Source organism: Pelecanus crispus, chromosome 1 (assembly GCF_030463565.1).
Source record: "Pelecanus crispus isolate bPelCri1 chromosome 1, bPelCri1.pri, whole genome shotgun sequence".
Classification (NCBI taxonomy): Eukaryota; Metazoa; Chordata; class Aves; order Pelecaniformes; family Pelecanidae; genus Pelecanus; species Pelecanus crispus.
The window spans coordinates 196,665,609-196,953,966 of NC_134643.1; the positions used below are offsets into that span (position 1 = coordinate 196,665,609).

Consider the following 288,358-nt stretch of genomic DNA (forward strand, 5'->3'; position numbering starts at 1 on the left):
TTGCCCAGAATCCATATCTAAACTATTTCATGAAAGTCATACACCATTTCTTTGAGCATAAACAACATTCCTCACTCACAGACAAGAACATGCTGATCAGCTTCCCTGAATAGCTAGTTAAAGGAGAGATGATGAATTTATTCCCCATTCTCTGTGGACTGGCATTTTTTTACATGCTGACGTGCTGTGATGAGCACTTTATGATGCATAGCTGACTGGCTCTAATACCACTTGATCCTTTATAAATTAAGAGGCAAGGCTGCAGCCTATCGTGTAACTCCATTACTGGGATTTCGATTAAGGGAGTCTTGCACATGTTATTGTCTGTCTTTTAGCTGCTACATGTTAGGTGCCTCAAGAATAGCTTTTGGAAACCTTTTTCTGAAGTCGTCCTTTTACTGCCCATCTGGGCTCTCTGAAAGGATCTATTTGGCAGTGAGCTGCATGGGCCCAAGTCTGGGGGAAAATCCAGCAATCAACAGAGAAAAAGAGTAAGTTTAGAAAGAAACGTTTCCATTTCATTTCCATCTGCATTGCAAAACCTGATCCTGGCTACTAGAGTAAATGCTTTTATTTGCATAATTATTTCTAGGTTAATCCTAAAAATATTTTACCTGTTATACTATGGCAGTGACTGTTTTCCCAAGAGATCTGTTGTAGTAGGTATAACAGCGGGTACAATGGCAGTTAGGCCTTTTCCTTTCATCTTTGAGAGCTGGTGCATTTTTAAAGTTTAAAGACAGCTTGCTCACTCCTGCATTTTCTTGGGCATAGGGTTTCCTACTGCAGCACAACCCTCCCACCCCGAGTCACGCAGCGCCTGTACACCCAGCAGATGGGCCATGTGGAATTTTATGGGAAAATTAATGGGGAGGAGGGAAATGATGTACACTGTACACTTCTCTGCCACAACAGAGAAGCCAGACTGATGCCATTATTCCAGGGAAACAAGGCAGAGGGCCAGTGGGACTAGGCAGGGCTGTGCAGGGCCAGGCAAAATCCTGTAGCATGATGGAGAGAAGGTATATTTCAATCTTATTGTCATGAACAGGATCTTCTTATTCCTGAAAGGCAGAATGTTTAGATCCAGCTGGGTTTCTTTGCACTTGTGGGCAGCTGGGCTTTGGTTTGTGCATCAAATAGCTTAGAGCTAAGAGGTGCAATTAGCAACTTTGATAGTTGGATATTGTTTTCTGACATCTCTTCCATGGTGATTAATGTCGTTACCTTTATTCAAACCTTTTCCCCCATCAAATCATACCATCGTATTCAGAGAGGCTATAACCACCCAGCTGTGTACAGGATGATACCCATAAATCATGAGAGGCCAGCTCTAGGCAGTAGCACTGCCAGCCACTAGTGTGGAGGTCTTGGCAGATTCACCAAGAAGCTTTTACTACATCACAAAACTCTGACTGAGGCATATCAGAGCTGAGGACAACAACCATTAGATGCTCTGTCACCCACAGAGAGCAGCTTTCCAGGGGGAATGCCTGTTTTAGAGTGTAACTGCTGCCAAGACAGCTTTCCTGTTTCATGAAGATTTTTTCCCCATCACTAGTTATGTGACACTACTAGAATGCTACTAGAATGTGTAGCATTCACAAAATCAGACACATATTCTCATAGTCAAACTGTTACCACAGCCAGACAGACATGGGCTAAGTGTACCTATGCTCTGATCCACTTTGTACACTCTTATGATCCCTGGCCTTCTTAAATATCAAAGTTGCATCTTGAGATAGATCAGGGAAGTATCATTAGAAGGTTGCCCTCTCCTTATGCTTTTCTTAAACGTCTGGTTTTGGCCACTGAATGAGACAGATTCTGGGCTAGATAGATCTTGGATATGACCTAGTACAACCATTCTTATAGTCTCTAGTAAAAGAAGATTGCAGAGCAGCCAGGGATTCCAGGAGGCACCACTGTTCGAAGGGAAGGCACTCACATGCTCCAGCAGTGGGCAGCCATCCAAAACGCTAAGGTAGACGGATGGCAATAAACTCCCAAGATAAGCAGATGGCTCCCAAGCTACAGAACAAATTCACAACAACAAACACTAATGGTCTTAAGCCATTTTATGAACTTCTCACAAAATGCCAGAGCCAGCTATTACATGCCTGAGCTTCTTAAACATCAAACCTATTTTCTTAAAGTTGATTTATACAAGCCAAAAGCAGTTATGTAATTTTCAGTTAAAACTTGCAGACCACAGAAATAGCATCTGAATTTTTTTCCTAATAATCCTTTCTGGCTAATGGATTTTTGTGCCAAGTTTCTGCCCTTCATACTTTTATATAGTGCAGTTGTAGTGCTGCAACTCTTCTGGTGCAGTTCGAGAACAGCATCTGAAGTTAAATTGAATCCGGGCTGCTGTGGTCCTGTCCTTTTTGCCCTGGAGGAGCCATGCGCTGCCAGACATGCTATTCTGTCCCTCTCTGTTGTCTCACTGCTGGCATTGTGCAAGCAGAAGGTGAGTCTCTCCAGGAAACTAATCTGGCTGAAGACAAACCACTTTTTTCTTTTGCTGGGCTGGTTTTCAATCAGATCAGCTCCTTCAAATTCTCCAGGTAGTGTGGAGATGAGGAGGTGGACATGCATGGTCAGGGACAGGAGAGAGGGGCAGAATTTGCAGCTTCACTTTAGCTGAGTATCAGCTGCTGAGGAGCTCTGCTGCTAGCAAAAGTATGAGACACCCTGGTTCTGCAGATCATTGAGTGATGCATTTTGCAGGTTTAGCTGAGACCTTCAATTTGATCCATAAGTTCTCAGAAAAGGCCACCCTGGTACAATTGGATCAGCCAGAAAACTGGGATGGTTTACATTCTTTCAGCAATCTGCCTGCTGTGAGAGGACATTAAAGAACTGCCTGGCCCATATGTTGGGGCAGAGTGTTTCTCCTCCTTTTAAGTCCCAGTGATGTTCTTTCTATGGTTCCTGTACAAGACTCTGCTTTCATTCCTTGCCAGTTTTTAATAGAAGCGCACATTTATATCAAGTATGATTTCTCTCTCACACCTGCCTCTCCCCATGCTGATCATCAGCGATGATGCCTCTGAAGCAACACAGTCTTGACTCACAATTCACTGGCAATCATTGCCTCCTAATATTCTCAGCACAGGTAGAGACATCACGTATACCAGGTTGATCCCGACATGAGAGAAGGGATATTTTAACATTTCTTCTCTCACCATATCAGTAAAAGGAGTAGTTATAGCCTCAGTCTAATGAAGGAGGAGAAAGGAAGATTGTACAAAGCCACTGGACACAGGAGCTCCTACAACAGCCAGACCAAATGGGAGTTTAACATCCCCCTCTACACCAGTAAATCTACTCTTGTTTACAGATATCAGAAGTGGAAACAGAATCAAATATCTTCTAGCAAAAATTATTTAAGTTTTATTTCTGTGATCTACTGCACGTGTTTACCATGGCTTAGATTATGTATAAAACAGGCATTCCAGCTGCTCACTTGATAAATCAGTTGCTAAAACTCTCAACTACTGGATGAAGAGTTTTAGTAAAAACATTTAAACCTAATAGGACTGTCTGATTGTCAATCTTATGATTAAAAATTTATACCACAGGTAATTCAAAACTGGATTTTTAAAAATGTGGTAGAACAATTAAGAAATAAAATCTCCCTTGGAGATCCAACAGTGTTTTAAATGTAGCTGCTTTCCAGAGTAAAATGTTTTACTGTCACGACCAGCTGCAAAGGAAAAAAAACCTGAAGATCACTTTCCCCTTCAGAAGAGTCTACATGTAAAAGCTGCTATAATGTTTATTGCTGCTGTCATAGGGGTTTAATCCTTCCTCTTTGAACACCAGTGGATACAGGATTGGGCCTTGAAAATAAATGTTTCCTCTGCCTTGTAAAGCACACCATTTCATGAAAAACTTCATTTAATAGGAGTTGCCATGGTTACCATCATAGGAGTGCTTTTGTGAATATGATGATCATTCACTGAGTATATGTGAAGGGCTCAGGATGCTTACCAGAAGCGAGAACTGTCCCCCTGACCTCATAGAAGTGACACCAAGTCCGTTGTCTGCTTTCCTGGTAAACTCTTCACACACATGGCACCACATGACACTTGCTAGCACTCCTAAAGTGACAACTGAACCATTTCCACTGTGCTTTAATGAACGTGTGCCAATACACTCTTAATATTTCCATCAAGGGAGAAACCAAGCAAACACTTGAGCATCACCTAACACCCACTCTGGCTCAAGCATTGCCTCCTCAACTCAGCAAGTCCACAGAAGACAACTACATTCTCCATCTACCCACCAGCACAGATCAGGGTAGCGTCTAGCCAAGTGTGCTAAGAGTACCTGGAAATATGTGCAAATTTGTAGGTCTACGTCCAGCCATTGAGTTCTTGAAAGCAACTCTCCAGTCCCAACAGAGTCCCAGATGGCCTTGTTTGGATTGTGCTGGTGCACTCTCTCTTGCAGGGCACCAAAGGAGAGGTGCAGTGTAACACCAGCAGCTGGTGACCAGAAAAAGGGGAATTCACCTGCATGACCTCCCCATCCCTTCACATAACTGTGGTATGTAGCCCTTGTACACCAGGCTTTCCACATTCAGGGCTGTCCGAACTGGTGCTAAGCTCTCCTATGTTCCCTTACACCAGCAAGGGCTGGTTCAAGATTTGGAGCAAAGGTTCACCTCTTTTACACTTTATCTGGGATGCCAGTACTGATCAGTCCACTCACAGAGCCTGGGGACTGATTCATTATTGCTTGGCACAGAGCCACTGCCCTAAAGTCCAAGCCTGGGTGCTGATCCTGGCGCCTACATGCAGCAAACCCACTGATTACATCCACTGAAAAGATCTGGCTGAATGGGATCATTTGTAATGTGAGGGCAACAGGAATTCCTTCAAGTCCATTACACAGAGTCATCTTGACTTTACATCCCGTGGGAAGGGCCTTCCATTGCCCAGCTTAGTCAAGCCTCCAAGTAGATGGTTGCACAGAGATGGGGTGCAGCTCTGCTCCCCCTTGTACTCCCATTGAGTTCTGGGTTTCAGGATGATACAGAAAGGGACTCCAAATACTCGAGTTTTTATAGCAGTTGTTACTGAGTGCTAGAAGTTTTCAATAAAAAATTTAATATACTAGAATTCAAGTAAAAAGAGCAATTTGCTTATAAAATACATATTTGCTGCATTGTACCATGAACTTTGGTAGGAGTGTGCATGCTAGGGCTTTCAAATGAAACTTAAAAGAGTGGGACCTGGGAACCAAACTCCCTAAAACTCCACTGAAAACCCTTGCCTCAGTGCTTTGAAGAAACAGCTTTTTATTGCATAGTTGTATTTTCCCTCAAAACTGTAGAATTTTAGGAGGTTGGGCGTCTGGCTTGAGACCTACCACAAATGAAACTGACCTCATCATAACCCTTAAAAAAACCCAACAACCCAATAGTCTATGTGAGAAACTGCCACAAATATTTTGGCAACATTTACCAGTCTGAAAGTCAGCCTTTTAGGGCTGACCTAGCATGAAGACTGAACCGCATGCCAAGCCATAACTCCCCTCCTCCTCCCAAAACTGCAATTGTCTCAATTTTTTTTTTTTTTTAATCCACAACCCAGTGTCTTAAGTCCAGTAGTGAATGTTAACAAAGTCTTGACCTGCAGAGCGCTAATTTCCCCCCGGACCACTAAAGGAGAAAACCTTTTCTATAAATGCCAGATCCTGTAAAATGAGAAGTTCATCACCGCAACACCTACAGTGGGATGGAAAGTGCCAGGAATGGAATCCAGAACCCCTTATTAGGGGTGATATTCTGCCTCCAGAGTCAGATAGCAGAGGATAGAGACAGTGTGATTACAGTCCATTTTGAAGTTTTAGCTGGGAATGAAAAATCCCATCCTTAGCGTCTTTGTCTTTTCTTCGTCTACAGTCCTGAATGCTCTGCTAAGCTAGGTCCATGTTCTGGCTCTGAAAAACTAGGAGGAGTCTTTAATTTATAGTATAATGCCAGAAGGAACTGCAGTGGCATCTGTCCGCTTTTCTTTTGGAATTGCACAGAAAAAGAGAGAGATCCAGAATGCTGCATGAAAAGAACTGAACTGAGTACTTTTTTTCCCAGCAGCATAACCTTACCACCAGAATTTCAGTTACATGAAAAGGGACATATTTTTCTCCTCTCTCCGTACCCTACAGCGAAGCTCTGACACTGTATAGGAAGATATATAGGGGAGAGGCTAGAAATATCCCATAACTGATACCAAAATAGGTAGGACATTCACATGAGGCAATGACCAAAACAGCCACTTCTTTTCGCTTACTCCTCTTTGGGATGGAGAGCCAGACTCACACTCTTCTGCTTATACTTCATCCTCACCGCTGGTGCTGGAAAGATGATAGCCCAGCAGGCAGAACTCAGGGAGCAGAAAAGAGATTGAAATTTGAATCCAGGTGTGGATTCATGAGGGAAATCGATGCTTTTGCTTCCTCTTCTGTTTTGGCACACATATGATCTGATGTGGTTCATCTTTCAGCTTTCCACTCTGCCTTTCTTCAGCTCGAGGCTGCAGCTATCACTGTCCTGCACCATGTTCTCAGTTACTAGGACCATTATGTGAGGGATGAGGAGGTTCTGCTGCCTGCATTTCCTTCTGCAAGGACAGAGGTTAGAGCAGCTGGAGGCTGCAGTTAGCGATGCTTAACCTTGCTGATACGGGCTAGGACAAGGTTAACCTTGTACAATCTGGACATATGGCACCAGGCACATTTAAAGTTTCCCTTGGAAAGCAGACACCTCCTAATTAGCCATTGTGTAGGACTTATCAGTCTAACAGATTTGAACATAGTCATAAAAATTCACTTTACATCCTCTTTTAAGTACCTTAAGTCCTATTTTAGATCTGGCCCTAGGCAACTAGAAGCAAGAGAACTTTCTGGAGAACTAGCATTAATTTCATGTCCTCAGTGTTAGTTTGGTTTTGACAACAAAGTGGTTTACTTGTTTGGCTTCTTTGAAGATGTCTCCTGACACTTTTGTATCTGACAGTCTTTGTGGCCACTGCTATTAAATGCTATTTAATGAAAGGCTTGAAATTTGGGGAAATTAAACCTAGGAATATTTTCACTCTATCCTTATCTCTAAACCAGTATCACAACCTCATAAGTGTAAGAAAGTAATTAAAACTTAACTTCTGCTTTCAACAAACCCTACAGAGGAGCTAATGTGAAGCACAGGTAACAGAAAATCTAAGTACAGGCTAGGACTTAACACCTCATTCATTAAAATCTCTGAAATGCCTGGAATTTGATGCAGAGAGTCTCCTTTTCACCATAATTATGTGAAAGACCAGAATAAAACAGAGTTAAATGAGGCAAATATATAAAAAAGAGAGCCTAGAGTTTGTGGTAGCTTTACTTACTATCTTAATTATATATTTCCTTCGAATGTTTCTTTTTTCCCTCCCTGGGACAGATGGAATAAATTAATCTTAAATGCAGCATAAAATCTATTCCAGATCCTCTCATATGCCAGTGCTTAAGCATAACTAACTGCAATAATAAAAGTCAGAGATGGAAAAGATCTATTAGCTGACCACCTAAAATTTTACATACAGAAATGTATCAATTTAACTAAACCTATTTCTAAATATTTAAGGAGGTTTGGTTACATCTTAAATCAGTTCAACAGTGGCTAGAGTCAATTTATTTCACTTTGAAATCACACTTGGAAGCAAATGGAAGTGACCTGCTTTTAAGCACAGTTGCAGTAACTCAATAAACGCATGTGTGTAGGCTGAAAATCAGAGAGACGGCAAGGTCTGTCCAGTTCTGGTACCACAGACTACTGATACCTCCTTTGGGGGGCTGAGGGTCCCCCGCTGCCATTGCAGTTGATGGAGAATAAATATTTACCCGTTCCCAAAACAGAGGCCCAAGCCGGGAATCAAGATATACTGAATTGATGTCTCAGTTTTGCCTCTCTCTGGCCTTGGATGGATCTCTTAACATCACATTATCTCTGAAAACACGTTAATGCCTCTTACCTGAATATGATGATTCGAATATGATGACTCAAATATGAGCAAGCTGAGAACAAGGTCTTGCCACAGTTACGTTCATAGCCAGGCACAGCATTTTGGTGTCAGTCCTAAAAGAAGTCGTATGCATTTAATTTTGTGAGTAAATTGGTTTAGATGGCAGTTTACCAGTCACGAAGGATAGAATAGTTTGTTTCTGTATATTCTGAACTACTACATAGGTGCCTGTGTAGGACTGTTCTGTATGAGCACTTTTTAGAGCATGTTGTCCAAACTAGCTTTTAGCAACTTGCTGGGGGAAAGTCGGAAGGAGGATTGTAATTAAAGGGGCTTATTCCATACCTAAAGCCTTATATTTATGGTAATGTTCGCGTGAAATCCTCCACATAAACTGAAAAATCATTTATACTGGTTTCAAAATGACATACATGCAAACCTAGCCAGATATTCAAAACAGATTAAATACCAACTTTCCTATACAATGATTTTTCTCAAATTCTTGATGAAGAGTAGAGGCTGAAAGTTTCTTCTAAAGATCACTGGAGACACAAGGTGGACTGACCTCCTGCAATGTTGAGAGGCTGCAAGACTGCACATGAGCCCAGCATCTCTCCACAGCAGAGCAGTGGGAATTCACCAGTTTCATAAGCATTTCTGGGTTTGGTGCCCGCTTGTTGTTCCTAGAATATGCTAACAACACCTTGACAGCTCTTCCAAAGGTGTTCTCCTTTCCTTTGGTTTTATAAGCATCCTATCCACACCCAGATTATTTTAGAGAACCAGGGCCATACGCTATTAGAGACAACAGTGCCATGAACGACACCCAGCATGAGCCTGTTAAACAATGTTAGGTATTACTATTAATTTGTGCTACTTTATGCCTGTATATGGTTTAATGTACCACTGACAAGCATGAATGTATCTTGAAATGAAGGACGTCAATGCCATACAACACAGACATAGCTTAAAAAGTACGTGTGGCAAACTAAACCAGTTTAGCACTCTTATGCCAATGTAAGATTGTATTGTGCAGTATAGTTAGACATTCTGGCCCATTTTATGTCTCAGCTATTGAGATTTTCACTATTTTTCTTCTTTCTTGCAAGGCAAAAATAATAAAAAGTAGAAGAAAATAATTATTTTTAAAACCACTTTTTTTATTTTACTTCTGATCACTTTCTGCAAGTGGCCATCTCCTGTAGCTGACAGTAATTTGGTGGTTGGAGAATTCTGAAGAGAAAATTTCAATTTGTCAAACCTGATATTTTCCACAAAACATTAGTGGAAAGGATTTCCCAGTTGTGGGGTAGATTTATTTTTTAAATTGTCCCACAATATCTAGATTGTGGGGAAGAGAGAGCACCACCTCCCAGTTCTGTGCTTGAACCTGATCCAGAAGAGACAGAAGTGCTGCTCTCCCAGCTTGGAGACACCAGCTAACATATCAGTTCTGTCCCCTTCTCTTGTCATCTGCTACAGCCTGAATGACCAAGTGGATTAAAGAAAGGCTGATTTTTTTTTGTCCAGGTGAGAGGTTGGTTCACACCTATGTGGGTGAATATTTGTATTTATGTAAGTGATGGAGAAACAGAGGTGTTCACCTCCAAATACAAAACAGACGTGCAAGTGTGACATGCACAGAATACAGGAGCTCACCCACAACTTTTCACTGCACTCTTATGTTATTGAATGCGACTGCCCCGCTACTGGTAGGCTTTCCTACATCAGCATTTCTTCACAGGCGGCGTTCAAAATGCTCCTTTTGCATCGCATCATTTTTTGTCATCATTACAGAAATTCGCATGGGGTTGGCAAACCATCCCCTGCCCGCTTCTGAATGTAATTTCAAAATGATTATGTTCGGTGTAACGAGCAAGTGCCAGGCAGCGCTAAGGGAGACTGGAGAAAGCTCAGCACAGCGAAAGAGTTCAAATAAAAGGCTGTAACAGCGGATACTCCGAAAAACACACGGGTGGTGAGGATGTCCATCCAACCGGCTCTCTCAACTTGCACTGGATATGGGGCGCCGCACCCCTCAGCCCTTCTTGCAGCTGGAAAAAAACAATCGTGGCATGAGGAAGGTGCTGAAGTAGTTTCTAAAATACAGCCACCTAAAGACGGTGGCCTGTCGGCAAGCGTGGATGAAAGGTTTTCTCTGCGGGACGGGGGTGCTTTTAGGGAGTCGGGGGAGCAGGCCCTCTCCTTCCCCCCTCACCGGGCTCCCCCGCGGGAGGAGGAGGGCGGGGGGGGGGGGGGGGGCTCGGCGCCGGCCACGGCGGGGAGGGGGAGGCCGGGCGGGGGAGCGGCTCCGAGCGCCGGGCAGGCGGGCCGGGGCGGGCCGGGCGGCGGCAGCCGCTGCCTCCCGCACACGGCGGAGCGGCAGAGGCAGAGGCGGTCGCGGCAGCCGCCGCTCCCCCGCGGGAGGGCGGGCGCGGAGCCCCGCCGCCGCCATGGAGAAGCAGCCCGGCGGCGAGGACGACTGCGTGGACTCGGGAGCCGAGACGGGCGGGTGAGTGGCGGGGGGCTCTCACCTTCCCCCCCCCCCCCGCACTGCCCGGGCCGGGCCTGGGGGCTCCCTCCCGGGCCGGAGCGCCCGCCCGGCGGCTGCACTTGTTGCCGGCGGCCGCCGCCGAGCCCGTCCCGGCAGCGGCGGGGCTGGGGCTGGGGTCGCGGCTGCGGGTCCCGGGCTGAGCCTGCCCCCGACAGGCACGGGAGTGCCCCCCGGGCAGCACCCCGCTCAGCGCCGTGTTCCCCCGCACCCACCGCAGGGGCTGGGGGTCCTGTGTGATCCCCTGGGGAGGCGGGCAGCGCTCCTGCCGCGGGGCATCGCCGTGCTCGGAAAGCCCCGGGGGACTGACCTTCTTCGGCTGAGCAGGGGAGAGCTCCCCATCATCCTCCTTCTGCACATGGGGAGGAAGATACCGAGATCCCCGTGGGTTAGAGCATGGTGCTAATAACGCCAAGTTCACCGGTTCAATCCCTGCTCACTGCAGGGGGGTTGGGCTCGATGATCTCTCAAGGTCCCTTCCAACCCAAAGCATTCTATGATTCCATGATTCTATGAAGATACCGAGAGATCGCGGCCGCGGGCTTTTAGCTGGGGCTGCAAAGCACCTTGTGCTGCCTCAGCGGCGGGGCCCCGCGCTGCGCTTTGCGGGGCTGTAGGCACATCGGCGAGGGCTTGGTGCCGCACCATCCCCGTATCGCAGGGTGACTTGTGCTGGGGACAGTCTGGAAGCATGCCCAGCTACCTGTGCTGTCCCTGTGGCAGCGTCACCCGGACAACGTCAGGCAGATGGGGTTGACTCCTTAGAAGGGCATCAGCGAGCCACAAAAGCAGGTTGGCTTTGTAGGCACCCTGAAATTGGGTTGCTGTTGTCCTGATACTCCTCGTAGTGACCTATGAAGCGCTGTAAACTTCGCTGGTAGTCGTCCAACCTGTAATGGTCATATAAGAGTTAAGAATGACTTTTTTTTTCTTCTGACTTCATGACTCCGCTGCCAGAGGTGCACTATGTTTGTTAGCTGGGTGACTTCCCCTAAGATGATGGAGCTGCAAGGATGATCCATGGGATCCCCCGTTTGGCTCCCACCTTCAGCCCATCTCTGTGGGAGAGAGAGGGAAGTGCTTTCCAGCTCTGTCCTACACGCTGCTGCCGTGTCATCTTGTTGGGAACAAGAGTGAGCCTTTGCTCCCTCTCTGGCTCCAGAAGGACAAAAGGAGGTTGCCCACTCCTGTTGGCACTGTTCTCTCCTAGGTCTTCATTCTCCTCCCTCCTTGCTTTCCCAACTGTATTTCTCCCAGCTCCTTGTCTGGTGTATCTCCTTTGGTCTGTACTCTGTGGCGTGGGCAGAAGGGTGTACTCATAGACAGATACTTCCCTTTGCAACAAGGTCAGACAGTGTTCCTGTTCTTTCTTTGACTCTTTTCCTTCTTCCTACCGTAACAGCACATGCTGAGGTTCAGGGAAAAAGACGGTACCCTAATCACAGACTGGTACTGGTGAATAATAGCACCTACTATTGCATCAGGGCACCCCGCTGATGTATGAGACCGAGAGTATAACAAAACTGCAAAGACAATTCTTTTTTGCAAAGTGGTGTTAGGTGCATGGCACCAAAACTGAAGTAGCAATATTACAAATTTTAAAAAAAAAAAAAAAAAGTGGAAATGGAATATGGCTACCTTATTCATACATCCAGCTATTAATTCAAATAATTTTTTTTTATCTCTTCTGTGGTCTGGGAGGTTAAGGACTTTTTCCATCACCTTAAATAGCTGTAGTAGTGTGGACACACCTAACAGAATTTTAAAATGTTTTGTGTGATATGAGCTTAAAGGAAAAAACGCAGGCCTCTTTCCAGATAGTGGGATAACAAGGTTTTAGCTCATCTTTGGGGGACATGGGTAAAAGGAAGACAAAATAACCAGTGAATTTATGGCTGGTTCAAAGCTCAAAAAATCCTTGATGGGTCAAGTCACTCTTATTTTGCTGTGTTTATCTGGAACAGAAAAACCTGGGTTTCCTTGGGAGGGGCACTTGGAAGGATTTGACCCAGCTGGTGACATTAGCCTTTAGACCTCAGTGACCAGCATGACAGCTGCTTGTGTCTGGTGTTGATGAGGTGCTAAAGCTGATGATTACATGAAGCATCCCTGTCCCAGGCTTGACACTGGAAGGTGTAGGTTAGCAGAAGAGTCTGTCTGAGGAATCTGAATGATGACATATGGCAACTAATAACTGCAGTGCTTCGCACTGAAGTTTATTTTGAAAAGCAACGGGTCTCTGCATTTCAATTATTATTTTTAGTTCTGTTTAGCAGCTATTTTAGTCTGATAAACATGTTGCGTATGTCTCTTTCACAATGTTTATATTTCAGCTTTCTCACCAAACCCACTGTTCGCAGCACTTGCTTTTCCCCTCTTACCAGAAGATCTGCTTTTTGCTTTGTCTCATTATAGCTATTGCTAAATCGAGTTGTTTTCCTTTTTCTCCAATTATTCAATGGTAAAAAAAGAAAAAAAGTTAATTAACTATTTTGAAGTTCAGCTGGCATCCTCTGAAAGTACAAGGAGAGACAACTGTCAAAGTAATTCAGTAACAGTTTTACATCAAGTGGTCCCTTTCTGTTGCTGAGTGAACAATAGTGGATAGTGACTCTAGTAAATGTAGGTGCTGCAAGCCCTTGTCATCTTGGTGATCGTATGTAATGATGCGTGAGCTCTTATATGGACCCTGTACCACTGAAGCTGCTTACAGCAGCTAACCAATCTAATACATCAAGTACCCTATTGGACATATGTTCCTTAAGGTTTTGCTGTGGCTTCCAGCTACAAGAGCAGGCGAAACTCTGTGCTACAGGCAAGATCAGTTATGGTTTGAAGCCTTCGTTTTCCTAATCCACTGGAAAATACCTTCCTCTTACTGCATTTGCCTTGGTAAATTGGGTTGGCAAAGAGGCTGGTGAACAAAAATAGTGTATTTTGAGTTCCTGAATCCAATAAGAATGGATTGAGCTGGTGTTGTCAAGTACCTAAATAAAGGGAGTAGAACATATAAGCCAATTAGTTTATATTGGCTATTTATTAATGAGATTTGAAAGAGTTTTACCATCCTTGGTCTTAGAGATTTTGCCTGTACAGATTGTGTCTTCTCAGGAAATGTATTTTGGGGCTTTTTAGTATAAAAACCTTATTTTATCTGCTACTGAAATCTTTTAGCCCAGAAGTGTGTGAGACACAGAGCTTTCTGTGGTAATAATTTTAGTAGCGGATTTGTACTATAAAACCTGACATTTTAGGAAGAAGAAAATGGTCTTTCTTTGGTCTTTGATTAGAAAGCATACAGAGGGAAAAACAAGTGGAAGAAAGAAATAGAAGGGAGGAGAAATATACATATTTAAAGAACTGCAGATAAATTGTAAAGGAAAAAGAAAAGCTAGAAAAATTAATACTAAGCTACCTAAAATAAGTCATAGAAATTATGATTTTCAAATTTTCCTGGTTTTGCAAGCCATGCAAATGCCATTATTTCACTATCCTTACTCTGAATAGCAGAGCCAAAGTTTTTGGGGGCTGAAACTCCCAAGATGACAAACTAAAACAATTTTGAAAGTCATGAGGCGTGTAATTTTGAAGCAGTGAGACAGATTCTTGCTACCACTGATGTCAAGGGCAAAGCATCAGCTGAATTCACTGTATTCAGGACTGATATCCCGAGTGATGCATAGTGAATGTGAAAAACAGGTAGTTTCTCAGACCTAAAGTCTTAAATTTTTGATTCTTAAACTGTTATTTGGTCCTGTTAGCCATGTTGAAGGACTACTTCTGTAGGAATGCTCCCTCCTATTTATCAAGTGTATATGAGCATAACACTTCAGTGAGATAGCAGACATTAATGAAGATTTCAATATATGTGACAGTTCCCAGCAGAACTTCACTTGTTCCCTTAGACAGCTGTGAGAGCTCATGACTTAAAGGGTTCACACTTAAATCATTAGCTTACTAATAGTATCAAAGTTTGCCTAAACCCTTAGTTTTCTCCTTCCTTACTTAGAAGTCAATTAAAGTTTTGAGAAGTTATAACTTTTAACTTAAATTATTTGAATTTACAACTTTTCCACTTATATTTCAAATAATTTACTTATCTTTTTAGAGAAAGTGGAGAGACATTATTGAAGTACAAGGAGGGTTTTTTCTGTATAATAAGTTAAAAACCTAAATATTGATCATGCAAAATGAATTCATTAGTAGTTAATTGCTGAGTATTTGATGAATTTTAGAAAGAAGGAAAATTATACTGTCTCTTTAGTAGCAGACAGCTGCCAAGGAACAGTCCAGTGATAAGTAGAGAAACCTATTGCAAAACAGATAGACAAAAGACACTTGAAGCTTAAGGCACTGTACCATGCAGCAGCTATTTTTAACATCTGTTTAGCAAAATCCATTACTGTTTGGTTACAGTTATATTCAGGGGGCTTGTTCTCTCCTTTTTCCCTCCTTTTCATTTTCTCCTGTGGTTTTATTCCTCAAATTAATTTTGCAGAGATTATGTTAATTTTTTGACTGTGCTATACTTGTTTGTTGGTTTTCCCTGTGGCTCTCACTAGCTGCATGTGTGACCCTGGCCAAATCACAAATTATTTGAGCTTCTGTTAACTTCTCTGCTAAGCAGATAAAAAAATTCTGTCTTTGTTGCAGTTCTGTAAAATGTGTGAGACTCTAAAGTAGAAAATACAATTGCTAATAGGAGACAAGGCAGCCTATAAAGAAGAGGGTGTACCCCACTTAAAGGAAAAAGTATTAAGAAAATTGTAATTGATGTGTGTCCTCAGTCAGAATGGGTTGCTTAAATTATCAAATGAATAGTTGAATGGTTTATTGGGGTGAGAGGTTCTTTTTGTGTCATGTGTTTCTAGCTTAAAGGGATTCAGCATTTATGACTTTGTCATCTGTATGGTAGTCCTTCAATCTGACATGTCAGTCTCTCGTTACATATTTCAACCATCTATGAGAAACTCTCAGGAGCAGAAATCATTGCTGCTGAAACCTGTTTTAAGGCCTGGTTTTACCTTGGGGTTTCTTTTTTTTTCTGAGACTTTCACTTCCTATATATCCGCCATTCCAGATGTGCCAAGGTAGCCAACTTGTCTCTGGTTTGACATTCAAATAATATAAAGTTGAGCTATTTGTCACAAATTGGGGTTGAGGCACCATTTCTAACCAGATTGAATCAGTGGAGCGAAGCTCTTTGGTTGAACCTCAGGTCAAGCAGACCTGCTAGCGCATGGCACTGGGGCTAGGCACCGAAAGTGAGGTTGAAACAGATTTCAAATCACGTTCTGGTGGCCAGGAGGTGTGTGCTGACACCCGTGATGGCTAGGTCCCAGCAGGCCAGTGTGGTTCACCTCAGCTAACTGTAGCTGTGTGAAGGTTAGGCATCTGGTGTAAGTTAGGCTGCTTCTGTTGATAGTTAAGGGCAACAGGACCCTGTGAGGGTGACACACCTGCTGGCTTTGGATGTGCAGGTATGTGCCACCGGAGTCCTGGTGCATCCCTCTGGGGATGAGCGGTGAGCAGGGTGCGCAGGCAGGTGTGCTCACGAAAGCACAGTGTGGTCCTGCCCCATTAGGTGCTTTTTGAAAGTTTACAAACAACCCTTCATACTTACACAACGATGATGATGTCTCTCACATGGAGCCTCAAGCACTGTTGTTGGTAATAAGCTCCTGAGTGTGGTAGTTACAGCTGAGGGATGGGAATCTGTCATCCAGCTTCATCACTCAACTAGAAATCCAGAGCAAGGCGTTTTAAGACAAGATGCTCCGAGTTAGTCCATTGCAGTTGTCTTGACTGCAGAAACAGAAGTACAGTGAAGGTAATGGATTTACATTGGACTCACACTAGTGAAGCAGATCGTAATCTGACCCACAGGAATTTGGTGAGAAGAAACCCAAGACAGAGCTACAAAGCTAAATCTTCTGACTCACACGTTGTGCTTTAACTGCTATAAAATCCTCCCGTGTGCCCCGTGAAGTGCTCTCTGGAGGAGGGAAGGCAAAAAAGCTGTTAAATACAGCTCTTAATATGAAACAGTGAAATCTGAAACAACGCTAGGTACAAAAACCAGGGGAAATGTGAATCCGGCAGGTGCCATTCCATCAGTCCTAGGCAAGCAAAGGATGCAGATAGCAGAAGAGCTAGTAAACTTTCCACAATTTCATTTTTTGCGGGGATTAAGGAGTCCTGGCAATGGAGATCTTGGGCATATCGTGGTGTAGTATTATGTCAGAATAACTTGAGAGACGTGTGCTCGTTTTACACAGCTGACTGCCTTGTGGAGATGCTGTTTGGCTTGGAAACCCTAGTTACGGCCATGCCAGTGCATTAAAAGGCGTGCGGGGGGGTCCCTAAGCACCAGGACAGAGTTGTCCACATTGTTGAATACTTAAAATGGTTGATGGCATCAGTTTGGCTGGGGCCATCTAGCTGTCTCCCATGTGATTCTTGGGTGTGTTTTACTGTGGGCGAAGGACTTGTTTTACCACGTTGCCATGGCCCAGGGACCATTCCCAGCAGACCACTTGCCAGTCTGTTTTGGAAGACAAAAGGTTTTAATGGTACAGGTGCAGCCTGTTTCATGACAATTGGCCTCAGTCCCAGACGGTTCTCTTGTGCGCATTTGTTTATTAGCATAGATGTCACCACTGTACCTGTGTTAACAGGATGCTGTGCCATGGCTGATTAGCATGCCAAAGTAACCCAAGCACAGTGCACCCCTGGTGTAGCTACATTGCTTGCGTGCTTCGGAGATGTAAAGTAGTCATGCTTCTTACCCAAAGAAGCAAGTTTAGAGTGTTTCTATGTACCATACTCAGGAACTGCAAGTTGTGCTAGCAGCTACTTACTGGTTCCCTTTCTTGCATATTTTGAGACTCTGTATTACTAACCAGCAATGAGTAGCGCAGGCTGATCTCAGAGGATTGCTCAGGATCGTTTGTGCTTATGATGGTCTTACACTCTCCAATAACGCACAGTCCTGATCCTTCAACGGCGCTGATGGGAATTGAGGTCCCGCGTTTATCTCAAGCTTCTACATTCCTATTTTAATGTCTCTTGACATGTTCACAGTTCCTCTTTGCTGGTGGGCTGACCGTTGAGCACAAATTCTTTGCAAACTGATGTGTCTTTTGACTGAGTGATGAGCCCTCCTTTTCAGTACCTCCCACTGCTTCAATACACTTTTTGATCATTTTTTTCCTCATTATGTGCCTGTAAGGGGAACAGTCCTCCATTTGTTCAGTTTCTGTCCTGAATGTCTCTTTCCTTTTATCTATAATGTAATATCTATCAGAGGAAATAGATTGCTGCAAGACCATGTAATTGGCCTGGAACCTCTGAGTCCCAGTATGGCCCCAGTCTGTCACTGGTAAAGCCCATGAGTGCTTTACGCTTGAGTTATCCTAATGGGAAAATCCTCTTCCAAGGGAATTGATAGAAGCCGATAATCAGGATATTTAAAACAGGGATAGAAAGAATGGGAAGGAACAAAGTTGCTTGATGTCCAGAGAGTCTACATGACCCAGGAGATGTTTATTTCGGTACCTAATTTTTCTAATGCATGATCTTGTCAAAGGGAATATTCATTGTGTACACTAGTCTGAAAAGCTTAAAAGACTTCTAGAAACTTCAGGATTTAGTATCATAAATAGCTGACTATAAGGAGAAAAAAATGTATTTTGTAAGCCACTTACCAGCACATGTAATGAATCTGAATGGTTTGTGCTAATGTTTTGAAAATATTAAGGATTTTACTAACAGTGTTATTTTTGTTCTTAAGGACTAGATTCAAGGCAAAGAAATTCTAAGAAAGGAAGGAGTCGGGGGGGGACAAAAGGTGATTCAGGTTGGCCCTGAGAACACACAGAGACTCGTATTTATCCCTTTTGGTTTTAGGCACGTAGCCGAGGGTCCTACATTAGGAATATGGTTTCTTGTAGGCTTCATCTCTAGACAGCAGCTAGGGAGAGATAGACTTCAGACTTCTCTTTTTATTCACTATAGAGGGAGCTTAGGGAGGGTATAGTCCTCATTTTGGCATCTGAGGTTGACATAAGCCTTTGAGCTTAATTATCCTTTTTTTTAATTCTGTGTATGTCAGTTATGCAACAAACATGAATTAAATATTAGCTTGAACCATATTAGAATTACAAAAAGCCCCCAATACAATTCTAAAGCCTATTAAAATGTGTCTGTGCAATTAGTCTCCAAGCACACTGTTGTCTCCTCCTTTCTCACTCCCCATCTTTTTATTTTTCCTCTTGTCTCATTTTTCATGTCCTGCCTGTACATAGACTGCCACTTCCTCGGTTCAGGACTCATTAATTCTCCATGTCCTGTAATGTGCCTGCAGCACTTTGGGGTAATAAAATAACAGTGTGAAGTAATAGAAAGCTGCTTCTACCTGCAGTAAGCAAAAGGCAAAACGTTGTCTCGCTTCTATCCGAAATACAAGCAGTGCAGATTCATATTGAATTAGCCGCCAACTGCTGAACACAGATACATTGAACGGCAGCCCCGGGCTGTTTTCAAACAGAAGTGCACACTAAATGAAGCCTTGCTTGTGATGCTTGGAGGCAGCTGGGTGTATATTGCTTGCCTCTGGGCTTGTGAAGCACTCATGTGCTTCATGTTGCATGGTTTTAACACCCTTCCAGATTCACATGGTGCCAAATGATGCCAACGTGACTTGCTGCTGAAAATACCACGCAGCTTTATGGCCTGCACAGCACTACTCAGCCCGCCCCTGGGATTGCTTCCCCTCGGTCCCTGCCCAGAGCCGGACCGGTGGTGTGTACATGGCCCAGCAGCAGGAAGAAGGAGGTCTCCTTCTCTGCTCATGTCGTTACTGCCCCTGCCTTTCCCAGCTACACAAGGGTCCTGGGGGAGGTTGGCTGAGGGGTAACATTTTATTCATAGAGGAGGTGCTGCGTAGCAGATATATGGGGCAACTGAGAGGGGCTACTAATGACCTAATCCCGTGGTCTCTGCCACGCATGATGCAAATATGTTTCCTTGCTCCCTGGCGTTATCAAAGTGGCTGGGAATGCAGGAGTTAGTAAAGGGGAGAGAGCAGGAGCCCCCGTCAGCAACTCTCCTCCCCGGCATTGCACAGACCTCTTTCAAAAGCTTTGATAACCTCACGGTACTTGATGCTGTTGGTGGATTTTTTCATCGATACTGTGAAAAATTCAGATTGTGCCATCTTTCACCAGTCTTGCAGGATTGGCAAGAAGAGTTGGGGGTACCTCCTCATCGTCTTTGTCACCTAAATCAGCAGTCTTAGCATCTGATCTGCAGCCTACTGAGTGCTAAGCATGGGGCCGTGAAATACGGGGATGACTGTAACTGCTTTGTTTCTTCTGCAGAGATATGTCCATATTAAAATTGAAAGCTACCACTTATTAGTTATGTGGGGTTGAGGGCCTTTATTCCCTTGGATGCTTGAGAGCCTAGAGTATGAAGGTATCCTGAGAATATGCTTAGATGGTATCTATTTCCAAACAAATATCTTAGGAGTCAAGGCTCACATGTTTTTTTAATTTAAAGCAATATTGCAAACTTGTTGCAATTATTTACATAAACCAAGCATTTAGGTTTGGATCCAAGAACTCTTGTTATGACTCCCTGAACAGTTTGCCTGCTATGTTCAGGGCACTGCAGGGCATACATGCGAGACGTTAATTGTGGCAGAGAGCTCTGGCAAGTGGGGTCTGTTTTGGGGACCCAGAGAATAGGGGAGTGGAGGCTGTGTGACTGTGAACTCCAAAACCAAACACTCAGAAGTCATAGGTAGGGCATCAGAAGTGGAAATAAATTTTCTTTTTTAAAAAAAGTATATGCAGTGCTGGCATATTCGTTTTACCTTAGTATTTCTGAATCTTTAGGACATAAATGTGCCATGTTTATGAGTTTTAATCAGCCCAGAATGGGGTTTTCACAAGTTTGGAGTTATATGCAGCTGCAAAATTAATTGCACTGTTGCTCAAAATACTTAACTGCTCTGACTTTCTCACGGCTAATCCAGTACGCACTGAAGTAGAACCAGCGGGCCTACATTTTACTGAGAGAAGTCTTGGAGAGGAAAAGGGTTTCCTAAAGCAAAAAGCTTTGTCGTCTATATGTTTATATTTTGGTACTCATTTTGTGTCTTCCGTGCTTGACCTAAGAACAATAAAAATTCTGCTCTTTGAATAGAGTTCTCTTAAAAAAAGAAAAAAAACCTGCAAAGCAGCATTTAGAGGACATAAGGTGAGAAAGATGAGGAGCAGAGTCAAAATCTAGTAGACTTCTGCTCCTCACCTGTTTCTGAAGCAGCCTATTTTTTCCTTATAGAGAGCCTTCTGAGCTTTAGTTTTTACGCCTAAATTTAGGTAGCATGAAGATAAAACCCTAGTTCCTTTACTTACTCTACGTAGGTGTTTTCAAAATTCATGCGAGACGCCAGTTTTTCAGAGGCCATGTTCAAAACCTGTTCCAGTTATTAACTTAGCGTAAAAATAATGCTAAATGGGCATTAAACTATTTTAATATGCAATTTGAGTTAGATTTGGTGCATTTTTTCATTCTCTCTTTTAGATTTAATATTGTCTAACTAAAATCTTTGTCTTGCAGGTCTGAGTACAGCCGTATGTCCTCTACCAGCAGTGAGTATAACTTTTGAGAATTTTTTTGAAATGGATTCTCATATTTTCTTTTTTCTGGTTGTAATATTTATTAACATCAACCTAGTGTTATGATGGAGTTCACATTGACACTGTAAAGCCCCCATTCCTTCTCCTCTTGGATCTATGTCTAGAAACAGTACAGAAAATTAATCTGATTGGATGTTTATGACCAAAATACAAACCATATGTAAAGTCATAGATATTAGAGCTCACAAGAATGCAAGGCAAAATGAGAACTAAATATGTAGACACTGTGTGGCCGGTGTGAATGGGTCCTCCAGCCAAATGAATTTGCACTGATGAATGTCATTAGAGCTGGGGGATGGAGGAATAATTGAATGCTTATTGTAAGCTGATGCCAGGGAAGTACTTGAGAGCAAATTCTGTGAAGCATTTCTTTGGTTTCAAAGATGATAGATGCTCTAGTAAGTGTCACAGTCTTTCTAGATGTTTATGATAGCCAGTTAAATTTCAGGTTATCCAACTGATAAAAGATGAATCCTGGTATCTGGATTACTTTTTCTTTCTTTTTCATTAATGCAAAATGGTGGGGTTTGATTTTTTTTTTTTTTTTTAGGAACAAGGAGCGTTTTTTCAGTCCTCTATCTACCCAGTCCAACCATTTTCTTAGTTGTAGGACATACTGTATCCACAGCACTTTAAAATGTGGTAATGCCTATTCATGTACAGCTACTAGTGTCTCTTGTCAAAGTGCAAGGTGATGCCTGTCTCCCTGATTCGCACGTAGACATGAGCTTTGTTTATGCCAAGCAAGCAGATCAAAAATTCACAGATGACTAATTGTGTGTTATAATCTGGATCTTTAAGTGCCATGAAAATCAGAGGGGAAGAAAGCTGTCAGTTTTTTCTCATTCACACTTTCTGGCTGAAGCATGGAGATGGTTATTTTCCATCTCCCATGGTCTTCAGCAGAGGGCTTTTATTGATTTCAACAAGAGCTGGATCAGACAGTGTTCATAATGTCTGGCTCCTGAGCTGATGTGACTAGCAGGGAGCTCACTGTCTTTCCTCCATCTGTTCAGTGTGTGTGTATCTGAGAAAGAGAGAATTCAGTGCAGCTTTTTCCTAAATTCTGTTGTTTAAATAGATTTCTGGTTTCCCACTGTTGGACGTGATTCTGGAAACGATTGGGAGGCAAAATCCAGGCAATCAACTTTTCTGTGATGGTAAAAGCATATTGGATTTGACCGGTTACACCAGGTGTGTGTCCCACGACCCCTTCAGCTCACAAGTTTGGGTGATGGCTTGGGGATATGCTGCCAGCTTCCTCCACTACTTGGATGGTGACTCATAATTATTTGCTTGTACAAGTGCTTATTTGGCAGATAAGTTCAGAAGACAAGGTGTAAGTAAAGTATTTCTCATATAAAAATTTGGTTTTGATCCGTTATCAGCTTTGCATGACTGCCGCAAGTTTTACAAATAAAGGTAACCCATTGCATTTGCAAATGGGTTTTTATTAAATGAGCTGTTTGTAAGGGTTATTTTTGGTTGTGTGGCAGCTCCAGTGTGTCATGTTAACTGTGGTCACCTCAGTGTCTTGCTGGCCACAGCTGTCCAGAATATGTGGAGATTACAGTTGTAGTTCAACACCAGTAATTTGTCAGTACAAGGAAGTATTATCATTCCAGCAAAGACACAAAAGTTGAGGAGAAGACAGGACAGTCTCCTTTCTCTTTTCTGCTTCCAAGGCCAATTATATTGATACAGCTTCATAAGTAGCAGTATTTAACTTTGCATTTTGTGGGGTTCATGTGGTCAGTTTGGTCAGAGTAACGGAAACAGCTACATAAAAGCATTTCAGTAAAATAGAAATGCTTTCATGTCGGAGGCTGGCAGTCAAGGGCTGCGTAATGTGTTTGAAGAAAAGATTATTGTGGAAGAGATATTAGGAAAAAAAGGTGATTCGGCCATTTTTATTTCTTCGAGGAAAAGATTCAACAAGTGGTATCATTCATAGTACAGAAAGCAGTCTAATCAATGATGCTGTTAAGCCCTAACATAATACAAAGTAAGCTGTTGTAAATTAAAAAGCAAAGAATCTCCATTACCTACAGCTGCTTCATCTGAAGCTCCTGTTCTAATGAAGTGGAGTTTATCTAAACCAGAAGGATTACGGGCTAATTTGGTTTTACAGGGGTCTTATGCAGTGGTGCCAACAAGGCTCCGATTTCAGTGTTTAATAAATGAATAGTCTTCTAAATTTCTGGATGAACTCCACTGGACAACGGTTTTCCACAGACATGCCAAGAAAAGGATGAGAAAGGTTTAGCAGGTGAATTAACTGCAGCTGCCTATATCACTTGCTGTAGTGACAGCAGCTGAACAAACTGCAGGACTTTGCACCAATGCAAAAGTATACAGGAACCCTAAACCCCCAAGTCAGAAGTAAAATCTCATCGGCTGCTATATGGCAATGCAAGGCTCATCCTGTACATGCGTAATTTCTAGTATTTTTTTCCCTAAGCATATGGCAGCAGTTATCATGGGCGACGTACTACTTCAGTAGTTCAACGCCCTGCCTGGGGGATCGGTTGGTCCTTGGGTCTTATGCAGCATCTCAATTCTTTTCTTCTTTGCCCTTGTGTCCCGGCTTTGGGTAACCCAAAAATGCTTTTTACTGGCAGCGTTCGTCTAACATTTGTGGTTTTGTACAGCAAGTACTTTGGGAAGAGTACCAAAGTTTGCAGAGCGTGTTTATTTCTGCAGGAAAATGCAGCAGTTATCTGCCGCACGGGCTCTGGCTGTTGTCAGGGTGACTGTGTGCCACTTTGCCTTTTTTTGTGGAGCAGAGTAAATATGCCACGCAAACCTGTCTGCTGGATGCTGGGTTTTGGGGTATTACAGCTTTGAAAGGTTCAGCAATGTGATTTCAAGGAAGAGAAGTGCTAAATTAATTCTGGTTGTTTCCCCCCCCACCCCCGAATTCTGGTGTGTATAGCCACTTTTCCCTTTGTTCTTTAGTAGGAGGTGTGCTTTGTCTTATTCAGATGTTTTGCCCATTGGTGTGCTCTTCATTAATCTAGAAAATGTATTAAACTTCTTTTTGCTCATATTTTCAATTACCTTTTCAATTATGGTTTTCAATTACCATTAGGGATCCCTAATCATATATGAGAGGGAATTGTGCTCAGCACTTCACACACGAGAGAACTTTACCCAAAATACATAACACCAAAATATAAAGACCATAGGTGGCATATGGATACAGACAGTTGGAATCACAAAGAAATAATTAATTAGCATTGGTCAGCACAATAAGCAACAGTCTCTGCACATCAACATTTTAATTATCTTCAAATTGCTTTGAGCTATGTGTTTCAGGGATGATTTTCGACCAGGGAAGAGGAGTTTTGATGGGGGCTGCTTATTTCCTCCTCTGCATAATCTTTGCATTTATGATAATGGCTCTTCAGAAATACTCAAACCAGAAGTGGGCATTTTGCAGCCAGACTTTTGTGATTTGTAATATTTGAAATATTCCATACCTAGTCAGCTCTGGAGCCAATTTAGACAGGTTGTCTTAGAAATAATTGTGCAAGTGAGTGATTTTTTTCTTTTTCCCCTGACATTTTCAGCTAGGCAATCAGTAGGGAGCTGCCTGGATACACAGTTGTACCATTCCAGCTAAGTCAGTAAATGAAACATAAAACTGGCCTTCTGGGATAAGATGCAAGTTTGTGGCAGGTTTTAGAGCATTTGAGATAGAAAAACCCTGTAGCGTGGTGGTTCATGTTGTGCTTCTCAGTGAAGTAAAGGGCTTGTCTGTCACTCACCTGCTTTTTGCAGTTGGAAGGCTGGTAATTTGCCTTCCCCTGGTCCCCTGCCTTTCATTTAGCAGCTGGGGAGTGATTGAGTCCTGGGGTGTTTCTAGGTTGCTTGTATTCTTCCATGATAAACCGGAGAGCTGCGATATTAAAATTTTATTTCCATGTTGCGCATACTTCCTAACCCATGGAATTTCACCCACTTTCTGGTTCTAACAATTAAGCGCAAGACAGTTTCTTTTGGCAGATTTACAAATATGTGGGTTACTGAGCATGTTTCTTTTAATTAATTTTTTTTCTGTTTGGTATTCTGTTCCTATGCTAGTATAAATTCAGATCTTTGTTTTGGGATTTGGTCCATGTTTTGTCCGTGTTGTCAGCATCAGCTCCCTGGGCTGGTTTTGGACTCTGTTTTCTCTACAAGTGGCAAGAATCCTCGTGTGCAAAACTTGCAGTCCTTATGGAAGGCTAGTAAGGGCAAGGTTTCTCTTATTCTTGATTCCGGAGGCAGGGTGAGGTGCTAAGGCTGTATCTTAACTCCATGCATCAACTGTGTGTTGAAATAGGCTGCCCTAATGGCACTTTGGATGGTAGGTTTATTTCCGAGTGGTGTTTGCTCTTTGTGCTGGATCTGGCCATGGGGAATGGGAAATCACCAGCACTACGGTACTTGCTGTTTATGAAAAGCCCCTTGAAACGTTGCGTTTGTGTATGCATCCTGAACAAGATAACATACCCTAATCGACATCCTTTTTCTTTCAGACTTATTCCCAGTCTTTTTTAGACACCTAGCAATTCTCATTAAAGACAATTAGGGTAAGTTAATGGCATGTAGTCAAGTGACAATATTCAAATAAGAAAAAAATGGTTACCCAAAAGATAGTACTGTCCTGAATTTGAGGTAAACGTTTGTTTTCCTGAAGCTGCATTACCTTTCTTTGCTGATTCAGTGCTGTATTTATAGAATCATAGAATTGTTTAGGTTGGAAAAGACCTTTAAGATCATCCGGTCCAACCATTAACCTACACTACCAAGTCCACACTAAACCAATCAAGGGTAGACTAGCCTAAACCATGTCCCAGAGTGCCACATCTCTCTCATTTTGAGTAACTGTGTTTACTTTGAAGCCAGCTGTGAGGTTAGGCCTCATTAGAAGTAGAAATTACATATTTGTATGCAGTGTCATTCTGAGGACCCATCAAAAGCTACTCAGGTGCCGATGTAGACCATCAGGTGGGTTGTGAGGGGTCAGTGTTAGGCCACCTGTCCCATCCATGCTTGGAGCTTGCCAAGGCACAGTTACATGACTGTTTTCACACCACTTCCATACCATGTGTGTGTAACAATATGCTGCCTCTCTCTTTTGTTCTTTCTGTTTTGTCTCTTTTTCTCTCCCCTCCTCCCCCCCACCTCCCCGGTGGCATCTGCTTCTTGATGGTGTCTATCAGGAATCTTCCTCTCTATTTCAGTTATTAGATTGTAAGCATTGTTGGAAGGAAATGTGAAGAGGAAAATCTATCCCTGAATAAAAGAGAGAGTCAGATCCAGCCTGACCACTAGGTCCTTTAGAGGAGAGCAAAGTGTCTTCAGAAGTTCTCCAATTTCTAATTCTTAAGAATTTTTGCTACCAAACACTCCAGAGACCAAAGGATCACATCTATCAAAATGGGCACTAATGGAGCTTTTGACAAAATACAAAAGATATAGCCTTCCTGGTTGCAGAGATAACGGGAGCTACAGGAACATAAGGATCTATAGTATTACGCAGATGTATAGGTGCCTTGTAACAATAGCATATGGAGAGATGGCTTCCCATTACTTGTGTGTCATTTCAAAATCTGGCTGCCTTCACTTAACTGTTAAAGGTGATGAAAACTAACCAGGAGCAGGAAGGGGGCTGGGTGTGATTTGGGCTTTTAAAAATCTGTCACAAAGCTAAAATTTCATAATATACTTGCCTACTTTAAGTTAGGTTAGTTCAAACCTGTTCTGACCCAGGCATTGCTGGACTGGTTATCTTGTAAGTATATTTCTCCAAACAATGTAATTTAATAAGTGTAATTATATTCTTTTACTGTAATATGAAGATATACTGTAGTATATTGTTTCTTGTTTCCATAGAAAACTGAGATGCTTTTACAATGGCTGGCGATGAGCTGTATTAAATACAATTGTAAAAACAATTTACAGTGGGCTTGCCAGCATCATGCTGCATTTCCAGAAGGTGTTATTATAAAAGGAAGACTAATTAAAGTCTGAGTAAAAATGGAAGAGGAAATTGGACCCAAATCATGTAGAGCTCTTAGCCTGCAGCGTCTGTCAATGTTGCAAATTCAGGTGTTTTATGTAGTAGTGAAATCTGAAGTGTCACCTCCTGTGGAAAATATAGTGAGGGTCTTCTGCATATCTTGTGTGGCCTGTGTTATGCTGCTGGAGGTAAAGAGCAATGCTGTTTCCCACTGTGGCTGTGTGAAGAAGGAAAATGTCATTGCTGTGTGCTACCTAGCAGTCTTTAGCTGTGCAAAACTTGCTTATGTAGCTGCTTGTCATCAAATTCCACCGCAAATGCTTGCATACAAGATAGAAAAGTATAGTACTGAACCACAGAAAGTTGAGGTTGGAAGGCACCTCTGGACATTGCCTAGTCCAAGCCTTCTGCTGAAAGCAGGGGCAGTGAGAGCGGGTTGCTCAGGGCAGTGTCCCATCATGTTTTGAATATCCCCACAGCCTCTATGGGCAACCTCGTCCAGTGAGTGACCACCCTCATGGTAAAAAAGTTTGTTCTTATGTTTAAACAGAATTTCCTGTGTTTCAGTTTGAATCATCAGCCCAGAGCAACATCAGCAGGCCCTGTTGCTCTCCAGTCCCTAATTTTCCCTCTCAGTTGCATAATTTTTAATCAACTTCTTATTGTTTTGCTAGGGTATTTGATCACACAGTACCGTCCCCCCTCCCAGCCCCACCAGCATCCCAGTCTCATCCACAAGCATCCACAGATGATGCATCCTGATTTTTCAGGAGCTGCAAATGGACCCTTGCCTATGTCAGGAGCGGCACAGAGTTACCACTGCTGCCGAGCACCATTGCCTGGAAACCATGCTGGAGTTGTTGATATTGAGTTAACGTTGTTATTTCCACTTCTACCTTTCAAGAAGTTGAGGTTAGGATGCTGTTCTAGTTGGGAGATAACACGGTGAGGTCGGTCTTACTGCACATGGTTATTTAGAAGCATAAGGAGTAGAGAGGAAATGTGCCCTTAAAGACATGACTAAAGATGGCCAGTGACCAGAAAGAGAAGATAAAAAAAGAAATGAGGCACAGTCATGTATAAGGACATGCACAAACGAATGTGTAACTGTGCTTGAAATCAAATCTAGATTTGATTTTTGGATGCCAAGTGTGTGGCATTAATCACAAGCATGCCCTTCCCTTTCTAAAGACTGAAGTTCCTGTTTAAATGTATTTAGCTAGGAGTAACCCATGTATCTCTGCTCTTTGTTAAATCAAAGTTTCACTTTTTGAGATCATTTAGCAGACACCAAACTGTGTGTCCCATTGTTAAATTACTTCCTACTGGCTTAGTGCTAGCTTGGGATTTCTGTATCAAGGGGGTGTAAGTGTACCTTAAACAGTTACTGGACCAGAGCTATCAAAACTCTGTTTTTGTTGTTTTGTATATTGTTTTCTGATCACAACCAGACAGGGCTTTTTTCCCATCATATAGATACAGCAGATAAAAACTGGAATAGTTATTTAAAAAAAAAATTGTGTATGAATGACAATCTGAACCTTTTTTTAGCTCCTTTTTTAAGCACACATAGTCATAATTAAAACCACATAAGCAAATATTTCCTCTTTCTCATTACCAAGCATGATTCAGAAGCATTGGAAATCTTTGATAGACTCTGAGCTATCGAGTACCACACAATTCTAGTAAAAATTTACAGGAAAGTTTTCAGAGAAAGTTAAATTGGATTTTTAGGTGTTGTGGGTTGAATTTCCCTCTGTGGAAGTGTTACTGCTGCTGTCCCAGAAAACCACAAGGATCTAGGCAGCCATTTAGTGGGTCATTTACCGTGAGCAATGGGTTGCAGGAAAGATCTTGGCATTCCAAGTTTAGCTGGTACAGTGATGAGAATGATGTGGAAATTGTTGAGATGTCTGTCTGAATTGTTAAAGTCCGAAGAGGGAAGCTAAAAAATCCATGGCAACTCCTGACTCAGAGGCACTAGTTGTGGTAGAATGGGAAAAGCCATCTGACTCACTGAGTCAAATGACAAAACACTTGCGAAGGCTGAAGCTGTTAAGGCAGTTTCTACTAAATGCCTGATGTTTGACAATGCCAACAATTAGTTTCCTCATTTTAGGGCTGCAGTACGTTATCATGGTGTCTTTTCTTTAGTTTGAGCTTTTTAAAATAAATAAATAATATTTATGCAAGCTCAGCGGGGAACTGGGACATTTGGTAATTGGTGCGTGCCACATTCTAGAGCAGTAGATGTCCACTGCCTGCCTCGTTTTTGTTGGTACCTCATATTTGTTGATTAACAATTTTGGAAAAAAAAATCCTGTATCTGTAATTTCTAAAAGGTTCATGAAATGTTTACCAGGTGACTCCTGGCTGCCACCATATGGGATCAGGATGAAGCACCGATGACAAAGCATGCTTTCTATTACTGCTTCCCTTTTCCATCAGCTGGTATGGGGTAGGTCTTTTGAACCACACACTGCTGTTGGCTGAAAGGATTATGAGATTCAGAATAGTTTTCCACTGCTGTCAAGTCCAAAGGGCTCCTTTGCTGTGATCGTAATATTGTTGATTGTCCACAGAGACACAAACATGGCAATGCTTGACCATGCCTTAGGGTTTGATCTCATATTTTCTTCAGGTGTGTCTTGAGTGTAGATGCTCTGTTGTGGCTTCTGCCTTTTCTCTGGCTATGTTTCCCTTCCACCTCTTTGTAATACCAGGAAGGTTTGTGCAAAATTGCGAACTGATTAAAAGAAGTCTGCCTGAAAATTAACATTTTTAGCCAGATCCGTTCTCTGACTGCCACCAGAAGGCACAATCCTGATTACTCCTTGTCTGAGGGCTTCTTCTCAGTCTGTTCAGCGAGCTGTTTCAACTTGCACCTAGAGCTGACACATGGGAAGCACTGGAAACACTTAGCTGGGAACAGGAGGGGGAAGAGTGCCAACAGTGAAGTCTTAAATTGTTTTAAGCCCATCATAAAATCACACTCTCAGTTAACTACAGTACATTGTGTGAGGTATGGAGCTCATTGTTGGACCAAATTTGTCAGCTCCTCTAGTGTACAGTGTTTCTTGGGGTTTTTTTAAGGCAATGTTCTTTCTGCCCTTTTATAAAAACCGTATTTTTGAGAATCTCAGCTATACCCAGGAGTCGGATTTTAAGAAAATACAATGTTTGCAATCAAAGGACTTTGAACAGTATGGTGTTGGACGCAATTTGAGTGTTGACATGCATTGTACAGCTTTTTATTTACTGGTGATTGCTGATGGAAATTTTACTGAATTATTACACATTGCAATGCTGTACAGAATCTGATATTAATACCAAAGATCGGTGTCTGGATTCTTGCCGAGTACAATGATCCATATCTTTCTTTAGGAGCATTTTATGATTGGGAAGGACAATCATCTTTGCAAAGCTTAACTCTTCTAAAGTGGAAATCTGCAGCCATTTGGAATACTCTCTGTGTTTCAATTTCAGGCCCTCATCCCTTCCCTACCCCCCTAAAAAATGAGGCGACTTTTTTTGAAAATTCTAAATACAATATAAAATAACAATAAAACAAATTAATGTAATAGCTGAGCATTAATTATTAACGCACCTTCCCTGTATTTCTCCACTGGACCGAATTTAGCAGCAATATAGGCTGGTACATAAAATCACACGTCTTACCCTGATGGCCCAGGCTCATTCATGCCAGTAGCATCACCAAACTCATTGGGGCAAATCCTGGGAGCAGCAGCTCAGCATTCTGCTTCAGTTGCCCACGCAGGGGTTTCTGATTACTGTTTCTTCTTGTGTGTTTCTGAAAGACACAGAATGACAATTGCCAGCTGTTTTCCACAGACCAGGAATATTTTTCAGGGCATCAAAAAAAAAATTTCCTTACTGTTTCTCTTATGGGCATTAGGTGTCCTGTGAGAACTAATCTTTGCGCGATGAAGCCATTTGAGCCCTTAGATGGGCCAATAGAAGTAGATTGTGGTTTTTGAGTGAAGAAAGCTAAGACAGTTTGAAGATGCCAAATTATGTGAATCTGTTTTGTGCAGACTGAGACACCAAGACAGCTCTCGAATTGTGGTGAACTGTGTGGGAGGGAAGAGGGGAAGTGACAGCAGTTGTCATCCAGGAGAATATCCCTGAAGGTGTATGAGTACGCCAGCATTTTGGGGTTCTCGCTTTTCAGCAAGTTAGTAGCTAAATCTGTGGTTGAGGAGAGTATTGAAGTAAGACTTCAGTGCTCTCCAGAGGGTAACTAGATTATAAGGGTTTGTTTTTTTTTTTTAAATTTAAATTCTGATTATTTCTGACACTGCTGTTACCAATGTAACATATGGTGTCAGCAGCATATTTGAGGGAGGAGAACACCAGGTTGCAAGAGTACCATGCAGCAAGAGTAAAGAGCTCATGGAGAAGACCACAGCATTGGCAGAAAAAGTCTTATCTTGTGAGGAATTGTCAAGCAGTTTGCTTGCTTGGAACCATGGTGTGAAAGCACCCACTGTGGGTTCCTGCAGTTTGTCTGTGTGAAGATCCCATACACCTTCTTCTCAGAGTTGGGGGTCTTTTTTTGCTGGGTGCTTAATATACAGTAAAGCACAGTCTCTGCTTTGATGTGCCTAAAGGCTCCATAAAGCCTAGGTAGCACATGCAGACGCAGCGAGAAGACTGTAGTGTCAGGGACATGGGATTACACAGCCAGAAACACAATGTGGCACTCGTGTCCCTCTCTTTTTAGTCTATTTTTGGAGGGACACATGATGTGAACATGTGCCATCTTTCTCCACAGAGACACTAACTTCCCACAGGTTTCATCGGGACTGGATGAAAGGCAGTGGGACAAACTTTTGTCTCCATGGAGAAAAAAAGGCTGTAATGTGAGTTCAAGTAACCTCTTCTCCTAACCTACAGCTGGACTGTCAGCCCACAAGCAACACACACATACCTTTATACCAAGTGTGGACTGCTTCTTGTCTGCCAGGTAGTTAGGGTTTAACTGAGAAAGCTGCAGTGCTGTGAATGAGGACATGAGGAAAATAGGGACTGAGAGTATATCTGTGACCTAAGGAGTCCCTGACTCTTTGCCTTGCTATGAGCAGTCAGCAGCCTGACTAAAGGAGTCAAAGAAGTTAGTTTTGGAGGATTTAATGGAAGATGTGACAATCACATAGTTCATGAGCATTTCTTCCATAGCACTCATCACAAAAGCATGTCTCATTTGTTGACAAAGTGGTACGGCAAGATAAGATTCTAGAACAAGAATGATCTTCAAGATAAGCATGTAGGCCCACAAACCTTCCCTCCAATTTTAGTTGCATAGCTGAGGTGCCCAAGATGGAAGTGTAGTTACTTGGTTCCCACTACACTTGTGGGCAGTGGAGAGTGATGGGCCTTATCTGAGGTTTGATTCTGTCTCTCACCATGGACTACAAAAGTAGCCCAAGCCAGCTAGCCTCCTGTTGGAGGACATCTGTCAGGTACCTAACCTTCCATGGGATGACTCTTGGCCACAACGGGTGTGTTTCCTCTGAGGAAGATGAGGGTGATTTGGTTCTGAAGCCAAGCCAAGATGGCAACGTTGGCACCAGAGACCGTACGACTGCAAACAGGAGAGTGAGTGTCAGGGTGCAGTTGCATGATCAGCCTAAGATGTGTAGCTACGCAAGTACCCAGGCCAACATAAGGCAGTGGGCAGGAGAGCATGGAGAGGTGAAGGATCTGAGTTCGAGCAAGATGGCACCTTTCAACAGCAGCTTAAGTTGATCGTGAACGGTTACCGTTAGGCAGGGCAGGGGAAGGTAGCTGGTGAGGGAGGGATGAGAATTCGCTGAGGGCTGTAGCACAGTGGGGAGTTTCAGCAATTGCTGCACCATCTCACAGCAAAGGTACCACAGGATGACATCTGCCATTGCCTTTGCTTGATCATGCAGGGCCTCTGTGGGCATTAAGTATCACTTTTTGATAAGCTTCATTCCCACAGGGTTGGCTGCATGCTGTACACTAAGGGCAATGACACCTCGTAAGATTGTTCATATTAATGTTCCAGAGAAAGCTTTTTATCTCTATCAGGCAGATAATGGGCTTAATTTTCCAACTTTATTTTTGCTCAATACTTTTTTTTTTTTTTTTTTTTTTTTTGGTTCTACAGCAACTGGATAACAGCACAGAGAGCCTGTATCCTGTGCCCATCTGGAGGAGCAGATTGACCATTTTGCCATGCTTGTCAGTATGCTGGTCTGCTGTGCCTTGTCTATACTTAGTACGGATGGAGGAGTGAGCATCCTGGCACCATTATCTCCATTAGAGAACATTCAACTCCAGCTCCACAGGAAAATGCTGCTTTGATGGGAGCGTGAAAGAGGTTTCTCCTCTTGTCGCTGTGCTGTGCAGAATATCCCCTTTCTTATTGCTTCTGAATATCCTTCACGAGTTTGAGGTGGTGTGCAAAGCAGGGCATGCTGAGAAGCACATTGTCCTGCAGCCCTGCATTTGTCAGATGCCATTAAACAGCAGGGAAAGAGAATGGAGGAGCTGGTGAATCTGTCACATCCTGCTTGTTCAAAAGATTATTGATGCTGCATAATTCATCAAAGCATGACCTAGCAGTGGCTTCTGCTGCCAGAGGTGCCCAGTAATCACTTCTGTTGCAGCTGCCCATAAAGTGATGTTCCTTGTTTATGAGAATAGCCTCTGTCTTTGTGTCTGCCCATGAGCCTTTCAATTAATACACCTAAAACAGTCAGTCTTGCCTTGGACTCAGATAAAACATGAAGGTCCTGTTCAGTAAGAACTGTTACCATTTTGACGTTTCTTTGTGTTTTGGAGTGGGATTGAAATAGGGAAATATTGACATTTTCTGTGCAACAGAAATCCTGGGTAGTTTCAGTTAGGAAATACTATAGTGCTTTTTTTCTGACATTATTTATGCAGTGATTTTTTTTTTTTTTACATTCCCATAGTTGACATATTTTTATTTACTAACAATGAATAAAATATGCTGATCTGAAATAATTCAAAACTGAACATTAAATTAATTCCTGATAGCAGTTATTTCCTGATAATGAAGTACTGCTTGATGGGAGTTGCAGTTCAGAAGCTTGGTGTATTCATTCTGACCCTCTCCCATTGCCTGGTTTACATCTCCTGTACTGCATCATGCAATTTGGTCAGAATGAAATGTGAAATCTTACTGCCTGATGTAGTGATAAAGGAATCTAGTCTGTACCGTGTGAGAGAGGTTCAGGCATTGGTTCCCGTGAAGCAGCATGCTGCAAAGGGAAAATGGAAGTTTGTGTTCCGGTGTTCAGATTCTCAACGCAGCATTGTGGGTCAGCTAAAAAAAATATTTATATCAAGTATTTATAGGTTGAATACTTCATCTGAGTTTCCTGGATAGAAGATTGAAAATGTAGGTGGCTAGAAAATTGAAAATTTCTGGCACAGTTTGGAAATGCACAAACTGGGGCCAAGAGCCAGTCTGCCTAAAATCTCTTTGCTATAGACTACATCCTAGCTCACAGACATACCGTTTGCCTAACCCTGTAAGTAAGTCTTTTTTAAATATCTCCTGGTAAGGCTGAGAGGTCTTTAGGTCCATATCTTGATTCACCAACACAGGGTTAGGAGAGACATTTCAGGGAGACAGGTTCTTATCTCCTTCCTAAGCTCTGCTATGGGCTGGTTTTAGGCAGTCAGTGGATTTCCAGCCAAGTCCACTAACCTGGAAAATCAGATGTTATCAAGACTGCTGAAGGTGGTGACTTCTTCTTCTTTCGGGACATGGTTTAGTCTAGTCTACCCTTGATTGGCTTAGAGTAGACTTGGTAGTGTAGGTTAATGGTTGGACTGGATGATCTTAAAGGTCTTTTCCAACCTAAATGATTCTATGATTCTATGATTCTCCTGAAATTAAAAAGTGGTTGGAGCAGTGCCCTGAGAAGGGACAGGTCTTAATGCAGGGCAGCTCCAGAGGGAATGCAACCTGGGCCTCTCACAGCATAAAAGAGGGACCAGGCTGCCAGGTCATGACAAGAGGCAGATAACCCAGTAACCATGCTGTAGCCAGGTGTGCAAGAGTCCTGGGGCCAAAAAGCAAATGCAAGAGGGAGACTTCTCTAGCCTAGGGTTATTCAGGTGGCATGGCAGAAAACTCTGCTCATTTCCTCTAGGTACATGTTGCCTCTTGTGTCGTTTAATGTAAAATGCATATGTACTCCAGGGAGAAGGAGTTGTAGCTCCAGTTCCCCGTACCTCCAGAGGAGCCTAGCTGCTTCCCAGCTGCTAAGGTTGCTGACCTGAAGTTACACCTGAAGTTACACCCGCTTGTGCCTGCTTTGGGCCAGGAGCCCTGCCTTCCTGGCCAGCTAGCTGCAGCAAGGTTGGTGTTACCAGATACCCAAGTCTTTATGGCTCCTCTCAGGTGTGGTGGCTGCCCCCGGCCCCACTCCACCCCAAGGGAGGAGAGCACTTTACCCATTGCTTCCCACTTCACCCAGGGGTGTTTGTGTCACTAGATCACCACTGTTGTCATAGCTGCCCACTAGGCACCTCTGGCCAGGGGAGGGCTGGGCAGTTCTGCATGCCAAGAGGGTTGTCCGCTGCAGGCACCGCTGTTCCCTACAGAGTGCGGGGGGAGGAAAGGAATTAGGAAGGCAAAATCATCCTCCACAAGTTTTTCAGAGGTGGCAGCCTCTCTCCATGCACTCAGCAGGGGTTGTAGGCAACTGGGCGAGACAGACAGGTACCTGTCCTGTCTGTCCCCAGGACAAGGCAGCTTGAATTTCAGTGAAATTGTACCGAAATGAGGCAGCTGGCACAGATACGCTTGACAGCACCCACTGCTTTCTGTCAGATTGTCTTTCTGATGAAAAGATCCTGGTTTCTGGGCAGGGAAAGGAGGGGAGGAAGAACCACAGGGCAAGACTTCCATTCTGCTTTGCAGGACTTTCTTTTTTCTCAGCTCAGGAAAGCTCAATCATAAAATATCAGGCCACCTTCAGCTTCCAGCTTTAGGACATCAAGTGTGACAGCCCCGCAGCATTTGGGCTGTTTGCTTTAACCTCTTGTGGGTGGTTGATGCCACCTAACAGAGGAGTAAAAAGTTTAGAATTGTAAAATACTTTTTCAATCCTGGTAGTAATTACCTCTTAGTAAGGTTAGTGCTTTGCCAACTCAAAGAGAACTAATCCCCTTCTGTCATAGGAAAGAAAAAAATGTAATAGCTGTGAGAACTGTGGAGCTTATTTTCAAATAGATGCCTCAGCATTTTGATATTTTCTGTGGGATTAACTAGTAACACAGGAAGGCTAATACATATGCAGGGCTTTCATTTGCTTCTGTGACAATTTGCTGGGGGCAAATTGAACTGTGCCATGAGAAATGGTGTCGTTTTCCCCCCTTCCTTGTCAGTTGAAGCAAAAAGACTTGTTAGTAACATAGAAACAATTTGCAACTTATCATCAGTTCAGGGGAAGTTTCTCTTAGCTCCTTGCCTCATATTTCTGCTTTTCTTATGCTTCTCTTTTTCTTACCAAAACAGAAAGGGCTGCCATTTTATAAGCACAGAAGCCACATAATGAAAGGTGTAAAAGTGTTGCAGTAAAAGCGTCTTTGCTAACATAAAATAGGTACTGAAACTCTTTCTGTACTGATTTTTTATACTTTTCCCCCTTCAGCATAGTTGCTTCTAGCTCAAAAAAAAGATTATTTCCTCTGCTGTACGTATAATCCTAGCTCCTAACGATGGCTTTGTGCCGTGCTTTGGTGGTCTTCTGAGGCTGGCTCTGCGAGCATGTGGTGCTGATGGGCACAGGCAGCGATGGCTGCAGAATACTAATGTTGGGGCTGGCTCCCACAAGGCTCCACTTTTGAAAAATGCTTTAGCCATTCAGTGTCCATGCACCATGCTGAGCAACAGGAGGGCAGAAAAGCCATGCTCAGGGATTTTTTTTTTCAATGCAGAGCAAGAAGCTGACAGGAACGACGGCTCTTTGCTTCACATTGTTGTGCCCAGGCTTCTTTCAGAGCTGCAGTCATTTATATGCATAAATATCAAGCCTGTCACTTGTTGCAGGCTTTGCTAGCATTTGTGTAACAAAGGAAATGGAAGGAGAAAAGAGCAGAACATCTTCTATTCCAATCTTGGAAAATGAATGACTGCGTAGCTATGGCAATTACTTTCTTTCTGGTTTTATTAGATCACTGTCCTCTGCAATTTGTTTTCCTTCCTGTCCTGCTGTCCCGTGTAAAGGACCATGAGAGGACCTCCCCCCACACCCTCTTTGCCTTTCTCCCACACTGTGACTGTCCACAGGGGATGTCTCAAAGAACTATCTACCAGTAACAATTGCCACAGCAAAGCCTCTTGCCATATACTGACACAGATTTTTTTTTTCCCTTCAATTTTTTTCTTCCATTAACCATCTGACAAAGTCATTCCACATCACCCATGTCACACAGACATACGAGAACTCTGCTGTAATTGTATTTTTTATTATTTACTTGATTTTTCTATACCTCCCCTAGGCAAAATGCATGCTTGCTATTTGCTCTGCATACCGTATCTTTCTGCAGCTTCTAAATTGAGGCTGATGGTATGTTTGCTGGTTGTCTCTGGAAAGCTATGCAGTTGCATCTAGCTTTTCTCTGGGTCTTGCAGCTATTCTGTATTGAAAGACAACTAAAATACACTACTTGTATAATACTGCTTTTCCATTAAAGCAATTGCTGAAGTATCACAGGAATGTTCTTCTGATGCCAGGAGGAAGGAGGGGAAGGTTCTTACTGATTGCCAATAGGAGGGGAAACAGCCTGTGAGACAATCCCCCTATTAAATGTGGTCTGCACAATGAAAAGCTTGGGAAGCCTTTCTAAGGCTTCACACATTTAGGCTTTGTGCCCAGGCTCGGGATCTCAGACATGGCGGTGGATTCAGAACATCACACAGGGGGAACCATTTCAGCAAAAACATCCAGATTACCTGGATAATTTATTAAACTGTCTTGGATCTCCATTCACATGCGTCTTTATTGGCATGCAACTCCAGCAGAACAGAAGTGACAATTTCTCCCCTGCCCTCCAACCAGCCATTACTCTGCTTCTGAGGTTTCAGGGACAACAGATAGAGCCCCTGTGAACATTCACAAGGCTAACTAGAGGTTTCTTTTTTCCCCTGAGTAAGTGTAATTTTTTGTGCTTCCTGCTTTTACCAGTCTTCCCTAATCTTATAAAAACCTTGAAGCAGTAGTATTATAGTCTTGATGGTCTGAAGATATAAACAGTGCAGGATTTGTAGGGACAAGTAATATCTTTTCCTGAAGAAGGACTTGTGTGCCTGGAGGCTTGTCTGGTTTTTTTCCCAACTGTATCAGTTGGTCTAATAAAAGATATTACCTCTCCCTACAAACTTTGCCTTATTTATTAAAACAGTTGCCTCCAGGACACAGAACACTCTTAACTGGGTGGAAAACTCTAACATCAAGGTGATAGAGTAGAGTTCAGTGGTGTGATTTCCATGCCCGGAGCCAATTGGCACAAATTAAAACAAGGTGGGATGAACACTGTCCACCCTGATCATTCTGCACATTATTAGTGTCCCTTTCACCCCCACCCTACATCAGTATTTTGTCTTTCCTACCTCTCAGCTGTATGGGACAGCTCATGCACATTGGGTAACGTCTTTTGGATGCCACCTCAGTAGAAATAGCAACTTTTATGGTATGCTTGATGAAACTTATCTGTCTTCTGGTTATTTTCTTGGTTGCTATATCTCTGTACATTATTTTTAGTGTACTGCAGGTGAGCTTGAGAGAGATGGAAAAAAAGCCCAGTGTGACCAAGTAGACTGTTTCTCCTTTAAGGATCACCTAAATGTTGACAACTTGGTTACAAATCTTAAAGGAGATTTTTCTTTTTATACTCTCAGGTGAACTTTCTGTGGAAGGCATACAAGACCCATTCCTTGTTAGTGTACATATTATCACAGACCCAGGTGAATCCAGGACTCTTCAGCAAGCCATCGATAAGCTTCTAGCCTGGATCCATCCAGACCTCCAGCTGTTTCGAGTCTCAGAAAGACGAGTGCCCAAGAAGCGCAGGAAGCCAGGTAAGGCTGGTGTTTCTCAGCCAGCCCTTGCCGTCATTCTGTTTCTGCAGGAGGAATATGGAGAAGAACCAATCTTGCAGCTCCACGAAACCTTTCAGCGGCCACCTTGGTATTACCACCACACAGAGCGAGTGCATGGGAAGTTCCTCCCTTACATGCCATGCAGCCAGGACTTTTACACTTTGGCTCCAGAGACTCCTCTGTGGGCCATTCGCCCAGTGCACTACGGGAAAGAAATTATCCGCTTCACTATATACTGCAGGAGTGAAAACTTTGTTGACATTTTGAAATTGTACGAGTTAATACTGAAAAGACCGGTATGTCAGAAAAAAGTGGACTTTTGTGTTTTTCCTGTCTATTCTAACATGGAAATAGACATTCAGTTTTCTTTAAAAAAACTTCCAAAGGGCCAGGTGCCAATACCAACAGAGTCAGCGGTGCTGGAGTTCAGAGTAAAAGATGTGGGGCAGCTTGTGCCTCTCTTGCCCAACCCTTGCAGCCCCATCAGTGAAGGCAGGTGGCAGACAGAAGACCACGATGGAAATAGGATCCTTTTGCAGGTAAGTTCAGTACACAGGGAAACAGAAGCACATTTATTGGTTTTGTGCAGGAAAGCTTAACCTGCAATGGCAGCCAGAAAAGGCTTTTTGTTTTGCTCCATCCTGGGAGAAAGAGCCAGGACAGTACTGCTAAAGAACAAACTTGAAACCTCTTGCTGTGTGTGTAACTAATCAGGAAAGCAGTGGATGATACTATCCAGATATCAGTCAACCTCAGTTTATGCAAAGAGTGATGTGAGATGAGGTAGCTGTTTAAAAGAATGAGGAGAGAAGGAATTATGAGCCCAAGTGGAGAAAGGATGGCTGATGGGTGTAGTTTTATAAGAAATACGGGCACAGAACTGACAGGGGTTTATAAAATAGCTCTCAGTTATGAGATTTTTATGGAAGACAAGCAGAATTCCTGATGGTACTCATTATTTTCTAGCATCACAGGGTGACAAACTGCATCTCTCTTTTGCACAGTGATTATCAGGATGGGGAAAGAGGTGGTGAAGGAAAAGAAATGCACCCTGAAGAGCAGCCTGAGAGAGACATTCCCACAGACTCTCTTTTTGAACCAATCTCAAGTGTTCATAACAAAGTCCTGAAAGAGAGTTTATTTGTTAGGACGTCTGTAGGCACCATATCTGTGCAACGTATCAGCATGCTCTGCTTCACTACACCACATCCAAGGGAGATAAAGGGGATAACAAGCAGAAAGCTTTTAACAGCCTACTGCTCTGCAGAGGGGGTATCTGTGGTGATCCAGAGCCAGGTTAATGTGCATTCCTGCACTGCAGAGCTATTTATTGCTGCTTAGCGTTCGAATCAAGGGGCACATACCCTCACCTTTGGAAGACTGTTGTTCAGATTTCGAAGAAGGGTATTTTTTTAGAGTGAATTGCATTCATGGAGCTTGTCAAATTGTCTGACCTTGTTTCTGTGGAAGAGGCATTGTGGGTGCCATGCTTCCACTGTGCGGACCTCCCAGCATACAGAGGTAAAGTGAGACTTGCTGACCAGCAGGCTGAGGTAAACCCTGCAAAGAAAATCAGAATAAGATTTTAGCCATATGCACCAAAAGAGAAGAGTGAAAGCCTGCTAAGTGTGGCCTCCAAGTGCAATTGGCCTCCAATTTCAATTCTGTTTTCAGTGAGGATGATGATGCTGAACAGGAAAGCAAAATGGGAAATGGGAATGAAGTTACAGAAATGGAAAGTATCACACTGGAAGTGTGGTGAAGCAAAATAAGTTTAATATATGGCAAAATGGGGGGGAAACAGACTTTGGCTCTAACTTACGCGATTGTAAAGTCATGAAGACTAGGTCCTGGCATACAGGTTTTAAACAAGTCTGTACAATCAGAAGTGGAACTCTATAACTAAACCAAAGGGAAAATGTCCTGTTTGTACTCAGATGACTACAAGCCACCAGTGCAACACAGCCATGAAAAGAAAAGTCCAGTCTCTGGTGTGTTACCAGGGTTAGTATCCCCCAAGGAGTGTGGGAAGTGCTTGTGCCATTGCACAAGGTCCCACAGGCCTCACCTGTCTTCAGCCCTGGGCTCCAGAAAGGTGACTTCAGAGAGGTGCGGGTACAGGGAAGGCCTCTCACCCCGTGCAGGGGAACAGGGAGGCTGTCTTACAAATGGAAACTGGAAAAGTAGGGTCATCTGAGTCTAGCCAAAGTCAGTCTGAAAGGAGCTCTGACTGTGCTCGGAAAATATACTAGAAGGTAAACAGCAGGAATGGGAAAAGGCTGTTTCACTAAATGATTCTTCTGGCACAGGAACAAAAAACGGTCAATAAATAGATTTATTTGGCAGTTGTACGTATTGATGGCCAACTACATAACAGCCACCCAGCAGGTGCAAACAGGTTAATATTCTAATTCAGGACAGGATAATCTGTTAAGGAAAAGGGATTGTATGATGGAGCATGGGTTATAGGAAACGCTGGATTTGGTGATCCATGGACTCCTTATATTCTTTTAACTCCTTCTGAGTTCAAAACAATTATAGTATCTACCTTTTAAAGCAATGGGTCTACCTTTTGGCTTCTCACAGAGTGCTGCTATTAACAATATTATCAATGCCACAGCACTGGTAATAACTTTTACTTCTTCCCAGTAATATGAACCCAAACAATGACTTCCTAGTATTTTTCAGCTTGCACATCAGCTGGTACTTAGTAATTTTCAGAATATTTTTATTTACTTCATATGGATCCTGCACCTTTTTAGAGATTAAAATTACCAATTATACCCAAAATGGTAGCTTAACATCCCTGTTAAATTACAGGCAGTGTTTAATGTTGGAAGTTTGAATATACCTCCATGATTAGACTAACAAGATGTGACCTCTGTGTTTTTCTTGGTGTGCTTACAGAGACTTGGATACTTGCCAGCCAGATTGATCCATGTTCTTAACCCATTTTGCAAATGCAATTACCAAGGGGCTTAGATAAAGTCAGTGCAAGAGAAAATAGTTATTCATGGGCAGGATAAGTCTGTTTAATACCACAGAAACTATTCCTTCGTTTGCAAAGAAGCCCTTCAAAATTATTTTGTCACAGTAGCTTTTCCACATTGGCGAGTTGGCTCCAAGGGTGCAGCTACATACCAGCTGAGGCAAGGGGTAAGCTTCAGTTGGCTTTAGCAGGAGCAAGGCTTATAAGCATGTTTGCATCCTGTGGGAAGACACCCACACTGCTTCACCAGTGCTAAGCCCAGAAGCAGGAGCTCTGGGGAGCTCTTGTCAGAGCAGTGGGAAGAATATGTAAATAATGTAGCTAAGAATATGCCGTATACTGAATATACTGCCAGTTTTATAGGTCTTGTCCAAATTCCTGTCTGCCTCTGGGCATGATCCGCACAGAGGCAGCTGAAGTGCTAATGAACTTGCAGTCCTGGCAGCGCAACGTGGGAAGCAGGAAAGGTTGATAACTGATGGGACTGGCTTGGCCATGCGTGTTTGGGAAGCAGAGAGAAGATGGTGCACAGACAGCTTCTTTAAATTATAAGAATGTCTTTGGATAGAGTAGGATAGGTAAAATAATATTTTGGCAGAATTTCCTAGCTACTTTGCATGAGGGGCCACATGCGAACATACTTGGGAGGAAGGTGGGTGACAGCAAATGGGTATCTCACCCGGGCAGTGACTCAGTGCCTAAGCGTAAGACCTGCTGCCATTTTACATGCCAAAGGGTACCCGAGCCACCCAGAAAAGGTGTCCTGGCAGGTTAGATTCGGGACCTGCAGGAGGGCTGTACCCTCCTGGAATTCCAGGCAGGCACCCTAGGAGATACCAGCATGGACCAAACACCTATGGTCAGGCACCTGATTCACGCTGTAACAACCAATTTCTTGCTGAAGTCTCTCCCACTCCACCATCTTCAGCACCAAGAAGCAAACATCATTGCCAGAAAGCCAAGACAAATAAAATTACCAAGAAATATATGGTTTGTTACCAGTCTGTGCTAATCCTGCCTGAAACAAGGTAGTCAGATCTGGCATTGTAAGGCTTTTACAGCAGCTAGTGTGCTAATGAACCCTTACTGTTTATGGGGTGGCTATTTTCTGCCTAGTGTGGCTTTATAGGGCATCCTTGAAATAACAGTGCAAATGTTAACTGATCACAGCTTTTAGTTACAGGGTTTTTTTTAGCTGATTTGCTGAGTTAATTGGCCAATGTTGTTCTTACCTACAGCAGGCAACCATAATCTTGAGTTCAGAAGTGGTATAATCATATTTAGGAAACATGGTTTATTACCTGAAGCTTTTGTTCTGAGAAAAGATTGTTTGTGGACCCAGCCATTAGGAATGATTAACGTGCTGCTACCTGCAAGCTACCTGCTGTGCTACCTGCAAGACCTGAGGGTCTGCTACCTTGGAGATTTCTCCATTGCTTGGTGTACAAAATGAGTACTCTAGATCTCTGGTCAGGCAGTAGTCATCCCCTAATGTTTTCATGAAGTCAGCTGCAGTCATTTATGTAGAAGATCAGTATGTTACTGCTGAATACGTCCTTGGAGTTGCCAGAGTCAATCTGGGCGTGCAGATGTCTGCCAGCTGCATGCATAAAGGCATTCTGTGCTAGGCATTTGCAGTGCAAAATGCCTGACGATGGGAATCAGTGTGAAGGTTACATGTCTACATAGACATAAGCAAATATGTTATACAGAAAAAAGAATCAAAAGCTTATAGCTGAGAACCTCTCTGTTTATTCAGTGTATTGTATACAGGTGTCTGTGAGACTCATGTAACTCATCTCTTCATCCCCTTTTATCTGGGCCCACGAGGAGAACAAAAGTGCCTTTATTTCCCTTAGCTTATTTAAAACATGTACGTATCTGCATGAAAAGTATGGTTGTAGTCAAACCTCACGCTCAAGATAGCTGAACACAGAAATCAGGGAGAGAGATTTTTCCATGATGCACAACTGACCCAGTGTGTTTTAGGGAGCAGAGACAGTGCCTTCTTACAGAGTGCTGGAGACTGGCCATAACTGAAGCAAGGAGCTGGAACAAGAGGACTCAGACAATGCAGAAAACACCCTGTCTTAGATATATGGGCAGCAAGGGTAGGTATTACTGAACTGCTGAGGTCAAAATAATTACAAGATCTGAGATTAGGACAAAGCTTTTCCTCTTCCTCTCCCAGCCCCAACTGAGACTAAAAGAAACATTTTACTCTCCTCTGCAGCATGAGGAATGGTTTGCCTCTCAGGCTTATCTTGGCTAAGGAGAGGCAAATCTTGGAGGCTCAGGGTCCACTTTTGTTTCTCTTGAGAGGTTTAGGACACAGATCAGTGTGGTCACAGTTGCGTTTACTTTGGCTGACCCATCAAACCCTTCCAGACCTCACCTGGCTCTGCATTTCCTCTCTCCAACACAAAGCAGTGTTCCTTCTCCTTCCCTTAGTTTCCAGTTTGGGTGCCTTGATGGTCATCCAGCATTCGTATGATCTTGATAAAACATGTAAATTGTCTCGGAGCATTAGTCAATCTGCTACCATTTTAGGGGCCTTGGGCTTTGTGGCACCTCTGTCTTATGCCCCTGCCTGAAGCGTACAGCGATTCAGTCTGCTGAAAACTGAAATGCTTTTGTCTGCCTAAAGTGTCGGCAAGCTCAGTAAAAGAAATGGCTTAATGATTTGTAAAATGATGAACACAAGGTCAGACTGGATGATATAATGTACCCCTGTAGCATTAAATGCAGTTAAATCATCTCATCCCTGTTACTCAAAGCATTAGCAACTACAAACTCTGGGAAATAAAGGAAAGAAAGCGCAGTCACACTGCTGCAGTCTTGAGTCACTACAGTTAAGTACAAGTAGAGGAGAGAAAGATGAGCAAGTAAATCAGGAAGCAGGGAAGGTAAAAAGGAAACACAAAAAACGGGCAACAAGGGCAGTTTTGCAGAGAACAGTTTGGTCTGCAAGAAGGAAAATGAAAGTCAGAAAAGAGCTTCAAGGTTGCTTGAATTAATAGTGCAGATGGAGCAGATCTGAACACAAAGAGGAAGAAAGGCAAGAAAAGCATCAAGGACAAGCAAGGGTGTATACAGGACACCTTTACAAAAATTACTTTTAGTTTCTGTTGAAACTGGTGAAAAGGGCAGACTTTTGGAGTAACAATTGACTCAGTGAAGGGAGGTGCCTTAAGCTGATTTAATTAATCTGTAAGTCTAATACTAGCCTCCTGTTTTTAGAAATCTTCTACTCTAGTTTTCCTTTCCTTTTAGCGCCGTAGGTGTTCAGTTCTTCTTAGTGCTAATGATTGGTTTTGGGGGGAACACAGCGAATCAGTCACTAACTCAAATAGAAGAAGATTTTTTAGTTGTTTTTCTTCATTGTAAGGTACTTTCTGTTTTTTCTGCTAGTGCAGTTATGTGTCATGGCATAGTAAGTTCTCTGATGACTCTCTACACTCAGCAAAAACGCTTGCGAGTGAACATATTTAGTGTTACAAGACACCCACCTGTGCTAGTTTTGTAAACATAGTACGTGCCACTTTTCAAATATGTTCAATTTTAAACCAAATTTGTGCATTTTGCCTTTTGATATGCTGCCCTCCTGAATATATTTTGTCTTCCAAGTAAGATTTATTATGGTGATAATGAGGACTAACCTCTGCCACTTCTTCGTGTGTCGAATTTTTTTTTTCCCCTGGGTCAATCCCACTGGTTTTAATACAATTAAACAATACAATACAATTAAACACCAACGCACTCCTGTTGAGCAAGGCAGGTAAAATCTGGGCTCAAGATGGTGATGTCATAGCCGTGCTGGTTGTTTGGCTGGGTTCTGACCTCAGCAGAGCCTTGCTGGAAGTGCTTAATGCAGATAATACATAATGAGATCACTATCTGCTTTCTTAAAAAGCAAGTAACTTAAAATAGACTGCAGGAGCACTCGTGGATTTTTTGTGTCAGGTATAGGCAGCCCAAGTGAAGTCGAAAGTGCATTTCTACGCGGTTTGCCCCAAGTTGTTTATGGCGTTCCTGGATATTCGTCATGAAATTCTTCTGCAGCCCATTGTAGTACACAAAGACTCTAAATCCCTCCAGGCTTCACAAAGATTTGTGCAGAGATTATAAATAAGCAGCAGATTAGCACCGGATGAAAAAATCTGTTCTGTTAGAGAGCTAATCTCAGTTGGTTTAGTCAATGGCAGGGTTGTTGTGTGTCTGTATGGTGAGGTCTGACAGATCCCTCTCCCTGTATTTGGAATTTCAGTCAAAATCAACGTGTCAGTTTGGATTGAGTCTTTGTCCTCTCATACGGCTGACCCGCTCTCCAGCATCTCTGCTGCGCTTGTGCTTGATGCAGGCGGCATGGCTGTACCAGGCAGGCCTCTGCTGGGCTGCAGCCAGGTAGCAGGCAATGCAGAAAGCAAGCTGTGAGAAGGCTGAAGATAAGGACTTAAAAAAAGAAAAGAGTTCAGAAAAATAAAAGCAGAGGGAAGAACGAGGGAGGAGGCAGAAGGCTGTTTTGCTGAAAAGAGTAGCCGCATGTGCATCACGCTGTCCTCACGGCACAAAAATAGGTCTTGCTGTTTGCAGCATCCCGTGGCCAAAAGGGCAGTGGAAGATCAGCGTCTCCCGCTTGCTTGTGGTTTCTCCTGAGAGCAGTCACACGTGGAAATTCAGTTTCAACTTTGTGGGACTGTCAGACACCGTAAGGTTAAGACAAAGAGAAGCGATGACATGAACACACAGGCTGCATGCAGCTCTGCCTATGCTGTGCCGGGGTGGTATGAGGGAGCACAGTGAACGGCCTTGGCACAGGACGAGGAGCTAGTTTTGCCTGAGTTTTAATCCTAGCTAAATCATTGAATCCTCTCTGTGATCTCTGACAAGCTACAGAATGTAGATATAGAAAAGTCGTCTTAGTCCACGTAATCCAGTTCTCTACAATATAGGATTAGCCTGTAGTCTTTATTCACTAATATTTCATAAGATGGAGCTTCTGACATTCCACCTGTAGTACAGTTGTGTAGTCCGGTATTCTCACAGTCAGGAAAGTTTTCAGTTATGTTGCTTTAAGATGAAAGTACTAAAAAATTCTCCCCCTTTCTGCCCATGTCATGAAGAGCAGCATTGGAAAATAGGTCTTCTAAATCATAACACATCTAAACAAAAAAGGATCGAGGTAAACAAGTCTTCCTATAAGCAGAGGTGTTCAGAAATAAGCTGCGTTAGTGATGTCTCTTGGCCTGCCCTGCGGGCAGCCATCCTAAGGGCAGGCTGTACTTGTCCTCTTCTCCCCACTGATCCACCATTACCTCCTGCCAGGCCAAGTGGGCTTGACCAGGAGCTGTGACCCAGTAGCAGCAATAACAGCAAATACCTTGTATAAAATGAAATTATCTTATCTATCCACAGGAACGTTAAAAGAGCTAGGAAAAAAAGTTAAAAATAAGAAAGCCTTGAAACTAATATCTCACCTAAAGTAGATTTTTCTTGTTAGTGTAAGTATGTTCCAGTTAGGCCAGGTACTTAAAGCTGTTTGGCTGCCCAGGGCAGGTTGCCCCTTCCAAGTGCTCTCACTTAGAAGTGCATTTCCCCTTTCCTTTGAGTCTCTACTTTTCATCCGCATTTTGGTTAGAAAGTTCCTACATGAGACCCCCCAGGGTTTCTAGCAAGGGTGTTTCATCTCACCTCATCCATTTATTCTGGTGTTGCCCTCCACTCCATATCCTCGTAGGTGATACCTCAGGTAAGCATCCTTTTGAGTACTGCTGATTTGGTTGCACCTGTAGTCATTGTGTTGCATACCTACAATCCAAAACTAACACAAGCTGATTTAAACTGGAGGGTTTGTAAATAGTAGAAAGAGCTCAGAACAGCTGTTCTTGTGTCTGTGCTTTATTCCCAAAATGCTTAAGACTTTACCTGTATTAATAAATTAAACCTGCCCAGGAACATTCCCAGGCACTGAATTCCCTGCTATGGAGTGGCCCCTGTGTGTGCTTGCAGGCCAGGCAGGATACAGCAGGTACCTACAATTACACAGCTGAACCAGACCCAGTATCTCTCACCACTGGTGACATGAGAGCCCAAATTAAATTACTTTTTCTTTAGAACACATGTCAAAAGTTACGTCAATACATAAGAATAACAAATTATTACCATCATCTAACTGCATGAGACTTACTAGTGTGCAAAATATCTCCTTTATACACCAAAGCAAAATGAACACATGGGTGTTACCTCTGCAGGTTTTGGTTTGGCTCCAGACTGTAGACACCTAAAACTGGTGTCTAACTGCAGGTATTTTTGTGTGAGTTACAGTCTGTATTCTCACTGCAGTTGATGTATGTGTACTCAGTACAGCCCAAGGACCAAGAGAGCAGTTCAGCTAACCAGATATAGGAATTTCCATTAGGGAAAACTGATTTGCTCTCCAGACTCCACTGGCTGTGTTAACTAGACAACTAAATCCTACCTGTGATGTCTGTGGGCTCTGCTTTATATATATAGACAGATGGTATGGTCTGCACAAGGTACAGGCAAGACTTTCATACTACCCACACAACTCTCCCCAGTGCAAGTGTCAGATCTGTCCCCAAAAGCCTTGTGTTTTCAGGTACAGTTTTGTCCGAGTTGTTACCAGTGCTTGTGGTCCCAAGGGCCTCCTTACCTTTTCACAAACAAGAATCATAGAATCGTTTAGGTTGGAAAAGACCTTTAAGATCATCCAATCCAACCATTAACCTACACTACCAAGTCTACTCTAAACCAATCAAGGGTAGACTAGACTAAACCATGTCCCAAAGTGCCACATCTACCTGTTTTTTGAACACTTCCAGGGATGGTGACTCCACCACCTCTCTGGGCAGCCTGTTCCAATTCTTGACCACCCTTTCCGTAAAGAAATTTCTCCTAATTTCCAACCTAAGCCTCCCCTGGTACAGCTTGAGCCCATTTCCTCTCGTCCTATCACTTGTTACTTGGGAGAAGAGACCAACACCCACCTCACTACAACCTCCTTTCAGGTAGTTGTAGAGAGCGATAAGGTCTCCCCTCAGCCTCCTCTTCTCTAGGCTAAACAACCCCAGTTCCCTCAGCCGCTCCTCATAAGGCCTGTGCTCCAGACCCTTCACCAGCCTTGTTGCCCGTCTCTGAATGCGCTCCAGCACCTCAAGGTCTTTCTTGTATTGAGGGGCCCAAAACTGGACACAGTATTCCAGGTGCGGCCTCACCAGTGCCGAGTACAGGGGGACAATCACCTCCCTGCTCCTGCTGGCCACACTATTCCTGATGCAAGCCAGGATGCTGTTGGCCTTCTTGGCCACCTGGGCACACTGCTGGCTCATGTTCAGCAGTGCAGACTGCACTTGCTTGGATCCTTGGTTTCTTTGGATGCTTGATCTGCCAAATTATCAACTAAGTATACAAAAACACAATAATATAGCATAAAAACTAGCCATGGTCAGGCAGTCCACCATCTTCTTTCTGACAGGTAGGAGAAGTGTTCTGGAGGTGCTTCTGTTGATTCAGCAAGCGCGGTCAGCAAGCATGGTGGTTGAGTCCATGTAGTGTATCTGGTATCAGAGCTACTGCACTGAAAAAAAAAAAGTACCTTTGGTTAATACAAACAGCAATATAATGAGGAGTGTTTCCTTGAAAAAAACTCATCAAAAGAGTGCAGTTATTTCATTGTGTACTTTCAGCATGTCATATTGTTATTGCTGGGTTATCCAGAAATGTCTTCAGTTAAGAAACAGCTGGTATTTTCTTTATGGACACAAGGCTTTTATCTTGCTGAATATTTTTTTAAACAAATTAGCTCACCTCTTGCATAAATAAAATAATGTTTCATGTAGAGGTCTAAAGTGATTTCTGGTTAACGTTTTGTTGACAATTTGACTTATTTTATTTCACTCTTTTGTACTCAATTTCTTATCAGTTAATGCAACTGCTACACTACTGTGGTTAATTTACCCATTAATTTGTTTAGTTTTTTATGCCATTAAGGAAAACAGCTTAGTATATTATACAGAAGTAGGTTATGAATTAACATACCTCATTACATATACATTGGTGTATGTATAGATATTCATCTACAATGCTGAACTGAACTCCTATGGTTTGGCTGTCCTATAAATCACCTCTAGCTAGACAATCACGAATGAGCAAAACATGTTTTGCAGATGTGAAAATCCTTTTTTGCCTATAAAATCACTGCAATAAAAACCAGAAGATGGTTATGACAGATCTGGGTCACTGAGATAACGCAATGTGCACTAGCAAGATGTTGGAAGCAGCAATGTATGGAGTTCCTTTAGAGACAGTAGATACAAAGGACCGCCTTGGTTGCCAAGTCTCATCCCTTTCTGCCACGTCATATAATCTCTTTGGCAAATTGATCAAGTTCCATCTTTATCTATTACTCACCCCAGAAGACTTTTCTACTTCTGTTATGATTAGAAACCTTTTATTAGTTTGTGGTTCAGGTTTTTTAATGCATGGTTCATCTTTTTTTTTTTTTTTTTTTCTTCTTGTGGTTGCATCTTTTTCAGTTTGAATTTATTCTTTTTCACATAGGCATGATTTGAGTCACGTGCAGCATTCTGGATGAGACCATAGCAGTGTTGTACACAGTGCATGAATACTTTTTTAACTCACTTGAGATTGCCCAGCATCATGTTTGTCACAGCCTTGTCACTTTAATAGCACATAGTGACCAAGATACCTAGTACTTTCTGCTCTGTTGTTTCCAACTGCCAAGTCCCATAGCTGAGATTAATGTTTATTCTCAAGGGTATGATCTTGCACTTTGTCCCACTGTCCCCTTTGGGACAGAAATCTAGCATTTTGTATTATGTGATAAATTCCAGTAAGAAGAATTTAAACTAAACTTTTTAAACTGTGAACTTCTAAAAGCCTTACTGAGATAAGTGGGATGATGAAAAACCCTGTGATTGCTCGGACACTAGGGGTTCGGTTCAGTTACCCACACATCAGTGTCTAATCCTGTAGAAAGGCTGCCTGGCCTCCAGGATCTTCTTTGGAAGGACTTTGGCTCCCCATTTGTCACAGCTGCTCTCCCTGTGCAAATGCTCAAGTATCTGGCAGGTAGGCAACTCAATCCTGCCCTAGGGGTGAGATTCAGGTCCAGATTCAGATTGTAACCATCATGTTAGGTCTTCAGTCTAGGTGTCTACAAGAAAATCAGGTGTCCAAAGCTGTCCTTAAAGTCGTTAGGAGCTAGATAATAGAGCAAGTGGGTTCTAGAGTGCACTGTTCAACTAACCAGATGTGCAAGAGAAAATGTGAAAGAGTTGAAAGAAGTAGTAAATACCTATTAAGACAACAGAGAATGAGGTTGCTTGCTAAAGGCTTTTTGATGTTTCAGAGGAAAAAATAAAAACATTTGCACCATAGTAAGGAAGAAATGAGAAATAATAATGATGGTAACATACATCTCCCATTTCTTCATTTTTGTTCTTTAGCTGTCCACTAAGGCAGTAATGTTGGAAGACAGAATATGAATGAATCTGAACAAGCCAATAGTAAGTGAGAATTTCAAGCTAGTGTAATTCAGCCCTCAAGGCAGGGCTCCTCTACCATTTATTCTTGTTGTCTTCAAGGCTTCTTATGTAAATATTTGGGATTTTGGCAGGGTGCTTTCTCTTTGTTATTGAAGTGAAACATTTGCTGCAAGCATACTGAATGAAGTCTGCTTCGTAATTATTTGCAGTAACAACTCAGCAACGGAGACTTATGGTTGTAAGACTGCCAATTCTGTATTAATGTGATCTTCTTTTCTCCCTCTCCCGGCTGCAGCAAGCACGCAGTTGGTGTAGGAAGTCTGCAAAGCAGAACAAGCAACCATATCCATCTGTGTCAACAGATTCCCACTTCACCGCTCTGCCAGCCTTTCTTCCTCAGAGCCACCAATCTGTCCCTGAACAACCAAAAGAAAAGGGTCAAAACAAGGTACAACATGCAAATGGCCTTGGTCATCATCTTGGTTTCTCCCAGCAGGACTTAAGACACAGTGATCAAGGAGACTTCACACGCAGATCCAGCAGTGCCTCCAGCATTTCATGGTCATTTCAACGAAGCAAGTCTCTGTTCTGCTTGCCCACAGTGAACTCCTCCTCAGCCTCCGAAACTTTTCATTTCAGTGAACCATTTCAGTTTTTAAATAGCGGGTCACCTGCAACCAGGTTAAAAACATGGAGATGCAGCCCCAGGCTTAACATTGACGACTTGGAGGGTGCCCAGGAGACTGATGTAGACACAGGGATGAAGCTGTGCTTCTCAGACCTGTCTGTGGTCTCTGCATACTCTGCCCTTAATGGATTTTGCAGTGACTTTGAAGCTTCTCTTCCCCCACAGAAGCAAACTGCCCATAAGACAAAACAGGCAGCTACCAGTGGAAGGCCTGTATCAGCCACATGCAATACCTTTGAGTCAGTTGATGGTTCACTGCCTTCTCTCTCTGAATGGTCTTCCAGCTCATTCACATCAGCATCTCTCTCCAAGCAGCTCAAACAGTCCTCGAGAGCAGCTCCTTGTTCTCTGGACGATCATTCACCAGCTAATGAAGAAGAATTTTACATCTGAGGTTTCTCTATCTTACACCTTCCAGGGCAAATGTGTTCTACTTGTGAATGACAGCAGTGGGCCTACCTTGAACTTGCAGAAGGTTCCCTGCTGAGGGGAAGGTGATGCAGCAGAGCATGCTAAAGCTTTCGGATCCCTCAGAGATGGGTGTCCCCAAACTGTGTACAGTAAAGCAGTCTGAGCTTGCACCCTGTACATTTGTGCTGGAGGGGATGATCAGAGGCTTGTCCACAGCGGTGCAAGGTGGATGGTTTCTGTGACTGACTCTTGGACTGGTGGCGAAGGAAATGCCAGAAGAGGCACAGAATAATAATCCAGTTTTCTTTGGCAGAAACTGAAGAGTAATTTGTGACACCAAACTGTTTTAACTTTTCTGAGAAATTCCCTTAACTCAGGAAAGATGGGAGGAGAAAGTGGTCTCCTTTCCCTTTCACAAGTTCCAAAGGCAGCTCTAAGAACAGCAGTTCCCAGTAACACGTCTCTAGTAGAGTCAGGCAAGACATTTCCTGTGAGGACACACGTGATTCCTTCTAACTTCTGAGAGTTGGCAGTGCTGCGGTAGGGAGAAGCTTCCCTCCTTCCCCAGGGAAGAGGAAGCTCCGCTTTATCTCTTACTTTGACAGTCCAGGATGCAGAAAGTGCCAAAAGGGAAAACCTTACAGAACATTTTCAACCCATCCCCTCAAAAAGCCCATCCTTTCCAGTTGGAAGGGAGCCATCTTGGCTGTTGTCCGACCTGCTCGTGTTGACAGTGGTAAACCCGAGTAAACCATGTTTGCTACTTCTAACTCAGGCAATACAGAGGTTGCCTTTTTGGAATACAAAACAAGGAAGATAACCCAGCTTTTTCATATATTGCTACACCACTAGTCCCAAATATATGGCAGCTCCCTATTTTTTAAGGGGTTGATATTTTTCCAATAAAAATAATTAATGCAGAAACTTATTCTTCATATTTCCAGTGCAAGCATACTTCTTTCAGAGTAAAACAAACACATTTCTTCTCAAATACCTCTCTCCAAAGGGAGAACAAGTCAAATTTTACTGGCTTTTCGAGTGATGTTTTTAATCCAATTCATCTGGTATTTAAAAAAAAAAAGTAAGTAAAAAGCTGTTAATATGACAGCTAAGTACCTTCACCAGGATTTAAGTTGTATATACAGATTGCATCATTCATGTTCTGAAAAGTTACATTTTTGGCAGAGAACTGGCGCTGATTGCAGCTCTGGTCTAGCCAGTGAGAAAATGACCATGTTAAAAGGTGTATGTATAATGCTGTATGTAACCTATATACAGGTACGATGCTGAAGACCTACGATGATGGCATCGTGGTGGATGGAATAAAAACACATTTGTGAAGAAAAATATTTGCTATACTACCAGGTAGTTTAACTCAGAAGAATTGCTGCTTTGAAAAAAAAAAAAAAAAAACAACAAAAAAAAACAACCCAAAAAGCACACATATACTCTAAATAATATTTACAAAAAGTGAAACAGCTCCCCTGGCCCATTTAAGTAAATGCACAGTTTGTACAAGCAATTCTGGAAGAAAGCCTGGTGGGGATTGAGTACAGGTTTATAGGGGAGGATATGCACCCCCAATCCAGAAGAGGCCAGAGGGATAGTCATGAATCAGGATGTTACTCCTCAAGGCTTTTTCCTTTTGCTGTCATTTTCTCCACACAGGGAAAGAGGCATCAGGCTGAAGTCCAAGTCTCCTCTTTGTGAGATGCTATCATAGCATGTACCAGAGGTAGACCTTGTTTTTTCTGCTAAACACAATGTATAAATATGAAAATCTATTCAAGCTCTAAGACCACAGGAGATTATCAGCTTCCTCCTGCCCTCCAAACTGTTTAGGCTTACTGCAGTTTTGGGTAAACTGTTCTCTTAAGAAATGTCTGGGACCAGAAATAGCACCAATGAAGGTTTTGTAATTGTGTGCATGTGTTTACCTGCTCTATACTTCTTCAGAGTCCACACAGTCTTTCCTCTGACTTCCGTGGCCTTTAGATCAAACCCCCTCTGAACACAGCAGACCGATACATCCAAAGCAGTGCTCCATGTTATTGTTTGTCCCCTGTCAAAATACTTGTAAAAAACTGTGAGGTCAGACCAGCAGTTTTTTCCATTGCCTTGCAATTCACCATACAAGCAGCAATGCCTAGGACAGTCAGGCTCCACAGTTTTAAACTTATGATTCATTATTTTCTGTTGTATTCATGGTAGTACAAAAATGAATGATGAAATAGCGTTGTATATTTATGGGACAGCCATTTTATCAACACCAGCCACTTCCAGATATGACAACCAACAGGACAAATTTGGTTCAAGTCTGTTAAAAATTTTAGTATTCATTATTTGGAACAGGAAAAAAAAAAAAGCCTTTTCACAATATTTTAATAATATAGATAACATTTGATCTGAACATGAAATCAAAAACTGGTTTGAACTGATGTGTCTGTCTCATCCTGGAATCATGCCAACATCCTGACTCCTGACAAAAGCTGATTGAGGCTTTTAATGAAGAGGAGGCTTTGAAACATCTTTCCGCCTTGGGTGTGCCTCTGCAAGAAGGAGTCCAGCCCATCTGGGGGCCGTCTCCTGGTGCGGCAGGAAGCACTGGTACTGGAGGTCTACAAACAAGCACAGGATAGCTCAAGTGTCAATCTTGAGGCTCATGTACGGCATTAACCGGCAGCTCCGCAAACATCTCAGCTCCAGATTTTACCACGTTAATCCTAGTGGGAAGAAAGCCAAATGAACTTCCACAGACTCTGAACTTATGCTGTCTCCACTGGTTCTGTCTGCAAGTATTTCTGTTCTGTTTACTGATACCTAACTAGAAATGAAAGTTTTAATTGTTTACATTCATGGTGCTTGTAACCAAATTTTGGAACAACTGAGTGTCCTACTGTCAGGAAAAACAGAGATGATAGTGTCCAGAAAACTTTTCCTCTATAATAAAGCAAGCCAGATTTTGAAGAGTGTTTCATTGAAGGTAGGCTTCATTAATTCTCTTCCCATTATTTAAGAAGGGGCTGATCTCTTCCGAGAGTTGAATATGCACAAGTTTCATGGCATTTACTTATTGTTTTGGTTAAATTATGAACAATGTCATTTGAGAACTGCAGGTTTTCCCTGAACTTTCTTTCCTTCTCACCCCAGAATGCGTTGCTTCTGTGAAATAAAATAGACGTGAAGAGTCAGTTGTGCTTAACCTTCTGCGTGTTCATTTATGAAGTGTTGCAGACTCATTGACTATTTTAACTAGGCTTCAAAATGACGGCAGTGACGCAAGCTCTCCAGCTCTTGGCAGTGCATGTCGGTGGGATAATTACAAAATAAACATAGCAAAAATATTTTTATGTTGGACTCAGCTTTGCCTCTGCAGACCGGATCTTTTGATTCTCACTGTGGTGTTGTAAATCATTTGCTCCAGTAAAGCTGAATGATAAAATAGGAGCTGTGACACATATTGGTAATTTTACATGCTTAAATCCCATCTTGGTTTGCTTCATGAATGTTGGTCTTCATAACAGTGCTTCCCTCTTATTTCCATCAGTGTGTGGTGTTATCTATCATACATTTCTTTATTCCCCTCATGGGATGTGTCTGCATGTCAACATTACATTGTATATGCAAAGCTATATAGGTTTGGCTTTGTTTAGTTTTTATGGTTTTATGGTTTAACATTGTGGGGTTTATATATATTTATATGTCAGTTATAGAGTCATAGAAACATCAGGATTTGGAAGAGGCCTCTGGAGGTTGTCTAGACCAAAGTGTCTGCTGAAAGCAGACACAAAGCTGTTCAAACCTCAAAGCTTTGAATTTAAATCAGGTTGTTCAGGACCTTGTCCGGTCAGGTTTGAAAAGGTGGCAATTTCACAGTGTCTCTGGGCAATGTGTGCCAGTGCTTAACCACTGTCATCGTGAAGAATTACTTCCTAATCTGCAGTCAGAATTTCCCGTGTTTGAACTTGTGATCTTTCCCTTTTTGTTTCCCTGTGTACCTCTGAGAAACTCTGGCTCTGTCCTCTATAATCCCCCTTTAGGTGTTGGAAAACTGCAGCTGCTCCCGCAGCTTCTTCTTGCACATCATACGCTCTAGCTCCCTGACCATCTGAACTCTCTCCAGTTTGTCAATAATCTTTCTTGTACTGAGGAGCTCAAAACTGTTGGCAGCCCTCTGGATGTGGTTTGAGGAGTGCTCAGTAGGCAGGAAGAATAATTTCCGTCAACCTGATGGCAACTCCTTGCTTATACCACCCAGTATGCTGCTGGCTTTATCACTGCAAGGGTGCACTGCTTAATCATGTTCAACTTCCTATTCACTGGGACCCCAAGATACTTTTCTGCAGAGCTGCTCCCTAGCCAGTAGGTGCTTAACTTGTGCTGTCATGCCAGGTTAGTCCATGCCAGGTGTAGGACTTGCATTTGTCCTTATTGAACTTCATGAGATTCTCATTGGCACATTTGTCCAGCTAGTGAAGGTCTCTGTGAATGGTAACCCTGCCCTTCAGTGTTTCAGTCACTCCCCCGAGTTGGGGGTCATCTGCTGAGGGTGCATTTCACCCCCTTATGCAAGACATAGACAAAAATGTTGAGCAGCACTGGACCCAGTGTTGACCTCAAAAGAATGCCGCTTGCAGGTTAGAATTTATACTGTTGTCCAGTACCTTTTGAGCCTGACAATCCAGTCAGTTATTCACCCACATTGTAGTCCACCCATCTAGTCCATGTTTCCTTGATTTGGCTACAAGGATACTGTGGGAGACTACGCGGAAAGTTTTGCTCAAGTCAAGGAAAATTACATTCACTGTTCTTTCTCCATTCACCAAGGAAGTCATCTCATCAAAGGCAGCAATCAGGTTACTCAGGCATGCTTTACTGTTGGTAAATACATGCTGGATTTTCCAAATCACCTTCTTGTCCATCTTGAGGCTTTCTTGATAATCTTCCAGGGGACTGAGGTTAGACTGATCAGCCTGTAGTTCCCCAGATCATCCTTCTTGCCCTTCTTGAAGTGGGTTATGACATTTTCTTTCTTCCATCCATCTGCAATTTCACCAATCACCACAACCTTTCAAAACTGATAGAGAGCAGTTTCACAATGCCGTTGGCCAGTACCTTTAGCACTGTCAGATGTAGCCCATCCAGCCCCATGGACTTGTGTATGTCCAGCTTATTGCATCCCTGACTCAGTCTTCTAGTGTGATTAGTAATTTTCTCCTCCAAATTTTGCTATTAGATACAGACACATGGCAGGCCTGACAGCAGAGCTTGTGAGTGAAGATCTTGTGAGTGAAGGCAGAAGTGATTTTCCAACTGGCAGGTTTTTCCAGTTACAGAAGACAGGAACTGTTCTAGTCTGTTCTGAACCAGTTTCCAGTTGTTCAAAGAAGGCTTTGTCTGTCTTTTCTTGATTGAGTGGGTTGTAGGAGATGCCCACAACAATACCCCTTTTGTTAACTTCTCCTGACCCATAAGCTCTTGACTGTCTCATCCTCTGTTCCCTTGCAAACATGCAGGCATTCATGCCACTCAGTTGCCTAGAGCACAAACCCCACCACCATCTGCCACCCTTTCCTAAAGAACCTGTATCCAGCCGTGGCAGTTCTAGTTACACAACTGTCCCATCACATCTCTAATAATCTGTTTTTACATCCTGAGAGTGCTGAGGTCTTTCATGAGTCATTTTCAGGTTCAGCAGCCTGAACATTGGCACTGGCCATCCCATCTGCCCAGCAGAATGGAGCTACCCTGGTCTTGGTAAGACCATCTCACAAAGGGCTTTGGAAGCAGAGTAAAACCGTGGATGTTTTAACTATTGACAGAATCAGAATATTGGAACACATTTGTGTTTTCAGTGGCTGGTATCAGCAAGGAGGCAAGTTCTTGTGATCCTGTACAGAAGCATCTTGAGGCCTGCAGTTTCATGCCTAGGTAGCAAGCACTGCAGTGGCCTAGCTTGGACACCTGAGCTGCCGTCATAAGAGCATATCCAAAGGCTATAGGAATGATTGCGTGGCTCAGGAAGGCCTGAGGTGCCATAGATGGCACTTTTGTGAATGGTTTTCCTCTCTGGAATTTGTCCAATTGCTTTCTGAGCCCATTTATCATCTGCTGCATCCTGTGGCATGGAGTTCCACTGCTACATGTGGAACTACTACATGTTGTATAGAAAGGGTTATCTGCCAAACCTGCCACCTGCTAACTCATTTTGATACCCCCTAGGTTTGCTCAAGGGAGAGACAGTCAATAACCATTTCATGTTCACCATTTTCAGACCACTCATCATTTTATAGATTACTATAAAACCTCCCTCTGTTTTGTTTTCTCCTTTTGAGCTGAGAAGTCCTAATCTAGTTAGTTAGTCTTCATAGGAAAACAATTCCATGCTTTTCTTCATTCTTATTACCCTTCTGTATTTTTTTCTATTCTGCTATGTGCTTTTTGAGCTAGGGGGTCCATAACCACACATAGTTTTGGAGATGTAGATGCATTGTGGATTTACAGAATGGCTTGAAGGTGTTTTCCATTTTATTCTCTGTTCCTTTCCTAGTAATGTGACTTGCTGCTTTGACTGTGGCTGAGCACTGAGCTACCCTTTTCATAGATCCTTATATAGCCCCAAGGTCCAATTCCCAAGCAGTAAAAGTCAGTTCAGAGCCTACTATCATGTATGTAAAATTAGATTTATTTTTTTGATGTAATTAATTTTAGAATTAACTACATTGAGTTTCATCTGCCCAGTTGCTGTGTATTGTGAGACTCTTCTGCAACTTCTCCAGTTGTCCATCATCTTTACTATCTTGGATGCTTAATAACCTCAACAAACTCCCATCTCACGAAGCCCCCTTTTTTCCAGGTTTAAGTCATGCTGAACAATATAAGCTTGAGTACAAATCCCTGCATGACTCCCCTGCCAACTTCCTTCCACTGTCAGAACTGGCTATTTATTTCTACCTTCTGTTTCCTGCCTTTTAATCAGTCCTTTATTCACATAACCTTACCTCTTAAACCATCACAGCAGGGTTTCTTTAAGAGGCTTTGATGAAGGACTTTGGAAAAATCTTTCTTAGCTGTACACCTATTTGTTGATGCCTTCTGAAGCCTCTAATAGATTTATGAGGTGTGATTTCCCTTTATAAAACCATGTTGACTCTTCCCCAAACCCACTCAAAATTATTTCTGTTCAGATAATGAATTCTTTCTCATCTGAGCCCAAGTGTCATTTGAGTACAGTGCAATCCTCTCTGTGGCATCCTTTCCCAGCTTCCAGGACTCAGCACAGTGTAAATTGCTAAATTTACACAGAATCCAGACTTCCTGAGCCAAAAACTGTGTTCAGATCACTGTGTGACCAACTGCTACATTGTGCTACCAATGAATTTATCCTTCATCCATTTGTCAAATTTCCTATTGAATCTCTTTTCATTCCTCAGGTTTCCACAGCAGTTCATGGCAATGAACGGCATTGAATTCATGCCCTACATAAGAAGATAGTCAGGTTTATTTGCAGCCTTCACCCAGGTAATTTCACTGAGCATTTCCTGTTCCAAAAGAAGTCAATGCAGAGTGCTGGGCAATGTTACTTCAGTACCTGGGAAGGATCCTGTTGCCCTGAGCCCAGGAACGAATGGGTTGTGAGATGACTGGGAGGAAATGTCCTGCACGTGTGCATGTGGGGGAGGAATCCAACTGCTGAATGTGGAAGGCCCTGCAAGGCATTGGAAATCCTGTGATGGGAAATGTAACTGGTAAATGGAAGAGTGACAGGGAGAAGGTTCAGACAGTGGATCATTTGGTTGCTTCTTGGCTCTGTTTTGGACCTCTTCAAGCAGCCTTCTCCAAGACACTACCTGGTACCCTTCACTCCAAGGACTGTTCCCACTATGAAAGAGGCTACATCAAGCCTGGGACCCTCTGTCTCCACCACTGTCCCACCAGACTTTGCATCTTCCTGTCCTCCCACATGCCTTTGGCCATCCCACAGGGCATGAAACTCAGCCTCTCAGGGCCATGCTGTAAAAACACCTCTCAGCTGGGCTGCAATGCAGTCCTCACGTTATTTTGGATAACAACGTTCCCTGCAAAATGGGATAATTGTGTCCTAAAGCCATAGGGATCCCGCAGCAGTCCAGGAGGGAAGCCAGGCCAGCTGCTGTGTGGTATGCCTGTGACCAATGGGACAGCTCTGAAGGGTGTGGACACGAGTCAAACAGTGCTGGGCTGGCCTTGGGAGATGGAGATCAGTATTCAGCCTGCTTTTATTTAGCAATTTACAGATAGACAGTGTTGCTCCAATTTGGCCCCAGAAAGGGCATCTGGAGTCTTAGAGAGCTTCACAACTGAACAGGCGTGCCCTGTCTCTGCTTTGACTCAGCCTTTTGCATTAAGCATGGCTCACTTTAGAATCAGTTGTCCTTTTTAATCACTTTTCTCCTGAATATATGAGGCATAAAATGCAAAATAGCTTGGTAGCTGGAGGCCATCAATCCAATCTGCCCATCGTAAATAAAAACTGCTGACCATTAGTATGTAATGAAATGGCAATGGAGATGGATTTAGCCAAAGCTGACCAGTCAGTAAGAGAAATACCCCGTTCACGTCTCAGTGACTGCAGAGTACTTGTATTTTGTGACAGGATCACAGCAATGCAGCATGCTTTTTTTTTTTTTTTTTTTCCTGTGTACCTCTCTGGGAAGCCACCAGCCTGCAAAAGTTGCTAGTGCCATCTCGTGGTCTTCATGCACACAAGTGTCTCCAGCCCAGGCAAGTGACATCCCTGGGGCACCTGGCAGGGGACCCTGTGGGCCCTGGCACTGTGCCCTCCGCACCCCGCAGTGGTACCTGGTGAGCCTGAGATGTACCCCTGTCCCCAGGGTCCGCCGGCCTCATTGCAGCAAGCATCCCCGATGAGTGCAGGGTGAACGCGATGATGTTCACAGCACAGTAGGAAACAATCCTTGCTCCAGCCATCTTCGCTGACAAGACCTGCTTGCCTTTGCACCCCTGTACCCTGTGTTTCACTATTAGCTGCTGACAGTGTCTGTGCTGGGCTTCCACCCTGACGGTGTGCTTTATCACCCTCCCTTCCATCACAAAGCTGGGCAGCAGAATAACGCACAGCTTGATGACCCAAACGGCTCTGCCATGTCGTTTTGCTGCATCAGAACCACGGGCAAGGAAGGGGCCACAGCCCACAGGGCGACTGCTCAGGGTCACGCTCAGGATGGAGCCGTGCATCTGCTGTGAACAAGCCCTTGAGCATGACATGGTAAGCTGGCTGGCTGTCACAAATTCCCCTATTTACTTTGATGGAAATTTTAGCCCTCCTGGTACAGAGATAATCTGCTAAGTATGACCCAGCTCCTGCCAAGATAACACTTCTTGTTAGGTTAGCAGTGCCACCAGGGCACTCCTGCTCCTTAGGTGTAATGCACTTGGTGACAAGGCTTCCCGAAACTGGTAAAGTTTAAGAATGCAATACTTAATACTCCTACTTCGGTGAAGTAACAGCCATCTTTTTGCAGTTTACATGTGCTATTGCATGGACTGATTTTTTTGAACTGGCCTGTGATTAGGAGCAGGTGGGTTTTTTACATGGTTTGCCATGACGCAGCTGTGAGTCCCACTTTTTCCTACTCTGGTTTTGTTTGGTCACAAGAAAGCAAAGCTTTAATTAATTACTCTGCTCATGGATTTTGACTAGTTGTCAGCATTCCCTTGTTGTGCCATGTAAAGCCACAGAAATGCAGCCTCTGCTCTTAATTTTCTCTCCCAGCACTTTGCTGCTTTCCTTTCTTTCAAGAGGTGGTTGCTCTGTGGTTTTCCCACAGGAAGGGGGAGGATGCTCATTCCCCCCCTGCCACATTGTAAAGACCATGCAGAAGTTTTGAAGAAAGGAGTTTTGGGGCTGCCTATGGCAGCAATAGGCACAGCTGCTACTAGGGCTGCCTGTGCTGCCCTCCTGGGTATGTCATGGGAAGGCAAGAGCTGGAGATGAGGGCAGGGGAGTGCTGGGACAAGCCAAAGGACAGGAGAGGAGCGGAAAGATAAGATCCAGCTGTGACCTTCCACCCTTTTTCTAGCCCCAGACAGTGCACCAGCTCCAGGCACGTGGGGCCATGCAAAACCGTGCTCTTCAAGGCATCAGGGTGAGAGATGGGGATGGTGGAAGGGAGCTGTCAGCCCCAGGTGCTAAGGACACTGAAGCTGTCAGGTTGCCAACAAAGCCCAAGTGCACAGAGTGTTTTCCAGGTTTCCAGTACAACCTTTGCTCTGAGCTGACTGGCTGGTTCACTGTTTCATCCCCTTCCTTTGCAGATGAGTTCCCCTGGGTTTGTGCTGCCTGTCCCCACAGACGCTCCTCTTCCCTGTCCTTCCCTTCCACCCCTGATTCTTCCCTTTTCTTTTCTTTGTCTTCCCACCCAGTTCATCCCCTCCTCTGCAAAAACCAGGCCCATAAAAATCACACTCAGTACAGCACTAACTCCTCCTTGGCCAACACGAGCCTGGAAGTGCTCCCGCTCTTCCCATTCCCCGGTTCCCGACACATCCCCTGTCTCATCTCTTCAGACAGGACCCAAGTTTGGGGCTGCGCCTGCAGCTCTGTGTCCAGAACAGAGCAGGACAAGCCCCAGGCTCCTTTCCTCCTGCCTGCTCCTCTCCTTAACGTCTCCTTGTTGAATCAATGGGATTTGGTACTTACCTTCTCTCTAGCACACCGCAGGGTACAAAACTCTGCTTTCGGCATCACTAGAGATTGTTCAGTGACATCCACGGTGATGCAGCTGCAGGTGTGCCCTGCTCTTCTCTGGGCGTGGAGGCTCATTTTCTGTTAGACATACCAGGTCACCAGAACGTGCCTTTTCTGATGTTGCAATTTTTGGTAGATGGTCCAAAGAAAACCTGGCTGATCTCAGGAGTGACAGCTAGCTTGCAGCCTGACACGAATGAATAGCATAGCAAAATGGAACAGATTTGTGCCCCAGGCCTTCTCTGCTCTTGTGTTAAGTTTGGCAGCATTATTTGGAGAAGTGAATTAATCTTACTGGAGTTGTGTACAAAAGAGACTGGGGGGAGGTGGGGGCGCGGGGAGGATGTGTGAATCTGTGTTGATTATTTTGAAGCCATAAACAAGTGGCATCAGAAAAGTATTTGACAACCATATGGACTTTCAGAAGTGTGAAATCTTCCGAAAATTATATGCAATCATGTAAAGACTGGCATGAAAAAAAGAGACTTGAGATATGGATGGATGAGAAGTATAGACAAGGGACTGCAATCTGTGATACAGGAGTTAAGATTCTGGGTGCATGAAAAGAATTATATATAGAAAAAAATTATATAAATTAAATTAAATTAAGTTCCATAAGAGAATTCTCCCAAAGGTGATAGGAATAACAGTCAGTCCTAATTCTTATTGCTGGTTCTTAGAACTAGACTCTTTAGGGAACTGCAGTCTCAGGGACAGAGCAACAACTTTTCCATGAAAAGAATCATAGTTTTCCTGGGAAGTTTCACTGAAGATGCCTCATGCAATCTGGATTTTGCACAGGGCAAGAACTACAAGTACCAGGGAGCAGGTCCTGCTGACAGGCATCAGGCTGCTTCTGCTGAGTTCAATAACCAATGTGACAGTGCTAGGTTTGTCCCCTGATGTTGACCAAGAGAGTGAACATCACCATTTCTTATCCCAGAGCTTGGGAGGTGCTGGCATTGCCCCTGAGAGGCAAGTAGGAGGACAAGAGAGCAGATTTGCAAGTTTTGTAACTTTGGTGTAGCACATCTCCATACACACTATTTGTGTGTATGGTGGGGACATCTCCATGGGCCGCAGGACCTGACAGATGAAGGTGCATGATATAAAGTCACCCACACACCAGGAAAGGAGTTGCTCTGCTGTCTTGGGGAAATCATAGAATCATAGAATCATTTAGGTTGGAAAAGACCTTTTAGATCATCCAGTCCAACCATTAACCTAACACTACCAAGTCCACACTAAACCAATTAAGGGTAGACTAGACTAAACCATGTCCGGAAGTGCCACGTCTACCCGTTTTTTGAATGCTTCCAGGGATGGTGACTCCACCACCTCTCTGGGCAGCCTGTTCCAATGCTTGACTACCCTTTCTGTGAAGAAATGTTTCCTAATATCCAATCTGACTGGGGGCTATTGGCAGGGTTGACTCATCAGATCTGGACAAGGGCCACCACGCTACATGAGGTCTTACCTGCTAGGAGGAGAGAAACTTGAGAGGTCTGGACTCTGGGGGACTAAGTGCCACTCTGAGCTTCTTTACACCCTGAGTGTTTGATGCCTTTCCCCTTCAAGTTATCACAGTGCACAATCCTGTGTGATACAAATTGCAGCAAAAACCTATTCAGGTTTGATTTATAAATGGCTCTGATTTGCCTCTGATTTAAGTTTGCTCTCTGGCAGCAGTCCAGGTCCAGACACTGGTTTGTAATGCTCATCACACTGTGAGAGAATGGGAAAAAGTGGATGAAAGATGAAAAACTGAAAGTGGAAAACAAACCAGCTATGCCATCCTAAAGGAGCAGAAAAAAAAGTAAGCTGAATGCTCAGAGAAGTGATCTACCATGAGAAAACACAGATCAGGGCAAAAGCTGGCTTTCATGTATCAATAGAGATATATGATGGAATGAAATGTATGATGTATGTGAAACTATCTATTGGCATAGTTTGGACATTGGATCTGATACATCAGCAGAACTTCGGCTGTGAAGTTACCGTGGTTTGGAAAGAGAAAGGTGATTTTACCTGTGCATCCTGTAATGCACATTACCGTGGCTCACCAAAGCACTGGGGTCTGAGCCCAAAGAAATGCAAAGATGACTGATATAGAGGAGCCCAGAATCAACTGAAAGATCCCAGCTGTTCTCTCAAGGGAGCACTTGTTGGATTTTGGAAGCCCTGTAAAATGTGTGTTTCTTTGGCTCAGCAAAGGTGTCTGAAATTTAGTAGTGATCATCTCTTCCCCCTTCAAACTGACACTTAATTGCCTCAATGGAAAAGCTGCTATTTGAGCCCCTTCCTGGCACAGTTTGCATCCTCCTGGGAAGGAGCAGCAGGCAGCAGTGGCTGCTCCTTCTCCATCAATATCAGGTATTCTGTGAGCCACAGAGAAAGCAAGAGGCCCCTCTGTGATGTGGTGTGTAACCAGGCCCTCGTATGGCAGCACCAGGATCCAGATCTCTAAGGAGCAGTCAAAAATTTCTTATGCGGTTGGTTCATTGCTACAGCCACAGCAGCCTGAAAAACACAGAAGCTTGTGTGCCCAGCAGCTTCTCTTGGTTACATCCATCAACAGATATCCTGCTTCCCTACAGACGTCACTGGTCTTACACAACGTGTCAAGTTTCAGGAGGAGGACTTCAGAGCAGCCTGCCTCAGCTGTCTGGGGAAGGCGGTGGGAGGCAGGGAAGGAGGAGCTCCTAGGAGATCCAGGCTTTACGACTGCATGGCAGATCAGACAGGGGAGGATGTGTGTGTGTCCCTCATAGCCCCAGCTATGGTGTTCTATCACTGAGGCATCACAGGAAACCTAACTGGGAAGCAGCTAAAGGGAGGTGAGAGGGATTCCAGCCTTAATCTGCTATTTCATGGGGTCAGTGTTGAGGAGACCGTGTGGGTCACACCAAGCACTGAGAGAGCAGCCGGGACATGGGAGGAACAGACAGTTCCACACTGAGTACCAGTAACAAGGGGGACTGTCTTCATCTTTTTGGCTTTCAAGCCATTTCCCCCTCACCCATAATGCCCAAAGGCATTTTCTGCTTTTCTCCAGTGCGGTTTGTATCTCAGCAGGGTACATGCTACAGAATTGCCTACATCTGTTTTGCTTTGGACCCAGAATGAAGAAAGCACAAGAATCTAGGACATACACGATTCTATAGTCTGATATTTTGGGTCACTCTCTCCATTCTGCAATATTCCCATTAGACCCCAATGTCTTTAAGAAGTGAGTACACACACAAAAAGATTCACATGTATGAAATTTTTCCAGATGTGTCTTCTAAGTGCATCCTTTCTCTCTTTCCCCTTGCCTTTCATTAGGCCATGGCAACACCCAACATTCTTTTGTTGCTTGGTGACATTAGCACAGTCATCAGCAAATTTAATGTTCCATCGTCTCCTTCCACCACTGAAGGTAGTATTTGAAGTTAGTCCTAAGAGGCACCAGCAAGAAAGTGTCACTGCTGAGAATGTGATGAAGTCTATAGAGGAACATAAGGCTCTTCTGCTATTTAAAAAGGAAACTCTTGAGAATAGTTTAAGATGCCATGATCTGTATTTTCAGACTGTGGAGTGACAGGCCTAAAGAAAAGCATATCAAGACCCTCCTTATTTCTTTATTTAATGAGGTATGGGGTTTAGCTGAGGAATTTAAATGATTGACTGCTAAGTATTTGGAATTCTTGAGGGTCATAAAGATCAAGGCAAATGGATCAGTCCAAAATAATTAATTTTGACACTGTGACAACTGCTAGCTCTTTTTTTCCCTAAACAAACTATGAATATTTTTTCTCTTCTTGAAATACTGAAGTAAAAGGAGTCTTGTTTTCCAAGGAACTGCAATATTAATTGTTCCTATATTTGACACAAGCAGTTACAGACAGATGTAGCTGTTCTATTTCTAAAAGAAAGAAAACATTGGAAAACAGCAATTTCTTAATTTCATGATTCATTCATTCATCAGCTGGTCCTTTGGCACTTTTTCTTAATTAATAGAGTTGTTATGAGACAAAGCAGCAAGAGAGACACATTAAGCAAGGAGAAAAAAATCCATTGAGAAATAAATGTTTTATATTTAATTACAACAGTCATACAGTGAGCATATGTGCTATGCCACATCTCAAGCAGAATCAGCGCATCATTGTGTCCTTGAAGAAGTGACCTTCAGAAAGAGCAATTAGCTTTTTAACACTTTTTCTTTTCTCTTACTAGTAGTGTTTCTGATAAAACAAGATAGTTTAACAGTTTAATTTTGTCTTCTTCCAGAACACAGATTTGCCATGTTTACATTTTCAAACATACAACCTCAGGGGCTGGGAATACAACAGTGCTGAGGGTCCCAGCTTGAAAGGCATCTCAGGACAAAGTGCACAGAGAACAACTCCAGATGAAGCACCAGCAGCCATCCTGTAGTTAATGGCACATGCCTTCTGCATGGCTTCACACAAGACCCTCAGCCACATGGTGCCTTGGTCTCCCCAGAGGAGAATTGAGAGTAACATTGTGTTACAGAACCTAGGTCTAATGTGGAGATGCTTACTAGAGAGACACCTAAACAAAATAATATTATTTTGTTAGATGCATATTCGAGCAGACTTCACTTTAAAGGAGGAGAAGGCAGTGCATGTTTTCCCTAAGACCTGAGCCTGCATTTGAGCCCTGAAAGCTCAGCTTGGAGCCAGCTCTCTTCTCCTGCCAGACTCCAGCTGTGTCGGAAAGAGCTCATGGCTGGATATGAAGCAGGCTACACACTGATATGAGAGAGGGCAGCTTCCCAAAATCACTGCTACTCTAGATATTATTTTTAGTCTCTTGATCTCCAAGAAACACTATGGCTCAGGGATGATGCTTAAGAGTTAAGGGCGGGGCGGGGGGGGGGTAAGAAAGGGCATACAAGCAAGCAAACTTCATGCTGGAAACCAGCACTTGTTCATGCGAGTACCTGCTCACCTACTTCTATGGCTTGAGTTGTTTTTTGCCTCTCCTGTTTGGGGCCATCTGAACAAAGGTAAACCCCAGGCAGTGAATTATGCTGTATTCAGAGGATTGGAGGTGCCCTGGTCACCACAGTATCTGAAGAACAGCCACCTAGCTCCCTGGCGAATTTGCCTAATGTTAGCCAATTCAGGATCAGCAAGTTACTTTTCAGGACACCATTTCTGGGAGATTCTTCTCCCCTGACCTTTGTTCTGCTGCTTCCTCCCTTTTTCCATCTGTAGGAACACCTGCAACAATATAGAAAAAAAAAAAATCAATTTTAAAGTTGTTTCCCTGAGCCATAAGGGTGATCGTATCAGCCTGCCTTGATATGGTGCAGAAGTCTTGAGTGACCATCACAAATGAGACAACATGACAGAGGCAACGGTCCAGCAGGGCTGAGGGTCTGTGAAGAGCCTGCAGGGAGCAGGGCAACAGGATTCTGTTTTGTCCAGGACCCACCCTTCTGAGAAAAGTTTTATAGTAACATATTGGCTCCCTGTTCAAGTGCTGGTCTGGCCATTGCCACTGTCATGAAGATCAAGAGCCAGAGCTGCTAACATCCAGAATTAACACTGGGTAGGGGTTATTTTGGCTCTGTAACAACCTTTTCTTTCCACCTCATGTACCCAGTTTTCTCTGTTGCCTTAGCAAATAGTAGACCAACCCTGGCAGAGCTGAGCACCATCATGTCCCAACACCAGTGGGTAGGAGGCTGCAACTGCAAATTACTGCTTGTTCCTGTGGAAATGAAATCCATGAATCATCTTCAGCTCTAACACTGCATTGCACTTTTACTCTTGCACGCTCTTTCGTACCTAAGAGGCGAGAAATGCAGCTGCCATGGGTAAGACCAGTGTGCCAGAGCCCAGGAGAGCTGCCCGAGGCCCCAGGTTGAGATGGGAGTGGGAGGGAGAGGGCTGGGGAACAGTGAGCAGACAGTGCCAGGCCATCGCAGCGGAGGGGAAACTGGTGGCACGGGGCCAGCCGCTGGCAGGGGAATCAGGTGGATGATTTCCTGAGCTATTCCCTGAAGAGTAAAGAAATCTGCTTTGCCTCCTAGTGAGAAAAGCCCCTGGCTTATTCTTAGCAGCCAGCTCTCTCTCAAGCACAGCAGAGAGAGACAGGAGCCTTCTTTCCAGGAGACTGATCATACCCTCAGGTACTCCACTGGGAGAGAAAGGACACTCTAGCCTCAGCTGCTGCATCTCCTTGTTCAGGAACCGAATGCCAGGTCCAGGTTTGAGTTGGTAGAGACCCACTCAGGCCTGTGAAGGATGTGTGCTAGGGCAGTTGCCTTGCTGGAGAAAGAAAAAAAGAACTGCTATAAATGCGTATATTTTTGTAGAAAACTGTCAGCAGGAAAACAATGGTGTATAACTTTGGGGGGAACATGCTCATGGAGAGTGTGATGGCTCATTTCTCAGCCGCATCAGCCAGGCCACATTAAATTGGACACCAGCAGGAGGTGCAACCCATCCACCCTGCTGTAAATCAACCCCATAATGCTCTCTTCTGCACTGACTTGTCTGACTTCAGTTACGAGAGGGATATTTCCACTTGAAAGAGGATCCCAGTGCCACTGTGAATGTATTTATTGATCCATCTTTGGATTTCCTGCTTTCCCCCTGCTCTTATCCTTACAGCTGTAAACTAACCTTGATTTTTCTCCAGGAGGATTCTTTGTCCCAGTGTATGGCTGTCCCTTCAGCTGTGCTCAGCTGTCACTCACAGCGGTCACAAGGACTTGCTGAGTCCATCACCCGGACCACTAGGTAGAAATACTGGACATTACAGTTGCTCTATGGAGGCAGTAAGCCAAAGGCTTTGCCTTTCCTGGTGCAGGATGCAGTGGGCTACCACTGATCTTGCATCAGGAGGGAGGGGAGAGCAGGAGTCTAGTTGCAGGGAGGTTGTTTTGGGCTTTTGGGTTGCACCAGGACACCTGGGCTGTGGCAGCCTGAGAGTTTTGCTGTGGTCTCTGTGCTTCACACAGGTCTCCTTCATGCCTCGAGCAGACACATCTCTCTCCTCCCAGGTGCTCTTGCTGCCTATGGTGCCTCGGTCGTGCAAGGCTCTCACAGCTGCTTCTCCCCACCATCAACACAAGACTCTTCTACCCACCTTGCTTACTTCGCTGCATGTTGTTTGTTTTATGGGCTACCATGAGGCTGAGGAAGAGTTCAGCACTCTGCTTTCTGTGTCAGGTGTGGAAGGCAGAACTCAGCTGCTCAGTAAGGGAAGATGAAAGCCACGGTGGGCAGCATGTAAGTAAAGACACACACGCTCACGCAAGCCTACCTGAGGCTCTATCAGACATGGTGCTTGTACAGAGGAAAGAAAAAGAGAGAGACCTTGTCTCCACAAAGTCGTGCTCCTTTACTGCTGAAAAAGAAGAAACTGTTCTTCTCTTTGGCTTTTCATGCTTTTCACTTTCTGCCCTGTTGCAGTGCAGCATTGACAAATGCTATCTGCAAAAAGGAAACCTCAATAGAAAGCCATTAGGAAGAGGCCTTCCAGTTAGTGCTTTCCCCTTTCTTTACAACTCCAGCTTCATACAGTGGTCTCCCCACTCTGTGTTTAAAGCTGTATCTGCCTGTAACTCACCCACAACACAGAGCACTAGACCTCCCTCCACGAAGCACATGCACTGGCAGATAATCCAGATCAGTTTACCTCTGTGTACCTGGCAGCACGCTACTGTGCAGTGACCAAATATCAGAAGAGTTTGTGGTTGATTAGGATCAGATTAATCCCTGCTGACTGCCTGTGTCTGTGTAAAAAGGGCACTAGAGGTTAGAAAGTATTAAGTACCTTAAACGTCTACTTGCATAATGTAAAAACCTACCGAAGATCCAGACTTTGTGCTTGAAAGTGTTATATGAAATTATTTACCCCTAGAGGCATTTAAACATGCATCTTATCCTATCAAAGCAAGAAAATCCATTAAAAATTTTCCAGGAGGAAATGTAACAAGTATTTGGCCATGGAAAATAATAAACCAGCAGCACAATGGTGACAAGACATCTACAAAAAAAAGGCCTTAGAGATTCTGAACGTTATTTCCAACCTCTAAGAATTTAGTTCAGCATATGAAGTATAATTTTTATAGCTGCAATAAAGCTTTTTCTGGGATACAATTGTACCTAGTTTTCCATTTTATTAGTTCCTATTTATCATAAAAATACAACAGCTCATAATTAGATAGCCTCATATTTACACCCAGTCTATGGCACTCCCCATGGAGCCCAGGGGGCTTCACAGAAAAGACACATTTCCTTCCTTTTATATGTTCAAATTATTTAATGCATTCCTGACACTAAAATGTAGATTATATTTTGTTGAGATACTTAGCTATCCCTAAGCATGTGAGTGGTTATTGGACATGTCGAAATATGGAGAACTTTTGTACTTTTCTCTTAATTTTAAATGTAATCATATTTTTAAATGAGGAAGGATCTTGAGGTTAGTTTGAAAAGCTGAGCAGTTATATAAATGGAGATAATAGTAGGAAGATTTTTAGAGGCAAGACAGACTAATAAAGGATCTACAGGTCTGTGAGAAAATGTCAAATTTGCACACATCTTCGCATACGCTGATAGACCATCGGGCCTTTTTTCTTTCTCATTTTTTGTTACTGGCACATTTATATAAGTATTAGGGACATTTATATAATAACAGGATATTAGCTCCTTTTGAGGTCATCTGTTCTTGTGACTTATTCCCCATTTACAGTCATAAGCTTCTCATTGTGATATCACCTTGGCGGCCGCAGCGGTACCTGTGATGTCACCAAAAGAGATTATGACCTGAAGTGGGGAGTAAGCTGCAAGAGCAGATCAAGTCTAAAGAATAAAGGGTTTGTTTTGCCCTGCTAGCAGAGGGAAAAGGAAGCACCCCACCCACCCTTTCTCCTACGCCTGTCATGGGGGAGCAGGAACATTTTTCCATGCAGTGCTGGCTGGTAGTGCAAGGACCCCTTGCTGCTGCCACCAAAACCCACCAAGACTCTGCTGGGAGGTCCAGTGGAGCGAGGCTGGCAAGGGAGCTGGATCCTGGATCAGGCCCTCCAGAGCTGGGACCCCCACCTGCACTGCTGCTCTTCAATGCTGCCATGCCAGCATTGGGATGGCACAAATACAGAAATCTGCCTAGGAAAGAGGTGGACAAGATTGTCAGGAGAAATACCTGACATACAGGGACATCTGTGAAGTACATCTGAGCTTTCCCACAGCTATTAATGTATGGGGAACTCTGGTGAAGAAACATTGAATGCCAGGGAGGAAACTCCTCCAGGGAGGAAGATTGGGGCTGGCTGGGTAGGAGGGTTTGGTTAGCTTGGGTGAACTTTGGTGCAGCAAAGCGGGTGCATGAGAAAGTATGTGCAACATGTACAAATACGTACAACCTTGCTTCACTGCCCAGCTGAGGGGTATATCACAAGCTGAGGTGAGAGAGTAGGATACCAGCTTGCTGTGAAATTGCAGCAAGCACAGGGAGGCACACACGAAAGCCTCAAGGGGACATGTTGCTGATGTGCTGCTCCTGCTGTGCAGGTCCAGCAGCCCCAGAGGTCGGTCAAATGTTGCTCACTTGGGTCCAGTTGGTTTTCTGACCTTATCACCAGGCTGAAGGGAAGGTATCTGTGGGATGACAGGCAGGATAGAAAAGCTGTGGCTCAGTACTAAGCCAGTTTGACAATGTGGTTTTCAACATGGATCCACCTGGTCAGTTCAGGCCACAGGAGAGGCAAAACCACAGCTGATGAACTGGTCTATGCCGAGCTGCCCTGTAAATAATTTTCTTCCATGGTACTCACTCTGGAAGTTCCCATTTGATCTCACCTCTCTCACCTACTCAACCAAATCCCTCTTTCTGAAAACCAGGCTTCTTATGGGAAGTCAGCTCTGCAACTTCATAAACTTCTTCATGTTTTCATCTTCTGTTTGGTTCCCTGTCATTTCAGCCAGATCAGTAGCAGAAATTGTAGTTGGCAACATGCTCATATGAGGACTTCTTCCAATGTCATTTACTTGGCATCATTTATTTGGCACTGTAGGAGACTGTGATAGTCAGTTAGATAAGCATTCAGAGGGTATCTGAATTAAAATCAGCTTTTAACATACTTTATATTCCCTGTCAACAGTAAATGTATTTAAATTGTCAGTTCATGTAGTCATCTGGGAGGAAAATATGCTGCCACCGTGTTGCTCCTCACCTCTACTTTTGGCTCACCAGCGTGTCTTGTCTGAGTACGAATTTCCACCAGGCCCCATGCAGGGTACTGACTCTCTCCCAGAAGCATTTTAAATCTGCAGATACTAAAAGGGTGACTTCTGGGGGCAGAGGTGGCATTTCACAGACCGGCAAGTCAATTCTGAACGTGCTGATTGCAGCACCTCTGAGCTACTGGAGGCAGCAAAGTAGCTGATCTGTGACAGCAGCCACCGCAGGTCAGCTGTGCACTCAGGAAGGGTCTTATCATATATTCAGAGTCCACAGGGAAGATGCTTTGCTGCTAAGATCTTCATATAACACTGCAGGAAATATATACACAGCTGAGATTATCTCTTTGGAGCTCATGCATTGTTTTTCCCGGAGTTTCTTAAGCCATCTTCCCCTATGAGACACGCATAGGAGAACTACTTGGATTACAGTAAGGATGTACAAAATCTTTACTCTCTCCTCAATCAGCTTTTATTCCTTTTTGTTTAAATTCAAGTAAGTTTCAGCAACCTAAAAAAAGGAGTGATCTTGTCCTTGTGGTTTTGCAGACCTTTTGAATTCTGTCTATTGAAAACCATGTAACGAGACCAATCACCGTCGGTTAGAAGACTGACCTGATTTGGGCTCTTATTCAGCGCACACTTCTGCATGTGGAAACATGCTGCTTCATCAGTGTTATGATGTTAACCTCATTCTGTGAAAGAGGAACTCCTGTTTGCTTTGCTTTGCTTTCCACCAGAGAAAGGCACTATTCTGCCCACTCCGGAAGACATCACACCACACATTAGAAATACCTACACTGCAACTTGAAAAATGAGTTGAGTCCAGCACTCACACCTCTTCACAAGCTCACACCACTTGTTAACTTACTGCCTGGCTAAGTTTTGGGTTGCTCCCACTATCTCTCTCCAAAACTGCCCCTGGGTACAGTTCTGGGCTTGTTTATTGCAGAACTCATCCCAAAAGCCCCCATGGCAGTGCCTGCCCCAAGCCTGGGTCGCACACCGTCCTCCAACACCAGCCCATCAGCCCTTGCATCCCCAAGGGCACCCATGTGCCCTTGGACATCCCACAGGGCAGGAAACACTGATCCCCTGTGTGAGGCTGTAAAATCACTTCTCTGTTATTCCACTTGCAGTATTAGAGATACAGGAAAATGAACCCACAGAAATGTGATATTCATGGTTTAGAGCCACAGTGGCTGAACAGGACCGAGAGCTAAGTGCTGTGCAGCTTGGTCACAGCCAGCCTGTGCCACTGCCCCTCTGCTATCGAGCCTGCAGCCATGGGCAGAGAGGCTACCTCCAGCTGTGAGAGCTGCCAAAAAGCCTTTATCACTGCTAACAGTGCTCCTTTCCACCTGGAGCTGGGCAGGAGGGTGTGAGTGGGGCAGTCCTCTCTGCCAGTTTTCTACTCCCCGTCTGCACTGTGCAGGGATGGGAGCCAGGACCTGCTTCAACCCACGTGCAAAGAAAATGATCTAAGTCTGGAGTTGCAACAGGGCTCCTTGTTAGACCCAGCATCTGGGGGCTCCTGCAGGACGGAGCCCCTTTGTGGGGCTTTGCACCATGTGTCTTCCCTCCTGGGTCCTGGTGAGACAGGCACTGGCACTGAGGTCATCTGCTCAGCGAGGCCATGCCCTGCGGAGGGGTTTGCTGCTGTGCCAGCACGTGGAGTTTGGTCTGAGATGCCATCACAGGGTCAGCTGGCTGTTTTTTCTTTTAATAAAGCCCCACAGAAATTATTCATTTCACTGGACTTCTCCTTTGAAGGTGATCCTCTACAGTGGTCATCCTTTGAAAAGCCAGATTTTGTCCTCACACCCCAGTGGGAGGCAGAGGTAGTGATGGCTTTTACATGGCATGTGGATAGCAGTAAGCAAATTCACTTGAACTTGCTTGGCTGGGTGTTTCATGGTTCCACAGCCAACTGCCTCCCTGCAGAATAAGCTCTGTATCAAATGATGACGCACATTTTTCTTACCCTGAAATTCAGCAGAACCTTCTTCCTGATTGAGCAAATGTGTTGGTATGTTGCAGTACGGGCTCTCTCCTGGAGGAGAGATGTAAGCAGGAAGGATGTTGGTTTAATTTAATTTCCCCAGGGTTATATATCTTAAAGAGAGCAAGCACACAAAAAACAGATGCAGATAGAAGGTTAAATTATGTTCTTATTTATGAAGGGGTAAATGTACAGTAATCCTGCTGATAACAGGGTTGTGCTAGAGTGAAAGGAAGATTGCTGGAGAGCAACCTGACACAGGAAAGTAAACAAGAGGGTTCTGAAGAGGAAAAAACCTGTTTCTCACATGGTTCTCTCACCTTTTTCTCTTCCAAGCCTTTCCCCGGGCTAAATTCTGCTCCAGATTTCTGTGTAAAGTCTGTGCATCAGGAGCTCAAACTAGCCAGAGCCCAAAAGCAGAACTGGTCCCCCTTTCCTCTCAGCAGCCACACCAAACTAGGGCTCAGTTTTCTTAGTACACAGCTTAACAAATCAGAGAAAACTCCAGTCTCCTGGGAGAAATATTTTTGGGGAAAAAAGGCTTCCAAAGAAATCTCCCTCTGCCCACAGTGCCTGTGCGGGCTGTACCTTTCCCTCTGGTTTCTCATTTCAGTCCTGTGACTTTTAGCTGCTTCCAGGGCTGAACAAGCTCCTCACCTTCCTCCCCAGTGCTACCGCCATGGAGGCTGGACCCTGAGTCTGTTTTCCACAGTCAGGGAGCACCCTGGCCCCCGGAGCAGCCTCCCAGCCCATACTCCCCCAGCAGCTCCCCATTTGCTCCAGGACCCAAGTTGATGTCAACGGTTTGCATTCACTCTCCTGTACCTGAGAGCAGAATCTGGCCCATGAAGACCTTGAAGATGAATTTCTGGAGAACAGCCAGCTGTCTCTGACCACTTCTCTTTCCCTTGCCTCTCCTTTCTACTCTTGCATGTTTTTCATACCAGCCATTGCAGAGCCACCTATGTTGGTGTCTGTCAGTGCTGAGCCATGGGGGATGCTTCAGCAGTTTGTCCCCTTGCCCACCACTATGGTCGCAAAGGAGAAGATCGAGGGCCTGTATGCTAACAGTGCTGGCACACCACAGATGCAGACAGGATCTAATCCATCAGTCAAAGCAGCCACCACCTGCTGCTTCTCTCCAGCGCTTCCCACCAGTTCTGCTCCCGGTTGGGGGGCTTGCTTACATATGAGGAAGCTCTTTGCTCTTTTTTGTCTCAAGGAGTGGTGGTTTTCTCTGCTCAGTGAGGGGACAGAGAGGTTGGGCTCCCCTGAAGCCCTCAGAGCAGCTCCTGTAGATGCCCAGAGGAGCTCCACGGAGGCACAGCACTGTGTGCTCCAGCCTCCTACCCGCACACTGCTGTGCCATATTTTCTCCAGACGTCCCTGTTTTGTGCCTTTCCTCACTTCCCTCACAGGCAGTCTAAGTTATCTCAATGTCAAGAAGCATTTCTCAAAATACAACTTCTACCTCTGCCTCTTTCTGTCTTCAAAGAGTTATCTTGGGGACCAATCAATTGCATTCCTTTTTAAAAGCTTTTCCAGCATTTTAAAAATAACATGATTGCCAGCAAATTTATCAGTACTTTACTCCGTACCTTGTGATACGTATCCAGATTAAGACTCGAAGAAGGATGTGATGTCTAAACTAGGACACAGGCAAGTTTAAAGACTCTTTAAAAAAATCCTAAAAAAGAGTCAGAAACTCCCTTTCTCCACAGCAGCCCAATCCTAAAGCTTCTGTAGGTCCAGGACACTTCTCTTTTTGACCTGGAATTTCTTTAATTGGCCGATTTGGTTTGCAGTCCCTGGGTTATGCCCCAGACTACCCTCACTTGGACAGCACAGCTCATGGCTCCCCAGGCTCACTTGGCAAACTCAGTTTTCAGACTCACCCCCACTTGGCACCAGCTTCTCCTCAGACACCCAGTTCTCAGCTTTGGGTCCCACTTTGGGGAATAGAAACTTAAAACTTAGGCTGCTAAACTGAAGGGGCATGAGGTTTTTGGATCTGGCCTTGATTGTGATAAATGTTCATACACTCCCCTCCAGTATTTTATCACTTGTTTCTTAGCCACAGCTAGTTTTACTGACTCTTCCTTCTTTCTTACTTTACTGCCTTTTATCCTTCTGATCATTCACTAATGGATTTTCTTTTTTATTCATTATATGTAAAGCTCATTTCTTATTCCCCATGGCTGCTTTGAACAGCATTGATTCATTTTTAGTTTTCTTAGGTCCTCTTTCCTTGTCTGCAAACACTGCTTTTGCTGCTAAGATTCCTCCATAGTTTTCCTTTCCTAAATCAGGTGCAAACAGGGAGGGTTTGAAACAAACACCCCAATTTCTACATCCCCTCTGTGATGAGACACGAGCCAGAATGGTTTTATTCCTCTTTCCCACAGAAACAATGCTGTCCTACATCACATTTATACTGGGTCCACTTTTCAATTACATCTTCCATAGGTACTTACCCCAAATCTGAATAGCAACATTGGCTTCATTTTTTGCCAGGTGGGAACCAAATGTCAATTTTTGAGAGTAATATCTAAAACCTTCATGGGAACCCTCTCCTTCTTCTAAATCTTAATAAATTCACAGGAGAGTATCAGGCGGGGCACAGAGGAGATGTCTTATCAGGTCTGGAGCCTCTGGGAACATCACATCAAATCCAGCTGTATAGACCTCACCAGTGACCAGAGTTAATTTATCTATCAACAGCCCTGAGCCTTTTGAGAAGTCCCTTGGTGGCCTCCGCTTCATTCCATCTGAATACATCTCCAGTCCAGTGGACACTATTCATAATAACTTGAGCAGAGAGGTCCTCATTCAGCAAAACTCTTAAACCTAAATGTAATTTTCAGCGTTAAGGATACTGCCATTGAAACACATGGCAAAGGCTACATCCCTGCCTGTTGCAGTAGACTAGGACTGGCCAAACTCTTTCCCTTCATCCATCCCAGCAGGAATGTGGTCTAAACCCCAGGATCCTGAGACAGATCCCAGTATCAATGTCAGTTCTGTCATCTTCTCAAAAGAGCAGAAAGAGAGGAACAGCACAACTGCAAACGAAGGGAGGCGCATTGCTTCATACTCATTTGGACCCTAATTCAATTGCGCGGCTGCTCCTTCCCTGGTAAGGATGAAACAGTAGCACATAAACACTATTACTTGATTTTAATGACTTTTTTCCCCGTGTTTTCTTTCTCAGCTGCAACAGGAACGTACATTGTAAAATAGCTTAAGTGTATATATAATGTCAAACTCCATGAAGATCAGTAAGCTGCTGTTTTACACACATTTTTAAGCTAAAACCTTGCTTGCCTTAGGTGCCATTGTGAAGCTGTGACCTGAACCTGTGAATATGATGGACAGGATTTGATCCTGTCACATGAAGAAAGCCATAAACAGCCGAAACTGCTTTTAAAGCAGTCACAACCACAGCTCTTCTGCTTCTGGTTCATTCAAAGTGATCCCTTCCTCATTAGATCTCCTTCAAGTGCACTGCTTTGTGGTTTCTTTCCTCCCGGAAACTAAAGAGTGAATGAAAATCTTGCTGTTTGGGATGGCATTAAAAAAAATAATGGCAAATAAAGACATTTTAATTGCATGGGATTTCTGAATAAGGTTTCAAAGTGGGGGAAAAAAATAGCTGTGTGCCTGGTACACAGAGAGCCCTTTCTCTTCCCCTTTGTGGCAGAGGAATCAATGGAATTCATATAAAAGGAGGGGGGTGGGAAGAGAGATAGGAGATGCCTTGCTTGGTACCAGCAGGTCACAAGCCTCATGAGGCTCAAGCAGGGCTTGCGAGGAGGTTGCTGACTCTATCTCCATGTGTACTTTTTTGTTCCTTGCCTTGGATTTGCTGGTCAGTGGCATGCTGCTTTGCCTGGCTCTCCATAGAGCTTGTAGCCTACAGGAATTTGGACAGAGTGGTACAGACATCGCCGACAGAGACTCTGATCACTGACTATCCCTTTAAATGCAGTCTCATGACTTAGTCTTTACTCCACTACCTATTAAAGAAGGAGACAAGACGTACATAGACAGCTTCCATTCAGACACCCAGAAGGACACAGAAAGGCAAGACAATTTAACAGAGCTAACTGTGAGTAAATACAAGGCATTAGAGGTGCTCTCTAGAGCAAAGGGCATGGAGAAAGATTTGTAGGAAATCCTGAAGTGAAAGAAGGTGCAGTATTTTTTAAAATATAATTACGTACAATGTAAAAGGCAAAATTCTGTAAAGAAAGCTATTCTGTCATTTTAGTATTATTCCTTTAAATACGAATCTAAGTGTCTTTTAATATAACGTTGACCAATGCTTGATTTCCCATAAAAATCGGAAGAAGTGATTTTGTGCTGCAAGCATGGGAGCCTTTTGCAAATACAACCTTTTTTCACTGGGATAAATTTCATAGAAGGAATATCTGGGGGGGGTGGAAATTTGAAGCCAGCCTTTTGCAAACTTGGATCTAAACCCCAGCCTAGAGACACCAGTTAGATACCTGCACCTCACAGGGGTGGCCTTCCTTCTGGGAGTACTGGACGTGAGCCCCTTTCTGCTGGGGACAGAAAGGAGCTGTGGGTGCTCGGCAGCATGGAGACTGCACTAAAGTGTCCCATCATGTGTGCAGGTAGCTAATTTTTTAACTGAGGGGCTCTGTGTCTCCACACACTGTAATGGCCAACCATCCTACATGGGTACAGCATTCTGGAAAACTCACTTGTTAGTCAACAGACTCATCACCGTGTCCCTACATTTTTTTTTTTTTTTTTTTTAATGACAATAGCTACTGGATAGACCTGGACAAGTATTTTAACAGTGATCATTACTATTGCAAGTGATATCTTAACACTGATGGAAAGAGAAAGTTCCTGTCAGCTCAGCCTATTGCTTTGCTAAATGTATCTGTATTATTAATTGCAGGTATGATTATCTGGTGGAGAGTGTTCCCAGCTCGCCTTCATGTTGTCCATTCTCTTCTCTGCATTTATCCTGTCTGCTTGCTGCTTATCCAAAGGAAACTGCATCTCCTATGATGAGCTGAAAGAGCTGAAGACTGAATTTGCCATCAATCTCTACCGGCATGTATCCGAAGCAGAGAACAGAACCAATCTGGTAGTCTCTCCAGCAAGCGTGGCTGTTTCTTTGGAGCTGCTGCAGTTTGGAGCTCGAGGAAATACCTTTACAGAGCTGCAGGATGTCCTAGGATACAACATTCATGGTAAAGTATTGCTTAAAAAAAGTGCTTCTTGTTTTAGATTTTGCAATAAATTCACAGCTTTACTAAGGAGACAGCAATTGCACACATCATACTAAACTTCTATCTTCCGTCTCACTGCAAGATGTAGCTTAGGAGTGTTTTCTCCACCTTTGATAGCCAGGTATCAGCTGGACAAAGGAAACTCAAGGGAGTATTTGATATGCATGTTATGATTTCTCTTTTTTCTTGATCGGTGCTTACTCCTTTACTGCACCAAAATACAACTACATCTAGAAAAGCTACTGCCATGAACAACAGAATTGCTCCTGGTTTCCCAGAGGTTCATCGTGTCCCTTGTGTCCTGGCCTCCCCTGTGTTCTTTGTGAGGAGGTGCCAGGCAGAGAACAGTCATTTTCTCTCCTATCCCACTTACGTTTTCTCTCCTATGCCATTAAAAAATTTTATAAAATCAATAGAAATTGAATTATCTTTAAGACTTTGCACCTTTGTAATAACATAATGTTATTACAACTGGCCAAAAAGATGAAAAGTTATTAGAAGGAGACTGGCAGAGATATACCTTGACAGATGGATGATGCAATTGCATCTTTCCCTGAAAGCAGGCTAAAATAAAACTCACTGGGAGTCTGGAAGGGATATGGAAAAGGCAGATGTCTTAAAATCCAGCATTAAGTCAGCTGAATTTAAGGATGCTGTTTTCATTTTAGCTCTGGATTATCCTACCATCTCACATCACACGTCAAAAACTATTTTACATTATGGGCACAATGTTTATGAAAAGCAGATGACTGCCTCATCTTCAAAATTTGCAGCTTACATACAAGACTTATGTATAGAGATGACACCGCTATTTCTCAGCATAAAATTTACTTTCAGTGTATGAAGACTAAAGATAAAACCTACGGCAATTTCACTGTACTGTGCTGTAACCTGCCTTAGTCCCCATTGCTGTTCTGTATAGCATTGATATTCAAAACCAACACAGCAGTAAGAGCTAACTCTGGCGGATATATACAGATACAGCTGCGTGTACTGACACAAGGACAGTGCATCTATATCATGAGCAGCTGATATATAAAATGAAGTCTTGCCTATAAGACTCCTGTTTCTGTAAATTCAGTGGGGTAATTTTAAACATTAATTCGTACCAGGATTATACCTTGCTTGACACTTCTGGTCATTAGGGGCTCAGTTATTAAGAAACATCCTTAAGAATTATATTGCACAGTGAAATTCAGGCACAGATTTCCACACAAAATGTAACAAAGAGGAGTGCAGAGGTTGTTAATGACCTGCTAGCTCTTTTGTGCTGCCTTACTTCTTCTCATGTGGCACATCATATCAAGCAGACATTTCATCTCCATTTTAGTTGTCTGCAGCACAAGCCACATGAGCTTTGGCTTTCAGTAATATTAATGCATGAATGTGAAAATAAAGTAGAATGGGATCTATTGCTATAGGTTATAACAGCACATTTCCAGACAAGGAAACCACTTCCTCAAATGGCTTAAATCAAATAGATAAATCAAATACTTAGATCGTATTTCCTATCAGATGAGTAAAACCAAATCAGGTATATATGCATATCTGATAAAATTCCTTTCCTCCATTAGATGTTTGCATTAATGTTCCTGTTGGTCTGTCTTAAACAATAATGAAGGATGTGGTTAAAAACTTAGCAGGCTGAAAACAATGAAAACATTGATGGCTCAGTCACTATTCATGGAGAGTCTGTTCTTACATGCACTTGTAAGCTGCTTTTAATGTTTGGAAGATTTGTTCACCTTTATTCTAGTACTAAGAAAAACAGAGTATAAAGGGATGTCTCTCTAGACAGCACAGACAAAACTACATGCTTTAAAATGCTTTCTCCTTGCTGTTTCATTTTATCTGTGGTAGAGTGTTTTGAACTGTTTTCTGAGTAAGAATTCAGGACTTTGGTTAGCTAAGCACTTTGATATGACTGAAGTTACAAGCTCAGGATACCACACCTCATGTTAACATCTGCTTCCAATTGACTATCTTTGATTTCTCACATCCTCCAGAGAGCTTGCCAAATGCTCCCACGCTAATGCAAAACACACGAGAAAAGCACTTTACACCTCAGACCGTGTGAGTTTTCTTGACATCTGTTCAAGGAGTTCAATATTTTACCCCTTAAAGAGTAATAGATCTAAATTTTAATACCAAACTTCCCATAGGTGGTTACTCTTCCTGCAGGTTATTAAAGGAACACTATTAGGTCAGAGAACATGCACTGGATTCTCAGGTGGTAGGAATTGGTAGATGTGAAACTCTCCCTTTACCCCATCAAGGATCTGAACCAATGTAGGAAAAAATCTCCTGATGACCTAGCTGGAAGCTGGAGGTTCACAGAGGTCCTGCCCTTGACCCAATGCTCAGCCTGGGACAGGTCGTTCCAGGCAGGATGGACTTCCCCACTTAGCCACCCCAGACTGCCCATGTCCTCGGCGGCAGCCCAGCCTGGCTTCTCTCCAGCACTGCCTACACCCACAGGCATCTGGAGAAACTGAGCAATTCCTCCTTTTGCCTAAGTTGTCCCTTGAGTCAAAACAAAGAGTTCCAGCCAGCCCATAACGGCAAGCGCAGCCATGCCCATGGGGAGCCAGATACCTGTGAGCTGCCCAGGGCACCCTGGGTTTCAGACCAAGGCAGAGAAGCACCGGAGCAAAGTACAGCATGCTGGAGAAGCAAGGGGCATTATACTGACACCTCCCCCCCGCTTGGAGATGGTGGCCAGCAACTCATATACAACAGTTAGCTGCTGATATTTCATGCAGAAATTGCGACACTTGGTGGGGAAATTAGAAAGGTCCTGGTGGTTCCACAGAGCCAAGAGGCACTGCTGTCTTGCTGAAGAAGAGCAGCGCTCCAGACATTTCCCAGTCCTCATGGAATACTTATTTATAGAAGGAGGAACCTGCTGAAAACATCTTAAAGGCAAGTATCAACCTCAACAAGACTTTTACTGGCTGGGTGTAGGCAAGTCTCCTCCAAAGCGCAATAAAGGATATGGGAAAGGGGCTGAACCATGAACACGGGAAGTTTGAGGAGATTTGACACAAGCCCCTAAACATTGTTCAGACTGGGTGCAAGTCCCAGGCCTCAGGAGGTCACCTTGGCATCCCATCACAAACCATTACAGCAAGCAAAATAAAGACAGCCAGAAATGGCTGCTAAATCACCCTTCAGAGGAGCCTACTAGAAACTTTGTGGTTTTAAAAACACAAGATCCTCTAAGTTTGCAGGACACGTGTCCCTGTTGGGCCCGCACCTCAACCCTGTATCCATCGCAGAAGTCACCACCGTTGAACAACTACCATGAGCTCCCCAGGAACAGGAGACCGGGGCACCATTCAACTATTTTCACTGGTAGACAGCAAACTAGAGAATACATTACTGAATTTTTGAATGACACTGAGTTTGTAATTGCTACAAGCATTTTGGAAGACCAGAATATAATTTAAAAGGATCCTCAAAAATCAGAGAAATGTGTGAAGCAGATAGGACACAATTCAACACAGACAAGTGTAAATTTCTACATTTAGAAGGAATAATCAGCCATTCAAATTGGGGAACAATGAGCTGAAGAATAGTGTTTTTAGGAAAGGATCTGAGTGTTCTTAGGAATTAAAAAAATGAATATTGAATGGGAAATATAATTGTACTTCCAAAAAAAGCAGACATTGTTGCGGGCTGTACAAAAAGAAGAGTCTCTTGTAACACACACGAAGCAACCTATCAGCTCTGTTTAGCATTGCCAGGGCTCACCTGCAATACTGGGCCAGTTTGGGGCACCATCCTTCAAGAAACAAAACAACACATAAGGGCTGAGGGTAGGAGAGACAGACCTGGGGCAGTCAGGGAGATGCCTTTCCTGGGATGGGTGGCATTGATAATGGCAGGAGAAGGAGGTGGCAGTTCTACAGCATTGGCAGCTCAGCCAGTCACAACCAGAGGTGCTAGATCTCACTAATGGGAACTTGGAGAGTGCCCAAGAAAAAATAATGTACCTTATGAACTGTAAGAGCTGTGTTTACATAGAGACATGAGCCTGATGTGAAATCAGCCACTTCACATATCTGCACTAGAGTGATTTCTACAGCAACATGAAGAGTGCTTTCCTATGCCCAGTTCGTCACTGTCCTTGACAGCAGCGGTTGGCAGTAATACCCTGTAAAGTCAAGGATCCTTCAGTTGTCACAGTGCTTTAACTTTCAGAGGACACCAGTGGCAGCACTGGAGTTGAGAGCTGCAGAGTGCTGGTGCAATCTCTGCTATCCTTTTCTCAGCATGACAGTATTTCCCTCTCTCTTACCTGGCAGATCAAAGTGTGCAGGATTTCTTGCACTCAGTGTACGAAGGAGCGACCGACTCCAGCCAAGGCACAGTGCTTCAGCTGGCATGTTCCTTCTTTGTGGACGCTGACGTGCAGCTCTCGCCCCACTTCACTGCACATGCTGCACGCTGGGCAAACAGCAGCCTGCAGCACACCAACTTCACTGACCCCAAAAGAACCACAGCCCAAATACAGGAATGGATCACCAGTAACCTTGGAGGTAAGGTAACAACCCATGAGAATGATTGCACATGAATAAAATGTAAAATAAGAGTAATAAGAGAAATTGCATTTAACCAAGTATAAAGTTTTTTGCCACACTCCGTGTTGTCCAAACCAAGGCTGAGAACTAGGAAATCTAATTCTTGTGCTGACGCTCATTTCTAATGTGAGGAAAGAGCTGGAATAGGTCTGAATCTGTGAGTATAAGTTTGCAGTATCAAGCTGGTAACTACTTGGCCTTGTTCCTCTAATTTTTAAAATGGCAATCCTTTGCAGTGTTTTCAGTTTTAATGAGGAGCAGCCAAATTCCCCAGAGACTGAGTCTGCTACATTGAATGCTTTCATGCTGCTGTGGGGAACACGCAGGGCCATACGCTCAGCAGTCAGACTCTGAGTTTAAAAAGTCAAAATAGGAAATAAAAAGAATTTACTTTCCACGCAAGCAAGAAAAGTAACGAAATTAAATTCTGTGCTAATGAAAAAATAATTGAAAAAGCAAGTCTTTAGAAGCAGCAGAGCAAATCAATCCCTCATTTGCCCCATCAGCTGAAGTTACATGAGTGTTAATTTGGCCATCAACATGTGAGGTGATGTTAAACACACACATTAAAGCTACTATTGAAAAAAAAAATTCTATCCTTCTCAAATGAACTGTAATAAGTGATCCAGCTTCATGATAGAAAAGTATTGCTCTAGAAACAGGTACTACAATGTGAGTTCATATTGTGGTGCTCACATGCGTATCGATGAATTAAAAGTAGCTCACACTTAAAAAAATCTTTGAGATACCCAAAGCAGGATCCGTCGAATTGCCAGGTAAAATAGGAGAGGGGGAGAATTAGGATATGAGCTTCAGTTGACTTAGTTACTTCATAAAGCAGTTTGTAATCATGAATCCATTTCATGAGGGATTTCTGGTGCTAACAATGAACAACTCCAAGATACGTGTGGGCACATTTAAGCTAGAAAACCAGTTAGGACCACGGCATGGTGCTGAGCACCAGGCTGCTGCCATCCACACTGTTCAGCGAGTAGCATAGTCCTGGCACAACTTTGGCCCTCAACATTGATCAACTCAGCCTCGGTTCTGGGGAGAGCATGGGCCAACAGGCAACCTGATAAGGTCCATGTACAGGTGGGGAGGGGAAGGTAAAGGGTTTAACAGTGCCCTGTGAGTTGTGCCTCCTGCTCTCAGGGCCAGAGAGCGGTCCCAACTTGCCTTATTTACTCACACAGACCTGGCCTTTGGGCCTGGGCAAGTAGGATGGCATGTGTCCACCTCCCTGCCTCTTTTCCTTGCAGATGGGGACATGCATGTCATGCCGTTGGAGAGCGCTGGGTCGCCACTCAGCCAGGTCTCCCTGGTGAGCACCATGTACTTCAAAAGCATGTGGCAAAAGAAGTTTTCCTTTATGGATACCCAGATGTTGCCTTTTACCACGGCAGAGGGGTCAACCCTGAAAGTGCCCACAATGCATCACACAGCCGAAGTTAACTATGGTAACTGTCCTTGATCCAGATTTGCTCTATTGTACAACATGGAACAGTTTTATTTATTTAATTTCCACAGCTACTGCACTAAGATGTGTTATTGTCCCAGCCTGGAGAAGTCTCAGGAGAAATCCCATCAAATGAAGAGACCAGCTGGGTGACCAAATTGACTCCTTATAATCCCAGGCACTCACACAACAGATCCTGGATTCAAAATGGTTCCTAAAATATCTACTCTCCATGCCCCATCCCTCATGGACCAACACCTTCCAGCACTCCATAACAAACTTGTCAGCTGTAGCAAACAACCAAAAAGCACCAAGAAAACATGCCAGGAGAAGGGAACCGGAGAGACTGAGGGTACTGCAGTATACAAAGTCCTTTGCAATAGCATGGAGCTCGTTAAATAAATCTGCCTAGGAAGGGAGGACTGTAGGAAGCACATCCAACACCATGACAGAGGGGCAGTTAAGACTAAAACAATATCAAGCCCCTACCAATTTGATTTGTGGGGTGGGTAGGAAATTTCCTGGCCCCTCAGCCTAATCACTCTTTGTCCCTTGAGTGTGTGAGCACCAGAGAGAGGATAGTATCACCAGGAGCACCAGCACTGCGCACCCATCCCTCCTGTCTCTGGTCACAGACTTTCTCCAAGGCTTTAGGGTAAAACTGCAAATCTTCAGGGCCAAATTATGCAACAAAGGTGGGAGAAATTTTTTCGCCTTTATATCCAATCAGTGGATGATCTCAGCATGGGCTTAAAACAGTATAAATATAGGTCAAACTTTTATTGGTATAATATATGAATACAGTGTATGCTTCTTTCAAAGGCTTGGACTATGGATTGCTGACAGAAGGACTCATGCCACAGGCTTAATTTTCTACCACTAGGAATGCTGCCATTTAGCTCTACAATCTCTTTCAAAATATAAAAACCTCCTTTCCCTTCTACCCTAAATTTCAGAACTGCACTTGGGTAAAAAACTTCCTAATTCCAAGTCTAAATTTTTTCAAAACCAATTTATATCTCTTAGCATCATGCCAGCTTTATCCTTTAAGTTAAATAGTTTCTCTTCACCTCTGATATTTACCCCCAAATCTATTTGTGAGTCACCAAGCTGCCTCTCAATTTCCTGTTAGCTAAGCTGAAGATGCCAGGCTCTTCCAAACTATTGAAAAAACAGATACTCCAATTCTCGACTAGTCCTTTTCTGCACTTCCCCAATTTAAATCCATCTTTCTTGAAAATAAGTGACCAGGAATGTACATAATATTTTTAATGAGGCCATAAACAGCTTGATAAAATGCTCTTAGTATTTCTATGACTTGCTAAAAATACCTTGCATAGTGCATCACAGAATCAGCTCAGGTTGACCCCACCTGGGTCTTTTTTCTTTCTCCTTTTTTTCCAGCTGATGAGTCCTAGGTAAATCAAGAGGAGGGAAATCTCCACAGGTGAATACCTTTGTTTGTGGTTTTGGACCATCATTTGATTTCCACCACTCTAGTCATCACAGTAACTTCACTGTTTGTCTTTGATGAAAGTCTTGAGTGTTGGCAATACTTTGGAAAGCCACAGGTAACCTCTTTTTAACCTGGGAGCCCCTCTTTTAGCTTAGCTCATTGTAGTTTTCCCTTCAAGTGGCTGGTTGTTGCCTTTCATTTCTTGCTCTAATTGCCATCACTTCTACCTGTAAATAGTACCACAGTGAAACTATGTTTAATGTTTTCCTTAAAACTAGATGGCTGGGTCTGTGCCTTTTTATCAAAATTAGTTATTAACTTAAAAAAGCTTATAGATTTGTTTGGTAGAGTCTACCTGATATTGCAATTTATCTCACTTTCTATTTCCCTCTGTGACTTGATTATTCTTTTTTTCCAGAGTATGCTCTAAAACTTCTCAAAGACCTAAAATTTCCCAGATTACTTTCTTTTTCTTTATAAACGTACTCCTGTTTTCCAGTCACAGGAAACAACTGAATCTACAATCTATTAAAAATCTTTGCTGAGTCATTTGCAATTCCACATCCAAGTTCTTTTCACATTCTGGGGTGGTGATCACCCAGGTCCCAGATTATTACTTGTCTCTCTCAAGCAGTGTAAACTTTGTTTCTGTCTCTGGTGTTCTAAAATCTCCTGTTCTTTCCTCATTTGCATTAGGAACCTCACCATTATCCTTTGATACATCATCAGATTATTTCTTTCCCATCAGTTCCAGCAAATAACTGGGATAAATCTTAAAAAAATATTAATTCACAGTGTTCAGCAGCACCATTCTTTCTTCCTCTTTCTCTTGTTTATATGGCTAAAACATTTTCCTTTACTGTGCAACAGTTACATCAAGCAGGCAGTTGGCAGCTTGTTATTTCTATGCCTTTTTGTCTCTGAACCATAATTCACCTAGCTAAGGAATCACTTTTCCTGCTCCTTTGCAAGTTGGTCCTTACTATTATGTCTTTCTTTGTGGTGTTTCTTCTTCCATGGTGTGTCCACCACGCTGCTTCTTCCTCCTGCTGGGACTGCCAGGTCCTGAGAGCGTTCACAGCTCTGACTTGGAGCACTCCAATCCTCTTGAGGTTTCAATCTTTTATAACTTAATTGACTTTACTGAGGGGTGCAGATTTTCCCTTTCCAAAACCCTACACCTCATCATCCTTGTTGTTGAGCAACATAAACTACTATATCAACTCGTGATCTTTCAGCCCTAGGTGATTTGGTATCACCAGCTTGCTGCAGGGGCTTTGCTACTCATGATATCTGGAATAGTCTTACGAATAGCCTTACCCTTCATTGCTTCGTGAGCTATTCAGGTAAACAAACAGGTTTCTTGCGACTAACACACACCTATTAGCTCAGGAACAGGCCTTTTCTCTGAACTTTCTCTTCTAGTAGAGTGAGATAAAGAAATGAGAGGACTAAAATGATGGAAGGCAGGGGGCTGCCAGTGCTTATACAAGTGAAGATCTCAGGTAAAGACCAGTGACCAGAAATTCAGCAGCTGAGATGCAGACTGACCATATATTTGCTCCTGAGCCCTTTCAAACTTGATGTGAAATCATTAGTTGTGCTTGTCTGACCATTTGCCTAAACACAAGAATTCCATCCTATCATCCTTAAGTAGGTAGCTGAAGCATTACATATTTGCACAGAAAAGGAAAGTTAGCCAAAATACTGAGATTACCTTTTCATCCAGCCTGAAATGTGTGAGCTCTCTGCAGCTGGAGAGACTTTTGAGGAAAGCCAAAATGAAAGGGATCATGTAAAATTTGCTGATTGTCTGATTTGATAGGGCAAATTCAGTCTTTGTCACTAGAAATACTAGAAACATTTCTAACAAATCAGTTTGAAATTAATACAAAAGACTGGTTCAGTACAACAAAATAGAGGCACGAGATAACTTTCCTCCATTATTAAATGATAGCAGCTGTCTCCCATCAGGATCCAAAACACAGAGTGAGAAAGATTAGCTGTGGCCTGTTATCGATCTCAGCATTTATAACATTGTTTATCTTTTTAACATTGCCATGCAGAACAAATCAGCCTGGGGACAATTAACACTGCTCTAAGAAAATGTCAACATTACTGTTTACACATGCCTTTTAAACACTGCAGCTATTTTATATATTCATTTTTCCAAGCAATTTGTTAACTGTATTTGAATACTGATTTAGCATATATATAATCCTTATGGGATGCCCAAAATCAGTTCAAGCAAGGAACGCTAAATGTCCCAACTCAACAATCTCAAGTCCTTGATTTTCTTTCTAATTAACAAGTAAGGACTGTATAACCATTTTGCAGAATGTGCTGACTTCAAAATATCAGCATGCCCACAAATTACACCACTCATGACCAGTGCACCACACACGTAAATCTTCCCTGCTTGCATGTTACAAACCAGAAGGTCTTTTCTCGGCAAAGTGATTCACGTGCTGGGAGGTGGTTTTAACAGCATGATTTCTTCATGGAAAGAGTAGTCAAGCATTGGAACAGGCTGCCCAGAGAACTGGTGGAGTCACCATCCCTGGAAGCATTCAAAAAATGGGTAGACGTGGCACTTTGGGACATGGTTTACTGTGCATGGTGGTGTTGGGTTGATGGTCAGACTGATGATCTTAGAGATCCTTTCCAACCTTAATGATTCCTAGTTTTTACTTTCATTAAAAAATAATCCAGCCACCAAGCCAGGAAACATGAAATTATTACTCTACGCTTAATTGGTTTAGTGGTGGACTTGGTAGTGTTAGGTTAATGGTTGGACTGGATGATCTTAAAGGTCTTTTCCAACCTAAATGATTCTATGAATCTATGATTCCCTCTCTGCACTGCATGGCAGGAGGGCTAATCCAAGAGCCTAAAATTTAATCTAGCAGAATAGTCAACACTTAATGAATCCTATCTAATCCAGATCTGCAAAACTAACAGATATTGTACACTAAACATTTGAGACATTCTATACCTACTTATTTATTGGCAAATATTTAGGTATTACAAACATGAGCTACCTATATTCTGTTATTTACAACCCTTGACTCAGTAAGTGTGAGTATCTGCCCTTGAAGATACAACTACACAGTTGGGTGAAGAGGCAGTATTTTGGGTGGTCTGCGGCAATGGCAATGATAAGTCATTTGCTCACAACTTGTATTTAACTCCTGGCCTGCTGACAATTGCTGAGTGTTTCTGAAATGCTATTTATTGGATTAACAGATTAAAAAATAAGAAAGCAAAAACGTGATATTTGAATCTGTTCTACTGTATAACAGAGTCCATTAGAAATGCCTGGACTAATTGTTCATTGAAATTAATTTGAATTAAAATAGTACTTTAGATGGCTGTTACAAATTGTTGCATAACTAATTACAAGTTCAGAAGCCCAACAGCTTTTAATTTGGAGACTAGTTTTTATAACCTTCATCTGATTTTTATATGGTTTAGGCCTAGATTTTCAAAAATAAGAAATTCAGTGCTTAAATAAGCATAAGCCTAACTACTTCATGGTTTAATGTAACTATTTGTTTCTTGAAATAAAGTTAAAACTGATTTTTAAAGGTAGTAAAGATGGAAACATGAGGCAAAGTAAGTTTTAGTTAATTAAATAGGACACTTCACTTTGTAATTCCTATCAGTATAGAATTCTTAGTGAAAGATATTAGAAAGTTGTAAGTTTATTCAAAGAACAAGCATTGCAGGAACAGTCACCATAAAGTTACTGTCATTGCCTCAGTAATGTTTTTTAAACTCTGAGCAAGGAGGACAGCTGCTATATGAGAAAGTAATAAAATGCTCTGTTGAGACAGTGCTTCAGGTACTATTACTGTCATTGGCATCTTTTTGCCAAGTTTTATATATATATATATATATATATATCTCTTTTTCAATCACACAATCAGCTTTGTTCAGATGAGCCACTGTTGTGAGTTAAGAGCAACCTGAGCCAGCTGCAAGAGCCCATGTGCCGGAGACAACCCCTTATATCCCATCACTGCTGTTCTGAACCGTCCGCTGACCCAGGCTTGGGTTGTGGGGGTTGGGGTTTTTTCCCCACGTGAATGATGAGATAAGATCTATATTTGCCCACCTACAGGCCAATTCCACACTGCAGCTCTGGAGGCTTTCAGTGTGGTCGAGTTACCCTACTTGGGGGAGAAACTCAGCATGTTCCTAGTGCTTCCCAGCCACAAAAGAACATCTTTGTCCCAGATTGAGTCTCACCTTTCTGCCAGAACCATAACCCTCTGGGCCAACAGCCTAAAGAGAATGAAGATGGACATTTTTCTACCTAGGTAAGCAATATTAATACTGTGAGATGGCTTCACTACTTCAGTGGTTAGAATTCTGTGTGATACTGCTGTGTCGTGGTTTAACACAAGCCGGCAACTAAGCACCACACAGGGGGATGGGGCAGAGAATTGGAAGGGTAAAAGTGAGAAAACTCATGGGTTGAGATAAAGACAGTTTAACAAGTAAAGCAAAAGCTGTGCACGCAAGGAAAGCAAAACAAGGAATTCATCCACTGCTTCTCGTAGGCAGGCAGGTGTTCAGCCATCTCCAGGAAAGCAGGACTCCATCACGTGTAACCATTATTTGGGAAGGCAAACACCATCACTCCAAACGTCCCCCCCTTCCTTCTTGTTCCCCAAGCTTTATACACTGATCATGACGTCATATGGTATGGCACATCCCTGTGGTCAGTTGGGGTCAGCTGTCCCAGCTGTGTCCCCTCCCAACTTCTTGTGCACCCCCAGCCTGCTCACTGGTGGGGTGGGGTGAGAAGCAGGAAAGGCCTTGACTCTGTGTAAGCACTGCTCAGCGGTAACGAAACATCTCTGTACTATCAACATTGTTTTCAGCACAAATTCAAAACATAGCCCCATACTAGCTACTCCGAAGAAAATGAACTGTCCCAGCCAAAACCAGCACATGCTGACATGAGCAATGTGTGAGACAAAATCAAATGAGATACTTTCAGTTTTGTTATAATGATCAGAAAAGTTCTAACCCTTTCTTAAGCCATGAAGAGGTAAGCTGGGAAGGCCAAAACTTTCTGGTATGCTCTGTACTGTTTTAAAATCCAGGTATTTCAGTTGATCCTACAGCTTTTACTTAAAATTTGTTTGGGGTATAACAATCCTTTAAAAGATCTAAAAAGAGAGAAATGTTTGTGGTCCTTTCCCACACTCCATTTTTCTCTTTGCTTAAGGAAGAGTAAATATAAAACCTTTAAAAAAAAGGGCAATAGCTTATTTTTACAACTTGCTAGTGTACTACAAAAGTACTCTACAAAGAACTTGGGACCCCCCACCAGTCATACCCATCCTTCTGTGCACAAAGCAAGTTTTGGCCATCCATTTTCCACATTAGTCATTCACCACTGCTAGCAAATGCACACATCCTGGTGGTATTTTCTATCAGCTATTCAAATGAAATTGCATAGCAGGAGGAATCAGGTGCAGGAGGGCCTCTTGTGGCTGTACCTATTGTATGGATCAGCATGAAAGGGCTTTGTTACACATCTCTTATGATACATTCCCCACCCTAACGAAGCGCTGGAAAACAATTTGTACGTTAATATTCTTTTTGTCCAAGCTAATCTTTTGCAAATGTTTCAAAGGGCCCTTTGCTACGGCCAAAAAGATTGTTAAAAAGAGGACACTTGGGGAAATGCAGAGTTCATGTGTCAAGAAGACTGAGAGGCAGTCTGATTGCAATAGATGGGGACAAGGGTTTCCATCTGTTAACATCTTCAGGTGAAGATGAGTCACTTTTCTGCAAAGTACACTTAATCAGACAGAAGGCATTGGGCTCATACAGAAATAGATAGGTGAAATGCAAAGGCTTGAAATAAATTGCATCTGTTCTACCTTTTACCTCTATGAAACTATGAATCTGACATTTAAATAAAATCTATCATATTAATTTCAGGTTCAGCATTCAAAGCCTTTTTGACCTAAAGACAGTTTTTTCTGCCTTGGGAATTAGAGACGCATTTGATCCCATCACTGCTAATTTTAAAGGTATTTCAGGTAAGAGGCTTGACTGAATAGAAAATGATCACTGACCCAATAGTTGCAGACTCTTGCATTTGAATGATTCAATAGACCTGGGCCTTCTGAACTGATTGTACTTCTTCCTCTGTGAAACTCTAAAATACAATTGACGCTCAACTGTTCTACTTTGTTATTGGCAATTATATTTTGAGCTGTTGTTTTGTAGGAAAGAGGAATCTGAAAGGGACAGGGTGGGTTTTGGTCTTGCACTGGTGAGGCCGCACCTGGAATACTGTGTTCAGTTTTGGGCTCCTCACTACAAGAAAGACATCGAGGTGCTGGAGCGTGTCCAGAGAAGGGCAAGGAAGCTGGTGAAGGGTCTGGAGCACAGGCCTTATGAGGAGCGGCTGAGGGAACTGGGATTGTTTAGTTTGGAGAAGAGGAGGCTGAGGGGAGACCTTATCGCTCTCTACAACTACCTGAAAGGAGGTTGTAGTGAGGTGGGTGTTGGTCTCTTCTCCCAAGTAGTTAGCGATAGAACAAGAGGAAATGGGCTCAAGCTGTGCCAGGGGAGGTTTAGGTTGGATATTAGGAAAAATTTCTTCATGGAAAGGGTAGTCAAGCATTGGAACAGGCTGCCCAGAGAGGTGGTGGAGTCACCATCCCTGGAAGCATTCAAAAAACGGGTAGACGTGGCACTTTGGGACATGGTTTAGTGGGCATGGTGGCATTGGGTTGATGGTTGGACTGATGATCTTAGAGATCCTTTCCAACCTTAATGATTCCTAGTTTTTACTTTCATTATAAATAATCAGCCACCAAGCCAGGAAACATGAAATTACTACTCTGCCCTTAATTGGTTTAGTGGTGGACTTGGTAGTGTTAGGTTAATGGTTGGACTGGATGATCTTAAAGGTCTTTTCCAACCTAAATGATTCTATGATTCTTCCCTGCCCCCCCCCCCTTTCTTTAAGATGAAAACTGTGAAGACAGCATAGGCCTCGAAAAAGGTTATTTATTCAGAAATCTAGGATACTTTAGTAAAACTTGCATTCCTATTTGTGTTTTTTAGTAGTTATTTAACAGTTAGAGATACGGGTTCAACAAGTTGGTATTCCAGCTCCTGACACTGCAAACAATATTGGCATATGCCTATGCTATGTTGTCTTGCTAATCCAATGTCCAGTGGACTAAATTATACTTTCCCTTTGCTAAAATACTAGTGTTACAATTGTAAACTGTCTTGGTTTTGGAAGTCTGAAATTATCCCTCTCCTTGGAAAATTTTTATCCCTATTTAATACTAAATACTAAAATAATCCAAATTATTTATCTTTTTTTTTTTTTTTTTTACTACTTCCAGCAACACAAGTATTTCAACTTAGTCATTTCTGCTCATTGCAAAGACTCAGAGTGGTAGCTGCTCCAAGAGATGCAGAGAGTTCATGCAATTCTTGTGCATGTGAGTAAATAAATGGAGGTATGACAACAAGAATTTCCTCCAATTTAGACAAACCTTCTTTTACAGAAAAGTTAATTTTCTGGGATGAACCTCAGAAGGCATGTTACTTATGGGGTTTTTATACCCCTTTTAAAATTAAACATAACGGGGTTTTTTATTGCAGTACATGTCTAAGACTGCAAAGAGATCATAGAATCATAGAATGCTTTGGGTTGGAAGGGACCTTTAGAGGTCATCCAGCCCAACCCCCCTGCAGTGAGCAGGGACAGCTTTAACCAGATCAGGTTGCTCAGAGCCCCGTCCAACCTGACCTTGAATGTTGCCAGGGATGGGGCCTCTACCACCTCTCTGGGCAACCTGTTCCAGTGCTTCACAACCCTCATTGTAAAAAACTTCTTTCTAATGTCTAGTCTAAATCTATTCTTCTTTAGTTTAAATCCGTTATTCCTTGTCCTGTCACAACAGGCCTTATTAAAAAGATTCTCCCCATCTTTCCTGTAGGCTCCCTTTAAGTACTGAAAGGCCACAATAAGGTCTCCTCGCAGCCTTCTCTTCTCCAGGCTGAACAATCCCAACTCTCTCAGCCTGGCCTCATAGGAGAGGTGCTCCAGCCCTTGCATCATTTTGGTGGCCCTCTTCTGGACCCGCTCCAGCAGGTCCATGTCCTTCTTGTGCTGAGGGCCCCAGAGCTGGACGCAGCACTCCAGGTGAGGTCTCACCAGAGCAGAGTAGAGGGGAGATGCACGTTAAAAATAATTTGTTACTGCCTGCTTATCTGTTAAAGCCTGCTGCTTTGTTTATTGCACACAAATGTTAATATAGCAATAAAGTGCACAAGGATGCATTTTATAAAGATAACATCTATTTAAATAAGATAAATACTTTGAGGAAATTAACTCCACCATAAACAATCTCATTAAGCAGTTTCTTTCCTATGCAACTTGGTGGCTTTCTGCTTCACATCATAAAGGGTAAGGCTTGTGGAAGTATTTGATCCTGCCTGTGGTGGGGTTATGGATTAAAGGATATGTTGAGGCCCCTCACAGTTCTACTCTTATGTTCTATGCCTCCATATCTTATGTCTTAACTATTCAGTTATGATTCATAATAGTAGGGTTATAGCTATGATGGTCTAAGAGTTATGTGAGGCGAGTATATAAGGAAGGTTTATCTTTTATTTAACCAACAGATACAGTTGGAAAAAGAACAGGTAAGTTTTCAGTTCCTCTTCCATATGAAGCAGAAGCCATAATCTTCAGAATATTTACTCTCAAGTCACATTTAGCAACCAAATGTTTTACCTCATTTCAGACCTGGAATAGCTTCTTTATGCCTGAAAGCTTCTTTTTTTTTTTTTTTTTTTCCTCCAAAATATGTTATATTTATCTAATTAAAAAAATTCTGCTTCTTCCCAGTTTTGTCTTGCTTGTTCCTATCTCAGATTTTTGACTGGACAAAATTCAGATAGAAACAGATAAAATGCTCTTTTAGTATTTCCCTGTTTTCACCTGTATGTCAGACTCAATCCTCATATTCAGACAAAAAAGAAAAAACCTCACAACCTTCCCCACTTTCTGCAGTCAGCTGGGGGGAAGCAGACTTGTAACAATCTCCTTGGTATCCTTCTGAAATTAATTTTTTTCCAAGCTCCATTTTATGTCACAGTCCCATCGCTTCTTTTTCCAAGCTCCATTTATGTCACAGTCCCATCGCTTCTTCCTGAAGAGCTGTTTTTCTGCAGTTTCCCTTCCAACAGTTCCTCGATCCAGTATTCATTCACTGTCCCCACTGTGTTAATGAGTTTCTACTCTGACCATGTAACCTTGCTTTCCACCACAACCTGGGAGACCTCTCAGACTAGGAATTCCCCTTCAGCATTCAGTCCGCTGTTGTCCATATAATGGGAAAACAGTCATAAAGATGAAAGAACAGGTAAACATGGGTAGAAACGAGGGAGAAGAGGGTATTCACAATGGTGACTTAAGGCTCCCTGGAAAGTCCTACTACAGTCAAAGAGGCAGTCAAATGTGTGCATTCCTACGCAACACTGGCAAGGGACCTGTCTCCCTATCAGCAATAGAGAGATCTGAGACACGCTGTCTCCCCTAGACTAAAATAACCTAATGTCGCCTTCCTCCTGTGTTATCTCACTTTAAAGATGTTCCTATACTGTGTCAAAGCAATGGTCTTCTGTAGCCTGACTCCCACCACTGGACATCAGTGGAAATGGGCCAGATTGCAGCTGGCTCCATCAGCAGTCCATCAGGACACGTCACAGCTCTTCCAGGTTTCCACCGATACAAACACAGTCAAAATCTTGTCATACCCCCTCCCCCAGATTAGAAAGCAGACCTGAATTATGAGAAGTCAGTAGCAGAAATGCCTTTAAGCAGAAAAATATTCCAACTTTGCATTCACAGTAGTGATTCTTTCCCAAGAACTTCACTGCTTGTCTGAAAGTGGGATCCACATTTCATGCAGAAATCAGAGGCACCTGGGCCATCAAGCGAGCTGCCCTGACAAAGGACATGTTCAGGCAGATAGACTCAAGACACACATGAGTGTTTTAGCTTATTCGCCAAGCTGCCTGCACATAAGGTCATGCTGGTCCAAAGGCCATGTAGTCATACTATCTCAGCTACGTGTTGAGCTAAAAAGTCCTTAATATCAAGCTAGCATAGATGTTCAGACTGTCTATGCTCATCCATATTAGGCACATGTATGAAAAATCAGGAGCTGAGTCAAAATTAGAACTGAGGATCTTCTACCATGGAAGCCAGATACAGAAAAATCAATTGAAATGCAGGTTTATACTGTGCTGTCTTTCTGAACGTGATGTGGTGAAGGAACCAATGGAAGGAATTTGCAGCAGAAGAAAAGCTACTAATGTGACATGTATTGTGTTCACTATGCTGTCACTGAATTAGTCCCCCAAGTGAAATACCTAACAGCTATATGATTCTGCAGAAAAAAGGTAAAAGCATTCTGAATTGAGGAAAAAAAAAAAAATACCGTTCGCAATGTAGTTCAGAAAATAACTATTAATATTCATTTCTGGGTTTTTTTGCAGAGCAAAATAGTCTTTATATTTCAGAAGCTATTCACAAAGCAGAGATTGAAGTAACAGAAGATGGTACGAAGGCATCAGGGGCTACAGGTAAATCAAATACACAAACTTTACTTTTCACTTCTGACAATTATCACTACAGAAACAACAGTCTTTTATTTAAAAAAAAAAAAAAAAGCATGGTAGCATTTAAATGTATGCCTAACCTAAATTTATATTTAACATGCTTCCATTTCATCTGTGTAATTGTTCATAAGAACTGTTAAAACTCTTTTCTTTCCACGTTTGATCTTAGACTAACATATAAAGACTCAAGTGAAAACCAGCTTTACCAGCCCAAGGAAAGTCCAGTTTAAGAAAATAAACCACTTCTTTTTCTGCTGGCCAAATCTGTTTGCTCAGATCATAAAAGCAAAGAATGAAAAAAGGTTACTAATGTTTTGTCCATAGCTCCTGAACCATTATGGGGTTTGTTTTTTGAAGATGAGCTCTTTGGTAGTATTGAAGGTTATGACAGGAAAGTTTTGTCTTCATGAAGACAGGTTTGTTTCTTATGTACTTTGAGGTGTGACCTTCGTGTGCAGTAGGTTTCTGCTAACAGATCATTTCCAAGTGAGCAGCTGGAGCTGGCTGAGCGGGAAGATTCAGAGTAAAATCTCAGCTATGGATTACACAGTCAATAAATAATGTTCATAAGCTGAATGACATCTCAGTAGAAATCTTCCATCACAACTTACATAAAACCAGGGAACTAAAATTAGTGAGCTGTGCAATCCCCATTTTTCTTTTTATTTTTGTCACATGAGCTTTATCAAAAGTGGCCCGTGCTTTTTTGTTTCCCTTTTGGAAGCCTCAGATGCTCCGGAGATGCTACAAGTCAGCATGAAAGGCAGCAGCAGTCCTAGACCCCTGCATGGATTACGTAGGCATTACTGCCACTTGCTTCTCTTCAGAAGCTGAACATGTCCTCAAGCTGTTCAAACATCAGCACAGCAGAAGGGTGATCGTTAACCTCATCTCGCCTTGCTGCTTCCCCGGGCTGTGCTGACTGTAGACGTGCTCCACGCACACACTGCAAACGCTGGTGGTCCTTGACTGCAGATCAGGGCAAGATCTGGGTCTCTCCCATTTCTTCTGCTTGCCCTTCTTTCTTTCAGAAAGGAATCCAAGAGGCATGTAGGGAGAGCACCGCAGTGCGCCTCACTGCCGTCTGTGAAGTGCACTGCAGACATCCCACGGTCACGATGCTAGAAGGAACCTGAGCACACCTGATTTGGTGTAGTATTCCTCTAGCAACAACTTTGAATAAGACACACACTGTACATATGTGGGTGTACAGTGGAAATTTGACATAACTAAGTTAACCTTTCTGCAGAGTTGTACAGTTTTAAATTTTATGACAATTTTCATCTCTACTGGGGCATTAATATTTTTAGTAATTTTTCTGGCAATTCCCATACAAAATAAAAGGTTTTAGGTGGCTTCAATTACATACCAAAGACTAACAGCAATCAGACATCAGACCTTTATCCCATTGAAACCAATGCCAAAAATTCCCTTAACTCCAATCAGACCAAGCTAAGAAGCTGATTTAAAAAGGCATAATTATGTTTATTGTTTACTTTAAAAGCTCTGGATCTTGTCACATGGTGGCTTGAAAGCTAAAGTAGGCAGGTTTTTTAGGAGCACTGAAATAGTGCCACTCAAAATAGTTTTACTGAATCTTACTTGAATTTTCAATTGAATTCCATTGTTTAAACTGCTCATTAAAAAATAGTCCAAATCTGTTTTTTTTTAGTATTGGGGGTTTTTTTTGTTCTGTTTTGGTTTTTTGACAATGTATTCTTAATACTATATTGCTACAAAGAAGAATTTATTTAAACAAGATGTATTTTAATAATAGCCGAGCCATCATAATTCTTAAGCAGTCTCTATTTAATCTAATAATTAACCGACAACCAGAGAGGAGAAGGACAGTCATAAACTGAGATTGAGAATACTTAGGTTTTGTTGAGAGCATGTAGATATTTCTCTGCTGTTTGTCTCCCATTTAGAAAAGGGACTATGTTTGTGCCTTGCTTATCTTTTTTACTAGGACAGAAAAGCTAGGAATTGGCTAATGGGTTAGGCAGTAGCATGGTATGACTTCAGAAGAGTTAGGGCTGTGATAACAACAAAAATTACATTACCTTTGAAATCCAAAGCCAGACAGACTCACTTCAGCAGCAAAATACACACAAATCACCTGCATGTAGTCTCACAACACCAGACTTGTTCATTCACCCAGACTGGTTTCACTGTTGGATAAAATTGTTAGTTTATTCTTAAAGCAGAAGAGCAACTCAAAACTCAAGGTACTAAACATCAGAGCTTGAGGGCTCTGTACAGAAGATGGAAAGAAAATGGACATGTTTTACTAATGTTTTCTTTGTTGCATTACAGCAATGGTATTACTAAAAAGATCTCGAACGCCTATTTTCAAAGCAGACAGACCTTTCACATTTTTTCTGAGACAAGCTAATACAGGTATGCACGCTCTGCGTTTCAGTAACAGAATCCTTCACAAGCAGCACTGAAATCAGTAACAAGTTCTTGGTAAATAGCGTGCCATTCTTCAGTCCAGGAAATTTCAACCATGGAAACAGTGGGTTTAGGGTTTTTAAAGCATAGAGTTTAATTTCTTTAAAAAGAATGCATGATAGTCACAAAAGTCAGGGAAGCCAGATTAGCCTCTTCTGTGTATATGGTAAAAATCTTTTTGAGCACATACTGCATAATTATAGGCACTACAAAGATCTTATAGATCTTAAATGCCTTAGGATTAGGGACCAGCCTCCACAAGGCGATTCAAATTACAAATGGGCTGGATCCGCTGGATTGCTATCTAAAGTCAAACCAGAAAACTTTCCCTTATAGATGAAATTTATTCATGCCTACACAGATGGCACACAGCAAACAGACTTCTGCCTGTAGGTACGAGGACTCCAGGGCCTGAAATTCCTTGTATTAATTCCTACCACAGCAGTTTCTAGGGGGATAGCTCAGAAATTCTGAAGACCAACAATCTTTAGCCCAGATGAGCTACAGCTCAGAATATGCAGAAGCAACTTTCTCTTCCCTTGTATCTTGAATATCAACACCTTCGAGGAGATAGTTTTACACATCTGGACTCTTCACTACTTAGTATCCTCACAAGACATCCAGGTTATCAAAAGCCACGGATATGCACTGTATGTGATCAGATAACTAAGCTCTGCAAAAGCTTAACTTCTATCTTCACTTTTGCAAGGAACTGCCAAAAAAAAAAAAAAAAAGAGCATGTTTCTTTTGCAACTGATAACTCTTTCTTGTGAACGAACTTCCCCAGCCCCCAAAACAAACAAAACTGCAGATAAAGGGTGAAGCACCACAGTGCTCCTTTGGCTTCAGTATTAAACTATATGTCTTATTTCCAATGTCCAATCACGTAAGTTACTCCAGAATCTCTGCCAAAGGAAAACACCATATAGCTCATTGGCAATAATAAAGAATTGCATTATGTATCATTTAGCAGGCATTTGCTCCTCCAAAGCATCAGGCCACCTCCAACAACTCTGACCATTCTTAGCAATGCAGTAAATTTGCACCTTAAGTATTTTCCTAAAAATCCTTCAAACCACCAAGTTTCTCTCATAACTGGGATCACATCTGGTTAGATTTCAAGGAAACATATAGCCATTTATAGGGTTCAGTAAAACACTGGGGCCTAGCAAGAAGACCAAAGAGAATAATTTTCCTTATCTGCTTCTGAGCAACACACTCTGTTCTATTAGTCGGTGAATACCTGTGTATGTAACACTCTGCTTTAAAAATCTGTATCTTACATTTTGACCAAAATGCAAACACATCTCTTTAAAGAAAAAAGCATTACCTTGGTGGGGGTTTTATTTTAAATATGCTTTGGCAATTATTACCATTCAGTGAATAAAAGTATTTTTGCTTGGCAAATGAAGAATTAAAAAAAAAGAAAAAAAGAAAAAAGAAAAAAAAGAAAAAAAAAAAAAGAAAAAGGCACTAGAAGCTGGTCTGTGAAACTGATGCCACAGACTCTTCAGGATTAAGAACAAAGTGATTTCAGTGAATAAAATCGCTCAGTTTACAGTATATGATAAGTTATGTAAATAGGAAGGAAATCAGACTGTAAAACAGGATTTTCATGAAGCATAACAAAATATATACCTTCCAATCAACTCAAAACCAGAAGTACATTTCTGTAATTTAAGCTTTTTAGTGCAAAAAGTGAAAACTGAAAACACTCAGTCATTTTGTTTGTTCAGACTTAACGACTGAAGTTGTTCAGGTATGAAAAGGGGAAAAGGTAAACAGGATCTGCTTTTAATACATTTTATTAACCTAACTACAGATACTTAAAACTTGCTATCCCCATAAAGTCACAATGTATCTTTATGTAGACCAAAAGTCTTCATTGCATCAGTCTTCTAGTAATAGCAGAAATACATTTTCCAAGATTTAAAATAGCATAGTTCTGCCTGAAATAATTGAAAAAGTTTGGGTTTTATAAATCTGAACTTCAGGTTTGAACACATATCCTTCGAAGGACAGGCAAGGTAACAGCAATACAAACAACTGAACCACAAATTCAATGAATCTGAGCCAGTGATTTCATTCAAGGGATTGTAATAACTTCTTCTGTAAATGCAATATCAATACAAAGGAATTAATTTAGGCTCTGTTTTGCTCAGTTCAAAAGTGATTCTTTAGCCAGTGGTCTGGGTAAGTTTCAGGTTTTGTCAAATTTCTGGCTTGGCTTACCAACTATTTGCAAAGGCCTTTTTGTTTTAAACAAAGAAATGTTCAAATTATTCTGAGGCAAGCATGCAGTTGCAGTCAATTTTTCCATACAAGCAATGAATGATCAAAAAGCTGCTAGTTCTGTGCTTAAGTTATATAAACTGTACTACACTTTGAAAATGTGGTCCCAAACTGAAATAATGTTGATGTTGTTTTCATTTACAGGTTCAGTGCTCTTTATAGGACGAGTTACAAATCCTTCATAATAAATACTAGACAAATACACTGTTCCTCCTATGATAAGCTTTCCTTCAATGAAATTAAAGGCTACATTACATGTATTTATTAAAACACTGTTTAAACAATATTGCTATTGCAAGAGTAAGAGTGAACAAGTCCTCCACCACCTTATTACTTTGTACATACTATTGGAAATTTACAGCTGTCTAGGAATCATTAGCACCACAACTACAGCAAAGACAATACGTATATAACCATTTGAGGAACAACTGAACAGATTTTGCCACCTAAATCTGCAAGAATATGGGCCAACAACTTCTGCTTAATTTTATCATAACTAAAGTCAGCTTGACTGTCACTCCGTAGGTGTGTCAGATGTAGGTCATCTGAAAGTGAGCATCCCACAAGAAACATATATGTGATATATGTTATTTTTCAAGCACAACTTTATTTCCCTGTCCTGAAGTCAAAAACTTAAGAACAAAATTGAAGTTCAGTCTGGTCCTAGACTTAGATATAATCCAGCTGAGACTGTAAGGTAAGAAGCAAGCAGCAAAATGCTGTGAAAAGGAAATCAAGTCGAGAGGCTGTTTCAAAACTGACAGAACAGGTAGGAAGCAGAAATACCCACTCAATCAGTGACCAAACAAATATTATTGCCAAAAAAAGGTAGTAGTACGACCTTTATTATCTTTTATTTTACTTTTAAAAAAAAAAAAATGAACACAGTATAGAGTGGACATTCCTGAAGAACACTGAATAAGGCTAAAAGCATCTAGAAAAATGCTTTTTTCAGCATCCTGACAGAAGTTGAGATACAGTGAGTGTTTTGAGTTCAAGATTCAGCAACTCGTGGCACAAGCATCAGAAACCCCAGCCTTTAAAGATTTTGGGGGAAGATTGCAAACCACTGACACCTAGGAAAAGCATCAGAGGGGAGCTGCTCCCACTGAATCAAAGAAAGCTTTCCAGAAGTTAGGAGCATCTAGCACAGAGGAAAGACATGACCAATAAAGCATTCAATGATATTTTGTGTCCAAGCAGCAGCACCTTCTGACTATTCCCGCATTTGTAAACATGTAAAACCTTCTGACACAGAAAAAACTCTGTGCAGCATTCCTCAAAGGCTACTGACCCCTGCTTTACTACATTGTATCCTCATAAAACTGTGGGTTTTGTCATTGACGTGGATATGCATACAGTACGCCAGTTAGTTATGCTAGTCACCAAATAGTGAAGCGCAAAGGACACAAGGCCACAGGATATCATCCTACCATAGTTGCAATTCAGCATTAGCTTCCTTTCACTTGTTCTCTGATTAAGAACAGAATATCCAGCGATACAAAATTGCTCTTCATTCTTTAACACTGATACTAGAACATGGAAGCTCCGGAAAGGGAAGGCAAAATGAACCGTTCCAATAAAAACTGTACTCAATCCTACACAAAGATTAAAATAGAGTTTTTATTGATGGAATAACAAAAGTGCTTTTCTTAAATATTTTTCAAAATACATTTATACAACTTACAATAATATATCCAAAATAACTGTATATACAAAACATTACCTTGTTTAATGTATGTGCTTTTTTCTTTTGAAAATTACAAAGCAACTTTTTGGCAAAGTTCAACCTTAAGAGGTGATAATTTTGAAGGTTGGATTAAGAAAAATAGAACCTGAGGGAAAGTGACACTTAAGTCCATGACAAGCAAGAAGTTCTCCATTTAATTAAATAAAAATGTTTTTGTGATATTTTTCACATTACAAAAATAACAGAAGTCAAGAAAAAAAAAAAGATGATGGATACTTTTCTCATCATTTTATAGAGCAGCTTCTCATTCTTTCACGTATAGGAACTTGAGATAAGAGTGCATGTCAAAAATGAATGCAAGTACAGACAGCAGTGCCCTGCTGTGACTTTCTCTTGCGTGCAGTGTTTCTTAGCTGCTGTTGATATGGTTGACCTGATTGGATCTGCGATGGATTTCTTCCAGAAAACTCTCAAGCTGCTCTATCAGCATTCGTTTTTTAAACCTGTATTCAAAAGAAAGCATAACGGATGCACACAGTAATACATGACACATTGTTCGCAAAACTTTTACCAAACCTGGAAACTTCAGTTATTATTTTAGGTCCAGTGCACGAGGAGGTTATAGATACCTCACATATATACACACGCCATCTCCTGAAGTTCTGGTAAGCTACTAACTTGCTTTTCCATTTAATGAGAGAATACAAAACTGTGCTTACTACAGTCTATTCTAGCACATTGTTGAACATCACTCAGCCCTCAGAAAGCCAGGAAAAAGAGAGTTAAGTGTTTGCTGTTTCCAGAAGTAAATTTCTGAAGTACAGAAATAAGATGTATGCCAGAAGAACTATAATCCTAAAGCTGGCAACAGCTTTTAAGCATTATTTGCATGCCTTCACGGTGCATTCACAAAAGTTAAGTGATATTGGTACTGGTGAAGCATTACACATTGCAGAGCGGATTTCCTGACAAGAAAATACAAATTAAAAACTTGAGAAAGAAATTAAAGAAAATACAGATGTAATCCATACCTGGAGTCTCTGCAGTTCTATTCCATATTGATTACATAAATTTGAACAGTAGACCGTTTTGTCACCTTTGCTTACAAGCCCTGCCTTGGCACTCACAGCTCCTTGCTGTTTCCAGCCAGCCCTCCCCCTTGTGACATTTCTGCATTTGAGAAGCCACTTCTGACTGATACTTTGGCAGCCGTACGCATACTCAAAAACAAGCAGCAATGAAAAAATCGCCCACTTTCTCAACTCAGTACTATTCTGAACTATACACCACGTTCAGTCCTGTGACCTTATTAAACCCTGGCAAAAGCCTCTAGTCCCGGCCAGGCCTCCCAAGTCCATGTTCTTGGCTCACAGAAAAATGGCATCTGCCTTAACTCCCAGACCACAGATTCCCCCACAATCCCAGCTTGACTATGAGTAAACAAGCCCCCATTCCCAAGCACTTACTGTCTCACTGAATACCCATGCTCTGGGCCCTTACCCATCCTTCTCATCACACTTCTCCTCAGTAACCCCACAGAAACCCCACACTTCAAGTACTGCTTCCCCTCCATTCTTCCTCATTGCTTTCACAACTGCTCCCTGCTTGTTGAAAAGTATTGACCTGGGAAACAGATAATTATTCCTTCTCATTCCCTCTAGTAAAAGTCAAATTATTTAAGCTAACAGCAAAGTACTTTACTATAACGTATCCTAGTGAAAATTTAACATACTCATATTCTGTGCAAGTGACTGGGCAATGTTATTTTCCAGAATACCTTCAAGCCCCTCTGAAGCAGCTGTGCAAGTTAACAGCAGACATTTCCTAGAAACTTAAAAGCTGGTGGAAGGTGGGGAAAAAAACCACATTGCTAACTATTCTTGCAATACTGTTGGCACAACAATTCAGGTTTACAGTGCACTATGTCCAGCCCCTCAGTACATCTCACTAGAAGTTCTTTTCCAAATGCTGAATCCTACAGCAAGCAACTTTTTTTCAAGGCAAAAGTTGTTCAAAAAAAATTCAAGGCAAAAACAGAAACAATTTACCACATTAATTAATATTGTAATTAACAGAATTAAGCATTGATTCTAATTCAACTGTTCACTCTGCTAGGAAAATTAGTACCCTTAATAATAAAACTTCCTTGAGTAGTTCTAGCTATTGAGCATAAAGCTTCATTATTATTTTGAAATTGGCTGTATTAATTCTTGCCAGCACTTTTATCACAAGTGGGTATTGCTCAGCATTTTGTCTAGGTACACAGTTTGGGCTTTGCTATGTGTATTAGTAGGTTAAAGCTCTTAGTTTGGAGAAAAAATAAAAGTGAATTGAATTTTTCATACTGGGAAGTTGGTTGATTTGGAGAATTCTGATCCATGTTTTCTCAGCTTTTGCTCTAGACTATTTAGCAGAGAACAAAAAACCCACTTATTCTTAGTGCTAGGAGCACAAATGGATATGCCAACTCCAGAAATACTGAAGACCTCTCCACTACATAGGCTAATTTCTTTTAACCCCTTCCTAAATAACTCTTCGTTTTGTGTATCCAAAGTTATAGCCAACTATTGGGAAGTCATGTCTCTTGTGTTCAATAAGGACTCCTTGTAAGCACTAATACTACCTGCCCAGGTCGAGCCAAATGTGTATCACTAAGCATAAAAGAAGTCTTTGTCAGTAGAAATAGCCAAGAATTTGAAATTGAGATGTGGTATCTCCTCATCCTTAATATTTCATATTTCTGTGATCGACTGGAAGAAAAAAAATCCACTGTCTACCCCATCTTGATTTGTGCCTCTTAAAAGTGATAGCTTTTCCACTATCAGAAGAGGAACTGTGGGGCAGTTGGTTTCCAAAGGAAGCTGAAAACTGTGGATTGTTTTAGAAATCTTCCTCTCCCTCCGCAGCTCTCTAGTGGATTAACCTCCAGAATTCAATGGGGACTTTTTTTTTTTTTTTTTTTTTAAACACACACACTTTCTTGAAGAAAGCTCTTGAGCATTTCTGAAGTCTGTGTTCAGGGTCAGAGCTCCTTGGAGCAGGGAAAGAGAGCAGGCATCCCAAATTTGAATTGCATTCCATGGCATTGCAAAGGTCAGCTATCAGTTAACAAAACAAGACTCTCTTGACAACATTGGAGAGCCTAGAGATGTTTCCTGCAGGGAACCTTCGTTAAATGTGATAGCTTGCCTGGATAAGGAAAGAAGCAGAGGACTGCAGTGTTATCCAGGTGGATAAAATGACCACACTATAAAAATCTAACCTAGGACAGAAGAGGAAGCAGAGAGATTAAGTTGTTCCCACACTCAAACCAATAAAAGTTAAAGTTTAACAACAGTCAGGAAAAACAGAATTGCCAACTTTTTCCACCAGTAGATAGAGAAAATTGTTGGCTATGGTGAGAGACAGGATTTGATTCTGATGCATCCAACAGCAACACTCAACCACTGCCAAATTTTGTAGGGAAAGAGTCAACTCAAGATAACTGCAATAGAGAGGCTGTGCAACAGAAGAGAGAATTACAGACAATCGAAAGAGTCTCATTTTAGAGGCACAAATATTCCAACCCCACTAATGGCTGCCACAGGCTCCAGGAGCAACAGTATTGTTTTGGTGTGCCAAGACAGTGAGGAAGGAAGTATAATCTACAGGCTATGGAACAACTTGGACAGGTGATATAACAATAAAGACAGATCAAGCAAAAGTATTGTCCTGGTTTCGGCTGGGATAGAGTTAATTTTCTTCCTAGCAGCAGGCATAGTGCTGTGTTTTGGATTTAGTAGGAGAAGAATGTTGATAACATGCTGATGTTTTTAGTTGTTGCCGAGTACTGCTTATGCTAGTCAAGGACTTTTTCAGCTTCCCATGCTCTGCCAGGCGCACAAGAAACTGGGAGGGGGCACAGCCAGAATAGTTGATCCAAACTGACCAAAGGGCTATTCCATACCATATGACGTCATGCTCAGTATATAAACTGGGGGGGGGGTGGCCAGGGAGCAGCGATCGCTGCTCGGGAACTGTCTGGGTATCGGTCGGCGGGTGGTGAGCAATTGCATTGTGTATCACTTGCTTCGTGTATCATTATTATTATTATCATTATTATACTGTTACTATTATCATTACTATTTTACTTTATTTCAATTATTAAGCTGTTCTTATCTCAACCCAGGAGTGTTTCTCACTCTTACTCCTCCGATTCTCTCCCCGATCCCACCGGGGTAGGGGGAGTGAGCGAGCGGCTGCGTGGTGCTTAGTTGCTGGCTGGGGCTAAACCACGACAAGTATGATAAAGTAATTGTTGCTATAGGAAGGGCATGATCTATATAAATCTATATGCCCCACTGCTGGCAGAAGGTGGCTAGAGGACCCATATGAATGTCCAATGTTCAGTGTACCTTAAACTCTCAGCATGGTTTTATCCAAAAATTACTCTGGCTTTTATTTAATCATAAGATTTGTTTAATAATGTCACAGGAAAAAAAAAGCTGGCGATCACAAAAACAGATTAGAGAAAAAAATCAACTATTTTTTGAGGCTTCTGAAATAAGCCAAAGTTACATTTATATTTATGATCCAAGCAAGATGCTAGAATTATTAGTTCACTTCAATTCAAACACTACTGGTTCCAATCATAATTACATGTTTCTGCTTTCTTTCCTCTTAGTAAACATGTAGAAGGCTGAGCAAGTATGGCCAGTCTACGGATGCTGTAAGGAAGTCTCTACCTGGATTAACAACATGGGGTTTAAACCCTCAGCAAGTCTCTCTCACTCCAGTGACAAACTACCTCCCATTTCTGCAGCCTCAGACAGGACTACAATATCTCTGAAGGAAATAAATCTGAAGAGCAGAGACATATCTTTATGAAGCGTACCCAGATCTCAAAACTATTTTTAGGACAAGATTTTGAGTTGATGCAGAACAATGAATTTCAACTTCTGAAATGCAGTTCCATCAGTTTTTCAAATTAGCAGTACGCTCACACTTGAACTTTGGAACTTGAATGATTTTCTGAAGTTACCTTCTCTTTCTATACCATTGTCCATCTACATTCATTGTGATTTGGCAGTTACAGCTGCTAACATTTTAAAGACAAAATCTAAGGCAAAAAGGTAAGCTTGTGCAAACAACACACATCAGGAAGTTTACGTGTTTCTGTTCTAGGGCATTGTTTACTTGCAGTGCAAAGCACTGCATGGCAAGTTTCAAACAAAGAACTGCATGGTTGTCAAGCAGTTATGTATGGCAGTACATGGTCCAGTTTTATAAGATTAATACAAATCAGTTACCTACCTTGAAGCTTCTTTAATAACATTTTGTAAAAATATCAGTCGGGTTTGGAAGCTTCCTTGTACATGCTTCAGTAAAAAGAAGATCCTTTCATACTCTTTAAGATAAAGAGAAGAGCAAAACCACAGTTACTTAAGAAATGCCTATACAGGTATCTGTTGTAATAGATCTGAGTGAAATGCAACAGATCTCATTCAGCTTTTGTAAGCTTTTAGGATATCAACCAGACTTGTAGCAATGACATACTGTTAAATGAACACGAATATTGAAAAACACAGGATACTGCAGTTTAGGATGTTACCGGAACACCTAACAAGCTAATTCTGATAATACGAAAACATGACTTTCATGAACAATTGATAGGTATAACAATGTTTTAATCACTCATCCAGGAAGTTTTTAGCAGAGGTTTTAAAACAAATCTTTTCAGCTTTAAATTTATTTTGCTTCCATCTCATGGTTCAGTATTTTTCTAAAATAGCGATCTTATATGAATTCTTTGTCTAGCTCTTACGCCAATCATCTGAAAGAGAGATTTGGTATACTTACTCCTTCCTGGTTTTCGGATCTCTTTCATAATTTGTGCTCTTAGCTCTATATTAATCTCTCTGGAACTTCTGCAATGCGCTGTTTTTTTCCCTTTGCTTGGTGAAGACATTGGCAAGTTCTCTTCAGTACTTTGTTCTTTACTACCTGATTCCTCATGATTCTCCAAAAACCCATCAACATTCAAGTTATTCCCTAAATGTTCATGGCCTACATCCTCTGTATGAGCTGCCGGTCGATCCAATGAATTGAATGGAGAAGAGGACATTGAAAACTCTGAATCCACAGTATTCGGGAAAACGTCTGATGAAAGCGGGTCTGTAACATGATTCTCAACCACATCGTCCATTGTAACTTCATTATTTGTTTCTGATGCTGGAAAAACAAAGATTACACTTGCCAGATTCACATTCTTTATCATCTCATAGAAGGCAATGAGTCAGTTCAGTATTAAACTCTTGTAAAGCTATGCCCCAGCGTGTATAGTCTACTGTACATGCTAGGCATGAGAAAAAGTGTTTGTGGGTTGTAACACTGAGTACATTACTGTATCTCCTGGCAATTAACAGCTTAAAAAAATCACAAGTATATTCTTTATATGAAAAGGGAAATTGCTATATGGACTACCATCAGAAGAAATAGCACCTGTAAAATATGCTTTTATAACTTGCTTGTCTTTTCCCATTAAATTGAACTGATGAAGTTTACTTTAGTGCTGAGCAGTGAGCAAGACTTACACAGCACCTCCGCTCCGCACTAAGGGAAATTAATTCACTGCACTACAGCAGAAGTCAAATTAACTTCATGTGATGATACTTTTGGAGCATCTGAATTCCCAGGCAAAGGAAGAACACCCTTCTGACTGTTTATATTGTCTCCTCATTTAATACAGGAAATACATTGTTTATACTGGGAAGTTCATATGAAAGAGACTTCTGTCTGGAGGACTATATTAACTCTTTCTGTAATTAACCCCAGATGCACGCTTATATACTTCATTTTCAAAAAATGAGGAATAAAATTGCCATATTTGGGAAATCAGCCAATGGTATTTCCACATAAACAAGTTCTTCCCATAAATCAAAAAACTAACCCTCTGAAGATGATGAAGATTCACTTACTTTTGTGAATAGGAATAGGTTTAACAAGGTCAGGCTGCACTTGTGTAGTTGGTGTTGGTGGCCCTTTTCCTCCAATGTGGTTATTCACAACCGGAGGAGTTTGCGGTCGACCTCTGAGCAGGGGGGACATACAACGACGTCTTTTCGGAATCCCTTGCATATTTGGTTCTCCAGGTCTTTTATGTTTATTTTGAGGTCCTGATACAAACTCATCTGCTTCATCTATCATCATTCCCTGTAATTAATTTAATGGGGAGAATTCTTAAACTTTAAGCCAAAACCACAAAATATAAAATATAATGAATGCTTTGATGTTATGATGATGTTTGCCGTGTATAAGGCAACTATGTACTACATGCCATTGTGCACTGAATTCTCAACTGTTGACCAAAGCAACATGGGAAAACCATATCCAGTCCTTCCTAGACTAAACCAATGTGTGTAAGGCCCTTATCCAACAGTGTGCCAAGTAAGACAGCTGAGTGGGCTATCAAACTTCCTTTTTAGTAACTGCAAAATGACTCACACATTTAAAAGAAGAGGTCTAAATAGTAAGTAATTTGGTCAAGACCGATTTGGACAAAAGGGAGAATCCATGCTTTCAAAGTTACGGGAAACTTTTTTGGGGGGGAAGTCTGGTAAAGGAAAAATGATTAGGTATTAGCTATACTACAGTGACAAACATATTTCATTTGTAATACAATTCAGAGGCATAATACTGGTTTCCAATAACAACTGCCCTCCATAGGATACTATTGATGGAAAAACATCTGAGAGGCTTTCTTGTAAGCAGTACTTTTCCAAATACTCCAAAGTGCTTCTCCGATACATTGCTCTTTGAATGGTCTAATCAGCAGCACACACACTCACAACAGCACACTTAAAAAAGCATTACAGAAAAGTCACCTTTTTGTCCAATTTGAATGGATTGCCAAATGTATGGAGCCTTCGTGGTTGATCGGGATCAAGCTCTCGGAGAGGAGAAGTTATTTGTTTTAGATACTCCTGGTAGTTTCCCATTTGTGCTATAGGTACACTGTGAACTTGATCTATCATAACAGAAGGGTTTATTAATATATGATATTGCTCACATTATGAGAATTCAGTCTATATCCACTTCCCACCTCCAGTTTTCAGTCTCTTATCAAATGCATTAACAAAATAGATGTGCAAAACTCACCATTATTCTTGCCTAACTGGTATTTATAACATCGTGTTTTGAGTGCAGAGAACTTGCTTAAATGAATCGGTATGTGTCTTGTGTATCTATTGTTATGACATGGAAATAAGCAATAGTTGTCATGCATGGATGTTAGTTTTCCAGTGTGTCCCATAACTTTTCAACAGGGTAGATGGGTGAAAAAACAGACTGGGAACAAATAACTAAAACATTACTACAAACAAAAGCTACATTAATGCAAGGTAGTAATGCCATGCTGCATACAGCTTTGACATAACTCTACCCAATTTTAGCCACCCAAAATTTAATTGAGACTAGCATTTTCCCAAAGCAACAGTGATTTTTGACCACTGGCGTCAACAAATTCTTAAAATCCATAGGACCCGATTCTAAACTTCTTATGGATTTAAAGTTGCCAAGCCTTTGAACAAATAAAACATATGCTACCAGAAATGGCAGAAAAAAACCCTAACATTAGTTTTTATGTGGTTTAACCCCCTCCTCAAAGAGCAACTTCTCTGCATTTCACATTACATTATTGCTTGATGACAGATGTTAATCTGACCTAAGTAGTGGCACGACTAATGTAACATACACTTTCACTTGCATTGCCCTTCTCATTTTCTCCACTTATTTCATATCTTCTGTTTGTTAAGATGCCATAAAGCAGTGCCAGAAGACACAGTAGAAAGGTAAAAGAATAAATTAGTAGACTACTGAACTATTTGCTGTTGGCCTAAAGGACAAAAGAATCACACTGGCAGCACCCAGTGAGCAAGCTTATTTTTCCACTGCTCACAATCCACTTCTATGGAGAGAGATCATAATGTTCAGAACTGCCCTGTGATTTTTTTTCTCAGATATAACATGAAAGTTGAGAAAAAACAGTGAACAAAGAATCTTATGTAAAAGCCCAAGTCTCCTCATACGGACTAAAGGACAGAGCAGTGAATCCCCATCTTCTCTATCCTCACCATTTTTTCTTCCAATAAGTTACTTAAGGGAAAAAAAAGAATCTAAAAAAACATTAATATGATTGCAGTATCAGATTTCCACTAAGTTTTAAAGAACTATGCTATTTGTTATAGTTGTCTTTTTTTAGTACCAGTTATATCACAGTTCAGCAAAAAATAAACTGTTATCTAACCTTCATCTTGTCCTTTGAGGAATTTGCGAGTACTCTTCAGTAAATTAGATCTCATTCGTGTTAATTGATCCAAAAGATTTCTTCTGGGTATGTCATAAGCATTTCTAAAAGTCTGAGGTTTCAAATCCTATGGTTCCAGTAAATAAAGTTCCAGTTAATACCATGTATGAAACAATATCCAGCATTTCAATGGAAGTATATTGAAAATAACAACATTACACACAGTGGTGCTTACCTTATTCAGCAAAGCTATTTGGAACCCAGCATACTCCTTCATATTGAGGTCTAGAGGTCTATGAGGAATTTCCCCAGTAATCCCCTGTAGCAGATGTTGAAAATCGTTCCTATGTGCCATAGACAGGTTGTGTGATCTGCTTCTGACCTTAATTCCAGTCTCTTGCGCTACCTTTTTGCCTACAGAGCCAATGACTCTATCGGACTCTATTTTGGCCTTAATTTGAAATAAATAAATAAATAAAATTGACAATATACTCTTAAAAGGATTAGTCAGACTTATTCATTTTAAATTCCTATCTAGAAGATTCAACAATGTGCTAATACACTATGACGACCATAACCAGGATCAGTGCTTAAGGAGTGCTTAATACATAACCACTTAACACTTACTACAATTTTAAATATAGTGAACAGTTTGTGCCTAGGTCTTCTGCATATTTCTCCTCTGCTGCCCATTATGGTATCTAAGCACCAATATGCATGCAATGCTTTTATTTTCATAAAATGCCATAATTTAACTAGTAATTCTCTGCAAATCTACCTGTACTCACATAGACTGTTTACTATGATAACAGCTAAACACTGTAGCTCTCAAAAGACTGATTCTCCCACAACGGTAGTTGTGATCAGTCACACAATGATTATCAACTTTTTAAAAGCTCAATACGAATAGTCATAACATTAATAATATTAAATACATGATAATACCCAATTCTGTTTGACTAGACAGACCTAACCCCCAATATTATGTTCGATTTGTACCAAAATTAAACATGTTCATAAACACCAGCTTTTTGGCAGAATGCGGTTGAACAAAAGAGCCAAAAGTAATTTAGTAATACACCTGCCAATGTTGTTTTTGCAGTTTCCCATAAATTTGTAGACTACTCAAAATTTGAATATGTACTTATTAAGAATACTGAGTCTCTACTGGCAGAGCCTTTCAGAAGTTAGAAAAACTTTAAGTACAATTTGCAGTGCATGTCATTCCATTTTAGGAGTCTAAGATGTCTAGGTTGAGAGATTAGTTCGCAGAATACTGAGCAACATGACTATGACTTCATAGGATATACTGTAAACTTCAAGAGGTTTGCTTCCTCAAATAATCATTTATATTAATGTTTTAAGAAAAAGCAGGTCCATAAGAACTCATTAGCTAAGTTACAAGTACTTGCGCTACCATTTCTTGAAGTTTCAAGCCTACTGCATTATTTTATTATCTTGAACAAGAAAGCTTAACATGCACAGTTCAACAAAATGAAAGTGGAGGTAGCAGGGCAGAAATACTTTAGCTGGTGCAGGAGACTAGTCAAAAATATGGGCACTATTCTGAACACAGTCAACAATTTCAAAAGGTCACTTGCCACTTCTACATCTGTATCCTTATTTGAGATTCCAAATTATGTCACTTTATATTTACTGAACACTTTCCATTTCATTTCACAAGCCAAAGAAAGGACACTTGCTGATTCAGATGCACAAAGTACAAATCTATTTTCTGAAAAAATGCTAGAACATCTTTAATATCTAAGGTAAGACAACATGTTTTCTTTTGGACAAAAGTATGTTACTGTGTGTACAAGTAAAAATGCTCCTTAAATACAAAAAAAAAAATCTCAATTTGTACCTCCATATCTATCTTTATAGTCCAGTCTATAAAGTCTATACTTAAATGTCAAGTTTTCCTTCAATTCAGAGAACCAAAATGCTTTTTTTGCTAATTGCTCATGGGAAGGTATTAACTTGAACTTTCTGCTCTTTTTTCCTTCAAAGCCATTGAACTTGAGTATTTTAAGATTATCCTGATATTAGAATAAGTTTTTACTGCTCTTTTGCTTCAACATTACCTGCTGACTCAACTTTTTGAGATATGAAATGACACTGTAACTAAGTCCATATTCCACATTGTCAGCTATAAGGTTTGGTGCTCCCATCATTCTCACAGCTTTCTTCAAAGGCTGAAACATGGAATATATTGTACAGTCATATTTAACTTTATACGTGTTCTTATACATACTTCAACTAACTGTATCCACTTCAAATAGAACCTGAGGTCCTCAAAGTTAGAAAAGAATTAAAACAAAGACTTTCAGGGCAGCATTTTTTGTTATTGTTTTAAAGCATTGTTCCATGCATACAGAATCAATTATTAACAGAGATATCATTTATATACGAGTCACAGATGATAAAATTTTCGTAACATTCAGGTCTCAAGCCTTACACGAGACTCCAGTGAAAACAGTAAGTATCATTATACATGAAGTTTAGCTATTCTTTCAAATTAATACATATTCTACTTGAAATAGGGAATACACCCATAGAGAAAAGATAACTATAGTTACATAATAAAATAGAAATTTTAACACAGTAAGTCATCTTACCCCAAGATAATAAGGAGGCATTGTCTTCAAATAGCTTTCAAATGACTGTCGCCATTTCAACGTAGGCTTTGCCTTGTGTACTTTAAACAAGTCATCTAATGGTTATAAAGAGGAGACAAAATGAAAGGCATGTCTAGACAGCATTGCATCCTTTTTTCTAACAAAAGAAACTCTCAAAGAAGTGCCAATTCCTCAATGCTTAAATTAATATATGTATTTTAACATATATACAACCAAACTAAATATACACACATGCAAGATTAATGCTGCAGCTACAGTATAGAACCTGATAAATTATTTATGAAATTGACTTGGTAATTGAGACAACAGATTGGGAAAAAATGGCTCCTAAAATAATGAAAGAAGCAAGACCAAAGCATATCTGAAAGAATGATGATTAAGTAGATCATCTTACACATTGAGTCTGAGTCATGAAGGTTAGCCAATTGGTGACAAGTGAAACAAGTTACTGATGACATACATTGCTCAACATTCTACCTTTCTACAGGTGTGATTAATACTGGCATTAATTGCAGTAATCTATTTAGACGAGATCATTATTTCAATTACCTAGCACCTAAGAAAATTTTTATGAAGTGGTATTTACCTAGCAGTGGAAGGAGGACTGGATAATTGTAAGGCATCACAAATAAATTCACACAATTCAGCGCTGTGCTAGCTTTCAAGTAACCAAAAGGATGACCAAGTTCACTGTATTTTGCACTATTGCTCACGTATACCTGCGATAAAACACATTACATTGGATGTAAATCCCAAATATTGTGTGCTGAAATTTTACATCCTATTTTGATTATAGAATAGAGTCTATGAAAAACAGCATTCTATAAATAACTTCAATTCAGCATGCACTCTACTTGCCTGCCAGCAGGTCTGAGGGGATTTTCTTTCCAGGATAAACTGGGTCAGTGGTGAAGGTTCTAATTCGTATTTATCAAAAGGCAGTTTGTCAATGACCATCGGTTCACAGTCAGTACAGGAAAACTTCACCACAGGATGAGACGTGCGAGGTGGCTAAACATAAGCATTCCACTGTTAACAAGTCTGCACAACAATTAAAATGCAATTGTGCTATGACAACTAAAGTAATACAGGTTCTTTGAAAACAGACATACTTAAGGGGCCTATTCAATATAGGATTCATATTTATTGTTAAGTCCTAAGCAATTAATTTATGATGTTAGTACTGTCTTAAAATCTGAAGGAATCTTATTTTCTAAATAAATGCCAATTGTTTTACCTAGTAAGCCTAGAACAGGATGCAAGTAAAACTTCCTGCATATACACAAAAACTTTGCAAACAGAAGTAAATTCCAGTGGGGACAAAAAGAAAATCTTCAATGCTATTCTGGGGCATGCCCATTTTTATTCCCCACAGAAGCAGGTGCTGTACTTTTGCATTTGCTGACCTTCTCCAGCACTTTTCCTTCTTGGCAAATTTAACAGTTACAAAATTCAAACTGAATTATAATGACCAAGAGCAGCATGAATTCAGAAAAAATAAGTTTTAGAAGAATTCAGATTTTAACTAGGCTTGTGAAAAATTATTTCAATTCAAGCAATTTAAGTGTTTGGATTTTAATCTTTTTATTAATCACAGGGAAAAGGCCTTTGTGCCTCAAGTTTAAAGTATAAGTTAACATATATAAAATTTCTTTTGCTGCAAGGGAAGGCTGATTTTTTTTGTGTGATGAAAATTGGAGCTGTACGCCTTCCACTGAAGGATTTTCAGGAGAGGAACATGAGCTCTTATACTTACCCTGAGCCTCCTCCAAGGCCACTAGAATCTGGGGGAAGAGCTCAACTGGGAAGCCTCCTTCCATTTACTCTCTTTACAAGAAGGTAAATACATAAGATGAACTAGGGAAACACAAGGTTTCTTGGACCTTCCTACCACCTCACCTTGAAAGTAATTTTTCTATGTCTATAAGCTCTAGCCTCTTCCTTTTAGGATGAGCCACCCAAATGTTATCTGCCCACATAGCTGGTCTTGCCTTGAGTGTCTCCACTCTGAGGAAGGTGTACTGTCCAACTGCACACAAAACAGGAGGCCCAACCAACTGAAGGAACTGCAATTCTCTTCAAAGAAGATGCCTCCAATAAATAGTTGTGGTGGAGTTTGTGACCAAGCCATGAAGCAGTTATACTAGGAATAAAAAGGCTGCAAAAGAAGTTGAATGCTAAGACTTGAGAAGTCCGATAACCCTTGGCTGGACAGCAGAACTATTTTTACCTCAGAGCAGTGGGAGCAGCCATTTACATGTTGACCTGCCAACATAATTCTTAGCAGGCTTTCAAATACATTTAAGAAAGCCTTGACAGTATCATTACCTACAGTACACAAAACAGTTGTTGGGGTAGGACTGTTTGAGACAACTCCACTGTGGTAACAGGGAGGAAAAGAAAAATATCTAACTATGGACTCTTAAGAATCACAACATATGCTAAGTGTTAACACTATGTTTTCAGAACAGTAAGGAAAGATAAGTCTTGAAACACTGTCAACAAACTTTGCTCCCCAAAATTGCATAAGAAAGGTTCAATGTGGAATTCCAATTGATGTCAACAGGAATTTAGCTGCACATGCTATAATCCAGTGCTTTATGCAGTTATGGGAGCTATGCATGCTACAATGGAGAGAAAAATTTTTTCTCATCTTCTCACCATTTGGGTAAGTCAACCTCATGTTCTTAGCAGATTTAGTTCAATAACTTTTCACTCGGCAAGATCTTTTTTAGCAATCTCAATCAGGATCTGCAGTTGCAGACAAACTGTACTGACTCTGTGAATGGAGGCAGATATGCCATTGATAGTGATTAAAAGGAGTACACAGGACAGTTTTCCTACAGAGCAGCTTTTTAATATCCAGTACACAATGACATTTCATTTTTTAAATTACTATAGAAGGTTTACTTCATATGCTTTTACTATATATGCTAGCTTGCTTTGTAGTTCAGAAGGGCATCCACGTCTTTCAATTAATGTGGCCGCAGATGCCAGCAATATCAAACCTGTAAATATGACTATAATTTCATACTTGTATCACTCCTCAACAACCTGTATGTCAAAGGACTTTATACGTTTTTCAAACAAAGGAGATTAAATTTATGAAAAGTTCAATGAGTTTGCTAGTCAGCACACTAGTTTCAGATTAAAAAAACCCACAAAAATCATCATGAAACACAGGGAACAATTCTACAACTGCATTATTTCTACTTTAATGATTTTCAAATATTAGCAGAAATACAAAAATACATTATACTATACTAACAATTAGTTCTCAGACCAAAAGGCAGTGGCATACCTTCTTTTATGAAAAAGAACAAATAAAATTCATTCTGTGGGTAGTATTTAAAAAAACAAGGTGAATTTCTCTATATGGGATAAATTGAAGGTATGGCTACACTGAACAGCAGCAGATGCAATTACATTCACCTGCTAGAATGAAGGCAGAACTATCACAAGGATTCAAAATTGGGAAGATTATACTATTTTCTATTAATACCATCTGCAAGGCAATAGAATTTGACAGCCTATTATCAAAGTGCCACCTTATTTCTGGTATGATAATTTTAACAGGGTTCAAACAGAAACACTACGTGCTTGTACTAGGTCAACAAATAAACCTGTTACAGGTAGTTTCTTAATGCTTCAAAGTTACTAAAAAGCAAACCCCATAGTATTATTTGCTTATCAGTAATTTATCTGAGATAACTGCAACACGGGTTTACATGTGTCATTCCTTCTTAGGTCTCACTGCTTTTACAGTTGCTACAATGAAGCACATATCTCAAGATTTAAAAATCAGCAAATAGGAAATCCTGGAACACTCCGCCATGCACAAACCCTTTGCTTTATCTAACTTCAGTACGTACCAGTGTTGGAGAATTTTGATCTGGCCAAAAGGATTCAGGAACAGGCCAATGACCTATAGGAACCCCAGTTTTAGGGTTTGGTCTGACATAAATAAGTTTGTGACAGCTGTGCCAAGGTTGGGGTCCAAAGGGTCTAGATATATCCACCTGCCCATCTACAGAAGAAAAAGTCTTTATGAGTCAAAATAGTGTTAAAACTCAAAAAGAGTATTAAACAACTTCTGTGAAGAGTTTAAGAACTATACCACAAGGAAGCTCTTCCTGCAGTTAATATTATTTCTAAGAATAGCAGATAGTTGTCAGTAAGCATTTCTGCAAAAACCCAGAAACTATGAGAAACCAAATAAGCATTGAATGTTTACAGGATCAGAGCTGAGAAAGCCAATTATCTGGAGCCCTTCATAATAATTAGTCTCTCCTCCCATTGTTATTACCAGCTAACGTTTACACGTCTCCATGCATTAAAAAAAATTAATACACATGACTAATACTGCTAGACTAACTTTTTATTGCAGCAAAGCAGGATTTAAAAAATCCCACAAATACTTCCCAGTAACATCCTAAGAGGGACCTAGCTAAGCCATTTAGAACAAGAAGTTAAGGCTGCACCGTCGTATTTGCTATTTTAACTCTTAATGCAGCCACTTTACTACATTAAACAAAAAAGGATAAGCGTATAAACCCACAGTATTTCCATATCAAGCTATTTATATTTCTAGCTGGTTGAAAACTACTGCTTAAAACTCATGAACCCATTTAACTAGGCTTGACATCAATAACTGCATTTAAGACTACCTGAATAATATGACCAAATATAGAGGTTTTACACACTGTCTAGCAGCTATAGCCAGTATTTTGAAAAAGCACAACAGACATAGCGGGTCCTTTTTGTAGTAATGTCTTTTAAATTTCAACAGTTTTCCTTTTGTTTTGGCAACTATTACATTAAGTTCACTGAATTATATTGATAGTCATCCCTGCTATTTGATATCACAGTGTAAAAAATTTCAAGTACCATCAATTGGTGAGGGATCAGGTCCAGCTTTTTCAAAATTTATTACCACTCCACTTTGCACTTTTTGCACCAATGACTCAAGACACTGATTCAGCATTCTTGGAGAGCACACACAATATGATCGACCTAGAACAAAACAGTCAAGGTTAAGGTTGTTCGGTGTTTCTGCCCTTATTTTAACTTGGATCATTCAAAACTGTTCACTCTCCACACACATTGATTTATGTATGGATCACTGATTTAAAGCTTCTCCTGGACACTCCCTCTTTGTTTAAGCAGCAAGGCAGCCTAGTGAAGCAGTGACAGTGCTATATGCACCTCATTGGAAGTGTTTGGGTTTTAGCCCCTTAATGACTTTAACTCAAATTCTTGTTTGTATTCATGGAAAATGGGCTCCCCCTTGTGACAGACATCAACACTTAACTGTCCACGAATTTCAGTCAAAGCACTGTTAGTATAGCCTACATTACAGTCAGAAAGTAGTGGAATCAAATCCTTTTGGAATTATTTTTAAATCCCTTTGTTTGCTTTGTATCACACCCCCTCCAATGCATCAGAAGAATCATTATGTTTTTAATATGTGATGTAATCAAAAAATTTTACAAACAAATTATGAAATTAATGCCTGAGTTTGATCTGGAATGTAATTTCTAAGAGATTAAGTATATGAGTTATGATGGAGAGAAAAGCATCAATTTTGCAGAATTATTATGCATTCTGCATTGCAGAAATTCTGCATGCTCTGGAGAGGAAAAAAAAAAAAAAACAACCCAACACATTTCCTTCACTCTTGGCTTCTTTAGATCAGAGGATGACAGGAATTTAGCAAAACTGTGCTGCAGAACTGACTCAATTCTTACAAATTCTAATTGCGATACCAAGGTGCATTAGAAAAAAGTAAGTTTTCTCTTCTAAAAAACTGCTAAAGAAAGCAGATTCACACTCTTCCAAAACAGATTACATTAAACTGTAGCTTGAATGCAGTAAGTGTCTTTAGTTTTGTTATATTGGAGTTCTGAGTTTTTACAAGTAATATAAGAACTTAGAAATACTTATTCCATGACTTGTACATGATTAATAGAGGTAAATTGAATTAATTTTCATTTTCAAAAGTATTGACTTGTCAAAGGAAACCAGGACACTCACCTCCTGTGACTTCACACATAGGTGTGATTGCAGAGTCATCCACCGGTACCCCTGTCATCTGCTCTGATTCCGGTGCTGTAATACCAGGCAAACGGAGAACCAAAGCAAATAACCTCTGATCCCATCGAAAGGGTTCCTTAGTCAACTCACTTCCAGGTAGAGGGGAATTGAGAGGTAAATGGAGCTGAAAAAGAATTTAAATCTGTGAATATACTGCTTTAAAAAAAAAAAAAAATCAGGTTACACAGTGATAGCAATTCACTCTGTATAAACACACTTGTAATGTCTCCACAGATATTTATAATTTGATTCAGGTACTGTACATTACAAGCAAGTCATCCATCACTTAATCAACATTTCAAGGCAACATGATGCATGAAGGTGAGAGTTACAAACCAAGTGGGAACAAACACTTTTTAAAACTGATCCAAACTTCAGAATCAATAGAATATTTTCTTTAGCATTTTAGCAGTAAGAACTGCTTCACTGCAGCATTCTTTTGTTCAAACAATTTTCTGCAGAACAGGCCCATTCTCAGCTCAGTCTTTTCCTTGATTCTTCAAGATAAAAAGCACAACTGAATGAAAAGGTAATGTTAATCTAACACTCCTGCAGAAGAACTATAACTTGGGTATAGCTGCTCAAAAATATCTAGCTGACAGGATGACCTCCTCCAAATAACGCGGCTTCAACAACTGAACTAATGTGGTAGTTATGTTACAGAATCAGAAGGCAGAGATTTTTCATAACTTGGGTATATCCTACAACTAAACTCATGGCTGCTTTAAGTGAAAAGCAGAGATTAAGATTAAAATCAACACTGAAACGCAAAATGAGTTCTCATTTTTAGGTAACAGATGACAAAAGCCACAGCTACCCATACAAGGAAGAATTGCTTGCCATGTGCCATTGTGTTGCCTCTGTCTGGGAAGAACTACGCAAAAGTTTTAGTTCAAAATATTGAAGATACCATCCAGGGACATACAATACACAGGAACATTTCTTTTTGCTTTAATTCCCAGAAGAGAAAGTAAAAAGATTCAAGTTTCAGGCTTCAGGCATGCTGCACTAAAGATACAGCAATGCTCAGGATATTATTTATTAACCAACAGCAACAGCCAGAGAGACTGAACAGAACTAAAAATCAACAGAACTAAAGATCCCAAGGTTAGTAGTAGTTTTGTAACTAGTTAACTGAAACAAGGGGGGCAGGGGAATCAATGCTTTAGCTTCTAAGGGACAGCACATGGCATTCAGAAGACTAGCTCCAGATACCTCACACAGAGATTAGTGGGGAAAAAGAAAGCTTATCAAAACATTCAACTACAGAAACCCTGAACAGATGACTAGACTTATAACAAGTAATTACAAGTTTCAGAAAAATTTAATAGATCCCTGGCTGATGATACCACTGTCGGTACAAGAAAAATTCTCATTTCATCTGGAGCGCTGCAGCCATAAAGGGGAAAAAAAGATCCCCAAAGCAATGACTCAAGTGGTGCAAACAGTTCAATTACCTAGCCCAATACAAGGGTTAAGCCCAAAAGCTGAAGCAAACTTGTTTCTCAAACACTTCCCTTCACATGCAGAATTCAAAAAATCCCAATTCTCACTCTCCACTCTATGTTAGCAAAGGAAACTACTAGTCTGTTCCAAAACTTGATGCAAGTCCACAAAAGCACCCATGACAAACTGGCTTCGTTTTTAGTTCACAGTGGTTAACTAAGGAGTTTGCAACAAGCCGTTGAAAAAGTTGCTTGCTTGTTTTTAAGAGATGAACTTGAAAGCATTAAACCTAATTTCCAAACTGGAAACCTCAGCTATTTCTATTTACATAATTGCAAGCATCTCATATTGGGAAAAATACATGGCTTTGAAAAATAATCAATTTATTGATACAATCTCAAAGCCAGGAACAAACACAACAAACCCACTCTCGTAACATGTGAGCAAGAATCAGAACACTTTGGACTTTTCAGCGCACTTAATGCTTCCTCCTGAACTTCTGCTTTTGCTAATGCAAGCAGAGAGCACATGTGAGAAGAGCACCACTTTCCCCAAATGTTTCATGTGAAGTTGGTCAAAGGGCACTCATCTATGTACCTGGTTTATTACCGATTCACACACATGTCTTTCCCCTTTTCACACAAAGAGTCAGCAATGCCTGCCTGGCAAAGGAAACTCAGTTAAAAGAATACCCACATTCCTAGTAAACAGCCTAGAATCTCAACTGTAAGAGGACTCAACTGCAAGCACTACACCATCCTCACTTGGGGCTATTATTAAGGAATGCCATTCACCAAACTTTCCTACTTAGATCTGACTGAACAGAAGATTTATTAGCTCTGAAGAGTATATTTCATCTGCAAAACATACCTATGTAACAGCACTGGTTTTCTTCAGGCAGCATATATACCTTTTTTTTGGAGAGATATATATTTATATATATAAAGTATCCCATTGGACCCTGCACCAACACTATCCTGAATTCAGTTTATCTCAAACTACAAAACCTTTCTTTGGCTCAGCTAGTTACATTGAGAGAACCCCAAAACCAAACGTAACTTAGGAGTAGGCCACTGCATTATGTACATATTACAATCAGAAACATTTTCAAACTGTAAGATGACATGCAAAGCCATCAGCGTCAAGTCAAATGTCCCCACTTTCTCACAGTTTAATTCCAGTTAAATTTAACATCCATGTTACTGGAGAATTTATAGATTCAAACCAGGCTTCATTCTCCACAGACATTAGTAACTTGGTCTTCTCACCTCCAGTTACTTTTTTTTTTCTTTTAAACTGGTATTGTATTACCATAGCAACTGCATACCTAGCAGAAAATAAGATGGGCCCAGAAATGTACATCTTGCATTTCATTTCTGTTTCCCCACGCACATTTCAATATGAAGGCATGCACTTCTTTTCCTCTTTGTCCTTCATATTGGTTGTTGAGAAAAAGATAGACAGAACAATTTAAAGGGAGGTTATTTACCAGCAATGGTCTTCAACATGTTGTCTACATATAATCACACACAAGTGTCCTCCAAGCTTAGTACTAAAACCCAGCTGTTTTGTCTCAACACTAGTTTGTAGGAGCACACACAAAACTCTACCATTCCCAAACGCCATAATGCTACAATAAGATAGCAGTGTGTGCCTTATGCCCCTCTTCCCAGCCTTTAAATCCACTAAAATGTTCAAGAACTGAAAGGGCTCAGAGGACAATCTGTTACTGAAGAGATCTTATAGAACCTGTTACTGGTGAGCAGGTCTTTTGTTTATTCCGAGTTCTTGTTTCTACATACATTTATGCAATCATAAGAAGCAGCACAGTCTAAAATCCTCAAAAAACATCAGAGGATGCCAGAGACCCCAGGCTGAATAAAAGCTAGATCAGCATTAGAGAACTCTGCAGTGGCATGGTCGCTGGTGAAAGAGTGCAATGCTCTTCTGGCAACTACTGCACATACACACTCATACATTACAATGGGCAGCACTAGCACTGCCTAGGCTTTAGTACCCAGCTACAGGCAGCTCCATGTAAGGTTGTTACACAATTAGGTACTGAATGAAAATATCCATTCAGAGATAGTTAATTTCTTTGTCTCTTTGTACCTAAAAAAATCTTAAAAAAAAAAAAATCTATCTCCAAGTAACCTTCCTTGCAGGCTTTTCTGGTACTCATAAAAAGACAAGACACATCTAACATTCCAAGCAAATGCAGCATTTCATCCTTAGAGGACTGAAGGACTAAGGATGGGCAACAAGATTCAAACCCAGCTGAGAAACCAAGCCCTTGCTAGACTGAGAAACTCTACTACTTAAGAGTTAACAACAGTGTTATGTTTTCCCATCTTTTTCCATCCAACTGTATGCAGTTATAACAGAGACAGGAAGCCACAAATTGTTCTTCCGTAGGAAATAATTTAAGATCACAGAGACACAACAGGTCAACTGACACACCATGTCAACAACATGATTTACTTGGCCATTCTGATGCTAGCGTTAACCATGAGCAAGTGCACACTGAGCTGTTAGTTACACAAAATTCACACATCAAGAGCTCTGGGGCTCAGTGCCAAATACTGTGATCCTGGCAACTGCTGCTAACAGGAATAACATGGATAAGGAAAGATGGGAACATACATCTAATGAGATCTGCCCCACAATTCCTAGAGAATTTGTTTAGAAATCAAGATTTTTAGCTGGAGGAATTAAAAATATTATGGAGCATTTACAGTTCCTGATTACCCTGGAAAGGATCAATGTGACAATGCCAAACAGTTCTGGGACGAGGAGTTAAAAAAAAAAAAAAAAATCACTGATCCCTCCTGTAAGTCTCTTATAACCAAAGATCAGAAGAATGACAACATACAGAAGCCAAGCAGCATTGCTTATGCTTTTTGTTTGCATAATCATTAATCAGAATGTATCAATTGGACAAATAACCCAGTTTCAGTCTTGCAAATTTAATGCTTCCTCTTAAAACAGAGGGTATGTAGAAGGAAGACAAGGAAAGATAGCCCAGCAGCTGCAAAACTGGAGAAGTATGACATTTTATTTCATAAAGAGGAATAAGAGAAATCCCCTTAAGCAATTAAACACTTGTTAAAGGAAAAATCAGGAAACGGCTAAGACCAAATTTGAGGGATCAGGCCAGAAATGAAAGCCACCCCAAGAGGAATCCATAGCATGAGAGCAATAATTAATGATGGTATTCCAACAGTATGAGCCCATCCCTTCCTCAAGTTATGATGGGACAAATGAATCCAGGGAAGAATCTGGTCAACATGCCATGCTGGACATAGAACTGACGCTGGCACCGTTCAGTAGATCAGCATTGGTGCATTAGAAGTCAGTGCCAGAAGGGACAGGACTGAAAATCCTATTAACTTGTGCTGGTGGAGATGATAATTGCATAGATTGCATCATTTCTGTCTTCAGTCTGAGGAACCACATCCATCAGAGACAAGGTAGTGCTGAATGGGTAAGGCTCTTTATCTGCAAAGCCCGTATTACATTCCACAAAGGAACAGGACATCTGAAGAATTCAGCAAGAGCTCTGAAACAGGGTTTAAGCTTGACTGCTTCACACTAGGGCAAATGACAGTGTTCCCATAGTGATAAAGCTGATTTCATTGGTATGAATGCAAATGTTCATCTGAATGACAAAGCTTTGAGAAAACTTGCCTCCAGGTTCCATGCTGGCTTCACAGGCTTTCCAAAAACAACGTTCTGTCGGTTCTCTTGTACATAAGTTTTAAAAGAACTAAAAATATACTGCCTTAGTCCATGACAAGAACTTTACACAGGAAGTAAAAACACTGTTGTCATAGCCAGTGGGATATGATCACTTCCAACACCAACTCTGAAAAGCCTCTCCAAAGTGAAACCCAAAGAACAGAAAAGACATTTGAAAGTGACCAAAAAGCTTTGTTGTTAAACAGAAGAGCAACAATGGACTTCCTATCTCCAGGGTGCTGCTGCTGTATTAATTCTGCTTCATTTCTGCATGTCCAACTTGAGATGTAACTGTAAAGGATGCTCAAGCTACACTAAGAAAAATTCTCATCAATAGGACACATGTTGACAAAAGCAAAAGATCATCCCTGAAAGACAGAAGCACCCTTGGATGCTTTGTTCCCCTGCTCTCTGATGGTGTTAAGGATGTTCCTACTGGTACAGCTATGGCAAAAGAGAAAAAAAAAATCACATCCATTGCTGGGTATGAAATATATATACCCTGTAAATACATATGGAAGGGCACTCAAAGAAACTTGTATTTTGTCTTGCAGGAAGTAAGAGCAGTGGTCACTTTCAGTTCCTCCAGAAGACAATGCCTTTAAATTTGCTCACTTACCAAGAAATCATTAGTAGAGCAGATTCTGCATCTCTAGAATGTAGTTTAACTATCAGCGAATGATATAAGTGTCAAATTTGGCCCAATGTCACGATCATGATACTAAAACTCTGGGTGTAGTGCACACTCCAGTCAGCACCACTCATGAGCCAAGCCTAAATTTAGTAGATTAAAGCAGCCACCAGAAACCCCATTTTCTCAACATAAGTTACAACAATTTTAAGATGTGAATGTGTGACCAAATGGTTGCCTGACCATAAGATGTGTTCTTGTCTAAGGTGAAAAAATTGTACCCACATTTGAAGGAAAAGAAACACAAAAAACTTGCTGGCTGTAAAAAATCCTGACTCTTGCTGTAAGAAAAAGAGCTCATGACAGCCAATAGAGCTTTCTTACCTAAATCATTTTGGATAAATGAACAAGATGAAAGGAAATGTAACGTAGAATTACAGAACTGTGTACATTAGAAGGGACACGTGAAGGTTATACAGTCCAGAGCCTTCCGATTGCTCAGTGCCTCGGTCCAACTCAGTTTTGAACATCTCCAATAATAGAAATCTCGCAACCACTGGACAACCTATGCCAGTGTTCAATCACCCACACAGTTAAAATTTTTCTTGATATCCAAGCAGAATTTCCCAAGGTACAATTTGCAGCTGTTGCCTCTCACCTCAGCCCCATGTACCTCCAAGAAAAGCCAGGTTCCCTCCCCCATTAAGTTGTTGCAGATGGTGGTAAGTCTCCCCTCATCTCCACAGGCTTCTCTAATAAAGGCTGAACAAACCCAGTTCTCCATCTCTACCCAGACATCATTTGCTTCACCCCCTGAGCATCTTGGTGTCCCTCACTCCAGGATGTCAATGTCAGATTTTACAAGTTAGTCATCTGACAGCAGAGAAGTTGCTTCTCCTTAAGAAAGGACTTACACAGCTAAGTGATTACCCAATCAGCTCTTAAAAAAACCCAAAACAGTATTCTGCTGCTAACAGCACTAAATGTTGTAGAATGCTCTAAAAGTGTCACACTACCCTCTGTTTAATTAACACTTGCTCACTGACAATCACTGTAACTATGAGGCTGCTAGTCTACTAAGTATTTTGGACCACACCCAATCAATGACTGGATTAAGCTGAAAATAGCTTACTGAGTAAAAAAACATGATGAAGGTGAAGTTTTATACAGATTACCTACTTGGTATCATGGTTCCAGGCATTCTCTTTCAGTTACTGGCTAGGGCTATTTGTTAGTACTCCACATAAAATTATGAGGTCATTTAACTTTCTTCCTCTAAGTCAGATACAGTACAAAACCACTCAAATACCACTTTCCATACAAACAACTTCTGCAAGCGCTGTAAAAATGCAGTATAATGGAGTACCAGGAGAAATTTGAGTAACTAATGAACAGCGACATATGACAAGCTAATCTGTATAGTCAAATGTGGTGTACCACATGGAAAAGTCTGAATCCTCCCCTTAAGCTTCAGGACAGACCTCTGGATATTAACCTTTTCCCTGAAAAGGGAATGAGCTAAAAGGTTTTTGGCTGCTGTTTGGGTTTTTTACTACTGCATGGAATGGGCACTGAGCTGGTCAGACCAACCCTATCCCTAGTGACCTCTTCCATCTTTTTAAGGAAAGAATTCAAAACAGCCAGTAAGTTAAAATAGTTCAATGCCTCAGCATTTGCTATAGCCCTGAGTTTGCCAGATGTCTAAGCAGGTACTCCAGTATATTAAGACCTGCTGTTTTAAACTGCTCTACAGATTTAATTTGAAATACATTTCTTCAGCTCTTATCTTGGCTTCTAAGGACACTACTGATTTGATTATAATCACTTTAAGAGCCCAATGTGACAGTATGTATTTCACATACCCCCTAGTGGCCGCACCCTTTGGGAAATCACTACATTAATTTGGGTCTATACATAAAGAATTTATATCTAGACTAGTTAAACACACACATGCTTTACAGAAATCAATTTCTTCTGCTAACATATCTGAAAAGCCATGAACTCCCTGGATAGAAATAGCAAACTGAGTCTACTAAACAGACCAACAGTTGTAATATATGCTTCTGTCACATGCAATAAGGAAAAAGATCTATTCAGATTTTTGTAGTACTATTACATAAAATTACCTCAAATTAAAAGGAAAAGACATGCAATTTTAAGCTATTAATGAGCACACTTTTGAGGAGTCATTTATGCTCCCACTGTAAACAGTATTCTAACACAATGCTTAATACACATCATTGTAAACAGAGGTCAGATCTTACCTCTTCCTGTATCCCACTGGTAGTAGTTAATTTACTTCCATCAGTAACTGTTATAATTATTGCTGGCTCCAGAAAAAAGGGGTTTCGTCCCTAAGGGAAAAAGGCAGTTTCATTTAAAATGCTGTAACAAATTCATAAGCTTCTGTTCAGTCATTAAATGGCCACTGGTACCTACCAACAAAACAATGAGGCCTGAGGTATTTACTCTCATATACTACATCGTACAGTGCTATGGGTTTTTGAGTCTTTTTGCAGTTAGAGCATGTAAAGATAGACAATATATCTGTATTCAATAAATGCATACAAAAACATAGCAAAAAAGGTTAACATAGGACTCTAAGAACAATGTGTACTGCAGTATTCTGACCAACTAGCAGCTGTTTAGAGGAGCAACGGTCTCTTCCAACCAGAGATATTTCCAATTCCCCCTACTGCAGGGTTGATTTTATGTGTGATTTAATCACTGTGTGACCAACTAAAGCATTTGCATAGTACCTTGTGATCATGATCCCCAGGTTAAGAACTAATACTCTGTGTATTAAGGAAAACTCTGACATGAATAATACCGGTTATGCTTTGACCAAGGTGGTTCAACCATGCATGCAAGACTTACTTCAGAAACAAATACTTGAAAAGGAGATAAACTTTTTATATATTTCTATCTTAAATGATTCATATAGAAGGTAAGACATTCTGTGATCCCACCAAGACATTCAACTAGTTGAGCTGTAACAAAACAACTTGGTTTGCTACTGGCACTTCCTCTTCCTACCGCCAGGCTTCTGTCCCTCCTGAAAAAGAGGATCCCAAAGTAATCCATGCACATGTCAACCCCAAGCCCAGGTAGCACATTCCACTCTAGCTAGGGTTAAAGACAGACTGGATAAAAGCCACCACAAGCTTTTGTTTAGTGGATCCCACTCTCCTGTTGCCAAGATTAAGGCCTCGTTTTTCTTCTTCAGAAAACAGTAAAGAAAAATACAGCTAGACCCACAGCCTAGTTCTGCTTATAAAGACAAACTATCTCATGAATGCTTATAATTTACTCTAAAAGTATGGAGAGAGAACTAATAGGTTTTCAGAAAAAGACCTTTTAAATCCATTTTTTTAGAACCCATTTAATATAAAGGATCATCTACTGATTGCTTAGAACAGAAATACTGCCTGACAATTTGAAACATATTTGGTGAGGGGTGCCCACTTTGAAGTGGCAACACCGCATTTACAGTGATCAATTTACTATAAGCCAACAGAAAAATTAAAAAGTTATTTGCTCAATATTTTCTCAAACCTTAGTGAAAATCCTAAAATTTTCTTTTAAAATAGCATACCCATTACTACAGACAAAAAAATACACAAAAATGAAATTGAACAGTGAAGATCAATCTCTCCCGTGAAAGCTAAGCTAGTTCATAATCCAATCCAAACAATTACTCAAAAGAATTTAAGGACTCTCAAAATACACTCAATTTTAATTAAAATAATTTCCTAAGAACATTTAGCTTTATTTAATTCCAAAGAACAGTTATGGTATGCTATTCTGCCAACTAGTAGTTCACCACAACTGCACAACATCAGTTGGAAGCTAATTACATTGCACTGAAATAATATTGAAAGCAGGGTTTCTAACTAGGAAAAGGATATTGTTGTCATGAATACTGAACATAAAAATACTTTAATCCTATTGCTAATAAATTATTGTAAAAATAAATTGGCAATTGATAAAAATAACAAGATTTTAGATTTAGAATGTCATAAGCAATGTTCTTTGGGTCAATATTCTGGTCCAATCTGAAATATAAGTATTAAAAATCTAGTCTCTGACAACCCCTATTATCCAGATATCCTCATTACCTTAAACACTTCTGTGTGCCTCAGCTATAATCTTTCTCAATTTTACCCATCTAAAATTTAAGCCTTAAATTTAAACACTTTGCACTCAGAATGATTATGAAATTATAAGGAAGGAAACGACATTCTGAGCTTGAGCCTCCCCCTGCCCCCCAAAAATGTCCGGGTGAGAACTGACTTCATCCTCAGTCTATCTTTTATTATTTCACAAGCATTTTGCCTGTACAGTGGATGATGATCAACATACTAAGTCATAAACCAACTCATATAGCAACATATTTACAAAAGCAAGAATCTCTTTTTACCAGAACATTCATTTGTAGCCAGAGTAACAAGCAATTTGAGAACCTCTGACCCCAAAGACAAAGTAACTCACATTTCCACATGTATCATCTACAGGATAACTGTGGAAACACTAGCAGTGCACTGTTGCAGAACACTTCACACCTGTTTAAGTAATAAGGGAAAGCTTCTGCTTAAAATCTCTTGTTCACCAGCTAGATGTGAAAACACAGTAATCTTGAGTTCATCAACTCATCAATACAACTACAAATACTATCCTTTCTAGAAAGAATTTATGAAATCAAGTCACAGAGTACACAGTTCACCACTGAATTATTTAAAGACAAGTGAACAGAGCTGAGTTCACTTAGCTGCACTTAGGTTCACAGCTCCATGCAATTTAGAAATATGAAATTAGTATCTATGTTCCACCTAAAGGAGCAGAAACATAATTAGAATATATCCTGAAAGAATTTCAGATAAAATGCCTATTATTGAGGTTTACTATTTTTGACTAAAAATTTCCATGTCATTAATTCTTAAAGAACACCACTGACTCTTCTGACCCTACTCCTCACCTTAACTATATGAAGGCATACAAAACCAGTATTGTCAAGTATTCCTAAAAAAAAACCCTCTTATTTATATAAGCTCTCAAAACTCAAAGTTGTTTTAGTACATTTGGCAAAATGAAATTCCAGAAAACTTACACTTACTAATCTTTTAAAATAAACTGCAGTTTTGTCAATTATCGTTTTAGAACTTTATTTCAATCTAATTGAAATTATTTTCTATTGCTCTTCCCTTTAGAAATATACTATTAAAATAAAACACTACAAGTTTACACATCTTAGAAATATCATATTCTTCAAAATATGTAGCAACACCATTGACTATGAATGTATACAAAATCAATTCAGTAGAGCTCAATTATTTTAGTTACGCAGTGAAACAGTGAGTGACAGAGCATACATTACCAGCTCTTTGGCAGCTTACAGGTATGCTGAAATGCACTAGAAATCAGCTCAGCATACCAAGGTGTAAACAATAAGCCTGTTTACAACTTACTCTGACAACTAACTAATCACCATCAGGTTTTGTTCATTTCAAAAGAAAAATAATCCAGCAGCTAATTTTAGTATCATCTTACATTCCCACACAGGAAAGTCAAAGATAGAAAGTGTGAAACCCCGAGTTGTTAAAGTAAGTAGGGTAAAGATCAACTTGCCCTCAGTACCAATACCTTGGGAACCTTAAGGGCATCACTCACGATTTCAGCTAGCATTATACAGGCCTATTCTAACAAGCACACAAGCAAAGATACTTCTGTTCTTGTGTTACCTGTTTTCAGACAGATTATAACCCGATAGTGGATAGACATTTCAGTCTAGAAACTCAGCTGCTATATTTAAACTGTGGCAGTTTGAGTCCCAGTTTACTATTCAGGCTACAGTAAACCAAAAAGTATTTTCAAGTTTTATTTTAAACTCTTATTTTTAAATAGATTTGCTTATAAACAAGTATTTTGGAAAAACTAGATATTACTTATTTTTCTAGCTAAAAATTCAATGGCAACTAGCTCCCACGGGGACTTCAGCTAATTGCGTCAGGTAGGCAAATTGGCTCATTTGGTATCCTTTTCAGCCCAAATAGCTGCTAGAGTCATCTGACTGCAAATTCTGTTCAATAACACACTTTGCCCTCTGAAGGTTCCTAGCAGTGGTGAAAAAGGCAATAAGGAAGAAGCACCTAAGGTTTTAATGGCTGATCATCCTGTTCAACCACCAAGTATTGTAATGTGGTACACGCGGGTTTTTTCATTCACCTACAATCTGCATTTTCAAGGTCAGATATGCACTAAGGAGACAAAAAAAAAAAAACAAACCCCACACCTCTTTTTGGAAGTTATTTAAAAATCAGCATCAATACCAGGTCAATCTTGCAAGCTTTCTAGGCTAAAATGGAATAAGCAAGAGATTCAAAGCCTTAAAACTAACTTATCTGTTACACAACACACATTCTTTTGAACAATTTGACAGCTTCACAACTATTTGCTCTAAATCACAAAGCACCTCAGTTACACTGGTTGCCATTTCTTCAGTCTCCAGCTGAAGTACTTCTGTGCTCAGATAATACAAAACAAATACAGAGCTGGTGAGCACCACTGAGCTCCACACGACTCACAGGGAGTCACAGTAAGAGGCACAGCCAGCCCACCCCAGCTTGCGTGGTATTCTGAGACACAGCCTCAGATTGAGCCAGAAGTGTATCAAATTATCAAGACACATTATTGTCTGGTTAGGACTCTCAAAACTAAGAATTCATTTGCATAGGCAAGTAAGCTTAGCAACCACTTTCAGCATGACTGATTAACACATTCATGGATTATTTCTTTTTCTTCTTCAAAGTGTACAGGTAAAGCAATTCAAGAGCTATTGTGACCTTTAGATGTGCAAGTATAAAATATTATACATGCAGTGAGAGAAAATTGATTTAAGACTACTGTTATCTCAATGCACACATCTAAATACTAATTTCAGAGTCAGAAGTGTTGAAAAACTTAAAAAATAGCTGAGGTAGAAACATGACCAAAAAAACCCGCCAAGTCAGAGACTAAAAATGACATGTTCAACAAGCAGCTACTATAAAAAGAAATAAGTATTTGGTAGTACAAAAGCTTCATGCCCAAGAAAGGCTAGAAGTTGAAAATAAATGTAAACTGAAATAAAGTGCATATTTTTAACAGAACACATTACTGATCACTGGAAAAAACTCATTTTCACATCACAATCAAATGTCTAAAAGGTACACTTTCATTTCAGTAAATCACAAAATTTAATGGAAGTTGTATTGCACATCCATCATACATTACATTATCTCAGCAGAGCCTTTTTATTTTCAGAAGCATCAACTCTAACTGCCAGTAAATTCAGTCATCTGACCAGGAAATACAGAAATGCCCTATCAGGTTTTTTGATTCAATCAGGTTTTCTAGAATTTAAAAGGTCAAGATTCTCATAAATGCTCATGAGAATCTGTGAACAACCACTGTTCAAAAACAATAGTTTAAAATGAAATCTAAAAGTCAGAATGATGGCAAAATTATTAGCTTTAAAGCTATTTTTTTAAAAACTGATAACAGCTTAAAAAATACCAAAACACTGAGCTTGAATTTCAACAAACTAAAACAGATGGTCCAAACCCATCGTAGTTTTCACTTACTTCTTGTATCTTAGGAACTTCAGTTACGCTTTAGCAAAATCATGAAATGTCTAAAACATTAATTTAACATTTATTAGAGACTTTCCCCTTCATTGCTCAAGGCAGAACACTATCAGTCAAGTACGCAGAGGTATTTAACAGCTGCTCCATGCTCTAATAGTCAGCTACACAGGAACCGTAGCATCTTGTGCAACTTCTTACTTATCCCACTCGCATTTTCAGCAACTTTGACTATTTCCTATTATCCCTGCAGAATCAATCAGTATAGTTGTGAAGACCTGTAGAATCAGCTGTACTTTATGCATTCACACAATTGTTTCCCAAGTCACAAACACAGTTGAATGCACTGGCATGATAGTAGTATTTCAGTGAATTCATAACTGGCAATATAACTCTTCACAAAAACTACTCTGCCCTCAAGATTTTTTCAAATGTATGTAGGCATGCACCATAACTATGCATATATATGTACACACTCTAGTACTCAGGAATTAATAAGCTTTCTGCTTCAGTCAATGAGTAAATTCTTTCCTACTACTTAATAAGAAGCAGAATGGCTTTAAATGGAAGCTTTCCCAGATGAAGCTATGGTGCATATCATCTAATTAATATTTAGCACAAACACACTATGAAACTCCAGGATCTGTCAGAACACAAGGAAGAATACGCTGGGTGGAAAAAGAGCAAGAAGGGCAGCCGGGTTCTACCACAACATTAGCTTTGATAAATCTGACTTCTCACACGATATGCCACAAGAGCTCCATGATTCTGTGACCAGACTGAAAAGCACAGCACCTCTGAACTGCATCATGGTATTATCTAAGTGACTGAACCTGCATGATAAAACCAGCTTTGAAACCATATTTATTTGTTATGGCTGTTTAGAATAGAAACTGACCCCACAAACAGGAACCACTTAAGCCTCAGAGAGACTTCTGTGATTTCAGGGTGAATGAGGAACAGCTGAAGAACATACTGGAATTCTGTACAGGATTAAGATCTCTGACAAGCCAGGCTTCATGCACAAAGAAAGCTGCTAACTTGTCTCTGTTTTGCTGTCCATAAGATTTTGATATATTCCCTTGATGCTGTTGATTATTCAGTAGATAATGCAGTTTTGCAGTGGTAGCAATTCTGTCTTATTAGTAGATGATCAGATATTTGTACAGTCGATGTATTTCAAGATCACTTTCAGAAGCCTCAGAAGAAAGTTCAATGAAAGCTACACTAACCACTTTGAGTTTTACACAGGATATAAGCGTTTTGAAGTCTGTTATGAAGTTTTCAAGTCATAAAAGAAATTTTAATATAAACCAGAAATCTCCCTTGATGCCTGATTAATGACAAAGATAGAGGCCAAACCATTCACTGACTGGAATCTTATGAAACAACCTAATGAAACACTATGCCAGGAATTACACTACCACCAAGAAAAAATGCCCAGTGTTTTTCTGAAAGGGCTGCAGGACAGCAGGAGGATTCTTACCATTAGCTCTAGTCCACAAACATCTGCAGTATGGACATACGTTCTCTGTCGTAACACTGAAATCTTTTAGCTTTCCCTGAGTATCCAAGACTTATGCTCTACCTCCCCTTCATGCTAGGCAGCTGGGAATACTACCTCACCCTCAAAGACAGGTTTTAAGAACACAGGTAAATTAATCACCTGTTAAAAGTAATCTGAGAGCGCCCCTTACTAAACCCAAAAGAAGAGAGCTGACATCTTGAAGGGAAAGTGACTACTATCAGAAATGCAGATGATAGTAGCAGGTTTTAGAAGCTCAAAGTGTAGTCCTCCATAGTCCCAAGAACCATAAAGATCTAGTTCCTCTGTATATGAAACAATATACACACACAGGATGGGTAAAAACACCAAATTGCTTCAACTGAGGGATGAGGGAAAGAAGCAGGTTTGACAAATGCTGAATGAGTTTTGACTGAGCCTATGACAATAACTATGCACTATGAAAACACCAACTCTCAACACCACCACTGACTCTCACAAATTAGGAGTCATATGCTTTTCATTGTAGTTTTACCCCCATAAAAGGGACTTTTATAAATTGATGTTTGGCCAAAATAGCACATCAGAGAGTATCTCAGCTACATAAACTTGTGTTTTTACTTTGTGATTGGAAAAATAGCCAGCAGAGGGGGCACAAGTTAATAAAATCTATCCTTGTATGAGGTGATTGAGTAACAAGGAGATAAATATGAGGCGTGGTCTGTTTGAACACGATCTCAAAATACATACAAACAGGTACTTTTCTAAAACTGTGTATAACTAGAAAACCCTAAATGATTGTATAAGTACAAATAAGAAGTAATCAGTCACTGAACCCTACTCTCTTGATCTAACTCTGCTTCATCCAACAGTTAGCTGATGGTTTCTGACATCAGGGACAGCACATACTATCATTTCACTGCTCCCCTTTTTTGCTGCTGATTGCCCACTTTTTGGACAGCCACAAGCATTTAACTGTATTCCAGACACACATACACACACACACACTCCCATCTCTTTTGAAGCTAAAAAATAGAATACTATCTCAAATTATTTTATCTTTTGGAGAAGACCTTAAAAAATGAGTTTCAAGAAAGTCTACTAGAATTTATCAGGGTCTGAACCCATGCTTCCATTAACTCACCATCTCTTCCCCCAAGGAAATGGAAAACACTGTTCAAGGAGTCATTATTTCTCCTGCACTCATTCACACTCTGAAAGTCAGGGTCTCAAAGGCAACGATTTTGCAGTAAGGATGGCTACCACAAAAGACCTTTCTTCCATGAGCTGAGGAGATTCCAAAACGTAAATTCAGCTATGTACAGCTATCCGTCCCTACAGACTACAGCAAGGTTATCTTAGGCAAAGTAATTTTCCATGTCCTAGACAATTCTTTAGTTAACTGCATTACAAATACTTAAGAGTTACTCTGATGCCCAAGACATGCACTAATCACAGTTTCTTATTTGGAATGTCTATGGAGGATTACAAGGTAGTTATATGTTTTTGCTTCATCCCTTACTGGCACTACAGATTAGCAGTAGATAAAATGGGTTTTTGCACACGGAGCTTGGACATTGATTTGGTGGTACGACTGAAGCAGGTTTAAACAAAAAACAAAACAAAAAAAAAGAAATAAACTCTTCAGCACACTAGTTACAGAATATACAAATGAAGTGAGCATTCTTGAAACACCTGCTATCTCCATAATATAGGCTACATAAGGTCCACCTAAGAAAAGGAAATTTAAGGTATCTAGGAAAATGGGATGAAAAAGTAATTTGCTCCTAAGCATTCTTTAAAAAAATCTTTTAAAAATATAACCATTTATGGCTTCAATTAACTATTGAAGCTCCAAACATATGTCATCTTATACTTTTCCAGCCCAGACTGAAAGCCCTACAGCAAAAATCAAAGATCCAGTCAGATATCGCTATAATTAAAAATACCAAAGAGAACAAAACAGCTATCTGAAATGCATAAGAAAAGAGACACCAAACCCTTTGTCAAATAAAAAAAAAAAAAAGGAAAAACAAAACCAAAAAACCCACCAAACCCTAGAAATATATTTAAGCATATCAGCTGCTTGCTTTGCCTGAGCTTGCAAGTTTAAGTTCTATAAGCAATGATATCACTGCATATCTATCTAGAAATGTGCAACAAAAAAATTCTCTGTGCTTAGTATCATTTTTATAGATGCTCATAACTTCACACATTATGAGTTCCCAAGTCTGGCACTGAAGACTGCCTAAAGACTATTTATTTGCTCAACTTCAGTCATTTTGGAATTCTACTCAAAAAGTTTGTGTTAAGAACAAAGCCAAAACTAACAGCAAGAAAACCAAAAAAGCAACCCAAAGCAGCCTGAAAATGAGATTCAATGCAAGAGATGATTGTTTTGGAATATGAAATCTCCATATTGAATAGTGCATGTGTGAAAACAGAGGGGATGTGTGTCAAGGAAGCATTTTTAGGTTATCTTCATGCTGAACAATAAAGGAATCATGAATACATGGTAAGATTTACTAAGACATCAAACTTAAAATCCCAAGATACATTGATGTCTTCATGTGCCTAAATTACAGAGTTCCCAACATTACTAAGTCACGAGTTTCAAAAATGCCAGTTTACTGTAAAGATTTGTCCTGTTTCTTTCATCTAAGAACAAATTTAATTGAGGTCTAAATAACATATTACATAAGTGCTAACTTCTTGATTAACATCTAAGTGCTCCAATTTAGATGAGGCCCTTGGTAAGTTTCAAAAACAATTCAGTCCTTGAATTTTTCACAATTTAGAACAATTACTTATTATGTGACATTCTCAAAAAAATCCAAACCCCATAGAATGGACTTCATATATTGTAAATTTCAGCAAGTAACTAAACAGTGAAGAACAGCATTGAAATGAAGAATAAAAAAAAAGCCACTGGCATTTGAAACACATAAGCACTGCTGTGACAGATATATGATAATCCCAAAAATGGAAGAATTTTAACTTTTTCTTACATTAAATTCATTGAAAGGTAAAGAGCAAAGCAACTGTGATCACAACTTGTACCTTATTTTTAAGGTAATGGAAACTGTCCCTTAAAAAAAGATGCACCTTATCAGTTAGTTACAGATTTGTAAATGAATCACTACTGGAATCATCTGAAATTGCATAAATCAACCAACAAATCCTTGTTGTGTCCAAAGTTATTTGGCTGAATATAATAAATGCAAGATGCTAAAAACAGGTTATATTTGAGCTTTTATAAATTAAAAAAAAAAAAAAAGCTAAAATAATCATCCATACCAAACATAACATTAAAGTCAGCCCCAAAGAATCTGGGTTTAAAGATGATTTTGGTCATATTTCCTAAAAATATTTCTGCATGTTTTATTCCAAAAATAACTGACCTTGTCAAGCCCTGGATCAAGTCCCTAATTACTGCAGCCTTTCTGCTTCACAGCAATGACTTTACATAGCTGGTCCTGGCTCAGTCAGTGCAATTCACAGTGCTAAGCCAGGCCTCTGTTCTCCATATACTGGAGAAGGGTACTGCGTTTCACAGTTGCCAGCACACTGAGTAGGAAAAACACAAAAAAAACCCCAAACCCACGACACCCAAGGGGAAAAGCCTTTTGTACACAAAATTCTCCCTACCTTTTTGGGGGTTATCAATCCAGAGTACTGATGGGCTGACTGAAAGCAGCTTATTGACTCATGAACATAAAGCAATGCTTCTGAATAACTGCCCCAAGACTCCCCCAAAACTCTCTCCCAGAGTTTATCGCCACTACAGCAGGAGCAACTTAGCTGTTTTAAAACATATTCTGAACCACTACAGTTTACAGCCCAGCTTATTAAGGATCTGAATCAATCAGCGACTGATTTTACTACATGAAGTCTACACTCATAACTTGCTTCAAGTTTGGCACAACTATGAGCACATGAGAGGCCTTAAGTTTAGGAGCAGAGCAGGCAGCTAGGTTGGATATGTCTTACATATAGTGATGCATACAATCAAGTCAGCATTCTGGGATTCAAAGCCTTGGGAGCGTATTGGTGGAAGAAAGAGATGGCCACTTTTCGCTCATATCCTGTATGCTGACCATCAAAAAAGAATGTCAGTGCACTAAATTGGTTCCAATGACAAATATTCTGGATTTGTTCAAGGTAGGTTTTTGGTTCAAGGAGACATTGACAAAATGCACAGTGTATTCAGGTAATTAATCCTCAAACATTATTATTGGATGAAATCAGATTAACACCCTGCTCTCCACAAGCAGTAGCAGTCACACAGAGATAGAAAAAAAACCCTATAAATGAAAGGAAATGGGAGTGGCTAGACTGAGCAGACACCAAATGTGATTATTCAGGTAAAAGTTTCCTGGCCAAGTCAATAACAGGACATTAAGCATTATTTTCAATACATACACCCCTGAATCACTGTCAAAACCCCATACTAGAGACCTCATTTGCACTGCAGTTCCTGCTAGATCAGTCTTCTAAAAGATGACTCCAATAACTCCAATGTTAAAGCCATGGAACTACATTAGACACAATCAACACTTATTTATCTGCTATTCTAGTTATCTACCACTGCAGTGCTGCAAGATCCACACTTGCTACCCATATTAGAAGAACCTGAGTAGGATCAGATTTTGATAAATCCTCTTGTCCTCTTATACAACCAGAAGTCTTACCTATTCAGTGTCCCAATCATAGTCATTCAAGGTTCCTGACTAAGGCTAGTATCGTATCTTGCAGCCAGAGACTTCTTACCTGTCTATTTTAATTCAGCTGTAGGCACTAACCTAGTTTCCCCACTGGAAAAATTTAGGCTTAAATCTATAGTGGACTGTAGATTTATGTAAGCTAGGGCAAATCAATTAACTGAGGCAGAGACACTACCTCTAGAATGAAAACAACAGGTGCTTAAGATAAGAGATACTTGATCTCTCATTAATGTAAGACTGAAATTGCCTATACATGTTTGAAAAATCTAGTCCATTAGGGGCCATCTTTACAGTACCTGAGTGATTAAATACATCCCTTCCATTTTTTTTTTTTTTTAAATAAAATATACAGGCAATAATAAAGAACCTGAAATCCTGTTTGCTGTCAATATTCAGAATTATAATAGTAAAAATGTGCTGATACATAGAAAATACTTCATGAACATGTGATACCCCTTGTAGACATCACAGAAATATACTACAGGATCATCAGAAATCTCTTATGGCTCACAGGTTAGTCCACATTAAAAAAAAAAACCAAGGATCTTTTAATACATATGAAAGATTTATCCTACATATAACCATTATCTCCTATCTGCAGTATCAGTTTTTCTTTAAATGAGACTGGTCTACACTTCGGACAATTAAAATTAGCACCATAATCATGCAATGCAAACTGGTCATTTGATAAGAGTTCTGTATTAGCTACATACTAATGCTCACAAGTTGTATGAAATTCCAATGTTTCATAAACAACAGGTGAAAACAACTTGAAAAAGGGGCCAGACAATGTGATGCTAAAAATCACAACAAGAAGTAGAAACATTAATACATTCTTTAAGTGTGCAATGCAGATGTGGGAATATTCTATGAACTAAAAGACTCACTATGTTATTAAAAGTACAGAATGTACCACAAGAAATAAGCAGCAGCAAGCAATACTCTCAAGCAACACAATCACAGTTTCAACTGAGCCTCAGCTGAACTAAAATTCACACACATACACAAATAATACTTCCTCCCTTCAAGCTTCAGAGATATGGACTGTCTACAACAGAAATCCAAGACTGAACATAATTATTCAGTAAGAAAAGTGAAAACAAGCTTAAAGAGAATAAACATAACAAGGGAGACACTAGGGGAAGAAAATAAATACTTGTACTTCACAAGATAACCAAAGTCCTGGCTCTATATCTAGATATATTTGCTTTGCCTCCCTGACAATTGGCTGCGATGAAGTGCAAATACATTTCAAAAAGACAAGAATACTTCAATTATGCGACACATACCTTTAAGCACCCAAATAAGAAAGCTAGTGTGTCCAAGGAGTCTATAATGACCTGTTCAAATAAACTGTTCCAGATAGAAAGTCAAACCAAGAGATGAAATTCTGGTACTGCTAACTCCTCAGACTTTCTCTGACGACTTTTTAGTGAATCCAAGAATATCAGCCAGAGACAGACATCTGTATCATCTGCTTACGCTTTGGCAGCGTGACTGCATTCATCTGACCTCTAAAAATCAAAGCCACAATGAACATGTTATGGCACTGCCCCTTCCAAATCAAATTTATTGAAATACTGAGCACTTAAAGATTCAAAGTGTTCAAAGCATACTTGATATTCAGAACACGAAGAAGTAGCTCACATCTTTCTGCTAGTGAAATAGATTGATGAGATCATTTTCATCAGAAAAAATAAAGTACTTTGTGTAAGCTTGTTTTACCTTTTAAATTCTTCTTTAAAAATATACTGGATTAGAACTTGACAAGTGATTTTAAGAACACTTAAGTCTGATGTGATTATTATTATTGAGACTTTCAGTGAACTTTGTTGCTCTGGGAAGGCTGAAAGGCATGCAGTTCCACCTCACAATGTGAAAAAACACTTGCAACAATGCCTGCCGTAGCTCTCAAAGGATACTATAAAACAAAATTAACTAAAAATTACAAACATTTCCAGAGCAAACAAGATGGCACGCTTAAAGGTTACAGCCTAGAAAGTATAAATTGGAAGCAATATGCTTAATTTTATCATGTAGGAGGTGAGAAAGATTGACTTTCACCAGCACCTCACATATAGATCTTTGACATTAACAGGCATATAGGTTTACATTAAAACCCATTTCTATTCCACAGAAAACAGGAGACTACAATAAATACTTTCTTATATGTATTTCTGCCATTACCATGCTTAAGCTTGCTATGCTGTTTTCTACTGTCTGAAATTCCCCCATTTGGTTTTGTTGGGGAAGGGGGGGGAAGAGAATGGGAGAGCTGCTCTAGAAGTGCAAACCTCCGCCTCTACCAACATGAGAAGCAAACTGCTTGTGCAACCATGCCAGCATGACAAAGCAGGAAATGCTAACCTAAACTTTGGTTCCAAATTTGGATGCACACTCAACACAGGCCATTCCAGTGCAGTGTTTATGACCCCAGAATGCCAAGACAAAAGTCAGGCTTGAAGGATTTTGACTTTTGAAAGCAAGGAAATCCAGTAACAATCCTCAAAAATCAACTGGAAAATAAAACTGCTCAACAATTTAAAGAAAACAGAATGTATCACTGCAAAAACATAATGTGTGCAGTGTTAGGGGGCAATATTTCATATGTGTGATTGGGGTTTTTTTAAGCTCAGCAGATCTTAGATGCAGATAAGCACCTAAGTAAGGAGTCAGTCTACGATGCGTGACTTAAAAACAAAGCTGACGTGTGCCTACAAGCACAATTAGACTTGATCTCCTAGGTATGCTATTTACATATATTTGGAATACTATAGTATTTAAGCTATTATGGCAAAACATACTGATCTCTACAGACCAACACTAAGTTTTACTGTGTGAACACATCAGCAATACTGCTACTGTAGCTACAAATGGGTCTAACCATATATTTAGAGAGTGCTATAAAGTAGCAGTTAACCTAAGATTGGATTGTTTGATGGTCATACATGGTATGACTAAAACCCTTGAGAAAAAAAAAAAGTAGTGTTTAAAAAAAATGCCATTATATGCAGGACACCTTCCAACTTCTAGGTCAGAAATAGGTCTTTCCAGCCCTCAGCGTATTTTTAAGTTCCCAAAATATTCTTAATTGGTTGAATTCCATTTGGATTTTAGTTTGTTTCAAAATTTCTTAGTTATGCTTTTCTACATAAGTGAAATGCACTGCAGAAAAAAGGCTTTTGCCAAGACTGCACACAGCCTGGTAACTCATCAAGACAGTGCTTCTTGTATTATTTTAAATCCAGACAGCACCTTATTCATCACTGTGAATGAAAAAATACCTATCCCAAAGTCCACTTGGATTACAGAAGCATTATAGTTGGCTTTTCTGTTTCAAAACAATTAAGTTAGCATGTGCTTTTGTTACATCAAATTTGTTTAAAAGTCAAACTCACCTCTAAGCCAGTTTTACCATATCAATAATAATTACAATGCTGAAGAATATGTGCAAGATACTCTAGTGAGATAAAAAGATCATAAAAAGCTTACGTTATTGAAAAGCGCTGTTTCTAGCCACAGTATTAAAATGAAATTTCACCCTGAAAAAATTTGGAAAAATACATTGTGATACATCAACTCGACCACTTTGAAATCCACTCAGATAAGCACGTTTTATCCTCTCAAACCTCATGCTATGCAATACTGCTGAAAACATAGTAAGAGACCTTCATTACGTAAATAACAATAGGCAAGGTGAAACACATGGGGTATCCGAGAATCAGAGCTTTAGCAATTTTAAACATCCATCAGATTCAAGTTTTGGTAGCGCTGTGTTGGTCCTTTGCATGTCAGTATCAAAACACCATTGGTACATATTTTACCTACCTTAGATTCAGAACTTAAGTCTTAGAAACTTCACTACAAACTTCAAATAATTTAAGTACATAGATGGTTCAATTCAACCATTTGTTTACATTTTTTCTGTATTATAATAGCTACATTTTTCATATTTTGTGTTTCCACAGAAACACATCTATTAGTATTTAACCCTTCCATCAACTGTAAGCAAGCTGCATGCTTGCCTCACTCCTAACTATTCAGTTAAATTGTGACTACACATGTACTGCTGAACAAGCCATAGCTGTAAGAATTTAGGAGCGTATTCCAAAAGGACAGAAAATCTGCCAGTAAACGGCTTGGTGTTTGAGACTACCTGAAACAGTGGAGAGCTGAACTGGGGAAAATATGACAAAGTTGCCAATTAGCTAAGTGCAAACTCGGCTAATGAAGTACAGTGTTTTGTGTGATATGACAGTGAGCCCTTACTGAACTTAATGTGTTTAAATTGCTTTCTTCCTGAAGACATCCAAATCCTGTATTTTTTCCTAAGCTTTCTATAAAGATGCAGAAGGTGAAGAGGACCACCACTTTTAGTGAATGCTAAAAGTTGACACCCTATCTGAAAGTTCATTCTTCTGCTATCATTATCAGCATAAAGCACACTATGCGGGGAAAAAACTGTAACTATTATTGGACGCAAGCAATGTAACACAGAATTTATCAATCAGAGTGCTGTAAAAATCAAAGGAATAGTCACCTTAACATATGTGTACTTTCCAAAATCTTTTGTTGTTGACTAAAACCTTCACAAAAACGTGGACCTGACAACCCTCGGTAAGACAAAGGGTTTATGAAGCCATACCATAGCATTAATATCAGAAACGGCTTATGAAAAAATCTTCCAGGTTCTTGATAAACTGTGTTGACAGTGTCCCTTTAAGATCTGAATGTGAGATACTGTGATCAGCTGATACAGCTGCACATTTGGCAACTCAATCTTCATGAGCAACTGAGTCAGTACTTATTTACTGAAAAAGTAATATGATAAATACTCATATTAAAAATCCAAACATTAATGTTGCAAGAAAATCTGAAGCGGGAGATTTTCCTCAATTTCAGAATGACCATTCAGCCATCACTCTTGTTCAGGAAGTCAGCTGATGGAGAACTCTGGTCTACTTTGAAAGAAATCAAGTATAGTGAGTCACACTGCCATTTAAACAAACAGTTCATACTCAGCTGGAGGACAAGACACTACACCATCGGATGACATAACCAGATAATCCCATCAAACTTGTATCGTGTCTTGTCATTTTTACGTATAATAAAAAATTGGTTTACAATTCATACATGTGAAACAAGTGGATTTTAGCACATATCTTAGAAGCTTGTCAATACACCAAAAAACCAAGTGTGATAGTCAAAAGATGTTAAGCCAGAGAAATTTTCCAGAGAAAAGCTTAATAAAAGTTTAGATTTATTACTTCACGTAATACCACACCTAAGATCATCTATATGCTGCATTTTTGTAAAATTATCTTCTCCTCCCACTCTAAGATAATCACTCTTTAAACATCTGTCTGCTATATTTTAGTTAACTACTCAAATATTTTATGGTCTTTATACTTGTAAATGCTTTAAAAAAAGTGAATCAGCATTTCATGTTCTGAGTGAAAATTTTAAATGCAACTGAGCATTCTGATCACTTTCATTATCCTGAATTCATAAGTTTCTCATACCATGTACCTTTAAATACCCATTTATCTTGAGCAAATTTTAGGTAGCAGACATGAACAACAGGAAGTTGACAGGATAACATGACATAGTGCTCAAAGGCAAATGTGAACTTGAGGAAAGTTAACACCCTGGATCTCAGCCTGCAGGTGCTGAAGGACCAGCTGTGCTCCACAATTTGATCTGATTTATGAAAAAATTCTACTTTGGTTAGCAGAGCCAAAATGGGAACCTGTGACTTCAGCAGCAGATGACCCGGCACTTGCAGTATATTCATCTATTCTTGCAGACACTAAAAAGAGTTCGAATTTCTATTCAGTCACCTGACTGCACATGTGAACGCCTCTTCAACAGCCAGCTCCACATGTGGAACAGAGCAAAAAACACGCAAGGGTGGCTTCAAGCCCAGATAGAGACTTGTAACCAAAAGAGATCAGGCAAAGAAAAAGTCATTGCTCCACAGAAAAAAGAGCAGCTATTTGCAGTAATGAACGCTACTAGTGAGTCAAAACAGTCATGACTACTCAACTGCCCACTTGATTGAGTAGTTGAGCACAGCTGGTTCACTTAGAGCAAATTATTTGACATGGGTTTAATTAGAGAGTTATAATTATCAGTAGCAATGGGAAAGAGCAAGTACTTTGTGTGTGTGCCCACAGTGGTAAGTGTTCAAAAAAGCTTCATATAGCTCATGTAACTAAACAAAAACATCAGAAAATGGGAAAGATTAGCACACAGATGTATAAGAGGACAGCAGATGGTAATAGACAAAAAAAATAACCATGTGTGGAACTAGCACTTTTGGTTTTTTTAAGTTTCATCATTAAACTGGCATTTTAAAAATGCTTAGGCTCACTTGATCACCTAGTGGCAAAGCCATACAATGCAACGTGAGAGAGAGAAATTTCCTTCCCAAACAAACATGGCATGTTATCACATAGACTCTGCTTAGACTGGGAGGGGGAGAAAGGGGACTTATTTTCACAACCACATTCCCATGTTAAATACCAAGAGCAGTAGCTAATCCTCAGATAGTAGAGGGAGCATTACGCAAGAACAACAAATGAAAAGGGGAGAATCAAGTTAGTACGTCCCACGTGAAAAATACACGATATACTTTGCCCAATACTAATAATGTCCTTTACATGAAACAAATCCAGGATTTGATCCAGTGCCAGAAAGAACTGGGTATGCTTCCTAAAGCACATGTTTAACCTAGAGTGTCAGTCTTTTAGCAACTCGTACTACTGAGCAAGACAATGCTGGCCCACCCCAAAAAGTCCTGCTTTAAATGGATAGCTGCAATATAGACATGAGAAAAGCACAGCTTCTCTAGGCTCCGATACAACAGGCAGGTTTATAAAAATACAGGTATGCAGAGAAAAGTTGTAATAAACTCATTGGAAAGAAAGGGTTTTGAAAAAGTTGTGCTCCATTCAGTACTTTTGGACATGCAGTGTTGTCAGAAAAACGGCTCATCTCCCAAACTGTACTAAATTGTTTATACAGCGCTGTATAGAGAAAGTAAAGTTTCCATGACCCTACCAGGCTCATCAGCTAAGGTTCTGAAACATAGACTTGACACCAAAAAAGACAAAGTTTAACTGAGAACGTCAACTTGGAGGCTACATCACAGTTTAAAACCTGAGGAATAACTGAAGTTAAAAAAACAAAAAAAAAAAAGAGAGAGAGAGAGAAAGAAAAGTTGGGTACCAAACTATAGTCAGCGACTGCATTTCTTCAAACTATCTGAGCTCTGCTTGCTTTTGAAGAAGCCCCCATATTGAATATTTCATGAAGATGCCACTTTGGACAACTAGCTAATTGGTGTCTCTGGGAAGCTTGTGGTTTACAATTTTTTCTGCCTATTAATAGTCAACCTACCTGCCCATAGTTGTCTATGCCAGTTACTAATCTATTTAAGTTTAATAAATCAAAAGCTGTCCTTAGGGACTGGCCAAGAGTCGTAAGTCCTTCAGCTTGAAGGTTTTTCAGTTCATTCATAAACGTTGCATGGTTCTCCTTCCAGCCAGCCTGAAAAGAGAAACGTGAGAAGACTTATTCTCCACATACGAGCTTTGCTTTTCTGTTACGCTACAAAGCGCCTTCCTTGCTGCATGCAGCTCGCTACAAATGCTAACAAAACACCTCGGAAGTTACTAATATTTAGTGTCGTCCCATAAAGCCTGAAAACACGCAGTTCTCTTAAGCCTTAGAGCTGCCCACCTATCAAATGAGGATTTTTGATTTGTTCCGCAGGACAAATTTCTGTGAAGTCACAGACGCACAAACCTTACGGCTACTGACGCCGCTCTCCCACAGCCCTTTCTAGATGGAAGCCGACTGCACTCCGAAGCGACCTCCAACAGGTTCACCGTCCTGTGTCATGTGGACCCACCGCCCCCTTCCCCCGCGGCACGCCCGCCCCCGCCCCGGCCGGGCTGAGGGAAGTCCCGTCCCCTTCCGAGTCCGGACTCTCCGGGCCGAAGTCGGTCCTTCCCCCGCTCGCCCCTTCCAAGCTGAACTCTCCTTGGAGTTGCTGTCACTTCTCCCAACTTGAATAAATATCCCCCACAGTTCATTGCTGCTCACACACACCACACAGGGAAAAAATGTCGGCCATGTTGATGTCAGCGCTGCCGCCGCCGCCGCCGGAGCCCGTGTGTGCCGAGCTCCCCCGGACCGCCGGCAGCCCGGGAGAGGCGGGCGGGGGGGCGGCCGCCGGCAGCGGCCCGCGGCGGCGCGGAGGGGCCGGAAGGAGGCCGGGGGGGGGGGGGGGGGGGGGGGGAGGGAGCGGCGGGGCGTGAGGGGGGGGGCGGCGGTGAGCGGGGGTTACCTTGATAGCGTAGGGAGGCTCCTCGAAAGTGACCAGCATGTACCTGTCTCCCCTGCTGGCCGGGTCCCGGGCTCGGAGCTGCGGCGCGGGGGACAAAGCAGAGGGTGAGCCCAGAGGCGGCGGCGGTGCCGCCGGAGCCCCCCGGCTCGGCTCGGCACGGCCCGGCCCGGCGCGGCCCTCCCCTCCCTCCCTGCCCGCACACACACGCACTGCCGCCCGCCCGCCCTCGCCCCGCGCCCCCGGCCCAGGCAGCCCCCCGCGCCCTGCCTCCCCCTCCCCTCCCCGCGCAGTCACTCTCGCTCTCTCTCGCCTCCTCTCGCAAGGCAGAGCCGGTACCTTCATGAAAGTCTCTACAGCGCCTTTGGCTATGTCCAGATAGGTGGTGCCCAGATGGGTGCGCTGGTTCATGGAGGCGGACGTGTCTATCAGGAAGAGTAAGATGGGCATAGTGCGGAGGGGCCGGCGGCCGGGCGGCTACATGGACAGCGGGCGGGGGGCTGAGGGGAGAACCGCGGGGCGGGGTGGGAGGGAGGGCGGGGGGGAAGAAGAGAAGAAGAAGAAGAAGAAGGCGACGGGGGACAGGAGAGGAGTAAGTGGCTGTGAGTGCTCTGCACGGGGAAGGGCGCCTCCCCGCTGCCCCTCTGCCGAGGCGGGGGGGAAGGGGGGGCAGCCCTGCCTGCCCTGCCCTCCTTTGTGTGAGGGGCCTGCTCAGCCCGACACAGGCTGGTTTATGAGGGAGAGGCGGATAGGGCTGCGCTGCTGCTAACCTTCCCCCCCCACCACCTTCTTCCACCGCCGCCCGCCCTCCCCTCCCCCTGTTGATGTTACTCAGAAGTTTCAGGCGGAGCAGCCGCAGCCCCCGCCACCCCGGCACTTTCTCTCTCTGACTGAGGCGCTTCCTCGCTCGCCGCCCGCTTTTAAGGCAGCCTGGGCAGGTCGGGCCCCGCCTCCGAAGGACACGTCCCCGCCCCACGTGACCGCCTCCCAGCCCCACCATAGGGCCGCCCGTAACCGCCTCATTAGCATATTCAAATCGCCGGGGGAGGGCGCGGGGGGGGGGGCGGCTGGAGCCGCTGGGGGAGCGGGCGGCGGGGGAGCGGGCGCCCGAGTGCTGCCGCCGCGCACGCGCAGTGGCGACCGGGGCGGGGGTGGGGGCGGGCAGGGGGACCTGGGGGCGCCGCCGCCGCCGCCGCTCCCCGGACGAACGTTCTCGGGGGCAGAAGAAACGGGGAGGGGTTGAGGGGGAGCGCGGGCGGGGCGCGACCCGCCGCCGCCGCCCTCGCTGGGCTATTTCCAGGGCTCTGGGGCGGGGGGGGGGGGGACGCCTCCCGCGGGGGTAGCGCCCGGCCCGCCTGCTTTGGGGCGCGGCGGCGGTGGCGGCGGTGGCGGCGGGCGGGAGGTGGCCGCTTGGGGAGGGTGGCGGGGGAGGCCCCGGGGGAGCGCGGGCCGCCGCAGCAGCTCCCCCGCGGCGGCCGGGGCGGTGACTCGGGCGCTGGCGGTTTGTCCCCGGCGGGAGCGGGCGGTGAGTCACGGCGGGGGGGGCGGGCGCCGCCCCCCGCCCTGCATGGCGGGCGCCGCCGCCGCTCTCCTTGAGGCTGCGGGAAGGGCCGCCGAGGGGCCGGGCCGGGCGGCGGGGAGCCCCCACCTGCCCCGGCGGGTCCTTCCCCCTCGCCCGGAGGAAGGGAAGCCTTGCGGGGGGGGGGGGGCGGCTGTGCGGCGCTCAGATGCCAGCGCAGCCCCTGAGGATCGGGGGGCGGCCAGGGGACCCGGGGTCAGGCTGAACCCCGCCGGCCCTGGCGCCGGGGGAGCGGGGGGCTCGCTGGTCAAGGGAAGGTGGGCTCCTGGCAGGCAGGACTTTTGTCGTCTGTCACAGCCGCTGGGTTTAGGATGTGGAAAGCAGTGTTCGGTACCATTTTGATGGTGAATTCCCAGAGACGTGCTCTGGCCTTCCACTCGGTGCTTGCGGAAAAAAAAAAAAAAAAAATTGGCTAGCCCTAGCTGTGACCTTTTCCCCTACATACAGGCAGAGATTAACACTAATGTTTCTTTGATCCACGCAAAGGCACTCCAAATTTACTTCCTATAAATCATATAATTGTGGAGTGTTTCCAGCCACTTAATGACGAAGATCTCTGCTCCCAGTTGTTGTTTGGGGTTTGGTTTTTTTTTTTTTTCCCTCCCAGCAATTGAGTCTTTGCTGTTCCTGCTCTCATAGCCTTGGAGCAGTAACTCCGGAGCCATTTCTTAGCATAATCTGTTCAGGAGATTGCTCCGCTTCCTATGTGACTGGGATTTTTTCCCTGATCCAGCTGATGTGCTCCCACAGCCACTGCTCTAGAAGGTATGAAGCCACTGTGCTCCTTCCTTCTCTCAAGATAAAATTGGCAGTGTCCTGGTTTGATTCATCTTGCTCTTCCAGGCAAGATTTCTGTCTTGTTAGGCAAGAGCTGGTTTGGGCTTTTTTTTTTTTTTAAAAAAAAAAACACTAATGAAAGATTAGCATTTAGTTTCTAGGAAGAGAGAGGAATAGAATCATATTTCCATTACGGATTGGTATGCATTCTTATGCCTGCAAGCAGCTTATTTTGGCTTTCCTGTTGGGGCTGCATCTGTGCCACCCCTTCTCAGGCACTGGGGTGAAGTCAGGGATGCTTCCTTTCAGCCCAGTTCACCATTCAAGGCCATTAAGGAATCTCCACTCTCAAGGACCCTGTGAGAACTGGGAAGGAATCTTTGTGGAGTCAGTACAGACCAAAATACGGCAACTGGGTTTCTTTGGAAGCAACATCTTTTACTATGAGTGTTTCTCAGTGTGGATCCTGCCGGTGGTGGTAAGAGTGGCCAAGCTCGTGTGCACCCAGTGGCTCCTGAGCTGCTTGTATCTTCCGAGCAGTCCAGTGTTAGAGCTCCAGCAGTGGTGCTTTGTCTCGTGGCCAGCAGCAAGGCTGTTCTGGTCCTGGTTCTACTGGTTAATCTGAATCCCTGCTGTCAGAGGAAGCAAATCAGCAGGTGCCGCAGAGGCCACATTGCCGGGTTGCCCTGGAATCCAGCTGCATGCCAGCCCCTGCTACACAGTAAAACATCTGGGCTATCGGAGAGACTTGGTTCACAGTCATTTTCTCTCTACAGAGGTGTTTTGGGACACATTTCTTACCCTCGGCTCCCCACAGAAAGTTGCACGTATCTTCTGCAGCTCCTAAGGTCAGCAAGACTGGCTGCTGCTACAGTAGTAATTGTCTCCCTAAGGTGGTGGGATTCAAGTTGTTAAGTAAAGGCTGCAGTGCTGCTTTAACAGATCATGCCTTGGGATTAGTAACTTCATTTGGGAGTAATGTTGAGTGAATGTATGATGTCGGCCTCTAATTGGCTTCCTTTTAAATCTCTGAGATAGGCACATTCTTCAGACATGCCATCTTCTCTCCTACTTGTGTGTTGGTGATGTTTCATTGACAGCTCTAATAAAAACAGCGTCACTTTTATGTGTCAAGCATCGTGTATCTTCTTGGAGAGCATCCTAAAAATGGGAAACTTCTGGAATGGTTCCTTCTCCAAAGTGCAGGAAAAAAGGCATTTTGGAGTCCTTGCCATACCAGGAAAATACCATGGTGAAAAGCAGCCTGGGCCATGGAGACTTTGCGTAAATCCTGGAGAGTCATTTGGAATTTTTAAGTTTTGTTGCCAGTGAGTGAAGGGAGAGGAGAAAAAAAAGCCATGTTAACTCTTAGTGGTAGAATTGGTCATAAACCGGCATGAATTCTGAAGCAACTTTGAAAACTGCAAGCTGTAGGCACACTGTAATTTTCTTACCAACACAGGAGGAAGGTGCGACTGAAGCCGCTGGGCCTGCTCTACCCATAGTCCCTCAGCCCTGGTGATTATCACAGATAGAAGAATCCCACAGACAAAACTTACACGCAGTGCCAATGGGATTTATACACGCAAAACCACTTCACTGTACTTTTCTGTACGTACTTGCTTTTGCTGTTTTCTTTGAAGCCATTTTGGAACACTCAGTTCTTCCCGCTCCTGTGCATCCCTGTTAGATCCCCTATAGGACAGAATCAAGGCTCTGTGTGTGCTGTCTGTGGTAAGCATTAGTACTTTTCTGCTGGGAGCAGGCCAATTTGATTAATGTTGAGAAAGATTCTTTCAAAGATAGATAATCAACCCAAGCCTTAACTGTGTATCAGCCTCTTGATGTGAGAGTCGTAATGGCTAGTACTGCCATCAGAGTCACGTTTATAAATCTGTACGGGAGATTTGCTGCGAAGGAACAAAACCCAGTGATATTCGTGCTTATGCTCATTACTGGCAGACCTGACGCAGCTGAGCAGGGAGAGAGCTTGAGGCTGCCACTGAAAACAGATGCATCTTTCGCTGGTTTCAGCTTTTTTATATGGTGGGCAAAGTTACACCCCATGCGTAGTCTAAATGAGCCAGTTCTACCTTTTCTCCTAAATCTAGATGAATCATTGCAGTACGGTTCTGTCTGGAGGAATACTCTTGCTGTCCTCATGATGCAAAGAATTCCGGCTACTTCCATAATGTTTTTGTTTGTTATTTGTCATGCACCCATGAGGAAGCATGAGCGTATATGTATGTCTAAGAATACTCATTTTCTGGTCTTCAGAATAGGCCAGTTGTCCATTTGGGGACAAATAAGATGGTATTAAAATGCAAATTTCACTTTAAATTTGAATGCTAACTCAAAAAATCAAAACTCAAATATAAGTATGAAGATATACCTGAAAAAAAATATGAAAAAATTGAAGAGCGATTTTGGTATCATTTACTGTTACTGTGTTTTTTCCTTAAACAGCTGCTTCTCCCAGTCGATATTTGTGAGATGTTTGTTGTATTATCACATAGTGTTAGCCTTATTTTGTCCTAAACTGCAGGCTTGAATGGAAGATGTTATGCTAAAGACCCTCAAGCAGATCTGAGAACTAAAATTGACAGTATAACTTTTTTTTTTTTTTAAATTGGCTTTCTCCTTCTCAATACAGAATTGTTTCACAAAGAATATTTCAAGATCTTGGTCAGTCCAGGTTTTAATGACACAGGTACATTTTTCAGAGCTTCCTTTAAAATACCATTCTGTAGCCTTGTAGATTGTCACCATTAAACTTTTTTTCCCCTGTTTAAAAGTCTTATATTTTCCATTGCCTACTTTTATGCTACTGCTTATCATTAAAATATATATCTTTATACTGCCTTCTGAGTTTCAATTTATTATCTTTTAATACTTGTGTCCTGTTGCTTTTAGTCTTCCTTTAACTAAGTTCTGTGCATTCAACTTGGTTTTTTTTTTTTATAAATAAAATTTATTTTTCACTTGTCTTGCATACATGACAGCTTATATTGTTGGTTTTTTTATTGTTTTTACTGGTTTCAATTCAGTGGGGTTTGACCTTACTTTTTTTTCTCTTTCTGAAATTGTTACCAAAGAGAAATTGATTTGATCTTGTAATACAGGTAGCTTAGGTAAACACATGAAACTCATCCTAGACTGAATAATTACTGAGAAGGCTGGGATCAGATAAGCTGTAACCCCCAAAATTTTTCAGAAAAGCAGCATTAAGATAACTGGATCTCAGTTTTTTATGTATATTCTAGGACTTGGACTGAGGATGCCTATTTTTCTAAAATTTGCAGAGGCAGCTGCCTTCCTTTGAAACTGTCTAGCACCTTTTAGAAGTCTGTACTTTGGCTTCCCCAGCACCAGAACACAGTGAAACTACATCCCTCTGCAGAACGATGACCTCTAAAAGAAGTTGCGTTCTGGCTTCTCTTGGCCCATCTTCAAAGACAGCCTCCTTTTCATTGTCCGTCCATCGGGAAACCCAGAGGATAGCCTTTGAAGCTTCCTAGGGATTTTTGTATTCCCCACCACCCCTCCAGTCATCCAAATCCCTTGCTGTTTCCTGGCTTGGGAGTTGGAACCGCAGTGAACAGCAGTGTACCATCCAGGGGAAGAATAGTTAATATGGAAATGCAAGGAAACTGGTGTTACAATAGTTTGATATAGTTTGTTTTCTAACTGTACAGACTGAATGTGGGTACTGGGAGACTAAGTTCATGAACATTTGTGAAGTACTTAGGTTCTTCCAAAGAAAGTTATGACAGAAGTGCACAGTAAGATTATTTTCAGAGGAAAAACGAATCTCTTCGAGGACCATCTGTGCTGTGACAGCAGAAGTCAGTCAATTAATGATGGAGAGGTTGCAAGGCACCTGAAGAGAAGATAAGGAAGCTTTTGTCATTAAAATCAAACTGTATGTTCGATACATGCTTTTCCTTTAGTATTACTGGCCTTAGATTGAAAGGTCTTCTAGGCTATGACTCGTCTTCATACGTGTTTAACAGTGTTTAACAGAGCACGACCTCTCCTATTAGGTACCGTGGGGGAATATTAAATCTGACATTGAGAAAGCTGCTTAAAACAAACATTTCAAAATTACAGTTTTGATAAGGTAGTACATATGAGAATTCAAATCGACTTACAGTTCTTATATATCCTTCCTGAAGTGTTACATTGCTCCTTTCACTTAAGGTAGGATTCTGGTCAAGAACAAAAACCTGTCTCATCTCCAGGCCTTTACATTTATTCTGTCTCTTGGGTATCTCAGCTAGTGTGTCAAGACCCAAAGAGAACAGAAACATGCTCTAGCATACAAAAGTGAAGATATTTTACCTGTTGTCTGTCTTTCTTTCTTTCTTTCTTTCTTTCTTTCTTTCTTTCTTTCTTTCTTTCTTTTCTTTCTTTCTTTTCTTTCTGTCTGTCTTTCTGTCTGTCTTTCTGTCTTTCTGCCTTTCTTTCTTTCTGTCTGTCTTTCTTTCTTCTTGAACTTATTTTCCATCCTTGAGATGCTGGTAGCAGCAGGCAGCAGCAGTCCACTGTATTTCTGATAACACCAGAGTGCCCAGGGAAATACTGGTACAGACTTCTCAGCTTCCCTCCAGCCCCCCAGGCTGTGAAGACAGGAGGAGTCTTCCGCATTCGCAAAAACAACAGGTCTGAGGAGACCTTCGCTTGTTATGCCGGGGGGGGGAAATCCTCTTTTGTAAGGATGGCCAGAGATAATAGTTACATCTATCAGATAGTTTGAGAGAGATCGTTTGTAGCAGTCCACCCTGGTTTTGTTTAGTTTTCTTGTATCCCTGGTTAAAAGCTCCTGTGTGTGTGGTAAGGGGTTAATGCAGTCCTCCACACAAATACCTGTAACACACAATGTTGCCATGCAGGCTGTCCTCGGGATGACAAGAACAGAACTAGGATATTCTTCCCCCACAACACCACTTTTAAACAACCTTTCAGATGGTTGTTACATCCCTCCCAGGGAAGCTTTCCTGGGGTGTCAGTGCCCTGCCTGTACCCGCTGACGTGAGCGATCCCCTGTCACCCTTCCAGCACTCGCTTTTGTTCATTCCTCCAAGCATTCCTTCTTGCCTACACTACCAACTTTCAGTAGCCCCGGAAATCATATCCTTCCCAAAGCACTGGACCCTCCCGCACATTTCATAGCATAGCAACGTAACTCCATTACCATGGATCCCAGACACAGGCGTGCAGAATTTATCTAACTAATCGACCGGCTAAGGGACACCAATTCCAGCTACAGTCAGCTTGGAGTATAAAGCAGTTAGAGCTAAAAGATACTCTACAAGCACTTTCCAGGGAGGCAAAACAACTAGGTGTATTTTTCTTTCCCCCCTCCCCCCCCCCCCCCCCTTTTTTAATGGCCAATGTAATGGGTATAGTCTTGGTAAACAAGAGGACAGAATTATTCATTCATCCCTAAATTGCTTCCCACTGAGGTATCACACCTGCATGTGGTATTTGCGAGCTGGGAGCTCTTTCTTTAAAATATTGCCACACTGTAGAAGTTTATTATCCAGCTTTTACTCTAAAGTGGTTATTATGCATTGCCATCTTTTGCCCAAAATCAAAATGCACTCTAAAAGAAAGATGCACTTGGTTGCTCTCTGCAAAGCAGCTGGCATAGCTGGTGTCAAATGGAATATAGAGCAGTTGGTCTGTCTTTTGCCACTTAGCAGTTAATGAAAACTTATCAAATCTCAACTAGGAGCTATTTGGAAATCTCTACAAAAGCCATCTATAAAGGACAGACATAGGTCTTCTAGAGTAAAACAAACCTGATAAAATCTGCTCTTACCCAGGGAAGAAATCTGTTCATCTGTATTCCCTGATTTCAAGCACCTTTGGCAAGGTGTTTGGGACTGTTTGCTGAGCGTGTTATTCAAAAGATACAGTTAAAATGAAGTGGGAGGGGTTTTTTTTTTTTCTGATTTTAGGCACACATTGAAGCCCTGATATAAGGCCTATTTGTTAAAGAAAACCTGAATGGATGCCACAGTGGGCAAATCTGTCTTGCACCAACTTGCAGAAAAATAGTGTCTGGTTTTAGAAATATTTCAAACGGGGAGGAAGGACACTTAAAACATGGCTTTGAAAAGCACAGAAGGATAATTCTTACCAAGTTGAGCTTACAAAATCATTTCTCATTAGGAAAATTTTAGAACTGAATTGAGACCAGCTTATAACGCACCTTGAATTACAAGTGTAACCTTTTTTCATAATAGCAGTCTTCACCAAGCAGTACTGTTTTGGTCAGTGATGAGTTCTTTTGTTGTTGGAGATGGCTTTCAATTTCATGATGTTGCAATCGGAAAGCCTCGAACATTTTGGGATCAGTGCTAATATTTTCCTGTTGGTAAGCCATTTTTAAGGCAATGTACGGTTTATGGTTATTTTCCAAACATGGGTCCAAAACAAAAAGTCCAGGAAAGCCCATCCCATAATTCAAGCTGACACTAAGTGTACGCTTCTCCAGGTTTGGCAGAGTGTGTTGTGTACATTGGTTGTGTGATGAATGTAACATTTTCGCTGAGATTCTCCTGCTCCTTCCCTCCTTTGAGGTATTTCTATTTTCTGTTATTTCTGTTTTCCTAGGGCCTTGACACTGTTACATGCATTCATGTTGGCTGGTTTATGTGAATTGTGAATACACAGCTTACAGTGATTTATATAACTGGGGTCTTGAAGGAAGATGAAACTTAACAATGCAAAGGAGATAAAATCAGGCTTTTAACTATCATATCCATTCAACTTATTTTCAAGGTATTGTAGGGTTTTTTTTGTATTTTATTTCCCTTGATCAATTCTTATTTTTCTTCATGTCTTCCATTTCAGGTCTTCGTTATCTTGTTTTTCCCTTCAGAAAAAGTTACAATATGTTTTCCTTGACATTTCTACTTAGATATTCAGTATGACTCCCCTCAGCTGGCCGAGGGAAAAAAGCCAAAACTACTCATTTGCTCTGACAAGTGTTTTCACTCTCCGTGTTTTCAATGATTGGTTGTGCTGTGTGCTTGACTTCTGCAGCAGCTAATAAATAACTCCTGATCCAGCAAAAGCTTCCAAAGGTTGACAGATATCACTTGAGCTCTCATTTCAGAGGTAAGTGACAGCCCTTTAACCCAATTATAGTCCAGTGTAGCATAATCGGACTCACTTGTGATCCTCTACCAACTGGCTACAGTTAACTTACAGGGAACAGGACAGTATTCCTTTTTCAAGGGGAATTAGGGTCTGTTATGCTTTAATTTATATATTGTTTGGAATGCTCCAGCCTGTTTCCGCCATAGCACCAATTTTTCCATTGCTGCATCTGCTCATTGTTTCCTAACTCCCTTTTCTTATGCTGAAATCTATTGCCTGTGTGTTAACGTGTTTTACAGTAGTTTTCACTAAGACATTTGGGGTTTTTACTTTTGTCTAGTTAGCTAGACACTTTTGTCATAGTGTGCCTCTATTTAACATGACCAATTTGTCCATAATGTCAGTTAGTTTGTGGAATAAGTAACTATAATTGTGACCATCATCTAAATCTGTTCCTTATCGCACTGGTAGCAATCCAGCAGACCACTGCCACTAGCACCAAACTGTCCTGTAATTCTGACATCATAGTGAATTCCTCCCCAACTGGCAATAAGAAGGTCTTACATGGCTTTTTCTCTGCTTGAATTCTCTGTTTTCTGGATTGTGAAATTATCCTCTGCATAATTCAAGAACTGTTTCATGATCTATGTTTAGCAGAATTTGTTACCCAACAGATGTCTGGGCAGTTAATGACCTCTGTAAGTACAGCCCTGCGATTTCTTGCTACTGACGGTCCAAGAATTTTTAATCTCTTCTGCTACAAATCAGCACTAGGGCAGCATGTCACTTCTTATTAAAAAACAAAAGCATAAAATGTGTATAAATTTTCCCTTCAGAATTGTTATGCCTAGTCAGAAGAGGCATTTCTCCCTCATTCTCTTTTGAATCTTTATGTTCATGAATGTGTGCATACATAAATGCGCATAGTTGCCTATTTTTCTGGCCAAAAACAAAGGACAGGAATAAAACCCCTTGAAATTAATCAAAACATAATTTCAAAGGAAAAATACTTCCACAAATACAAGTCAAAACTGACACTGCCAGCCTTCAAGTTGGGGAAAGGGTGGCTGCCTAGAAAAGTCCATGGTAGGAAAGACTCTTCGACTATCGCTTTTACACATATGGCAAATGTAGTTTTACAAGAGGATTTGGAGGCACTCGAGCCAGATCCTTAGCCCTAGCTAGTGATGTGTTCACGCTGTAAGATCACACTGCAGCTGCACAACCATTTCCTCTTTCCTCCTCACCATTCAGATCAGGATTGAGCCCGTCCCTGCATAAGAAAGTTGTCCTAGTTTGTCTTCTGGTTTTTTCTCCCTTTTCAGTTATCAGCACTTGGGAGAAGGAAAGTATCAGGCAGGATTGTATCAAAGGGGAGGTAAGAGAGTCCCTAACATCTGGCACTCCTCTCACAGAGGAGGGAGACAAGGAGTTGAATGGTGATTGATACAGGTGCGGTCAGACATCCCTATGGAGGGATTCTGCAAGCCAGATGCTGAAGTCCCTACAACACACATCTGCACAGTGAAGTGCTTGAGAGGATGGCCCATACTTTGCTGTGTGCCACTGAAGGAGAGAAACTGGACTGCCTGCACACAAGTGCTCCTGTAGCAGCTGGGCTCCCGGCAGCTGCCTGGGACTCCCACCACCTAGCTCCTGAATGCCAAGAAGTTTGCTAGATGTCTTGTTGGTACCTGTTGCTACAGTGGAAGGGTCATTGTGGCCAAACTGCCTAATTGGAAGGTACCAAAACCCTGGAGAAAGCTTCATCGGCTGGATCCACGCTGGTAAGGTTTAGAGGCCAACACTCAGGCACTGCTGTGTAGAGCTCTTACAATTGAATTATAAGCACGTTACCTGGCAGTTTTGGCACGCAGCTCTTAGCAAGCTCTCAAATGGTACCCGGACAGGGCTTGGAAGACAGCATGGAGCAGGGCCTGTTTCCCCAAAGGCAGTTTTACATCACCACTCTTTCCTGGGGGAAGAAGAAAATGTAGTTCTGTGATGCAAGTGGGACACACTGTTTGGCGTCAGAACCCAAAGAACAATCTCTGGTCTGTTTTATGAGCTAGTAGAGCTGGACACATCCTGGAGCAGGTACCAGAATTTCTTGCTACAGTTTTGGCCTTGGGGTCTCTAGCTTTAGGGAAAGGTTTCTTTTTTAGTTTGGTTTTGTGGGGCTTTGGGGGGGGGGGGGTGTCTTTAATGTGTTTAAGTATGTGCATACATGCATACCTACCCATGTGGCTTTTCAGATGGAGAAACCTATTTCCAACACTCATTCATTACAATTTGAGGGGCTTTACATGCTCTTCATTACCACCTGTCCCTTCCCCAATGTCTTCTCACTTGAACACTTCGGGAGCACTAACATGGCCAATTCTTACAGTGTTTCTTGTCATGGTTCAGTGAAAAATAACTATTGCCCTAGTTCCCTCCTATTACTGTGAACTGATCTAACACACCAGACAAGTTCTTTTGACTTCAGGAGCATCACTTGACCTCATATGGAGCTTTTTGAGCACTTTTCTTTTTGACACGGATACCTGATTTAGAGTCTCTATGTGAAAATTGTCCTGTGCTCATATTAAGGATCCAATACAGAGGCTATTCTGGGGCCGGTTAGCCTGAACATCAGGGGCTAATCAAAACTACTGAGAAGGTCAGAATTTTTTTTTGCAGTCTCGGGGGTTTTCTTTGTTTTCCCATTTGGAGTTTCCTCATCTACTTTCAGAGGCACAAGATGTACATTCACCAGTTCCTGTCTTCACAGAGGTATTTCTACTATCTTGTCAGATGATATTTTTACACAAGGAGGTCACCAAGTTACAGATGAGGACATGACTGAATAATTGGTTTTCCCCTCCAAACATGTGTGGCTCTTGTCTCTAGAACATTTACTGTTTTACAAATAAAGAGTATTTCTCCCACTTTCATGAATTTTCTCATTTGGTGGCTGTCCTGGAATGGGCCAGTGCTTCCACACCCACTCTTGTCCCAAAGGATGTCTCCCCAAAGCAGCTAAACCTGGCTCAGATATGGTTCTCCCTTCAAAATCAAAGGGCACTCTGTAGATTCTGACTATAGGCATATGGGCCTACTACTGTGCAAGATGTTCAAAGCAATCAGACATTCTGGCTGTAATCTATCTAGAATAAAAATGATGCTTATCAGGAATGGCCATGAGGTAATTGGGGAACCAAATGCTCCACAATACCATCTGTGATAGTGCCCATCAAAATGTGGCATCATTGGGATGTATGTATGTGCTCACAGGCTGAGGAACCCCTTCCTGCGGAGATGGCCAGAAATGCTGACCCACCTGCTAAAGTGAAGGTGACTCAACATTTGCAAAGAATAAGACATGAAAAAGTTTGATTAGACAATCTGGGATTCTTTTTTAACTCTTCAAACAGCCCTGTGGTACTGAGTCATAAGTCCCTGTCTACACTGAAACTTCTGCAATTTTTCTCTCAAGCTGCTTCTCAGGATTTCTTTGCAGGAGTCGTTTTGCACAGAAAGGATGAGTTCAGTCACCCTGCTTCAGGAACCACAAGCTTTTAAAGCAATCTTTTGTCACAGCTTTGAGTCAACAAAAATTGGCAACTGTAGTGAGGGTCTACTTATTTTTTTAAAGACTCAGGTGCTTGTTTTGTACTATATGAAGCTTTCCATGTAATTTCAGTAAGGGGTAATCTACAAAATGGCTTGACTTCAAGAAAACTGCCCAGATCCAAAAACTTTCTATTGAAACATGCGTATTAAAATGATGCTAGAGCTTTGTTAGCAGTAGCACTGTTAGGATCTTTTGGCCATAAGTTGTATCAGACTTTTTTTTTTTTGGTAAAATATTCCTTTACTCCTATTTCTAAGGTACTATCAATATTAGCAGTTAAAAAACAGTGTTTAATAGCTTAATAGTAGTTTTTTTCTTTGATTTTCTCTTTGTATGCTCAGATTATAGAATCACAGAATGGTTTGGGTTGGAAGTGACCTTTAAAGATCATGTAGTCCAACCCCCTGCCATGGGCAGGGATGTCTTTCACTGGATCAGTTTGCTCAAAGTCCCATCCAACCTGACCTGGAATACTTCCAGGGATGGGGCATCTACAACTTCTCTGGGCAACCTGTTCCAGTGTCTCGCCACCCTCCTCATAAAAAAAAGGCTTCTTATGTCCAATCTAAACCTACCCTCTTTCAGTTTAAAACCATTGCCCCTTGTCCGGTCACGACAGGTAAAAAGTCTCTCTCCATCTTTCTTATAAGCCCCTTTTAAGTATTGAAAGGCTGCAATAAGGTCTCCCCAGAGCGTTCTCTTCTCCAGGCTGAAGCACCCCAACTCTCTCAGCCTTTCTTCACAGGAGAGGTGTTCCATCCCTCTGATCATTTTTGTGGCCTTCCTCTGGACCCAATCCAACAGGTCCATGTCTTTCCTGTGCTGAGGGCTCCAGAGCTGGACGCAGTACTCCACATCGGGTCTCATCAGAGCAGAGTAGAAGGGAGGCTCACCTCCCTCAGCCTGCTGGCCACGCTTCTTTTGATACAGCCCAGAATATGGTTGGCTTTCTGGGCTGCAAGCACACATTGCTGGCTTGTGTCCAATTTTTTGTCCACCAGGATCCCCAAGACCTTCTCTGTAGGGCTGCTCTGAATCCCTTCATCACCCATTCCGTATTGATACAGAGGATTGCCCTGACCCAGGTGCACCTTGTTGAACTTCATTATGTTTCAGATGGTTGAAAGCATTTTGTCAACCTAACAACATCCACTGTAGGCCCATGTGTAGTAAAAGTGAGAACATAAAAAAAAAAAAATAGCTAAAAGACAAAAGTTGTAAGAAAATGTTCCTCGATATTCCCTGGACATGTTCTTAATTGTATACTTTAGATGAAAGAAAAAGAAATACTTCAAAGCTTTCATATTGTTCATGCATTATGTAAGAGAAATTTATTTACCTTTCAAGCAGGTTACATAGGTGATTTTAATGCATTTGCCAAATAGGAAATGTATTTATTGATGATACTCCATGATTGTTCAATATCACAGAGGGAAGGAAGATTTAGGGGAAAAAAAAAAGTTCTGAAGTCCTGAGGCCTATAAAAATAAAAGAATAATGAGCTTAGAAGAATTAGTGGTCAGAAAGTTCCACCAAAAAAGACACTGAATTAAATTACAGAGTTTTTTTTACAGCAAGTTGGGAGCCCAAAATGTGAGTAATACTATAGCAGGATCAATGAGGACAAACGAAACAGCAATAAGACTGCATACAATGCCAGAACTGCTTATGGGGCAAAATTGTATGAGCCAGGAGTTCTCATTTGCAGCCCACACACTGACACAGCATCACTTTTTTTGTTCTCACATGTTCACAGTCAGTTACAAAGCCAACAGCACTTGCATGGCAGCTAAAAATGAGTGTATTTCTTCTCGATAAGGTGCTACACAGTGATACTGCCATGCATATTTTTTAAAGCTAATCTTTTTCTCCATAACTTTGACCTACAGCAGATTCAAGCTGTGTTGCTGATAGGTCCTAATCTTCTGAATGCCTGCATAAAACAAAACTAATGAAATATAGAAGAAAACCTTCATAATGAGCATGTAGGGCTTATTAATAGAAATGTGATAGGCAGTACTATTCATTGTGTGACTGATAAATACGTGGAGCAAAATAAGGAGCAATGTCTAAATTTGAGGGTGCATTTTTTGTATTTTTAAGCAAGATGGACAAGCGAATTTTCCACAGAACATTTTGGTACTCTGTGAAGTTTGCCTTTCTATATAAAAAGCTCATCTATATTTGTTTCCCACATGCTTCCAAGAATGATGTAGCATCTGAAATTAAAAATATTTTTTCAGTAACTATCTTATGAAGGCTATCACTGCTGACAAAAGAGGAGAAAATTTTAAGCATGTTTTTTTGCAGTTGCATAGAAGTGCAAGTTTTGAAGAAATTGTAAATCCCATATACTGTAAAGTGGGAAAACATTTAGTTTACAAACAGGCAGAGAAGAAAAGCGTGGGAGATAATAAAACACTGCCACATTCAACCGCTATTGAGAGGCAGCTCTACCTGTTGCCAAGTGGTTTTACCTTTTTTATGTGGTTATCTTTTGTGTATCTAAGTTCTTTGGATTTGCATGGGTGATTGAGGAAGAGGCCTCAGAAGCCAAAATCTGGCTTGCTGTCAACGGAGCAGTTTTAAATTTAAGTACTGAATCAAAGTGCAGTTTTGCTCCCATGCTAGTTCCCCTCTTGCAGAGTGAGAGCAACTGGAATCAGATTACTTAATGGATCAAAGGGTCACATGTTGAATAGTTTGGGCCTAAAATTTAATCACCATCAAATAGTTTTTCTTTATTAAAGGCCTGTTCTTGGGATTATTAATATTACTCCTATTATCGTTGAGCACTTTATAAAAGGAACATTTTTCTTAGTATCCGCAAAGAGGCCAACCTGTTTATTAAATTGTCCTACTCCTACTCAGTGGCCCCAGTGCTTGCCAGTTTTAGCCGAAAGGTATGCGAGATGTCACTATGTTGCTAGATCATGTGGTGTTCATAATTTTGCAGAAAAGTTACAATTATGCCAAATCAGAACATATTGCTGTGCTTTTTGGCCAAGGGATTTCCCCTCCTCTTGCACTAGAACTAGCAACTTTGCAGGCAGGAGTATCTAAACACAGGGCTGACAGCTGAGCTGGAGACCGTCCAGCACCCTCCTCTCTGGGCCACCCTTTTGACCTGCAGGCTGGGATTCTCTCCTGCTTGTCTGAACTGTCACCAAGACGTGATTACCTATTGTTTTAAACAAATTTAGTCTGTAAATCTCAGAAGAATCTCACCCTGATAAACCAAAATAAGTAAATAAAAAAAATCAACCCCAAACCAACCAACAAACAAAACAGAAGATGGAGCCAGAGAGCAGCTTTTAAAGCAAATTGCCAGAGAAGATGGGGAATGCAATGTGCTCAAACTCCCAAGCTTCAAACAAGACTGCAGATGAGGAATTGGAGAAAGTCCTCCAAGACTCTGGTGCGGTACAAGGGCATGGAAAGTGGCTCCACTGTGTGTGAAGGCATCGGTTCAAACCAGCACTGCTTCTTCCCAGAGGTCTTCTGTCGTCATCCTGTATGTGAATACATGACCCAGTATAATTGCTGATAGGCATGCAGCCTAATTCTGCTCTATCCAAATCAAAGGAGTGAAAGGCAACCCACATCACAAAAATAAAGGCCAAAACTAACAGAGGGAAAGATGTTTCATTTGCTATGGTGGCATGCCAAAACGCAGAGTAAGAGAAATGACACTAAGAAACAAAGATGAGGTAATATTAATTCAATATAAAGGAAACTGCATTTTTCAGCTTGTTTTTCATGTCATGTTAGTGACAAATACACTCTTCCAAGAAAGTTCAAATAATCCAAGCATACATTACTAGCAACCATACTTTCTACCAATTCAGAATTTATGTTAACAAGAAAAAGAACCTTTAAATGAAGTAGTCATATAAATGTTCTTCCATGTAATTTTTACAATTACCTGCAAAAAGCACATACCAGAGGAACACCAGGAATATCATATAATTCTTAACCCTACAATTTTTTGAATGTAGAAAAATAACTGAATAAGCTTGCTTTTCTTGGCTTCAAATTCAGTTACTAAGTCATCTTGCTTTCAGTCCTAGCAATATTTTTAATCCATGCAATTTGACCAGAAAGCTATGACAGAAAATGAAAAAAAGTCTGCTAAGAAGAATTTATAAGATTTATTTTCTTGATTTTTTTTCCCAATTATATGGGGAAACACTTTTCTAAACTACCCTAATTTTGCTTTTGTAGGTACTTATTAAACTTGATGTCTGTAGCAATCCTAACTTGAAGTCTTTTTGTCCATTAGTTTTTGTCATTACAGGAAAAATGTTCTTTAAAAGTTTTTAATTGAATTGTGTGTGACAATGATAGATCTGGGAGAACACTCAGGTCTTGTTGGTAATTTCAGTGGCTTTTCCACCATTATGACAATATTCTTTTAGCCTGTTGTGTAGAATGCAGGAGGAAGCTCCAGGTTCCCATGTCACTTTGAAATCTATTTCTTCTCTGCTTCCCTTCCTCCTCTCCCCAGTTTTCCATGCATTACTTTTTCTTCCCTCAGTCATAGCAAAACTGCTTTTGTGTGCAATAATTTCCCAAACATATTTCCCCATCTTATAAGGGAAAGTAGAGCATTGACCTCAAGTTTGGACACCCGGTAAAGTGATGTACTAGACCTCAGGACACCTTTCTATTATTGAAGTGACTTCCTGGTCTTGCGGAAGAAGTCCCATTACAGATAAGCTTTAAAACATGCCCTTAAGAGTTTTATCTTGACTGGCCACTGGATCCTCTCTTGCATTGTGGTTTTTTGGGTTGTTTTTTTTTTCCCCAAAGGGTAACTTATTTCCAAAGAACAAACGTTTATATAAAGCATGTATTTGATCTCAGTATATTGTTATTTGGCTTTGGTCCAAAATGCATGCCCCACCTTTCAGTGTTTTCCTCCAAACAGTATCTTAAACCTTCAAGGAATAGTGTTGGACCTGAAACTGTTTAAGGATATAGGAGAAACAAGGTTAACAGGTAAATGTAGTATGTCTCAATAGACAATTGAAGAAAATCCAGCTAATTTGGGGGATACATAGGACCTACTTCCAGTCCTGTGAACTATGCCTTTTCCTATCAGGACATTTATTTTCTCCATTACTTGCTTCCTTAAAGGCCTGTTTGGCAAAAAGTATTCTGGGTCTCCCAAGAGACGGCAGTCTGTTGTCTCCAGCATACTCTCAGCCCCTGTTTATCTGTCAGTGATGCACAGCGCCCAGCCTTGAATGCAAACAACTGCAAAGACAGCAGACCTTGCCAGACTTCAGTTTTAAAAGACATTTTTAGATACACATCCATTCTGAAAACTATCAAGTATATCAACATCTTCAAAGAATATCACACGTCTCATCAAGTAGCAAGACAAGCATTTCTAACTGTAGGTCTAGCCTAGGACTGCAGGATCATCCATAGAGGTAAGAGGATTGGTCTTTGCCTCTTTAGTAGTAGTTCTCTTCTAAGAATTGTGAGAAAGAGATGGTATCTAATGTGGTCACACATCCTCTGGGAAATAGTTTGAGACTGCAGATTAATTTCCTATAAGCCATTATGCAGCCATTGGCTGTTGCTGACCAGACCTTTCCCTCCACAGTACACTTGTGAACCTCAAATAGTTTAGCAAAGCTTAAATGTCTTGCTGTGGTCCTGCAGATACTGCTTGTGTGTCTAGCATCACACAGATTACTAAACATTGTGAAAATTTAGTTTCCACCCTGAAGAATTTACTATATCTTTCCTTTGTTGCCTCTATCTACTACACAGGCAACGTTAAGTGCCCAGTGGGCAATCAGGATTTGTTCTGTTGCTGACGCTGCTGTATGTTACTCCCAGAGAAAAAGGAAACTCCTGATCTTTGAGTTTTTCATACCTGAACTCTTACAAGTCTCCTCAGTTTTTCTGCTGATGGGCAGGAGCACTGAATTTTTTCACAGAGAACTGCTGCTCGTCGGCTTAATGTGGGTAAATTTAAAATTACAGCTGAAATAACGCTTTCCAATCTGCTGACGACTTCTGCAATGTAGGACAACAGTTGAGACATTGAGCATGATTTTCCAGAATCTTTTCAGGCAGATTATGAAAGTTTGGTGTATACATCAGGAAGAAGTGCTTTTTCACTGGCTTTAGCACAGAGCTTTGGGTAAGTTATCTGGCCTTCTCGGACCTCAATGAATCCATCAGGAAAAGCGAGTGAAAAGCAGCATCTTGCTGAAAACGAGCTGCTGGAAGTCTGCTGCGTTTCCCTTAGGGATAAGCTGTCGGATGGTGAATTTCTACTGCCCTCACGCACGCAGCCCAGCCAGGCTGCAAACCTGCTCGCAACCCCTGCCTGCTGCAAGGCTTTGTGCTGACCCACACCTCTGTCCAGGCTCACCCCGTGTTTTACTTCGCCCATTTTGAACACTGCATACTGAAATTCATGTAGAAATTGTTGAATTAAGTGAACATCGTGTGGTGCAGGAAATACTACAGAAAGTTGAATGCAACGAGGTCCTAGTGTCTAACGTAGCAGCAGAAATCCCGTCTTTACCTCGTGTGCTGACCTTCAGTCCCAACATAAACTCAGATAAGAAAAAGTAATGTAAACAGAGGGGAGCAATCGCCCCGTTTAACCTTTGCTCGCCTTTCTGTCGCAAAAGGGTTCATAGCAATGTGACTACGGGACGGACGGCAAAGCAGCCTAACCGTGCCAACGGAGGAGTGCTAGGCACCTGCCAGAAGCGGGACACCTTTACCTGGCTGCCCCCTGAGGCGTACCCGCGCTCGGCCCGGACAGCCCGCACCCCTGGGAGGGCGGCCATGGAAGGAGCTGTGTGCTTAAACCACCTTCTGGCCAAAGGGGCCCCTTCGCAAAAGCGCGGCGCGGCAACCCTCCTCTGCGAGATGGCGGCGGGCGGCCGCCATTTTCCCCCCCTCAGACCACCGCGCCCCGCCCCGCCCCGCCCGGCCCGGCCCGGCCCAGCCCGGCTCGGGGGCGGTGCCGCCTCCATCGCCCCGTTGGTTCCTGCTTCCCAGGGAGCCCGCGGCGGTGCCGGGCTCCGGCAAGTCCCTCCTCCGCCTCGGCAGTGCGGGCCGCCTCCCCCGGCCGCAGCCTCCTCCGGCCGCAGCGGCGGTGCCCGCCGGTCCCGCGGCGCCCATGGCGGCGGTGCCTCAGCCCAAGGCGCTGACTCGCAAGCCCCTCCTGCTCAACAAAGTGGAGGGCTCGCAGGAGGTGGTGAACATGGCAGCGATAGTGCCCAAGGAGGACGGGGTCATCAGCGTCTCCGAGGACAGGTACCGGGAGCGGGGAGTCCACAGGTCCCGTGGGGCCGCGGCAGTGGTCTGTCACCTCCGCCGTCAGTCGTCAGTGATGGTGGCGGTGGACCTGCGGTGGGTCGTGCAGTGGTGGTCCACCACCGCCACCATCACCGGTGAGTGACGTGGAGGTGACGGGACCTGCGGTGGGTCCTGCGGTGATGGTCCATCTCTGCCACCATCACCGGCGAGTGATGGTGGAGGTGACGGGACCTGCGGTCGTGGTCCACCGCTGCCACCATCACCGGCGAGCGCTGGTGGTGATGGACCACCACCACCATCACTGGTGTGACTGTAGACTCTGACACCGGAGTCCAGGCAAGCCTCGGCGGGTCGTGGTGGTCCAGCGTGGGGACATTGCTTTAGGCAGCTGCATCTGGTCCTGGAGGGGAGGAGCTTGGGGCAGGGGTCTCCAGCTTGGTGTCCATCTCCTCCTCCACCGCTTTGGGGGTTCGGGCAGTGAGTGGGCTGGGGCACTGCTGAAACATGCAGGGCTTGAGTGACTTTTCTTAACGTGAGTAAAATGGGATTTGAGATCGCCTTCATGACAAGGATTGCTGGCAGGATTCACAGACCTGCATTCGTGACAGGAGGCTGTGGAGATCTTTGACCTTGCCTAAAGTTTGCGGTGGCGTTGGCTAGAACAGTAGTTTTGGTTCCCGTTTCCCCTCTCCAAACGTTTCTTGGTAATTGTTTAAAAATACCATGTGTCAGTGATAAGATCTTGGAGTTAAATCCCGTGTTGTAAAGCTGCCAAAGAGGAGAATGTTTTCAGGCCATTTAGCTGGGCTGCACGGGGGTCTGAGGCTGCCCAGAGGCAGCTCTGTCTCTTCTGAAAGAGCTCAAACTTAATTCAGCCCTGCAGCTGGAGCTTCAAAACTCCATCCTGAAGGTGCCTGCCTTTAAAGTAAGAGCTTATTTTTCTTGCAAAGTCCATAAATAATTATTTTAAGCAGCATTTCTTTGCAACTGGGGACAAATGTTGACCAGTGTGTGAATATGTTTTGATTCTCCATTTTTTTTTTTTTTGTGGACTGTTTCTTTTGGATGCCTCTTATCCTGTTGAGTGTCTGCTTTTATGTCACTGCTAGCTTTCCAGAAAACTGGCAGTATTTCTTTCATCTGTCTTTGTCCTCACTGTAAGTTAGTTTTGAGCTAGGTGTCAAATATGTGCAAATTTAAGATCATTTAACTCCATCTAAGCTGTGGTCTCCAAGTGAACTCTCATGCCTCATAGCAGGAGAAACTGAGCTACATAAAACAAGTACGCTATCCAAGGGACTTTAAGCAGAGTTTTACATTGCTACGTGCTCACGATTTTATTGTCCTTGCATTTTTTATGTGTTTGTTGTGAAGCTAAATAAAGCTTGAATGTGTTCTGGCTCATTGTAGTTTGTTAGGCTTATTCAGCCAATTCTTTTTATCTTGAAGAAAGTATTCCTGAAATTAATTTGCTCTCATATTGGTGTGTCTCAGTCTCTGCCTCTCCTCCACCTTAGAAAAAATAAGTCGTTTCTGCTGCTTTAGCATTTGTGAGTTGTTGACAATAGGTTGATGCTCCAAGTTGATATTTCTATGTAGAGAAAGGGATTGATCAGAGATCTTTGTTTCACTAATAACTGAGATGTCAGGTTCAAGAAACAAGTGGTGAAGCAGAAACCAGGGGTTTCACACTAAGAAACTCGCTAGTTCACGAGCAACCATCCCTCTTCCTTCCCATCCCAGAGCAAACCCCTGGTGTAGGTCAGGTCCTCCTTGCTGATGAAACCAGGTAAAGCAATCTGCTGCTAGATGTGCTGATAGATGTCTAAAGTTTTGCTGGTGATACAGGATCACTGTACGGACATTAAAATACTATAGTAAGTCTGGAGGTTCCCAGGCTATTTTCTGTTTAAAGGCACTAACCAGGTAATTTGCTGGCTTGTGGGGCTGGTTTGCAGTGTCTTTGAGATGCTATAAGCTATGATCGTGCCTTTTATTTCTTTAGGCATGACAATGTTGTTTGATGGCTTTTTCTTTAATTTTTCACCCACATTAGCATTTTTATTGTAATTAAAAGGTTCAGAGTCTAAAACTTATTTGAAAGGAATAGTAGGTTGGGAGTCAGACTTGGAGGTTTCAGGATACCTGGGGTGGAAGCACAGTTTACCGAACTTTCAATACCTGTGGCTTATGATTAGGCTTGTGTAGATCCTTATGGTACCTTTTCCTGTTTGGACCTGCCTTCTAGTGTTAGTGCTGATGTGGTTGTTTAATGGCCTTGCAATGTGGAGGGCTTTTAGAGATTCCTGGAAACTGTGAAGGACAGTTATGGAGATGTTATCTGTCTCTTTAGTCAGGTAAGTGAGTTTTGGCTGTGTTTCCCAGCCTGTGATACGTACCGCTCATATGAGCAAGCGAAATGCTCTGAAACTTGCAGAGAGCTTCAGCTGGAACGACTTGCCATCTCCAGCACTTGCTTCAGACTGGGGAGGACAGGTCTTCTGGAGATGAAGAGGAGGGAGTTCTCAGTTGGTTTACTGGTTAATGGCTGAACATATCATTGTTGAAGTTGCTAGTAGGCTTAACATACACAACAACTAGGTACCACTTTAAAGGTTTTCTGTAGTGCATGATGTGGCTCTATACCTGTAAACCCTTCAAAGCAGGAGCTCAGTCTCTAGTTTCTATTTTGTATGCCGCCAGTGGTGTTATCTGGTTTTAAAAGGCACAGAAGTGGTTTCAGCTTGCAGACATAGTCATGCATTCTGTAGCCCTGAATTGTTGTATTTGTAGCACATATTTTAAGAAATAAAATTAAAACTAAGTAATAATAGAGAGTGTGGTTATTCCTCATAAAGAGTGGCATAGAGGGGGAAAGAAGGAATCTTGGGTGGGTTTACGCATTTAACTAGATTATCTAAACTTTACATAACCTGCAAGCTTGGAGTTTGTTTTCAGTGTGCATCACCTGTATGCTCTACATATTTTCTCTTCTGAATCCTAGTCAGTCATGTTAGTTGAATGATGTGCATTGTGTCCTAATCTTAGTTAATTTGACTGATTCCTTACCAGGGCAAAATAGACTGAGCCTGTCTCTTTACAGTACAGCTGGTGTGCATTGGGAGGGATAAAATGTAATTTTATTTTGTGTTTTTCTTCTAAGGAAAAGGGATGCACCTGTCTAGGCAGGTGAGAGTTAAAGGAGTGGCAGCATTTGTTATCCAAGAATGTATAAATCTGATGCAGGAAGGCTTTGAGAAAGAAACTATTAGCTTTCATCCATGCTCGTTTGCCTGCCGGCAAACGGGTGGAATTAACAGACACATATAGCCAAAGGTGTAGAGTCTTGATGATCCATAGCATTGAATGCCCTAGGTGCTACAAGTGAAGCTAAAGTGGGATTTTCCTAATATTCACAGCCTGCCCTGAAGTTGTCATCAGCTTCCTGTGTGTTAAAAGCATGTGCTACCATTTCAAAGTTGCTGAGCATCCTTGTCTTTTGTTGCCTTCAGAGGGAGATGTGGGTGTTGGGCACATCTGAAAAGTAGGTCACTGGCATGTCAAGTTCAGACATATCTAACTCTGTGCTCCAAAGAAGATTTAGTGTCATTAATCTTACCTGAACATGGGTACGTGGTGGGCGAGGTGCACTGACTCACCCAGCTTTCAGGGCAAGCAGTTCTGCTTGGTGTTGGCACATTTCTGTGCTTCTCAAGAGCCTGCCAGTGATGTGAGTGCTAATTCAGCTGGGTGTCTGCTGTGCTGGTCATGTGTCACCATGCAAGACTGGCCAGAGGGGGCTAGGTGTCATTGTGGTAAACCTGCATTTTGCTACTAGCCATCTTTTTTTCCACTAGCTATATTGTAGGTGAGGAAATCTTAGATGTGTGCTGGCGTAGGCAACTTCCCTGGTAATTATGAACTCTGGTCTGTGCCCTCTTTTGGGTGGGAGCTCTGTGCTCACTTCCATGCTACAGACCTGGGAAATGTAGGTGTTGCAGTCAAGAACTGTTCTCCTTAAAGTATTCACGGGAAGTAAAAGCTTTCATAGTCAACTGAAAATTGTCAAAATCCTTTCTTTTCAAAGAACAGGCATTCTAGTCTCCTAGAAGGTGACAAAACCTAGGAGAAAAATATTTATGCCATAGGATTTTTTTTTTTTTTTTTTTTTAGTAAGGGAACAGAGACCTTTGTCTTCTCCACTACCTTGTATCATCTTAAGTTCCTTTTGAACTGAGCTATCTCAGCTTCTTTGTATGGATCACTGTATAAACAGTAAGCCCAGACTGTTTGTCATGTATGTTCATATTAGTGTCTTCATCTTGCATAGAGAAAACTGTGCAGAGCTTGTATTGCTAAGTTTGGTTTACAGTTTGAGGTTTTTAAATGCAGATGTGTACTTAAGCAGTTTTTAAATGCGGATATGCACTTAAGCTGTTGTCTGGGTATGCTAACTAGCAGTTTTTCTAGGGGGTGCAGAAAATGAATGACCATCTTGTGTAGATGAAATCTCGACTTTGCTAAACTAATGGTGAACTAGGAATGGGAATGTGTATATGTGACAAGAAATGTGGGGGTTGTCTTTGGCATCCTGATGACATGCCTTCTAGTACGGAGAAGTGCGATCTTTCCACTCTTAAGTATATCAAAACCAATCTTTTGGTCCTTGTGGTTTTCTTGTCCAGATCCAGAACATAAAGCATGTAGCATTATAGTTCATATCTGTGAAATACCTCTAATGGAAAGGTGGGATTCTTCACTCAGTGCAGCATCCAGGCAGGATGTGAAGAACCTCAGACCCTTGGTAAACTCTCTGGGTTTCTTTTCTCCTGTGGTGGAGTGGTAGAAAGCAATTTCTTTGCCCAACAGTATGGTTGCAATACAGGTCTGTAATTCTCATCTAAGCACAGGGTTATGTCACTGACAGCTGCTCTGCTTTGTGTGTGGCTGTTGGTTCACAGCAGAAGTGCGGGTGGTGTGAGAACTGATTTTGATGCAATCTTTTTCTGTATGTTTATCAGTCTAAGCCTGTAGCTTTCACACCCAGGTTATTGCAGCATGAGCAGTAGTTTAAGCAGTGCAGAAGGTGTGGATGTTCTTCACAGGTGTCAAAAGACTTGTCCCTGCCTGGAGGTTCTTTAAATTTTGATAAAAACATCAGTCACCGGTAAAATTATTGAGAGGAAATGAAGGAACTCTACATTAACGGTGCAAAGGTTCGTAAAAGACCTATTGCTGTAGATGCAACTTGTTTGCTCTGTAGGTTTTTTTAAACTAATTTGATGTGTTGCAACTTGATGACTGTGTTTGGAATAAAGCTCAGGGTGGAGGTTAGTGCTGGCTGTTTGAGTGAAAGAAGTGGATGCTGGCAAGAGGTTTAAGAGAAGACAGAAGGTCCAAAAGCTCTTGGAATCAGAAATTGTTGCAGATGTTGAAAAGTAACTGTTCCTGATTTGACTAACATGTATCCTGTTGAGATGCCAAAATCCTGGGATTAGCACATAAAATGTTTTGCTGAGACTTTTGGGGGTTGATAAACTCTACTTAGTAACTTGTGGGAGACCTTGCAATGTATTTTTTTTTAACCTGCTGTGGCACTTTGTGCCAGGAGGAGATGACTTGTTGAAGTTTGCCAAAGCTTGTATATCCCTTGCCTTATGATGCTTTCCCCCCGAGTACTTAGTGTCAGTTAAAGATTTAAAGCACTAGCATTTTAGACTTGTCTTTCTGATTTGAACTATCCTGCAAATGCTAGCTCATGTAGGTCAGTGCACTAATTGGTGCAACTCCTGCAGTTGTATTAAGTTCATGTCTTAACTGCAAGGTGGCAGCTACAAAAATGTGCTGTGATGTGGCTTGGACCATGACTTGTACAGACCCAGTTTCAGCAATGTGATTAGGCATCAAAATAGAGTGGAACATGAGGTGCTTGATCAGTTAGAGGTAGAGATGCAGTGGTTTTTACTCACCTCTCTGTTTTAGAGATTATTTTTTTATATAAAAGGTGTAGATGCATGCATCTTGTCTTACAAGCTTTATTTGGAATAAGAAGAGCTACTTAATACACCTTCCGTTTGCCTTATGGTAGCCTCTTTTTCCACTAGTGGCTGAACAACACTCTTGAGTTGCAGCAAGTTTCAGGATGGTGCATCCACCTCCCATATTAACCAGTTCTCGTTTTGGTTCTTGTCTTCCCCGACCCCGTCTTAATTTCACTGGCATCTCTTACAGAGAGACTGGATCTCTCATCAGTGTGTCTCATATCTGTCAGGCTTGGTGACCTTCCCCTGCAGTCTCTCCAGTTCTGCAGCTGAGCAACGCTCCTCACTGAGAGGGGACTGCACAATGCCACCTCTGTGTGTGCCCTGCGGCCCCTGGAAGAAAAACAAATGCTGGTTATGGGGTTATGTGCAGTAGAGAGCTGACATATAACTAAAAATGTACTGTTGCAGAAAACTTGTTGCTTTTTCTCCTAAAGCTAAAGAGGGTTAGAGGAGGCAGTGATGCGACAGTGTTAGATGGCTTCAATACCTTAAAATAAAGGAATTGGAACAGTTTTGAAGCTACTAGGCTAGTTCAGTAAGACTGGCCTTTCATTGAGGGTCACTTAGCAGACTGAAGGTCTCAAATAGCATGTCAACTTGTAGCACAGTAGAAATATGTCAGTAGCTTGTTTGACCTACCTTATAGGATTTTGGTTATTGAGGCAGACTGTTTTTTCTTTCCCTCTCTCCAGCTGCACTGGTTCCTGCATGGTATCTGCAGACAGTGATCTGTGGACAGGTTTCCCAGCAACATCTTTCAGCTATGTGATAATACATGCAAGAAAACTGCTCAAAAGTGTCACAAGTTTTGTAAAATGTTGTTTGTAACAGTCTTAAGAGAAGTCAGAATATACTTGGCAGCTCAGGGAACAAATGGGAAGGAGAAAATAGGAGTGTAATGCAGGCACATGCGGCTCCTGTGCTCAGAGCTCTAAAGACTTTGTAAATGATGTGCAATGCCCTAAGGAGAGCAGTCGGCTTTTGCACAAGTATTTTCTGTACATCACCATGTTCTGTGCCCTGTAACGTTGGAAGGCCATTCGCACAAAAGCACCCCAGAAGCCATGTTTAATTGCCTTGCCCATGGTGCTTCCATCATGCGCCTGCCAAATAGGAGTGGTTTTATATAAAACTCTGCCAGTATTTGCATGTATTTGCCCAGGCATTTGATGAGAATTGCACTAGTCCCTAGCATAGTCTGTTGCAAAGACGGGAGCAAGAAAAACCACAGCTGTTTCCCTTCTGGATGTGGTGTGAGGGAGTGATGGATGCAGTCGTGGTGCCACAGGATGCAGTAGGCGGGGATGGGGCACCGTGGGAGGGGACGGGAGCAGCAGCCGTGGGGTGCTGAGAATAGCCACACGCAGCGGGATACATCCTGTTCAGCAGAGCCTTGTCCTGCATGGGTCGTTTTAGGAAAGAGAAAATAAAACTTCCTTCTTTATACTTTTGTGAGGTGAAGTATGAAGTGCAGTAAATGTGAAAACTATAAAACAAACATTGACACGGGAATGGCAAGTACCCCAGCAAACAGGTTGGGTGAGTGGCTAGAGCAAGCCTGGAGAACAAAAAGGACAATTTTGTGGAAGGAGAAACAGGAGAGGTCAAATTTACCAGGCGGCCCTCCAGGGAGGGAGCTTTACATAATCATGAAACCATATGCATCTCTCAGGGTTCTTCATATGTCACAGTCTGCATGCCTGATGGCTTGAAACTGTGCATAAATAATGGTCAAAATGGATATTTGGCTATCAGAAAGCAGGTAATAAATTTTGCAAATTAGACTGTGCTGAAATTTTAGATAGACAAAATACAGCCTTCATCCTCATAAGAGGGAGAACAGTTGTGGAGGCTGGGTTAAAAAAAGTGATGTTTTAATTTTTCTCTTAGTCAGGCTGCAGGAAATAGCGTTGTGTAACTAACCTTGGCCAGACTTTGAACATATGGGCTTTGCTTGTCATACCATGTGTATTCACCACTTAAATTAAGTTTTTCGGGGAACTCTTAAGGTTTTGAGCACTGAATTGAAGGCAATGCCAAAGCACAGTTCTGGGTAGAAGAGCACTGCTGTTCTGCTGCCAAGTTTACTGAGAAGTTTGATCTAACGTTGTCTTTTATTCTCCAAATCCTGTACCATTCCTTCTTAGTCTGAGGTAAAAGATCAATGTTCGTAGCGGGTTTTTGAAATAACAGTAGTGATCGATTAGTCCCAGAAGGCAATGCTTTTGACCTTTACAATAATAGCAGTTTCCTTAGGAGTTGAGTCCCGCGGAGAGAAATCTGAGAAAAGGCTGTCCTAATGTGAATTGGCCTATTTTGCCACCAGGTTGAATTATCTGGATTAGAATTATCTGGATTCAGGTGATAGAACACATACAGTGCCCTGTCTTGAAGGGATATGGAGAGAAGATCCTTGCCTATGTTTAGAACATGACAGATAATGAGATTTTGTATCTCCAGCAGTGAGTGCAAATTTGGTAAATTTACCTTTGGCTTCAAATTCACTTATAATAGCAAATAAAGGCTTAATTGTATTCTTAAGCAGGTGGTGCATCTGCCTTGTGGAATGCTTTAGGGTCTTAAAGTAAACAGCTTTTTTTTTTTTTAAAGCTCTAGTAAGGTCTAATAATGAGTTGGTGCTACAGCTTTTACTTTAGCTTAAAGGGTAATAAGGTATAGCGAAAACATAATTACATTTATGCAAGTTAATGCATGCTAGAGGATGGCAGATGAGAGAGGGTTTTGGTGTTGGTTCAGAGCAGTGGTACATATCCTTCTGGTACAATGGTTTCAAGATTTCTATATATAGGTAGCAATAGTCTCCAGCTTCCTCGCTATTTAGCTTATCTGTGGCTTGGAATAAAAAACATATAGGCAGTGACTGAAAGAGGAAATCCAGTAGGTTTATTGTGATGCAAGATAAGATGAAGCAGGAGAGCACTGAAAATTAGTCTGTTCTGATGCTTTCCTTCACTGTTTAGCCTTTCCGAAGTGTTGAACTCAGTATTCTGTAAGGTATTTGCCTATATGCATATTTCTAGGCCAGTTTATTACACAAGGATCCAGAAGGGATTGCCTTTTCATTTAATACTATTGCCCCTTATCTGAGAAAACCATGTAATGTAATCCATTTTAAAAGACAGGTCCTCATTAAGTATTTTGCCCCCTTTATGTATGTTGGAAACTTCAGGAATATGTGCTGTGAAACTGGAAATGATGGCTTGCAACTAGTTTGCACTCATTTTGCTTATGTGCTGAATTATCCTTACTTTACATATTTTTCTTCATCATTAGTGTTATTAAACTGTATCTTCTCATTCCCCTATTCCACCCTGTTTTCCTGTTTGATACAGGGGAATTCTGTCCCCCCTCTCAGCTCTGTGTTTTGCTGGAGCAAATATGGGTTATGGAGTCATCCAATGAGCGGTTCAAATTGATGTTGCGAAGGCCTCAGGTTTTGCAGCACCATGTGCATGGCGTAGAATGAAAGTAGACATTCCAAGGAGATGCTTTCTGCTTTGATGGTTAAGGACATAGCCTGTGGTCCAGCCTAGCTTTTACTGCATGCAGGGTTGACTAAAGACAGCTGCAGCATTCTGGTGGCAGGGGAGATCCTCTACATGATGTCTTGGCTGGACTTACAAATCATGCCTTTGCTTCACTGGCCGTTTCAGCAGCTCTGCCAGCAACAAGCTGTTGACAAAGGCTTGTTGTACTTCTGCAATTCCTGGAAGTCCAGTAGGAAAGCTCATGCCTGTGCAGTTCTCCAGCGTCAGGCATACAGCCCTTGTGCCTACTCTGTCCTGTTTTGCTTCAAACCCCTGTGGCACAGGAGTCCTTGGTCAGGCAGCAGCCTCGGTGTAGCCTGCTTTCTGCCAGCCAGGAGCTCAAGGGGAGGTGGAAGGGCCTTTACTGAAGGGCCTTGCATTTGGCTTCTAGAGATGAATGATCTCTGTGCTTTTAATATGGCATGGTAACGGTTTACTTTATCAGTATCTGCTTCTGCCTGTGCTAAAAACTGGAGATCAGAGTAGGGCAGTGCAGTAGTACTAACGTGGGGAAGAGAGGACTAAAGGTGGTTCAACATTAATCATGCTGAAGGGGAAGGGTGAGAAGATAATGTATCTGTCAAGTCAAAATCAACACCTTTGGCTTTATTGTACCCTATGCCTGGACTAAAATTATTTAATGACTGGAATTAAGAAGTTGATGCTTTTTGCTGCAGTGAAATGATGCATTGTATTCTGTTTCACTGAGCCCTACTTTATGTCCCATTCAGTCAGAATAGCTATAATTAAGCTCCAAAAGTGTGTGTTAGGTCTATCAGAGCCTTGCCTAGGCCAGTCTGTGTGCTGCCTTAGCAGCTGAGGCTTTTAGCACTGTCTGACGAGCGAAAGCCTGTCTGATATTACCTCATGTTTTCTAGGTTGTGTTGCATCTGCAGTCAGGAGTAATAGGAGTTTTTGAGACTGCATTAGCTGCCACTGGTGGCTAAGAGTGGGCATATGCTGGGTTTCTTCAGGCAGCAGAAAGCAGGGGAAGGAGTTAGCTTAAGCATACCAACTCCAATGGGTGGTAGACCCACTGTACTTGGCACAGCGTATTACGTAGCAGGGGTTGGTTACACAATATACAGGCACTAATCCATTTCCGAAGAAGAGTGCACTCTCTTCCCTTCAGGAAATGAAGTGGACTTCATAAACAAATCTCTTCTCGCTAACTTCTGCAACTGCCAGTAAATGAGTGGGAACAGATGAATCCATCATCATGCTTTCAAAATATCAACTAGTAAATGATCCTGCCAGACCTCAGCAGGGACATCAGTTCAGTCTCGTACAAACACTTACTGAACATTCAGGTTTGTACTCTGATTCCTCTTGTTGCTAGGTTTATTTGTAGCCAAAAAGCAAAAGCACATACAATTTTGGAGAGCTTGCTGTGGTGCTTGAAGTCCTGCAGCAGCCTGAGCTGCAACACACTGGCAGGTGAGGAGCCCCATTGAGTGTGATGGGCTGTAGCAGGGATGCGCTCTCAGCCCCGCTGCAGGCAGGATTTCTGCAGGCCACACAGCTGTGGACATTGTTCTAGGGGACGTTTGGGACCTCTGTTGTTTGGCATCTCATCTTCCCCTTTGTACACGCTTTATGGCTGCTTGTATGGTGGGGGAGCATGTGACCAACAGGAAGGTAGGAAATCCCACAGTAGCTTGTACCACTAATTCAGTTTCAAAGTGTTGGTTTGGAAATGGAAGATTAAAAGCAAAGGTAGGATTTTTTTGTTAAACAAGAAATTCTATAAATGCTAGTGGTCATGGTGCTTAGGTTTCTGGTGGTTAACTTTTCCTCAAATACTGTTGCTAAGCCATATTAGATACCAGAGAAAGCAGTAGGGAAAGGAAGTTATGAATGTACTGATGGTTTAAAAAAATATTTACATGCTGTAGTGCCTGAAAATGCATGAACTTTATCTGAATTCTGAAAGCTGCTGTGTCATTTAGGATGCTTTTACTCCTTTCCTTCCTTCCCAGTAGGTTCTTTAGCAGATAAGAGAGAAGTTTGGTGAGGATTTCCTTAATAAGTTTTCATTTACAGGAAACCAAACCAAGAAGTCTCCATCCTGGACTAGTTTTATCCACAGCATGCTTTTGGTCACACCTTATATTCATCCTTCTAAAAACGTGATGACTTAAAAACTCTTTTTTGAGGAATCAGGAATGAACATTGTTGCTGCTTTTTACAAGGTGTGAACATGTCTGTCTGAATGAATGGCCCAAGGACTGCCAATGTTGAGGTCACCAGCACAAAGCTTGGATAAACCTCACAGATGGCTTGGTCTGCCTCAGTCAATGTCTCCCACGGTCTTCGGCTTGCTCTAAAAATGAGTTTGTGTTCATGTGCAGTTTTTGACATGAACAGACATTTTTACATGTTTAAAGAGACAGATTTTTTAGAAACAAGTGTAAATTTTATTCAGCTCTTAGTGACACAACCAGGACTATTAACTATGTAGGCAAGTGTTTTGTATACAAAATGATGTGGGAGAAGTAGATAGATAACCATTTTGACAAAAATGCTGGATGTGGAAAAAGCAAATGACATGGGTAATTGCTTAGTGATCTGTGTTCGAGTGTTTTGCATGTGGATTAAAAAGTCCAAACGGTGTTTTCAAAAAGCAGTGTGTGTGCATGTATTGACACCTCAGACTCAATGGTATTCTTCCAGAAATAAATGATACTGCCTGTGTTTGCAGGCAGGCTCCTAATTTGCAAGCCAGACATTGTGTTTCTCTTGAAGCATTATCCTGGCAATGGTTTTCTTTTTCTTTTTAGCTTGATTTTCCCTTTATGGCTATGTGAGATTACTCTATTTAAGCCAAAAATTGCTGTTTATTCATTTGCTGGCCAATGGCTTTACACTGACCTCAGGCTAATAAAAATGAAGGAGAGAAAGTGGGGAAAATATGGACCCCCTTGTGATATTCTTGTGGTGTACAAGGTAAGAAGAAGGAAGGGGTCTTGTGAGCAGAGACAGCAAACCTTCTTGTTCTGACTTTCCAATTTTTCTAAACAAGCCCAATATTGCACAGATGGTGTATGTAGGGCAGACTTCAGTGGGTTCAATATTGTTTCTTCTTTTCAATGACTGCATGAACCAGCTGGGAGAAATGGGCAGCTGAACCCAGGGCCAGTTGCTATAATGACTGTATTTCTAATAAATTAAATAGTGCCAAGGTATGTTTTCAGGCACAGGGATCTGGCTGGCTGTATCGTATGGTTTTTCGTACCAGGCACTGCTCTTGCAATGAGCCAATTTGCACAGCATCAAACAATCCCCAGACAGGGTTTGGGAGTCAGCTTGGACCAGGGACCGTTCCCAGTACACAGCTTGGATGTAGCTGCTGGTTTCTATGCCAGGTGGCCTTGCTGCCAGAAACTGGTCCCAGGCCTGTGTCATTTATTAATCTAGGTGTGTTTCACATCTCTGGGGCACCCAGATCACATGGCTGTCACTGCTAGTGGGGAGTCAGATTGTCTGTGGGAAACTGGTGCTGTGATTTAAAAAACTCCAAACAAACAAAAAAACAACAAACAGAAAAAAACCCTAAGGTGCTGGTGTAAACAAGACACAGCCCTTAAAACTGCTCTGCCAATAAATATTTCTGCTGGTTTGAGATCTGTAACAATAAGTTTAAAAAGCCTGAATTTAAGACCAAAAATAGTTTGAGATTCTTAAGACTAACTTCAACCAGATGTCCGGGGGAGGGCAGGTCTCCCAGGGCTGCGACGCTGAGCAGAAGTGCATGCGCTGCCAAATTCCTTCATGCGACATCGGCCAGCGACCCATGGGGCCACAGCCAGGATTGGAACCCAGCTGGAGCACTGAGGTGGCACTCATGGCCTCTGTGGCCAAGTCCTCTGGTCAGACCCCTGTGTTCGCTTGCTGTACCACCAGAGGCTCAAGCATTGGACCTGTAACCCATGTGAGTACATCTCCTCACATTCCTGAACAGCCGTCGAGATAATTTGTCTCCACGAGTCTTTGCTTCTGACACCCAGGGAAGTATCTTTGACTGGTTTGAGCAGAGCATTGCTTCGTCATGTCCTGTAGGTCTGGGAGATGGGATGTGAATGCTTCTTTACATGCCAGCTTGTTCCCTGCTTACACTGTCCTAGGGTGGCATCCTTCCAGCAGGCTTGGTGTCATTGCAGCTGCACTGGAGCTGCTCCACATGCTGCCAGTAGAAGAGCCCAGGCTTCACTTCTGATAAGTGTGACGGTCCCTCCACTGTTTCAGGCCAAGTGAAAGCTTCGGTCCTGTATTTTTGAAGTCATAGAACAGCACTAAGCTGTAGTAATGCCCAATTTTGCAATACAAGCCACTAATCATCTACACCTTTGAAACACGTATACAGTTGGGTGTTATGTGCTGAAGAGAGAATTCTTCATCAGGGTGATCCAAATGTAGAACAAAACTTGGAGAAGATCAAGGAAGTCCCCCTTCTGCAGGGAGGCTTTACCTACACTTTTCGTCTTTGAAAAGACCTTCAGTCATAAAATGACATTTCTGCTCCTTTCAGTCCCTAAAATACTTGAAATAAGTTGGGCATACAGTTGCCACAGACCTTACTCCAAGCATTGGTTTCCACCCGTACATCTTTTCATGTAACCAAGGCTTCAGTAAGATCTTTGGCGTTGCTATCAAGTGACTACAGAAAACTAATAGAATATGTAGGTTGTGTTAAAACTTCAGGGTGGACAGAAGATAACAAACTTTCATCTCCTAGTAGTGGTAATGCCACAAAGGAACTAAGAAGAGGAAGTGCGCTACTTCAATAGCATGAGTTTCTCTACCTGAGAAAAGCACAGGAAACTTCAGGTACAATAATTAAATTAAATCTTCAAAGCATGTTTGCAATAGAAAGCACTGTACAGCTAGACATGCTTGTTCTGTAACTATTGTGTAGATCTTTTTGCCTCATCCAGTTTATCTGCCACTGATATTATAAGAGAAGTTACATATGTTGTTGGGGCAAAGGCTTGTGGAGAGAAAGTGTCTCTTCCATAGTCTTACATAGCTTATTTTGTACAAGCTGTTTCCATTTGGGTATCTCGTTGAAGATTCACATGATACTTATTTCTTTTTTGTTGTTTTTTTTCCCCTCCTTTACCCACTGATATGGGGACACTGTTGTGTCTTCTGTTAGGAAGAAATAGTAATTTGCTTTTGCTTTAGTATATAAACAAACACTAAAATTATCACGGTTGGTTTCATCCTGCTGCAGTGTCATTTGAGTTTTGCTGCTGACATTGTAAGCAGAATCAGACGAGGGCTTCAGAAATGCAGCTGCTATTTGCATTAATGGAGAAGTGCATCTACAGCTGCTGCAGTAGGCAGAAGGATGATAGGTGTCTCTTAGCTGTCACTGCCACAGTAATTGGGATGGGGCAGCGTTGGAGTCAGAAAATGCATGTTGGATGTAGCATGATTGTTCTGACACTCTTTGGCATGGTGCCGCCCTGTGGCGGTTACGTTCTCCTCCCGCTCCTGAGCTTGGCCCAAGTTGCTAAGCTGGGTTTTGTGTCTTGGAGCCGGGCTTTCCAGTGGCCAGGAATGTTGGGCTTTCCTCCTCTTTCTTGGTACGTTATTGTTCCCTCCTGGCTTGTGAGGGAATTTGTATGTTTTAGTTCGGGTTTCTTGCGTGGAGTGTCTTGTCATAGGAGCCTTCTGTGTTTACTCCTTTTCTATGAAAAATTTCTGTTTAGTTTTTAAAAACACTTTAACAGTTCTCGGGATGGTTGGTCTGAAATTGTCTTCTGGTGTGGGTCCTCTGATACTAAGGAAATTGTGTTGGATTATTTTAGGCCAGCCCGAAGTTGTTAGAAGATTATGATTGCCTTTTTAAGGTCCAAGATCAGAGAATCAAGAAAGCAACAAGATTTCCTTAGAATCATGTGTACCTTGAATACCCAGGACATAAAGGTTTTACAACAGTCTTTATAGTATTTTTCTACAAAATCTGCTGCTTTTGCTGTACCACAAGATTGCACTTTCTCACTCTGGACACAAATAGAATTTCTACTCTGCATCCATTGCATCAAATCTTATGGAAACAACAATTTTAACCTGATACTAAGAGAGAAGGGAGCAGATTTGTAGTAAAATAAACTTAAATTATGAATAGCTATCAATTATGCAGAAGCAGCATGAAAATAAACAGAACAATATGTCTAACTTGGCTTCCCTTCCTCCTCTGTAACTAAACTGATATTGTTTCCTGAAATCACAGATCAGAGTGACACTGGTGTTGCCATTTGGCAATGTATTATGGTTATGTATTATCTGAAAAAAATTAGGCAATTGGGGGGAAAAAAAAAAAGTTTGCTGAAGCTGAAAGTAGAAATTGAAAGCTCTTTGTAGAGGGAAGGAACATATGATTATCCATCCTGCCTTGCAGAGAAGTTTAATTCTTGTTCAGTTGGTGTGTATCCAGTCTCGATGTTACGTTTTTAACTGCTGTTTGGAGCTAACTGCTGCATCTTTGAGAAGTTTGTATAGTGGTTAGTTGCTGTTGTAAGAATTTAGCAGGTACAGGTGATTTCTGAGTCTCCTGGGCAGGAAATGGCCAGGCTAATGTCCATCCTACCAGGTGACCTAGCATCAACTGTTTGTTTATTATTTCTGCCCCCCAAGACTCATGTATGAGATTTGATTCTGGGGAGGGCGGTGTCAGTCCCTGCATGCTCAGGAGATCTTATACCCTGCCTTGTCCTCCTAGTTGAGTGCTCTTGCAGCTAAGCTGTTACAGAGTAAAAATGGGTGTCATGAGGTGAGCGTTTGGGATCCAGGTGCTCATGCACTCCAAATTAGGATTGCAAGAGTGTGTCCGGGTCTGGGGAGGATGTGGGATTTCACACATCTTTTTGGCATTTTGCTGGTTGGCTTGAACTTCCGTGTTTAAAGAGAGCCCCATTTTTGAGTACCTACCTTTTTAGTGGGAGCAATGCTCCCAGACCCGGGCACTTACCTTAGACCTGCTGGTGTTTGGTATCCCTGTCCTTAAGTTCTCTTGTGGAGCTGGGCCATGGCACTGCTTTCTCTACCTGTCCAGGATTGATTTGGAAGCATCTCAAACATCGGGTTTTTAGTTTTGACTAATATTACTATTTTGTAAATATTCTGTGAACAGGACCAAGTTTCATTCTGTGGTGTGTGTTTACTTATTCAAAAGCTGAGCTTCTTTGAACAAAAAAATGTTTTATTCTTGAGACTTGGTAGTAACTTGACTCAAGTTGGGGAGGGAACAAGAGGAGGAACTTGTTAAGAGCCAGTGCTGAGACTTGAAACTTTCCACGAGTGCTGCAGAGGAAGCCAATTGAAGTGAAGCTTTTTCTCTCCCTGAAAAAATGTACAGTGAAAACGTTTTATTTCACATACAAATTTTGCAGTATGTAGTTGGGAAAAGATCACTTGAAATTCAATTTAGATAGTCTGTGTTGGTCATGACTTCCTTTTTCAAACCATTGTTTATTTTCCTCTATGCTTATTTTGCAGTGATAGATAATGAACATTTGTTTCCTTAAATGTGAGAAAAACAAAAAACAAAAACTTGTTAACAGGAAACTGATACAGCCTAAAGGCTTTAGTGTCCCAAGTAGCAGAGCAAGAACGTCCTATCTATGAGGTACTGAGGTAAGTGCAAGTGCACTATCTGGAGAAGCCTTAATGTAGGAAATACTTTCCATGTTAGATATTTGGAGGTTACATGCAGGGAAATACTCAGTTGTCGAGTGTAGCTGGAAGGGTTTTCATTACCATGTCTGCCACCACTTCAGTGCTTCATAAATGCAAAGTGTGAAGCTGGACTTCTCCCTTCCTTCTGGGGTTGGGCTGACTTCATGCACAACTTCTTGATACCTCTGTAACTGGGATGCGGGGAGAGTCTTGGGTTTTGAAGGGTTTGTCTTCAGTCTGTTGCCTCAATTTGGATAGATTATTACCAAAATACTGTGCTGTTTCAGTTTTCTTGTCTAGGGGTTACTGAACCAGCTGTGCACTGCTGTCCTTACTGTAGGCTTTGTATTATTTGTACTTTATAACCTGTTCCCTACATCTTATTCTTCCCACTCATGTTTTATCTCTAACACAGCTCCTCTCAACTCACTCTCACCTTTCCTCACCTTCATGTTTATTCATTCTTTTGGTGGCCCTGTCTTATCAATTTGAAATTCAAAAAAGGACAGCTGCCTCCTTCCTGCATGAACTCTTGGAGCAGCCACACATCCTGGCTAATGCTGACTGCTGTTAAATACCAATATCCAGCAGTCATCTGATATGAAAGTCAAATGGGGCAGCTTTGATCAGGAAAAACAGTGGCACCAGAAATCTGATAAAAACACCTTGTGCATTGGTGATGTGAAAGGTGTTTGGCATGTTCAGCAGTTTTTATCTGCCAGACGTTGCCTTCTGAAAACCTGAAGTACCCACTGTATCCTTCTGTGTGCCAGCAGCTCCTTTTCCACCAGCAGCTCATAGCAATTCCCAGTTTATTAATGGATTGTTTTTAACCTGTTTAAATATTATTAAAATGCATTCAATTGTTTTGAGTAGTTGAGAGACAGTGAATGTGTGATGCCTCTCAGGCTACAGGGAGTGGGCTGGGATGTTACAAGCAGTAGAGAAATGGAAATGAAATGGGAAGAGATTCTTTCCTTTGCAGTGAGGTGGAGGGAATGGCAATATTTGCCTTTGCCTCCTCGCTTCAAAGCCATGTTTGACTTCATAGAATCATAGAATGGTTTGGGTTGGAAGAGACCTTAAATATCATCTAGTTCCAACCCCCCTGCCACGGGCAGTGTCCTGGTTTTGGCTGGGATAGAGTTAATTTTCTTCCTAGTACCTGGCATAGTACCGTGTTTTGGATTTAGTATGAGAATAATGTTGATAACGCACTGATGCTTTAGTTGTTGCTAAGTAGTGCTTACACTAGTCGAGGACTTCTTCAGCTTCCCATGCTCTGCCAGGTACACAAGAAGCTGGGAGGGGGCACAGCCAGGACAGTTGACCCAAACTGGCCAAAGGGATGTTCTATACCATATGACGTCATGCTCAGTATATAAACTGGGGGGCCAGGGGGCAGAGAACCGCTGCTTGGGAACTGTCCGGGTATTGGTCGGTGGCTGGTGAGCAATTGCATTGTGCATCACTTGTTTTGTATATATCATTATTATTATTTTACCTTCCTTTTCTGCCTTATTAAACTGTCTTTATCTCAACCCATTAATTTTGCTTTTTTTTTTTTTTTCCCCTGATTCTCTCCCCCATCCCACTGGGGAGGTTGGGGGAGTGAGCGAATGGCTCTGTGTTGTTTAGCTGCCTACCGGGTTAAACCACAACAGGCAGGGACACCTTCCACTAGACCAGGTTGCTCAAAGCCCCATCCAACCTGGCCTTGAACACTTCCAGGGATGGGGCATGCACAACTTCTCTGGGCAACCTGTTCCTGTGCCTCACCACCCTCGTAATGAAGAATTTCTTCCTTATATCTAACCTAAATCTACCCTCTTTCTAGTTTAAAGTCATTACCCTTTGTCCTATCAGTATGTGCCTTTGTAAAAAGGGGACTTGGTGAGGAAGGGGACAATAGCTGCTTGAGCAGGTATGTGGACTACCTCTGCAGTTGCTTAAGGGTGCACAAATGCTGAAGGCTTGCTGCTGCCAAGGAGAGGTGACCTTGGTAGTCTGGTACCTGCTGGTTAATGGGTGTTTCTGAAAACAGGAGGACTGGGATGTGGAGTATCTGCACCTTTCCCACACACACAAACACATCCGAAGCTTATGTTCTTTCCAATAGCATGAGTATTTTTAAAAGGCCAAGTCTAGCAGGACTTGTAAATCATTGTCAGCCCGTGCTGAACCAGAGTGCTGGAGCCAAAACTCTGGGGAGAGGAATAGTGTGGTTGAAATGTGCATAAAAATGAAGGGTGCCAGAGGAGCAGACAGTGTGGGATGACTGGGAGAACTGGTGGGAGTACAGAAAAATGTCTCTAAGCTTTTAAGTGCAGGATTTGGAAGTAGACTACTGGACTGTCGTCTATGGTTCCTATGTCTTAAGTAGGGGTTACTGGTTGACCACTGGGAAAGCTAGGACCTAGATCCCCAGTGTTCAGTGGCATCTAATTAGCATGTAGCTGCCATACCATGAGCTTTTGTTTCCTTCTACAGAAATATTTTCCTTTTGCAAATTTGATCAGGCAAAACTATTAAGTGCTCTGGGAAAAAAAAAAAAAAAAGGTAGCAGTCAGTGGGAAAAGCAAAGACAAACCTTGGTCTTTCAGACTAATGTGAATGAAGCAAGTATTTTAAGGGTGCAGTGCCGGGAGGGAAAAGATGCATTTGTGAAATGATCTGGTTGTTGCATTTCTAAGAGCCTTTGTTAGCTTGCATTTATTAATCCTGTGCAGCACAGATGATGAAAACTTGTGTATATTTCCAAACCAACCCATTTGTTCACTGCAGTGTTCAAGGTCATAACTGGTTTGGGTCTTTCTTGTAAACTTGCTGTTCCTATTTATTGGTATTATTTAGAGCAAGCTGTCCAGCTAATCTGTTTTAGGGGCCAGATTCTCTCCACAAACCAGCCCTGTCTAATACCTTCTCCCTCTTCCCCTCCAACTGGAATAAAAATTGATTATAAAAATTGTTACCTGCCACCGACCTCTGAGTAAATTATTAAAATACTGCCCTCCATGTGTGCTGCCTCCCTCCAGATGCTCTGTAGTTGGGACGTCTCTGAATTAAGTAAACTGCTTAATCTGCTGCAGGCTGTTAATGATTTACATTTCTTGATAACTGCTCACAAATTGTGTATATCCCTCCAAAGCTTGCTGTGTGCATTTGGTGAGAAGACACAATTCACTTGTATTAGATATGATGTGGAAGAGACTTACTGGACTGTCAGGTCATTCCGCCTGGATGTTTTCAGTGTGTCTCTGACACCAGAACAGGAGAGTGGGAAGAGGAACTGCTTGACACAGCAGAATACACATGGATTTTGAAACCAAAAGAGTGGGGTTTACTTTGTGGGAAGCATATCTCATGGCTTGAGGTAACTGGACATATCGTCTCAGCCTTTTTGCATAGTAGCTTAACTGTCTGCAAGGAAAGCTGTAACTCCTTTCCCTGCCCTCTGTGTAAGAAGCAATCCTGTCTGATCTGTGAATAGCTGAGCCAGAATTACAAACCTGATTTAATTTTTCAGGCAGTGCTGAGCCTGCAAGGCAGTGGGATCATAAAGGACCCTTCCCTTATTTACTGCCTTTACCCCATCTCAGCTCATCTTTTTCCCTGGCAGATGCTGTGAGCTGATTTTATGCTTTAACTAATAGCACAAGGATTTACTTGCCCAATGGGTGGTCTCTAGTAGTTTTCTACCTTGTATGACCATTTAAAATCTGATGTCCTCTGCCAAGGTCAGTGATGGATCTAGTCTGCTTCAATCTACTGCCACCCTCTGCTTTCAACAGCCCTCAAATAGCCCAAAGTCATTACTTCAGACACCTTCTTTGCACTGTCCATGCCTATGCTAATAGTCTTCCGCTGGAAGGCAACATCTCTCAGTGAAGTGGTGTGGAACAAGCTGTGTTCATGTGCATGCAACCCCTCTGCATGTAACTCAGGCCACTGTGAAAATACTACTTGACTCAAAGATCAGTAATGTGTGATTGTCTTGGTTAACACCAAGTATCCTTTCCTAAAAAGAAACCATACAAATCATCTTCTTGTTGCTAGTAGAATAGCTTAGTCTCTCCACATCTTTACTCTCCAAATCTTTTCTTTACTTTAACGAGGATTGCCAGATTTGCTAATAGTAGTAACAGGCACAGCACCATCCTGACCATGATAGGGATGGGTGGTACAGCGCTTACATGCAGCATACGCTGTGTCTGATGGTGTAGCACAGTGGATGATGTGCTCTTCATACCTGCGTATGCAATGTGCTGCTGTTGTAGGCCAGCTCTGTGGTACGTGCTATAAAATGGTTTGCATCTGTTTGTAATCTCCGTATCTGTCAGTGTTCTTTTATGTGAGTTCAAGAATCCTTACCTGTCTGAATTTGGGCAGGCTGGTGCAGGAGCTTATTGAAAGGAAGATTTCTAGTAAGGAATCCTGTCTTTATTCAGGATGGGGAAAACTGATCAGGTTTTTCCAGTGAACGTGTACAGTTGCACAGTAGTTAAGTCAGCAATGATGTAAAGTCCTTGCTTTGAAAGTACTCTGCCTCAAATCGCTGATTTCTGTGAATATATAAATATTAACACCTTTATTGTGATCGCCAGGCCTAACAGAATGACCTAGTAAGAACTTAACTACTTTTGAACTTCAGGATGTTGCCTTTTGTATTAGCTTGGAATAAGATTTAAATGTGAGGGGCTGCAAAACAGAGAGGCAGATATTTAGAGCTGATTTTTTTTCTCAAGACCTCAAATCTGTTTCTTCAAAGATAAGACTGATACTTCCCCTATGAATGGCAGCAATAAAGATGTGGAGAATGCAAGCTGAGACAGCATCTGGACAGGAATTGCAGAGAACTCTTCTTGTAATCCTCTAGAGAAAAATAAGTCCATGAAATAAGCTAGTAACAAGGTGCCAGCAGAGGGTTTCTAATAATGTTTGATGCTATTGCTGTGAACTGGAAGCTGTCCCCTATTGCAAAGCAGAAGTTACCTATAAGGCAATGACTAGATAAATGAACAGGAGCTGCTACAGGCTTTATTGGTTTGGTAGATGGGTAGCAGTCACCTAAGCAGTGGCCTCCTCTCATACACAATTCCACCAGATGTCTTTACAAAGCTGCACTGTAATATATTGCACCTTTTCACACCTTCAAATAATGTGTTTTTCCATACCTGAGGAGGGAGTTGGCCTTGTGTCCTCCCGATGTTTATGTAATAGACATGGTTTTCCTGTCCCATCTTCACAAGGAGAAGGCGTGATGTATACTGTCAAGGTTTGCCCTGGCCTGTGATTGTCTCTGCCTGTTGCTTTCCTTCATCATTTTCCTTCCACCTCTCTTTTCCAGGACCATGTTGTTCTGGGATTGCCCCTCGGAGCTGTAGCTGGCGAATCCTCTGTTCCCTCCCCTACCAGTGCAGTCTGGGCCAGTTGCCTGCCCCAAATTAGCAGATAAACTGATTCTGTCTGGAGACACATGAAGAACTGCAGGAGAACTTAGTAAGTGGATAGCAGTGTATCACAGAGACAATCTAACATTGATAAACATACGTTCTTCTCTCATCCATACTTTGTAAGTTTCTAAATCATGCCACTGTGAATAAAAAAACCTACAGCTGCTGCCAAATATGGAAAGACTGCCAGGGTATGTACAGGGAGAAGATATATAAAGGAAAGAATGGTAATGCTCTTATAATTCAGCAGGTTTGTCGGTGTCCGGATTGCTGCATTTAGTACAGAAGATGCCAGTTCAGACAGGTTATTGCCTCATTAGAGGGACTGGAAGACAGGTAAGGAACGGGACACAAGAACAGCTTTCCTAAGAGATTAGAAAGATTGATTACCCTAAAGAGGAAGCATGTAAGAAATTATAGGAATATACAGCAACTAACCAGTGGAGAAAACAATGACAACAGAAACTTCTAATCTTGTAAGACAAGAGCAAGAGAATGTTCATTGAAATTAGCAATTAACTACCTTAAAGATGATAGAATAAAATTAGCACAAGATGAAGTTGAATGCTGAAGAATGGGAAAGCTGTAACGAGGCTATATGAAAGAAGTAGCTGGATGTGAAGAGGGACTGCATGCTTGAGATGGATTTTTTTTTTTTTAAATCTAAAGTTTAGGATGTGATGTTCAGTTTGTGATACAGGTTTGAAGACAGTTTCTATTCACTTGTGTTGATTTCCATCTCTCCAGGCAACCCCCATGGGAATGCAGAGATGACAAACCGTGACTGTCTTGTAAGCCCTTGAAATGCCAGATCACCTCTAAATTACAGAATCAGAGGTTTGGGCTTTGCCCACACCTCACAAGGCACTCCTCAGTATGTGTGATAAGAAGAAATCTGAGAAACCCTGGCAAGGCACTTCAGGGCTGCAGTTTCTTTGCAGCTGAAAAACAACCCTTTCAGGACGGGGTTGGGTTTGCATTGCTTTGCCTGGCTTTCTCTGTCCCTTTCTCTTCCTCTTCCCTCTGTCCCCCTGCTGCTAAAGCTGCTGGGCTTGCTGCTTTCCTTCTCGGAGAGTACCGTGACTCCCCAGCCAAAGTTGTCCTGCTGGGTCAGAGCAACAGAGTGGCTTCTTGCCTCTCTCTAGAAGAGCAAAGCAGGTAGGAGTTGGGTTTGTGTGAGGACAGTGGAAATGTCTTGGAGTCAGGCTGCCCTGTGAGGAAAATAGCAATGAGCAGAAAAGCTGAGGGAACATTTTATCACTAATGAATCATTGTTCATGTTCAGTGGTAAACTAGAGGAACTGGAAATGGGACTCCTCTGCAGAAAGTCCTTGATGCCCCAAGGAGAGCATTTCCAGAGGCATCTTGGTGTGGCACAGAGCACGCAAATACATTCGAAGTAGATGCGTTTACTGTCTCTGGAAAAACAGTGCCGTAATTGTTCATAAATATTTGAAAAACAAAAGCCTATCTGTTCTTAGAGAGGGTGTTTCAATAAGCCTTCAGCATGTACAGCTGTGTGTGACCAGCTGATTGTCCTATTTGTTGGCTAGGGAACTTACCTGTACCGTACAGGTATGAGGGTTGGGTTGGGTTTTAGGTTGGTTTTGGGTTTTTTTGCACAAAGAACAAAGCCAGAGAAACAATTAAATTAAAGTTCATATAGCAACAGAAATAAATGTGAATTGAGAGGTAACGACTTTATGGGAACTGTGTGGATGTTAGGACTTAGCAGCTGCTTGCTTAGAAAGGGTTTCATTTGCATCAGGATATGATTGGAGGTCTTCTCAAAATCCAGGAAACACAGGTTTTCCCCTACAACTTTGTGTTGTATGAATTAAATGTTAGGTGCTTTCTGACTGAATGCAATAAGTATACTGTTAGTGGAAAATAACACTTTTACAGGTGGTGCGTGCTCTTGTCTTTTTGCAACTAGGACCCTATTTTCCTTACACTAGGATTCTCAAATATCTGCAATGAATGGTTAAATTCTATTTAATATATCAAATATCCTCCAAGAAGCAGTGAAGTAGTTAAAGATTTAATTTAGTCTTTTGCAATGGATGATGCAGATGACTTACATCCAGAAATTAAAATGCTGAGAGCATCATCCTATGGATGTGGAAATGTGGGTTCCTTCCCCCACAGTAAATGCATAATTTACTAGATGCTGCACTGTATAGTTAACCAAGGAAAACATTTATATGAAAAATAAATTGAGGCCTAAGGGTATGACTGTTTGAACCAGGATATCTCCATATCCCTTTATTACTTGAAAACTTTTTTCTTCTTCATTCATCTCTCCTCCTAGGTGCTGTGCTGTTTGCTTACTGATGCTGTGATCATTTCCGAGCAGAATAGGAAAGAAGAGTAAAACTGAGGAAATTCTTTCTGCTCCAGCATACTGGTGTTTATGTTTGTTGTAAATTCCAGCTAGGGAATTAGTGTAGTTTAAGTTTAAACTTAATTCAGTACTTGGGATCAATATCAATCTTTTCCTGCAAATTAACCTATGTACAAATACAGTTTCTTAGAAACATCATGCTGGTGCTATGTATATTGAAAATGGGTATGTCCAGCTTTCCCTTCATAGATTCAAAAGCATAAGCTTACTTTTTTTTTGTCTGTTGAGTAATGAATTCATTTTTATGCAGAGTGAAGCATGCATAGCTTAAAAATGAACATTAACTTAGTTGATAGCCCACAGCAGCTTTGGAAAAAAAAATGTGTTCTTTTGGGCAGATGTTCCTGCCAGGCAGCTGGAAGCGAGCTGGTGACCTGGTAGGTTCTCGTTTTTTGCCTTTGCTACATGGACAATTTAGAGGGGAGCTGGAGGGCTAGGTATTTTTAGCATGGTTCCACTGAGTCACTTATTGCATAGCAGGCCTGTATTTTAATCTAATGAGGATCTTTCTAATAACTTCCATTACTGAAACATTTGAATGTGGGAAGGAGGTGAAAGTAATTGGATTGCAATAATTAAATCATCCAATGCGATTACCTTCAAAAGGTTGTGTGTTTATGCTTCCCGAATGCAAACAGGAATAGATCAGTACAAGAAGCACTGAAACTGCATCTGTTCTGGAAGGAAATCATTTGGTGGGGTGCGGGGGTGGGAGGGTGGGGTGGGTCTGTGGGTAACAGGGAGGGATGATCATTTTGTTACCCCAAAGCCCTGTAAGGGAATGACGCACAGGTTTTAATGAGGGAGTTAATTTTGAAACTTTGGAAAAAACCCTAGTGTGGTATAACACTCATTCAATAATTCCCAAAGCTGTAGGCTGATGCTCACTGAGAACTCCAGCCCTGCATTTACCTGCATTTACAGATAAAATTAGCTTCCCTACAGCATTTATGCTGGAATGTGGTGTAGTCACTGCACTGCTTCGTATGGTACATGATGAGCAGTGCTTTTGTGGGGCTGCTGAAGACCTGAGGCAGCTCGGCTCTCTGAACCCTGTGCTAGTAACCTCAAGGTAACACAATATTTTTCTGTGTTTGTGACTGCTGGTTCATTTTTTTTGGTCTCTCTTTGCTTGCCCAAAGTTTCTGCAGTGGTAACTGGTCAGAATCTGATTTTGGTCCAGTGCCTGAACAGCAGAGCATGCACTGCTTCCAGGCATATGTGCTCAGGTAACTCCAAAAATCACTGAACTGCATTGCTCATTGTCCAGAAAACTAAAAAATGGGTGGAAACTGTTTCACAGCTGAGTAGTAAAACTGTCATGTCACTATCATTTTTTTGAGTCATAAAAATCCATTTCTCCTGAGATTGTCTCCTATGAATCTTTGTTTTCTAGCCACTTCCCACAAAATACCCAAAAAGCCCTCTATGTAAACCAAAACTGTGTTAAATAAAGTGGTGTCTCTTTCTCTTGGGTCTAAATACTATTGATGTTTATGACAGTTTTTCCCTGACAGACCCATGCAAATCTAGAGCTGCATATAACCTACCAAAACTTTGACATTTTTCCTATTATGCAATATGCATTTGCATTTAGTTTACAGCAGCATGAATTAAATGGGGAAATATCTTACAAAGCAAGGTTTGAGTTAGGATGTTGTGTAAGCTCTGCATGAAAAAAATCCTGCTTTTCAGTCTGTCTGCCTTCTTGCTTGGTGTATTGTTCTGTGCAATGTTTTTTTCTGAAGGTAGGTGGTAAATGTACAGTACTTCAAGTTTGCAGTTTCTTCCCTCCCTAGTGTTCCTTTGCACTGAGCTTCATTCCAAGACTTTTCCAGTGCGTTCCTCCTAAGCAGAAAGGAACTAGTAAAGTGCTGTGTGAGATCATTAACCTCTGAGCTTAGTTTGCATGACACTTTAGTAGCTCATTCCCTGTCTTCTCTGGAGATGTTGGCTCAAAATGAGATTATTCATTATCAAAAGTTTTATGTAACATATGTACTTTAATTTTTGTAGGATCCAGGGTCTCCCTGGGGTCCATGGCAAGAAACTATACTAGTGACTCTCAGAACAGATGAGGCAAGAGAATTCACAGGGGAGGATTATGAAGGACAGCAAATAAAACTCTTTAGATTTAATAAGGAGAATCATTAAAGGTAGCGGAAATCATATTCATTGCCACTAGCTGGTGGTCAAAAAAGTCCATAAGTGAACCCCCTTGTGCATTTCTCCCTACCCTACTCTTTGCACCAGACTGCAGAGTTGCTCCTGAGGTCCCTGTTCAGCATCAGGTGGGTGCCTGCATTATAAATTCTGTATTGGTGGTGGTATTGTGTGGCAGAAGGAGAAATGAGAAGTCTGAACTTTTGTCGACCCACGTCTGACAAGTGCTGTGTAGATCATTATCATGGAGATTGCTGTAGTGATGAACCTTACCTAAAACGTTCTCTGCTAGCCTGGGCATGTATAAAATCAAAGCAGTGGTGTTTTCTATCACTGGGTGGGATTGACAGTACACTTGATCGTTCAAGGACTCATCAGACTCCTTCCCCCTGCAGATTTGGTGCCTGAGCTACTGCTGCCAGATCCGGCTGCCTCCACATGGTTTTCAGCGCGCTTCTTGTGCTGTTCACATCTAGGACTGCGCGCAGCCATTATTTGGTTCATGTCCCTTGCAGCAGTCGTGTTTGTCTGGTGCTTCTGAGCTTTGTGCACGAGGGTTGCTGGACTAGCAGCAATGGCAGGGTTGTTTCGGATACAACAGTAGGATGTCAGAGGTGTTGGCTGTTGGGAGCTGGCCCAGCTTCCTCTTGAGGCCAGACCTTACTGCTCTTAGGCTTCACTGCAGGGCTTGAGGCATACAGAGTAAAGAGGGCAATTATTGCTCAAAAGGCTTTTATTTTATAGGAAGCCTGGTGCTTGAGTTATAGACCGAGGTTACAGTGAAGATACTGTATCTTGTAGAAATGCCCTTATGTAATCACTGCTAAGAGAGAACCTCTCTAGAACAGCGTTGAAATAAAGCCCATTCTTCAAAACTCTTTAATCTTTTCCCCATGCATTGTCCCCCTTTCCTGAACTAGCAGCTCTTGCATTTGATTTTAGAAACTGAACTTGCCCTTTTGTAATATGAAAGAACCTAGAACAGATCTACAGTGATGTATAGCTCTACACTGTCTCATAGTCTTAGAGTCCAGTGAGTAAACCCTTGATTAGTTCAGTTTAAATCACACATTTGTTCATCAAAACCAGTGAATGCGAGGTAGAACCTGGAATGTGCCCCAAAATCGTAGGGTTTATGCAGAACCCTCTGTCAGACCTGTGTGATGGACTTTATGGGAACTAGCATGGGTGAGCCTGAGACAGTCATGCACTTCCCTGGGTCGTTGGGGTTGGGGGGGGGGGGGTGCTGGTGGTGTGGAAATGTTGGGGTTTGGGGTTGGTTTGGTTTTGTTTTAGGGTTTTTTTGGGGAGGACATAGGATGAAGACCTGGTAGATAAAGTCCTCTTGGCGCCTGAGGTTTTGGCACTCAGCTATTAAATTGCTTTTTTTTTCCCTGAAACACAGGCTGGCTCAGAAATCAGTTCTGGTTTGGGCTTTTGCTTTCATATCTTTTCTTTCAAAATTTATCAGAGAAATGAAACTCGTTGCTGGTTCCAGTACACTGGCAGTGGTTCAAGAGCTGCCACTAAACGTGAAAGATCTTTTATTCTTTCAGAAAATCCCAGTAGCAGCTCATGTCATTAATTGGTGGGAGCCAGAATCTCTTCACATCTCTTGCCCACAAAAGTCCCTGGAGAAGTTGGGGAGTTTATAGTACTGTACTATCTTTAATGCAGTTGTTAAATATTTTTTCCTTATCCCACTTCTAATGACAGTGTCTCTCTGTTAAAGGCAGTAAAACTGTCAGTGCTGTACTTGGACTTCAAATACTGCTATTGTCATGTTTATTTAATGACAGCAGATAAAGCTTTTTCTGTTTCCAATGCAGATATTAAGTTTCCAGAGAGACATGGCTTTTGAATACTTCTGAATGGTCTATTATTGGATATTTAGGAACAGGTGGAGTTTTTAATTTTTTTTGTTTCAACACTAAATAAGACTTCAGTATATTGATGATGAGCATATGTGCTAGTACTCCATTAGGTATGCCTGAAACCTCACAGACTGCACTAACCCTGGATATAGTATTATCCTGATCTCTTTTCCTTTCTTCTGTCAATTAAATAGCTAGATGAGCATTTAAAGAATTTTCCGGAATAGTTTAGTGTCTTCCCTATTTGGAAATTTTTCTGTAACTGTGTTAAATCAGCTCTGTGGTTAGGACAGCTGACAGAAGGGGATGTCTTTATTTTTAACCATGTAATGTCATTTGCACTGGTGACCTAACTCCCTTTCCCAAGGAGCAGTAATGCACACGGGGCAGGCATTGGTGTCTGGATGAGCCCGATACAACTTTAGAAAGTGATGGATGGAAATTTCTGTACCGGGTGCTCACTACAAATAGGAATAAAACTCATTTAACACCTTGTACTGCGTTTGATGTTTACCCCTCTTGGTCCCTCAGCAAGACAGGAGATCAAAAAAACCCACCATATATGGTCCAAGGTATAAACAATAATGAGGAGTATGTTAAAATGCTATTTAAAACAATTTCCTGAAGCCCAAGAATAACTACAAAATATTTTACTAAATTGTATGTGTTGAGGGTTGCCTGTGCTCTGTTATACGTGTGTTACACAAGTGCATCTCAGCGAAGGGAAATGTTTAAAAAGGCAGGAGTGAGGAAGGCAGGTATTCACAACCAGGTGAGGAGGGATCTGTTTTGAGTAACTGATATATCGGATTCCTTTACTCACACTGTACAACTAGAACTGGTGGTTTTATGGATATTCTGGAGAAATGGAGTGGAATAGGGATCACTTGTTTCTCGACGTAATGGTGGTGTTGGATCTCCCTACAACAGAGTTCACAATATTGCAGCATGCAAACATCTTGGGACAGTGCTTAGACATGTCTGATATGTCTGTACTGTATGCAACACCAGTATTTGTCTTTTCCCTTAATTTTACACAAGGCACCAAGGAGGAAAGACAAGAGCCCTGCCTTTGAGTCAGTCCCAGAGACTCAACTCTACAGCTCTAAGCAACACCCAGTTTTCCAGCAGTGAGATGACAAGAAGCTCAGGCCAGAGTAGGGACTGAGTAGAGAATCCTGCATCCTGCCTGGCAGCATTGTGCAGACTTTCATGGAGCACACTGCAACCTAAATGCACAGACTAGGATTTGTATGAACAAAATATCTTTGTCAGAAAGAAGACACCATGGCATGTACCACTGATTGAATAAGTTTCTGTAGATGGTGAAGTGCAGAGCTGCCATGCTGAGGTGGACGTGCTGCCGTTGACTTAGGCACCTCTGTGAGCAGCAGGTGCTCAGATGAAGCCTACCTCCTGCACACGTGCACAGCCTAGCAGTGTGTTTGAGACCTGCCGGTACAACCACAGCCACCTGGACTTGAGATGCATACTCCTGAACATAACAGAGAGAAGCAATTTTTCTTTTAAAATATACATTTTTTCACATCCCCTTAATACATGAAGACGTAGTCTTGTCTTTTGCATGGCAGAATTATTTCTGTGTAGCCTATCTCATTTAAAAATAAATAATTTCTGTTATGAAAAGACTGGAAGAGTATCCATCAATTTGACAGGTTCTAAAAATCTTTCTAAACCAATTCACTGGCAACAAAATGAAGGGACAGCTCATTTCCATGGTGATGCCGACTGAATCACTCTAGAGCAGTTGAAGAATGGATCCTGACCTGGGTGGCTGCTGTGTTGAAGTCCAGTGACCATACAACCAGCAAGTACTCTCTGTGCTATATATCCATAAAAAAAGCTTATTATCATTCATGCTTGTTTTTTTTTCTTTGCATTCTTTAAAAGCTTCAAAAGCACTGGGTTTCATGTCTAGTGGGTAGTATTGTGTTAAGAAGTACACAGAAATGTGCAGAACTGCAGCTGAAGAAAAGACACTCTCTTCCAAGAGCATTTGGCTTCTCCTAAGTTCAGTTGTTGGCACAGCTTGTTCTTTAGCCTGAACCTACTCTAAGGAAAAAGTTGCCCAGAAAAGTTTAATGAACTGAGGTCAGTTTTTCTTCTTTCAATAAAATGCCTTGTCTAATCCAGTGATCTCACAGAGAAGAAATCATGAGTCATCATTTACGGACATAAGGAAGACTTTTTATGCTTTTACATCAGATTATATGTAGATATTGGAATTCCATTATAATGCTTAACATAACTTTTAAATGCTTGTTTTAAAGAGATGCATAGTAATCATCCTTAATTTTAAAATAAATTGTGTACAAGATCTTTTGTTTTCCTTTATTTAAAATGATTTACTGGGGAGATAAGTATTTCTGTAATGAGCTACATGAACTGACTTGCTGGTTATGTTCCCTTTCACGCACCTTAGAGTTAGATAACGTCCTTTCATGTTCTTTTTATTCTTAGAATGCTTTGTTTCTCATTTTGCATGAATTAGTCATTGAATGGAAATATATTTGACTACGTAATGAAAAGAGCATACTATGTGCCTGCAGAAGAGGCCTACACTAGTAAAAGTAGTTTCACTCTTAACTAGGAACCTCTTATAAGGTTTGTTTGGTTGTGGTTTTTTTTTTTTTAAACTTAAGCAGAAAATTTTTTCTTTTTCAATGTAATTCAGCTAACAGTCTTAACATTGACATAATTGTCACATTAATTAGTAAGTCTGTAGTGGGTACAGTTTAAAAAACAACAACAAGAACAGCCCAAAGCATCGAATTATTGCCATTTTTGCAACTACAGTTGATTTTTATTTCCTCTAGCCTTTGAAAAATCTTTTCTTGTCCATAGTCCTTTTTTAACAAGGTAAATAATCTGCACTATGTTGCACTGGATTTATTATTTGCCAGAACCTCAAAATGCAGAGGAGAGGCAACCTTGTTGAAACCTGGTAGTTTTGAAACCAGTAGCACTGAATGTGTGGATTGAGATGGTCAAGACAGACAAGTTTCTCACAGGATATTGGTGCACCTCCTCAGGGCTGTTTCATATTGAGTTATTTCAGCTCCCTGTGATTCATCCCATTATTTTTTTGTGCACACTCATTCATTCCCATGATAACTTCACTTGGCGAGGATGAACACATTAGTAAGAGCTTGCCTGTTTGGGAAACAGAGCAGCTGATCTGCTTCCACAATTACAGTGACCACCTTCTTCACAAAGGTGGACCCAAAGGTTTTGGACCCTGTCCCAAATCTGGTGTACAGCCCCATGGCTGTGGGCATCTTCCCAGACCTGTGCGCTGATGTCCAGACACAGAGTGCCGCTGTGACAACAGCTACGGTTAGTTACGGTGAGAAATGACAGAAGGATTTGGCCCTATTGCTATCGACAATACGATAGCATTTTTATCAGCTGATGAATTGTCCCTGAAAAAGTCTTGGTGGTTTTGCTTGAGAGCTGCTGAAGAGCTGCTGATGTGCTCGTTGCAAAAAGGCTGTTAGACTTAGGAGATAATTATACCGAGTTTTGTATGTTTTGAGTAATTTGTGAGAGCTTTCTAACCATGGGACTTGCTGACCCAGTGAAATCTAGTTTTTAGAGCCCCATGCTGTGTAAAAGTGTACACCTGAGACATTTCTGAAATGATGCAGCTTGTATACTGCACAAATACACAGATCTTTGAATTATTTGCTGAAAAATGAGTTTGGATGCAGGGCAGAATGAGCAGAAACCTGATTTTGGATATATGCAATCCAGGAACACATAGTGGTGCAGCCCTTAGCTTGAAGTTTGCAGGATAGATGACTAGTTGTTGAATTGCTTTATTATATTGCATGGTATCTCTGTTCAGACTCTATTTGTGCATGTAATGTCTTAGATCAATTTATATGATATTATTTTTATTATATTAACGTATTGCTCTAAACTTTTACTGGCTAAAAAGGGCTGAAATCTGCTTTTCCATGAAAATGAGGCAACAGTAGGAATGACAACCTAGTCTTCTCCATAAACTGTATTTCCACATGTTCCATGAACTGGAAAGAGCCATACTTGCTTGTTTTTTTCCCTTGACACTATCAAGTGCAAGTTATAGATTTGCTACAGGAAAATAAGGCTTATGTTTAACAATAGTTTTTTAGATCCCTCTTGTACCTACTATTGCATACTAACTTTGCTGAAAAAGACTAAGTAGAAGGGGGTGACGGGTTAAAATCTATTGTGCTACACTAACACGATGCTATCTTGGATAGCTAAATTTTCTAGAGAAGTTTAATACATTTAGTGTAAATCAATAACACATGGAATACAGTATTATATGGAGAGTTTACTAGTTAAAATTGGAGATGATAAGGGTTTGAGGAACAGTAAGGCAGGTAACAGTTGGCTGTAATTGAGATGACAGTGGGCTATGCAGGAGATTACTGGTTGCCTGGTGCTTTACTTGGTGACACTGCTACTAGGCATGTTTTGATGAAATTATCTGATCAATTAAAGTTTAAGAGAGCTTCTATTAGAAAGAGGCTTCAGAGATTGGACCAAAACAAGTGGATGACACTGAGGACTGAAATAATAAATATTTAATGACCCAGATGATACATCAGTCCAGATCCTTTGCTCAGGAAACAAGCAACAAGCGTCTCAAGTGTGTGAAGGGCATGGATTGAGTGACAGGGAGCTGCCAGTATGATATGATTATGAGAAAGCAAAAGTAGTCCTGAAAATGCGTTGGGAAGATTTTCTAGCAGAGAGGAAGCCACTGATGCATTTGTGGAGAGGCCTGGAGTACTGCATCGTTCTAGGTGCCTCTATTCGAAGATGGCAACTCCAAACTGATGGGGCAGAGGAGGACTGCCAGGCTGCTTGTCGCCTTGATCATCCTCTTCAGAGAAGGATAAGAGTTTGGCTCCTTCAGCATTATGCTCAATGGGCATCTGATAGCACTCTGAAGACCCTGAGGAGAGGGGAAGACCCTGAAGCTGAAGAGCTCATTGTTGGCACAAATCTTAGTAAATAGAAGCTGAAAACCTCAGAACCTCATTCCTTTGCTTAGAGGTTTTCCTGAAGCAGAACAACGAAACAACAGACAGCAGATTGACCAAGGCCTACCCTGAGAGCAGGGGAAAGGCTTCTGCAGAGGACTGGATGAGCTGATACAAGTGTGCTTTCCTGAGCTACCTAGGGTGTCCCAAATCCTCATCTGAGGCGTTGAATGAACAGTGGTGGTCCAGTCCTTGGGAAAGGCAAAGAACAAAAAGCCATAGCAGTTTTTAAATACTTTCGGGATGTGTTCAGCTGAGATGTTGAGTACTCCATGGATCCAAAGAATGGGCTACCCTCATCACCTTACAGAGGTTAATCTGAGGTTGATGTACATGGCTGCTGTAGGAGTTTGCATGTTTATTTTTCCTCTCAGCAAAATAATTTAATTTTGAAGAAGGTCTTGTGCATTCATCATCACCACTTTGTTTTCATTCATGGTTACTTTTTCATTCTTCCTCATGTGTATGTTGTGTTTTTTCTTTTGTAGAACAGTTCGTGTCTGGCTGAAGAGAGACAGTGGGCAGTACTGGCCCAGCATATACCACGCAATGCCATGTAAGTATAAGGCGATGTTCGCTATCTACTGTGTATTTGCAAAATGGCTTTTCTGGTTTTGATGAAGCTTCATGTACCATTTGCAAGCTTACCACCCCATATTAAATATTATTCTTGAACAATCCTCTTGGTTTCTGTGAAGCTTTACCAAGTTGCATGCTAATTCTCCTGAGAGGCATCAGGGATTACAGCAGTAAAAGGATACAGATATGCTAACAGGGGATGAGCATTTAATGCAAACATAGATTAAAAAAAGTGGGAGCTCAAAATGTAGTCTTGCATTCTGCCACTAATGGAGTCCATAAAGCTTTGCAAGTCTCCAGTATAAATCACTCTGCCCTTCCTACTGCATGTGCTCAGTCCATTAGAGTGCAATGGTAAATGGTTTTATTTGATAAGAACTTAATGTCCTGCAGCAGCTAATATGATAGAGAGGATACTAGACAGGGAAGGCAGCTCTTCCAGTGAAGAAGCAGAATCATTTTACCCCTGCAATTAAATGTGGAAAACCAAGTCTCCCTGATGGATCCCTCCAGTACGATCTGCTGTATGTCTCCTCTCCCAAAGAGAGCATTCATGCTTTGAAAGAAACTGCAGATCAATGTCCATTTTTCCAAGACAGTTGAAGAAATTGCAGCCCTAGCTGGTTATCATAACATCTGTGGTTGAGTGCAGGAGTATAACTGCAGGTCACCAGCAGCACAGGTATGCTGATGCTCCTCAACCAGTTTCAGATGTGCTGGGTTAGCCTGGCTTTGGAAAGCTTATGAAGCTGACCTTAAATCCACAGACTGGGGAGCATTTATCAAGTCCCATCAAGGTATTCTTACTGTTTGGAGAAATAATTCTTTTAATCTAAGGTAGCTTGATTTGGAAGAGACATCTGTCTCTGTGATACGTAAAATATTTAGTAGATACAAGTTTTAGTACCACAGCAACATCAGCTTGGGACCGTAGAGTGGTCATGGTGTTTGACTGCCTGCTCTAAGAAAACATTCATTTGGTAGAGAGGAGAGTCTCTCTTCTTCCTTTGGTGGTGGACTAGCTCATTATGTCAAGCCTCAAAGGTACTTTTTGCTCAAGGTTTTGCACAAAAAGGTATTGGAAACCAGCTAATGATGTGGCAGGCTGTGGAGCTCTGTCACAATCACTAGCAGTGGCCTGAGTTCCCTTGACCTGTCCTAAGAGTTTTGCTTTCCCCAGTCAAACCATTATGAAATGGCTATTTTAGCAGTTTGGCAATGATACTTCTCTTTCTCCGTGTGATATTTTTGCATACATTTGCATTTTCAAATCTTGTTAGGTCCTCCTCTGGTCTTAGCAAGGCTGCATTATTGCCAGTAATAACAGCTTCACTGGAAATTATGGAGTAGATCCAGATCCACTCAAAGGGGACTATTTTAAAGCTCCTTCATAAATTTGAACACCTGACACTGCTCCTTCACTTAGAAGGCTGTTAAGCTTTTGAGCCATGAGATATTAAAATTATGCTATGTTACTCACCAATTTCGAGAATGATCAGGTATAATTAACAACTGGAGCAATGTCAATTACAGCATTATCAGCCATGATTTTAAGCTTGGCAATCGTAGGGAGAGCTCTGAGTCAGCTTCTGCACAAGTCTGACTTGACTGGAAATGATTATTTTGTCTGTTTCTGTGTGGATCGCCTTTTTGATGGTCCTCTGCTTTAGGTTCACATTGTTTTTTGTTGTCTTGAGAGCAACAACTGCCCAGAGGTTCTCCATGTAAAAATGTAGTAGGTACAATGGTGCTTGTGTGCTTCTTAGCAAGCTGCATGTGGCGGTCCCACCTATAGATACACCATTAGCATGACTCGTGACTTTGGTTACGGTGGTGCATGACCCACACCCTTTCGTGATTTGATATCGGGTAGCCTTAATAACTGAGTTTGTGCCCTGGGTACTCTGGGAGATGAGGAGGATGAGGAGTTGGTCCGAGTCAGCCATGTGCTTTGGTCAAGCTCTGCACCCAAATGGGGCCATCAGTGCATTCTGAACATGAAACCCATTAGATACCCGGAAAAAGGTCAAGATTTTAGATCCCTTCTGCGTAGGGACACTTGCTGCTGTTTAGAGGTGGGATTTCCCCAGTTACAAAGTTTTATGCCCTGCCTGTGGGTGCTTCTGTGGTTGGAAAATTCTGGACAACATGGTGGCCACATTTTTGATCATCTCCTCTAGCCCATGAGAAAGAGCGAGCTGTGGGTGTAACAGTGTGTACACTGTTATATTGTCAGTAAGGCAAACTAGGTAAGATGGAAACCTGGCTAATGTGTCTCCATCATGCCAGCATTGTCTCAACAGTATTAAGAACAGACCTCTGACAAGCAGGTTAACCCACCTCATGGTTAGATGTGTACCCTTGGTTACACATGTGCAACACAGATTATAGATGTGTAACCATGGTTAGATGTGTGACTTTTGGGCAGTGTCTGTACAGGAGAAAAAATAAAAGCTTAGTAGACAGAAATTTATGAAAGGGAAAGGAATTGTTGTTAAGAGAAGTAAGCTTTGCCAAAAAAAAAAAAAGCCACCCAAAAAAGCCCCAAATCCAACCAAATAAAAACCTCTCACAGATGTGGAATGGAGTAAAGGATTTATTGTAGTGAGGACCAGTGGAGTATCCAGTCTTTGAGGCAGATAATACACTGTCTGTCTTATGATGATTTTCACAGCTAACACTTTGCTTTGAACAGAAGGTTAAAAATACTGCAAAGCAAAACATGCTCCTTCAGTCTTAAACTATGCCACTTTTAGGCACTTCAAAGGTACCCTGAAACTGCAGGTACAAAGTTTGTATTTCTCTTCTACTTCTGTCAGCCTCTAATAGAGGTGACACACTGTTGAGAGCATGAAGTATGTAATTGGGCTTTTCCTCCATAATTCATTTTCCAAAGGCTAAAATCAGTGTGTATTTGCCCTGTATTTAAGATAAAGACTACAGCCAGACTTCTGCATCAGTAATATCCTGCCTGTCCTCTGTAGTAGTTCAGATCAATCTTTTTCCAGTCTGAAATCCAAATCATAGCTAGGTACTGAAGTAGAGGGCCTTCGGAGTGCTATTATTTTTCCTGGCTATTATTTTAAAAGGATCTTAAACATCTCAGAAGCTTAGCGTTTGGGGTTTTTTGTTTTGTTTCTTCTTTCTTTTTTTTCCTCCCCCTCTTCTTAATGTGCCGAAGTGCTTAAGTATCTGAATGTCATCTTATTTTCACTAAAGCATAAGCTGCTGCAGTCTTGTTACAACTGGCATCACTTTAACTACATTAGTGTAGGTAGTGTGGACATAATCTTAGTGCTGACATAATGATTTTTCCAAGAGCAAGTGTTACTGAAGAATTCCCTTAGGAAAACAATTATAGCAAAATAAGTATCTTTACACTGCTATGACTGTGTACACATGGGTCTGGAATTTAGAAGTGACTTTTTTTGCAATCAGCTTGTGTCAAGCAGTTGCTTGCACCTTTTGTGTCTGAAGTGTTTCAGGCTATTTGGGAAAAGCATACTTCAAATAGCTAATTTACCTGAGACTTTCTCTCTGAGCTGTTTATTGCCTTCAGAGCTACTAGTAGCTCTTTCAATGTATGCAGTGTCTAGCATTTGAAAGCTGGTAAGTAGACTATGCCTGTTCTGGCATTAAGTGTCTTTAAAACGATTTGATGTTTATTCTGCTCAGAATTGCTTTTTTTTCTGTCTGCTTTTCCTACAACTGTCTCATTCTGCTACAACCCTAGAAGCCTCTATATAGGAGTAATGCACCACCATATGAAGGCATGATCTGAGTTTGCCTTGTCTGAGGGAGAGGTATAGGAATGAGCAATTTTGTCACTGTTAGTAGCCCTAATTTAAGTGTTTCCCTTCTGGCGGTTTCCTTGAACTGAAGCCTTCTCTTTGATTTAATTCAGTCAACCCTTCCAGGAAAGAAATAAATCAAGGTGCCTGCCTGGATGTGGATCTGGTAGGCTTCCTGCTTGCAGTTGGTTGTCCTTTAGGAGATGTTTCAAGGGAGAGTCAATACTGAAGGTAGAACAAGTTTTGTTAAACAGTTAATATAGACTCTCCTTCATATAGCTTTCCTGCCAACTAAACTAGTGAGGAAGATTTGCTGAGCTATAGACTGTTTAATCCTAGGTGAGACATTACACAAATTGAGAATATACCAGATACACAGTACTGCAAAAGAGAGGACTCCAAGCTTGTTAGTAACAAAAACACTGCAAGTAATCACAATAGAGAGTAGAAACCAAGAGAGGGGGGGAAAAGCAGAACTAAAAGCACATCTGATTGTACTCTATATTTATCACAAGAATATGGTTTAAAAAACACTCTTACCACTATCAAAGGAGCAAGAATGCCTGCCCCTAGCTGCAGTTGGCAATTGCTGCTGAAAAATGATTCCTGAAGGTTTCTGTTGGGACAGCAGGACTCCCAGCTGCATGCTGCTATGTTGAGCAGTGAAAATGATCCCTGCATTCTGAATGCAACTTCACAGTTTCTCAATTAAACCAAGCATAGCTCTTGAATTCTAGCAAAAAAATTCTGGTTTTACCCTTGATATGAACCCTGCCAGACCCTTGAGGGAGCATAGTATGACTGCCTTGTGTGCAATTTAAGAATATATCCTGATGTTTATTAGAGTAATATCGATATAATAAAACAATGGCTAGTTTTCAATACAGTCTTTCATTTTGGCCATAATATGTGATACTGTCATAGCATTGTCTGTGGTGAAACTAGAGTAGGGGATAGCTGGACTCACAGTCCTTAATATTGGCTGATATGTTGATTCCTTTCTTACTGCAGGTATCGGATGCAAGTGTCTGACATAATACAGTGTTTTCTTTTATTGTCAGTAAAGTTCAGGCAAATGTAAAAAACTAAATTATTCAGCTAAGTAATCTCTCAGATTTATACTGAAATGTTGGGTGCCTCTTAAATCAAAACACCACCACTGCTCCTGTATGACATGCCTGTTTTCAGATAACTAGTAAGAAAAAATGAAGGAGCTGGAGCAAGAAATAGCCATTGTTCCATGTCCTAATAGGATAGGGTTGAATGAATTGCAAGAACAGTGGGTGTTTTCTTAATGCTTGTCTATTGGAAGGGGAAAATGCTGAACGGCATCATAAAGCATGTTAGCTAGTTTTAGGTTTTCCAGAACTTCAAGAAAATGAGAATCACACTTTTGTTAACTTCATCAACATGTTCATTTTTTTCAGCTCCATGTTCATGCATGTCTTTTAACCCGGAAACCAGAAGGCTGTCCATAGGTCTAGACAATGGTACAATCTCAGTAAGTACATCCAAAGATTTCTAGTTGAAATGCTTCCCTTTTGAGAAGTATATGTGTGATGTTGTGGTAAGGATATTTTTGCTAGTGTTTGGGAGAGAGACTTTTTACTGCTAGTGGAACTGAAGCTGTAGTTTAGAAAATGGCAGATTATTACAAATTTCATTCCAACTGCCACAAGGAGATTGAGTGGGGTTTATAGTATTTATTAGGCAACTCAACAAACTGTCTTAATTTGCATATCTCTTAAAAAATAACAGTGCAGAAAATCAGCTGTTGTTTTATTGAGTACCTTGTTAATCATACCATACCAACGTTTTCTGAAAGCAACAATTAAGAAGGGAAAAATCATCTTCTGAGAGGCAGAAGGTGGATTTCTGCTCCATATCTAGCTGCTTTTCTAAACTTCAGGGTTCAGATTTTGTTTTTCTCTCACTTTCTTCAGAGGAGTTGCTGCTAACTGGCAGTCCTGTTGCTGAAAGATTTGGTTCATTAACATCTAAGAGAGATCTGTGTGTGTGAAAAGGAAGCAGGGTATTAAAACAAGAGTCTGTCTTTTAGATCTGGGACAGAGGACAGTTGACCTTATTCATTGGATTTTTCTTGTGGGATGATGAGCAAAGAGCTATATCACTTTGTGGGAGGGTCATGGGTTAGAGAGGTGGTTTTTACCTATGCCTCATCAACAGACTCCTCTTCCAGTTTAAGATCATTTTACCATCATTTCAGACTTTTACTGCTGTTTTCTCTGCCTTATGGGCTTTATAGCTGTTTGCACGTTGACATAAGGGCAGCTGTCTGCACTAAAGCCAAGATGGTATTTGGGAAACTTTTGTAAACTGTATGGATTGTGGTTATAAGCCTGGCACCTCAGAAATGTGTATGGTGCATTTTGAGAAGGATGGGCAGCAATGCTATTGTCAAAGAAAGATGTTCTAGCAAAGCCACCATGAGGTGAGCTTGTATGGTCACCTTTCTTTGTGAAACAGGGGGACAATTTTTGCCTCTACAAAGATGAAGAGATTGTTTTCAACCTTTTGTAACTTCTCAGCATGAAGGCTGCACAATCATTTGTGCAGCACAGTAGACCATTCTCTTGAGTGAAAGATTGTCTAGTATCTTGCTTGAAGAGCAGTGGTACCTAAAGTAAAAAAAAAAAAGTTTCTGTGATCTTTTTTTTACATTTTGCAAACGTTTTTTGAGAAGAAATGGCATTTTTGTTACTTTATGTCTTAAGGACTGCCTGAGGTCCCTTTTGGAAGCCGAAAAACCTTATCACGGTCATAAATTCCTTGCTCTGAAGTGGAGAAAAACAGGAAAGGCCTGTTACTTGCAATAGACAGGAGACTTCCACAGACAAGATGAGACTCCTTGCCTAATTTCATCTATCTGAAAGTTAGCTTCCTAGATAAAGTTAATCGTTAGGTTCTGCAGCCAGTAGAGGAGAGGTGAATTGCCTTTGGAAATACCCATGTTACTTACCCTAGAAACTGTTTTAGAATGACATAAATCTCTTTCCCGATTTCTGCGGACATTTAAATGAGGGATTTAGTTTTTAGGTAGCTGAAGCTGAATTAAATTTATCTTTTTTGCTGACCATGCTTGTGTCTAGATGAAGCTGTTACACACTTCAAGCAGGGCCACAAGGACAGCAGGGCACCAGAATAACCCCTTCAGAATTCTTCCTTGGGGTTGGTACTTACTAAGATAGATTCATCTTCCACATAATTTGATCTTGCAGGTGTTACAGGTTTGGCCATAAACAGCACTTTGAATACCTGAGACTGAATCAGGCTCTACCTGCTTATGTGCACCCTTCCCCTCTGCCACTGTGGGAAGTTTACTATTTTTTCCTTCAAGAAAACTACATGATACTTTCTGTCCTCTCCCAGTTTTTGTACTTTATAAAGTGAAAACACTGTAATCATTTTATAGAGCTTTCTTTGCAACAGACGTAGATGTAGGGTCTGATGGTAGATTTAAGAGTCTCCATTCTCTTCCATTTCTGAAGCGGGTTTGTTGTTCTCTGGAAGATGTGGTGAGAGTGCTGTCAGTCACTTGTGTTAACAGGACAAAATCAAGCCTTTAAGGAGATCCGCAATGTGCTGTCAAAATGTACATCTATCAGAGTACAAACTGTAAATTCGCTGGGGTGGGAACTAGCTTGTGAATGGGTAACACATAACTAATATATCAAGATTATTAACTCTCAGAAATTGATTCAGTTGCCTAAGCAGAGGTCTCTAGTGCTATTTTGGGATACACCAGTTGGCATCCACCTGCAGCTCTGGAAAGACGTGGGTCTTCCTTGAACCCTGGGCCATGTCAGCCAGCCCCATGGCCAAGGACTCTGGAATGGTACACACCTGAGTATAGGTTTTGTTTGTCTTAGCAAGACTAATTTGAAACAATGTGCTGATAGTATTTCCAGGGTGAGGATTTACAGAGATCTTAGGCTCAAGAGAAGTTTGTGGTGGATGTATATGTTTCAGTGTGAGGAAGGTTTGCTCCATGAAGGTATAGTTGAGTCTTTGTACAGCAGTGAGCGCTAGATTGGACAGTCTTTTCAGATGCTCAAGACTTCTCTTTTTCTGCTTTATGAAGGCTTTCATGGTACTAAGTCACTGTTGTAATAATACGCTTACCTGAAACAGCCAAGACTGATGACTAACATTTTCAGTATGGAAAAAAGGTAGTAAAGTAGCTCCAAAAAAACCCTCTGAAGAGCAAAGAGTGATCTTGCCAGAAAAAATGTTTTTAATCCCTGCAAGGAGGGCTTTTGGGTTTGCCACCTTGAGCGCTCTGATATATCCCAGCCCCTCCTGTGAAAAAGGGCTCACACAGGACTTGAAAATCTTTCTCTGTTCTGTTAACAAGCACCGACTGAGCTGTGTGGGTGACCCCAGCCATTCTAGCTCATTAAGAAGAGCCAAAAAGCTGCCTAATGAGAACTCAGCGTCAGCAGCTCTGAGAGGAGCAAAACATCTACGTATGGAAGGAGAAAATAACAGTTTCTGCTAGTACAATGTTAAAGAGATGTAGTCAGTGGGTTTGTAGTGCAGATGACACAATGTTATGTGCAATAGGGCATGAATTTCTTGAGCAAGGTGCCCTGTGCTAAAATACCTGTCTATTGACGCAAGTAATACATTTGGCCTTGAGAGGGGAGTGAGTGCAAAGGAAGAACATGTGATAGTGTAAAGGGGAGCAGGGAGTAAAAGATGTGGAGAAAGATTAGAAAATGCAAAACAAGAAAATGCATTGTAAATGATCATATGCTTTCAAAGGAGAAAATGAGAAGCAAGAAATCTTCAGGAAAAAAAAAAGAAGAAAAAATTATATATTATAACCAGTATTCAGGTTAATGGAACTGTGTTTATTTTGTGCTGTATTTGTTTATCTCTTTGGATGGAGCCATATATTAATAGTACATAGCTGTGGTTTGTATTAAAGCATACAGAGCTAATCAATACTTGGTAAACCTTATGAACTGCAGTTGGTTTGATTCACTGTATTATAATGGAGAGACTCAAAAGCCTTTTCAGTCTTCCACTGAAACCGTGGGACTGTTTGGATCATGGAACAGAATGGCTACATCGAATTTGTCAAGGGAAAAATGCAAAGAAAAATGAGAACTTAAACCACACTCTTCATCCCACCTGAAGTTACCGGCATCTGTGTGCCACCACAGTGAAAGTTGGGGTCAGTACCAGGACAGCCAAATAGGTGGCAAAGGCAGACATATTCTCCCACTCTGTGTTGCAGCAACTGAAGCCATTTCCCTTCATGTAATGACGGCAGAAAGTTAGCATTCATAGCAAAAGGTTTTGCTTCAAGTAGGCTTTGTAATAAAGCATTTCATGTGGTGGTTTAGCATTCTTCAGGCAGTGGTTAATGAAAACCACTTCCCCTGTAAGCAGCTAGGGAGGTATAGCAGATTTTTAACATTCTGTGGTTTGTAGAGTTAAGGTGACCTGGTATAGAAATCCAGCTGACTTAATTCATTTGTTACTGCTGTTTAAATAACACTCCCCACTGTAGTCTTCAGCTGCCAGGGGAAAGCTGGGAGGTGGAGCAGGTTAAGGAAAGGAAGATGAAGTAGTGCAATTCAAGAGAACATATTTATAACTAACTTATGAGCAAAAACCTAGAAACAGTAAAATACATAGCTGCCTCAACTCACAGTTATTTTGCTGGAAGCTGGGATCTGTAGATGTTCCATAGATGAGTGTTGTAGCCTCTCCACCTTGGTTCCAAGCAGTAGATATGATGTGTTAGGGGAATCCTGGAGCTGGAAAGCCGTGCAGATTACCTACAGTGACCCCACAGAAAATGCAGAGTGACTTTTTTTTTTTTAATTCCGGTTTGGAAACTGTGGGTAAATACTGGCTTTTCGGTGGTTAGAATGTCTTCTCATGCTCTTTTGCACTAACCATTTGGTTTGCTGTAAATATAGGCTGTAGAGTCCTGAAGTCCAATCTTTTCCACCTGCCTGTTGCACAGGGCTTTTGACAGTGCTTATACCTGAATACTTCACAACTGTATGCTTTAAAATTTAGCTTATCTTGTGTTTATAATGCTTCCCTTATTTTTACTCTATCTCCAGATTAAATGAGTTAGGTTTTACTTCTGTTACCAGGGTAGATTAGTTCAGGGAGTTTCTGTGTAGTTTGCTATAAATTATTAATCTGATGTGGTTTTACACTCGTTTTTTCTTTGTGTTTCTCTGAGTACGTGGTGTACGCATGTAGATACCTGACAGCAGTTTGAAAGCTAATTCATGCAGCGGGGCCACAGAGCCCACCCTTTGCCTGGGTGTTTCCTCCAGAAAGATGTTGCAGAAGTTTTGTTGTGGCCACTCAGGCCCAGCTTTGAGCAACCTCTCCTCTTCAAAACAAGCAGCAGGGACAACCAGGTGCTCAGTCAGTTTAACCACATGGGGTTTTTCCAGGAGCCAAGTCTGCTATGCAGGCTCTTAGCTGCTGTTTTCATCGTTTCCTCGTGCACAAGCCGTATTGGCGGTTAAACAGCAGCACCAAGGCAGCAGGACTGCAGAGCAGTCCCCATAAGTGTGCTCTTCCCTGGCCGCAGGAGCAAGACCGGCTGGGTCACACCACGCATCGCTCCCCAGGCAGCCACAGCCTGTGCTAAGCCACCCTCCGTCCCACGCACAACTGCTTGTTGGCCACAGTGAAGCAGTAGTAAAGCAAGAAAGTCTGCTTCTGAGATACCAGAATAAATACTAACCAATAATGTGATAAAATCAAGGCGGGGGGAAGTCTGGGTTTCTATTTGTCTGAAGCACTGAGATACTTTTGAACAGAAATCTGAAATGTATTCCCACCACAGATTATTGGTGCCTAGTTTGGACTGAGCAACTTCAAGGGGCTCTTACATATTTATATTGAGTTTTCTGAGTGTTCAGGTTGGGGTGTAGTGTATGCACACGCATGGATACATGTGTATACACACATGCATGTGTGTGCACACATAGGTGTGTAAACACGCAGGTTTCTGCACAAGCAGTCCTGAGCAGTAGGTGTTTGCTACATGCCAGATGTCAGGTCTCTCATTTTGTGGTACCTCGGCTCATAGCCATCCATTTCTGTCAACTTTTTTGACTTCTTTTTTAATAGTTCCTCTTCTATCTCCACCATGCTGTTCAGAAGCACTCGTGATGTTGTTCCTTAGGCAGCTTTAAAAAGTGAAATAATTTAGGCTTTTAGATGGAGGTACTCAAAATTAGCAAAAATACAGACAGGGCTGTGGTTGCAAAGAAGGGAGAGCTTACCTTGGTAACGAATTCAAATGAAAACACTCTGAAACACTTTACATCTCTAAGCACTGTTTCTTTTGTTTTTTCTTTCCCCTCCCTCAGGAATTCATTTTGTCAGAAGATTACAACAAGATGACACTAGTGAAAAGTTACCAGGGTAAGAACCATGATCCGTGTTAATTGGTTTGTATTGTCATTAATTTTTGTTAATGTTCTCTTTAAGGAGTGTGAATGGAGAGAAGTCTCCTTTACAGTGATCGATTTTTTTTTTTTCTTCTTTTTTAACTAATGTAAATGGTGGTTTTATCAATAGATCAATAATGTGCTTTGTTCTGAGATTACAAGACTTTTAAAGAGCTGTTTCATGTTCTGTTTTTCCTTTTAAATGTTCCTTTGGTATATCATTCTAGACAGCAAACTGTCCAAAATCCAGACCACGTTTATAGAAGAGGAGGTTTAATTTTTAATCTTTAGTAATCCAGTGTATCTAATGAAACAACTTAGGAAACTAACCCATCTTTTAGAGCTGAGGTGTTTAAGACTGTAGCTTATGGGGTTAGTCTGGTTATATTTCAATAATTGTCGGCTTCAGTAATCTCAAGAGTATCAGTGAATACCTGTCATAGTAAAAGGTCAAGAAATGCTAATCCATACCTTTTCTAATTATATTCTGGTATTCACTAATGTGATGTTTTAAGAAACCTAGCTATTTATCCTTGTCAGACCTCTAAAGAACACTGCGCTTGGGACAGGTATTCTTATGAAAGTAACAAATACATGCAACAATTTATTCTTATATCTCTTTTGCTGTTAGACTAAGAGGTGGTATGATATTATATCGTATCATATCGTATTATATGCTAAGCATTATGTTTCTGTATAGAAGCGCCTGACATGTTGGCTTGAGATTTCTCACATACATTTTAAAATATATATTTACTCATATATTTTGAGTTTTATACCTTGAAATGTTGAGAGGATAATTTAAATCTCTAAATGGAGGCTCTGGGGATCACTTTGTAACATTTAGATTTTAAGGTATGAAGAGAATCTTGATTTTTGCAGAGCATGGCTAACATGCTTCGGCTTTTGAACGTTTTACTTCAGCTCTTTCATGAATGCCTGGTGTGTTGTAAAATTAAGCTAGAATGCCTGCATTTATTCTTAGCTTGTAAAAAGTGAAGAAAAATGTCCAATGATGATAAAATAGATATGTGATTCTTAAATAAGATTGCTGCAGTCTGACTGTACAAGTCTTTAGTATCCGAATTTGTGATTGCTCCACAATCACCAAAGTTTGACACACTCAGGTTTCATATTTAAGGGTCGGCGCACTGAAGAGTCCTGCTGACTGTTCTGTAGCCCCCTTTGTTATTAGCTCATCCATTTGCATGCTTGGATTCAATCTTGCAGGCTAATCACAGCCGAGAAAGCGTGAGCTGAAGTCTTTTTTCCTGCTTATGCAGAATAACATATGCATGAGACCACCTTTCTTGCCGACCTCTTCAGGGGAAAGGCTGAAAATTTTGGAAGGGGGGAATGTATATCTTGGCAATATGGCAGAATAGCCAGTTGACTGTCAGCCTACCCAAGGCCTGGGGAGCACCCCTCATAAAATAAAAAAATAAAAAAAAAAAAAAAAAGAGAAGAAAAATGAAGGCCGTTCTCATGGTCTTCTGCTGCAGTGTACCAGATGAGCTGCTGCTGTAGAGCATTGGAGGAGGCCTTTGGATAGGAAAATGCCATGGAGAAACCTCCGTGAGTTGTCATGTGGGAGAACCCCAAGAGTTCCGATGCCATCCCCCAAACGTTGGACAAGAGAGGACTGTAATGAAGGTCCATTAACATCAGTAGAGAGGTGGTACAACTGACCACAGTCCCAACTGGAGTTGCCTCCTTCCTAGACTGCCTGTCTCAGCATGGGAAGGTTTTTGATCAGTTCTGGTCATTTTGTGCCAGGACTCTGAGATGCTATGTGTTAGAAGGTTTTATCTAAAAACTGTGGACTTAATTTAGGGCAAGAGAAGCAATACTTGTGCCCAGAATAGGCATCATTTCAGTTCTAGCCCAAACCATGGCAATCGCTGACAGCAGATGGTATCTGCCTTCAGGTGTTTAAGCCACTGTGTGCAACGCTCACTGCCTGCTGTGTCCTTTAGGGGCATTTTCCTCCCTCACTTCCAGAGTTTGGTGTTTGGTCTTTTTCTTGTTTAAGCTGATGAAAACTATATTCCTCTAGTTTTAAAAATAGTGGCAGTGTGCAAGAGACCTACTTTTGGGAGTAGAAGGAAAGTGTGGTGAACCCAGGCTGCTGGGATCCCCCAAATTCATGTGTGTGGGGGCATCTCTATAGTAATCCCCTCTGTGCAAGGGTTAAAGAAGCATTAAGGCTGGTGTTCTTTCTGCACATTGCTGGCCACGTGGGCAAAAGTTTGGTTTCGGAAAAATATGCCCTCAGGAATGTGTTAGAGATGCTTTTTTTTCTTTGCTTTTTTCTCTCCCCTCTGCTGGCTTAGGAAAGCCAGACTACTGTTAGTGCTGCAAATGGAGATGGTGACTAGAGAGGTGGAAAGACAGGTCCCAATTCATTGCTACAGGAGGGACAAGACTCAGTGAAGGGCCATTCAGATTCCGTAGGAAACTTTCCCTGGAATGGTGGTCAACAGCTGCTATAACACAGCCAGGCAGGGCATGGGGATGGAGGATGTCTTCTGCATGAAGACATGCTCTGCCCAGCTTACCAGTAATGCTAGCAGCCCACAGTGAGCTGCACAAAGCCCTCTGGGCTGTTCCTCTGTCCAGACCAGCAATGACATGGCACAGAGTAAGTTACAGCAACCCAGGGACAATCTCAGGTTGCCTCAGCTCCACTGGAAAGTGTCACCCAAAGTGCCAAGTGGCAATTTTAGCGGGCAGGCTTTTGCCCGTGCAATAGGGGAAAACAAAGCAGAGATTCTCCACTGTTTGCAGCACACTGATGACTTGAGGCTGCCCACTGCTGCGCAGCACAGTGCCTCCCACACCCCATCCATAGAGACATGCTCCCTGATTCTCCATTCCTCACCCTGTGTGTTAGAAGGGGAGCGCAGCACCCACTCCACCACTTCCCTGGGCTCGGCTGGACCTGTACTGGAGGTCTGGGGTGCTGGGGACGCATCGCAAAAGTGAGGTGCTCTGGGAGCTTCTGTCAGTCACAGGCTCCTACAGCTCCATTGGAGCATGCACTGGGAGGTATCTCTCTGCTCCTCACAGTTGCCTCCATCCAGGTCACTGGGCTTACTGGGGGCACCACTGGGACCAGAGTCCAACAGCACTGCTGGGACAAAGCAAGGTGGGAAGGGCCCCGTATTCACCATGCTCTTTGGGAGAATATGCAAGGAAGGGCCACTTAGCCCTTTGGGTAGGCATGTCATGATCTAACGGGGGTGAACCCTCCTCACCTGGTCCAAGGTGACTCCCTTCCACAATCGTAACACAGTAGTACACCTTCTTCACACGGTTGTGCCAAGGTATAGGGGTTGGTATAAGTATCTTGGCAAAGCCTTCAGGCAAGGAAAAACATAATTAAGAAGGACCATGTAGTTTTGTTGGGTATAGTGGCCTTACTTTAACAATTGTTGTGTGTTTGGTTTTGTTTAAAGTTTTCAAGTAAGGCCTTTATATTCTTTAAAGATATTTTAGGGGGAGTAAATAATTTTATTTAGTCTACCAAGGAGCTTTAGCTTAGGGATGCTGGCTGGTTTTGCCTGTGCTAGCTTTGTTTGTAAATGTTCAGCAATGCTCTTAAAATTAGCACCTTGCCCAGAGACTGGCTGGCTAATGATCATGTCCCACAACAAGATATTGTTATAGGTAGCTGAAGCTGCTGTAGTGACTAAAGGACACTAACTGCATCTTGAAAGGCCATGAATATGCCTGCCAAATGGTCTGCTAGTGACAGAGGATGACAGCACATGCACAGGCTGCACTTTGGTCTTGGCAGGGGTCTGCAGCCAGGTCTGGTGTCAGACAACGGCCGAGCACCAGCAGCAGATATGGCTAGCCATGCTCTGTGGAGGTTTTGCTGCAACGCTATGTCTGGAGTAGCAAAATCTTCCCTTTCTTGAAAGGAATCAAAACACAGAGATTTGGGATGTGACACAGTGTTAGTCAGGACTCTGGGGTGGGTCATAGGGCCTCCTACAGGCACTCCTTCCCTGCATGAGGAGAGGTGGTGCAAGCATTTGAACGCTACCATTTGGGACACTGTGAGTGTTGAAGAAACCCTTCCCTCCCCTTGGCAATCCTGGCTTCCAGCCCCTGCCAGCCCCCTCCAGCCCCTGCCAGGCTGGTCCTTTCTGCATGGCGGTTGCTGGTTCCTGCTTTGCACGGCCTTCTCCATCCTGCTCCTTGCAACTGCACTTTCTTGCCAGGGGCCATGTTTTCAGTCTGTGTCCCCTCTGGATGATATAACAGTTCCTGCTTTTTTAATTTTTTTTTTTAAATTTATTTAACATGTGCTTGTTCTGCTGAGCAGGATTTGCAGACCTGCTTCTGCCCCATGCTTTCTGCAGCCTGCCCTTTTCAGGGGTGTCTCCCTGCCTCCTTGCTTTCAGGCCAGCTCACACCATGTCGTTACTTCTGCTTTCCCCTACACACAACCTCTTCTCTTGTGCTTTTCTTGCGCATGCTAAGCTTTTCTTTCTTACTACTGACTTCCACCTCTCTTTTGGCATTTGCTGCTGCTTTCCACTGCTGTAACTCTCCCTTTCACCCAGCACAACCTCTTGCCCTGCACTGTGCATGGCCGTGCACTGGCTGTGCTTCTTGGACCTTTGCCTTTATACACAGCGCAGACCTTCCTTTCCCTTCGCTCTGGCTGCTGACATCTCAGTGTGCATCTCCTGGCTGCAGCTGCTTTTGTCTAGGCGTAGCCCTTCCATTCTCTCTCCAGCCTGATCTTTGCATAGCATTCACTGCTGCTTTCTTGTAGCAGGAGTGCAGCTTTCCTGCTCCCTCCTACCCTCCCACTGCAGATGGACCTGCTCCCTTCTCCTGTCTGCTGCTTCTCTACCTTATGTACAGCATAATCTTCCCCCGCACATGGGCTCTCTTCTCATGCTGGCTTGCACAGATCTGCTCTTGCCTGGTGCTTGCTGCGGCTTTTTCTGTACTGTGACCACATTCACCCTCCACCCCCCTCTTCTCCATCCTGCTGTTGTTGCAGTGAGCAGCTTTGGAAGCATTTGCTCTACTTTCTTTCTGCACACAAATGGTGATCAAACCTTCCATGAATGAAGGACCAGCTTTTTGTTTGCTGCTTCATGACCCTGAACTTTTGTTAATCTTAAGGCCCAGACCTTTTCCTTGCTCTATATCAACTTCCAACCTTCTGGAATTTTGCTTCTTTCAGCCTTACATGGGCCAAATTCCCTCTAAATGATGACTGTCTACATGCATTTGTCTTCTCTTTCCTCCCTTACTTAGATGACCTCCACTATGCTCTTTCACTCGATTCAGATATTTCTGCCATCAGCGTGTGTGTGGTGGCACCAGCTAATATGTGCAGCACTTGCAGGTGGTCAAGAAAGTGTTGAATTGAAAGCTCTTTTTGGGGAGAGAGGATAAACAAAGCTATCACATACACCCCTTCCACCTCTTGGCATGTACGTATTTCTTTAATATCTACCCCTTACTTGCCAGAGAGAGCTGCCTCACCATCCACAGGCAGTACTTCTAGCAGAAGGTACAAGCCCTGCCTTTTAGAAGAAGTTTTAGGAGGAGACAGGAGGAGATTCGGGAGAGTTGGGTGGTGCCAGCTATCCCTACAGCCAGTTCAAACCATGGGATGCTGACACTCGCAGTAGCAGTTGCCACTTGCTGAGAGAACATCCCTGGACAGGCCTTGAACAGCCTGATCTCAGCCAGCTTTGCGCATCCTGTGTGAAGTGCACGGGTCTGTCTACAGAACCGCTGGTGCACACAAGCGCCTGGGACATGTCTACAGGCCCATCAGGTACTTGTAGCAGCATGCATCCCATTGTGCACCAGCTGGTGCAGGTGCTCCCAGGGAGACCAATGTAAGTAAAGACAAGTATTGGTCACCCACGGAGTCACTGATTTTCTTCCCAGAGAAGAAATCTGGAGGGTGGAGAGAAGAGAGATCTGTTTGAAGGAGCTCAGGTGATTCCTGGGTAGTCCCCATCCCTCTATCCTGATTACAAACCTGGAGTTTAAAAGTGTGTGGAAATGAGAGCCAAAATCTGAGCTTTTCTATGGGCAAGGGTAAAAGCATCTGGGCACAGTTCAAGTCTGATGCTGTAAACTAGTCCAGCTGTCAATCACAGTTATGGCAACTTGTATCAATGTATCTATTGACTTTTCTCCTTGGGGAATCTGGGTCTATAAAGCGGTGTGGATCAGGGGCAGATGTTGGCTTGTGCAAGCCTTCTATTCTTTGCTACAACTAGTTCCCTTCATAGTGTTTGAACACAGCTCTCATCTGTGCTGTATATTTGTATAGGGCAGGCAGCATCTTCCCATAATGTTCTGAGGAGTTTCTCTGCATTTCAAACAGAGGTTTCGGCGCGGTTTTTAAGCTTCCAAAGATATTTAATCCTCCCAGTGTGTCAGCTTTCACACAAACAAATACAAGCAGCCTGCATTGTGTGACACATGTTGCCAGGTCTCAGAACAGTAATAAACCAGTAGGGCTGTGGATTGAGGAGTATGCCATTCGCTGCTGGGAACAATTCTGCATGTCTTTCCAGCCACTTGTTTTATTAAAAAGTCGGCTCAATCAGCACTTTCACAACCAAGCCCACTGGTCATTCATACGAAAACCGTCTGTACAAGCCTGGGTTCCCTGGCTTTAATGAAAAGCTTTTGATGGCTTTATTTAGGTAGCAGTAGAAATTTATTCCTGTAGCTGTTTTATTCATCTTGCCCAGCTGTGATCTGTTTAGGGTTTTGATTTATTTTATTTTACTTTATTCCAATTTCCTTTTTAGCTGGTTTACATGCAATGCTAAAACTTTCCTTTGGTGCAGGGTTGTGCCTGTGCTGTAATTCATCATTCTGCTGGGGTACCACAATCCGCAGCCCAGATCCACCAGACCTCACAGCAGGAGGAGCGGTAGCGTAGGCATCTGCACTGCTGTCATAAAACCAGCTCAAAAGAGGTTTAAGTAGAGCCCAGAGTACATTCCACAATGGCAGCTTTGTTGGTGATGATACAATGATGGAAGGAAGACTTGTGCTACTGTAGGAGATAAATGGCTGCAATAGGCATGGAAGGAATTAAGTCTTGCTTCTGCTCTTTCTCATGCAAATGCTGAACATGCAGAGCAGGGACCTTACAAGCTTGCATGGTAGCTTGTGTCAATGTGATTATTAAACACCAGTTTCTTCTGTAGGGAAGAGTGAACGGGGGAGTAGGCAGTGGAGGAATTGGATGCAGCTGGTATTTGCAGTGGTCTTCTGCCCCCATGTTCTTCTCCACAAAGTGATTGTATGTTTGTCTGCTTAATTTTCAGCTCATCAAAGCAGGGTCATGATGATTCTGTTTGTCCTGGAGATGGAGTGGGTGTTAAGCACTGGACAAGACAAACAGTTCACGTGGCACTGTTCGGAGAGCGGCCAGCGGCTGGGAGGGTACCGCACCAGTGCAGGGGCCTGTGGCCTGCAGTATCCTTTGCTGAGCTCTCAGTTTTATTTCTGCTCTTCAGCACCTAAACAGCCTCTTTGGTTTATTTTTCTAGTTGTCCTCCAAATTTTGTGCCCTGTATAGGTTCAGTGCTTTGTGAGAGAAACTGATATTTAAAGCCAATTTTAAAAACTGTCTGTTCTCCTTGCTTTGTCTCCTTAATGCGTGGTGGCATATCTAGGTCTAAGCATTTTTGAGCAAAACAATGGGCGATCTGCAACCTATTGTGGCCTGCTATTGTAATAAATATGGACAGAGCCTTCATTTAAACATGCAGCGCATGCTTTCTTCTAAGAATTAACGGTAGCAAAGTAGGTCAGTGATCAGGTCAGTGTGTCTGTGTGTACGCATGGTAAGAATTAAATTACTTTAATATAAAATAATGAGTACTTGTCCTTCACTCTGGAACAGCCCACTATGTATTGGGAATTTGGGTTAACTAAAGAGTAAATGGCTCCAGAAATGGCACTCAAGTGGCTTGTTCACCTAGAGCTGCCCCAGCTGCCTGACAATAAAAGAAATATTAATTCAGCTTTATTGCAAATGAAAAGGGAAGTGGAAAAGTATGAGTTCTTAAGCTGAAATCAGGGGTTAGCATAAACAGACTTTTAGTGCCCTGTAGTGTATGTAGTATAGATGATGTGTGTTTTGCTAGTTCATGGGAAGTGAGACTGACTCAGAATTACTGTCTGAACATGGACTTGCTTTATATCATCTGGTCATTCAGCCAATCTAAATGGCATAAAGACTGAGCTTAATTTTTAATTAAATGATAAATACTTATGAAAGCATAATGCTGGAATTTGTACTATATTTATTAAATCTCTCTAGAGAATGGACCGTTTTGAGTGATTCAAAGTTTTGGAGGACACTTTAATTTGGGTCATCAGATCATCTGGTGGAGGGCAGAGCAAGGGAGAATCATTGACAAATGTTGCAAAAAGCTTGGCAGAACCACGAATGTGGCAGTTTTTTCCCCCAATGTCCTGTGTGCATAAAATCAGTGCTAAGCAGTTGTTCTTTAAATATCCAGCATGGACTCTGAATGTGGAATTAAGTTGATGAAGAGGTCAGAATCCGTCCAGATAGGTGGTTCCAGTAGGTGGTTGAATTGGTCCAGATTTTACTCAGTTTAGAATATGACGTGTGATGCACCCAGTGTAGCTGACACTTCCCCAAATACGACATAAACCAATACCCTTTCGTTGTATTCATAAACACAACTATAATGGAGAAGCAGAAAACTAGTAATAGTTATTTTATACAATTATGGGAAGGGAAGGAGAGAGTGGACACCGCTCAGCTCTTAGCACCTAAGTTAGAGAGCCTGGGGAGATGACTCCTCTGTTCATGGTGAAGGGCTACTTCAAAGGTGTTTCATAATAAAAACACAAATTGTGTCCTCTGGAATAGTCTCATTTTTCCTCACTCTTCGGTTTACTCAGGGAGACTGCACTATTAATATGAACAGGTATGAGCTTGATGCCTAGAAGTACACTCTGAATAACTCCTTGAGACTGGAGCACTATTCATGAGGCTGCAGTATACTCGTGTTAAAAGAATTAACAAGTCGTGACAGGAATTCAAGGCTTGTATAAGCAGTGTATTTTCCTCAGCATTTATCCATCAGATTTGATGTGGAAACCCGGCACGTGTTTGTTGGTGATCATTCTGGGCAAGTGACCATACTCAAACTAGAGCAAGAGTCCTGCAGCCTTGTTACAACGTTTAAGGGACACACAGGTAAGGCCTCAGGAGGAGACCCTATTTGGTTCTTCATCTGTGCTCAGTGTCATGGTGGTTTGACTCTCCTGTGAAACATAAGGATGGCTTGTGTCAGTGCATAGCATGCAAGGGAGGCAGACCTTAAACTGTCACTACAGCTCAGGGAAGTTTATTGGTAAAAACAAGAGTGACAAAAACAGACTTCTGATCAGAAAAATTCTATGGCAGAAAATGCCACAATCAGTAGCTGCTAATTAAAGCAGAGTTGAGAGTAGAATGAGTTGTGGTAACTCTGGGGGGGAAAAGGATGCCGCTCAAGGAAGACCCATACTGGTAGATACTTTTGCCCAAGTGGGATAGGCACATCTTGGAGGCACTAACTGTTTGTTTCACTGCTGGGACTTGTGCCCCATCGCACTTTAAAAACAGCAACCCTGGGATATAATCCTGCCATCTAATAGAAGAAATAGTGGTCATTCCTCAGTGTTTTCTCTCCATATCCCTCCTCTCTGATTGAATGCTAATAGCTCAATCACGAGATAGCACAAGGTAGTTCAATCCTTGTGCTAGGATACTGTGAAGATGCCCATAATATTCCACACTTGCTTCTCTTTTGTAATAGAATGTATCTCCTGGAATGATGGAGATGAAAAGCTGTGTAGTCACACCATGACCATACTTCTACCATGCTTTACTCCTCAGTGGATTTATCCATACAAATGGCAGCGGAGCCCTCTTTCTGCAGAAGAGCAGGATGGGACTTCAGTAGGTTTTCTGGGCTGTTACTTTTCAGCGGGCAAGCACAGTGGCTGCATGGCCTTTGCTGGAGACCTGCATTTTAATCACTCTCTCTCCATATTTTTTTTGTATCTTTATATATATATTTAGCTACATTTCTGTCTTCCTCTTTCTGTAATGAAATGACTGTTGTGTGCATCTGCTATTTCAGGTGGTGTCACTGCTCTCTGTTGGGACCCAATACAGCGAGTTTTATTCTCGGGCAGTTCTGATCATTCCATTATAATGTGGGATATTGGAGGAAGAAAAGGAACAGCCATTGAGCTGCAAGGACATAAGTACGTTCAAAGCCCTTCCTCCTCCTTTTATGGGAGAAAAACTAAAGGCAGAAGCCACATCTGGAAATAAACAGCCCAAAGGTTACAGTCTTGACATGTGTCAAGCTTGTATGTGTGACATGGTCCATATACAACTGGCATAAGTTGCTTATATTAAGTTTTTCAGCATTGGGCCCCCAGGCTGCTTTGAGAGTCTTGCAAAGGGTGGTGAAGGAAAGCACGATATCTATAGTCCTGAATGTGTTATGCCAGAGCTTGCACCTTTGTTGGAAAGAGGACAGTCCTCAAATGAGAACAGCTGCAGAGAAATTCTCGCTTTTTAGGTGTCAAGGTCTTTCCTTCCCCTAGAGGGAGCATCAGGCTTGGACAATTAGTCCCTTTTTCCTCCACGCTAACTTTTTCCATGCCACTTTACCCACATCCTGAATTCTGAGTAATGTGCTTTACCCACAGGGGCCTTCACCATCTCCTCAATGCAAAGAAGCTTCATCTTTGCACATACAGACCTCACATTTGCGTAGCATAGTAAAGCCCTTGAAAAAGAGTAAACCTGTGCTGGGCATTGAGTAGAGATCAGAATGGCTCTAGTTGCAATGACCTCCTAGCCTTTTAACACTGGCAATGCAACAAGGTTTTTTTGGTGTATTAGGAATGCATATATGTGGGACTTGCATGCCAAGCTCAGGTCTGGAGAGGCAAAATCCCATGGTGGTTTTGATCGGTTTCTTACATATGCATACATTTATTTTGAGTGATGTTGCACTCTGCTGAGCAATTTGGATGCCACTGGGATTTCAGAGCACTGCAGAGCTCTTGTTGAAATTCCCAGATCACCCTCATACCCTACCAGTGGCGCTTGCTAATGCACTGCTGCTAGATTTATTGCTGTGGAAATTAGTTCTCCTAATACAAAGTTAGCCTCCGGATCTTAATCATAAAATCATAGAATAGTTTGGGCTGAAAGGGACTTTAAAGGTCATCTAGTCCACCCCCCTGCAATAAGCAGGGACATCTTCAACTAGATCTCTGGCATGGCTGTTGGCTGGCACTGTGCAGTACAGAGACTGGGTCATTAGGACAACAGGGACTAAGAAACATTTCACCTGATGGTGCCACTGGCATTGGCAGGCAAGCACTGTGAAGACAGGCTGTGTTGTACCAAACTGACCGGTAAATGCATTCCTCTCTGGAGGAGCAGCCATATGCACAAGCAAATGCATTAGCATGAAAGTGCTTTGGGTAGATGAGACCAGTGATGGCAGCAAAGAAAACCAAATGCTATGGGATAGTTCCAGTCACTGTATGCTCAGTTACTGATTATTCTTAATCTTGTTTTTTCCATAACAGTGTTATACAGTCTTTGTTTCCCAGGTTGTAAATAGCTTGAGATGGGGCCTGGTTTTCTTTCTTTTGTGAAGGAATGAGCACAGCTTTGGGAGCTTAAACTGCATTGTTTCTCCCATGTTGCTTTTTCCTTTAAAGAAGAAGCAAAAGCACCTAAATCTTCCACCTTACCTTGGGAAGGCTTAGGAACAATTTAGTGATTCCTGTATTATTTTTGAAACACTCTATGCTTGTTAGTGCTAAAAGAAAATCTTCAGTACCTCCTCAGTGCTTCATTTCTAGATGTTGCAGAGATTTACAAAACCAAAGTTGTTACTGACTTTGTGACAAGCAGGTACCTTACCGGGGCTGCGCTTATGCATCCAGATGTGCCTTTGGAGAGGCCTGGAGCTGCAGCTCTGTTCAGGCTTCCCAGTACAGTTGGGACCTCCCATCTCAGGAGCAGCAAAAGCAGTTATCAGAACAGGTCTTTGCTTTTGTGGATGCTACCCAGATGAGCAATGCTCTGGTTCTGGTCCCAGCTGGACAGCAAAGAATGATTTGCATCTTGTGGATACCATGTACAGTGAGGCAGGGGGAGGGAAACATATGGGCAAACAAGTGATTTATACTGCTTTATTGTATATTCTATGCTTACTTGTGTGCTAGCCATAGATGGTTCATTAGTAACTGTCTTGTTTCTTTTTCAGTGATAAAGTTCAGTCTCTCTCCTACGCTCACCACACTCGGCAGCTCATCTCCTGTGGTGCGGATGGGGGAATCGTTGTCTGGAACATGGATGTTGAGAGGCAGGAGGTAGATACTCAGTTCTTGTCAATTTGGTCTGAAGGGGAAGAAGGGGCCTTTCTAAAATGTGCAACTTTCAACCTGAACAAGATCATTCCAGGTTTTAAAAATGTTTTTGGACATGCTCCAGTTGTTATACAGCAATTATGCCGTGCCTTTGATAATATGGTACAGGGAAAATTGTCTGGCAGAAAATATGTATTAAGTAGGCTGCTAAATGGCTCCTACCCTTTACATTACTGCTCCAAAAGACATCCTCTGAGGAGGGTATTGTGAGATCTTCTGCTTTGTTTTTCTGGACATCATGAGAAATATTAGCAGTTCAGAGATAAATGGTTAGATTGATAATTATTAGGTGTTTTTAAGAAATTAAACAGAGGGAGCTCTTTGTCACCTCTGGAAACCTGCAACCCAGGTCTTTTTTTCCTGTTCTTGCTAAAAAGGACATTTAACTAGGGCTTCAGTCTCACCCTCTACTTGATCTTGCTTCCCTCTAGTGTAACCACGTAGAAGTGGGGTAAACGATGACTTTGCTAATCCAGACAGTAAGATTTCACCCACGCGCTCGTAATTGCTTTTGTGCTGCGCGGCCAACGAATGTAAGCGGGTGCAAAAATGCACCCTGGGTCTTTGGCGCTGTGGGAGCAGCCTCCGCTTGGCAATTTCTGAGACCTGACTCAGAGAGGGGGAGCGAGGGCTGTGCTGAGTGAGTCAGGCACCAGCCCTGCTCGGCAGCGTGGCAAATCCTGGTAACGTGAGTCATGGCAAACCTCTGCCCTGTTCCTGCAGGGTGTAGGAAGGCACCCTGAGTCCCCACAGTGGGTAGGTCTGAGCAAGACTTCTGACAGCATGGGCTTTCACCAGCTTTGCTGGTTCTGAAGGGTTTTGGCCTCCCCGGGTTGCCTGTGTCTCCCTGGCGCAAGGAGGAAAGCTAAGTGGAAAATTGGATTAAAAAAACCTGCAGAAATAGGCCTAGGCAGGAACTGAGCTCCCTTTTATATGTGAATTAGCATTCCAGTTGGCTCTCTTTAATTGCTAATCTAATGGCCAATTATGTCATCAGCTCCAAAAGTGAAACGAAAGCAGAGCGGCTTCCTCCTTCCTAACAGATGTTTCCTTTCTGCTGCAACTCGAACATCCAGAAATGAAAACCTTTATTTATTTGCTGCCTTCAAAAGGCTACAGTAAGGGTTAAGACTGGCTTGTTGCAAAACAGGCGGCAATGCTATGAGAAGGCTGGTTTAAAAAGTGGAGGAGAAATATAATTAGCTAAATGAGGGCTTAGCAGCAGGTGCTAATGGGTGCATTGCTTTCTCTGACTATGGCTATGTGGGCTTGTTCGTGTTATCAGTAGCGCAATATGGTGTTCACAGTGCTAAACCACCCCTGAAACATGAACCTTTGAGATTTTAATACCAAACCTTGGTTTGGGGTCCTAGAGCATTTTCTTCTGGATTTTGGCTTTGCTATTTTTGCCCTTATTTAAAGGTTTTCTCTACGTGATGTGTGCTCAGTACTCACTTTGATGCTATCAGTTTCCCACATCTTTGAGATTGCGTTAGACTGAACTAAGCCATTTTAGCCCTTGATTCTTTATTTTAATCTCTGTTTTTAAAAAGCTGTGAGAAGACAACATCTGAAAGATGCTAGAAGCTGTGTTTCTATTTGACTATAAAGCGGATACTTGTCACAAGCGAAATGTCTTCATCTATAGTGTTCAGATGCTAAAGAGATGAGAACTTATACACACAGATGTAAATCTGTAGGCATTAAACAGAAAGACTGTTGCTGGTAGAAAAAACAAGGATTTGCCCCAGCAAAATGAACTGCCTTCAGCGTAAGTGCTAGAAGGAGCTGAAGCAGGCGATTGCTTATTGCTGGGGGTCAAAGCTATCCTGGGAGCTGAGGGTCTCCATCAGCCTTACCTTATCTTTGCCTGGCTTTTGTATTGTTTTTAATCCTTAATCTTAGATGTGTTTCTTGCTATTTTAAATTGCAGCATGTGAGAAGCCAGTGGCTCTGATAAGACAACTGCAATTTGCTTATAGCACTACCTCACAAAGTATTAAACATTATTTAGTGTTTATTTAATCTCACGGGGTTGGTAGGGCTGGTGGGAGCATGTTGCAGTGATGCCGAGGCAGCGCTGACAGGGCTGTCCTGGTCTGGCTGGGGCTGTTGCACTGGGGGGACAGGACGGACCTGCTTGCCAGCACTGGCTTTGCGCTGAGCTCTTGTCCTGGTGGGGCGGAGAAAGGAGCAGAAGTCATTTGCTGGGAAGGAGTGTTGCTTTTGATAGGCCAGGTTAGGACAGACAGACTAACAGCCAGCTGGAGAGAGGTCAAGAACCAAGACTCTTCCCCACTCCCACGTCCCCCGGAGGGTTTCCTAAACATTGTGGGGAGATGCACTGCATGTCCCTCAGCAGCTCAATGCAAGACAAGTGTCGGGGGACCCAAATGTAGGGGAGGAGATCGACTGCCCCCCTCCATGTGCCCCCCTGCCACTTCAGGCAGTTCCTGAGCTCTTTCAGAATCTGGCAAGACTTGCTTCCCTACAGGGCATCTGGTCCGTGCTACTCTGCACAGCAAAACCTGGCTGCAGGAGAGAGAAGTGCCTTTAATATTTTCTTCTTTTCTTTAAATCTTCTTACCCGCTTCATCCACAGTGTGAGTGCAAAGCTACATGCTGTGTTAGGAAATAGAAGACCTTCCTTCCATCGTCTTTGTATAAAAGCAGGGAAAAGAGCTGGTTTTGGTTTTAGGCTTGTTCGGGTGAATCTCATCTTTCTCACCCTTATGTGTGATTTGTATCACAGATACCTCTGACAGCAGGAATGCTGTTAGTATTTACAGTATTAAAGAAAGAAATAAATAATAAACACACCCCCACCATCAGCATTTCAGATACCTTCCCTCCAGATGAGTAGCTTGGCTATTGGAAATACTAATTGCCCCCAGTTCCTACCAGAGGCAATACCAGATGGTAAATGTTGTCCGGACAGGACGGAATATTTTTATATGCTTAATTCCACACTTGGAGAGGTAGGGGAGGCTTGTTTGTTCCTGGGTTATTTTTATGGTCTTATAATGGGACTCGGCTTCATGATTTGGGTGAGAAGTGTTCCTCCCATGTCCTTCAAGGCTCACAGCTGAGCCAAAAGAGACATCCCAGGGAACAGTCAAAATGGCATCTTGTGAAAATGGGGATTTTAAATTAAGTTTAGTCGGCCACATTACCACACCAAATACATCTTTCTTGTCCTGTCTCTAGGCTCCATTGGAAACTTCTCTGTCTGTTGCTCATTCCCACTTTGTGGGTTTTTTGTGTGTGTGTGTGTTGCAGACCCCCGAGTGGCTGGATAGTGACTCCTGTCAAAAATGTGATCAGCCTTTCTTCTGGAACTTCAAGCAAATGTGGGACAGTAAGAAAATAGGCCTCAGGCAGGTTTGTATGCGTCCTTTGGTGTGTTAACATGGTGCGATTAGGCTTTTCTCTCATAATAGAGAGAAAGCCTTGAGAACTTGCACTTTGTTCTTCCACTGAGTGCTCGATAGTGGGACAGTGGGCTCCCCTCTGATGAGGCTTGGGTTTGTGATTGGGAGGAGCACACTTCTTTTTTCTTCTATTTTTTTTTCTTCTTCTTCTTCTTTGTTTTTTGTTTGTTTTGTTTTGTTTTTTTTTTTTCCCCCCCAGACAGTCCCAATAGCAAATGCATGTAATAGGCCTTGGGCTGAGTAAATTGGTTTGGGGCCTTCCATGGCTTTAGCCATGTGGGATTTTGCTTATTGTTAGTTGAATGTGTTGTAGAAAGAAATTTGCAGCTGGTTTTTGGAGATTGTGCTGGAACCAAAGTTGTTTTCAATGAGGCTGGGTAAACATCTGTAACTGCTCAGGCTGCGTTGGAAAAGGCTTATTGGTCTGCTTGGAACACATTGCTGCGTTTTCCTGCCCAGCAGGAGAGGGCTGGATGTGGATTGCAGACTTTTGGGAAAGGGGCATAAAAATGCTGAAAGTGATGTTCTCATGGATCTTGGAGAAGTCAGGTGTCTGGGGCAGAGCTGAGCTGCATCTTCTCTTTAAGTAATGCTCATCACCAGAGAGCCTGGCTCTCCTGCAGCTGGCGAGGCAGCCTTGTGGTCCTACACAGCCAGTGCATGAGAAAACACGACATGGGTAGCATCAAAATGCAGAAATACTAGTGCTTCTGGGGCTGAAAATAGCCAAAGGAGTTGACTGAGATGATTAGGTAGTAGATGTTTATACTTAGAGGCTGGGATGAGCCTCCAGAATGACACTGTGGTAGTGTAGCCCTGTCCTACCTCGAGCTGGAGATGTTTTAACGCTTCATGTGCTGCTGAGTGCTGGTGTCATCCCGTACAACCCAAAGTGAGACTCCCAGGGACAGAGGTAACTACAGCTCCCAGCCCTGCAGCAGATGCCTGGCTGGCTGGGACACATCTCCTGGGTGTGTAGGGGGACTCTTTGTCCTGTCCTTTCGTCTCTAGCTGTGCTAACAAAAAGAGGACAGCTTGGACTTTCTTCTTCCCTGTTAAAACTGGTAACACTCCATGTAGAAGCCCTGACCCACAGCTGCGTCCACAGATGTCAAGTGGTGGAGTTGGCAGTGATTTACTGGGTGGTGTATGGTGTCACCCTGGAGCTTGGGAGAGTGGTAGGGTCCACCTCGCCTGGGCAGTGCTTTATCTGCCATTTCCCAGTGTCCATGCTAATGATCAGCTGCTGCTTGCCCCAGGTAGTGGAGGAGGGGGAAAAAAAGTAAGATTACGCACACACACCACACCACCACCCCGCCCCGCCCCGGCAGCTTTATTCTGAAGTCCTTGCCTGTTTTCCTTCATCTTCCCTGGAAGAGTCACTTTCCTGTTTGCTGCATCCTTGGCTGGGTCTTGGTGGAGTGAGATGGTAGAGCCAGTGGGACTTGAGCAGTGGTCTGGGCTTGTGGCTGAAGATGTCTTTCCTCATGTTGTCTCCTACAGCATCACTGCCGGAAGTGTGGGAAAGCCGTGTGCGGCAAATGCAGCTCCAAGCGCTCCTCCATCCCGCTGATGGGGTTCGAGTTCGAAGTGAGGGTCTGCGATAGCTGTCATGAGTCCATAACAGATGAAGAGTAAGTGGGGACACTGACCGGGCTTGCACTGGAGTGCGGCAAAGCTCCTGCATCTGGGAGTGTCTGGGTGGATGTGAGGCTCCGGGAAGGAGCAGCCCAGCAGGGTGGTCCCTGGGCTCTTTTGGCAAGATAAGCCTCTGCAGTGCCTACCAAACAGGGAGGGATAGAGCGCCCTCCATCCTTGCTCCTCTTGTGCTGGAAAGGTCTTAGTGGAGTTTACAGAGAGGTTGCTGAATTAATGATTTGCAGCAACATTCAGATACTTATTTCCTCAATAGAGAACATTTTGGGGGAAAAACCTGCAGTCACAGTCTTTGCTGATTTTTTGATTTCTTTCTTCAGGCGGGCACCCACAGCTACTTTCCATGACAGTAAGCACAACATTGTTCACGTACACTTTGATGCCACCAGGGGATGGCTGTTGACCTCGGGGACAGACAAGGTTATTAAGGTAGGAGCGAGGAGGTTGCTCTAGCTCCTGTATTTCATTTCCCCTTCCTCTCCCATGTGGTTGCAGGTATGTCCTACCTACTTCCTTCCACCCAGAGACCTCTCACTGATGGACTTCTGCCCAATAAGGGCCAAGGAGGTCTTGGTCTATGAAGTTATTGCCTGAAGGGGATGGGACAAGTGCTCACTGTAGCTTTTCCTCTGGGAAGACAAACTGTATTTCAACATGGTGAATGTTTGTGTGGCTGGTAAAGAAATAGCTAAAACAATGAATAAGTTTATAACAAGGTTTGAATAATTTAAAAAAAACCCTCACAATGTGTTATCACTATGCTAATCATTCAAGTTAACAATATAATGTGGGTTTTTTGGTTTCTCCTAAGGCCAGCTATGAACCTGGCTCTGAAAGGTAAAGCATAGTGACATACAGAATGCCATCTGATAAACCTCCACCAGTTGATCATGTGGATCAACGCTACATGAGTGCTGGAAAATGAAATCAAACTTCTTCAGACTTGCTGCATCCACCTCTAACCACATAGCCTCTCTTAAGCAAAAAAAAAAAAAAAAAAAGTGAAAATTATTTAGAGATTACATTATATACTATATTTTATTATCTTTTATCTTTATTATCTTTATTCACTATGTTGTTATATTTTATTATATTAACAGTTGTGGGATATGACACCAGTAGTGTCTTGATGGTACATCAGCAAACTTGAAAGGTGATACAGAAGAAACAGATTTCCTAACCCTAATCATGCTGAAGATGATAGATAACGCTGGGCGCATACGGCAGATGAGAAAGGAATTAATGCGTTTACAACGATTTTATGCCCTCTGCTTGATCAAGGCTGAATATTTGCACGGAGACTCTTTCCACTTATTCTCAAAATATACAAGAAGGTATTTTTTTAACTAATGGTTTGTACGATCTGACTTCAGTTGTCTTGAGTTTGTTTGGAAATCTGTGTGCAGTGCAATTTTTAGTTTTTATATTTCACTGTCAAGATACTTGCTGCTTTGTATGGAGGGTTCTTGGGTTGTGTCTTACCACGTGAGTTTTCGGTATCAACATACTGTATAAGGCAATCGGCTCTCCCCGCAGCGAGTACTTATTGTTTTGGGATATTTCTGCTGACCATGCTCTCTTCAGTGGAGGAACTCCAGGCACGGCATTATGTGTTCTCTGGGTGCATCACCACAGAGCTGATGGACTATTGCAATTCCTAAAAGGGCTCTACCATCTACTTGTCCTAGTGGACGTCATCAGAAGAGCATTTTATTGGTTTGGAGTAACTAAAATCCAGCTTCCTGCCTCTTTCCTTGCTGCACAAGTCGCAAAACCAGGGGGCAGGTTGCTTAGCAACTAATTTCTACAAAAACTGAAATAGTTTTCCATCTCGGAGCATTACAAAGGAGCACACAGACCCGTTTGAGTTTGATGAGGCTGACAGGCTGATTCAAATTAAATTATTGGCAACAGGAACTTTTGGAAGTGTGTGCATGGGGGGGCAGGTCTCAAACTGGTCTAGGTCTGAAAAGTCTGGTTTACCTCTACCTCTACCTTGCGCAGCAACATTTCAGCGTTTACCTGTCTGTGTTGTTGAAGATGAATTTGATTTTCCTGTTTTCCATATGGTTAGTCATATTTATTTTTTAAAATGTTGATGGTTTTTATTAATTTCCTCTATAGACCAGAAACTGATATTGCTGAATGACACCCATTGTCCTGTAGTCATATTTTACGGTTTCTTTTAAAAATAAAAAGTATTTAAAAACCTGGATTGACCAAAATTACCTTTTTAGAAGGATGTTGTCAAGATGAATAAACAAAAAAAGCCTTTTTTTCCAAAGGGAGCTTATCTGAAGAGTCAACTCTCTGTTCCTTTAATCCATTTCACTTTTTAGCATGCTATTGCTGACGCGTTTTGAAGAAACTGGTGTAGAGAATAGAGCTGCAGACCAGACCTAGGGCTTTCCTGTATCTCCTATAGAAGCAGGCCTCATGGTCTGTAGCTGCTGTGACACAGCACATCAGTGGTGCTCAGTCTTGCCCCATTTTGGACTTTACTTTTCCCCCCCACAGTGGGGAGGCTGTGATGTTTACCACTACAGAGCACATTGCTACCTAGAGAAGCCTTGTGTTTTCCCTTGAGTGATAACACCAAAAGAAAACAAAGCTTCTCCTTTGTTTGCCCAGCAGTAATTCACTTTTGAGGGAACAGAAAGGTTAACATAATCCATGGCATTAATTCTAGACCGGTGAGCTGCCACAGTAAATGGTGAGCGGACTTTCATGTGCATGTCGCAGGACTGCTACGTATTTTCAGGGAAAATTCTCTTTTTAAACATCCTATAAACTGTGCTTAAGCATCTTGCAGTCATGTTCTCTGAAATGATGCCACCTTGGCTCTCCTGGTCATACAGCCTGTTGTTGGTTCCCCTCTAGGCAGCATATTTTAAAGCATATTTTCAAACATAATTCACACAGCACTAAAAAGATTCTTTTTCCAGCTTGAATGTTAATTGTTTTCTAAGTCCTCCCACTTTCTCTCCTGGAAGCTAGATGCTTGTTTCCTCTTGGAAGGCTTTTCATTACACCTTGTGCATGTTTTCTGATGACTGAAGTGTTCTTGGCTGATGGAGCTATGCAAGATGAGCAAGTTGCCTGCCAATATTTCATTCCAGCTGGAGAAGATGTATGAAACTTTGCTGGACTACACTGTTCCACGTTACCTTGGGCTCAGGGCCTTTTCGCTGAAGACCTGACTTGCTTTGCTGTGCAGAGAGTATCTCTCACAGTGACAGAAACATGAGAGCACTAAAGTGAACTTAAATCACTGTTCAGCGCTCTGTTCCTGAGGAGCTGTAGCGGTTGCAACGAGCCTGGGACTCCAGCATGAATTGTGCTTGCACTGATGGAGCAGTGAAGTCAGCAAGCTGAGGATCTGCCCCTGAGTCAATGCCTAGTCCTTTTGAACATGTAACATTCAAACAAAGGTGAGGAATCAATTCCAAAGGAGACTAAATTTGGGAGCAAGGTGTGTTTGGACTGCTCTGCGGTAAACCTTTGGCCATCCCTGCTTCTCTTCCAAGCAGCTGTGGGTTCAGCATTGCTTATGGGTAGATGCTGGGTATACAAATCCATTTTGCAAAATTTCCCTTGCTGTTCTTTCTGACTAAACTACCTGCAGGGTTATCTGAATTTACCTTGAACATTCCCTTATCTTGCAGTCTCTAGACAGACTGGTCTTGGCTTAGAAAGTGATATAAGCTCAAAGTAAAGCTGTCGGTGAAGGGGAGGTATGTCCCTTTGCTATGACCTTAACAGCTGTAATGTAGAGATATGAAGGGAAAACAGGTGTCTCTAATTCAAACAATAATTCCTTTACCTCCCAAATGAAACAAGAATGATTTGATGTTGGGTGAGTTAAAATGCCTGCCTTCCTGTTCTGCTATGTTAGGGTAACAGTCTCGATTTCTTCTGTCTTCTAGATCCACACAAAAAGGGATCCCTGTTGCCTGGTCTTTTTTATTTCCATTTTCGTTGCTGAATAACAAATCTGTGCTATTTTTATGAATTGCATTATTGGGGGGGGGTTAGGGTGGTTTTTGGTACAGATGTAAACTATGCAGCACCCCACACACACCCCCACACACTCAAATGAAGCAAAGTCCCTTTTTCCCCCAGGGTTGCTGAAGTGCAGCAGCAGGCTTTTAGTGATACCTCTTGCTGTGCCAAGGGGCGTACAAACAGTGCTGGCTGCCTTCTGCTCTTCACTTTAGAAAAATTGATTTTAATTTCTCTCTTAGCTGGTGCTTCCTTGGGGGAAGAAGCAGTGTTCTTCAGAGTATCTACCTGCCATTCTTGGTTTTAAAATGAACAGTATCTGTAGCATGTAGGCAGGTGATGGGGCAGGCACTGGTCACATACACAGTGCCTGAGCAGCTGACTTGAGCCACTTGTGTTCGAGGTGGCTGAAGGAAGATCAACCTGAGCCCCAAACTGCAGTCTTTTTAAGCTGGAAAAACTTAAGTAAAGGGAAAAGTCTGTGGGTAATTGCTTGCAATGATAGCACTTCCAGCTACAGGAGACTATCATAGAATCACAGAATGCTTTGGGTTGGAAGGGACTTTTAGAGGTCATCCAGCCCAACCCCCCTGCAGTGAGCAGGGACAGCTTTAACCAGATCAGGGTGCTCAGAGCCCCGTCCAACCTCACCTTGAATGTTGCCAGGGATGGGGCCTCCACCACCTCTCCGGGCAACCTGTTCCAGTGCTTCTCCACCCTCATTGTAAAAAATCTCTCCCTTATATCCAGTCTAAATCTGTTCTTCTTTAGTTTAAATGCATTATTGCTTGTCCTGTCACAACAGGCCTTGCAAAAAAGATTGTCCCCATCCTTCCTATAGGCTCCCAGAGCAGAGTAGAGGGACATTGTTAGACGTGGTTGAAACAGGGTAGCACATAGGGCAAAAAGTCAGCCAGTGTAACAGAATAATCCTGAATGTTGATGTTAGTGTGCTCAGCTGTTAGCACTCTTGTCTACAGCTGCTTTTTACAGTGAAGCTCAAGTGACCTCCCCACCTTGTCCTCTCAAACTTGGGGCCATCACCTGAATGCCAGCACATTGACTCTTAGCACATCAAAAGTGGTAACTGTGCTTTGCCTGAGAGGGTGGGATGAGTATCTCCAGTACTGGGAAAAGGAGGGATCTGCTCCCTCTGTGTAGGGTTGGTTGCTGATAAGAAGGTGGATGGCTGGATGCACAAAAAGGATTGTGCATGATCCAGAAAAGGTGTAGGAGGGAAAAAAGTTTGCTTTATGCCTGCTGAGGAAATCACTGTTAGAGAGGAATATGCAACTTTTTTCCCAACTGTGTCCAGTTCTGGGCTCCCCAGTACAAGAGAGAGATGAAGTCACTGGATAGAGTCCAGCACAGGGCCACTAAGATGACGAAGGTACTGGAGTGCCTCTCCTATGAGGAAAGGCTGAGAGAGCTGGGACTGTTCAGCCTGGAGAACAGAAGGCTCTGGGGGATCTCATCAATGGGTATAAATAACTGAGGGAAGTGTGCAAAATGGACGGAGCCAGGCTCTTTCCAGTGGTGCCTGGTGGCAGGACAAGAGGCAATGGGCACACACTGAAACACAGGAGGTTCCCTCTGAACATCAGGAAACACTTCTTTCAGTGTGAGGGTGACCAAGCACTGGCACAGGTTGCCCAGAGAGTTTGTGGAGTCTCCCTCCTTGGAGGTTTTCAAAAGCTGTCTGCACATGGCCCTGGGCAACTGGGTGTAGGTGACCCTGCTTGAGAAGGAGGGTTGGACCAGATGACCTCCAGAGGTCCATGCCAACCTCAGCCATTCAGTAATTCAAAGTCCATTTAATGTCTGCATCTACTGCATGGGTTAGAAAATAAAATAAAAATTAAAAAAAAAAAATGTCTGTCTCTTTAAACCTAAAATACTAGGGCTACTAACAAATTAGTGGATGCTACATATGCCTGTCCTTGCTGCTTACAATAGGGTTTGGGTAAGAACACCCAAAAGTCTGGTTTGAAGCACACAGGAACTAGGTCTACAATGTGCGGTTTTACAGGGCCATGTCCTTTCCAGGAGACCACACTGAGCATATGGGATGTTTTCAATTAGGATTTAGAAGACTTTGTTTCTATATGTGACAATAGTATGCAACAGTAACAACAATCTCCTTTTTTCTGGATGGATTAATGTGCTAGATCCCTTCAGCATTGGCCTCTTATGTAATATTGAGGAAGACACGGGTTTTTCTCTTCAAAATTGCATGTGAAATTTGGCAGGAAATCTTTGCTCCTCAGTAGAAGAAAGTAGTCCCTAGTTTGAAAATAACCCGAAGTTCTGGAATTTAAGTTTGAGATTAAGTCTGTGTGGTCACATGTGACTTTTCATTGCATTTTCTCAGTTCGGGGGATTTTTCCCGTGTGACCGATCTCTGGCCATCTCTGAAATATTGTTTGCTGCAGGACAACATTGTGCTGCTAAGAACAGAAAGAGGTTGAGTTCAAAGGCATTGAAATTGGTGCCGTGTGGGGACATCGAACTCAAAACAAAATGAAAACAAGAGAGCACAGTCTACTGGCAAAGTCTTTGCAAAGAGGTGCCAAGAGACAATGTTATTAGCATGCAAAAAAAAGCCGGTAGTGTAGAAATGAGTATTCATCGGAGCTGTACAAAGCCGAACCGTCCCCTGTCCCAGCACTGTAAGCTGACCAGCAGCCCTGGTCAGGATCCAGAAGCCACGAGGAGCATGGAGTTGTTCTAGCGATGGGGTGGTAGACTGAGTCCGTGAAGATCTGACTTCAGTTTCTTGTTCTTTGGTTTGCTTGCCAAATAGTATTTATCTACCTCAAGTAGTGCAGTGAGAAATGCATTAAATGCAGAAGCACTTTGATACTTAAACAATAGGGAAGAGACACATCACTACTGAGATGGTGCCAAGAGGTACCAGGCCCTACAAAGATACAGGTTTTGCCTCTCTCCAGTTACTTGTTCTCTATACGTTTTATCACCTTTGTACTCTCCAGGCTTCTTCACACAATTTTCTTCATCCCTGGTCACTGAATTCAGCACCTTTGCAGATACCAACCAAATACAAACATTTTATAATAGCTCAGGGCTTCCCTCACACGTGAAAGACCTATTGTTAACACCTCTACTTTGTCCTGTCACAAGAAAGTTCTGTGGGGTTGCCACCACCAAGTAATCAAGAAAGTTTCAGAAAAAAATGAGTCCATGAACTTTTTTCATCTTTGTCATTACCACTAGTTTCAGGTGTGGTTTAGTTTTCCAAAGGCTGAGCAGTGCTCCTGACTCCCTACTTGGTCAGTGAAGTTCACCATACTGACCAGTATTTTGGGGGCTTTGTTGTCTTTCAGAACAGAGGGATTTTACATGAAAAGATCTTACTGGCTTTTGTTCAGGTCAGTGTTTTCTAGGAATACTGCTCAGCAATTTGACCATCTTTTCCGCTAATGATATTGTAACACTCTCCAGTTCTGTTCCATTATGTAAGTGTCTCCAATGTACCTGAATAAATTGCGCTAATTTAACCCCACTGAATTAATTTCTGTCAGCTTCTGGCTATTACTTTTCCATCTCTATGGGTGTGTTGATTTGTAATGAGGAATTTGGGGTTATTGAGTTCTGACTGGACCCGTTCACCTACCTATTCTATGAGTTGGCATAAAACTGACAACCACTGCATGGGCAAGCGGGGTCATTCCTTTGCCGCAACGAATTCTCACTCTGACTGCGCGGCAGCGGGATAGCAGCCGAGGGAAGCAGGGTGTTTGGGCAGTGAACAAATTGCATGAGTTTCTGCATCGCCCCAAGGCTCCTTGCAGATTCCCAGCTGGAAAGTAAAGCGAAGGTGCTCAAGAAGATGATTTTTAACCATCAAGGAAAACACCACTTCCAGGCAGCTGCCTGAAGTTTGCACCAGTGCAGATTTTACCTCTTTTCCTCTGTTCTAGCAACATTTTTGTCTGTGAAGTGCCACTGCCACTGCTGGTGGCTGGTTTGAGTTGTTTCTCCTGACGGTAGACTGAAAACCTGGCCTGCTGAAGACCTTTGGGCAGGCTGGCGCTGTCTCTCTTTGTAAGGCTGTGTGTTAGATTCTACTCTGAGGGAGAGTTTCTTGTGAAGTTTCCTTCACAAGAATATATCGTTTTTCCTACTGTTTATCTGATGGCTCCCTCTAGAGAGAGGAACATAAATGCTGACCTACTTCACATAATGAAGTTCTTGGATTTGGTCACTTTTAGCCCCAGAAGTGTTTTTGTTACACTCACTCCCCATCAGACTCCTTGCCTTTTCAATGCCTTCTTTCTCTCATTGTCTAGATCAGTGCTGTTAGGATGACTGCAGGAATGCAGAGTTTTCAAGTTGTCTTATTTGCATTTCACAATTATCTTCTGTAATCAGTCACTGGGTCTGCCCAAATGCACCCAGAACTGCCTCTCCCAACAAAACCCTGTTTGCCTGATGGACAGACAGGGAAATACTCCAAGCCGAGCCAGGAGAGATCTGAAGTGTCCCGCTGACATTCAGTTCGTTTAAAAAGACAGTGGGTGGATGTTGACCAGCACTAATTTTAGATACGCAAGATCCGGTGTCACGAGAAGGGGAACTTTATTTTTGCAGGGAGTGTGAGAGAGCACCACGCACAGGGAATGGAAGAAGGGCACGGCCAAAAGGACCTTACGGATTAAACTGGTTTATAGCTGCCCTTCTCCACTGGTGTCAATGACCACCAGGTTGTTTTCTGAAAGAATAACTCCATGTTCACTCTCCACTCACCAAGTTAAACATTGGTTAATGAAAACTTGTACTGCTCCTACTGCTATATGACTTTAAAAAAATGCTCCATTATTCAAAAAATACAATTAGTGATTGAACTGAAAATTTAAATATGTGGCCCAGGGCTGTGTCCCACTAAATAAATTGTTTACACTGAGTTTTTCAGCACTGACTTAAGTCTGTTTATATCAAGTCTACAGTTGGAACTCCCCTCTTTGAGCCCAGGCAGGGCATGTTCAGCATCCCACCCGAGTCTTGTTTAGCGGGAAGGGGTGTGTCCCTGCTTGCATCTTGTTCCCAGTGAGCGTGGAGAGTTAGGACAGCACAAAAGCTGGCGGGTGTGCTGCTGCAAACACTAACAGTTGGCATTTGCAGTTTACTCCACAATAGTGAGGTATACATGGGAATGTCCTGCTATTCAAAAGCAGAAAATAAACAATTGTTTATACCTTTAATCAACCATAGATTGTTTTGGGTTTTTTTTACAAAGAATAAACACAGCCCAGAAATGAAATTTAGGAAAAGAGGAAATGCAGTTTACAGAATCATCTGATATCTGTTACATTTCAATCCCCAAGAGCAAAAACCTTCTGACTAGGTGATTCCCAACATGAAGAAAAACGCGAAAGCTTTCAGAATGTGAAAAACCACTGAGGTCAGAGTCATGTAAGCCTGAGAGCTGACAGAAGTGTTGGGCTGAGCGTGGAAAGGGAAGGGCAGTAAGAACAGCTGCTGTGCTTGGCGCTCGGCTCCTAGAAACCAGGTGTGTACTGAAGTCCGCAGCGTGCGCTGCTTAGCAAAATGTGCACCACCATCTATTTCTGGTAATCCGTCACTGGATGCCCTTTTTTCTCTTGCCCCTAAAAATTTTATAGGTGGCAGTAAATGTATTTGCTTACGTGCAGGTACAAGTCATTCTGGATTGCATTAACACAAAGCGTCTCGCTGGCTTCACAGCCACATGCTGTGTTTGCTCTTGTGGAAAAGGGCTGAAATAAAGCATCATCAGGACCATAATACCAAAGTGTGGGAGACCGGATTTTGTTTCTAATCACTGTCCCGTGTTTTAATTCTTTTTAAATCACAAGTGCTCTTAAACCACAGTATCGGGCTCTTTTATTATACTGTGACCAAACTTTGATTAAAGCAGTTTTCATACCTTTGGCTTCATTTTTAAGCTGTGACTAAAAAGAAAAATACAGGCTATTCAAATACATCAGTACAGAATGTGGACTAAAATATACATTGTTATACATTGTGCACTTTTGGTTATTTTTATGAACTATTTAAAAACCTGTCATTAACCTTTTCTTCTATACTGCAGAGCTGAGAAGCAACTTAACTTAAATTCTCCAGTATGCAAATGTCTTCCTTAGCTTTGCAGCTACTGGACAGAGAAATGTAGTTACTGTATATGCTTTCAGCCATGCTGTTATTTTCAGTAACTGTATTTAAGAGGTTGAACCATGTAAAATGTTAGCACCAGACTTCTAGGAAATAAACGTCTGTACAAGCCTTGCTGTTGTTTTCTTTCACTGTAGTGCGAGGAGGAGTTAAGTTTCTAAAACAAAGCAATAGTTTGAATGCTGATCCAGCCTCTTCAGGAAGAGCTGTGACAGCCTGAGGTGTCTCAGCCCTGCTTATCATGGGAAAACTTATTTCAGGGCCTCTCTGACGGTAAAGCCTTTATTTCCAAGGAGACTGACAATAGGCTGAAAAAAGAAGTTTTCTTCTAAATTGATACTTAATAAGATGTCTCTGAATAATGAGTAAATGCCATCAGCCAGTAGTAAAACAGTGGTGCGACTTAGGTGGGTTCTGTATGCAGTTTGCTATCAAACACACTCAGTTCAGGAGAAAATGTGTTACCGCTATCGTTATTAATAGTCTTGGCTTTGCAGTAAATCTGAAATACGTAAGACAAAATGAATCCCACCTGAATGTCTGAGTCTGAGCTGGTTGTCTTCACCATCAGTAGAAAGACATAGGAATGTAAGGGTTGTTTCTTAAACTAGATCCAGTAAATCACTGTGAAAAAGCCTGTTTTCTCTCTACTGATTTAGTGAGAATCCCAATGAGTAATTCAAACGTCCACAGGTCAGGTAAGCGAATCCCATCCTCTGTGTCTGGAAATAAACAGTTCCAGACAAAATACAACCCTCTCATCAGGAGGCAGAATTCTCCTCTAAAGCCTGTGCCCCCCTGTGTTCCCTTCCCCCTCTTAATCCATTCATAATGATAAAGCAATTCCCTTTGATCTTTCACAGAAATGGCAAGCACGTATGGCTTATCATGTTATTTCTTCTCATGCCTAGTCATGCAGCCATTTCTCCGTTGGGTTCAACCATGTCTGGGTGTGGTATGTGTTGAAGCCTCCTACTTCATGGTGTCTTGACATAAGCGAGATAATATTCAGCCCTGGCTCCATAAAGTAATGTGGAAGGCATTTGGCAGCGTTCCTAAATTCTTGCTGTTTAAACTTGAGGAAGCAGAGCACTTCTGCATACCAGCATTGATTTATAGAGACTGAAGGCCATGAGGGATCCTTCCATTTAAACTAAGCAGGCAATGCAAGAGAGTTTCTGCATTCCCAGTTACAGGTTTGAGCCCAGTCACCCTCACCCAGTGAAGGAAGCCACCAACCTGTCAAATACAGTAGTTAAACATCATTTAAAACACTTACTACTTCTTTCCTGAAGTCTTTCATGAGAGCTACTGAAGGTACACTCCTCTGCATTTCTCTGTGCTGAGTGTTTTAAAAGATTTTGGGTAACTTCACAAAGCCTTGGGTTTTATTTAAATGCCTCCCCCTTTTCTTCCAATTCAAAGAACATTACCGTACTGTGTCTTGAGACAGCAGGTGCATATTCACAATGGGAGAGACTCTCAGCAGCAGAAAAAAAAGTCACAGGCACCACTCTTCCCCATGATGAGAACACCTGAACACAATTTATTTTTAACAGGCCTATGGCATCCTACCTCCCCTCAACAGCAGGCGCACTACAGTATTGTTACTGTGTAATTAGAAGCTTTGTGGTTACGCTGTTTCAGCACTGACACTAAGTTCCTGGAGAAGTGGATTTGAACTTCTGGGATAACTCTTCCAGCACCTCCATTAGCTTCTCCTCATCTTCCGGTGGACTGTGGGTGCTTGCCAGGGGTAAGTGTGTAGGGACTGGCTGCCTGTCTGGAAGACAAAAAATAAGAAAATCCTCATGGGTACATTTAACTACCTCTTCTAGCACAAAGAAGATTTTTCTGCTAGGCTCTATACTGCCCAAACATACCTAATGGTCTTGAAGCCAGGAAACTTACCGTCTAGGTGACTGTAAACAATGTTAGTTAAGCATATCTTCGAAACCAGAAATTAAAGTAATTTCATTTTTATTCTGGAACTAAAGTGATTGTCCTTTAGCACAGTATGACTTAGACTGGGGAGCAAGACCTCACTTGCAGCTAGGGACAGGATAGATAAGGGGCGGGGGGGGGGGGGGCGGGGGGGGGGCACAGGTTTACACCTGCTCCCTGTCACCAGCGTCACTCCTGTAGACAAAGACCAAAAACTTGAGATTATTGCTGCAGGCAGAGGTTGCTTTTTCAGCATGAGACAGGGTTTTTCCTTGCCTCCTGGATAATGTTTGTAGTGCTACACAAATTCCCCAGCTGGGACTTTGTAGTTTGGATTGTACCTTAAAATGCTCGCTTTCATCCTTAAAAATAAATGGTTAAATTCTAATTGCGAAAGAACTTATGCTAATTGCTCCACTGCCATAAGTAACATGTATCCAACATAAAGATGTCTGACCAGTTTGCTCAGTTTGATGCTCTGGTTCATTTTCCAAATCTCGTACTCCTTGCTCTACTCTGTGTAAATACAGCTACATCACCATCCATTCTAGGGGATTTTTCTCTCCAAAAACATGGTATCTAGAGCCTGGGAACCTTATGACAGTGCTCTCAGATGTCTGTGAAGCAACCATCAGAGCGCTGGTGCAGCACTGTTAGTCTATTTTAATAAGTCCAACTTCCGCAGTAGCCAGCTGAGACTAAAAGAACAAGCTGTTGCAACACTGGGCAGCAGATTTCACTGAAAACCTATCAGGCTGCCATCAGGCTTCCCAGGGGAGCAGAGATGTTTGCTCTCTTAAGAGCAAATGTTGTAACGGGTTGCACACACCACATAACCTCTGCTTACGGAGAACTCCAGAGAGAGAAACATGCAGAGGAATGTTCCCTTCTCCATCACTGAATATGAACTGCTTCCTACCTAACTGTACTGCTTCTAGTAGCCTGTGCTAAAGTTTGGGAACTATGGGTGAAAACCAAGTTCAGTGTCACGGAGAAGATGCTTCTAGTCCTTGGAAAGCAGGACTCTGTCAAACATTTTTTATTTATTTTGGCAGACGCAGAGAATTCTCATTGTACGAGTCATGTTTTCACTTCCCATTTTTTTTCCTAAGGAAAAAAAAATTGCTGGCTTTGGTTTGCACTCAAGGGGAGCAGAATAAAAGAGAACAGAGGAAATGGAGGGAAGGTGTGACTGATTCAGGAAATGGCTGTCTAGGACCAGAAGAGCAGGGTGTGTGGTAAAGTACTCCTGCACACAAAGCCCTTTACTGAAAGGGCCTGAAGAGGGCCCGTACTGAGCTGTGGCTTCCAAAGGGCAGTAGGAGAGAGAAATAACTGACTTCATCACTACTTGGTAAGCATAGGACATGGACACAGGACTTCCCTTGCACCCTTAAGAGCAGTCATGCCAAGACCAAAGCTCTCAAAAGTAATTATCTACAGCTAAAGAGCCAAGGTGTGTTCCCTGTTTACTAAAGGTGGGGGTGGACAAAGGCCAAAGGCAAGAGCCTGGCAGAATTATGATCTAGAGCAAGAACAACTGAGCAGAAGCATTAGGACCAGAAGATGGTCATAGGAGTACAAAAAAGACAAACCCTGGTTCTACAAAGAAGACTGACCAGCTGGGATGTAGGGATTCTGCATGCACCACATGATGACATGAAACAGGTCTGATTAACTATGTCAGCCTGTGTGACTGTCTGGGAGGGGACAGAAGGGACAAAGTCAACCCAATTCCAGAAAAGTCTGAATTTCCTGCACGCTGTGCCAGAAATTCAGCGGATCAGGATTTGAGTGCCACATCCATCAAAAGTACTGAGCTCCTGTAAGCAATTACCCTGAGCTTTTCCCTTCTCCTACTGGACTGACCTGCATTGCCATTAAGGCATCTGTGCTTCCAGCTGCTCCTACTAAGATGCCTGTCATTTGCCTGGAGGAAAGGCTCTGCCCTATTTTTCCATGCCCTATGCTTACAGTGCCAAAAATGCCACTGTGCCCAAGTCTCTGCCCAGCGTTAGAGGAAGGGGGAGTTGGCAGTTTTAACTAGCATGGAAGGGTAGGAAGAAGAGCCTGTCAAAGCAAAGCCAATCCCCAGTGCTTTGTGAGAAGGATGCTAGTTTCCCAGCATCATAAAAGATGCTGTTTGACTGCTGTGATTCACCTTCCCTTGGCACAGTCCTGTATACAGCCATTTTCATTAAAAAAAAAAACAAAAAAAACCAAACAACCCTCCCTAAAGAAATGCTTTGAAGTCTCTATCAGCTACTTTAGAGGACAAAAGCAGTAACCTAAAAACTTAACATGGTCATTCTCTGGTTGCAGAATGCTCAATTGAAGCTTTAGCCTTGGAACGATTTTGAGAAATACTTCATCCTTTGAACAATGGTTGCCTGGTCGAGCTTTCATCCCCTTCCAGGCCAGATGGGGATCTACAGTTCAGGCAGCTTAGGGATCTCCACTGTCACACAATGTAAGACACTGCCGCCTTACCTTGGAAGAACAAGCCGCTCGGTAACTTTATTGCTTCAGATGATACTGCCAACCATACAACAGTATCGGCTCCCTGGGCCTCTGTGCGCAGAGAATTCTTCATCTTCTGATAGAAATCTGGCATTGATGATCGCACAGCTAGAAAGAATAACAATGGAATGGTGGTCTGCCATCCAAGGCTTTTTTGATAAAACAAAAGAGCAGCTTAAAATTGCCACTGTAAGTGTAGGAAGAAGACAAGGCATCTCAGAGTTTATGAAAGAACGAGCTAGGATTACGATGACTTGTGGGGGAATAGGGCTAAACTGCCAGATGATCCACCAGTTGTTTGTTTGGGTTAAATTACAGGGACAAAACTAGTAGGAGCTGAGAACAGGATCAGTGGGAAGTTCCTGAGCCAATTCCATTCTAAACTGCAAAGAAGTAAGGCATGGAGGAAACAGAAATACCAAAAAACAGGTATTCTACCAGGATTTTTAGCTCTTATTTTCTCACCGGTTTTAGGAAACCAATTGCAGCACTGTATTTAAAAACTGTGTGGTGAACAGTACCTAAACCAATGACATAATTAGTGTTTAAACTCTAGGTTCTTTTTATTTTGTCCAGCAGGTGATGATTGAAGGCCCATCCCCTGCAGCTGTTTATTTTGGGGAGTTGAAGAGTCCTTGAACTTTAAGGTAGGATAACTTTACGGTTCATTAGGTTTGAAATCCACAAAGAATGTGCAAAAATAAATATATTTTAAAGAAAAAGAAATACGAGGATATTTAGTTGGAAAGGGAAGTTTTCAAGCATAACGTCGATGGGCTAAATGCTTCTGTCACCAGAAACAAATTTGGGAAACTGCATCCCTAGAAAAGACCTGGAGACTAGATTGCTAGTCTGCATCCCAAGCTTGGGTGTTAGGTGCTGGTAACATATTGCGGAACGCAACATGCATACTGGATAACTGATGCTGGCCTGCCTGCTGAGAGACAGTCACTGAAGAACAGCTGCAGCTCAGACAAAGGGCTGTCTGGCCAAACATGCTGCTTCTCGATGGCAGTAAACGTTTAGAGGAAGAGCAGAGGAACGTGGCTTGAACAATGGTGCGTGCTCCATTTTTCTATATGCCCTTGCAAATTCCCAAGGTCCGCATGTTGGTACTCACAGAGACAAAAGCTCTTATCTGTGTGTTTAACAGTCCCACTACAAATGTAACTTAAAGGTTAGCTTAATGCACTATGGCTCTGCTGTGCATTTGTGCGGGGCTGGAACCATTCATTGCCCATTATTATTCTCTGGCTATACACAGAGAGCAGACACTGTGCAGAACAGAGCTACCAAGGGGGTACAAAACTACTTCAAGCACCAGTCCAGAGCCAAGGAATCATTGCACCTGTTGGAGAAATCTACCAGAAAGTCTCATTTCTCTTTGCTTTTAGACTAATCCTGAAAAGAAAAAAATATAGTCAGTGTCAGGCAGACGTTACCTGGAGTATCTGCCCAGCCGGGGTGCATAACAGAGAAATGGATGTTTCTGTGAGATTTTGCCCACTGTTCTGTCAAGACGACTTGCTGTCTCTAGGATAGAGCACAAAGAGCCAGAGTAGCATCAAGTTCAATAGCCTGTCCACCAAGTTATTTCCCAGGGAGATAAAACTACACCAAATATGCTGTAAATACCAGGGCATTTATGTATAGCAGAAATATACCCTTGCTCATCCTGATTGGATTTACTGGATAAATCTGTTGGAGACTACCACGGTCATTGCAATCCATATCCTGGCCACAAGCTTACTTTTAAAGTGGTTACACTGCTTTTACTGACCATGTCTACTTGCTGCAGACTGTAGGTAAGAACTAAACAGGCAGAAAGGGTTTCTCAGCTAAAGACAGTTCTCGCCCTTGAGACTTAAATCAAATCAAATGCATGTCTAGCCAAGCTCTCTGCACAAGATCATATGCACTCATAAGTGCATGCCGTCATACTCCTGAAGATTACAGCTCTGGACGGGTTGGATGCAATGGGAAAGCAGCAGTGAACGACAGGCTTTGTGCAAAGCAGATGGTATAAGCCGCCTAGCAAACAAGTGCTGGGCTTTGTTTTCAAAGCCATGGACTGTACCTTGTTTTGTGCATACACCATAGTTCCATCAAATGTCCCATTTCCCAACTGCAAGTCAGATATGTTTAATTTTTGAACTAGCATGCCACCCGAAGAAACAGTTATCTGTAATCAAATGAATGAAAAACAAATGAATGAAAAGCAAACAGATGAAAAACAAAACCAGGAACTCCCCACAATCACACTCATGCATGTAATGTGGTGTTCAGGCCATATTTTGAAGTGCCTGGGAAGAGGATTCCTCTGCATGCCCTCCACACTATGCTTGTACTCGTGTGTGGAGCATACCTGGAGATGAGGTGGAAGACATAAAATTTTTTTTAGAAAGTGATTTTCATTCAAACTGTTGTGGACTCCACCAGGGAACTTTGTGCTTCTTCCTTTTGAAAAGTAATTGGGAGAAAAAAAATAGCAGAATAGCACTATTTGTAGTTTATGTTTAGCATTTATAGAAGCTAATTAGAAAACAAGAGACACTGTACAAAAACTTGGGAAACCTCATTTAAAAAAATGTACCTGCTGTCCGGTTTTATACCAAGACCGGTAAGGTTCTTTTAAGCCTACACTCCTGTTATAGGTCTTTTGCACTATGCTGCAAGAGATAACTTGCCCCAGGGAAAGTAAAAGGGGAAGTTTCCAAAGGAAGTGTTTTACTCTACTTTCCAATGAAGGGTTGAGAGTAGCAGGCAGGATCTTTACCTTGGAGAAGGAGATTGTTGTTAGCAAAATCCAAGAGGATTCTAGAGATGCTTACAGCATTATAACTAATCCTGCGTTGCTAGCACAGTCAAAGAAATGCTGTCACAAACCAGAAGGTAAGAATAGTAAAACACCACTTTTCAACAGCATCACAAACTCACCACTCTGGCATCAGCCTCTTTTTCCAGGAGGGGCAGCAGGGCAGTTGTCAGAATGTATGTACCTACAAGACAGACACACAGACACCAACATTGACTTTTCTTTCTAGAAAAGCTTTCTTCTCTCTCCATCCCCTATCACAACATCTCTTTATTTCTGAAACGTCATCTGAATTTAATAATTTTCTTGATGCTTTACCTGCAATATGCCTATTCAACTTGTAGTGGCCTGCATTGCTGCATACTTCTCAAAAGGCACACCAGTTATTTTATAGACTTTTATGTTTATTGTACCTATAGAGCAAACTGATCACTACATTCCAGCCATGACTATGAAAGCAAAATGGCTCAGGTATGGATTTCCTTGTGGGTGACGTGATACCAGTGAAGAAATAGGGAAAGCATTTCCACTCCATGTGTGGCATATATACACATATCTATGCCAGCTCACAAACAAGAGAAGGAAACTGTGCTTCACACTTGTGTTTCTTAGGCCCTTGCATATGCACGTAAGACTCATCCTTTTTTACCTTCTCACTGTGAAATTACTCAGAGTGCCCTGACAGTTCTGATTTGTGTTGCACACAAAAACTGCTTCTTAAATCCCCAGCATGACTATTACAGAAGATAAGGAACCCTTGGGGGGAAAAAATATTGGTGTTGAGTGCCCAAGGCTGAGCTCAGATTACGTGGGGAAACTGAACTGTGTCCTTCCCCACTTTAATCGTGTTCATTTAGCATAGATTTGTACACACCACACAAACATATTCCATTACAGCTGTTACCATGACCAGCAAAGTTTGTTATTCAAAACATTGTTCAACTGCTAGTGTGTTTGATTCAGACACACCTAGTGATGTTTCACCCGCTCAAGTGTGACACAGGAATTTTTGTTTGTTTTTATCTTTCAGAGATATTTTTACTTTTTTTCCCCTTTAAACTGTATTTAAAAAAAGAAATATTTAATTCAAATGAATCTAACCCACTTAGTCTAGTGTTTCTTCACTGAGTATAATACTTCCCTCTCATCTCTTCACAAATGGCTCTAGTTCAACAATTCTATGTCAGCGATAAACGTATTTTTTTCCATGAGCTACCAAGGCCATGTTTTTCACTAGACATGAAGACTTCAGCATGTGTCTTTATAACCTCTCTTCCACAGAGGCAATGAGATCATCCAGTTAAAATACAGCATGTTTATAAATACGCTACCAAAAAATCAAACATGTTACATGCTTGGTGAACAAATTGTTCATTTCCCCCGTCAGTCACAGCAGTCTTCATTTTCTCTCTAGAATCAGAGGGACATCCATATGCACACAATATATTTAAAACCCTGGCAAATCAAACAAAGCGAATGCACAGCAGATGAGTAAATGCAGCCTGTCTTCAGCAGAAGATGCAAGCAAAGGCAGTTGCCAGTGAACGACGAGAGCCCGTACGTCTCCCCTGGTAGTGGCAGGGAGACTGAATGATGACATCATTAGGACAAGAACTACTGCTGATTGTCATGGGAGACTGCCACGATATTTAAAAAAAAAAAAAAAAATCACTTCAGTATGAGTGATCCAGGCTGAGAGCCTGGATTAAATTCTGATTTGCTATGGATTCTTCAAATGCAAGTAATATCACGTCTTGGTTAAATATGCTGCATTTCCTAAAGGCAGAGCTGCAATGCACCAGCTATAAGGATGCTTGATTTTACTGTCCTGCAGATTAATTTACACTTTTAAGGGGCTTCGTGTTGGTTTGTTAATTCTAAAGGGATGCAAAGATGAATGCATTAACATTGCCTCATTAACAACTGGGGTTTGTTTTGTTTTCCAGCTGGATGAGAGAAACATTCAATGCCAAATATCCTGCTTATAGCAACTAAAGCTTGTCAGAAGTTTATGTGCTTACTAAAACCACAAACTAACGGCAAAGCCAACGTCTCCTCTCTTCCTCAAGTTTATTAAGAATTCAGTAAATCCCACAGAGCCAGAGCATTCAATCAAAACCACTCATTTGCTTTGAGACAGAGCACAAAAAGACAAGTTTTGACCCCAGCTTCCTATGGTAAGCACTAGCATCTCAAAACACAGATGCAACACATCGGTCATTAAGACTGAAATATTTCATTTCTCCCATACTAAATATTTCACCAACTATTGTCCCCATTCTAAGTGTTCAAACACAAACTCCTTAGTACTTTAAAAAATATACTTGGATATTTTAAGTTTTTATTTGCATGGACTGGTCTGTCAGGCAAAACAGCCTGGACAAGATATACCTTATTAATAAGGTATATTGTTGTTTGGAATACATCATCACCAACTGAAACCCCCACATTTTTATTCCCATAAAAGCAGACACATAGTTTGACAGTACATTCAAACAAATAGGAACAATGCTAAGTATTTTGCCAAGCACAGCTGTATTGCAGCATGCAGCAATACAGAAATTAATTTCTAAGTAAAAGGGAAGCTGCAAATGAATGCATTGCCTGCCACAGTCCTTATAAAAACATGAATTGCATTAACAGTATAAAAACAAAGAAGGAAAATATTCTTTTTTTAGTATATAAAAAAAAACCAAAACAAAACCCCCAAACCTTTGCAAGGAAAACCAAGACTGATTTAGTAGAAGAAACTACTCTTCCCTCTCCCCCCACTTAAGAAAATCAAGACGACATCCAAATTGTGTATCCTTTTGTTAATAATTGATTATTAACATCAATGTACTGGATGTCTGCCTCCAAAATGAATGCTTCAGCATTCTAGGATGTTTCCTTGACACAAAAATCATTTTTACCTGTTAAAGAAGAAATGTCCTCCCACAGAGCTTAGTTAAAAATGGTAAAGCATATAAAATGTGATTAATGCTTAATTATCACTGTGTTCAAACTGTACAGATTTTTTTGAGGTTTCTTTTTTTTTTTTTTTTTAAATTGTTTAAAAGACCAAGAAAGAACACAAAGGTGCATGGAGGGAAAGGTGATGATCAACAGTGATGTGCCTTGCACTGAAAGCATTAAGCATTGGGTATCTTGGTGATCCTGCCCCTCCTTTGAAAGGGCTTTCGGGATTCTGCCAGAAACAAAGGAAGACCTTTTTTCCCAGAAAACAAGACCTACCACTACTCCCAGGGGATTTTGGAGAAAGTGTTTCCTTGTCACAAGCAGATACTCTGCAAACGGAGATGCTCAGCCTTGAGGCCACCAGGTTTCCCAATGCCTGTTCCCCAGCAAGTGCGTCCACAACAGGAGGAACTGAGAGCCCTCTGGGACACGTGGCACCTGGGAGCAGGATGTTTCTGTCTGAACAGTTCTCCTGGACTCTGGCCCATTTCTTGCACACGTCTGAGTGCCTGTGGAAAAGAGCAGGCTACTTTGAGTTACTCACATGGAGGAAACTTGAGCAGCAGCCTCTCTTTCTCACATGCACCTCAGATGCAGCAGGCAGAGCTACGAGTACACCTACAAGGCAGTGCTGGACATACGGTGTGCTACCTCCATTTATGACTGTGTGACAGAGGTCAGACTGTTATACATCACCTTTTCCTGCCATTGGAAGGTATATTGTCTACATGGCCTGAAAGCTTGGTTCCCAATGGTGTAAAGGTGGAGGAAAGAAAAAAAAAAAAAGTCTTTGCAGCAAAATGGTATACAACACTTCCCTTTGAAAAGGAGTGTGTGCTGTGCCGTAAAGGAGTCCAGCAGGACAAATTCAGGAGCTTGCTCAGAAGCAGGAGGAATGCAGAAGGGGGTTAGCATCCAGTCCATCACCCACACATACAGGATTTCATCTTGCCCTCACCGAACTCTGCTGAGGTGAGGAGGTGACTAGAGAAACCTACTGGACAAGCTACATCCCTGTTCCAAGTAATGAAGTTTGACACAGTACTTACTGGCCATGTTTTCTCCATTTAAAGAGGCTCCTGGGATTGATGCACAATTTCTTTTAAAGATAAACATCCTCTCAACATTTGCTTTTCTTTGGAAAAATTCCTGTAAGTTTTATGTCTTGAAGCTGAGCTCACATAATAGGAAACCATGTATATGGTGTAATACAGCGTAATTAAAACCTTCCTGTAAGGATGCAGCAACTCCACCATTATACACCATTCAACCAACTCTATCATATGGTAGATTAGACAGTGTGGGTTGTGAGTCTGTGCATTACACATGGTAATTCCAATAAAAGTAACAAGCATGGCACTTAATGAGAACACACTTTGTTCATACACACTCCCTCCCAAGTGCTGATCACAGTAATGTTTAAGTTTCATGTTTACTTGCTTTTGAAAAAAAAAAACCCAAAAGAACCCCACACCATGCATTCCTTTGTGGCCCATTTTGTAATTGCTCTATTTGCTCTGAGATCTTCTCAATTTAGTTGAATAAACTGATATTGTGTTCTAATTAACAACTCCAGTTTTTAACTCCACAGACTCCTCTGTCAACCTGTATGAGCAGTAATTCAGTGGTTTCACAATCACAGAGTGAAACTTTAATGATGCAGGTATAGAAAATGAGGAACTGTTATGGAGATAAACATTCAATTCATACACTAAGTTATTTAAAAAAAAAAAAACAAACCACCAAAACCAAAACAAACAAATGACTACAAAAATCAGCCTGTCTACTTCATAAACTCCTAAATAAAGTTAAGCTACCTTTTGTATGACCTGAAGTAGAAGCTGAGGGGACTCTATGGAAAACATTACTGTTAGGTCTTGCGGGGAGGTAGCTCTGCACATTCTTGCAACAATTAGTTCACCGTGGATCTCACCATCTCTACCACAGCATAACCAAAGTGAAAGCTATCCCTGTGCAAGTGACAGAAATCTACAGTGTAGACTGGTCTTTCGCAGTGTCTTTCTGTACTAGAACATGAAACTAAGCAAAACACAGAACAGCCCTAACAGAAAATATAAATGAACATTGTGAAGGCAGATTTCCAAAATGTTGGCGTTGTAACTCAGCTTTAGCCTGCTAAAACCTGGAAGACTCCTTCGGATTCATGTATTTCAGAGTTGGACATCAACAGGATATCACATATAGTAACAGTACATGAACACATACTCCTATCTGCTTTACAGATTTAAGGTGACCCCAAAACCTGTACTTTAAAATTGAATTATAAAGAAAATTATGGTTTCAGCAGAAGTAATATTGTAAAGCCACTACCTGTTTATAACATCAAATTAATTCATGATGCAATTATTGCAGACCCAAGTGTCTTGGTGGATTCTAGAACAGGTTTTGCTTGATGTTCTATCTGGCAATTAGTGGTAAATTGTTGGTGAGGTTTTTAATCTGCTAACATTCAGATAAGGGCAGGCAGCCAGCACCACACTCAGTGAAGTTTTCCATCTGCCTGAGCTTTGCAGTATTATTAGGAACAGTGTTATTTCAACTGTGAAAAAAGTAGGAACAAAAAAACCCCCACACTTTTATTGTACAGATTTCAATGGCTCATTCATCTGGTAAAAATCAGTTAAATTGGCTTGTTTTTCTTATGTCCAAGTCTTTTTAAAAAAAAAAAATAAATACAAAACCAAGAACAAACTGACATTCTTCCTTGACCTGATTATCTTTTCAAGCCTTCAGTTTATGCAGTTCCAAGTAAGAGACATCCCTGAGTCTGTTTCCTGAGTACAAGATCAGGAATGAAGATTTTAGTGTGCTGTCTGAGGGCCAGTTCCACCACAGTAGCAATAACTGAGAGTGTATGGAAGAGCTAAGGGACATGAAAGACAAAACAAAGGTTTACATTTCCCTTGAATTACAAAGCTGATCTCAATAAGGGTTCCTCTGTGTCCTGGGAACCTAGCCTTCAGTATAGCTTGTTGATTTGCAATTACATTCAACCCTATCCTTTCACATAGCACCTCTCATCCATAAGTCTCAAAGCTCTGCAGAAAGAAAATTGGTATCAGTCTCCTTTTCACAGGTAAGGTTGTCTTGCCAAAGATCAGGCACTGACCTTATGGCAGACTGACAGCTGGTATCCAAGTTGTACGACTTCCAAGTAGTTCAGAACATGGACCACCAGGCAATGCTGGTTCATGGTTTAGTCTAGTCTACCCTTGATTGGTTTAGTGTGGACTTGGTAGCGTAGGTTAATGGTTGGACTGGATGATCTTAAAGGTCTTTTCCAACCTAAATGATTCTACGATTCTGTGATTCTATGTGAAACACCAGTTAGATATGGTTTATGTGTAGGGAAAAGACTGACAAATACTCATACAGGTTAGGCAATTTGCCACAGATGGGCTGTACTGCTACTGTGGTAGAAAAGCATCTTATTTCCTCTGGTCCTACCCCTTCTTGCACAGAGAGTAAACATATATGGCTATATTATTAAAATATGAGAGCACATTAGACTGAAGAAAAGATGCATACTGGGAGCATCATTTATTTATCTCCAAGTGTGTTTTAGCATCCCCTTGGCTGGTAAGTAGCAATAAAAATGTAACATATATGCCATTTTTCCATGTCAAGCAAGAAGATGTGTTGAGTAAAAGTAAAGCAAGGCAGGCTATAAAATGAACAGGATTGTTTCAGCTAAATGTCCAGTGCTTCACTAAGTACATGCTTCTGTTGCCTCCACTTGCCTATGTTTTTTCCAAAATGGCTGAATACTGCCAGTTTGAATAGTCTTTGCTGGGAGTTTTATTGACACAAGTAAAATTAAATTAAATTTTAAAAAAACCCAAAAAAACAAACAGAAGTGTTGACTCGGAACTCTGCAAGTCTCATCAGAAGAAATGATTGTTTGTCACTGCCCAGCTCCCAGATACAACTCTGAGTACAAGGCCAGCCCACAGGAGGAAATGTAAAGGCAACACCACACAAACTAAAGGATACACAAATAAAACCTGCCCATCAGGATCAGCAGCTCCCCAGGAAATCGGCCCACATTACCCCAAGCCAGTCACTCAGTTTCATACTGAAGGTGTGATTCTATCAGCAACGCGCCATTTCAGACTCGTGTCTGGCTAGTGCTCCCATGTTACAGTCCAAGTGGTCCACAGCTATTCTGCTCTCTACACCTTCACTGAGCTCCAGCAATCAGAGCAATAATCCTTGGGGATCTAGCAGGGGAAAAAAAGGTAAGATATTCCATGTGACAGCAACAACAGAACCACAACAAGCCATGCAGCATTTGTGCCTGAGCCCCATTTTAAAGATGCTAGGCACCAGCACAGGTACGGCTGCCACTGCTTGAAAAGCAGTTTACAGTTTCAACTTGAATACTAAACAAAGCATATAAAGCTTGAACTATCAGCCTGCATTCTGCATTTTCATGACCTCCACCCACCTGTATATTCTAACACCACCAGAGAGGACTCTGCACCTCCTGTTTCAGTGAGCTGTCCTCAATTTGCCAGTGGTGTTCCTCGTGAAGGGTGGTTTAATTTCTATTCTAACCAGTATTATTTTTGCACATATTCATCTTCTCTAACGGAGGACTTACGCATTCATTTTTGCCCCATCATATATGTCCAAGGAAAGGTCATAGAATAGAATCATTTACATTGGAAAAGACCTTTATGATAGAGTCCAACCATTAACCAGGACATAAAGTGTGTTTCGCAAGTCAGATGATCAATTAGAACTGAACTCTAACAGCCATTATGCAAAATACCCAAAAACAGACTAACAAGTCAGTCAAGAGAAAAATATTCCTAGCCTGGATTTAAAAGCTCCACAGCATTTTAGACACCTCAATGAACAACTCTACAGCTTATGTAAATGTCAATCAGACATCAGATACCAAATTCAAAGACACTGCTCTGCATTTAAAGCCTAGAATCACAGAATTGTTTAGGTTGGAAAAGACCTTTAAGATCATCCAGTCCAACCATTAACCTAATACTACCAAGTCCATCACTAAACCAATTAAGGGTAGAGTAATAATTAATTTCATGTTTCCTGGCTTGGTGGCTGGATTATTTTTTAATAATAGTAAAACTAGGAATCATTAAGATTGGAAAAGACATGTAAGACCATCAGTACTACTATCGACCCAACACCACCATGCCTACTAAACTATGTCCTGAAGATCATCAGTACAACTATCGACCCAACACCACCATGCCTACTAAACTATGTCTTGAAGTGCCATGTCCAAGCTTTTTTTTGAACACCTCCAGGGATGGTGACTCCACCACCTCTCTGGGCAGCCTGTTCCAATGCCTGACTACCCTTTCCATAAAGAAATTTTTCCTAATATCCAACCTAAACCGCCCCTGGCACAGCTTCAGCCCATTTCCTCTAGTCCTATCACTAACTACATGGGAGAAGAGACCAACACCCACCTCACTACAACCTCCTTTCAGGTAGTTGTAGAGAGCGATAAGGTCTCCCCTCAGCCTCCTCTTCTCCAGGCTAAACAACCCCAGTTCCCTCAGCTGCTCCTCACAAGACTTGCTCTCTAGCCCCTTCACCAGCCTTGTTGCCCTTCTCTGGACACACTCCAGCACCTCAAGGTCTTTCTTGTATTGAGGGGCCCAAAACTGGACACAGTATTCCAGGTGCAGCCTCACCAGCGCCGAGTACAGGGGGACAATCACTTCCCTGCTCCTGCTGGCCACACTATTCCTAATACAAGCCAGGATGCCGTTGGCCTTCTTGGCCACCTGGGCACACTGCTGGCTCATGTTCAGCCGGCTGTCAACCAACACCCCCAGGTCCTTTTTGGCCAGGCAGCTTTCTAGCCACTCTTCCCCAAGCCTGTAGCGTTGCATGGGGTTGTTGTGCCTGAAGTGCAGGACCCAACACTTGGCCTTGTTAAACCTTGTACAGTTGGCCCATCGATCCAGCCTGTCCAGGTCCCTCTGCAGGGCCATCCTACTCTCCAGCAGATCGAGACTCCCACCCAGTTTGGTGTCATCTGCAAACTTACTGAGGGTGCACTCAATCCCCTCATCCAGATCATCGATAAAGGTATTGAACAAGGCTGGCCCCAAAACTGAGCTCTGGGGAACATTGCTTGTGACTGGCTGCCAACTGGACTTAACTCCATTCACCACAACTCTCTGGGCTCAGCCACCCAGCCAGTTTTTTTACCCAGCAAAGAGTACACCTGCCTAGGCCATGAGCCACCAGTTTCCCTACGAGAACACTGTGGGAGACAGTGTCAAAGGCTTTACTGAAATCCAGGTAGATGACATCCACAGCCTTTCCCTCATCCACCAGGCAGGTCACCAGGTCATAAAAGGAGATAAGGTTGGTCAAGCAGGACCTGCCTTTCATGAACCCATGCTGGCTGGGCCTGATCCCTTGGTTGACCTGCAAATGCCTTTTGAGCATACTCAAGATGAACCGCTCCATAATCTTCCCCGGCACCGAGATCAGGCTGACAGGCCTGTAGTTCCCTGGATCCTCTTTCCAGCCCTTCTTGTAGACGGGCGTCACATTGGCAAGCCTCCAGTTGTCTGGGACCTCCCCTATTAACCAGGACTGCTGATAGATAACGGAGAGTGGCTTGGTAAGCTCCTCCACCAGTTCCCTCAGTACTCTCGGGCGGATCCCATCCGGCCCCATAGACTTGTGAGTGTCCAGGTGGAGTAGCAGGTCATTAACTGCTACCTCCTGGATTACGGGGGCTTCATTCTGCTCCCCATCCCTGTCTTCCAGCTCAGGGGGCCGAATGCCCTGGGGATAACTGGTCTGGCTATTAAAGACTGAGGGAAGGAAGGCATTAAGTACCTCAGCCTTTTCCTCATCCTTGGTGGCAATGTTCCCCCCCCACATCCAATAAAAAATGGAGATTCTCCTTGGCTCTCTTTTTGTTGTTAATGTATTTGTAGAAACATTTTTTTTATTCTCTCTTACAACAGTGGCCAGAATGAGTTCTAGCTGGGCTTTTGGCTTTCTAATTTCCTCTCTGCATGACCTAACGAGATCTCTGTACTCTTCTTGAGCTGCCTGCCACTTCTTCCAAAGGTGGTAAACTCTCCTTTTTTCCCCTGAGTCCCAGCAAAAGCTTCCTGTTCAGCCAGGCCAGTTGTCTTCCCTGCCGGTTCATCTTACAGCACATGGGGACCGGCTGCTCCTGCGCCTTTAAGTCTTCCTTCTTGAAGAATGCCCAGCCTTCCTTGGACCCCTTTGCCCATCAGGACTGCCTCCCAAGGGACTTTCCCAACCAGTGTCCCGAACACATAGTCTGCCTTGTGGAAGTCCATGGTAGTGGTTTTACTGGCCCTCCCCCTTACTTCACCAAGAAGTCTTCGCTAAGCTCAAGATGGCCTCCGACCACGACATCCCCCACGAGTCCTTCGCTGTTTCTAAACAGCAGGTCAAGCGAGGGACCTCCCCTGATAGGCTCACTTACCAGCTGTGTCAGAAAGTTATCTTCCACACACCCTGGGAACCTCCTAGACTGTTTCCTCTCTGCTGTGTTGTATTTCCAGCAGATGTCTGGCAAGTTGAAGTTCCCAACAAGAACAAGGGCTGGCAATTGTGAGACTTCTGCCAGCCACTTACAGAATGCTTCATCTACCCCTTCATCCTGGTTGGGTGGTCTATAACAGACTCCCAGCAGGACATCTGCCTTGTGGGCCTTCCCCCTCATCCTTACCCATAAGCGCTCAACCTTACCATCACGATTGTTGAGCTCTATACAATCAAAACACTCCCTAACATACAGAGCCACCCCACCACCTCTCCTTCCTTGCCTATCCCTTCTGAAGAGCTTATAGCCATCCAGTGCTGCAGTCCAGCATGTTATAGTTCAGAGTCTTGCATTCTTAGACAGTTACAACCTACACTCCTTTACTAGACCAAAGCCAATATCCAGGGTAGAAACAGTCAAAGAAAGATGGAAGGAACGCCCTGCATGTGAAGATCTGAAAAAAATATTAGTATTATTCCATCTTATTTCTACAGAAATCAGGCAGTCACAAGTTATTGTTTCCATGCTGCTGATGAGGGGAACAACTGCAGATTTTCAAAACAGGGGCCTTGAGCCCCTGTCACCCTTCAGGCTTTAGCTTTTCTGGGGAAAGAAGCAGAGAGGGGAATTTAGTTTGCTCTCTCAGACCACATTCTAGTTTACAGCCAACCTATATACCAGCCATATCTAATTTAGCAAAGTTTTTCTCTGGGAACCTATAACCACAGATAGTTACTGATACAGAAATAACTTCTCCAAAGTAAAGCACACCCAAAGGTACCTAGTGCTTAGGGAAATGACTTAACACAGCATCTGCTCTGACATGCATTTCTCCATATAGCCTTCTCCTACTATGACTCCAGCAGATATCATTTATTACCCCTTCTCTGACACTGAAGAAAAAAGAAACCTGTGCTGTTGATAGCATTGGTCCTTCATGTGTGTCTGACCTTCAAGCACAGAGCTTTCCCTTGCACAGACAGCCTCTTCCAGCTCAAGCAAGTCCCACTCTGTTCTAAAAGCTTCAAAATGTAATCATTATTGTTGCCTAGAGAGAACCAGTCTAAGCAAACAACCTATTCCTTGTTCGAACTCTGCAGAAGTTGGTCAGAGGATGACTTACCTGTTTTACTTTATCTGCTCAAATGTGCCATCACCTCCTTGACCTTCTTATACAGTCATGCAGCAAGTGATACACACATGAATAAAGGACATCTATATGTAACATTCACAAAAGATAATACAGGCATTTTCCTAGTTCACTACAATCGTAATTCAGCTTCCTCTGTGCAGCTGTATATCTCTAGTGAGGCTGATTTACAACTGGTAAAGCAGAATTTGCTGCTTCTACATGCGTGATAAAATCCAGTTCAAGTGATGCACGAGTACAGTTCCTCAGCAACTACTTTCCTCAATGTTTAAAAATAAACCAAAACATGCTTTCATGTTCAGACTGTTGTATTTGTTTCACTCCACTTCTCTCTGGAAGAACTGCACCTTTGCACATTGCTGGATTTTTCTTTGAAAGACCACAAGAGGGTTAAACTAATTTAAGGTGAATAAATTGCTCAAGGTAGAAGTTCTTGTACTCCTGCAGCCAAGGGAAATTTGATGGAAAAATAAAATTAATTTTGAATTTTGAGCATGAGAAACAGAAGAATGTTAGCAGAAAATTAATTCGAGGAAAATGAATCTGTGTCTTTATACTTGAATTAGTTGTCAGTTTAATGTAGTCAGACTTGCAGAAAAAAATGCTATATGCACCATATCAGCTAAGCACAAGACATTTATACTTAAAATGTTAGTTTTCAAAAGTAAATAGGAGTTAAGGAAGCAACACAGGAAAAAGGCTAAGGATAAAACCCCACAATGGTTTCCAGGCTGTATTAGTTCTATAAATGCCCGACCTTTATATCCTAAGCTTCTCCCTTCCTTGTCCCAGATACTGATGAACAGGAGGAAAACAGAGAAACAAAGCACCACAGCTCCTCCTTAACATGTCACTTCTGAATATATTAGAGACAGTCTCTCGGGAAAGCCACCTACCCTGCATGGAGGCAGAGGGAAAAAGAGTGTCAGGAGTGTTCGTTGATGCAAGCACCACATCTCTCATTGCAAGAGGTGCAGCTTTCAGCCCTATAGATAGCGGTGGCGACAGACAGCTCTTCTCCCTGCTGGCTGGCTGTTTGCTCACATCTTTTCCATGGCTTTTATGGGGGAACCTTCCACTTTGCTCACAGTCTTCCCTGCTCACCCACATCTCCTCTTTCCCCCTTTATTTGCTTCCCTTAATTTGTCCCTCTTATACCTCCACCACACAGTTCATGGGATACACCATGAGATGTGGAGTGCCTAAGACTTATCCAGTACTGCTCAATCACTTGACTAGATGTTGCATCTGTTTGAGAGTGTCCAGGGCACTAGATAAGGCACAGCCTTCCTACACAGTGCCTCTGTCACATCAAACAGGGCTGTTCAAGCCTACTGAAACATTTGAACGTCTCTTTAAAATATCTGAACATGCTCCAAGCTCTATTCAAGTCACAGGAGCACACTTATTACAAAGAGGGTATCATTAGTGGCACTGCTTGGAACAAAGTTTCCTAACAAATTTCAGAATCAATTTAATTAAATCTTATCTGCATTTGTCCACTGCTGCTATGATAAATAAAGGCACTGATATGAGGACAACTGAAAAATGAAGAAATTAAAAAATGACACTCCAAACATGCTGTAATATTTCTTCTTTTCCTTTCCTGCTCCTTCCCTGGCATAGCAATGGTAGGATCCATCTTTGAGCAGGAATACATACCTCATGAACCCAGCTGTTAAAACACATTTCTGTAACCAAAGTAAGTACATTTCAGAACTAAGCCTTCAATACTCACCCAAAGTGTTTGTTGCAAAGTTTTTTTCAAGTCCATCTTCAGTTAATTCTCTATTATTCACCATACATCCTGCATTGTTGATCTGTAAGACAACTCCTGTAAACAAAAACAATCTACAGAGACATCTACAAACAAAACCACACATACAAGCAGTCCATGTTACTTTGCTGTTTTCTGACACTGCAACACAAAGCTACAAACTCTTTTAATAAAACATGCTATTCCAAATCACACCACTCTGTCACTGATCATAAAGGTTTTTCACAAAAGAAAGGATCTTCAGAGAAATGGCTCACCACAGATGTATTACACTAAGAGCCCTCAGTCGTCTTAGTGCCTTACTCCATGCTTTTAAACTCTCTTCTCACAGAAGGTAATATGCAAGTTGTAGAGCGGATATTAGAACATAAATATGTAGTATAGTTAGTCTCATCTGAGAGACCATATCAACCCCACATCATCACGCTACATGGTGATGTATTCTCTGTTAGGGGAAAATTCACTATGGAAGCTGTGCAACATGCAGCAGAATGGCCTCCGGGAACTCCCCACCCTCAGCAAATTAAAAGAATTAGCCCCAAACTTGGTAAATTAGCCAGGTCAGCAAGTTGGTGCATCCTAGTTAGCCTTGAGAAGAGCACAGCTAACCAGCAGAGGTACTTCATACTGACTTTGTGCCCTGGTTGTAGGGACCCCAGCTTTTCTCTCTGCCTGGCACTCTAAGGTAAAACCTCATGAACAGTCTGAAGCTTGCAAGCTGTGTGCAGCTAGCATATTCTCAGACACACTTCTTTCTCTGCCTTACCCTCCAGAGGAAGCTCGAGCTTTTCTTTCCCACCTCGAAAGGAGATCTGCCCCTACATACCTTCCTGCTCGTTCCCTGCTACTCCTCAAAAGCTATTTTCCCATTTCTATCAGAATTTCCTCATCTAGTAAGCACCAAAACAACAGCTCCAAGTGCCTCAGTTTTAGTACAGGCCCCAGAGCAAATTTTCACTGCTAAATAAAGGGGAAAGAGTACTGAGCCCCTTGCCAGCCACACTGCTTAAGCATTTGCTCTCTCCCTGGCTCTGTTTTAGACTGCTCTAACTAGACTTTCTATAAAAGTTTAATCTTTAAGAAGGACTAGCTTTAAGAGGGACAAAGTTATTAGCAATGGAAGTCAAACAGAAAATGTGTGGTAATAACCTTAAAAGATGCAGCTAAAAAATTACTGCTTTTCTCCCTTTTTTCTATCATATCGGTGTATGTGAACTGAGAATCGACAAGAGCAAACAGACCATGGAGACTACTGCAAAAACATTTAGAGAAAATTAAGCAGAGAATTGTGGGCCAAATTGTGAAATCTGTACTACCTGTTGGACAATTCATAGGCTACGCACTCCAAAGACAGACACATGATTTAAGTACGCAAACTTACCAACACATTTAATTTATGTTCATTTTTGAATTTTTCGGCAAACTTCCAGATTTCCTTGGGATTTGATATATCCACAATATGCAAGAAGATATTCTAAAGTCAAAAAAACCAAAAAAAAGTAAGTTACAATCAACAGGGACAATGAAGAGTCCCTGTTCACTGCTAAGGCCTGTCTAGGTGAAAAGGTATTTAAGCAGTATAAAAACATGTTATTTCCAGAACACAACTAAAACACTTAGGTTAACATACACAACTGGGAAATCTAATTCTAGTCCTTAAAACATGCTTAGTCACTTGATTCAGTTGCTTCTGAGCCATAGCTTTTTAATGCCAAATTTATTAAAAGAGAGCCCTCCTTAGTTAAATATACGTGACAGACAGTCAGGCATAGCAGAGAACTAGGAAAATATTGTAAGGCTTGCAAAACTTCTGTTTAAACAATTAATACAGCAGCTTCCTCTTTAGCTGAAAGCAACTTTCCAAAGTAATGCTCAAGGTCACAGCATTAGAGAATAATGTAGGTTAGAAAGGACCTCTGGAGGCCACCTGGTCCCACCCCCATCAAGGCAGGTAACCGAGATCAGGTTGTCCAGGGAAGTTTTATCTCCAAAGATGGAGATTCCCCAGCCTCCCTGAGCACCCTGCTCCAATGTTTGATCACCCTCATGGTGAGAAAAAAAAAAAAATTCCTACTATATAGTCAGAATTTTTCCCTGCTACAATCTATGTCTGCTGCCTCTCGTCCTTTCACTCAGACCTCCAAGAGGAGCATGGCACTGCCTTCCGTACACCCTACCACGACACGGCTGTAGAGTACAGTAAGACCCATCTCAGCCTTCTCTTAACACTGAGCAAAACCAGCCCTCTCAGCCTCTCCTTGGCAGCCCTCCGCTAGACTTGCTCCAGGACATCAATGACTTCATTGCGGGGAGCCCAAAACCTGGGCACAGGACTCTTGCTGTCGTCTCACAAAGGCTTAATAGAGAGGAAGATGCACCTCCCTCAGCCTGCTGGCTACACTCCTGTTCATACAGCCTGGGGTGTGGTTGGCCTTCCTTGCCCCAGGGCACACTGCTCACTCAGGCACAACTTGTCACCCCCAGGTCCTTTTCAGCAAAGCTGCTTTCCAGCCAGCTAGTCCCAGCCTGTACTGCTCCGTGGGGTTACTCCATCCCAGGGCAGGATTGTGCATCTGCTCTTGGTGAACTTCATGAGGTTCATGTCAGCCCATTTCCTCATCTGTTAAATCCCTCTGAATAGCAGCCCTGCTCTCCAGCTACACCCCACCCCATTTGCAATCATCTGCAATCTGACAAAGACTGTACTTCACCCCATCATCCAAGTCGCTATGAGAGATATTAAGCAGTTTTTGCCCTAGCATTGACTCATGGGGGATGCCACTAAAAAATGGTTAACAGATCAACTTTGTACTGTTGATTGCTAGTTTCCGAGTTGATTGCTAGTTTCCGAGTCAAACATTCCAGACAGTTTTCCACCTAGCTTGCCATCCACCAGTGCAAACCACATCTCTCCAAACTCGCTACAAGGATACTATGGCAGACCATGTAAAAGGCCTTCGCAAATTTAAGGAAAGTGGCATGCACTGCTCTCCTCTTGCATATTGGCAGAGTCATCTCACCAAAAGCAGCAATCAGAATGGTCAGGCCAGATTCACCCTCGATAAATCCACACTGGATTTTTTTCCCCAGTCACTTTACTGTTTTTCATGGCTTCTGTGAGGATTTGCTCCATAGTTTTCCTGGGGAGCAAGGTGAGGCTGACCAGCCTGTAGTTCCCTAAATCCTGCCTGCCTTTTATTGAAGAAGAGTGGTTTGCATTTTTCCAGTTAACAGGAAACACCTCCCACTTTGAGGAGGTTTTCTTTGAAGATCATCAGCCTTCCCAAGGCCTTTTGCTCTCCATGACTGTCTCCCATGGGATCCTGACAACCAGGCCCATAAAAAAAGACAAAATCTGCTTTCCTAAAACCAAATATTGTAATTCTACTACGCATCCTTCTCGCCTGTCTTAATCTTAAATTCCACAGTCTCATGGCCACTTCCACCAAGGCAGCTAGCTATTCAAGGCTGCTATTCACAGCAGGTCGAGCAGAGATCGCCTCTAGCTGGCTTGTCCATCACTCACATCACAAAACTGTCCTTGACACTCTCCAGAAATCTGGATTGTTTATGCCCTGCTGTGTCACCAGCAGGTAGCAGGGTGGTTCAAGTGCTCCATGAGTACCAGGACCTGTGATCACAGGGCTTTCCAAGCCCTCTAAAAAAGGCTCCATCTACTTCCTCTACTTCATCAGGCAGTCTGTAGCAGACACCCACATTGATCTGACCTCTGTGCCTTACCAATGAGCTCTCACACATGGCCCATGACCCATTTCAGAGCCAAGCTCCATGTATTCAAGCCACTCCTTTACATAAAGCACAACTCCTCCTCCTTGTCTTCCCAGCTTGCCCTTCTAAAAGGGCCTGTATACACCCATTCCAGCACTCTAGTCATGCCAACCATCTCTCTCTAATCCCAGTGAGATCACAGCTCTGCAACCATGCATGGATTCCTGTTTGTTTCCTATGCTACGTGTATTCGTGTACAGGCATCTGAGATGGGATCCCAGTCCTGTTGCTTTCACATGAAAACTGTGAGAGCCTCCTCCATTTTCCTGTCCCCTACATACATACTCACTGTCCCCATGACTCCACTCCTCTTCTGGGTTTGGTCACTATCCCCCAATGAAACCAGTTTAAAGCCCTCCTCACTAGCTTAGCAAACCTGTTGGCAAAGATACTCTTGCTCCACTTTCTCACTCCTGCTCAGCAATGTTCATTTCCCAGAGAAGGTCAAAGAGGTCATAAAGACCAAAGTGACAAAGGCCAAAGTGACACCAGCTGCACATCCAGGTGTTGACCTGCAGGGTGCATATGCTCCTGCCCAAGCCCTTCCCTTTCACTGGAAGGATTTAGGAGAGCACTGCTTGGACCCCCGTGCCCTTCAGCCTCTGTAAGCACTCCTGATGATCTCAAGGTCACCCCTCACAATGTCATCGGTGCCCATGTGGTTGGGCAATAAAAGGTACTAGTCTAAGGTCCAGACAAGCTTCTGCAGTCTTTCCACAATACCCTCGATCTAAGTCCCCAGCAAGTGACAAACCTCTCAAGACATCAAGCCAGCACTGCAGAGGGGTGCCTCCATCCCCCACAGGTGGGACCCTCCAGCCATTATCACCCACCACTTCCTCCCAGTGCCGATGATGGTTCAGGCTCATCCGTCTCCAACACCTCCCCTGACAGAGCTTGTTCTTTCCTCATCTGTTACCATGGCACTATACCTATCCTATAAATGCACATCTGCAGCCAGAGAACTAGCCTGCCTTCTGTTACCAGCAGTCACAAGCTTCCATTCCTCCCCATCTTAGCAGTGTCACCGCTTATTCAAGCATCGCTTCTAGTTGTCCCTCCTTCCACACAGTGTGGGGCCTGTTCTCTTTTACTCTGCAAAGACCCTGTCAATCTCCTGTTTCTGTTCCCTACGGTTATGCAGCCTGCTCGTCTCCTGCTGTCACTTCACCTAGCAGCCCAGCACCTTGACCACAGCAGAACCCGACAGATGAGGCCACCATCATGCTCTGCCCCAGGCTCACGGAAAAGTACCGATCACTCGCTGCAGCCTAACATCTCCCACATCATTCCTCTGGAGCTCTGTCTGGGCCAGCCTCCCACGTGCCAGGCGCAGTCGCTCCAACCAGGGCAGGAGAGCACGCTTTCAGGTGCATCACTGCACCCACTCCAGCTGTCTCTGAGCGTCAGGTGCCTTCTGCACCCCATTCCACACTAACTGCTAAGTCCTTGTTAGCCATCCCATGTCACAACAGTCTCGCAGTGTTTTGAAATACTACAGCCAGGAATGTGGATGCAATAGAGTGAGAAAAAAAAAAAAAAGAAAAAAGGAAAGCTTGACATAGAGCAAAGTTATAATTTTCTAAACCACTAAAGCTAGAAATATTTCTTCTCTCCAAAACATCAAAAACCTTTTACTGTTTGTTACAGGCAATTCTCTCACTTTTTGCAGATTTGTGTTCTACCTAGTACAAGCACAGTGGCATTTATCAGCATACAAAAGGCATGTCAACTCCTACTCTTCTCCTAAATAGCACTTAGTCTCAAAGACACACCACAGATAGACTTATGACGTATCCCACGAAAAGGCAGTTCTAAAGTAATTATGCAGAGGATGTGTTCTTATACAAAACAACAAATAATCATTAAAGGACCTCCTCTTTCCAAGTTGTTTCTTTAAATACTCATTATACAAGCAAATGAGATAAGTGAAGAAGCTGAGAAAATTATTCCCTGCCTACAATTCTGCTTCCCTGCAGATAAAAAACACATGACTTTTTCTCTCTAGCCATTGGATTTCAGCTCCTTAGCTGAGTTAGGTCAGAATTTTCTCATTGTAATGTTAATTTCTGACCAAAAACTTGACACTGCTCTACTGTTTCTAACTGGATACCTCTCCAAAAGCTTTCTACTTTTAAAGCTACTACCATTATCTACTGGAACAGAAGAGCTGAAGTTTTTGGGCAGATGTTCAATATTACAAGTGATTTCAGAGACTGAAAAATATCTAAATTAACACTTATCTGCTGAAGACTGTCACATTGGCTCAGAAAAAGGACCCCCAGGCCTGTTACCTATAAAAGTCCTTGATGGTAGCAAAGCCATTTTCAAAGTGAGACCTAATCTCCGTGACTACATCTACTTTAACAGATTAGGAGAACTTCCCAGTTCCCAGGTTTAGGTGCAGGTGCCTGCCAAGTAATAACTCCATTTCAGCACTGAACTCTGGCATGTGTTGCTGCAGAAGATGGAGAAAATCTTTGGCGTATACTGCAACAGAATCTCTGTTCAGATAATCAGGAAGAGCAAGTTAAGTCTGGATACAGCTTGTCAAGTTGCAGATAAAGCATTTTATTATCTCCCTGGATTGCTTCTGAATGAGTACTTATAAAGAAGGATGTTCTTGTGGACTCCTTATTAAAATAACTCTCCCCAGTGCAGTCACATGTCCCACAGGGCCTCTTGCACAGCTCTTCTAACACTTCACTGAATGCTGCTTTCTATACAGGTGTATGACCCTGAAGACAGGGCACAAGTTCTGCAGTGCCCTCATACTCTTTCATGACTAGAGAAACTACAGGTTTGCAGCCTACCAAAAAGTGGGAATGCAGCGATTGTGCTCCTTTTAGAGGAAGGAAGATTATTTGCCTCAAGTTTTGCTTCGCCAAATGACAGAAAACAGAACGTGAAGGAACCTTCAGAGGTCATCAAACTCACCCCTCTTCCCAGGCTGCCTGACTGCAGTTAGAAAAGGAGGTAACACAGATAATCACCAATCTTACTACAGCCATGGGATTACACACTTATAGACAGCTGGAAAGTATTTATTTCTACATAAGGACTGATCTAATTCACCTCCATTAAAGAACTGAAGTGTAATGCTGGTTGTGTCACACCAGGGAGCCGAAACCAAAGAGCAGAAATTTAGTCAATACGGTATCTCTAACCATAAAAAGTCTTCAGAATTTTGATCCACATTAAAGATTGTTACTGGAATCAAAATACTGTGTTCAAGAGCCAAGTCACTATTTAAAATGAAGATAGCTCTCCATCCAAGTGTTGTGGGTTAACCCCGGCAGGCAGTTAAGCCCCTCACAACTACTCGCTCACTCCCCTCCCAGTGGGATGGGAGAGAGAATCAGAAGGGTAAAACAGACAAAACTTGTGGGTTGAGATGAAGACAGTTTAATAAGTGAAGCAGAGCTTTGTGTGCAAACAAAGTAAAATAAGGAATTCATTCACTACTTCCCATTGTCAGGCAGGTGTTTAGCAATCCCCAGGAAAGCAGGGCTTTGTCACATGCAACAGTGATTTGGAAAGCCAAACACCATAACTGCGAATGTCCCCTCTTCCTCCTTCTTCCCCCAGCTTTTATTGCTGAGCATGATGTCATACGGTATAGGATATCCCTGTGGTCAGTTGGGGTCAGCTGTCCCAGCTGTGTCCCCTCCCAACTTCTTGTGCACCCCAGCCTGCTCACTAGCAGGGCAGCAGGAGAGCCAGCAAAGGCCTTGACGCTGTGCGAGCACTGCTCAGCAATAACTAAAGCATGGGTTGTCAACACTGTTTTGGTCACAAATCTAAAACATAGCACCACAGGAGCTGCTATGAAGAATATTAACTCCATCCCAGCCAAAACCAGTACACCAAGGTAGAAAGACAATGACTGTACTTCTCCATAAGCACACCCTCCTGAATAATTAGCAAAAGCAACAGTGACAGCTACAGGGGTATACTGTAGAGTAATATATGCAGAAGCAAAAAAAAATCTGTAACAGAAGGGAGGAGGTAAGGAAGAGATGTGAGAAAAGGAGATGGAAAATTCTGTAGAGCATGGAACTAGGACCACACACAGGACTTCACAGAGCAGGCAACGTTAGCAAATCAAAAGCATGTTATTCAGACACATAAAACCTTCAACTCCAATGCTGTAAACTCATAAATGTTGTTGCGAGAGTGTTGCAATGCATTAACTTTTAAAAGCCTCAGACACATAGTTAGGAATAGTAAGTAGGACTTCACAAAACATATCGACAACAAACATTAAATAAAACAGCATGCTGCCGGTAATATTATTAATCACAGAAAATGTCACCTAGTGAAATTAAATTACTTCAAACTGTACGGATGATAAACTACTAGATATTTCCATGTCTGTATGAAAATACTATTAAAAACACAACAGCAAAATGACGAAACAGAACATCTCAAGGCCTCTGAGGTCTTTAGTATTAACAATTTTCTAAGAGTAAACCAAAGACCTTAAAACAACTCACCTGATTGCCTGTCTCCGTCACTATTTCTCCTTTGGCGACCTCAGCCCGTTCCTTATTTCTGCAAACCAGATGAACCGTGCCACCTGGTGGATTTCGGCAAGAAACACATTTGATAATTAATTACTAACTGTGTTTGGGGGAGGCATCAGCAAAGAGGGAGGGCCAGGGAGTGGTGTGCAAATTGCAGTTCTTGTTTGGGGTTAGTTTTTGATACAATCCAAATGAAACAAAAAAAACCTTTTGCGATTGCATTCCAGTTTGTGGGAAATCTATAGCCTGCTAGCAGCAGTGGCAATACTGGTCAGATGGACACTGAAATACCACGGGAGCTTCCCAGCAGGCAGAATGTTCCTGAGCTGTGCATAGCCAACAGTCCTGCTTCTCTGCTGCCAAGAGCTGAGCAGTGACTTTTCGTCAATGCTGCTGAAGCTCAGGTCTGTGCAGCTTTCACGGCTTCCATGCCATGATGAGCTGGGAGCAAGGAGCTGGTTAGGGCCATGACACCCCATAGCAGCCCCAGGTCCACCAGCCTTGGGCCATTCTCAGAGACAAATTCCCCCCAAAAGGCACTGACCCAGCAGTACCATCAGGCAGACTGGACACACCAAGAATCCCAACAGGGTCTGTCAAAAGACTGCGCTAAAGGTCCTTCAAACAAAAGGTTTAGGACACAAAGAGTGGCTATAATAAGAAAGCTGGAAGATTTCTGCTTGGCTGTGATCCCTGTGAAGGCAGCCAGGAAGGAGAAAGTATCATGCTGCAACAGGGTCCTCACCCAAGGCTGCATGTATGGAAAAGGCCACTGCGCTCTAGGTACTGCCTGCTCAAACCATTTTCTGTCAATATTGCACGTCTTGTTTAGTGTTGATAAAATACCAGAGCTACATTGGAAATTGAAGCTAAGGCATCTGTATTGTAAATGCTTCTTTTGGCACATGCCTTAGAAAGTTCAGTGAATGGCCTGAACACCACAAGTGACTGGAATTGCTCTGTGAAAAGGAAATAAAAATGCCAGATATCAGAATTCTTCTCAGCAATGGGAGATATGACAAGGACCGTGGCCACAAACTGCAGCTTAGAAGGCTCAGGTCAGGCATTAAGAAAAAGTTTTCACTAGTTTTCTTCTAAATAGATCAGGCTGTCACAAGAGGATGCATGATTTCCATTCTTACAGTTTTCAAGATCCAGCAAGAAAAAGCAATGGCTGGTTTGATCTAGTGTTGGCAACAGTCTTGCTTCAAGTGGGATGCTGGACAAGATGACCTCTAGAGGTCCCTTCCAACCAACTTTTCTATGAAAGAAATACGAAGGGCATGGCTCCTCTCAAAGGCCTGGATACTTATCATGACCTCATAGTTCAGCCACATTAAAGAGAGCCTTCAAAAAGAGGACCAAAGTACAGGTAGGCATAATTCCTTTTTATGCTCTGTATTCTCTGATCATTACAAGTAATGTGTTAATCTCAGTCACACCTGCACTCTTTACTTTTACTTATTGTTAAAGGTGTTTTAGGGGTTGCTAGCAGTCCATCACTGGAAGGCTTAAGCAATGTAATCCCAAAGGATTGATAATAGAAACAATGGTGCTGGGTCACTCTTCTAGTGCTCAGAACCCAAACGCAAGATATCAAGTCTACCCTAGGGATAAAGCAGTCACACACTGCACAGCCCAGTGTGGGGTCTGATAATGAAATTTTCTGTCTACAAGAGAGGTTCTTCCACTAAGCACAACTAAAGTAAGTATACTTGGCATGTAGCTGATGCAGGCAGCAAGCCTCAAGGTTCTTCTGAAATTTTCTAACAGGGTCCGATTCCTCCATTGCACTGCCAGAACTGGCTGGGTTACTTTCACCAAGTGCACAACCGCAGGCAGCAGTGGGAAACTCCTGAATCTGGGATAATCACACAAATGACACTAACCAATACAGTTTCATCTTCAGGTTGTGTTACACATATACCATGCATGGCAGTGACCGTGCACAGACAGGCATTGAATACATACAGATCAGAACAAAAGACAGTCTTTGTCCCAGGGAGGGCAGAGTTCATGAGTGAGAGAAAAGGCAACCAGTGTGCAATGCTCACCTCTTCAGCCATTCTCACAGTGACTGCAGGCTTCACCGCAAAGGAGGGCTTTAATTACAGATCGTAAGGCAGTTAAGGATGTGCATTTACAGATGTTTAAGGAGCTCTTCCCAAAACACAGGGGACAGCACAAGTAATGTGTGCAGGTAGAAATTAAACACATGAAAGAAGTAGCTGGCCTTCAAGCTGATCATGAACATTCTTATAGTCTACAGTGGAAAACATTCAATGAAAACAGAGGTGGGTTTTAAGGGCTTTGAATATGAACTTTTTCCTTGCTTTTAAGGAGAGAGGAAAATTTTGGTGTGACCTATGGGCTAGGAAAGGGATTTAAATATATTTTCCATGGTAAAGGTTGAAGTTATTTGAACTTAAACAACACATGGGAATTGTCAGAGTGGTTGGAAAAAGACTGCATCAGACTGGATGTGCAGTTCACATGAGATACAGGAAAGAAAGCCCAAATCTGCTATACCTGTAAGACACTGATTCAGAGAAAAGCTGAATTCAGGCTAAAGAAATTATCATCGAGACCGTCATTATTTACAAAGATCTGAAGTGCTTGAAGGTAAACCCAATGCAGCCTGGTTACTCTTTTGCCGAGTCAGAATTTCTTATTTCCTTGTCATGGTGTACTTGAAGAAATTCAACTAGAAGCCAGAGCCCCAACAGCTGACATTGAGTTTCAGAGCAACACATGCAAGGATAGGATCAGGAAGACACTGTTAAGTCATTTTAACTTCATATGCACAGCAACACCCACGAAAGATATCGGACAAACAGCCTGAGCCCAAGGTTGTTCTTTGGGCTCCAAATACTAGACACGATGACCAAATCCTATGCAGATCCAGTCAGCCTGACAGCTTGCAAAACCTGGCAGGCATACCCATTTGTGAGCAAAATGGTCACCAGACGAAGCAATACTTACATAAGGCTATTATACATAATGGCAGTAGTGGGAACCTGAAATCAATCACATACTGGCACTAATGGGGATCTTTAACCCAAAGGCTCTTTGATGCTAATAATTTTGAATTAGTTTAATTTAACCGAGTCACCACTTTCCTTCATAAGATAGTTACGAAACCTAAGCAGGCCAAAAGAGAGCAAAGAGCCACAAGCTCCTCCCTTTTATTCTACATGCCAAAATTCCTATCACTCTTGCACAACAGGAATTATTTTGTCAAGTCTGAAAGGGATTACGTTTATCCTTCAACAGTAGCTAGTTCCAGTTCATACCATCTCCTTGCTTACAGAGAGCAACAGAAAAAAATGGTTGCATGTAATCAGTTAAAGGGCACAAAGGCCAGGTTATTATTAAGATCAAGGACAACTACTTTGCTTCTTTTATACTCTCCCATCTCAGCTTAGCAAAGCCAATTGTTTTCTTTATTCATACGATACAGTTGTAAGTTCTTTAAAACAGATCCAATTCAGCCAGGCTGCTACTTGTACCAAATCAGCCTTAAACAGACCTTGATCTGTCACCAGCATCCTTAGATGCCACCATAATACAGACGGTTTCGGTAAACATGTACTTGAGAAACACTTTGCATATCCTCTCCGCTAATTTTGTTTCATTACTCCAGTTTTACACAGCACTGATCATGCTTAAACCTCTAACCCACACTAACAGCCCTGTAAAATAACACGCCTGACCCTTCATCCCAGGGAGGTGCATCTTTGTGTTTGCGCTGGAAGGCCAAAGCTGCTCCCTTCCACCTTTTCTGTAAGGACCCCTCAGGCTCCTCGTTACAGCCCGCTCACCTCTCCTCGCTATCTCTGTAGCTGTGGCCTTGCCAATGCCACTGTTTGCACCGGTGACCAGAAAGGATCTTCCAGCCACGTTCACCTCCACATCAGCTGGATCGAAGCGCTTGGAAGCGGACTCATAGCCACTCCTGAATAAAGGAGAGACACCTGTGAGAAACTAGGAGAGAGTACTTAAAAAAAAAAAATAACCACAGGGAAGGGTTGAAAAGCGCTCTCCCCTTGCAGCTCAGCGTGCGCTAAACGTCCCCCCTTACCCATTACTCTCCATACTTGTGGGACAGGCCACGTATAGTGCCAGCGGCACTGCAACGAGTGATGCAGCAACAGCTCAAGGCGTTTGCCCGCCACAAGCCACACGGCCCAAACTTTTGACACTCGGGAGGTGGCCCCGCTGCAGCCCCAGGGCAGGGGCCTGAGAGGGCCCGGGGCGGGGCGGGCGCAGGCAGCGCCGCCGGGCAGCTCTCACAAGAGAAGGCGCTGAAATGTGTCCGCCCTGGCAGGGGGTGGGGAGGCTTCGATTACAAATACAAAAGCCACAACACCTCGAAATGGTTAAAACGCCGGCGGAACGCACAGGAACGCCCCCAGCCCCGCCGCAGCGCCCGCCCCGCCGCCCCACGTCCCGCTGCCCGGGGGCAGCCGCCGCCGGTACCTCGTGTACTCCCGCAGCCCCTTCACGAACCAGACGGCGTTGCGGTACCAGGACATGGCGCCGCTGCCGCCACAGCGGGGCTGGCCCCGCCTCTGCCCTTACATAAAGCGCCCGGTCCGGCCCTGCCCGCCCGCCCGCCCTTAGGTGAGGGCCGGGGGGCGGCCGCGCCCTGCCTTGCCCTGCCCGCGCCTGCCGCCGCCATTACAGGCTGGCTGAGGGAGGGCTGTGTGGGAGGGCTGTGTGTGTCTCTCGGGGGGCAGCTGTGGCCCCTTCCCCACAGCGGTTTGTGCGTTGTTTTTTCTTACCCCTTCCATTCTCCCCTCTTCTTCGTTAGCCAGCAAGGGGACGGCTTTTAGCCACCCGACCTGGGTGCCTCCAGCCAGCTGGGCGTTTTGGCGAGGGCCGCAGTTAGCCCCTGCCGCCGTGGAGACTGCTGTGCCTGGTGAAGGCAGTGGCAGAGGGAAGGAAGGAAGGAAGGAAGGAGAGAAAGGGAGAAAGAAGGAAGGAAGGAGAGAAAGGAAGAAAGGGAGAAAGAGAGGAGGAAGGAAGAAAGAAAGAAAGTCTCCCTGGGCACCTGCTCAGGCTGTCAAGCGAGCTGGGGCTGGAAACGGGGTGTTTTGGGAATGGGGAGCCGTGCTCCAAGGACCTGGGCCTGCATCCTCTGCTCTGGGAAGCTGTCCAAGGGAAGCTCTTGCAGAAACGTAAACAACCTTGTTGCACCACACCAGTTAGCATTTCATGTAACAAATAAAGGCATGATACTCCTAGCTCCTACTAATGGGGTAAATTGTACCAGTAGGAAAGGGTATGCACGTAGCCATTGCAGTAGGGGGAGTGAAATTTAAAATGTGTTTTCAGTTCCTCTGGTATGTGCGTTGGAGCTATGAAGCCCAAGAGAATCACTTGGAGTTGCACATCTGGACAGCCCATGTTAGCCATAAGGAAGTTGTCATCGTAGGTGTAATTACGTGTTCAAGCACATTAAAGAACAGTGCACTTAGAAAGTTAAGTGTGCAAGTTAGGTAAATGAATGTATTTTATGTGGTACGCAGGGTCACATGCAGAGAAGGGTGCCTTATACTTTGGGAACGCTATCTAAGATTTCAAGAGCTTAAGTTACCTGGTTTCAATAGCAGAGATAGGGGAGGAATGGGAATATTCTGTCTTTTTTGACCCTTTAGCATAGGCTGATACTTCTTTTTCTAAATCTCTTCACTCTGGCAAAGGCCTTGTACTAAAGTCTTCCACTTTCTCAGTATGTTGTGTGAGTATTAGGCTCACACAAAAGGTATTTCCCACCATTAAGTTAAAACTTTTGAACTCAGCGCTGTCCGCTTGTACTAGGTATTGTGTGTGAAATAAGAGGGCAAAAAGACACATTTTCACAGCGATATTTTCTTCCATTCAGAGACCATCCGGCTAAATGTCATACCTTTGCATGAAATCTGAAAATGCTTGTTCTTATTAAAACAGTCGAAAGATTTTATTTGAAACCAGCAGGCTGAGTCAGTTTTAACTGATTTTGTTCTTGGAAATGGCTAGGAGTTTTTGACTGAAGTGTTCCTAAGCAATTCATCCTGATTCTGATGCTTGAAATGGAGACTTCTGGCCCAGAAAGGAACAGCTTGGCAATAGTTTGAGTGGCAGAACATTATTTCCTATAATGGAAAATGAATGGCAGCCTGAACTACAGATATGTACTATGATGTCTGTAAGTATATAATTGTGAGCTATATAGAAATAGTTTTGTGATCATCACCTACAACGTGCAATTAGCAACCAAAACTGTACAGCCTAGACTGCTATAATGACGTTAGATAATCACACTCGCTGTGAACAGAGCAGATGTTAGGCTTGTGTGAGTCCTGCATACAGGCTGAGATAATGTCCCCTCTTCCTACTTTCAATCCCTTGCCCTGCTAGCCCTTCAGCTTCTCCCTTTCCCTCACAGCCTGTACAAGTCTGCCTGGTTACTTTCCTCAAACCCTGGCTCAGGGAAAATACACAGCAGGGGAAAACCAGAGAATTATGTGGGTATGCTTGCTGTTATGAATATCCAGGCAGAAAACTGCAGTGCTGCCCCGCATTTTTATGCTAGTTAGAGAATGTCTTACCTTGGGCTTTGTAACCCTCAGTGCATCTCAGCGTGCTGTTAGGAGAACAATAATGTTCCACGGTTGCTTACGCCACAGAATTAGCTGCATTCTTTACAGGAAATATGGTTTCACTTTGGAAACCATTAGCAAACCCCAAACAAAACAAAAATGCTGTGGAAGTTCCTGTGAGTAAATGCAATAAGCCAGGTTGTGCTTTATTCCCTCGTCATTTCTTTGTTTACCCTGTTTACTTCTTAAGCACTGAGACTATGGCTTATAGCACAAGCAAAACTGGATGATGGCTCTGATGTGTTTTGTTTGTAGTTTCAGTCTATGTTCTCATAAACTGGGGGGTACATCCCTGCAGTCTGCCAACCTCTGAAAGTAAATGGGGTGTATGCAGATACACAGAATTCCTTGCGGGCTAAACCATTTGAACTGTAATCAGCAAGATGCTGGATGGTGCAGCCCTGAGGTACTAACCAATGTGAGTATGCATGGCAGAAGCTGTCCATGAGTCAAACACAAAAACATATTACAGCAGCCAGACAATAGGAGAAGCTCACGATATTTTGGGGTTTAAGCGGTAGTGGGCAATTACAGCATATTACTCTTATTAACATTAGAGAAGATAAGATTGTTAGGAAGACATTTGAATGTAGGGTTGGGAACCAGCGTCACCCTGGTACGCACACAAAATTCTCTGAGGATATTATATCAATACTGTAGCAGCACTACTGTGATGTTAGCCATATCCTTCTAACAAAAGCCATTTTCAGGAGATTTTGTAAATGCCGAGAAATGATGCCCTTGCCAGAGTGCAACAATCCCTGAGCACACTCAGCTGAGAGATTTCTGCTTAGAAACACTTGCTTTTTCCATAGTGAGGGCCTAAGCTTGCACCCAGAAAGTAGTTGTCATAGCACGATGTTGACACATCCGTGCATAAATATTTCAGCCATGAAATCTCTCTCTGTCTGAACAGCTTCACATCAGAAGCGAGCTGTTGCACACTGTCCTAACACCTAGATGTTTCTGCTACCTCATTTCACCCCCTGTGGTGCTTTGCTTTTGTATTGTTGTTCCAGAGGCAGGAGACTGTAGAGATTGTATGAGTGCTCTCTGCTAACCTAGCCATCACCGTGATGAGGCAGTATGGGTTGTGTGCATAGTTTTGCCAAGAGTTGGTTGGTGCTAATGAGGGGCCTGCCTCGCAGTACTCTCACAGGCAAAATTTATGCCCACATCAAGAATTTTGGCTGCATGTTGCCTTTTGTGCTGAATTCTAGGTTGATACACCTTGTTAGCTGAATTAGAATCCATTCTGGAGCTTTGGAAATTTGGAAAGTTACAGCTTTTCTTGATTTGATTTGAAAGATTACAGTTTCTTTCATGATTGCTACTAGCTTAGCATTAAACTCCAACAGGACAGTGCTCTGAATCGGAGGGATTTTTTAGACAAGGAATTCTTCTCACGGATTCACAACCAACATTGCAGATAGTTATCACAGCCAGCAACTGATACACGTATGTGTAGCCTGGCTCCCGCACTGGGAAGGGGGGGATCGAGAGTCTGTTACAGCTCCTGACATTTCCCTCATTTGAGCACAGAACAAAGTGGCTTCACCCTGGCTAAATCCAGTGTTTGGCCCTGATAAAACATACCCGAGTTAATTGTTCCCCTTGAGGACTACAACACTTCAGGTATATCTACACTATCAAATAACTCATAGCACATTCCCAGGTCCCGATCCTCTTATTGCCCATACTCAGCAAACAATTGTTGATACCCAGGCTCTCTTTAAGTATCAAACAGATACGTCTGTCCAAAACAAGCTCAAACATCATCAGGGGGGATAGTTTGCTCACGCGATAATTCGTTCCCAAGCACTGTGGATGAGACTGCACCAGGGTTACACTGCACAGCTTGGCTTGGCACTGGTGATCCTGCATTCAGGTAGATGCATTTACCAGTGTAGTAATAGCTCCTGAGTCTGTTATGCAGGCCCTCCATGAATGCAGATAATCCTCAAAGCAAATAAAAATTCTGGAGTGTTGTCACTCTGAACCTCCAGATATTAGGATTTTTCATACAGTAATGAATTGAGAATCTCAGTATTTTCTTAAAACACAAGAGCTGGTGAAAAATGCCTCTCTGTCCCCCAGCTGGACTAATATGGAAAACACATCTTACACTTGATCCATCTTTGTACCTGTCAGAGAGCAAGGAGTTTTAAGCAAAGTTTTAATTGCCTCCCAACACAAAAGAAACGTTGGAAATACCGATTTCTGTTAAGGGCTGTGTGTTTCAGCATGTTTCATATTTTCTTCCCAGGGGACAGATTTAAAAGGTAGATAGAGTACTCAAGAGCTGAAAAGCAATTATATATTATACAAGATGTTTAAGAGCAGCTTCAAGGCTATCTTGCCAATCTCTTTTATTATCGGGGGTTTTTTGGGTTTTTTTTTGGAGAGGCTAAAATCTCTGTCTTAAGGACAACTGGCTCCTTTGCTTGTTTCCTACCGGAGATCTGGCAGGCTGTTGCACATTCTCTCCTTTCCTTGCAGTTACCAATTTTCTAATTAAGTCTCTGTGCCTGCCCCCATTAAATCAATCAGAACGTTGCCACTGATTGCAAGGGGAACAGGAGCAGGCTTTAAGGGCCAGATTTGCAGAAAAGCTCGACATCTATAATTGGGGCCAGGTTTTCAAAGGAAGTGGCAACCATGTGCAAGCCACTGTTGCTGTACGAGCCACTCCCAACCCTGCATTTGCCATGCTGGCCTCAGCTCTGGGTGCAGAACACTTGAAAACCCCAGCTTTAGAAACTAGCGCTGCCCCAGTGAGTGTAATAGGAATTAAGAGCTGTCAGCAGCCTGGGGAGAGGCAGTCGGCACTCTTCCTTTTGCCCGTCTGAAGCAGAGGGTTTGACGAGTGGTCGAAGAGGAACATCCAGACAGACCCTGAGGTCTCGGGGACATGTCTGAAGTGCTTGTGCTAGTAGCAGGGCGAGAGAAGCAAAAGCTGCTCATCCTGAGCGCAGGGAGGGGTCAAAGTTCTGGCACGGGTGGTGTTTTTATGAACAGTAGGGTATTTTCTTTGTTGTGTGCTCTTATACCCAAATCATTGCTAAGTTTGCCAGCCGCTGTCATCAGCAGTGTTGTTTCGAATGAACAGTCAGGCTTTCCCCAGACCAAATAGCCTTTTGTTCTCGAGAAACAAATGTGGCAGTATGTCATCAGCTCAGCTCAATCACTCCTTTTTACTCGGGGGCCAGTAAAAGGAATCTCTTACTTTGCCTTTTCAGAAGTGTAGGTTTGCTCCATCAACTGCTGAGGGCCCTGGTCTCTGAAAGCCTGTGGGGCCTCTGAGGGATAGGCATGTCCTGGCAAGGAGAGGGACCGCTGAGTGTCCTCCCGAAGTGGAAGGAATTGACTGGGAGTGGCAGCTAAACCTGCTGCTAACCTAATTAATCTCCTATGTATCAAATAGTTTATGCACACTTTAGTATATAACTGAATTAAAAATAATAGTAGCTTTATAGTTGATTTTCATCTTAGAAAATAAAATTTTTAGTCAATAAAAGATCAATTTTTTGATTCCCATGACTGAAAAATTATCTTTATGTCCTTACAGTAGGTAACAATGTTGAACACACACATGTTTGTTGCTAGGCTTGTGGCAGTAATGCAGTTATCTGCACTAATGTTTTCTTCAGCTACCTGTTTCTCTTCTTACTGCTCTTCTACTGGATCTTGCTGTTCTTACTACCAGCTGTTGGACAGGGATGCTCATGAGCTTGTTGACTCAGGTGAGCTCTGCTATACTCCATTGGTTTTTGTTATTTTTCTTCTTCTTCTGCAAATCTTACAGTGTTGATTATTCTAGCACAGTTGTTACCAAATTGCAGATACTTCCTAGTAGTATGTATCCACCGAGAGATATCTACAAGCAGGGCAACAGACACACCTCAGCTTATATGGTTGCTGTATGTTGTGTTCAAATGCCAAAGGAGTGGACTGAAGTTGTGTGTCTGTGAGCAGTCCACATTCTGTGGTAACAGAACCCAGAGAGATACATAAAACTTACCCATGCAAAGCAATGGAGCCAAACCCTCCCCTGCAAATTACCACCAGATCTGTTTATTAAAAGTCTTATTTCACCTGTTGTTGGACAAACTCTTTTTAAAAGCCCATTAAAAATAATGAAGCAACTCTTTTTCTGATATATTCTGAAAATAAATAGAGTTGATGAACTAGTAATGTGAAATCCATGCAAAAAGTAGAATAGCAATAGAGAGAGCAAAAGTAAACAATAATAAGGTGTTGTCTATAGCAACTTGTGAATAAGTGTGCGTAGTAGATGTTTTTCTCCACTGTTTGCACCCTGTGTACTCATTTCATATTGGTACTAAAAGGCTAAATATTTTTTTCCAAAGGACTGAGAATCAAATCCATGAGATATGCAGGTAGCTAACTCATATGGACATCAAGAGGACCTTGTTAAAAAAAGCTTTCATGTATGTTGGCTGCAGTTTGCATCTCAAGAGCATCTCTCACATTTGAGCTGCTATACTGCAGCACAGGGAAAGGTATCACAGATTCCCCCTTTGCTTGACTGGTAATGATCATACAGAAGAGTCAGCATGTCTTAGATTCAAATCTGTGGGCGAAATCAGTCTCTGATATAACTGTTCATCTCAGTGAAATTGCAGCAGGGTTGATTATAATTAGCATGACTGGTAATGTAAAGTACCTTAATTTTTAAACCCTGATCACATAGGCTCATGCACTTAGAATCATAGAATCGTTTAGGTTGGAAAAGACCTTTAAGATCATCCAGTCCAACCATTAACCTAACATTACCAAGTCCATCACTAAACCAATTAAGGGCAGAGTAGCAATTTCATGTTTCCTGGCTTGGTGGCTGGATTATTTATAATGAAAGTAAAAACTAGGAATCATTAAGATTGGAAAGGACCTCTAACATCATCAGTCCAACCATCAACCCAACACCACCATGCCTACTAAACCATGTCCCAGAGTGCCACGTCTACCCATTCTTTGAACACCTCCAGGGATGGTGACTCCACCACCTCTCTGGGCAGCCTGTTCCAATGCTTCACTACCCTTTCCGTGAAAAAATTTTTCCTAATATCCAATCTAAACCTCCCCTGGCACAGCTTGAGCCCATTCCCTCTTGTCCTATTGCTAGCTCCTTGGGAGAAGAGACCCATTTACACTGGTCAATATCTTCCTCCCTGCATTTTTATTCAAATGAGACATTTGGTAGAAATTCACTGTTACAAACATGTATATGCGATTTCTCAGAACTTCATACTATTTTCTCAGAAACCTGTTCTTGCAATATGACATTGTTCTTTTTAGCAGTTTTCTTGTACTTTGTTTTCTTGTACTATGCAGTATCAGATGGCACTTGTCAGCCTTTTTTATTTTCCCTCAAATATTATACTTTCTAAAGAATGTTTTCTTTTTCCTCTTATGGCTAGCACCTGTGGGACTTTCATGTACTCCTGTAGTGAACAGGAACCTCAAGGAATGTAAGCCAAGAAGCAACAATTTCAAATTGCAGTCCTGATGTAACAATCCTTTCTATATTATATGTAGATATTTCTATATTATATGTAGAACATACGTGGGTCTTCACCGTGATGCGAAGTCTCTATCAACTAGAATCTGTGGAAGATGAATAATCAGAGATAAGATTCAAGATAACTTACAGAAACTGATCTGGTTTAGAATATCGTACAATGTATACAAGTTATCACTGGTTTAATCTTCGTAGCCCTTTGCCTGTAAAGTCAAAGCATTTAGGCTCATTTACACCAACTGTTAACACCTCAGGATCTGAGACATTCAAAACAGCTCTTGACATAACCTAGAATAGTTTCTGCTTATTTATTTTTTTCTGCACAGTCACCTTGTAGTTTTAAAGTCTGATGTCTTGGGACCTCATAAAGCTCAGAGTGAGTGCTGTGAGAGATCTACCTCTCTTCTCCAACAGCACAACGTTCCTGTTTCTACTCCTGAGGAGATGAGGTCTGTGATATGTCTGATGCTCATCTTTCCTCTCTTCTTTGGGTCAGCAGGTAGGAGCTGTCTGTGTTCAACATTTGGAATGAAGGAACAAAACATTTGCCTGTCTGGCTGCAGCTTTTAAAATAGCTGTGGGAAGCTGCTCCCTAGAGCTTTGGAATATTGTGCCCATTGCTAAAGAAGGTGGTGTAGTGGGAGGAGAAATATACTGTGGGCAATAAATTGTAATAAGTGTGATTTATTTCATGGCTGCTACCATTGCATTTATCATATGTATATGTCTAGAGTCTGTGAGAGCATGCAAGAAATGCCTTTGTGTCTTTATATTATTAGATTTCTGTAGCAGTGAGCAGGCTATCTGAGCCATTGAATCCATGTATATTTTTTCCTTTAAAAGCTAGAAATAGACCTTTGTTTCTCAAGAAGGGGAGATGATTTTACTGGAACAGTTACAACTGGTTTCCTGTGTTGTAGTCAACACATTTCTGAGTTCATAATAATTAGCTTAAGGGTGTGTTTTGTTCAATTTCCAGAAGACATTTATATTACTGTGAAAAAAAGATGAACATTTTCAATTTGTAGTTCTAGTCTAGTGGCAAAATATTAAACATTTTCAT

General features: G+C 42.2%; 5 protein-coding genes across 6 annotated transcripts; 3 read left to right on the plus strand and 2 right to left on the minus strand.

Moving 5' to 3' along the window:
- Positions 1-10,471: 10,471 nt before the first annotated feature.
- FAM124A (family with sequence similarity 124 member A) lies at positions 10,472-53,012 on the plus strand. The gene is made up of 4 exons (XM_075727745.1): positions 10,472-10,530; positions 21,196-21,227; positions 39,215-39,954; positions 52,227-53,012. Exons 1-4 carry the CDS (start codon positions 10,472-10,474, stop codon positions 53,010-53,012), a joined length of 1,617 nt encoding a protein of 538 aa, XP_075583860.1.
- A 27,944-nt stretch (positions 53,013-80,956) lies between these two features.
- Positions 80,957-104,363, plus strand: SERPINE3 (serpin family E member 3). Its single transcript, XM_075727743.1, has 8 exons — positions 80,957-81,215; positions 85,562-85,795; positions 87,100-87,297; positions 92,876-93,074; positions 94,714-94,814; positions 99,310-99,396; positions 101,749-101,832; positions 104,323-104,363. Exons 1-8 carry the CDS (start codon positions 80,957-80,959, stop codon positions 104,361-104,363), a joined length of 1,203 nt encoding a protein of 400 aa, XP_075583858.1.
- Positions 104,364-105,961: 1,598 nt separating this feature from the next.
- INTS6 (integrator complex subunit 6) lies at positions 105,962-152,345 on the minus strand. Its single transcript, XM_075706079.1, has 18 exons — positions 152,235-152,345; positions 151,899-151,976; positions 150,947-151,096; positions 131,963-132,052; positions 123,824-124,007; positions 122,678-122,803; positions 121,663-121,817; positions 118,649-118,801; positions 118,377-118,509; positions 117,770-117,864; positions 117,236-117,346; positions 115,387-115,602; positions 115,152-115,278; positions 113,731-113,873; positions 112,825-113,059; positions 111,707-112,078; positions 111,161-111,254; positions 105,962-106,371 (listed from the first exon to the last, which is right to left on the minus strand). Exons 1-18 carry the CDS (start codon positions 152,343-152,345, stop codon positions 106,278-106,280), a joined length of 2,667 nt encoding a protein of 888 aa, XP_075562194.1. The 3' UTR covers positions 105,962-106,277.
- Positions 152,346-172,133: 19,788 nt separating this feature from the next.
- WDFY2 (WD repeat and FYVE domain containing 2) lies at positions 172,134-238,074 on the plus strand. The gene is made up of 12 exons (XM_075717067.1): positions 172,134-172,270; positions 206,988-207,055; positions 212,297-212,370; positions 218,246-218,300; positions 225,658-225,808; positions 227,458-227,570; positions 228,502-228,628; positions 230,662-230,767; positions 234,104-234,205; positions 235,759-235,889; positions 236,232-236,340; positions 237,012-238,074. The coding sequence occupies exons 1-12, from the start codon at positions 172,134-172,136 to the stop codon at positions 237,039-237,041; spliced, it is 1,203 nt and encodes a 400-aa protein (XP_075573182.1). The 3' UTR covers positions 237,042-238,074.
- Positions 238,075-247,582: 9,508 nt separating this feature from the next.
- DHRS12 (dehydrogenase/reductase 12) lies at positions 247,583-279,659 on the minus strand. Of its 2 annotated transcripts, none has more exons than XM_075720743.1 (10): positions 279,589-279,659; positions 278,931-279,064; positions 275,080-275,162; positions 268,176-268,268; positions 266,756-266,837; positions 253,486-253,547; positions 252,626-252,730; positions 251,991-252,081; positions 250,519-250,656; positions 247,583-247,867 (listed from the first exon to the last, which is right to left on the minus strand). In XM_075720743.1, exons 1-10 carry the CDS (start codon positions 279,642-279,644, stop codon positions 247,740-247,742), a joined length of 972 nt encoding a protein of 323 aa, XP_075576858.1. In that variant the 5' UTR covers positions 279,645-279,659; the 3' UTR covers positions 247,583-247,739. The 2 variants fall into 2 exon arrangements, with proteins under 2 accessions (XP_075576858.1, XP_075576868.1); XM_075720753.1 differs by having other exon boundaries at positions 252,614-252,730; positions 279,589-279,644.
- Between the last annotated feature and the right edge of the window lie 8,699 nt (positions 279,660-288,358).

Bases quoted from the DNA above. Each gene is read 5' to 3' on its own strand.
- FAM124A (XM_075727745.1), top strand. From the start codon at position 10,472: ATGGAGAAGCAGCCCGGCGGCGAGGACGACTGCGTGGACTCGGGAGCC. The intron at 10,531-21,195 runs GTGAGTGGCGGG...TTTGTCTTGCAG, and splicing joins TCGGGAGCCGAGACGGGCGG to GTCTGAGTACAGCCGTATGT. The intron at 39,955-52,226 runs GTAAGTTCAGTA...TCCCGGCTGCAG, and splicing joins GAAATAGGATCCTTTTGCAG to CAAGCACGCAGTTGGTGTAG.
- SERPINE3 (XM_075727743.1), top strand. From the start codon at position 80,957: ATGTTGTCCATTCTCTTCTCTGCATTTATCCTGTCTGCTTGCTGCTTA. The intron at 87,298-92,875 runs GTAACTGTCCTT...GCCCACCTACAG, and splicing joins CACAGCCGAAGTTAACTATG to GCCAATTCCACACTGCAGCT. The intron at 99,397-101,748 runs GTAAATCAAATA...GTTGCATTACAG, and splicing joins GAAGGCATCAGGGGCTACAG to CAATGGTATTACTAAAAAGA.
- INTS6 (XM_075706079.1), bottom strand. From the start codon at position 152,345: ATGCCCATCTTACTCTTCCTGATAGACACGTCCGCCTCCATGAACCAG. The intron at 151,977-152,234 runs GTACCGGCTCTG...CCCGCGCCGCAG, and splicing joins CTGTAGAGACTTTCATGAAG to CTCCGAGCCCGGGACCCGGC. The intron at 118,510-118,648 runs GCAAGTAGAGTG...GTTTTATCGCAG, and splicing joins CCCCTCAGACCTGCTGGCAG to GTATACGTGAGCAATAGTGC.
- WDFY2 (XM_075717067.1), top strand. From the start codon at position 172,134: ATGGCGGCGGTGCCTCAGCCCAAGGCGCTGACTCGCAAGCCCCTCCTG. The intron at 218,301-225,657 runs GTAAGAACCATG...CTTAATTTTCAG, and splicing joins ACTAGTGAAAAGTTACCAGG to CTCATCAAAGCAGGGTCATG. The intron at 236,341-237,011 runs GTAGGAGCGAGG...TTATATTAACAG, and splicing joins GGACAGACAAGGTTATTAAG to TTGTGGGATATGACACCAGT.
- DHRS12 (XM_075720753.1), bottom strand. From the start codon at position 279,644: ATGTCCTGGTACCGCAACGCCGTCTGGTTCGTGAAGGGGCTGCGGGAG. The intron at 279,065-279,588 runs GTACCGGCGGCG...TCCTTTATTCAG, and splicing joins GGGCTGCGGGAGTACACGAG to GAGTGGCTATGAGTCCGCTT. The intron at 252,731-253,485 runs GTGAGTTTGTGA...ATTTGATTACAG, and splicing joins AAGAGGCTGATGCCAGAGTG to ATAACTGTTTCTTCGGGTGG.